The sequence below is a fragment of the Eschrichtius robustus genome, chromosome 3, assembly GCF_028021215.1.
Source record: "Eschrichtius robustus isolate mEscRob2 chromosome 3, mEscRob2.pri, whole genome shotgun sequence".
In the NCBI taxonomy this organism is placed as follows: domain Eukaryota; kingdom Metazoa; phylum Chordata; class Mammalia; order Artiodactyla; family Eschrichtiidae; genus Eschrichtius; species Eschrichtius robustus.
The window spans coordinates 138,705,175-138,928,492 of record NC_090826.1 but is presented as its reverse complement, the minus strand read 5'-3'; the positions used below and the strand labels follow the sequence as shown (position 1 = coordinate 138,928,492).

Genomic DNA, 223,318 nt, shown 5'->3' with positions numbered 1-223,318 from the left:
TCCCCCCCCTCTTTCATCTAACTGGGCCTTCTGGCTACGCATTTCACCCCCGGCCGAAAAAAACAAGCTGAGGCTATGACAGGGATGAGCTCGAAGTCTGAAAATTGCAGCTTCTCAGTGTTTACGATGTTTCACCAGTTGTCCAAATAAATCTTCTGTACCCCAGTTTCAGAGTAATTGCAGCTCTGCGGCGGCGGCAGTTACCCACTGCTGGCACTGTGGCCGTTTCATTCGCGAGAGTTACAATTCTGTTCAGCATGCACCCTGTCTAGTGGCTTAAGACTCCAGAGCAAGTAAAACGGAGTTTCCTCCCCTTAGGTGTTGGCATTGATATAACTGTGCTTTAAGAGACTTTATGATCACCATATCGTCTACCATCCTTATCCACTTTCCCCAATCCCTGCATGGTGAATTCTATGATCTGTCAAGACTTAGCTTAAATGACATCTCTTTTGCAAATAATGCCACCTTCTGCTAGGTGCTCACTGCAAACAAGCTCTCCACCCGTCACTTTCCTCCACCTTCTGAACTCATATAGCTATTTATCCAGAGACTGTTTCTCGTCTTGAGGACTCTTTTTTTTCTCTTCTCTTTATACACCAACAGGGCCTAGCATAGTAACTGGAACATTGTAGGTGCTCAATAAATGCTTGTCGAGTGGATCTTAATAAAAGCTGGAGGCAGTAACTGCCCCCCCTCTCTTAGGGCCTATAGCTGTGCCTGAATAGGAGGTAAATGGATGTACAAAAATCCTGCACATATGTAAAATGTGTACTGTGTCTCCAGGAAGCTGTGCTGGGTGGAAAAACAGGAAATGTGGGTATCCCAGTGGTGCAAGTGGTAGCAAGAAAAACAACATAAGGAAAGAGTTAAGTTTTCCCCAACCTTTCTATGTAAAGCAGTGGGATAGATGCTTTTCATGTTATTTTACTGAATTTATTCAACCATCTTATTAAGTATTATACTCATTTTGTTAAAGTGCTGAAAAGCGAAGTAATTTGCCCAATATTCCACCATGAATAAAAAGCAGGTGTAAAATTTGAGGTCTCCCTTACTCCAAAGGCTATTTATATTTTTTTCACCCCCATGCTACCCCCCTGGGCAACAGAGAAAACACCAAAATTCCTGTCACTGTGTGGGGAGCAATGCTATCCTCATATCAGCCTATGCACGATTTCTACCCCTTATACCTTGTACTGATCTTTGGCCTCTCCTTCACTTTGAAAATAACTTCGACACATCAGTCCCTCTCCTTTTCAACATCCTATAACTCCTATTGTTTATACCCTACAGGTTGGCTCCTGAGTATATTGTTTTGTACTGTTTGCTCTTTCATGAGTGTAATTAATCTCTTGAACAAGATTGGAAGCTTAATGAGGAAAGGTTTGTTACCCTGCCAGTAGTGCTAGGCACAGTGCTAGGCACATAATAGGTATTTAATGTAGCTCCCTTTTTTTCCTACTTCTTAGTAGACACCAAGATCAGATTTTTCTGAACTTTATATTCTTTGTTGAGTAATGTAGCTTTGACTCTCAACTTTCTTGGAGAACTTGATCTTAGCCCCAGACTTCAGACTGAATCTCCAACTGTCTTCCCCATCTCCACATAGATACAGAAGTCATCGTTACCTCCAACTCCCAAATTAAGTTTATTGTTTTCCCTCTCCTCAATCCCACAAAGCCAGCTCCTCTTCCTGTCCTGTAGTTCTGTTAATGGCCATTGCAAACACATTTCTGAGAACTAAGAGAATCAAAAGTTTTAAAATGCTATATATTCTTCTCTATGCCTTGCTCCTACCCAATCAGCTATTGTCTCTAAATACCAATAATACATATTTCTTATATCTACTCCCCTTTTGTCCAGGTGCACCACTGCTCTTCTAATTCAGGCTCTCATTTCTCCTGCCCAAATGATTTCAGCAGTCTTCTTAGAGTTCAGCTTGAGTTTTGTCCCTGGCCTGCCAAGATAAGTAAAAATTCCTCACCTCAGTCGTTAAGGCTTTTCTCAATATGACACCAGCCAAGCTTTCTATCTTCCTAAAGTAAGGCAGCACAAAAAAATAGAAAGGGCAAGGATGTGGTGTCAGGAAGATTCCAGCTCAAATCTTGACTCCATCACTTGCCCCTGACCTCAGAAACCTCCATTTTATTGTCCATAAATCATGACTAATTATACCTACCATATAGGGTTGTGTTAAAGATTAGAAATAACATCTGCCAAGAGCCTGGCACATAAAAGAGAGAAATAAAGAGTGGCTATTATTATTTCCCTAACTGGTTGTAATGTTCAAGCCAATTTCGATCTCAGACATGGCCCGTTCATTCCTACTTCTAGACCTTTGTTCCGTAACCTGGATCACGTATCACCCTGGTTTGCAATTTCTGCCACATTCCTTAAGTACGAGCTCAAAAGCTACCTACTGCAGGAAAAATTCCATGACTGCTCATCCTTTGCAGGTACTGAGTGCAGCCCTGAACTCCACAATGCTGTGTACCTCCTTAGGATTGTACCTACTATAGATAGTTCTGCATTTATATTACACACCTTTGTCACATTAGACTATAAAGCTCTTTGTCTCCTTCACAGTGGTTTAAGAGCATAAACTTTGGAGTCACGTAGACCTGGATCAAATCAAATAACTTTGGTCAAGTTACTTAACCTCTTTGTGCTTCAGTTTCCACATCTGTCTAGTAGAGATTACAATTGTACCTACTACTCCATAAGGTTTTGTGAGGGTTAAAAGAAACAACACATGTAAAGGACATAGCATGGTACTTTGTGCACAGAAGGTGCTCAAAAATGTTGGTTATTTTTACTATTTTTTATCAACTGAATATGTGCCTTGCATATGCTAGGCACTCAATATTTGTTGAATTTAATTGAATGTTTGTTGGATTTAATTAAATTTGGGGTGAATAGCTACATGTTTTCTCTCCTGAGAATGTAATATTTGACATTGATCTCTAGACATAACAAATCGAGAAATAGAGAGATACAGCTATGGTGGTGTCATTCGCTATTTGAGGTTAATTGAATGAAATTATGTGTCAGGATTGGCTAAAGACATTTCTATTGAAATGTCAAGCCTAGGTGTCAAATCTGATCTGTAATCTTGTCCACCACCTTTTCAATAATAAATTCAACCATTCAGACTGCAAATTTCCCTTCAATTCTAACAAACTATGCAGACACCAAATTTAAGGATGGGTTTTCTGCTTACTTTCTTTTTCTAGATTCAGTCTTTTGGCTTAGTTTTGAATTTTCTAGGGCATTTGGTGTTCTGATGTGCAGAACTATAAAAAAACTAAAATTTATCAGTAGGAACTTTCTTTGACAAGAAAACAGAGACAGTCGTTTATCTTCATATATATAAATATTTGTGTATGTGTGAGTGTGTATGCCTGAGCACACAAGCCAAGGTAATATTGGTCAGAGAAGTCATTTGACAGCAAATCCAGAGAGTGAAAGGAGAATAGGGATATCTATAAAGGCAGCATTTAACCATATTTGACTGTTATTAACAAGAATATTAAGTTGCAATTTTTAATTTCATCATTCCTTTTTCAATTGATATATAATTGACATACAACTTTATATTGGTTTCAGGTGTACAACATAATGATTTGATATTTGTATATATTGCAGAATGATATCACAATAAATCTAGTTAACATCCATCACCACACATAGTACCAGAATTTTTTTTCTTGTGATGAGAACTTTTAAGATTTACTCTCTCAGCAACTTTCAAATATGAAATACAGTATCACTGACTGTAGTCACCGTGCTGTACATTACAACTCCATGACTTATTTATTTTATAACTGGAAGCTTGTACCTTTTGATTTCCTTCACCCATTTCTTCTGCCCCCACTTCCCCACCTCTGGCATCCACCAATATGTTCTCTGTATCTATGAGTTTGGTTTTTCTTTTCTTTTTGTTTTTGTTTTTAGATTCCACATGTGAGATTGTACGGTATTTGTCTTTCTCAGTCTGAGTTATTTCACTTAGCACAATGCCTTCATAGTCCATCCATGTTGTCACAAATGGCAAGATTTCATTTTTTTTATGGCTGAATAATAGAATATTGTGGCATATATATATATTTTATATATATCTCACATTTTCTTTAGCCATTCATCTGTTGATAAGCACTTAGTTTGTTTCCATATCTTGACTATTATAAATAATGCTGTGATGAACGTGGGGGTGAATATATCTTTACAAGTTAAGTGTTTTCATTTTATTCAAATGAATACCCAGAAGTGGAATTGCTGGATCATATGGCAATTCTATTTTTAACTTTTTGAGGAACTTCCATACTGTTTTCCGTAGTAGTGGCTGCGCTAAATTTACATATCCACCAACAATGTACAAGGGTTCCCTTTGCTCCATGTCCTCATCAGCACTTGTTATCTCTTGTCTCTTTGATAATAGCCATTGTAACAAGTGTGAGGTGACATCTCCCTGTGGTTTTGATTTGCATTTCCCTGCTGATTAGCCATGTAGAGCATCTTTTCATGTACCTGTTGTCCATCTGCATGTCTTCTTTGGAAGAATGTTAAATTACAGTTTTTGAGTGAAGCCCTAAGGCAAACTGATAGCAGCAACCAGAGTAAGTTATGGGATGGGACTCCAAGAAGCACATTTTCAAAGGAGTCATATGAGACCAGTTATGTGATTCTTCACATAACTTCACCAAAGATCCTTCAACCTGGTGACTGATATGAAAGAATTGAGAGAGTGTAGATTCAGAGGATTTGAGGGGAAGACTTTTGAGGAGAGAACAGGCAGTGGGAATGCAGAGGTAGCTTCTTCCTTACCTCAAGCTAGTGAGAGAGGGGCTTTGAGGAGAGCTACATATGTGCTTCAGAATTTGGATGCTGGAGTAGTCTGAGACTGGAATTGGGCCTGGAAAAAGTACAGCAGCTTCTGTTCTGAGTATCTGATGGTACTCGTGAAATTAAGTATTCCTTGCTCTAAAAGGGGAGCCAGAGATTAGTGAATCCCAGGAACTAGCTGTGGGACCCATGTCAATAGTATTCTACTCTTCGACTTAAGGTGGGAAGATATATAACATTTGCTTATACATACATAAAATATCTCTACAGAGGTACAGAAGAGACTGTCAATATGGAAGGAAACTAACAACAGGGAGTAAGAGGGAGACATCAGTTGTAGTCTCTTATACTTTTAAAATTTCGAACTTTTTTTTAAAGAAAATGTTCGTGGTTTTATTGTATCATGAGGCATTGAAACGTCTGAACAAATCAATATCTGGGTGGTGAGGCAGCTGCTTTCTCCTTCACTTCTTTGGGTTACTAGAGCAACTTGTCAGTAAAAAATGTGACTATACAAACCATTCAAAAAAATAAATATTTTAAAATGAAGAATAGGTATTTTCCTTTTTAAAAAAAAGAAATTAAAATTGAAGGAATCCTCCCAAGAGGGTGGCCTGAAGGAGTGAGTGAAATCCAGAGAAAGAAGAGTATTTGGCTGGGAACCAAAGATGAGGGGACCTTGGGAGTGGCCTGCTGAAGGGGAGGCAAGACGCACATCCAGGGAGTTGTAGCTATGGCAGCCAGGCAGGAGATCCTTTAAAGAAGCCAGGGAAATACCCCAAGAGAAAGAATTGGCTTTAAACATCCACCTTACAACAGTAGCAGTCAGGTGAGAATGTTCTTATAAGCCTCACAGCTCCTGCCCGCCTCCCCAACTTCCTGCCTTCCACCCCGGGTAGGGCAGCAAACATGAGGAAATGGAGATAGTCCAGACAGAAGAAGAAAAGCACCTTGCTCCCTCCTGGAAGGAGACAGCAAAAATGCAGGAAGCCCTAGATAGGAGGGGATAGAAGTCACACCTTTGGGTAAAGATAGAAATGTTGATTCATATATTGGGCTGGACATTTTATTACTGAACTAACACTGTTTGTCAGCTAACGTGAGTTCAGACTTTTTATTAACTAAAATTGATCAGAAAAGTCATGGGAACTTCTTGAGTTTTATCCAGGAGTAAGAGAAGGATTTCCCTCACAGAACAGATATAGAAGGACAGCGGAAGAATAAAGTAAAGTTGTTTTTATTATCACACCCCTGAGTCTTGCTTATTCAGCATGCAGTTACATGACCTTTACCATAAGTAGAGATAGATCCTGAGAGAACCTGAGCCAGCAAAGAGTGACAGTGGAGTTAGAAAAGCAGAAAATCAGTCATAGGTGCATTAGTAACATTCCACAGGCAACAGGCAAGAATGGAATGATCAACAGTGGGGAAAGAAAGAGAAGAGGGAGAAGAAGCAAGAAGACATAACAGAAGAAGCAATAGCAGACATAATCCACCTTTGGAAAAAGGAGTTAAAGAAAAAATTAAAGATTAGTAGCAACAGTCCAGAAAAGTTCAGTGATTTAAAAAAAATACTAAAAACCAATTTTTAAAAGAGGCAACCATTTGCAACAAACTTGAGGGCATTATGCTAAGTGAAATAAGTCAAACAGAGGAAGACAAATACTGTATGTTCACAATAGATACATGTATCAAATAATTATATTGTACACCTAAAACTAATACAATGTTATATGTCAATTATATCTCAATAAAAAATAATTTAAAAAATTTTCTAAATGGCAAGATGCTCTACATCACCAGCAATCAGGGAAAGACAAAATAAAACCATAATAAGAACTGTCTCACACCCACCAGATTGGCAAAAAATTTAAAAGTCTGATAATACCACATGTTGGCAAAGATGTGAAGCAATGGGAATTTTTATTCACTTCTGATAGCTATGTAAGTTGGCTCAATGATTTGGGAGAACGCTTTGGAAATAGGCAGTAAAGTTGAGGATGTGCCTATGACCCGACAAGTTCACTGAAAGTGGTCCACATTCTCAAACTCGTTGTTATTGAACCACAGTAAGATAAAGAGCTTGTGTAAGGATGTAAATCAACTACATCAGTAAGCACACTACCTAGGTGAGCTGACTTTTTTTTTTTGAGATAAAACTTTCTTGATGAAAGAAATGGTACAATGGGACTTCCCTGGTGGCGCAGTGGATAAGACTCCGCACTCTCAATGCAGGGGACCCGGGTTCGACCCCTGATCAGGGAACTGGATCCCACATGCATGCCGCAACTAAGACCTGGTGCAAACAAATAAGTAAATAAAAAGAAATGATACATTGATTTATATTCTGATACAAGCTCCTTATCTCACCTCAGACTTGTATTAAATAATTAACTTCTGTAAGAAACCCAAGTACAAGAGATTTCATGAAAGCATTGTTTATAATCTGAAAAAATAGGAAATAATAGGTCCGTCAGCAGGAGATTGGGTAAGTAAGCTGGGGAATACTCATACAATAAAATACTAAGCAACAATGAAAATAAATTAAAGGCTAAATCTCACAAACACAGTTTTTAAAAAGCAAATTGCAAAGGGATATATACATAATACCACTTCCATGAAGCTTAAAAACATGTGCAATATTGGTATAGCTTACTCAGGAATACAAACAAATGTAGCAAAATATTTTTAAGCATCAAGGAATAAAAAAAACTGAATTTGGAAATGCGATTACCTCTGAAGGAGCAGAAGGGGAATCAATACGTGGTAGGGGTGACCGCAAGAAGCTTCAACTTCCTGTGTTGATACTGTTTTTATTTCTCAAGCTGGGTGTGGCTATACAGATGTTTGTATTATTATTTTTCATAGCGCTTTTATATCCAAAATATTAAATAATATATGTTAAACATAAAAACAAACAATTTAAAAATCTATGTGGGGAATGGGAGGAAGAACAGCAAGGTGGAAGAGTAAAAGAGCACAAGAATGTAATTTCACCCAGTAGAAATGGTATCCTACAAAGCTGGGGCTCAAGAAACTTCAACTTTGCAACACTGGACAGAAAAGTACAGTCATTCTTTTCATCAGAGTTTAAGCCAAGAAAAAGCAGCAGTAACTTCCTTGGGCGTAAATAAGCTGCAGTTCAAGTAAGGAGCAAACGTCACCTAGGGGATGCTAGTGTAGAATCAACTTGACTGGTCTCCTGATTCAAAGCTGCTGTCCCATACCAGCAAAGAGAGGTCATCCTATCACCTCAGCCCAGCCCCTCCTCTACCTACATTCCTATGAGAGGAAGATGTGTCAGTGAAAAAGCAGTACAGCTGGTTCTAACTGCAAAGAATCTCAAAGATAATGTTAACATTGCCCACACTTTGATTAGCTCAGACAAAAATTAAATTGTCTTCTCTGGCATTTATTAATTGCACTCTTATTACATCTTTTTTTTTTTTTTTTTTTGGTCAAAAATTTCCTAGGCCTAAAGGTCACATGAAAAGTTTTTAGTTTCGCTTTAGACTTACTTTATGTGACTTTAAAAAAAATCAAGATACTAAAACTGGAAAAACTAGAAATTTGATTTTTAAGTATACATTTCTCTAATAATAGAACACCTATTTTAAGTCAAGAAATGAAAAGAATGGTCAATAAGTGGATCTACTTGAAAAGTAGAGAATCAAGTATTAGTGACTTTAAATAAATAGAAAATATATTTCAGAAGCTTAACAACGTTAATATTGCAGATAGTATTTTCCAAAGATGGCTGTACCAATATATTTCATCCTACATGCTTTTCTTAAAATGGGATGTTGACATCCCTCTCTTGAGAGGTGGGGTCTGTGTACCCTCTTCTTGAGCTTAGATGGACTTTTGTAACTGCCTCTACCAACAGAATGCAGCAGAAGTGATGCAGTGTGATTTCAGAGGTTAGGTCATAAAAAGCAATATCACTTCTGCTTGGTGCTCTATCTCTAGGGACACGTGCCTTGGGAATCCTTGTCTGACATGCAAAAAGAGTCCACTTGAAGCTGCCATGCTGGAAGACCACATAGAGATAGAGATGCCCAAGGAGCCCCAGGTATTCCTGCTCCCAATTGTTTAATAATCTTTCCAGCATTAACCACCAGACACATGAAAAAGTGATGGTTCCAGATGATTCCAGTCCTGATCTGTATTCATCAGGGTCTAATAGAACCAATGGGATGTGTAAACATGTATATATAATAAGAATAAAATAGTTAATAAAATGTTATCTATAAATGTATGTGTATTTTCTGTATGTGTTATACACGCACACACACAGATATATATATGTATAGCGAGAGAGAGAGAGCGAGGGATTTATTTTAAGAAACTAGCTCACACAGCTGTGGAGCCTGGCAAGTCCAACGTCTGAGAGTAGGCCAGCAGGCTGGAGCCCCAGGGAAGAATTGAAGTTGCAGCTTCAGCTCAGAGGTAGTCTGCTGGCAGAATTCCCTCTTCTTTGTGGGACCTCAGTCTGTTTTCTCTTAAGACCTTCAGCTGATTGGATGAGGCTCATCCATACCATGGAGGGTGATCTGCTTTACTCAGAATCTATTGATTTGATGTGAATCTTATCTAAGAAGTACCTTCATAGCAATATCTAGACTGGTGTTTGACGAAATATCTGGGTACTGTGGCCAAACCAAGTTGGCACATAAAATTAACCATCACACCAGGCTTTAAGCCACCCTGGCTAACATCACTGGAGCAGAGACAAGTCCTGCCCAAACTGTACAATTGTGAGTAAAATATGGTTATTTAAGCTACTAAATTTCAAGGATAATTTGTTGTGCAGCATTAATAATGGGACATTAAATTTGTAAACTGTGGTTAGTCTACTTGTATATGCATTTGCTACATCATTCACTTTTATTTTCACATTTGTTTTAGGCAAAAGTGATACTAAAACTTTATAATGTCCAGTAAGGTTTGGCGCCAATCAGAATGGAGCAGGCTCAGAGGCTCCCCTTTTGGGCTGGGGATAAACTCCTTAGTCGTTAGGTCTTGGGAATCAGTTTGCTGAGGGACAGCAGTTATTCAGCAGCTAGTGTAGAACTATTTTAATGTTTAAACAGCTAAACCAGTACAGACTAGTTAGACATCAGCTAAGAATTACGCACAATTATTGCAGTGTTTGCAGTGGGATTTAGCCCATTTGTTTAATCATCCCAATAGCCCTAGGAGAAATACATGGTAAGAATTTGCCTTTGGTAAGAATGCACTGCACCACCTCAGCAGAATCTATTTTTCACTGGACAAACCTGTAGGTATAACTCTAAGTATTATGTTTCTCATGATGGATGCCACTGAGTCCTGAGACCATGACTCAGCTCAGAGGAACTGCCCTGGGATTTCGAGATTCTGTGAGAGGACACACAATGAGGCCCATTGCTGATCAGAAATACATAATGTAAGAATACACCTTAAAGTTCTCTGAAAATTCAGCCATTCAAGTCACAGATAGAATCCATCAATAAGGCAGCAGTGTTTGTCTACCTCAGTGAAAAGAGGACTTAGGATTTGAGCTCACCCATGGCTCAGAATCTCGCTCTTCTTTTTTTTAAAAATAAATTTATTTATTTTATTTTTGGCTGCGTTGGGTCTTCATTGCTGTGTATGGGCTTTCTCTCATTGTGGCCAGCAGGGGCTACTCTTCGCTGCGGTGTGCAGGCTTCTCATTGTGGTGGCTTCTCTTGTTGCAGAACACAGGTTCTAGGCGCACGGGCTTCAGTAGTTGTGGCTCCTGGGCTCTAGAGGGCAGGCTCGGTAGTTGTGGCGCATGGGCTTAGTTGCTCCATGGCATGTGGGATCTTCCCAGACCAGGGATCGAACCCGTGTCCCCTGCAATGACAGGCAGATTCTTAACGGCTGTGCCACCAGGGAAGTCCCTCTCACTCTTCTTAAATGTGAGAAGTTACTGGACCATTGCAGAAAGCCATAGCTCGGAAGAAAAGAAATCCTCATTAAACAGGGTCTAGCAAAATGAAAACAGAGACCTTCACTTCACTCAATTTACTTACAACCTCTTGTTGAGTAAATATTAAAACATTATTTTTGCCTTATTGCTAGGTAAAAGATTTAACCCTGTCGGAGAAGGTGAGACATCACTCTTAAGAAAGAGATCAGAGAGGTTTTCAATGTATGTTGTAGCTAAATGAGTTTAGCAGCAAACAACCCAAATAGGCACAAACTAACTTTTGGATGGTCTGGAAATTTATTTTTTAACTTTAAAAAAGATCTTAACGGGAATTCCCTGGCGGTCCAGTGGACAGGACTCAATGTTCTCATTGCAGGGACCTGGGTTCCATCCCTGGTTGGGGAACTAAGAGCCCACAAGCCTTGCAGCACAGCCAAAAAAAAAAAAAAAGATCTTAACATCCCCACTCCAAATAATCTATAGACACAATTAACATTGAGTTTGCACAAACCAGTTGCTGAGAATGAAATTCTTGTGATAAAATACCTCAGGATTCATAAGGACTTGAAATTGTCATATTCGAATAACAGGGTATTGTTGGTTCAAATCATATCTGATTCCAAACTCTCTACTCACACCCACTTGCCCTATGATTCTTTTTTTTTTTTAATAAATTTATTTATTTTATTTATTTACTTTTGGCTGCAGTGGGTCTTCACTGCTGCTTGCGGGCTTTCTCTAGTTGCAGCAAGCATGGGCCACTCTTCGTTGTGGTGTGCGGGCTTCTCATTGCGGTGGCCTCTCTTGGTGCGGAGCACGGGCTCTAGGCACGCGGGTTTCCGTAGTTGTGGCATGTGGCCTCAGTAGTTGTGGCTCGCAGGCTCCAGAGCGCAGGCTCAGCAGCTGTGGCGCACGGGCCCAGCTGCTCCGCGGCATGCGGGATTTTCCCGGGCCAGGGCTCGAACCCACGTCCCCTGCATTGGCAGGCAGGCTCTCAATCACTGTGCCACCAGGGAAGCCCAATGCCCTATGATTCTTAAACAAGGAATTTAACCTGGATGGACCTAGCGTTAGCAGGGATTCTGGTTTTAGGGTGTGTTTCTATTTTTGTGGTGTGGGATATGACTCAAAGATGTGATGGAACTGTAGGGCAAACAGTTAAAATCAGTGGTAGGACCTACACTTTCTCCCATCCTATTTTTGAGTTATTGGTTCATAGTGGTTGGTAAAGGTAGCTAGGAGTTAGGAAGCTGTAATGTGTGAAGTTGACATGAAAAGGACAAACATGCCCTTCACAAAGGGCATGCCCTTCTTTGCAATCACAGGAAAATGTAGACCTGTTTAACATAGTGCTATGCATTTAGCTCTAATAATTAATAAAAACTCATTGAATGGATGGATGGATGAATTCATTCCATCAGTGAAGTAGACTGGGAGAACTAGCTGGAAGTCTAAGGAGGGACAAAATCCATTTCTTAAATATCTGGTTGTTCAGATCAAAGGAGCTTTGGGGAGATTGAATTATCTGGAAAATTGCTTCAAATCCACATTTTACCTTTGATAGATAATCCCTCTCTTAAGATGAGTACTGAAGTTCTCTTGGAATAGAGCCAGGCAATGACGTTAGATAGTTTCTTCCTTCCTCTATTTCTGGTAAGGTCAAAAGCAAACCAGGATTTAGCACAAACCTGAGGCTGACATTTTTTTTTTTTAATATGGAGGATTAGAATCATAGATTCATTCATTGTAGCAATTGTGAGACATTAGAAACAATGGGTACATCTCAAAAACATTGTTTAATAAAAGCATTGTTGGGTGTGAAATAGCAACTTGCTTAAACAGATGTCTACACTCTGACGTTTATGTAAATTAAAAAAATGATTCTATACTTACTCTGTGGGTACATGTATATATACAAGTATACAACAGTACATAAAAATGATAAACTCTGGTGTTGGGGAGCAGATCTGGATCAGGGTGAGGCTGACTTTTGATCATTTTATCTCTATGATTTACTTCTATCTTCCTAGTTTTCCTCAACAAGATTTATGAATGAGACAACCAATATATTTAAATCTAAGTACTAAGCCTTTCCCATTTTCCCCAAATTAAGTTTTATACTTGTTAAGAACAAGAGTACTTCTGAAATGTGTGATTTTGAAAAGTTTCTAAGCTTTAAAAATTGTATTTTCCTGTATTTAATCTCCAAGAATCTTCAAAGATTGGTCTCTTTTAATGTTGAGTACCTTCTTTTTGGTATTTTACCTACTGGCATTGCTTGTAAATAGCTTAGCTAACAGACATGGTAATCCCTTTACTGTACAAAGGCAAACCCTGTTTCTTAGAACACTCTTAAAGAGAAAAACATCACTCTTTAGAGCATCTCTCGGTTTCAGTGCTGATTTATGGACTAATTATACAAATGAAATGTGTGATGAAACATCTTATAGCAAGACGGGTGTAATTAAAAAAAACCCTGAAGAATATAAGTCAGAATGAGGTTATATGTAACCAAACCAGGTTATGTTTTGCAAGGGGTAAACCATCCTATGTACAGGCGGTGGAAAATTTTAAACTCTTGACAGGACATTTTCTGTGGCCATTCCAAAAATAGAAAAAGGCAGCTGGGAAGAAGACCCACAGGTTTTAATGAGGCTTATCAGCCACTAAAAACACTCCTGGAATCCCAGGATTGAGTGCTCCCCACCTGTTGAACAAGAAATGAGAACATGTGAGCATTTGGTTACAAATCCTAGTGCATGAACAGAAGGTCCACATAATATTATAAGGGGGCAAAAGCAGCTGGAACTGTCCGACAGAAAAACTGACAGGAAGAAATGAGAGTGATGGTGAAGAGGTAGCTGGTTTTGGAAATATAAGTGATTGCATATATCAAGAATGAATTGAAAAATTTGTGCAAAGCAAACATATAAACTGATGTAACATATGTCGACAATTATTTTACATATATAAGTGGTTCTGGTATAACTAATACATATGTATTTTACATAACTAATATATGTATTTATATAGTGTACACTATATAATTAACTCTTGTATAAACTCTAATAACCTCTGTTATTCACAGACATTGTCTTGTTTAATTCTCATGAAAACCTGAGCTGTATTAGCATCATAGGGATGAGGAAAGGTGAAGTGGCTTGCTCTCAGTCACAGGTTGGAGGGTGGTAGAGCTGGCACTGGAAACTCCACCTTCTGAATCCAGAACATATTCTTCTACTACACAGTGTGGTTGCTCAAAGCAGTTAGATGTGGGAATTCCCTGGAGGTCCAGTGGTTAGGACTCAGCACTTCCACTGCAGGGGGTACGGGTTCGATCCCTGGTGGGGGAACTAAGATCTGTGGTGCAGCCAGAAAAAAAAAAAAAAAAAAAGCAGTTAGATGCTCTTTCAAAAGAACACTGGGATGTGGATTTCTGAATAAAAAGAATATGAGTGACTAAGTGAGAAATAGTTGGATTTTGCTGAATTCATGATCCCTCTCTTCCCCCGAGCTCTCTAGTCACCTTTTGTTTTTTTTTTTTAACTGAAGTATAGTTCTAGTCACCTTTTAACCAGCACACACCGGTGATAAAGGAAATGTATATCTCTGGATGTTCATATGCAGCTCTCTGCCCTTGACCTCTGGTCAATAACTTTAACCCCGAGTTCAGGCCAAAATGAAGGAGCAATTTATTAGTTCTCCATTTTGAAATGTAGTTAGAGTTTACATGCAGTTAATATTATAAAACTTTGCATTTGTCCTGTGAACAGTTTACTTTTAGCACAAATATTTGCTATTAGTCGAATATAAACAATTTATATTTGTGATTCTTGTCAGAAGTAATAATATGAAAATTACTGAAAATTTTCAGTAATATGAAAATTACTGAAAGCACTGAAAATTTTGTGTTCATGAGGCAGACTATAAAAGATTTATAGTAATATGTAGTAATAGTAATTTATAGTAATAAATAATATAAATATTAATAAATAATAAATAGTAATTTATAGTAATAAGTAGTAATATGAAAATTACTGATAGTAATAGTAATAAATAATATAAATAAATAATAGTAATAAATAATATAGTAATATTACTATATTACTGAAAGCACTGAAAATTTTGTGTTCGTGAGGCAGACTATAAAAGATTTATAGGCGCTTGGATATTAGGACAAAGGGGAAAAGTGAGTAACATTTTTTTTTTTTTTAAATTTCATTTATTTATTTATTTATTTATGGCTGTGTTGGGTCTTTGTTTCTGTGCGAGGGCTTTCTCTAGTTGCGGCAAGCGGGGGCCACTCTTCATCGCGGTGCGCGGGCCTCTCACTATCGCGGCCTCTCTTGTTGCGGAGCACAGGCTCCAGACGCGCAGGCTCAGTAACTGTGGCTCACGGGCCTAGTTGCTCCGCGGCATGTGGGATCTTCCCAGACCAGGGCTCGAACCCGTGTCCCCTGCATTGGCAGGCAGATTCTCAACCACTGCGCCACCAGGGAAGCCCCAGTAACATTCTTGAGAAAGGACAAAAACCAAAAAACACCCCCTCCTCCCATAATATGTTCCCATAGAGATTACAGAATTTTCAGGGACAATTCTGAGTTGAGTGGGAATAGAAAGCATAGAATAATTCCTAGACCTCTCCTGTTCATGCCTCACCCTACTAAAAATAACGTATGACACACACACGTACACAAAATAACCATTAGGACATTGGATATTAACTGACATAATTTCACGATGGTTCTGTATTAGATACCGAAAATGGGTTTTACTAAATAACCTTGACCTAATGTGGATACTCTTGAATCTGGGAGAATTTATTTTTAAATCACCTCTTAAATTCCTCCCACAAAAAGCAACCATGACCTTCAACAAAAGCATTTTCATTGAATTGTTTACAGAAGATAATATCAGTTTTAAAAATACATTTAATACAAACTTACACCAATAAATGTCTTTTGGTATCTGGAAAGCTGACCTAGTGATAGTAACAGAAATGTAGATTAGATTCCTGAAATAAATTTCTGGTTCCATCAGCGACTCCTTGTGCATTCTTAAGCAAGTTATTTAATCTCTTAGTATCTTAGTCTCTCCACCTATAAAATGGGGGTAATAATATTTGCTATTAGATAACGTCAACAACGCACTTGGAGAACTCAGATGAAAGGTGCCAGAAGTATTTTGTTGTCTGAGGCATGACCTCATACTGTCTGAAAAAATGGACTTTACCAGGGTTGCTGATTATTCCAGCACCTTATTTCCAAACTTTTCTTGTTCAATTGTCTTTTGGCTTTATTCATTTCTATTTATACTCTTTATGTATTTTAACTTCATTGTTCTGTTTGTGTTGTTTTGAGGAGAGTCGATGCTTTGAGGAAACCATGATTTAATTTGTCTTATGTTTGGTTTGTTCATTTATTTAAACTCATATGCTTATGTCTAAGATTTGAAACAAATGAAAAGTCACTTAAACAACCTTCTAATTATAGGAGACAGCTATAGCTATGAGAGTGATATTAGCCTTATCTATCCATCCCTCTTATTTGCATTATTTATATCTTATTTCATAATAAAAGTTAATTTTTAGCATGCACAGATGCATATTCCTCCCTGCACACTCTGTGAAAGATTTAAGGCAGATGTTGAGACTGTAAATTTTGATGTTTGTGTCCCTTTTCTAGAGGAATGAGATAACATGCTATAAGGGCAAAAGATTAGTTACTTAGAACTAAATCTGAGCTAAATCTATAGTCCAATCAGCTAACACACACTGATCTCAAGACAAATGTTAAGGGTAAAAGGGCTACTTCAGTAATAACCCACATGACTCAAAGAGCAGAGCTGCTGATTCAATAACAGTAAAAACTTAGAGGTGAAGTCAGAAGTAGGAGGTTGGCTACATTTCCTGAACATGAAAGTACTTCATTCTCTGTGTCTGTCAACCTGCTTATCCAAGGCTAATAAAAATATTTCAGAGAAGCAAACCTTTGGTCTTTGGAACCTACCAGTTAACAACAGAAAATCTAATCCTTTGGGACTATTTCCAAAGGGAAAGATTTTACTGGAATTTGCCCACTAAGATGTTGTATTTCAAGTGGCAAGTATTACATCACTCAAACCCAGCTTGAGTCATCTGTTGAACAATGGACAAATTATTGGCTACAAGAGATAAAGACTCTTTCAGAGGCAACATCAAACAAATACTTTGGGCTTTACAGTATTTTCAGATATTATAACCTTTGCCAATTTTATAGAGTCAGCATTGACAGAGATTTAATTCAACCTACCTCTAGTTCAACCTACATTCAAATTTTGGAAATCAGAACCACAGTAGGCCTTTGTTGTTAGAAAGATATTCTTCCTAATAGAGTTTCAAATGTTTTTACCAGGTTTTATCTCTATAGAGAAGCATAAATTTCATCAGAAAATGAAGTGATCTTATAGGTCGTTCACTATGTTTCCTTAACTTACATCCATCATATGTTATGGTTTATAAGATATGGTTTAATATCATTTTCACTTCTTAAGAAGTAGATATTATTATAGGATAGAATGTAGCATGATGGTAAAAAATGTAGGCTCTGGAGCAGACAATCTGTGTTCAAATTCTATCTCCACCGGTTACTAACAGTGTAGCTTTGTATCTTTGTTTCCTTATCTATAACAGTCATATAGTAGCAGTATTTACTTCAAAGGATTATGAAAATTAAATGAGATACTACTATATGTACGGTGCCTATCGTAAGTATGTGCTTGGCACATATTTAGTGCTCAATAAACATTAGCTATTATTCATTCCATTTATAGACTACACTAAGCTTAGAGTGTGACACAGGTGGGGGTCTCTGAGAAGCAGACTATGAAACAAAATTTAGTGTGCTGGATGTTTACTAGGGAATGCGCTGGGTGTGAGCATCTGTGGAAGGGAGGAGAAGGAAGCAGGATGTCACACTATGATACAGGTGCTATAGCCTCAGCCAACCTCATGCGGAAGCTCTGGAGTGCAAATGGCCTGTCCAAATTGCATTGTGTTGGGCTGAGAAGGCTGAGCCTCTATATTCCGTCAATCAGCCATTGGGTGTACACCCCCTCCCCCCATGGCATGACATTGGGTAAAGTGACTCTCTGCAGCTGAAGCAATCCATGAAGTGGCTGATGGTGAAGGCTGTCCATTAACTGTATTCCCAGCAGCTGGCACAACAAATTCTTCCTCTAAGAGGGTCTAAGTGGCACATCTCTGTGTTTAACACAAGGTTGTCTGTGTAGCACTTGGAAAATAATCTCAGCAAATTACAGTTGCTTGAATAAAAATGAGGTCTTTAAGGCTGAGAGTAGGACAGTGAAGCTACGTAAGAATAAGCCATGGAAATATGAAAGAGCTATCCACATGTGATGGAAATCTTTTTTGTTCTTTATAATTTCCCGGATTTTTGGAAAGGGTGGATTCTGGTAACTGGAAGCCCTTTGTTTAATGAACATTGTGATGGATTGAGGTTTGTGATGGAGGTGTAAACTGGGAGAAAGCCCAGGTACTCTGTAGAATAAGGGTCACTTAGGAGGCAGAAATATAAGCCAGCCACAGTTGATGCCACACAGATGGGGAGAGGAGAATCCTTGGTCAGAATTTAGATGAACAAAAGTGGCTAACATTGTACCCTTTGATGTGCTCAGCACTTTTTAAGTGCTTTGTATGTATAACTGACTTAATCCTCATAACACTACTAAGGTAGTAGTTATGTTATTTCCCCTATTTTAGAGATGAGGAAATTGAGGCGTAGAGAAGTAATTTGCCAATGTCATTCAGTGAGAAAAGTGTTGGAGCTGGGATTGTAGGGCCTGTGCTCTTATTATCCTTTCCCAACTGTTTATGTGAAATTACCAATGCTTTTGATGCAATTGGACCCTTCCTTAGGAATTCCAAGAAGTGCTGTTTTGCATCAAGGCTGAGGGCAGGCAAAACAAAGGCTCCATGGTATACAGGGACAGCTAACACCTAGGCTATGTGGAGGTATTTCAAAAAAGATAAACTGTGAGTCAGCACTGCAGGCCTCCAGTTACAAAAGCATGATGTCAATGTATGCAAATATGAGTCAACAGGTGTGTGTCTCACTGCACTCAAAGTTCTTTAGACCCTGGGTGTGTGCAATATTGAATTCCACAAAGCTGAGCAAGAAGGAAAGAAAGAAAATGGCTTAAAGGAAAATCACAAATAAGAATCTACAAAGTTGGCATACAACTCAATATCAAAAAACCAACCCAATCAAAAAATCAGAAGACCTAAATAGACATTTCTCCAAAGACATACAGATGGCAACAGGCACATGAAAAGATGCTCAACATCACTAATTATTAGAGAAATGCAAATCAAAACTACAATGAGGTATCACCTCACACCAGTCAGAATGGCCATCATCAAAAATCTACAAATAATAAATGCTAGAGAGGGTGTGGAGGAAAGGAAACCCTCCTACACTGTTGGTGAGAATGTAAATTGGTGCAGCCACTATGAAGAACAATATGGAGGTTCCTTAAAAAACTAAAAATAGAGCTACAATATGATCCAGCAATCCCACCACTCCTGGGCATATATCCGGAAAAGACAAAAACTCTAATCTGAAAAGATACATACACCCCAATGTTCATAGCAGCACTATTTACAATAGCTAAGACATGGGAATAACCCAAACGTCCATCAACAGATGAATGGATAAAAAAGATGTGGTATATATACACATATACTATATATATATATATATCCTATATATAATTATATATATATCCTATATATAGGATATATATCCTATACTATATATATAATATTTATATAATGTAAATAGTATATGTACTATAATATACTATATATAATATAGTAATATACTATATATAATATATATAGTGTAAGATATATATATATATCCTATATATAATAATAGGATATTAGCCATAAAAAAGTATTAAATATCCTTTCACGCAACATGCATGGACCTAGAGATTATCATACTAAGTGAAGTAAGTCAGACAGAAAAAGACAAATATCATGTGGTATCACTTATATGTGGAATCTAAAAAATAATCCAAAACCTTATTTACAAAACAGAAACAGATTCACAGACAGAGAAAACAAACTTAGGGTTACCAAGGGGGAAAGGAGGGGAGGAGGGATAAATTAGGAGTATGGTATATACACCATTATATATGAAAGAGACAAAAAACAAGGAACAAAAAACTGTAAAGCACAGGGAACTATATTCAATATCTTGTAATATAGTGGAAAAGAATCTGAAAAAGAATATATATATACCTATACATCTATATATACCTGAATCACTTCACTGTACACCTGAAACAAACACAATATTGTAAATCAACTATAGTTCAATTGAAAAAAAAATTCTACAATGTTGGAAAAATACTCCAACCTGTATAGAGCCTGAATAGATTGGGGAGAAACATCATATATGGGGTTCTAGAGACTCTCTGCATAGTGGTAAGAATAGATGTTTTGAACACAGACAGCCTGGGTTCAAATCTCTGCTTTACCACTTTTTACTTGGGTATTCTTGGGTGTCATTTTATCTTTCTGTGCTTCAGTTTCCTGTCTATAAAGCTGGGATAATATTACCACCTCACAGGATTATTGTGAGAATTAAATCAGTTAATACATGTAAAGAAGTTGAAACAGTGTTTGGGGCATTAATAAGCACTCAGTAAATAGTAACAAAAACTAGAAAATGGTGAGGGACAACTTAATACATATTCAAAGGTCTCAGTATAGATCTTTTCCATCTTCATGGTATACAAAGTAGGAGAAAGTCCATTTAAACTATGAAATTGAGAGTAGATTAAAAAAATTGCTCATCAAGAAATGCACATAACTACTATGAGTAAATATTCTCTTATGGGCTATATAGAACGGAGCAGTTTCTCTTCTTGAGTTTAGCCTAAGAATGGTGCTCTCTAAAAGTGGGAAGAAAGGGATTTCCCTGGTGGTCCAGTGGTTAAGACTTCGCCTTCCAATGCAGGAGGTGCGGGTTCGATCCCTGGCTGGGGAGCTAGGATCCCACATGCCTTGCGGCCAAAAAACCAGGACATAAAACAGAAGCAAGAGACTTCCCTGGTGGCGCAGTGGTTAAGAATCTGCCTGCCAATGCAGGGGACACGGGTTCGATCCGTGGTCCAGGAGGATCCCACATGCCACGGAGCAACTAAGCCTGTGTGCCACAACTACTGAGCCCATGTGCCACAACTACTGAAGCCCGTGTGCTCTAGGGCCCGCATGCCACAACTACTGGGCCCGTGTGCCTAGAGCCCGTGCTCTGCAACAAGAGAAGCCACCACAATGAGAAACCTGCGCACCACAATGAAGAGTAGCCCCCGCTCGCCGCAACTAAAGAAAGCCCGCACACAGCAACAAAGACCTAACGTAGCAAAAAAAAAGAGAACCAAAAAAATAAACAAAAAAAACAGAAGCAATATTGTAACAAATTCAATAAAGACTTTGAAAGTGGTCCACATCAAATAAATAAATAAATAAATAAATAAATAAATAAATAAATAAATAAAGTCGGAAGACAAACTCTAAAAAGTCAAGTTTGAATCAGAGGTTACATGGTCACTTACTACCTCGCTTGTCCAAGAAACAGACTGAAAACTAAAGAAAGCTCAGTATGTTTGTGAGGGACTTACAACAAATTAATAATAGCCATTATACATGAAAACAGTACCTGAAGTTTTGTTAACTGTGCCTTTTTTTTTTTTTTTAGCATAAGAAACACAAAAGCAATGGGAAGAAATCAGAACACATTTGTAGCAGGGCTACAAAGAGGACTTGGCTTAGGTCAAATTTACCTAGGCAGAGCTATGACCAGGACCTAGAGTTTAAAACTTCATTGTTGTTTCCATTACCTTTAATTCCCTTTCACTGGTTTTTTAAAAAGGCAAAATGAAAAGAATTAACCAGAACAGCATCACATTACATAAAGGTCTATAAATCTGAAGATGTACTCAGTTGTCCCTTAACCATATCTGCCCACTCCTTGGCCTGACCTCAGAAGACTGCCCTACTCTATCCCCACCCCATGGTTCCTGTTAAAGGAGTGACCTAGGCAGCTACGTTTAATCATATATTCTTTTCAGGTATAACCCATACACTGGACTGAGCCAATCAGGTTCACCCTCTTGGTGTGTTTAGGACACAAGTTGGGGGGACTTCCCTGGTGGTGCAGTGGTTAAAAATCAGCCTGCCAATTTGCAGGGGACATGGGTTTGAGCCCTCATCTGGGAAGATCCTATGTGCCACGGAGCAACTAAGCCCGTGTGCCACAACTACTGAGCCTGCGCTCTAGAGCCCGCGTGCCACAACTACTGAAGCCCACGCACCTAGAGCCCGTGCTCTGCAACAAGAGAAGCCACCGCAACGAGAAGCCCGTGCACCACTCGAAGAGTAGCCCCCACTCGCTGCAACTAGAGAAAACCTGCTCGCAGCAATGAAGACCCAACACAGCCAAAAAAAAAAAAAAAGACACAAGGGGAAGTTGCTGAGGCATAGCAAGCCAGAAGTAGAGAGGCAGAGGGAATGGCTGTGAGGTCTCCATCCAGAACAGTCCTCACAGTTCCCATATTTTCCTTTCTTGGAGTCTCAGATGTATATTCTTATAATACCCACCTCACCCCTCCTTTCCTCTTTTGCTGATTAGACAGGGTTTTTATTTACAATCAAATAATTCCTGACTAAATATGTGAGTCTCTACTTCAAACTGCTAAAAGTCAACAGAAAGACATGCAGAGATAAGAATTTAGTTTACCACTGTGTGCTTAGTATTTGGGGAGAGAAGATAGATGAGCTAAATAGATTGAGGAGGTATTTTTACTCGTACAGCGCTTTGAAGAGTCCTCTATGAGGTATTTTCTCTATAACATTACATTTGATTACCAAACCTTGTCATTTCTACTTCTCGAATATTTTTCTTATCCATCTTCTCTCCACATCCATAGCCATCTCTTATCTGGACTATAATTACCCTGTTACACAACATGAAAAGATGTAAGGAAACTTCCTAGCTCTTTTAAGAAAACTCAAATTCCTAATCTTACTGTGGAAAGACCTTAAGGCCTCCCAGTTTTCTTTCTTAACATTCACCTTCCCCTTGGGGACCTCTCACTAATGATCCTTGCTTCCACCAGAAAAGGGCCAGGTTTCCCTTCTGAGATTGGTCCCCTTCCTCTTTCCTGAAATTATTCATAGCCCTACTGAATCCAGGTTGAAATAGTTTATATAAAAAAGATTTAGAAAAAAAAGGCTCAGGAATAACAGGAAAAAAGCAAAACACTGAGAAAGATGCAACTTACCTATTTTTGCTAACCACACAGGGCTTGCAATTTTTATTTAACAAATATTTGAGCACTTTATGTGATTACCACTGTGCGTAGATTGAGCACACTCCCCTGCTCTCAAGAGGCATATGGTGATCCAGCAATCCCACTCCTGGGCATATACTCAGACAAAACTCTAATTCCAAAAGATACATGCACCCCTATGTTCATAGTAGCACTATTTACAGTGGACTATTACTCAGCCATAAAAAAGAACAAAATAATGCCATTTGTAGCAACATGGATGGACCTAGGATTATCATACTAAGTAAGTCAGAAAGACAAATACAAATATCATATGATATCACTTATATGTGAAATCTAAAATGTGACACAAATGAACCTATCTATGAAACAGAAACATACAAAGAGAACAGACTTGTGGTTGCCAAGGTGGAGGGGGGGGTGGGGGAGGGATGGAGTGGGCGTTTGGGATTAGCAGATGCAAACTATTATATATAGGATAAACAACAAGGCCTTACTGTATAGCACAGGGAACTATATTTAATAGCTTGTAATAAACCAAAATGGAAAATAACATGAAAAAGTATATATGTATAACTTAATCACTTTGCTGTACAGCAGAAATTAACACAACACTATAAATCAACTATACTAATAAAATTAAAAAAAAAAAAAAGAGGCATATGGTTGTGGGAGTGTGCTAAGTGCTGTGACAGGGGTAATATAGGATGAACAAGCGTGTAAAGAAGAGGCACCTGCACCAGTATTTCAGGGTAGGGAATTAGGTTAGGTTCAGTAAAGTTCTGCCTGAAAAAAAATAAAGCATTCACAACAAATAAGAATTAGCAGAGTGTGAGGCTGGGAAAAGGGAGAAGGCAAGATATGAAAAATATTCCAGAGGAGTCCAAGAGTGTGCAAAAGACAAGACTATAATTTGTAAATTGCAAGAGGTTTCTCCCTGTTCATGCTCAGGTGATGGGCTATATTTCCCCTACCATCCAGAAGAAACTGCAAGCCCACCAGGACTTCTCTGAATCGAGGCCAAAGATAGGTTTAAGGCAGGAGTTTCCTCTTTTTCGAAGTCAATGGCAGTCAATGGAAGACTTAGTTTCCCAGACTCAGGACTCACACCTTCATCCCAGGTGGCTAATGCCAGTAGAATCTTCATACCATAAGATTTTACTCTGTGGCCTTGATAAGGACAATGTAGAAGAATAGTCCACTTTTTTTTTTGTAATCAATGAGAAATGCTTCCTCATATTGACAACACAAAGGTCACTTTCCGAAGACCTAAGGTCACAGGCAAATTGGGCTTTATATCTTTAGTTTAGGTATTAACTACGCAAACCCTTTCTAAGTTTCACTTCTCTTCGTAGAATGAAAATCAGGTTTATTTCCAATCATTGAGGACTGGAGGTTTAAAAAACCTCCTTAAAAGTAATATAAGAAAGTCATTAAAAGAAGGGAAGCAAATTAAGTTTTTAGAAATTTGTAAGGTCAGTTTTGCACTGTGGTTTTCCCTGGGCCAATGTTGTCACACAAAGTCACAATGTGCCTAATTGCTAGAGGCCCAAGTTCCTATTTTCAAGCCGATGATTTATTAAATTTTCCCCTCCAAACGGATTATGGTAACATGTACAAAACAAAATGTTTTAGGCATCAATGATCTAAAATACAGATGTTCTTGAGCATGCACTGTCAATGGGGGCAAAAAAACCTTATTCTTCAGGTGTATAAAGCATAAAAATATGCAGTCCATAAACAGATATAGAGTATATATGCAGTATTAAAATTTCATGGGGGTAGATGATTAGGAAAAAAAAATCTAAAAAGGTTCTTTAGAGAGGTGAGAATGAAAAATTTGAGAAACATGGTGTGGATTCTTTTGCCAAGTGGAGAATACCTAAACTAATTCCATTTTAGTGATAATTCAAAATCCCTGGATGAAACAGAAAATCATAGTGATTATATTTCGTACCAGTGTACTTGTGAGTGGCTCCAATTCTTTGTTTGGCTTTTGTTTCTCCTAGCAGAAGTCACTAAAATTGTTCAAGTGTAAAGAAAACTCTAGGAATAATTTTTTTTGAAGGTATATGAATCATTCAGTTTATGACACACAAGAGTACAAACCAAGAAAGTAAATTTATTTAAATTACTAAAATAGCTTTTAAAGTCATTTACAGATCAGCTGCTACAATTATTTTTCCTGATATAAGTAATATTACTTTAAAATTATTTTGGTCAATGAAACATTTAAAAAAACATTTGTTTCTCCATATAATATATATATATGTATAAAATAAGTCTTTTCAAAAACTCTTGTTTTAGAATCCTCTATAAATGAGAATATCTGACTTCTGACAGTCAGGAACAAATTACAATAAGGGGTATAAATTTATGAATACTGGTAGTCCTAGTGGGAAGAAACGAGACTGTACTCTACCACCAGTCATGGGATCCTCAAAAGGTAAATGATGAAGCCATTGACAGGCTCTAGTATTCTAAAAACAATATTTTCATTTAAAGGTTTGTAGACAATAAAAAAATAAAGTGGATCCAGAATTTTAAGCTTCTAAGAAAACCAAAGCAGTTGACGGATGAGAAAGCTGTTAGTGATGCAAAGTTAAAACTGAAATTCTATAGTAGTACAGTAACGTACAGTAGTACATTTTAACATTCTTCATATATGGTAAACTTCACTTTCTTTTTCGCTTGAGGCACTCTTAGTAGAATTTATCACGTGCATTGTAAATCTTTATTCTTGTTACAAGAGTGTCATTAAAGGACTCAGAATGCAACAAGTAGACATGCAGAAAATCAAATCCTTCTTCAACAGCCCAGGAGAGCTGGTTAACAAATGGTTTACCAATTCCTGAAATTGTATTTCTTAACAAAACTTTCAGGATATGACCAAAATAAATGGCTCTGAACTTACCCATTCTTTTTTTTTTTTTTGAACTTACCCATTCTTAAGAGCCAAGTGAACAGATATACTAAACCTCATCATACACATGTTTCAAAATCTTTGGGAGGAATAAAAATTTCTTAAAGGAAAAAAAAGGACATGTGAAAAACAAGTCCCAAGAGAATTCACTGAGAATGCAGTTCATATAACTATGTTTGACTAACCCTAAGCCTCAGTGGCTTTCTTTTTGGCCACGTGGGGCGGCTTGCAGGATCTTAGTTCCCTGACCAGGGATCAAACCTGGGCCCTCGGCAGTGAAAGCGTGTAGTCCTAACCACTGGACCGAAAGGGAATTCCCTCAGTGGCTTATTTTAACATTTCATCTTGAAGACTTTTTCCCCCCTTTCCCTCCCCATTCCACAACTTTTCCCATGTCTCCTTCTCCTTGCCCTCCAAAATCAAAGGAAAAAAGCAAAAAACAAAAAACCCAAACACACACTCGGATGGCCTTTCATTATTTTTGTTCCTACAAGCAGAAGCTGACTACGGAATTCACAGCTAAACGATGTAGAAGAGGACAAAAGGGGAAAACCCACAGTTGTGTTCAGGGAGCTGTCTTACTAATAGCTCGACAAACTGTGAAAAAAATCTAAGTTAAAAAATTGGGTTGATGCATAGGAAGGAGACTAATCCCTCCCACTGGTCATACCATAGCAATAATGATTCAACCCAGAATCTAAGCAGATCCTCTATGGGACTGTATATAATTTACAGTCCTCAGATATCATTAACACAGATCTCAATGGAAACAAGGAAATGATTCTCTCAAATAACAGATAATTAGGTTGAATAAACGATTTAGATATTCCATGTTTACCTAAGAACTTAACCTCCTTTAAAAAGAAACCAGTTCTTTCAAAAAGAGCTCTGGATCCCGTCTATGGTTAGAAAGTTTGAAAAATTCTCAGAACTTGAGACATGATTTTCTCTTCTGTCTCCTCTTATAAGCAGATGCCCCTTTTCAGGTCATTTTCAGGTTGTACAGGCAGGACTAAGTGAGAAATACGGCTCCAGAGCCCACTCAATTTGTCTGGGTCCATATGTTTGTAGGAGTTGGGTGTGTCAGAGTTGGTGAACTTGACTTTGAGGAAATCCCTCACTTTTTCTTCAATTTCCTTTAGGCCTAGACTGGTTCCAAGTGTCTCCTCCTCTAACAAGACAGTTAGGACTAAGGCTACATCTTTGAAGGCTGCATTTTCATGGTCACAATACTTATAGAAGATCAAAGTAGAGCCTGCAGGCAGTGACTCAAAGCGGTGGACCACAGCTGCATTCTGGCCATTTCGGAATCCGTTGCTCAGTTCCTGATCTACCTCTTGTTTGACAACATCACTGTCTTGAGTTGCTTTGCCCGCCCCATCAATCCGGATTGCAGGAACACTTTGGAAGGAAGAATAGGCATCAGCAATTTGTTCACTCAGACACTTGAGTGCTTCTTCAGCATCTCGGGCAGCAGTGAGCAGCAAGATAGCAGGCTGAGGCCGAGGGTGGGAGCTATTAAGATGTTTTTCCAGGAATGTTAGGCTCCTTTTCCACAGCTTCTCATCTTGACCTTGGTACTTATTCATAAGTTGCTTCATCTGGTTCTGGAACTCTTGAACAGCAGTGGTTTCTGCTTCAGAAGTACGAGGGTAACAAAAATACCCAATGAGAAGAGGAACTATCAGGACAAGGGGCCACCACCACTTCACCTTGACAAAAGATGCACTTTTGGGTTGTCCAGTCACTTCTGCTCAGGAAAAAAAGAAATGGTAGACACAAATATTATTTTCTTAGATTCAAGAGCAAGTGACTTTTAAAGCCAATATTAATCTTTATAAACATTAGATAAAAGAGGAAGGAATTTAAAGAAGGGAGCTGATAATTTACTTTCTTAAAGAAATAATTTAGCACATGTGTTTTAAGTTACGTGTATGAGTATGCATATGTCTCTTCAATGTCAAAATGACAAAGAGACTTAGAGGAAAAAGTAGAATTTAAGTATATGTAATGGCATGTGCAAGTCAGAAAGAATACAATTTATAAAGCAAAACTATTATTACTACTGCTAATATTTGGGAGGTAAACAATATTAAAAGACACTTTACAAAATAGTTTTAAATTTAGAAACTAACATGGATTATTATCCAAGGTGGAATGTTTATGTATATAAAGGGATAAAGAAAAGGATTCATTATAAGTGAAATCTTCCATATAATAGCTAGCTGTCCCTTTAATTGCACTGATGCCTATCTTTGGCTGTATGCAAGTTAACACTGGTAAAACTTAGTCTGCAACTCATTCCTAATTATTACTGGCAATGATGATATGAATTTACATTTACCTAATGCTTTTCAGTTTAAGCACTTTCTCATATACCACATCATTTAATAATTTAATATGACAGCAACAGTATTTTTACACTTCCTATTTATTGACTGCTTTAGACTGATAATTGTACCATGGACCCTCTAGAGCAACAGTTCTCAAAGTGTGGCTGGTGGGGTATCTCAAGATCTCTTCAAGGGGGTCCTTGAGGTTAAAACTATTCTCCCGACACTAAGATCTTATTTGCCTTTTTCCACCATATTGACATCTGCCCTGATGGTGTAAAAAGCCATGGTAGGAAAAATAACTGATGCTTTAGATGAATCACAGGGCAGTAGCACCAAACTAGGACTGTCTTTGTATTCTTCATGGCCGTGTATTCGAGGTTATCAGTTTCACTTAAGAACATCCTTCATGAAGCATTTAAAAGAATTTATCTTATTAGAACTCAACCTTGATAGAAATCTTAACATTCTATGTGAAGAAATGGGACATATATATAAAGCACTTCTGCTATATAGAACAGTATATGGCTGTCTCAAAGAAAAGAACTTTGTGCAACTGAGTTGTGAGCTGAAATAGTGCTTTTTTCATAGAATTTTTACTTGAAAGGACAAGTGACAAACTGTGGTTAGTCAGACTTTCACATTTGGGAGACTTTTTCTGGAAAACGAACAATGTGAGCCTGTCGCTTTCAAGAAAACAACTGACTGGGACTTCCCTGGCGGCACAGCGGTTAAGAATCCGCCTGCCGATGCAGGGGATGCAGGTTCAATCCCTGGTCTGGGAAGATCCCACACACCACGGAGCAACTAAGCCCATGCGCCACAACTACTGAGCCTGCGCTCTAGAGCCCGTGAGCCACAACTACTGAAGCCCACGTGCCACAACTACTGAAGCCTGTGCGCCTAGAGCCCGTACTCTGCAACAAAGAGAAGCCACCGCAACGAGAAGCCCGCGCACTGCAATGAAGAGTAGCTCCCGCTCACCGCAACTAGAGAAAGCCTGTGCGCAGCAAAGAAGACCCAATGCAGCCAAAAATAAATTAATAAATAAATTAAAAAACCAAAAAAAATCCCAATATATTGTAACAGTTTGAATACAGAAGCAGAATGAAACTCCAGCTCCATTTTATTAAGCCAGGCATTAGAGATCAGAGAAAATACAAGGCAATCTATCACTCTCCTTACTAAATTATTTAAAAATAACTAACAAACATTAAAAAATTTTTTTCCAATTTTAATCTCTAGGTAAATATGGACAGGTATAACTCATATATATTTTTTTAAGTCTCTTTTTAAAAAAGGTCTCTGGGGTTCTTATTAATTTTGCTAGTGGAAAGTGGTATTGAGACCAAAGAATCTGAGAATCACTGTTATTTTCTTAGTACTCTTTCAAGATAATAAAAAGGCTTAGAGAACTAAAGAAACTTGCCCCAAGGCTATACAGAAGGTAAGTGGCCCAAACTAATTCAAATTCAGGTCTGTGAACTCTAAAAAACTATGGTATTCCCATTATGTCATGCTATGTGCATCTTTCTTTTGACTCAACAAGGTTCACTTGGTTAACAGTATTAGTTGCTTTACTTGTCAACTTTCACTTTTGGTCTTATGGATAATAAAGTAAAGGGGGAAGCCAGATGTTTTTTCACAGAGTTTGTCCTTAAAGACTTTTACTGCTGGTAAAATATATACTTTTTCCTTTGAAGTACTTAAAATATAATTCTTCAAATAGCACGAAGTTCTTTGGTGTCAAAAAAATTTAAAAATCATTATGTTCACCAATTTTAGGGACTCATTTAATGAAAGCTGAATAGACAAACTTACGTTGGCTGGAGGTTGATGGAGATTGGTTTCCAAGCTCTGATTTCTGAACACCGTCATCTAATGATAGGAGTAATAAAGACTATCAATTTATGTTTCATAATTTCAGTATTTCCATCAGAAAAAGAAAATACAAATTTCACCAAGAGAAAATAAGGCAGAGATCTGTCAGAAACAGAAGAAAAAGCAGAAGATCCAAGTGTCTATTAGATTGACAGCTGCTTGAGACACAAGATTGATTTCTTTCATAATTAATGTAATGGTCGAGTACAAAGCATACTCTTAACACATTAGTTTTGTGAGAAAGCCTTGAAGAACTTGACCCAAATTATTTAACGGGAGTGGTGAAACTTCTGGGACAAGGTTAAGAGGACAAAGAAAATAAGCACAACTATAATAAAAGGTAACAAATAATACCATCTGAAAAACTGCCATATATCGAATGCTTGCCTGGTGATGACGCTGTAAAGAGGGAAAGAAGGACAAAATATGATTATGGATTACTGAGCTCTCTGGATAAGGGGTTTTAAGGTAAAACTCAATCTTAATCTTCACCAATTTCTACCTCAAACTGATTCAAATACTTCCTCTGGTGCTTCTGACCATTTCAAATATCAGTAATATTTTAGAAATTACACTGAAAAACTTTTCACCATTTCTGGTAATAGACAAGTAATTGTTTTAGCTTTGTGGTTAAACAATAGATTTCAAAAATAATTTTCCCACAGCTCCATCAAATCTCTATTTCCATCAAACTTTAGAAAACAAATGAAAAGCTCTTTCCTTTTCCTCTCCGTCCTCCTTGTAATAGCCACAGATTTTAACATCTAAGAGAGAGGAAATGGAAGGACAGGGTTCAGAAAGGGAAGAGGCTGAGTTACTCATTTGTATGATCTACATTACCAATACTGTCATCTAGCACTTGCCTGGAGTTTTATAACTTTATGTGTATAAGTGATCTTCCTAGTATTTATCAACAGTTTTCATTTGAGAAACACTGGACTAAACTGGAGGAATAAAATTAGCACTGCTAATTTATTTATTTTATATATATTTTTTACAGAAATAGCCTTATTTCTGGTCATATGACAAAAACCCTCAAATGAAACAAAATGACATCAACCTTAACTCTAAAGGCATATTGTTTTGCAATTACTAGGTTAGCCTAGGAAATGGTATCATTTAGAAGCTTCAAAGTTAGGTAACCAAAGTTAAAACTGTCTTACTAAAAAAAAAAAAAAAATTTCCATTAGATAATGTTTATCTTAAATACCTCACTCCATGGTTGCAAAGATCAAATGAGATAATATATGAAAATGCTGTGAAGTGCATGATGATATTAATAATGGAGACTAACTAAATAATAGTTATTATGAAACATATGTAACATTTATATAACTCATAAGAACATAAAATTAAGAAAACAAAATTAACACAAACAGAATTAAGAAAAACTCCCATTTACAATAGCATCAAAAAGAATAAAATATTTAGGAATAAGATTAACCAAGGAGGTAAAAGAATTATACACTGAAACCTCTAAAACACTGATGAAAGGAATTAAAGCAGACATAAGTAAATGGAAAGACATCCCATGGTCAAGCAATCTACAGATTCAGTGCAATCTGTATCAAAATTCCAAAGGCATTTTTTACAGAAACAGAAAACAATCCTAAAATTCATATGGAACCATGAAAGACCCCAAATTTGAAAGGCCAAAACAACTTTGAGTAAGAAGAACAAAACTGGAGCCATCACACTTTCTGATTTCAAAATATATCACAAAGCTAGAATAATCAAAACATTATGATACTGCCATAAGTACAGATATACAGACCAATGGAAGAAAATAGAGGGTCAGAAATAAACCCATGAAGATATAGTCAACTGATCCTCAACAAGGGTGCCAAGATTACACAATAGCGAAAGGATAGTCTCTTCAGTAAATGGTACTGGGGAAACTGGATATCCACATACAAAAGAATGCAATTGGACCCTTATACCATACACAAAAATTGACTTAAAATGGATTAAAGACTTAAGAATTGAAACAATAAAACTCCCAGAAGAAACATGGGGAAGAAGCTTCTTGAAGTTGGCCTTGACAATGATTTCTTGGATATAACAACAAAAGCACGGACAACAAAAGTAAAAATAGACTATGGGATTACATCAAACTTAAAAAGCACAGTGACTTATGTGATCAAAATCACAATGAGAAATCAACTCACATTATCAAATGTATTGTGGCTATTATCGAAAAAACAGAAGTGCAAGGTATGTGGAGAGGATGTGGAGGAAAGAGAATCCCTGTACACTGTTGGTGGGAATATAAATTGGTGCAGTCACTATGGAAAAGAATTATGGAGGTTCCCCAAAAGGTTAAAAATGGACTACCATATGATCCGGCAATCCCACTTTTGGATATATATCCAAAGGAACTGAAATTACGATCTTGGAGAGATATCTGCACACCCATGTTCATTGCAGTAATATTCATAATAGCCAAAACAGGGAAGCAAACTAAATGTCCATTGACAAATTAATGGATAAAGAAAATGTGATGTATTTATATATATATATATATATATATATATATATATATGTATACACACAAATAAATACACAACGGAATTATTATTCAGCTTTAAAAAAGAAGGAAATCCTGCCACTCTGGACAACATGGAGAACATTATCCTAATGAAGTAAGTCAGATACAGATATGCAAATACTTCATAATATCATTTATGTGAGGAACCTAGTCAAATTCATAGAAACAGGTGGTTTCCAGGGCCTGGGGAAGGGGGAAATCAGGAGATATCAGTCAAAGGGTACACAGTTTCAGTTAAATGAGATGAAAAAATCCTAGAAATCTACTGTAGAGCATAGTACCTATATTTATTGTCCTATATATTAAAAATTTGCTAAGAGGGTAGGTCTTATGTTAAGTGTTCTTATCACACACATAATAAATAAAGAGGGTGGGAGGAAACTTTTGGAGGTGATAGATATGTTCATGGCATAGACTATGGTGATGGTTTCACAGGTATATACTTATCTCCAAACTCATCAAGTTGTATACAGTAAATACATAAGTTGTACACATTAAATGCATATCAATCACAGATGAATTGATAAAGAAGATGTGGTATATATATATAATCAATGGAGTATTAACCATAAAAGAGAATGAAATAATGCCATTTGCAGCAACACGGGTGGACCTAGAGATTATCATACTAAGCAAAGTAAGTCAGAGAAAGACAAATACCATATGACATCACTCATATGTGGATTCTAAAATATGACATAAATGAACATATCTATGAAACAGAAACAGACTCACAGACATAGAGAACAGACTTGTGGTTGCCAAGAAGGTGGGGGTAGGGGAGGAATGGACTGGGAGTTTGGGGTTAGCAGATGCAAACTATTATATACAGGATGGATAAACAGCAAGGTCCTATTGTATAGCAGAGGGAACTATATTCAATATCCTGTGATAACCCATAATGGAAAAGAATATGAAAAAGAATATATATATGAATAACTGAATCGCTTTGCCATACAGCAGAAATTAACGCAACACTGTAAATCAACTATACTTCAATAAAATATTTTAAAAACCAAAATGAATGTATGTCAATCATACTTCAATAAAATAGTTTAACCTACAGTTAAAGAGCATGTGAAACACTTTATTTGGAAAAAAAAATCCATCAAGATCATGTTTATCTTGAATACTTTAATCCATGGTTGCAAAGATCAAATGAGACAATACATAAAAATGTTAAGTGCTCTTCTATGATGATTTTAATGATATAGAATAGATAAGTAACAGTTATTATATACCATATGAAATATTTATATAATTTGAAGAACACAAACTTAGTAGGGTATATATACTGCTGAGGCAACACACTGTCTAAAAGGTAAACTTTATCTTTATTAAAAATATTTTTAGAGACAGTAATAAAAATTCCTTTAAAAAGATAAAGCTCAGAGCTTTTCTAGTATGAAGAGTATGGTAACAATCAATCACCCTATAAAGTCAAAAGCAGAGGGCATGAATCTTTCATAGTTATTACTACTGATTATTACACAATATATTGTTAACAATAAATAAGCATTAATTATTTATGTGGTACATTTAGACTTAAAACATTGTGTTCACATATATAATAAGCTCATTAGAATAACCTAGTTATAGGCACTATTGTCCCAACTTTAAAGTTAAGAAAATTGAGGTTCACAAAGTTTAAGAGACTTTACCAAGATGACTCAATGAGTAAGTAGAAGATCTGGGACTGGAACCCAATAGCTCTAACTCCAAACTCTCCTCTTTTCTCTACACCACTTTTAGAGACAGGTTCCAAAGCATGTGTATTAATGAAGCACAGACTCAGAGGCCTCACTGTTTTATCACCTGGGACACAGCAAAAGTACAGACAGTGGTTCTATCTTTCCCCAAAGATCTGGATACAGGCAGAAACCTGAACTGGGGGACCTGTCTACCTAGAGAACTGGTGCTAACATAGGGTGATAATAATGATCCGAAATCCAGGTTCTTGAACACCTAAATCTAAAAATGAATTTTTTTTTTTCTCACTGAAGCAGGCAGAAGTGTATAGTTAAGACAATGAGATATGAAACTTGGAATGCCAAGGAAAAGTTTTTTCAAATGATGTTAGATTGAAGAGAAATCTATAAGGCTGTTTGGAAATCACTGCACTCTTCTACTCTGATTGAAAATTCTTTCTTCCTGCAATCTTCTACTCTGATTGAAAATTCTTTCTTCCTGCAATCTTCTACTCTGATTGAAAATTCTTTCTTCTTATCTTAAAGTCCTTCTGTGGTCAAAAGTCTAAAAAATTGTGTTATCTGCACCCGAATGTGCAAATTTCTGCTATATAGTTTCTCTTTAACTCTGGAGTCCTGTATATATGGTAGATGGCTATCAACCAGTATACAACTATTTAAGCCATTAACAAATATACAAACTTAAGACAAAGTAGGAATACAAACAGAGAAAATACTATAAATGAGCTATCAATTTAGCAACCATAAAGATCTATTTCTACATTCCAACCAGATCTTCAATATAATTATTTTCCCTTCTGCATTGCATTTGTACAGTGTCTTAAGAGAGGACAATGCAAACATTTTTTGACAACAATATGTACTACACTTCACTTTTCTGGAAGTAATTTATCTGCTATTAGTTACCCAGGGTATATAGTTAAGAACTAATAACATCATAAAACTCTGAGCTTTTCATAGTATATACACTTAAACTCATGCAGTTTTGCTTCCAAGAGTAATTCTTAGATCTTCAGAATGTTTTAATTTTTGATACTGGTTATAACCATAATCTTAAAAAGCTGAATTAATATTTGGTTTCCTAACTATAATAGGTCAAGAAGAACAAATTTTAAGAGGAAATGGTCTTCTAATAGCAAGTATATACAGCAATAAGAAATGACAGCCAGGGAATTCCCTGGCGGTCCATTGGTTAGGACTCTGCGCTCTCACTGTCGAGGGCCCTGGTTCGATCCCTGGTTGGGGAACTAAGATCCCACAAGCTGCGAAGCGTGGCCAAAAAAAAAAAATAACAGCCAACAATAAGGCGAGGGCAAAAAGCTATTTCAGTTTTAGACAGCTGAAGAACTCACTTACGTGTATGGTAAAACTTCACTGCTGGGGAAAAAATGAATTGCAACCATTACTACTTTACTGATAGAAAAACAAAGTCACAGACGTTATCTTGTCCAATTACAGTTAGTCATTTCATGAGCAAGAGCTATATGATGGGGATTTTTATATTATCTAAATAAAAAGTAAGGGACACCTGATGACCTCGAGACCTACTGTGGCTACATGAGTAAGGAAGGGATAGAGGTTAAAGGTCACTTAAGGCATGGCATGGATTTTTTTATACAGTCAAGGTTTAATGTGGACACACTGCCATAGAAATTATGATAGACAATGAATTCAAAGTATGTTTTATCGCACCTATTTATTTCTTAGATTCTATGACATTTAATCCACCCTAAACCTAAACATGAAAATACAATTTGAGGATTTCAGCATTTACAACTTAAAATAATGGGTATGCAAAGCTGCTCTAAGTGGTTATTTATACAACGGTAAACAACTGTTAAGAATAAAAACAGGTACTATCAAAAGATTAGAATTTCATTTTCATGTGCAGATTGTACTGTTGCTAGACAGAACTGACAACTTGTCAAGTACAGACCTACCATCCACTGGTTTTCTCGCAGCACTATCTACACTCTACACCCAGTCCATCTCCGGCCAATCCAAGTAGATGGAAATAACTAAACTAGTAATCATAAATGTCCTTTATTAATGAGCTCACAAGCAACCCAAATGCTTATCTGATGAACTAAACAGTTTTATATGTTAAATAATCAAGAAAACAGCAAATAAACTTAAAATTACTTCAATAACAGGTAGTAATTTAAAAATTTCTTCAGTAACAGGTAGAGATTTATCAACTTACTTTGCATCTTAGTCCTTATTCTCGTGGTTTGTTCAACCCATTCCTGAGAATTTTTTTGATATCCCGAGCCTGAGACAAATATATATATCAAGATATCATTTCACATACTTTGAAAATGTATACTATACCTCAACGTTATAAGGTAAATTTATCAGAAAGGCAAAACAAATTTGGCGAGGAAAACAACCAAAGCAATAGGTTCAAAAGTAAAAGATAATGTCAAAGGATCACATTAGTGAGGATGAGCCACTTCCCGCAGCAAAAAAGGCAGCAAATAAATACATAATCTCCTAATAGACAAAACTATGTACAAGTCCTTTGCTATGGTCTATGACTGCATTTATTAACACTTGAACTTCATTAACACTTTGGTGTTAATTAAGAAGAAAAAGGTTAACCATTTACTTTTTTAAATAAATTATTTTCAGGAAAGTAGTCCTAAACATATTTCTACATCACAAAGTACCAATATTACATATAGTATCAATTCGTGGTGGATTAAAAGGCAAAGAGGGTAAAATGACTTTGAATCCTATTCAAATTTTTGTTGGCAGAGTAAGACTGGGCTAGAACTGGTTGATTGATAAAAGAATAGACAACCAACCACTTACCTAGCACTAATGGTTGCTTATCAAAAGCTGTGAAGTCTCGACCTGAAACAGAAAACAGAGATAAGGTCATAGAAAACGAAGAACGGAAATAAAAACAATGAAGATGTTCCATAAACATTTTACTTGTTTACTACTGACACCAAAAACAAAAACAAACAAAAAAAATCAAACCTTTCTTTCATCAGTCCCAAACATATACAATATACATGTATTTTCCCTTTTCTAAACTTCAAAATGTTCAGGAATTGGATAATAAGAAGCCAGCTTTAAGAGCAACTCCATCAAAATAAAAGCTAAATGTACTGAATGTTTACCAGGTACCAAGTATAATTTTATCAACTCTCACACTTTATGTGGTAGATACTATTATTCCTATTTTACAAATAAGTAAACTGAAATTGATAATTTTCCCCAAGATTACATATGTAAAAGGTAGTAGGACTGAGATATAAACCCAGGCAGTTCATATATAACGGTATATACTATATAAGCAAATTTGTGAACACCGAAAAGTAGTTATGCGGTGCAAGATGCCACTTCATGTTTTGGGATGGTATTTAAGGACAACTGTAAAATGATACAATGGGATAATCAGAAAATGTTATTACAAACAATTATAACATGGTAGATTTGCCAATCTGCCCTGAAGAAACAAGTTACTTCTAGCTACTGATACAAGTAGCAATATAAATTTATGTTCAACTTATTTTCTGACTAAAAATGCAGTATGTGCTGGCTGTAACAGAAATGCACCATTCTAGAAATGCATAACCTAAAAATTCATTAATATCTATTAAGTGCCTATTACGTGCAAAACATTGTAGGAAAACCATGGTGAATAAGACAGATGTATATTCCAGATTTGTTTTCAGTCTACACTAACAAAGAACGTTTTAAAAAACTAGACACTTTTTTGTATTGTCTTTCATTGACTCTGTGAAGTAATTTTTTAAAAATACCTTTGCTTTAGGGCTGCATCTTAGAATCAGTGGTATGACACAGTTTAACTGGATGGTTTTCTTTCTCAGTGATACATAAAAGCAATGGCATTTTAGATTCAAGGAAATATATACCTAATTGTATACAAACAACTCATTTTCCATAACTGAAAAGTATACCATTGCATAAGTATAGCATAATTAATATAGGGAGACACATTTCAGAGCTTCCAAAGATCAAAGATTTAGAATAACAAAGGGCAAACATATAAGATAATCCAGAGAGTAATTTTCCATAAATGACTGATTTTTGTTTCAGCTGCTTTTGTTTTGTCTCAGTTTAAATTCCAAACCCAGAACCTACTAAAAACTAAAAAAAAATATATATATACACACATATAAAGTGGAATCCTATGAACACAGTAATTATAAAACAGATTTCCAAAGACTTTTTCTTTAAAAATAGTCTCATATTTTTAAAATGGTATTGTGGAAGGAAAAAAAAGTTCTTGAAGATTTTACATTCCAGGATATTTTTGGTTGACTAATAATTAATTTGAATTCTGGGACTTGATTTAAAAATGGAAAAAGAAAAAACAGTGTAATTTCTGCTTAACCTAAGAGATACATATCCATTGTAGATAATCTGCAAAATATAGAAAAAAAGGAAATGAAAAATGTCAACAATTCTACCATCCTGAACAAACACTGTTAGCATTTTAGTATATTACTTCCCATTCTTTTCATGTGTGTTACATTTTCTCAATATTTTATTACGAAAATTTTCAAAGTTGTAAGCCAGGCTGTAAGACTTTTATATACGCACCAACTAACTTACCATTAACTTTTTACTTTACCTGATTTACCAGTTATTTATTCATCCTTCCAAACTTTCACAACACAGTTTAAATCATACCATATAAGTAGGCTCAAACTACTATATTAGTTAATTAAACTAAAACAATCAACAAATTTATATTGCAAACAAGGACATTCAACAAATCAAAGAAAGCAGTAGTTTTTTGTCTTTTTTAAATTCAGAATCAAGGTTGGGTCCAGAGGTGATTAACTCAAGAAGCAAATTCAAGATGCAAGATGAGGGTTTTTTTAGCATTCACTATACCTCTTTTTCAACATTTTACATTAAACTGCAAAAGAAGATCTTCAAAAATAAGAATAGCATTTGACCACACCCACAGGTAGACTTTTAAGAGTAAAAATCATGGTTTTACTTACTTTGTGATGACTGCCAAAGTGATTCTGGATATTGACTTGATGATCTGGTGGTTTGGTCTAAAAACAAAAAAGAAATATAGTATATTATAAAGCATATTTAACTTTCTAAGTGTACATTTAACCAGAGAACGATGAGTAGTCAAAAGAGCAAAAATATTGAGATAAACCCAAGGGAATTCAACACTTGAATGTATAATTTATTTTAAAAAATAGTTTCTAAAGGGTCAAGTTATGTCTAAAAAATTAATTATCTGTCTTTTCTTTTTAAAGAGAAAAAAAGATATAGAGAATGGCTTGAGGTAAAGAAGATAATGAAACCTTTGAGCTGGGGAAAATCTTGAAAGTTTACAATAATGGATCTTCTGGAAATCATTACTATCCATTTTGTCTTAAATTTTTCTTGCAAGTGGTCGATATGTATTTTAGCCTTCCCTTCTTAAAAATCTTAATTGTTTTTCAGCTAAAAGTGGAATTTATAACAAAGTATGTCTAAAAGCAGTCAGACTGCTATCTTGGAGGCAAGAGCATTTGACACAACCAGGTGGTGGTTAAGTATTTTTGTTGGTGTACTCCTATAACTAAAAAAATTTTGAGCATCCATCTCCAAAATATATTTTTAATATTATATACAAGCATTACTAAAATAATATATTAACTAATGTGTTGTATATATTATAAAACAAACTAAAATAGACATTTTAAATGGATGAAATAAAAGATGTATATACACTAAATTCTAATATTTTCCTCCTGCACTCCAGGGGATCTTCTAGTACCTCTTCGGTAATAACTGGCCCAGAAGACAATCTAGAAAGATCAGTATTCGTTTTAATATGCCTCACATCTTTGTTCTTTAGCTAGAGTTTTCTTCTGTATGGGGTATGCATGCTTCAATAAGAATTTATTAGAATTCAAAAGGGATCACAGAGCCTGGGGTTTATGTAGCTTCAAAGAGCCGCACTGGTAGCAATGGCATCAAGCTACTGGCTATATGATTCATGACTTAATTAGTCTCTAATTTTTAGAGCTGTATGTATGCATATATGAAAACTAACAACAGCACTCAATTTGAGTGTCTACTATGTGCTAGGTACTCTCTAAGTAATTAAACCTCACAACAACCCAGATGAGGGAACTGAGGAACAGAGAAGTTAATCAATTGCCTGAGGGCACAAACCTAGTAGTGGAAGAGTGAAACCCAGTGTAACTCCAGAGCCCAAGATCTTAACCACTACGCTAGAGTGTTGCATATCTCCTTTGGGATTTCTGTATCAAGAAAGAATGGTGGGGCTTCCCTGGTGGCGCAGTGGTTGAGAGTCTGCCTGCCAATGCAGGGGACACGGGTTCGAGCCCTGGTCTGGGAAGATCCCACATGCCGCGGAGCAACTAGGCCCGTGAGCCACAATCACTGAGCCTGCGCGTCTGGAGCTTGTGCTCCGCAACAAGAGAGGCCGCGATAGTGAGAGGCCTGCGCACCGTGATGAAGAGTGGCCCCCACTTGCCGCAACTAGAGAAAGCCCTCGCACAGAAACGAAGACCCAACACAGCCAAAAATAAATAAATTAATTAATTTAAAAAAAAAAAAAGAAAGAAAGAATGGTGAGGGACTACCCTGGTGGTCCTGTGGTTAACACTCTGAGCTCCCAATGCAGGGGGCCCGGGTTCGATCCCTGGTCAGGGAACTAGATCCCACATGCTGCAACTAAAGATCCCACATGCGGCAATAAAGATCCTGTGTGCCGCAACTAAGACCTGGCATAGCCAAATAAATAAATAAATATTTAAAAAAAAAAAAAAAAGAATGGGGAAAAATGAGGAAGGGTGGGAAATATGTAGAATAAATGCACATAAACAGCTTCTGAGCTTATTTTTAAAATGGAATGATTAAGTAAAACATAGGAATTACAGAAATTCTCAAAAGGTGGTGAGGGGTAAGTAGAGACTTACTCTTTAATGGAACTAAAATATAAAATTATTTATTATTTACACTGTTTACAAATTTGATCAGCACCCTCGTAAGTCTCAAGTTGGTATTTTTTTCTCTTCAGTCGATTCTTTCCTTGAATAAACTTAAACATCAATTCACACGAACAATCAGAAATTGTTATTGCTAACTGGATGTGAATTTGAACAATTCAGAGATAAAAGCAGTAATCTAAGTTTATTAAAACTTCCTAAAAGCTAACTAACACTCCTGATAGTGTAGTGAGTCAATGCCAGTGTGATCAGTTTCTGTATAAAAATTTTTTTAATTTTTAATTTAATTTAATTTTTATTTATTTATTTTTGGTTGCATTGGGTCTTCGTTGCTGCACGCGGGCTTTCTCTAGTTGCGGTGAGTGGGGGCTACTCTTTTTTGTGGTGCACAGGTTTCTCACTGCAGTGGCTTCTCTTGTTCCAGAGCATGGGCTCTAGGTGAGCGGGCTTCAGTAGTTGTGGCATGTGGGCTCAGTAGTTGTGGCTCGCGGGCTCTAGAGCACAGGCTCAATAGTTGTGGCACGCAGGCTTAGTTGCTCCACAGCATGTGGGATCTTCCCGGAGCAGCGCTCGAACCAGTGTCTCCTGCATTGGCGGGCAGATTCTTAACCACTGCGCCACCAGGGAAGTCCCTCTATAAAATTTTTTTTAAAATCACGAATAACTCTTCTTTTGAGCACAAAAATATCTTATGTTCCATGAACAACAAAGCAAGGTAAAAGTGATTTGTTTGTTTAAATAGTACATTACTAATCAGATGTATACATGGAATCAATAATTTTAAAAAATGTTTAAAAGCACACTTTTTAAAAAGTAGTTTTAATAAATACTTTAAAATACTTTTTAAAAAAGCAAATTCGCAGAATACCTTTACACTTTAACTAAAAATATAGCTCCTAAGATAAGAGTCATATGTACATAAAGCAATGTTACCTCCAGACTCAACAGAATCCCCGGATCTGACCTTAACAACCGTAACATCACTGTCAGAGCTGTCTTGATCATTTTCCTCCATTTCCCCTAAAAAGAAATAAAAATATACTAGTATAGTCTTTATTCTAAGGCTCTAAAGATCTGGATTAAAAAATAAAAACAAGTAATTCAACATTAAAATGAAGCCTGTTAAATAATTGGATATAGAATTGCTATTTATTATGCTTACTATCCTGAGTCACAAAGTTCTAAATAAGCTAAAATTGAGCTCATTTATTTTATTTTCTCTGAGGTAAATAATTATATCCCAAACGAATATTCAATAAGATTATATTCTGAGGCTTTAATGTAGAGTCGAAAAGTAAACAAATGAACATTAAATAGAAGAAAAGTTTTACCTTATGGGGAGGAAAAGTACATATAGTTAGTGTATATAGTTAGTGTATAAATTCAGACAAGATTAGTCTATGCATTAGTATATTAGTATATACTAATATGCATTAGTATATGCACATATATGCAAACACATATGCATATGTGTTTGCATATATGTGTGCGTGTTTGCAAACAGGGTGTGTGGATACATACACCCATATACAAACATTTCAGTATGCAGGTGACTAATCTCAGATTATGGTGAACTTAAAAATGGACTAAATTTTACTGTACTATTCAAACATAGACTGGTTATGAGAATTTGAAAACTGATTATTTTAATACCATAATCAAAGGCCAGCACATGCCAGAAACAGAAAATATTAGCTTTGCTTAAATTAACTCAAACAGACAAAAGATGCTTAAAATGCACAGAAAGGCTATCATTCTATCCTATTTTACCTGTCCATTTAACAGCTCAGATAAGCATGAATTTTTTTTTTCCAAAAAGACACTATTTTCTGCTCTCTCTCTTAAGTATTTAGCAAAATTGCTTCTAATCTTAACAACAAAAAGAATTAGAATATATTGCATGATATTTTAAGAGAAAATACCTTCTTCTGAGAAATTGACCTTCTGTTGGACACTGGTGGCTTCTAGAAGAGAGAAGCATACATGTTGTATGTAACATCATAAGCCAAAGCTCAGGAATAAATAAGAGCATCTAATTTAGGAAAGTGAATATTACATCACACCAATTAAACTTTTTTTTGTTAAATTATAAAAAAAAAGAATCAATTAATTCCCTTTACATTATTTCAGGAATAAGTCTGCTACAAACTAGAATCAGAAAGAGTTTACTGTTCCTTCACCCAGAGGTCTATTTGTATTATAAAATGTAACCTGTGTTTGCAGAAAACATGAAACTCTATGTTGATAAATACAGTCCCTAAAGGTTTACTGTATTCTTATTCTCATATCTGCTAGATTCCCTATACTCTTTTGAAAAGCCAACCACACCAGGAGAGTTGAAAAACCAGTTCTTTAATGCATCAGTGCATCCAAAGAGGATGTAAGAAAGGTAAAGAAACTCTCCTAGTTCCAGCAGGTCCACATACACCACTATTTCTCAGAGCCAGAGAATCTGGACAAAGATAAACGAGCAAAATGTGTCAAACAAATGCAGTATTTTTACATCGGCTATTCTGACTTTTATTTTTGTATTTTTGGCCGCGCCCCGCAGCTTATGGTATCTTAGTTCCCCAACCAGGGATCGAACACAGACCCTCGGCAGTGGAAGCGCAGAGTCCTAACCACTGGACCGCCAGGGAATTCTGTGATTTTTTTTTTTTAAATAAAGGAAGATATACCCAAATGCAAGCATTGCACAACTGGGCTAAAATACTACTGAATGATCATATGAGAGGTAGTATGTTCCACAAAGCTGAAAATTTGTGTTTGCTTTCAGATTTTCCTCTATTGATTTTAACCCCTATTTGCTTTACAAAAGAAAAAAAAAAACTGTACTGTAGAAGGCAACTACCAAAACATTATATGGTGAATTTGGAAATACTTTTTAAAAATCAGTTTAATTAGATTGGTATAATACTAGTCAAACTACTCTTACTCAATAGTGGCAAGTGCAAATCAGTATTTGCCAACATTTTTGCTATAAAAAAAATTAACCCTGAGAAAATTGCTAGTAATACTATGCTACTCTTTCCTTAGAAAGACTGTCCTTTCATTTTATCTTTTTTCTCCAAGCAGAAAAATGGAAAGTCAAACTTGTCTTAGTGCTATTCCCTTAAAATTTGTTAATATTTCCATTCACATGAAAAGGTATTGTTCCCTTTTTGAAGTTTTGTTTTCTAAGTGCATAACTATTACAGTATTTCTTTTTTGGACAGCTGTTTTGCTTTATTCATTTATACAACTATTCACATAGCATGCAAACAAAAAATATTTTCTTAAGAGTCAATGGTCATGTCTTAGTTATTATTTTAATAATAGTAAGTCCTTAATATTTTCATGTTGCTAGTTAGTTTTCAAAAAACTTCATGTCTTTTCTGATTCCCATAATGTCATAAGGGAATACTATCATAGGTAAGGCTCAAAGATACTAAGTGAATTGTCTAAGGGTGTCAGGACTAACAAGTGACAAAAAAAGGACTTGAATACAGACTCTTCTGATTTCTAGTCTACTACCCTTCTACCACTGCATCAGTTTTGTTCATAATGGCACATAGTAAGCACTCAGTAATTTGTTTAAATTTATTTTTAAATTAATTTTTAAAATTCATTTTTAAAACCAGTTTAAGATTCATGAAATTGAGAGGGAGAGAGATTTCCCATATGCTCCCTGCGCCCAGACATGCATAGTCTTCCCCATTACCAACATTCCTATCAGAGTGGTACATTTGTCACAACTGATGAACCTATATAGACACATCGTAATCACCCAAAGACCATAATTTACATAACAGCTCAATCTTGATGTTGTACCTTCTATGGGTTTAGACAAATGTATAATGACATGTATCCACCATTATGATATCATAGAGTATTTTCACTGTCCTAGAAATCTTCTGTGCTCTACCTATATTCATTGCTCCCCCATCTCCCACCCCCACCCCAAACCCTTGGCAATCACTGATCTTTTTATTGTCTCAAGAGTTTTGCCTTTTCCAGGATATCATATAGTTGGAATCATACAGTATGTAGCCTCTTCAGATTGGCTTCTTTCACTTAGTAAGATTCACTTAACGTTCCTCCATGTCTCTTCATGGCTTGATAGCTCTTAACACAATAATATCCCATTGTCTGGATGTTTATTTATCCACTCACCCATGGAAGGACATCTTGGTTGTTTCCAAGTTTTGGCAATTATGAATAAAGCTGCCATACGTGTGTGCAGGTTTGTGTGTGGACGTAAGTTTTCAACCCTTTTGGGTAAATATCAAGGAATGGGATTGCTGGATTGTATGGTAAGAGTATGTTTAGTTTTGTAAGAAACTGTAAAACTAACTTCAAAGTGGTTGGACCATCTTACATTCCCAACAGCAATGAATAGGATTTCCTGTTGCTTCACATCCACATAAGCATTTGGTGTTGTCAGCGTAGGTATGTAGTGGTATCTCGTTTTCAATTGCATTTCCCTGATGATATACAATGTAGAGCAACTTTTCAAACGTTTATTTGCCACCTGTATGTCTTCTTTGGTGAGGTGTCTGTTACGGACTTCAACCTATTTTTAAATCAAGTTGTTTTCTTATTGTTGAGTTTTAAGAGTTCTTTGTATATTTTGGATAACAGTCCTTTCTCAAATATGTAATTCTCAAATATTTGCTCGCAATCTGCGGCTTGCCTTCTCATTCCCTTGACATTGTCTTTTGCTGAGCAGAAGTTATAATTCTAACAAAGTTCAGCTTATCAGTTATTTCTTTCATGGATAATATGCCTTTGGTTTATACCTAAAAAGGCATCACCATACCCAAGGTCATCTAGATTTTTCTCCTATGTAACCTTCTAGGAGTTTTATAGTTTTGTGTTTATATTTAGGTCTGTGATCTATTTTGAGTTAATTTTTGTGAAAGGTGTTAAGGTCTGTGTTCAGATTCTTTTTTTTTTTTTTTGCATGTGGATGTCCAGTTGTCCCAGTACCATTTGTTGAAAAGACTCTCTGTTCCATTGTACTGCCTTTGCTCCTTTGTCAAAGATCAGTTAACTGATATATGTGGGTCTATTTACAGGCTCTTTATTCTATTCCAACGATCTACTTGTCTATTCTTTTGACAATACCACATTGTCTCAATTACTGTAGCTTTAGGTTTAGTTTAGCTTGAGGCTGAGTACTGTCCTACTTTATTCTTCCAATATTGTGTTAGCTATTCTGGGTCTTTTGTTTCTCCATACAAACTTTAGGACTAATTTGTTGATATCCATGAATTAACTTGCTGGGATTTTGATTGGTGTTGCATTGAATCTACAGATTAAGTTGGGAAGAAATGACACCTTGACAATATTGAGTCCTCCTATCCATAAACATGGAATATCTCCCCATTTATTTAGCAGTTCTTTGATTTCATTCATCAAAGTTTTGTAGTTTTTTTCATATAGACCTTATACATATTTTGTTAGATTTATATCTAAGTATTACATGTTGGGGTATGCTAATGGTAATTATATTGTGTTTTTATTTTCAAGTATCTCTTGTTCACTACTGGTATATAAGACAGTGCTTGACTTTTGTATATTAACCTTGTATCCTACAACTTTGCATAACTGCATAAGTTCCAGAAGGTTTTTTGTCCATTCTCTTGGATTTTCTACATAGACAATCATGTCATCTGTGAATAAAGACAGTTGTATTTCTTCCTTCCCAATCTGTATACCTTTTATTTCCTTTGTCTTATTGCATTAGCTAGAACTTCCAGCACAATATTGAAAACTTGTGAGCAAGGACATCCTTGCCTTGTACCTGATGTTAGTACAAAAGCTTCCAGTTTCTTACCATTATTACACATGTTAGCTGTAGTTTCTGCAGATAGTCTTTATCAAGTTGACAAAGTTTATCTCTATTCCTAACTGAGGATTTTTATCATGAATGGGTGTTGGACTCTATCAAATGTTGTTTTCTGCATCTATTGATATGATCATATGATTTTTCCTTAGTCTGTTGATGTGTTGGATTATATGAATTGATTTTCAAATGTTAAACCAGCCTTGCACACCTGAGATAAATCCTATTTGGTTGTAGTGTATTAATTCTTTTCGTACTTTTAAAAATTTGATTTACTAACATTTTGTTGAAGGTTTTTGCATCTGTGTCCATGAGAAATATTTTTTAAACATTTTTTAAAAAATTTAAGTAACATTGATCTGTAAGTTTCATGTGTACAGCATTTTATTTCTACTTCTATATACCCTACAATGTGCTCACAACCACAGACTTATTTTCTGGGACTTCCCTGGTGGCACAGTGGTTAAGAATCCGCCTGCCAATGCAGGGGACACGGGTTCGATCCCTGCTCTGGGAAGATCCCACATGCAGCAGAGCAACTAAGCCCGTGTGCCACAACTACTGAGCCTGTGCTCTAGAGCCCGCAAGCCACAACTACTGAGCCTGTGTGCCACAACTACTGAAGCCCATGCACCACAACGAAGAGTAGCCCCCTCTTGCTGCAACTAGAGAAAGCTCGTGCGCAGCAATGAAGACCCAATGCAGCCAAACATAGATAATAAACAAATAAATTTATTTTAAAAAAACCTTATTTTCCATCCATCACCATGCAGCTGATCCCCTCTACCCTCTTCCCCTTCCCCACTGCTCCTTCCCCTCAGATAACCACTACTTTGTTCTATCTACATGTTTATTTTTGTTTGGTATGTTCATTTATTTTATTTTATTTTTTTAAGAACAGTATCTCCTTTTTAATTTTTTTTTATTTTTTAACTTGTATTGATTTATTTATTTATGGCTGTGTTGGGTCTTCGTTTCTGTGCGAGGGCTTTCTCCAGTTGCGGCAAGCGGGGGCCACTCTTCATCGCGGTGCGCGGGCTTCTCACCATCGCGGCCTCTCTTGTTGCGGAGCACAGGCTCCAGACGCGCAGGCTCAGTAATTGTGGCTCATGGGCCTAGTTGCTCCGCGGCATGTGGGATCTTCCCAGACCAGGGCTCGAACCCGTGTCCCCTGCATTGGCAGGCAGACTCTCAACCACTGCGCCACCAGGGAAGCCCTGTTCATTTATTTTTAAATGTTTGTTAGTTTTTTTACATTCCCCATATGAATGAAATCATATGTATGTCTTCCTCTGTCTGACTTAGCTCACTTAGCATAATGCCCTCAAGATCCATCCACACTGTCACAAATAGCAAAATTTCATCTCTTTTTATGGCTGGGTAGTATTCCATTGTATACATATACCACATCTTCTTTATCCATTCATCTGTTGATGGGCACTTGGGTTGTTTCCGTACCTTGGCTATTGTAAATAATGCTGTGATGATTATAGGGGTGGCTGGTGGTGCAGATATCTCTTCAGATTAGTATCTTCATATTCTTTGGATAAATGTCCAGAAGTAGGATAGCTGGATCATATGGTAGTTCTATTCTCAATTTTTTGAGGAATCTCTAAATAGTCTTCCACAGTGACTGTACCAACTTACATTCCTACCAACAATGTATGAGGGTGTCCCTTTTCTCCATATCCTTGCCAACACTTGTTATTTCTTGCCTTTTTGAGAATTTTAACAGATGTGAGGTGATATCTCACTGTGATTTTGATTTGCATTTCCCTAATAATCAGTGATGTTGAACATTTTTTCATGTGCCAGTTAGCCATCTGTATGTCTTCTTAGGAAAAATGTCTATTCAGCTCCTATGCCCAATTTTTAATCAGGTTGTTTGGGTTTTTTTTGTTTTTGAGTTGTATGAGTTCTTCATATATTTTGGATATTAACCTCATATTTGATATGTCATTTGCAAATACTTTCTCCCATTCAGTAGGTTGTCTTTTCATTCTATTGATGGTTTCCTTTGCTGAAGAAGCTTTTTAGCTTGATATAATCTCACTTGTTAAATTTTGTGTGTGTTTCCCCTGCATGAGGAGACGTATCTAGGAAGATACTGCGAAGACTGATGTCACAGAGCACGTTGTCTCTGCTTCTTCTAGAAGTGTAGTTTCATCTTATATTCAAATATTTAGTCCATTTTGAGTTCGTTTTTGTGTATGGTTTGGTCTAGTTTCATTTTTCTGCATTTGGCTGTCCAGTTTTCCCAATACCATTAATTGAAGAGACTATCCTTTTTCCATTGTATGTTCATTGCTCCTTTGTCATAAATTAATTATCCATATGTGTGTGGGCTTATTTCTGGGTTCTCAATTGTGTTCTGTTGATCTATATATGTTTTCCTGCTATAGCAACCATGCTGTTTCTCTGTCTTTGTAGTATAGTTTGGAATCAGGGAGCGTGATACCTCCAGCTTTGTTCTTTTTTCTCAGGACTGCTTTGTCTACTAGGGAATTTTTGTGGTTCTATATAAGTTTTAAAATTTTTTGTTCTTTTCTGTGAAAAATGTTTTTGGGATTTTGATAGGGATTGCACTGAATCTGTAGTTTGCTTTAGGTAATAAGTACATTTTGACGATGTTAATTCTTCCAACCCATGAGCATAGAATATCTTGCCATTTATTTGTGTCTTCTTCAATTCAACAGTGTCTTATATTTTTCACTGTACATGCCTTTTACCTCCATGATTAAATTTACTTCCAGGTATTTTATTATTTTTGTTGTAATTGTAAATGACATTGCTTTCTTTCTTTCCTTCTTTCTTTTTTTTTTTTTAACATTCTTATTGGAGTATGATTGCTTTACAATGGTGTGTTAGTTTCTGCTTTATAACAAAGTGAATCAGCTCTACATAAACAAATATCTCCGTATCTACTCCCTCTTGCGTCTCCCTCCCACCCTCACTATCCCACCCACCTAGGTAGTCACAAAGCACCGAGCTGATCTCCCCGTGCTATGCACGTTGTTTTCTTAGTTGCTCTGAAGCATGTGGGATGCTCTTGGACCAGGGCTCAAACCCATGTCCCCTGCATTGGCAGGCAGATTCTTAACCACTGTATCACCAGGGAAATCCCCAGATTTTTATATATTGATTTTATATCCTGCAACTTTACTGTATTCATTTATTATTTCTACTTCTTCCTTCCCAATTTGGACACCTTTTATTTCTTTTTTCTTATCTAATTGCTCTGGCTAGGACTTCCAATACTATGTTGAATAGGAGTGTTAAGAGTGCACATCCTTGTTTTAGTCCTGATCTTAGAGGGATAGCTTTCAATTTTTCACCATGGAGTATCATGTTAGTTGTGGGTTTATCATATACGGTTTTTATTATGTTGAGATATGCCCCTACTATACCAACTTTAGAATTTTTATCATAAATCAGTATTGAATCTTGTTAAATGCTTTTTCTGCATCTACTGAGATGATCTTATGGCTTTTATCCTTCATTTTATTAAGGCGGTGTATCACGATGATTGATTTTATAATGTTGAACTATCCTTGAATGGAATAAATCCCACTTGATCATGGTGTAGGATCTTTTCGATATATTGTTGAATTCAGTTTGCTAATATTTTGTTCAGGATTTTTGCATCTATGTTCATCAGAGATACTGGACTGTAATTTTTTGTTGTTGTTATCAACCTCTGGTTTTGGTATCACGGTGACATTGGCCTCTTAACACATTATTGACCAGGGGATTTCTGCAGAAACTAACGCCTGTGGCGTCTCTGGTCAATAATGTGTTAAAGTGAGTTAGGAAGTATTCCCTTCTTTTCAGTTTTTTTAAAAAAATTAATTTATTTATTTTTGGCTGTGTTGGGTCTTCGTTTCTGTGCAAGGGCTTTCTCTAGTTGCGGCGAGCGGGGGCCACTCTTCATCGCGGTGCACGGGCCTCTCACTATCGCGGCCTCTGTGAGCACAGGCTCCGGACGCGCAGGCTCAGTAGTTGTGGCTCACGGGCCCAGTTGCTCCGTGGCATGTGGGATCTTCCCAGACCAGGCTCAAACCCGTGTCCCCTGCATTGGCAGGCGGATTCTCAACCACTGCACCACCAGGGAAGCCCTCTTTTCAGTTTTATGGAACAGTTTGAGAAGGATAGGTATTAAATCTTCATTGAATGTTTGGTAGAATTCGCCTGTGAAGCCATGTGGTCCTGGACTTTTGTTTTTTGGGAGTTCTTTGATTACTGTTTCAATCTCTGTACAAGTGATCAGTCTATTCAGATTTTCTATTTCTTCCTGATTCAGTCTTGGAAGGTTGTATGATTCTAAGATTTTGTCCATTTCTTCTAGGCTGTGTAATTTGTTGGTGTATAGCTGTTAATAATACTCTCTTAAAATCCTTTGTATTTCTGTGGTATCTGTTTTTTTTCCTCTTTTGTTTCTAATTTTATCAGAGCCTTGTTGCTTTTTTCCTTAGTGAGTCTAGCTAACAGTTTGTCAATTTTGTTTATCTTTCCAAAGAACCAGTTCTTAGTTTCATTTATCTTTTCTACTGTCTTTTTAGTTTCTTATTTTTTTCTGCTCTTATCTTTACTTTTTCCTTAATTATACTAACTTTGGGATTCGTTTGTTCTTCTTTTTCTAGTTTCTTTAGGTGTAAGGTTAGATTGTTTGAGACTTTTCCTGTCTCTTGAGGTAGACCTTATTGATATCAACTTCTCTCCTTGTAAAGCAACCATACTCCAATAAAAATTAATTTAAAAAAAAAGACATGCATGTACTCTGTAATGATCTACATGGGAAAAGAATCTTTAAAAAAAGTGGATATATGTATAACAGATTCACTTTGCTGTAAACCTGAATCTAACACAATGTATAACAGATTCACTTTGCTGTAAACCTGAATCTAACACAACATTGTAAATCAACTATATTCCAATAAAAATAATTAAAAATAAAAATTAAAAAAAAAACCCTTCCCTCTTTTACTCCATCCCATAGATTTTGGTATATTGTATTTTCATTTACATTTGTTTTCAAGTAATTTTTATTTCTCCTTCAATTTCTTCATTGACCCAATAGTTGTTCAGTTTCCATATATTTGCAATTTTTCCAGTTTTCTTCTTGTAGTTGATTTCTAGTTTCATTCTATTGTGGTAAGAGAAGATGGCATATGACTTCAATCTTCTTAAATTTACGGAAACTTGTGTTGTGTCCCAACATATCGTCTATCCTTGAGAAAGTTCCACGTTCACTTGAGAAGAATGTATATTCTGCTGTGCTTGGATGGAACGTTCTTTAAAAATCTATCAACTCCATCTGGTCTAATGTTTCATTTAAGGCCAGTGTTTCCTTGTTGACTTTCTGTCTGAAAGATCTGTCTGTTATGTTATCACTGTTACATCTTCTTGATAAATTGTCACTGTTATGTCTTCTTGATAAATTGTCTCCTTTATTATTATATACTGTTCATTTTTGTCTCTTGTTACCTTTTTTGGCTTGAAGTCTACTTTTTCTGATATGAGTATGGCTATACCAGCTTTCTTTTGGCTGCTATTTGCTTGATGTAACATCTTCCATCCCTTTACTTTTAGCCTATGTTTGTCTTTAGAGCTATGTCTTCTAGAGGAAACATATAGTTGTTTTTCAATCCATCCAGCCACTCTGTGTCTTTTGATTGGTAAGTGCAATCCATTTATATTTAGGGTGATTATTGATAGATAAGGACATAGTACTGCCATCATATCTTTTTTTTCCTGGTTGATCTATACCTTGTTTCTCCTAGTGCTTCTGTCTGGCAATTTTTATTTATTTATTTATTTATTTTGATGTGGACCATTTTTTTCAAGTCTTTACTGAATTTGTTACAATATTGCTTCTGTTTCATGTTTTGGTTTTTTGGCCATGAGGCACGTGGATCTTAGCTCCCCAACCAGGGATTGGACCTGCACCCCCTGCATTGGAAGGTCAAGTCTTAACCACTGGACCACCAGGGAAGTACCCTGTCTGCCATTTTGGTTGGGTGGTTTTCTAAGATATTTTTCTCAGGTTTCTCTCGTTATGTTGTGTGTCTCTGCTCTATGTTACTGTTCTGTGTTTACCCTGAGGTTTGTATAAAACATCTTAGTTAAAATAGTCCTTTTTCTACTGATATCTTCATTTACCTATACAAGTTTCTCCTTTTATGTTTTTGTTGTCTTAAGTTACTCCTTTTTATGTTGTGAGTTATCAAGGTGAGATAGTTATATTATTCTGCTTTTTTTCTCCCTTTAACCTTTATGTGATGATAGAGGGTTTAAAAAATTTGATAGACCGTTGCAATTTTCTAGTTCTATTTATCACCTTGCTCAAAGTTTTGTATATTTTGGCCACTTTGTTTCTGGTTGAAGAGCTCCTTTCAATAGAGCTTGCAAGGCAGGTTTAGTGTTGATGAACTCTTTCAGCTTTTGTCTGGGAAAGTCTTTTTCTCCTTCATATGCGAATGTTAACTTTGCTGGATAGAGTATTCTTGTGTGACAGTTCTTATCTTTCAGTATTTTGAGAATGTCATTCTACTCCTGGCCTGTAGGGTTTCTGCTGAGAAATCCACTGATAGCCTAATGGGGGGTTCCTTTGTATGTAGGTCACCATTATTTTTTCCCTGGCTGCCTTTAGAATACTGTTATTGAATTTTGACAATTTTAATATTATGTCTTGGAGGAGGCCTTTTTGCAGAGTTAATTAGGTGTTCTCTTAGCTTCATGGGCTTGTATATGCAGCTCCTTCCCTAGGTTTGGGAAATGCTCAGCTATTATTTCTTTAAATAAGCTCTCTGTTCCCTTCTCCTTCTGGGATACCCATTATCCTAACGTTGCCCTTCCTAAAAGAGTTGGACTTCTCTCATAGGATTTCCTCGTTTTTGAAACATCTTATTTCTCTTTCCTCTTCTACTTGTATCATTTCTAGATTTCTATTTAGAGGTCACTATCTCTCTCTTCCATGTGCCCTGCTCTATTTCCAATACTTTCTAATAAATTCTTCATCTTATTTATTGTGTTCCTCAGCTCCAGAATTTGTCTGTCTTTTAGAATTTCAATGTCTTTGGTAAAGTATTCCTTCTGTTCATTAATTTTATTGCTGAGCTCATTAAACTGCTTGAGTTTTATTGTATCTCCTTGTGTACCTTTAGGATAGCTATTTTGAATTCTCTATCAGTCAGATTACAATATTTCATGACTTTAAGTTTTATTTCTGGAGAACTGTCATTTTCTTTTTGTGGTATAGTGTTACTGTGGCTCTTCATGTTGTTTGAAGATGAATTGTTCCTCTGTCAGAGCATTTAATATTAAACAACAGGTTAGGAGTTAGATTCCTTTGTTTCCCAGTCAGTGGCACTATCACATAAGTTTTTAGTTTTTCTTACCTGAGCTGCCACTGGTTAGTACATCTGAGTGGCACTTTCTAGCCTCCACTTTCTCTGTAAGAGGTGTGGCTCTGTGCCTTTGTTGTACCTTTTTGTGCCACCAGGGTTGTAGCTCCTTGCTTCTGCTAGAGTTGCTGTCGTCACCAAGATGGTGAGCTCTTTCCTTTCCCTGCGTCTGGGATCCCGAGACACAGGTTCCACCATCGGGGGAAGGGAGGAGGATGGAGGGGGAAGAGGGAGCTGGAGTCATGCAGGCAACTCTACCTTGTCTGTTGTAAGGTTTGCAGGCTATGCCACTGTGAATAGGAGGTGGAGGGGGCTGTGGATGTGGGCACCTCAGCAGCTGTTGTGATGGGGTCCTAGGCCCCACTGCTGCTACCCACCAGTTACTTGTGGCCATGGGTGCTGGTGCACTCAGTTGGCTCAAGTCATGCATGTAGCCTTTCTTGCAGTTACTGGGTTCTCTGAAGCTGTGGGCTCTAAGTGTTAAAATTCACCCAGCTTTAGATGTACAGATATGTGGAATTCTCCAGCATCCTGTTGTTTTGGGCAGAGGCGCCTTTGTTAAGTTGTGGATGTTTCACTGGTTGTTGAGTGAAGGGGAGAGACAAAAGTAGATGCTTCACTCTGCTGTGTTTCTGACATTGGTCTATAGTTTTTTTCTCAGGATGTTTTCGTCTGGTTTTGGTATTAGCATAATGCTGGCCTCACAGAATGAGTCAGGAAGTAATTCCTCTGCTTCTATACTCCAAGAGATTGTAGAGAATTGGTATAATTTCTTCCTTAAACGTTTGATAGAATTCACTAGGAAACTCATCTGGGCCTGGTGCTTTCTGTTTTGGAAGGTTATTGATTATTGATTCAATTTACTTAAGAGATATAGATCTATTTGGATCACCTATTTCTTCTTGAGTGAGTTTTAGCAGATTATGTCTTTCGAGGAATCAGTTCATTTCATCTAGGTTATCAAATCTCTGGCACAGAATTGTTCATAAAATTCCTGTGTTATCCTTTTAATTTCCATGGGATCTATAGTGTCCCCTCTTTTATTCCTGACATCAGTAATTTGTGTCCTACTTTTCTTTTTTTTTCTTCTTTCCTTTTCTTTTTTTCTTAGTTAGCTTGGGTAGAGGCTTCACCTTTGAAGGATAGTTTTGCAAGGTACAGTATTCCTGGTTGGTGGGGTGTTTTTCTTTGAACACTTTAAATCTTTCACTCCAATTTCTTCTTGCTTGCATGATTTCTGAGATGTTAGATGTAATTCTGACATTTATTCCTTTACAGGTCATGTGTTGTCTTCCTCTGACTTCTTTTGGGATTTTTTTTTCTTTATTTTTGACATTCTGTGGTTTAAAAAGGATATGCCTAAGTGTATTTTTATTTTTTGGCATTAATCCTGCTTGGTGTTTGTGAGCTTCCTGGATCTGAATTTAGTGTTTGACATTAATTTGGGAAATTCTCAGTCATTATTATTTCAAACATTTCTTCTGTTCCTTTCTTCTCCTTCTATTATTCACATTATGCACACATTATTACACCTTTTGTAGCTTTTGCACAGTCTAGGATATTCTGTATTATTCAGTCATTGTTCTCTTTGAGTTTTGGTTTCAAGGATTCTATTTTTCTTAATTGAGGTATAACTGATACTTAACATTGTGTTATGGGTAAGGTGTACAATGTGTTGATTTGATACATTTATATATTGCAATATGATTATCATCATAGCACTTACTAACACATCATGCCACATAATTATCATTTCTTTGAGGATTCTGTTGATATATCCTGTAGAGATTCTTTCCTTAGCCGTGTCCAGTCCAATAAGCCAATCAAAAGCATTCTTCATTTCTGTTACAGTGCTTTTTTATCTGTAGCATTTCTTTTTGATTCTTTCTTAGGATTTCTATCTCTTGGCTGACATTGTTTTTCTGCTCTTGCATGCTGTCTACTTTATCCATTAGAGTCCTTAGCATATTAGTCATAGTTGTTTTAAATTCCTGGTCTGATAATTCTAACATCCCTGCCTTGTCTGGTTGATGTTGCTGTATCTTTTCAAATTGTTTTTTGCATTTTGGCACGTTTTGTAATTTTTTCTTGATAGCTGGACATGCTGTACTGGGTAAAAAGAACTGCTGTAAATAGATCTTTAGTAAGGTGGTGGTCAGGTGTTGGGGAAGGGGAAGTATTCTATAGCTCTAGGTCTCTGTTTTTAGTTAAGCTTATGCCTCTGGACCGTGAACTTCAAAACAGTTCCTCACCTTTTTTCCCTTCCCCTTTAGGTGCGACAGGATGTTCAGAGTGGTCTGGTGTTGGGTATTTCCCTTCCTTCAGGTCAGTCAGGCTTTGATAATAATAGAGTAGGTTAGGTTCCAGTTAACTAGATTTCCCTGAGGGCTTGCCTTGTTAAGAAGAACAGAATGCCCTGGCATATTTCAAAATGTTTCCTTTCTCCCTCTACCTTGCAGAAGTACGAGGGGATTTTTTGCTGATATTCATTATGGGAGCCTGGCTGAGCTTCTGGAGGTAAATTTCACAATATAGTAGGGGCCCATCTTTGACTGGGTCCTCCTGGAATTTTTAACTCTTCAGACTTTTCCACGCTGAGCCTCCAACAATTCATCAACTGCAGCTCAGATTTTCCTACCCAGCACTACCTCCTGCAGAGGCTTCTGCTTGTGAATCTTGGCTCTAAGATAAGCCACGACTTCCTATGTTTGTCTGTTTCTCCAATCTTGGGGTCAGTGGTTTTACCTGTGTCATCTCCTCTCTTATGGATCTAAGAGTTGTTGATTTTTCAGTTGTCAGTTTTTGACTTGTTATTAAGCTGAAGTGGTGACTTCCAAGCTCCTTACATGTGGAACCAAAAAGTCTTCCTCAACAATTTTATTTATTTATTTATTTATGGCTGCATTGGGTCTTCATTGCTGAGTGCAGGCTTTCTCTAGTTGCAGCGAGCGGGGGCTACTCTTCGTTGCAGTGTGCAGGCTTCTTATCGTGGTGGCTTCTCTTGTTGCGGAGCATGGGCTGTAGGCGCGTGGGCTTCAGTAGTTGCAGCACTACAGGCTCAGTAGTTGCGGCACATGGGCTTAGTTGCTCCGCAGCATGTGGGATCTTCCCGGACCAGGGCTTGAACCCATGTCCCCTGCACTGGCAAGCAGAGTCTTAACAACTGCACCACCACCAGGGAAGTCCCTTCCTCAATAATTTTTTGAATAAGTGAATGAATGATGGGAAAAGGCTGAGAAGTGAATTCCTCCTAAAATGAGAGGTTCCAACAACACCTAAGTGTAAGTCATGTAATACAGCAGCTTGGCTACAGTTACATTTATATTAGGGCATTATGTTTTATATAGTTTAAAAATTATTTGGTGTAGCAAACTTTCTTTAAGGCTGAACTGATGTTTGAATCTGCGTTAATGGAAAGAAAAGTATGTTGAAGGTTTATATTCATTCACCCAACTATCAGAAAAAATAAATTATACAGTAATCCTTCACTTTTTCATCCTGATACAATTTATTTCCATAATACTTTTGAAGTTACAGGTCAATTTGTCTAGAGCCAATTAACTAATAATCAGTCCTTCATATACCAGGTTGCCTAAAATTCAATCTCCTTTTTTTCTGTTTATGTTAGTGTTCTAATTAGCATGGGGGAGGATTTAAGAATTATTTTTTAACCAGCTTATATAACGGAGTTCCCCATTTACTTTTAACACTTCTAATATGTTATTATTATATTTGAAGTATTTATTTTTGAACACTTTAAAAACTTTTAATCTGTGTCTAAAAATCCTTTCTTTAGAATTCCATGCTCCTAACAGTAAATATTTATCAGCACTATACAAGACATAAACAGTAACTTGTCAAGCTAGGCTATCTTGATAACATCACTAAGAACAAAAAACGGTATTATTTTGTGCCTTACAATCCAGTAATATTTTATGAATTAGACAGCTTAAATAATAATAAATCTTGTACATTTAATAAGTAATCATCATTGTAATAGGCTTTCGTCTTGACTGTATATACATTTTTAAACATGTTTCTCACTCTAGAAAATGAAACTCTAGAAACCCAAGTCTACCAATTTTGAATGTCTTTCTGAAAATTATTTAACATAAAATATCTCAAAGAGCCACAGTTAATGTGAGTGTTGCCTCTAATGTAAAGGAGTTTCTCATATTGCCTGAACTCTAAAGGTAAAAGAGTGACATTCTATTACAAAACAATTACAAGTATTGGCGATATTTGTAATTCTCCTTCCCCATTTTGCCTGCTATTCATCCTTCAAAATTCAATTCAAATGCCATCTCCATAAAACCTTCCTGACCTCTTCCAGAGTAGGGAACTTCTCTAGGCTACCATATATATATATATATACCACTATTTTAAAACTTAAAACAATTTTCATTTCTTTAACCCAAGCTGCAGAGAATGTACAGATAAATATTCAAATACAATCTCATGGTGAATCAGCAGTATCTATGACTACATAGCTTTTAATTTCATTTCCCTCTTTTGTCATTCAGCTTCCTTTATTTTAAACTTCTTGGCTGCTACATGTGGAAGGTTAGAGCATTAAAAAAAAATTTTTTTTAAAAAGATATTACTCTTCCCTACACTCACGCAGAAACTTTAAGAAATTAAAATCCTATTTGGAGCAATAATACCCTTAATCAAAAAAAGTTATTAAATTATAAAAGCTGTGGCTTTTAGACAAATGGCAATAATTAAACGTGCTATCAAGGAGGTGTCACTTTTCTAACAACTTCAACCAATTAGGAAAAGGTACTTTCAGAAGTCCTAGGTCTTTATGTCTGCTGTTAAAGTAGACCACTTACAACCACTTCCTCTGGTGGGTGGAGACCATCCACTAACTGTATCACTTTCTGTTCACTTTCTTTTTCCTGGTCATCGTTTTTAAGAAAAACACAAAGTCCCAGGTATATTTCTACTATAGATTTTCCTATTCCTAGAGACTTATGGACTGTGTTCGTGTGAGTAGTGAAGGGTACTCAAGGAAATATAAACTTCGCTTGTGTTGTGTCTGGGGACAAAGACATGAAGATTCAGAAGTGAGACTATCATACCTTCTCAAAGAGAAGACTAGATAGAATACAGGAGAGTCACTGTGTCTCCTGTCTTTTTGTGTTGTCAGGAAAACCTAGTGTGGAATGTTACAATAAATCTATGTCCAGACAAGTATGAAACTCTCTGAATTTACTTAGAACAAACAAATGCTAATTTGGGTGATATGCTGTGTTTATTTCTGCCACTGATAAAATCAGGGGTTGGCAAACTTTCTCCATCAAGGGCCAAATAGTAAATATTTTAGGCTTCTCTAGCCACATGTGGTCTCTGTCATACATACACACACACACACACGTGTGTGTGTGAGTATAAAATGTAAAAATCTTTTCTTAGCTCACAGGTTGTACAAAAACAAGATTGCAGGTCAGATTTTACTCAGAAGCTGTAGTTTGTGGACCCCCGCTATAGATACCTTCAAAAAAGGTACCTTTTAAGACTGTTCAATGCCAATCATGTTTTGGAGAACAGAGTGGGAAAGCAAGAAAAAGAGAATAAAGAACAGTTTGGAAGTATCACTAGTGCTCGAGCTCCATGAATAGCCATTTTATATACTCCAAGATGTACTAGCATTACTATTAAAAAAAAAAAAAAGAGGGTGTCACTCCCTATATTGATCTCACAGAAATTCCCTTTAAGCTGGAAAGCACTTTTTTAAAGTTAGTTTTTATTATAAAGTACTTATAGAAATGATTTCTAAATCTAGCATATAAAGAACATAAAAGTGCTAGATTATTTCAGCTCCAAGTTCTCTTCTAATTAAGATTCTGTGACTTAAAAAAAAATTTTTTTAAAGTTTTTAAATAGAGCATTTGAGAAACTGGTGGGTGAAAGTACACGTGATAAGCTGTGTACTACAAGGATCATTTTCAGTACCCAGACACTATAAATGCTGAAGTCTCTAAAAAAATTAGCCTGAGCTTAAGTGAAAGAAATTTAAAACAAGTTGCAACTATTTACAAAGAAAAATGAAGCTTCCCTCCTTTTGACTCATCTCCAAATTTAGGAAAGAATTGTAACCTAAGTCCAACCACAATCAATGTAAATTCACTTAAAGCCGCAGATCTTGGCAGCTCATGTCTTACACCAAGGCAAACACTGAAAAGAATATAAACCACTTCAACAAACATGGCAAAGAACACTGAACTTACCTTGAAAAAGCTCAAATTCACTTTCTAAATCAAGAAAAAACCTTAATTGGTAAACTGATATCCTTTTCTCCCGATAGTGTGAACTTGACTGCTAGTAAAAACTAAAATGTATGTTCTTATATTTTCTTACATGAATTTAAACAATAATATAACAAAAGACATAATTTTAGAGAGAATAAAAACCCAGGTGATTAAGAAAGTTTATGGTCATAAGGACACTGCCCCTCAAGCTGAGATAATGAACAAAGTAATAGTCTCAAACCAGTGACCAAATGAATGTACTCCTGTATTCTACTGATAATTAGACACCTCAAAGAGAACCTACAAGAATTAGAGATAAACAAACCTAATTCACTCATTTTAGTATTTCCATTTGTTTTATATGAGGAATCTGCAAGAGAGATAGCAAGAAAATGATTAGAGCTGAAAAGGAAATGCATCATATGGTTCTTTACCACAGGTTCATCATCAAAACCTTAACAGATTTTTATCATTTATAATACTTAAAAGGACAGCCATCTATCAAAAAAAAAAAATCAACCGAATTCTCTTTTAAAGGGAATGATTGAGGAGTAGAAACCTCATGTGAAGATAAATAAGCTTCCTTTTTAGTTCCCACAATAAAGCACCCTTATGGGTCTGTAAACTCTAAAAATTAAGTAGAAGTAGACCTCTTGGAATGACATTACTAGTTTTCTTTCATAGCCATGAAATCAATTTAAGGGCAACACTCTTTTAAGGTTTTAGTCAAAAAGAAATGTAATTAAGGCAGGGAAAGTTTATAGCCCTGAGCCACAAAGCCTCAGTCTTGAATTTTTTATTAGCATTATACTGGGAAGAATAAAAAGTCCCTGACCCTAATTTAAAACCATTTTGCTAACAAAAAGAATCATAGCAACATATAAGAAACAACCTCTTAAAAAGAATGAGGAAGTCCTTTATACACTTATATGGAAAGATGTCTCAATATATTTTAAGTAAAAATAAACAAACAATAAGACAGTACAGAAAGGAGTATTTATTGGGCTAAAAATTGGGTTAAAAAAAGAGAGGAAAATATCATTTATACATGAATTTCTCTATATCTCCATAAAATACCTCTGGAAAAATACCTAAGAAACTGACAACATTAGTTGCCTCTGATGAGAAAACTGGGTGGGCAAAGGTCAGAAGGGGTAGGGAGACTTTTCATTGTATATTTATATAAACTTTTGAATTTTAAACCATATGAATACATGTAGTACCCTATTTAAAAATATAAGAAAGTTGAACCAACAGACAAAACAGTCTCTTACCAAATCTTGAGCTTCTTAGAGGGGGTCTACACAGGCTGATTACAGGATCTTTACTCACCACTAATACAGGAAGAGAAAACATTAAAAAAAATATAAAATGTCAAACATATTAGATTTATTATACAATCATCTATTTAGTCAGCCAAGTTTTTTCTGAGCTCTCCATTTTGCTAAGTATGGGAATACAATAGTGAACTACAGAAAAGTTTCCTGCTATAAAAAATTTATGGACTTGATGGAAAATTTTGCAGTTTTTCTCACCAGACCATATTTGTATAACAAGAAAGGAACATCAAATAACACTCTTCTAAATTTCTCAATTAAGAACCAAAATCTGGGGCTTCCCTGGTGGCGCAGTGACTGAGAATCTGCCTGCCAATGCAGGGGACACGGGTTTGAGCCCTGGTCTGGGAAGATCCCACATGCCGTGGAGCAACTAGGCCCATGAGCCACAACTGCTGAGCCTGCGCGTCTGGAGCTTGTGCTCTGCAACAAGAGAGGCCCCGACAGTGAGAGGCCCACACACCGCGATGAAGAGTGGCCCCCGCTCGCCGCAACTAGAGAAAGCCCACGCACAGAAACGAAGACCCAACACAGCCAAAAATAAATAAATACATAAATAAATTTAAAAAAAAAAGAACCAAAATCTGTACCATAGTACCAACTCAATTATCTACCCCATTTGTGGCATACCCTAATTGTGGATTATTTATGTCATATTTTAATTTGAGGGTTAACTTCCTGAGACTTAATATACTCCCTCCAATTATTTAACCTTGTGTGTGTTCAGGAAATGCAAACTCCAATTTTTAAAACAATGTTAATGTTAGCCAGGTTTCAGACTGTCTATGGTTCAATGGCATAGGGTTAATGAGGAAGTCAATCCCATTAAATAAAATATTAATGTTAGCCTAGAAATCCAAGGTGTGTTTCCTCAAACAGCTTCACACAACATAAAATAAAATGCAATCTACATCTAAATTTGGGTTATATTATGCTTTGTTTCATTTGTTTCTATAAAAAAGCAGTATGTTTGGCTCTGTATGAGAAGTGCAAAAACCACATTCTGAACCAGCTATCCCTGACCCCTGCCATTACACTGGCTGCCTATGTTTGTTTTCACAAAACTGACTTAACCCAATTTCCCCTTTACAGTATCGAGAAGAGAAATCTTGAAGGGACACCCATTCATTTGTTCTAAAAATACTTACTGAGCATGATTTTGTACCTCTTCAAGACAGAGATGTAGAGAAACAATTAAATTGACTTTGTGTAGCTCAAAAACACAGAACTAAGATCAAGAGAAAGTTACAGCAAAGTAGCTTTTAGTTCAATAGTAAAACGAAAAACCACCAAATTATTAGTGTTGTCTCCAAAACAGAATGGAGAGTGAGGGAGTGATTTCCACATCACTGCAGATGATCAACAATGCAGATACATGTTAACAGAGAAACACCTACACTGATAGAAACTCTGAGTAGATGACTTCCCTAAATCGTCCAGTTCTAAGATTCTATGAAATATTATCAGTTGTTAGAATTTCACATATCAGGTATTTAGAACTTATATAAGTAGCTTTAAAAAGAAATCTTGTACATGTCTGTTACTCTTATTATTACAACTACCTTCCTCTTTTTCTCCTCTGTATTCCCATCCTTTTCAGGTTTAATTAAAACCTAAAACTTAACTTACTCTATAGACATCAATTACTATTTCAGTCCCCATCTTTTCATTTAAGCTTTTCTCATATGCTCTACCATATATATAGCCCTATGTAAGATACTTGAAGGAGACAGAGTAGCCCAGAGAGGTATTAGAGAATAAAATAAGAAGTATCCTTCTTTTTTTTTTTTTAATTGAAAATGGCAGACATAGTGAGGCCGGCGAAGACTCAGCCACATCCTTCCATTGCTTCTTTTTTTTTTCTTTTTCTTTTTTTAAAGGCGAGGCCTTCCTCTAGTTGTGGCAAGTGGAGGCCACTCTTCATCGCGGTGCACGGGCCTCTCACTGTCACGGCCCCTCTTGTTGCGGAGCAGAGGCTCCAGATGCGCAGGCTCAGTAGTTGTGCCTCATGGGCCTAGTTGCTCTGCGGCATGTGGGATCTTCCCAGACCAAGGCTCGAACCCGTATCCCCTGCATTGGCAGGCAGATTCTCAACCACTGCGCCACCGGGGAAGCCCCAGAAGTACCCTTCTTTAGTAGCAATCTCCTTCCTTTGTCTGCTGCTTTTGCTCACCATTGCACCCCCAGGCTCTAGCAAGGGGACTGGTATAAAGTAGGTGCTCAACAATATCTGGAGAATGAATGAATGCTGTAACTACAGCAGCCAAAGAATCAAATGTTCATGACAAAATGGAAGGTATTAAAAATATTTAACTATAATTATTTAGCTAGAAACCATAACTGTTAAAAATATTTAACTTTAGGAAAAGTAAATGAAATTTTCCTACTGTATTTTTAGATTATGAAATTAGTTTCATGAAAGGAATGAACCTGGCCATAGAAGAAGTTATACAGGTATATGTGGACTGAACTGACTGAACAACCTAATGGCTATTTCAATGTGAAAATAATGCAATTCTGAAACTTCAAACATTAAGCAGAATTTAAACCATATCCCTATTCTAAACTAATACAATCAACATTTTTTCACGACTTCAAAAACAGGATGACAAATGATGTAGTTGTCTTTACTAGGTTGTTTTAGAAAGTGGCCCCTTGCTTTAGGTCATTATTTTCAAGGACATTTTTGGATAAAGTTCTCTCAGACCACACCACTGGCCCTACATACAATTATGGCACAATTTTGAATACCAAAGTTAAATTGAAAGTCTATGATTCTACAAGAAGAAGGAAGGGACTATCTTTTTCTTTTTTAATTGACGTATAGTCAATTTACAATGTTGTATTAAGTTTCTGGTGTATAGCAAAGTGATTCAGTTATATATATATATTCTTTTTCATATTCTTTTCCATTATGGTTTCTTATAGGATACTGAATATATTTCCCTGTGCTATACAGTAGGACTTTGTTGTTTATCTATTTTATATATAATAGTTCATATCTGCCAATCCCAAACTCCTAATTTATCCTTCCTCCACCCCCCTTGCCCCTTTGGTAACCATAAATTTGTTTTCTAAGTCTGTGAATCTGTTTCTTTTTTGTAAATAAGTTCATTTGTATCATATTTTAGATTCCACCTATAAGTGATATCATATAATATTTGTCTTTCTCTTTCTGGCTTACTTCACTTAGTATGATAATCTCCAGGTCCTTCCATGTTGCTGCAAATGGCATTACTTCATTCTTTTTAATGGCTGAGTAGCATTCCATTGTGTGTGTGTGTGTGTGTGTGTGTACACATATACATATACACATACCACTTCTTTATCCATTCAGCTGTTGATGGACATTTAGGTTGCTTCCATGTCTTAGCTACTGTAAATATTGCTGCTATGAACATATGGGTGCATGTATCTTTTCAAATTAGAGTTTTCTCTGGATAAATGCCCAGGAGTGGGATTGCAGGATCATACGGCAACTGTATTTTTAGTTTTTTTAAGGAACCTCCAAACTGTTTTCCATAGTGACTGCACCAATTTACATTCCCTCAAACAAGGAAGGGCCTATCCTTAAACTTGCACTTAAAGCAGTTTTCCATCAAAGTTGACTCCTGTTTAAATAATTCCTCTGCTACAAAGACTTTATAACCATTCATTTAATGACTTCCCTAAACTCTTTCTCCTTTTATTAAGAGGAATGATACAGGAGCATGCCAAGTGCTAGATGTAGTATAATTTTTAAAAGCACCTTTTAGAGTAAGAGAACCCCCAGTATCTCAAGTCTCCCAAAGATGCACATATCCTTATTTCTAGTTATATTGTAGCACAGTATGATATCGATATATTCCAGGTAATCTATGCATGAGTTCCATCGATCTATCATCTATACTGGGAAATGTTTTGTCTTTTCCATTACCAACTATAGCATGAGCTTCTTGAGAAAAAAGAAATGCTTAAGCAAAATTTTATGAACTTCACATCTCCTGTAAAGTGCTGTGAGGAAAAAAAACCCCACCTTATATCTGTATGTTTTACTGTGTACAAACTGACTTGGCAAGTACTGTATCATTTTTGCAGTGGCCTTGTGAGTTAGGCTGGGTAAGTCATACAGATAAAGGCCTGAGGTTCAAGGTGAGTAGCTAATTCAACCAAGGTCCACTGCTCTTTCCACAACATTATGCAGCCATGTACCTCAACAGCAGTCCTTAAATACAGGCCTAATGTGAACTCCAAAAGACTGTACGAGACATTCTATTGTATAATCGTTTTATAATGGTCTATAGGCTGGTGCTCAACAGTCTTCATTACATCAATTTACTTAACTCCATAATTTTTATAAATTTACTGTAGATTTTAAAAATGAGAAATTTTTGTTTCTCCCGGTATAAGGGCCATGAAATTAAATCTCCTGTAAATAAAATTTCAAGAATATGGTTTTTCCACATGGCCTAGAAGGACTTCCCTGGTGGCGGAGTGGTTAAGAATCTGCCTGCCAATGCAGGGGACACGGGTTCGAGCCCTGGTCCTGGAAGATCCCACATGCCACAGAGCAACTAAGCCTGTGTGCCACAACTACTGAGCCTGTGCTCCAGAGCCCGCAAGCCACAACTACTGAGCCCACGTGCCACAACTACTGAAGCCTGTGTGCCTAGAGCCTGTGCTCCGCAACAAGAGAAGCCACCGCAATAAGAAGCCCACGCACTGCAATGAAGGGTAGCCCCTGCTCACTGCAACTAGAGAAAGCCCACACACAGCAATCAAGACCCAACGCAGCCAAAGATAAATAAATAAATCTTAAAAAAAAAAAAGGCCTGGAAAATCTGTTTATAGCACCTATCACTCAAAGCATTTTTCTAAGGTAGTTTATAATCTTAACACAGTACCATAGGCTATTCAAGGAATTAAGCATAAAGGGTGTGTTATCTGGAACTAAACTTGAACCAGATATTTATTCATTCAAAACTGAGAACAGAACAGTTTAAATTATAAGGAATAATCTTATTAGAAGCAATGGGTAAGGAAAGAAGTCAGGATTTGGGTTTAAAAATAAAAAGCCAGAGATGATCAGTTTCAATAGCTACAATCATTTATTGCTGTGGACTTTCCTAATATCAAAAAAAGCAAACTGAAAATAAATGGAACTAAAAACCAAAGGATGTTATGCATTAATGACAACTTAATCCTTTCCCTTGCTTTTCAAAACAGTTTAAACAGGTTTTAAAACATTAAGTAGACTATCAAATGTAGCCTATTGCCATGTTACATTGATACTAAGATGCAAATATTTTTACACTTTAACATCTCTGAAAGTGGGATGTATCATAAAATCTAAGGCATATTACAGTGTAATTGGCAGCATTTCTTCCTCCTAGGTGGTACATAAAACAATGACAGTATATCTTACAACTGATGAGATCTTAGATTCGATGAAATATATTATCAAACTGAGATCGACCATATTGTGTCATGATTTTACAATGCAGACCATTTAATCCATTTTATTTTATTTATTTATTTTTGGCTGCATTGGGTCTTCGTTGCTGCGCGTGGGCTTTCTCTAGTTGCGTCGAGCTGGGCTACTCTCTATTGCGGTGCACGGGCTTCTCATTGCGGTGGCTTCTCTTGTTGTGGCGCACCAGCTCTAGGTGCGCGGGCTTCAGTAATTGTGGCTCGCGGGCTCTAGAGCGCAGGCCCAGTAGTTGTGGCGCACGGGCTTAGCTGCTCCACGGCATGTGGGATCTTCCCGGACCAGGGACACGGCACGTGTCCCTGCATTGGCAGGATTCTTAACCACTGCGCCGCCAGGGAAGCCCTTAATCCGTTTCAAATGGAAAGTAGTGTGACATATTCATTCATTCAACACTTAACAAGCTTTACTGAGTAGTAACTATCACACGGGGCAGTGACAGTGAGGTACTTGGGGCAAATGAAAGGGCTTTGGAGAAGACAAACCTGGGTCTGAATTTGGCTCAGTTACATAGCAAGTAATCTTAGAGAAAAGTTAGCTACTCTGAGCTCCAGTTTTCTCACCAAAAAATGGGTACATCTATCCTGCATAGTTATGTGAATGAATTAACATACACAAAGCATATGGTACTTAGTAGGTACTCAAGTATGTGCCCTGTCTTTTCTTGACACATGCTACTATTGCTTAATTCAATAAACAACCTATAAAGAAGATTCACTGAAACCCTGAATGAGGTATGATCTGTGACCCTTGATAGACCAGGCTATAATCTATACATAAAAAAAGCAGGCACGTAAGGAAAACAACAAACTCACTCTTCTTACCTGGAGTCTCTTGTGTTCTCCTGCTAGTTTTCTTTGAGACGGTTGGGCTTAAAACAGTTTGTGAAGATGGTTCATCCTCTAAAGAATAGATATGACAATTCTAAAATTCAGAATATGGGAACTGAGTAGAGATTATGCATATTAACAGCAATATATACACAGAAATGCAAGTAATTCATCCCTTTAGAAATGTGTTATTAGGTATACCAAAACTTAGGAATTTAACTAGCCAGAACTACTCTTTAAGACAATACAAAAATAAACTATTCACCAATGATGCTTTGCAACAAAAATACATTACTTTAGAAAATTTAAAAGATGGGCTAAAGCAGAATAATGAAAAACGTGTAGATCCTTATAGATTTACTAAAATAGAAGTATATCCTTTATGTGTTAAAAAAATTAGCTTATACAACTGCACCAGCCTGTGTGGGAGTCAATACAATTTAACATATATTTTTTTTGCCTTCTAGAGCATTCTTCCAGATATTGGAGATACAGAATGAACATAAGCACGGAAGTATAACGTGGTCCTTCAAATATATAAATATATATGTAGGGTCTTTGTCTTCAGAAGTTGACAATCTTAAAAGAGAGATAAAACTAACATATATATGGGTTAAACTGTCTTGAATTGCTACTCCCAATACTAATTTACATTATCTTTAACATAGTTTCCAAAATCAACACATCTTCCAATGTGTCAGCACTTCACAATGTGTTATTTAGCCGGTAAATGTGCAGCCTATTACTCTGCTCTAAACTGAAAATGCACCTCCTCTTCATCATATCCATCAAAAGTCTATCACTAACTATGTAATCCGATTATGATTCAAATCCCGATTTTACCTCATAGGTGCCCTACGGGGAGCCAACAGGAAACTTCATCTGTGACTCAGTGTTAGATGGGGGAGAGGGGGCAGGGTGGGAGAGGATGGATTAAGGGAGTTGATTCATCTGTGACTTTCCTAAAACTATACAATCACCTTGTCAGTATCCTTGCGGCCCATTCAGACGAAAACTAATTTAGAGTCTTGCTTTGTCTGGCTACTACTTAACCATTGACGGTCCCCAACATGCGAATTTTTGCCAGAGACCATCACACTCTAGAAAGAGCGATCAGCTCAAGTTTATCAGGCACTGGGAAGCTTCAAGTTCAGGATAACTGCCTTACCCCGTTTCGGTGTAAGTATTTGGGTGGAGTCTCAAATCAATTCATCAACTACACTTGTCCTCAAAACGGCCACTCACAAAATTCCCCTCCCTCTCTCCCCACCTGGGTAGTGATGGAAAAAGACTGGAAGGTTAGATGAGAACCAAAATTCTCAGCTAGGGACTTCTGGCCTCTGAGAGTTAAAGGAGGAAATGGAAGTGGCTTTGGTAGAAACATCCGCAGGACAAAGAGAGCCGATATGAAACCGAGCCCGGAGTGATTCAGTGTCCCGCCTGCCGCCTAACTCGCCGTCCCAACGTGCAAGCCTGCAGAAAAGAGGCAATCCTGACACCCCTAAATTGATGGCCAAGGATGCACGCGGCTCCCCAGCTCCGCTCAGGTCGCTCCGCACGACTGCCTTCCCTTCCAGTGCCCCCGCCCCTGCCGCTTCGCGGCCAGCGGTCTGGGCGGACCGGGCGTGGGGTCGCACGCCCATTCGGGCGGAGAAGCCCCGAGGGGGTGAGGTCCAGAAAGGCACACGCCCGGCCGAGGCGCACACACCCTCTGCGCGCGCACGCTCGCCGCACTCCCTCCCTGGCTCGGGGCTGAGACTCTTACCTCCGTCGGCCTCACCTTCGGCTGAATGGGAGTCCCGTAATCCTCTCCGGGTCGTAACCGGAGACGGCTGCAGCGGAGGCGGCTGTGAGTGCTGCTGCTGCTGCTGCTGCTGCTGCTGCTGCTGCTGCTGCTGCTGGGGGCGAGTAGCTCTTCGCATCTTCATCTCCTCGGCTTCCTGGAATCGCGGCTGCCTCCGCTGCCGAGACCGAAGGTAATAGGAGCGTTCTCTCACTTCCTCTTTCGCCGAATCGGGCCGGAACTCTTTTAGCGGAATTTGTCTTCCCACCGGGGCCTTTTCTTTGGCCGCCCGGGGCTCGAAGTCGCCGTACACTTCGGGCGGCTCTTCTGAGAACCTCACTTCCCGCCGGCCGTGGCGCGACGGCGTAGGAGTTCCATACGCAGGCGCGTCACTGCCGCCGCCATTTTGAGGGGCGAGCCGGGGCCTCCCCTCCCGTAGCGGAGCCCTGGGCGTGACGTACAGCCCCCATCCTTCCCATTCCGGCTCCGCCCGCCACCCCTCGCCTGCCATAGTTGTTGACGTAGCTTGAGTCGATCGCGAAGGTGTTTTGGGGGGCCTGTAGAGTCTCCTGCCGTTGGTGGCGATGGCTTTTCGGGTGTTCGGCAGTGGTGTCGACGGTCAGGAAGGCAGTTGAGAGTCGCCGGGGCTGCCGCCTGCGTCGTCGCTGCTGTGCTGCAAACCCGCCTCTGGGCCCATCGTGTGTTCTGAGGGCTGTGGGAGAGGCAGTGCCTGTGCTGGGTCAGCTGCCGCGGGTCACTCCCGCCTCCTGGCTGAAGGCACCAAAGAGGAGGAGAAGAGGGAGGAGGACGTCGCTGTCCTCGGCCTTCGGGGAGGGAAGGAGGGGACGACGGAGAAGAGCCCACTGGTTGGGCAGAGTGCCGGTACTCAGCCAGCTGCTCCTGGCAACTGTTGCCGGCACGCAGGAGACGCCCGGCCCGGCCCCCAGTACCGAGTCCCTGGGAAAGGCGGAATGGAGGGGAAGTTTCGGTCCTCACCCCTAGGCTGTTGCGCAGTTTTCCCGCAGCCTCTTTGATCGACTGCTGCCTCCGCCGTACCTTTCCAAGTGTTCCTTAGCAGGGGTGATAAGAAAGATACTTTTGCAGGTGTCATCTTGGAGAAAATTTTAGTTTCAAGGTCCTTGGGAAGGCATTTAACCACTTTTTAGGTTTTAAGTCCCTCGTTGAGTGTACGAAATCAGATCTACAGGCATACTCGGGTGGATTAACTTTTGCAGAATGTGCGCATAGCAAGCAGTCTTATTCCTGGTTTCGTATAAAAGCTCTAGTCCAGAAGCACTGTTCAGAAAGCTTGCTAGTGCTGTGTTACGGACAGTGAGAAATGAACAAATACTTTAATGACGGCACTGTAATTTTCACTTGTGATCCATTATTTTTACTTTGATTCTGGGCATGACTTGATATACTACTGCATTTGATACAGGGTTTTCCTGCGTTTAGTTTACTGAATAAGAAAGCATGATAAAAGCCATATGTTCCACCTCTGTGTACCGTATTTGCAGATGTGGATAATCTGCAAATATCTAACCAAATTTAGACACACTGAGGGAATGTTAATTAAGTTAGTATAAAGTCTGAACAATTATTGAAGAAAGATTAATCTTGCCTTCAAATATACACACACTTCTTGGACGGCTTTCTATAATTGATTTTAGTGACTAGATGTAAAAAGTTGCAATTTGGATAGCAATTATAATGAACGAGCCTGAAAAATTTGAAGGTATTTGTTTATTCTTTCATGGATTTAAAATCACTTTAGATATGTTTTTGAGCAACTCATTTGTCCAAACTGGGCACAGATTTCAATTTAATGAAATCTTAAGGTGTTCTATGTTTTCACTAATTGTCCAAAAATTTGGCCACAGACAAGAGGAATTACATGCTTTAGAGAATCATCTAGGTTTTTGCCTTTTAGGAGCTTCATTTAGCTGAGCTTTTTTTTACTATATATAATATAACCAAAGAAACTGAAGGAATAGCAACATGGGAGATGCTACTTTTTAAAAAAATCTTTTGTCTTAAGGGAAAATTAAAAGCATGTTCTCCCTCATCAGCCTGAGTTAGACAATATATTTGGAAGATTCGTGGGACTTAGTCTTTTCTGACAAAATGCTGAAAAGTGTTGATACTTGGTTAATACCTGGCTTTTATTTAACTAATGCTTTATAAGGTACCTATTATATTACTCATTATTAACATATAATAGTAAAAGTCCTGTAATAGATGAAATTATTGAAGAATATAAAACTTTATAGTATTAATATACAAAGTTCATATTATGAACAGTAATGCATATATTAAGAGCCTCTTTAAAACAGTTACCAGGACAGGTGACTATATAGAAACTTGGTTGCAGATTGTAAAACTTAGTTTTGGGGGACATATTAAAAAAAGAGAGGACAGGAGGTTCTATATATTATTGAATATTCAGTACATGTGTTATTTTGTAATTAAAAATGCTTGTAAGAGGAATGGTTTTCAAAGAAACATGAGAAGCATGAAGTAAAATCAGAGGAACGGCAACTTTAATTTAGCATTAACACATATATTTGCTTAGGATTTTCCCTCTTTATCTAGGTAATAAGGATACATAATCCTAGCTCTGCCATACGTGCCTCCCACACCTTAGCAACTTTACAAATACCAACTTTCATCACTAACTGGGAGGTAAAGGTAAACCCTTGTCAAACCAGATATTCTGCTGTAGATGTTTTCCAAACTACAAGGGTGGCCTAAAAGAGGTGACATTACAGAGACAGACTCATAGCTACTATTATAAGGGAATTGCTGGGCTGCCAATACCAAGAGAGGAAGCATGAGCTCCAGATGTTAAACAGTTACTTTGGGAGTTTGAGATATGTAGAGGAATTCAGTGAATCAAAAGAGGACAAGAGAAGAAATGATTACAACAAAGAATATACTCATCAATTTAGTTCATATATTTATTAAACACAGAATAGATGCTTAATAAATATATGAGTTAAGTTAATGAGAGTGTTCTTTACCCTGAGGGAATTTGCCATATACTAGGGAAGACAGATATACAAAAAATTATAATTCAGGTCAAATGGCTGGCAATTTAAGGACCTAGCTATTAGGCCTAAGTCTAGAAATCTAATGTTCTTGACACTGGATTTCTAAGTAAAGCAGCTATTTTTATGAAACATTTTATTTTAAAATAATAAGAATTTTTGTACATGAGTTTTTTGTTTAGGGTAAGCAGAAATCCTGTTTACTGAGAAAGCATTTATCAATTCATTGTGCATAATATCCACACTTTTGATCAGATAGAGAAATAACTTTGGGATTATATCTTAGTAGAAAGAGGAAACGTTATTTTTAATAAGGAAAAGATGATTGAAATATTAAATAAGAGGAAGTAAAGACACAGTAGCTAGCTGCATTTATTCCCCATTCTCACAAGTGATAGAAAAAATATTTTAAAGACGGTTAATACAAATGAAAATGTCTAGCAGTGAAGTGACTAGAAAAGTCTTCCACTTATTCTTTGTTGAATTAGAAATTGCAGTCAATTAAACAGCATCTAAGAATGTTTCCAAATCCCGTGTCTTCTGCCAAAAAAGGATGGTTGAGAGGTGAAGACACCAAAAAATCAGTTACATGAAGAATCAATAATCCAATAAATTATTGAGCTAGTGCTATGTACTAGGCAAACCCTGTTCTAGGTGCTGGGGATACAGCAGTAAAAGAAGAGACCAAAAGACAACCCTCCCTGCCTTCTAGGCTTTATTTTTTTTTTTATTCTATGGGAGTCAGATAAAAATCAAAATAAGTACAATAGTGTGTTGGTCAGGAGTGTTAATGGGAAAAAAATAAGGAAAGGGGAAGTGAGATTTATGTGAGTAGATTTCCTCTTATGTTGAATTGGTGCAGGTCAGGAACAGGACTTTTAGACTTACTTGACTTTTTTATTTTTATTTTTTATTTTTGTCTGTGTTGGGTCTTCGTTTCTGTGCGAGGGCTCTTTCTAGTTGCGGCAAGCGGGGGCCACTCTTCATCGCGGTGTGCGGGCCTTTCACTGTCGCGGCCTCTCTTGTTGCCGGGCACAGGCTCCAGACGCGCAGGCTCAGTAACTGTGGCTAACGGGCCCAGTTGCTCCGCGGCATGTGGGATCTTCCCAGACCAGGGCTCGAACCCGTGTGCCCTGCATTGGCAGGCAGATTCTCAACCACTGCACCACCAGGGAAGCCCTAGACTTACTTGACTTTGCCCTTAACCAATTATGTGTTCTTGCGTAAATTGCTTGCCATCTCTCAACTTTCATTTTTATAAAATTAATAGATTAAGATAATAGCTATTTTTTATTCATTATTTACTAATGTCGTTTAGTAGACACTGTTATGTACATTAGCTCATTTACTCACAACCACCTTATGAGGTACTATGTATGTAGCGTTGTCTGCATTTGACAAGAGCAAACTCAGGCTTAGATTAAGCAACTCGTTTGAGTACGCACCTCGTAACGGTAGAGGCCGGCTTCTAAGTCAAGTCTGACTGGTGCTTGCCAGTATCATTGGCTAGTGCCTCTCACTGTGTTGGTTCCATTGGTTCTTCGAGCCTATGAACTTTAGGTCTTTATGAGGGCTTAGGGTCCTCCAGGGTCTTGCAGGGATGCCTGCCTCCGGGTCTGGTAGCAGCCCGAGAACGCGGGGAAGCTTGGGGTTCTGCCGCTGCACTCACCACGCCTCCAGCCTCCAGCTCCGCCGCTGGCCGCCTGCGGGGAGGAGGGGCCGGCGGCCTACCAGTCCCAGCATTCCGCGGGCGCCTACCCTCCCCGCGGAGGTCGCGGTCACGTGGTCAGGGACGGGACGACGTTCTGTTCCGCCGCGTCCGAGGGGTGCAGCCCAGCGTTGTGGAGCAGAAAGAACGCTCGAAGGGCTCTCCTGACATTGACAGTCGACGATTTAAAACCCCGCTAGAATTTGTAAGTAAAATGTGTATACAACTTTTCAATGTTTTAATATTTGATCTGATACCTTCTTTTTAAATATCTTTCAGAAACGGTGCTTCCCCACCCCCACCTCCTTACCGCAAAAACCTTAAACGGAGTAGGTTGGAGGTATATTTTTGTTTTGGAGTGAAAAAAGAGAAACAGAATCGTATAAACGTTAAACAGAATGAGGTGGGAATAAATGTTTGGTTTGGACTTTGAGACGAGAAGCAGAATTCCTATAGGGGTCAAATGTAAACGGGAAATCTACCAGTGCAGGTGTTGATTACTCCCTTTGCCTTCATGCTTAACAGGATCTCATCATTCGTCTTTTTAATCTTTATAAGATAGTGTCCGTGTTCTCCCCCCGCCCCGCCATCCCTCACTTGCCACCCCTGCCTTTTAGCCTTAATGGTGCTAAAAAGAGCGAAGTTTTAAGTTTTAGTAAGACCCTGCAATTACCAATTAATTACATATTATATATGTATTCCCAATTGTATTTCATACCCGAGAAAGTTTACTCCTTTTTCCTTCCTTCAAAAAAGTTTACTTTCTACTTAATCAGTAGTGCTTAATTGTTAGACTTTATACACAGTTCCAGAAATCAGTTAACCTTAATCTGATTCAACACACTGTTTCAATTTTACCTGTCTTTAGGTTTTAAAACACTTTATTTTGGATCTATATGAGAGATCCTTTCCTTGTCTCTGTTAAGAATTAGGGCTGTGGCTGTTATCCATATTTATCAGTTTTGTTTTTCAAGCACAGGATTAGTATATAAATGGTCAGTGGGAAATAATTTAATTTAAAAAGGAACTTACTGGTAGAGGAACTAAAACTGTTCCTGGAAGCCTTTGTGTGGATTAGAACAGTTTGAAAAACTGACATTTGCTGTGAAAACTTTGGGAGTCTCTCCTGAGTAATGCTTATTATGCTGAATGCAGAGCCCAGAACTTGATTACCAGCTTTACTGCTGGTTTATCTAACCATAAGTGACTCATTGAAGCTCTACTTCACTTGTTTTTCTTCCTAGTGTAGAGATAATACTAGCCTGAGAGCTTCTATAATTAACAAATAAAGTAACAAGAATTTAGCTAATTATTTGAGGATTATTGGGTATTTAAATAATGTATAGCGTCTTGTATATAATTTATTTTTGCCTAGGAGGTAATTTTAAACTGTATACCATGGAAATCCACATTTCTCTGAAGTGCCACTTGAATTTCCTGAAGGAAAGTTTGCTCAGAGAAACCTTGTCTGCTTTATGCTGTTTTTCATTTAGAATTTTAATTGTGTTAAAATTTCATTAATAGTCTATATTTTATGATGACTACTGTGTCCCACAAGAGATAAGTCAATATAGTGATTATACTTTATCGTAAGTTTTGCACAGCAAATCAAGCATTTGTGAATAAAGAAAGATGCCTCCAACATTGGTTATGAGCGTAGACTTCAGAGTCAGAGCTGAGTTTGAATTCCTGTTCTGTCACTTTGTGGCTTGGGCAGGTTGCTTTATCTTTCTGAGCCCATTACCTCATCTTTAAAGTGGAGAGTCATAAGGTTATTTGGAATATTAAATGGGTTTAAGGACTCAGTAAGTGGAACCAGTTATTACTAATTGGACTACTTTCTTCTTTACTAATATTAAAGGAAGCGGCACATGGTTTTGATAATCAAAATAGAAAGGAAGAAAATTCACTTAAAATTCCACTACCTGAACAAATCAAATTGTTTTTATTTTTATATACTCTTCTTTAGCCCTTGATCATGGGTGTACATAATGTAAATATAATAACATTTTTGCAGAAAGGCAAATTTAAAACATTAATTTGTAAACTTCTGGGGGTTTTGTTTTAATTATATAAATAGAGCTTTCTGGTTCTGCCTTTATTTTGATCTACTAGTGAAGAAACAGCAGAACTTTCCTTTAGCACAGTCTCCACTTGCTTTTCCCATTCCAAAAAATAAAACGTCTAGTTGCACTTTTACTTAACAGTTCAAATAATAATAAACACATCCTGAGACTTCCTTTGTGCCCCCATAGCCGTAAGTGCTGCACATTATCACTTTAACCCTCATAATGCTTATTTCATCTGGGTAGTTATTCCATTTTGTGGTTAAGAAAACCAGGGAAATAGGGCAGAGTTCACCAAGTCAGGTGCTGGAACAGTCATTCAGGCCTAGGCAGTCTGATTTCAGAGGACTGTGCTGCGAGGATTTCATATTTATAGATTCACTATATGGATGTTGAGTCATATATGTAGGCAGGAGATGATCCTGCAGGGTGACTTACAACTTCTTTGTATAAGAGTAACAGTATTTGTACTTTATAACTACCATGATCACCACATGTAAAAAAAATTTTGTAGGAAAACAAAGGAGAGTAGGGAAGTGTTCAGTGCCTTAACAGATGAGGCATTCACCTATAGTTTTATTAGTTGTGGCAGTAAAAATATAATTTATGCACAAGTTATTAAGAGTAAATTTTCCAAAAAAAAAAAAAGTAAATTTTCCCTTTTTTTATTAGGGATAAACATAGTAAACATAGGGTTTATAGTGATGGAAAGCTAACTCTTCTTCATTAAAGCAGTGTTTCGTAAGTGTTTCTTAAATTTTATAGGGAGCATCAGAATCATCTTGTGAGCCTGTTAAAACAAATTCCTGCACCAGACCCTCAAAGATTCTAGTCTGGTAGGTCTGGGGTGGGGCCCAAGAGTTTGCATTTCTAATAGGTTCCCAGGTGATGCTAATGATTTCCAGCTAATGAGTTTAGTAAGGAAACAAATAATAGTGGGGGTTGTCCAAATTGTTGGCCCCATGGTGAAACCCCAGTAGCAATGAGCACCCAGGTCTTGTTTTTAAACACTATCCTCTGATAAAAGGAACTAGAATTTTTTTTTTTTTTTTTTGAGAAGTACTTGATTCCAGGTCTAAGTCAGGGAAAATACAAGGTGAGCCTGGAACATCTTGTGGTGCTTGAAATTAAGTAAATGCTCAAAAAGGTTTGGGAGCTTGTTGAAAGGACACAGGAGCAACTTGAAGGAGCTTGATGGCCAAAGTTGGAATAACCTGAGTAATAAAATGAGTAATGGTAGTACTGGATTTTAACCCATAGAATAAAGTAAGTGGCCATGAGTCCATACTGACATAGTTGATAAATAAATAGGATTCAAGAAGGGACAGCTCTTTCTTAGAGAAGAATTCCAATGAGTAAACATGGTAAAAAGGAAACAGAAAATCACTATTAGACAAACAGCTGCGTAGTAATTATTGCAGATAAAATCTACCTATAATACTGGTAGGTGAAAGTTTGAGGAAAATCAGGGTATTTGCATAGTCTCAAAGTATCTCCCCAAGATAATTATTAGCTACAAAGGAAAAATAATAACTTTACAGTGGAGATACCGTGTTATAACCAACTGATTGAGGTTAACATCACCAGTAATAAAACATACAGACATCATGACCCCAGTGATATGATGCACTTAGAAGGACTCAACATCATTTCTGTGGTGTTATTCTTGCCAAAAATGCATAAACTCTTTATCTTTTTACTCACAAATTGAGGGACATTCTACAAAATAACTGGCCAGTACTTTTTTCAAAAGTGTCAAGGTCACAAAGACCAGGAAAGGTCACAAAAGATAATTTAGAGACAGAAACTGTCACAGATTGGAGACTCAGGAGAATTGACAACTAAATGCAGTGGGGGAATCCCAGATTGGACTGTGGAACAGAAAAGGGACATTAGTGGAGAAACGGGTAAAATTTGAGCAGTCTGTAGTTTAGTTAATTGACTTGTACCAATGTTAATTTCTTGGTTTTGTAACTGTATTTTATGAGATGTTGACTTTAGGAGAAACTGGGTAAAGGATATAAGGAACTCTCTGCACTATTTTTGCAACTTTTCTACAAGTTTAAAATTAGTTCAAAATAAAACGTTTAATAAAAATGTGCTGGCTTCTTGTAGATACTAAAGATGATTAGAAGAGTTGAGCTAAAACTGGGAATCAGTTATGCCACCCACTGTTGGAAATCGTAGCAAACTCTTTGATCTTTGTGTGTTGCTTTTTGCCTTTGCGTGGGTCAGCCTAAACCTGAAATACAAATCAAGGGAGTTGGGAGGGAGTAAGAAGGGTAAGAAGGAAAGGAAGACTTTCTATCCTCAGAAAAAATTTATCTCTGAACTGCTCCAGGCATCCAGTCCCTGTATAAGAAACAGTTCCCTAAGAAAGTAAGTGGAGTGCTTTTTGTTTCTAGTTTTTAGTACTTTCTCAACCTCCCTTTCAAAAATATGGAATAAGTACTATTTAGTGAAAACACTGGGAAATGAGTGGGAAATCTTGAAAATAATAATCCTGGCATATTATGACAGTGGATATGGTGCAGAGGCGTGGGCAAGACTTAGATACTTAGTTTTCAACACAGACACAAATAGCTGGTACAAGTATAGAAATACCTAACCTTAGCACTAGGTCTCACTGTTGAAAACTGCATATTAACTAAAGGTTTGGCTGCTGGTGTTTTAAATTGAAACTGTAGGTAGAATTTGAACCATGGACTTTTGTCCATTAGGGCAAAGTAGATTGAAATGCACCAGTAAATTTCTAAACCAGTTGTTCCCCTTTATGGAATGCCAGCAATGCACAGCACACACCTGTTACGTTTGTCAGTTCCTTATTTTTTTTTTATTTTTGGCTGTGCTGCAAGGCTTGTGGGATCTTAGTTCCCCAACCAGGGATTGAACCCAAGTCCTTGACAGTGAGAGCTCGGAGTCCTAACCACTGGACTGCCAGGGAGTTCCCTGTTTCTCAACTTCTGGGTGACTCAAGATCATATTTTTTGTTTGGCTTATCTATTTTCGTAAGAGGGAACAGTGTGTGTGCTAAACAGTGTTGAAGATTGTGCCTTCTCTCTGTGATCTCAAGACTTTGCCAAATTAAAAGTAGTTCCTCACAAAACAGGCTGAAAACGTTTTTCAGGAGCATGTATTTTCATAATATATTTTAAGCAAAGAATTATTTTAGATTATGTGAATTTAAAAAGAAGAGTGATTCTTTTTTTTCATACTCTTTAATCTCCCAACATCTAAATTCAGAACTAGTTAATGAAATATGAAGTTCTTGAGATTTCACTTCGTATATGAAACTTATCAGAGAAGCTGTCTCATACAAAAAATAGTTTTGATTATTGAATAGTGTTAGAATAAATTATTCCATGGGAGAAAATATTTAAAATGGATACGCAAGAAAATTTAGAGCATTTATATTTTTTCTATGTGTCTGTTCTTTTGATTTTATATATCATATGAGGACTTGGCTGAGGCTGAAGTTTAAGTGATATGTTTGCCTGGAGAAGTCATCCCAGTCCTGACTCAATCTGAAACTTATATTATCCTATCACTAAAAAGAACAAGAGGGACTTCCCTTCTGGCACAGTGGATAGGACTCCGAGCTCCCAATGCAGGGGGCCCAGGTTCGATCCCTGGTCAGGGAACTAGATACCACATGCATGCCACAACTAAGGAGCCCACCTGTCACAACTAAGACCCAGTGCAACCAAATAAATAAATAAATAAAAAGAACAAGAGAATTTTTGTTTATCAGAGGCAGATTTGAGCTAGCTTACTAACGTCCATTCAGGAAATAGCGAAGAATGATACAGACTCAATATTTAGAGAGATACAGACTCAATATTTAGAGATGATAATTATTTAATATGTATTAAGCTGCCATCATTAGTAGTGTAAATTTCACTGGTTTAAATAGAACTGCATTTTCTGTTTTGATGTTAAAGTGCTTATTTTCTAAATTTTCCTCTAATAAATCTGCAGGAAGAATCTTAAATTTGCTTTAGTTCTCATACACAAGAAGTCTGATCTGGGAAGTTCCCTGTTGGTTCAGTGCTTAGGAGTTGGCACTTTCACTGCCAAGGCCCAGGTTCAATTTCTGGTCGGGGAACTAAGATCCCATGAGCCACGCAACGCAGCCAAAAAAAAAAAAAAAAAAAAAAAATCTGATAGAAAATATTTGTGAAAAAAAATTCAGAAAGTTCCAAAAAGCGAAACTTGAACTTGCTGTGCTCTGGCAGCTATTTACATAGCATTTACATTATATTAGGTATTATAAGTAATCTTGAGATGATTTAAAGTATACAGCAGGATGTGCATGGGTTATATGCAGATACTACGCCATTTTATGTAAGGGACTTGAGTGTCCGTCTGGTCCGTGCATTTTGGTATCTGTGGGTGGTCCTGGAACGAATCCCCCACTGATACTGAAAGATGACTGTATAGCATTTATGTGGTAGGGAAGCCCTTTAAATTTGTTTTTTGCCCACTGTTGTTGGCTGCAAGGTTCGCTTGAAGATAAGGACATTCCAACTTCTGTGGGCCTTCCTGAATTTCCTGTGATCTCTACAGGCAATCTTTTTATATCCATTGAAAAGCCCGTAGTCTTTACCTAAAGCATTGGTTCCAATCTGGATTCCCTGGACATCTGGAAGCTCTGTAAGATTTTTCTCTCTGTATGTATAGAATTTGGCATTGGGCCTAGTACATGGTGGTTTCCTCAATAACTTAAACAATAATCAGTTGAGTAATGGTGGTTCCCAAGGTATTTTTTGCATTTCTACAAGCCTAGTGGTAATCATACATTTACCTCAAATCAACCACTTTTGACTTAAGCTAATGAAGTTGAGGAAGGAAGCAAATCCAGAATAGCTGAAATCTCTCTGACTTTATGTTATAGGCATTTTGAATATTATCTGTAATTTAAAATATTGAAAATTTCTAAATCAGGGCTATTAACACTAGTTTTTTTCTTTTTATTAGAAGTTCTGATTGGCAGATCTACATGTCTAATTAATAAAATGAGAAAACGAAGTTATTACAAGAATGGTAGTTGTTCAGGGATCCTTCCACATTGAGATCTGGGGAGGGGGGGTGCCAGGAATAAAAATTGCCTTTGATGGTAGAATGATTAGGAACCATTCATGCTCAATGGTTCTGAACCATTTCAGATTCCTTTGGGAATCTAAAAGTGTATACAGTTGACCTTTGAACAACACAGTTTGAATTGTGTGGGTCCACTTACATGCAGATTTTTTTCAACAATAAATATTTCAGTACTACACGGTCTGTGGTTGATTGAATCCGAGGATGCAGAACGATGGCTACAGAGGAACTGCATATGCGAAGGGCTGACTGTAAGTTACATGCAGATTTTTGATTACTTGAGGGTTGGCACCCCTAACCCCCACGTTGTTCAAGGATCAGCTGTACTCTCTTTCCAGAAAAAAATGCACATGTGTACATAAAAAATTTTATGTGTAATTTCAGGGGATTTAGGACTCCCTGAAACGTATCCTGGATTTTTGTGTGTGAAAGTGGAAAATTATGGGAGAGAGTTTCTCCCACCCCCACTTTAATATAATACGCACAATTGAAGAGTATCCTGTAGCTTTGCAAATAGCTTATGAAAGGGTTTTCTAAAACTTAACAGTCACTGCTTCAGAAAGGCAGTATCTTATAGTGGTTAAGAGTACAGGCTCTGGAACCAATCTTCTTGAATTCAAATACTGATTTATCTACAAAGACCTGTGTGACTCTGGGCAAGTTGCTCAACCTCTCTTCCTATAACTATAGAGTGGATTATTGTAAGAATTACATGAGTTAATACATGTAAAATGTATTACATGTATTAGAACAGATAGTGACGCTCAATAAGTATTAGCTATTGTTATTAAGTATTATTATCTTGGGGACTTCCCTGGTGGTCCAGTGGTTAAGACTCTGCAATTCCACTGTAGGGGGGTTGCAGGTTCAATCCTTGGTCGGGAGCTAAGATACCGGTATGCTCTGTGCACGGCCAAAAAAAAAAAAAAAGTATTATTATTTCAGAGATGGGAGTTTTTCTGTTGAATATCTGGCCAAGTGAGGTTCTTTGGGCTTCATCTTGCCTGGAAGGAGGGTACTTTTTTTCTAATTTGCACAAAGGCACCATATGAAAAAAGAAAGTCCTGTACACAGATGCATGCCTTTATGGAGTATGCCAAGATAAACTTTCTTCTCCATTAGGTAGCCTAATGGAAAAATTAATTCCATTAATTAACATTAGGTAAGCCTCTTCTACCTTATTTCTTTTTTCTTTCCATAGAGATTTTTTTTTAGTTGAAGTATAGTTGATTTACAATATATTTTCTGTTACTTTATTTCCATGAAGAGATAGTTGCTTCCAATATTATGAGAAAAACAAAGATCCATGTCTTTCTGTAGAACTCCTCTTTTCCTCAGTCACCCACTTTGCCTCTGAGCAGAGTAACTGCTCCTGGTCTTCTTGTCCACAGTGTGAAAGTTGGTTTTGCTGCTATTTTCCACTCTACTCTTTTTTTAATTATAAAATATTGAATAGAGATTGGGATTAACATATACACACTACTATATATAAAATAGATAACTAATAAGAACCTACTGTATAGCACAGGGAACTAACTCTTTTCAGTACTCTGTAATGATCTATTTGGGAAAAGAATCTAAAAAAGAGTGGATATATGTAGATGTATAACTGATCCACTTTGCTGTACACCTGAAACTAACACAACATGTAAATCACCTGTACTCCAATAAAAATTAAAAGTTAAAAAAAGTAAAAACGAAGACAGAAGTAGAAAAATAAATATTGAATAGAGATTATGTAAACTATTATGATTTATGATGCATTCTTGTACCTTCAAAGAAAAAATGTTTACAATTATCTTTGAAATACTCTGTATGCCTTTCCCGATCCCATTCCCTTCCCTATCCCATCAAAGGTAATAGTTATCCTTGTACTTATCCTTTTCTTTTTAGCTTTATTGCATATTTATTCCTAAGCAATATATTGAAACTTCATGTAAATGGAAACTATATAAGAGAGTGAGTATGTGTGTATTCTTCTGCTACTTGCTCTTTATATTTCAGCTCAATATTATATTCTTGAGTTTCATCTATGTCTGTGTGGGAATACCTCAATTTTTTTTATCCATTCTACTGTCTTGGGCATTTTGGTTGTTATTTTGCTGTTATACAAAGAACTACCATGAATATTTTTATTCATGTTTTTAAATAAATGTGTAATTTTCTCTAGGGTAGTTACCTGAGAGTGGAATTACTGAGTTATAGGAAATGCACATCCTCAGCTTTATTTGATAATGCCAAATTAATTCCAAAAGTGCTTATACTAATTTATGCTCCTAGTGTTAGGGTATAAGGATTCAAATTACTCTATAGTCTCGCTATTTATTCATTCAAGAAATGTTTATTGGGTATGTACAGCAGTAAATAAAAACAAAACACCCTACTCTTGGAGTTTAGGTTTTAGTAGAGACAAATAGCTAAAATATTTAATATCAAAATGGTACATGTTTTATGGGAAAAAAAAGTAAAGAAGAGGAGGGGATATTATCTCACTGCTCTCAGAGCCATATGGGGATTAGAGACTAAGAGGATGAAGTATAACCAGGAAGCTCTGGGCTGCATGTGGTGATTGACATAAAAAGAGGTACAGTATGATGAGATTGGTTGGTCCTCAGGCTTTCAAGCAGATAATGGTAGTGAAGCTTGTGAGGGTGAGGTGGGGGGGGCGGGGTAGTTCGAGAATCTTGCCAGGAGTATTTTCAGGAAGGAATGAGTTAGGAGGCTGGTAATAGGTGATCTTATTCTGAGCATTTAGTGCTTTGGAGCCCTGTTTTGACTCCCCTCTTGCCCACTGTGGTTTGGAGGATGAGGGGAGGGGTGGTCTTGTCTGGAACATATGGAACACTAGATTTCTCTTGATTCAGGAATACTTGGAGCTCTAGTGCTTGCTTAACTCTTGAAGATGGAGAAATGAAGTTTGGGGGAAGGCCATCCTTCATTCTGAGCATTTGGAGCTTAGGGAATGGAGCTTTAGCCAACAGATGTGGAGTTCGAGGGGAGGGTAGTCTTGCCTAGAGTATATAGAGCCCACATTGTCAAACTTGTTAATTTTTGCCAGTCTGGTGGATGTGAAATACAGTATCTTGTTGTGGTTTTAATTGAATTTCCCCTTTTCTTTCTAAAACCCCAAAATTCTATACCTTTTCAATGTCAGACTTAGTCATATAACTTTACTACTAACTTCTGTGATAAACCCCACGATCATGTGGTTTTTATTCATCATCTGTTTGTTTCATGTACTAGACACCCAAGATTTCCCAGTTCAACAACTGAAACTTTTACTGTAGTGGCTCTTGACAGTAGACCCTCAGGGAAATCTGTTATACCCTATGTTGTCACACAAAGGTCAGGAACCCTACTTTCTGTTCACTCTGCCTGAGGAGCTGAATTGGTAATCTTCATGCATACTTTGTCACCTAACCTCAAAAAACACATCAGTGTATCTACACTGATTCTATCCCACCCCATCCGGGGCTCCCATCAAACTATCGGCCCCAGGTTGCAGCACTGGCAGAGGCTGCTCTTCAGTTGTCTTTTAAAGTTGCCATTTTAAAATCTGAGAATCACAGCTGCTATTGATAGTCTGTAAGGAAAATGCTTTGGCTGATCACAGCTAAGGGTATATAACTCCCTCTGCTTTTCAGGCTATATCTTTATACAGTTTTAACATTCACATCTTCCCCAGTGTCCCTTAGTGCTCTCACAGGATCAGGCCTCAGAATTCACAAAAGAACACTGGAGAAAGGCAGACTATATATTGTGCTCTGGTGATCTGTGGCACTCCCTAGGTGCCTGTCTAGTTGTTCCATGCATCCTGCTCTACCCTACCTTGTTTACTTGTTACATTCAGTGTCATGAAGGAGTGCAAAGATGATGAAAGCATCTGTAAATTCCAACTGATTTACTATATATTTTCCAAGAATAGCTCAGGACTGTGCCTTAATTGCCTTCTTAAACTTAAAATGTATATGAGCCTATAAAGACAGATGTGGGCAATGAGACATGTCCCTTGTGGTTTCTTTTTCAGCCTTCAAAAGGATTTCATCCAGCTTCCTATGGTTAGTTATTAAGAATATTATCTAATAATTTTGTAAGTTTTCCCTGCATGGATTGAAGTCTGTTTTAGAAGGCTGTCACCATTGTTAACGTTATCCCACCCATTATGGGAGAACTATATATATGGCACCCATTTCACAGAAGAGAGACAAGAAATCTCAAAGTTTTACCATGTTAAACATGATTATACAGACCTTATTATTCCCAAAGTGCAAAAGGAGTAGGAAAAAAATATATAGTCCTAAAAACAAAAATTAAGCTAGTACAAACCTTAAATGAACCAAAATCCTCCCTGTTGCCCAATCAAGCATAAGAATAACTCCCAACAGATAAATTGGTTTGAACCCATATGAAGTTGTTATGGGGAAACCCATGAGACAATTCTCACCCACCTTGACTGACCCAAATGATTTCCAAATGCATGTTTCTAATAATATTGTGAGCAACTCAAAGCCCATATGAGTCGTCTGAAGTTTTATTATTTACAGGTATGTGAAGCATTCCCAGACCCTTCAACCAACTCAACAGCAGCTACTTCCCTGTGACTGGGTCCTGATTAAGGTCCTCCCAAGAAAGACTTCATTGGATCCACGCTCAAGAGGACTCTGCCAGGTTTTCCTGACCCCTCTACATCGCTATAAAGTGCCAAGGCCTTAAGACTTGGGACGTGTATTACAACGGCAAGAGTGCCAGCGCCCACCAAAGACCCATTGGACCTGTCAGCTCCTCTGTTTCACCAAGCAGACATAATAACTTACCAGCAAAGCAGAGTAAGCCAGATGCCTCTGCATGATACCACCAGCTGATAACACACAAGAAAAAATAATTAACTTAGACTAGAACCCTATGTTTTCTTGAGAAGCTGGGATTTAAAGGGGCTATTCTGAGATCTGTGCTGCTAGTAAGTGACTGATAACATAGACTGGATCAGTCCCTGAGTTCAGAGACTGGGTTGCAAGTGAGTGAAAAATAGACAACGAAATCTTGAAGAATTGCACGGAGGTGCAAGCCAAATTTTACCCTCTCCGAGTAATGGTGGTTGGACTGAGAAAGTGCTAAACCAAACCTGTAATAGGACTGGTTGTTTGGGTGTTTCTCTTTATCATTGTTGCCTCTTACAGTTACATTGCTTTCTGTGTTGTCTCTCTAGGTCCCAATGTTCTCAGATAATTCACATTGCCCTGACTGTGGACAGCAATGGTTCCCTAGTTTAGAACTAGGCCATTGGTTGTACCAAACTGAACTGGTTGAGAATGAATGTTACCAAGTATTCTTAGACCGTATTAACAGAGCTGATTATTGCCCTGAGTGTTATCCTGATAATCCTGCTAATAGAAGCCTTGTTCTTCCTTGGTCTTTCCCACTTGAGTGGGCTCCCCAAAATCTTACCAGGTGGACCTTTGAAAAAGCTTGCCACCCATTTCTTCTGGGTCCTCCACTGGTTAGAAAAAGGATACATGACTCTAGAGTTGCTGGTTTTAACCCTGCATTACAGTTAATCCTGACCAGAACAGACAAAACCTTGAACAAAAAACTTGGCCAAAGCAAATAACTTTTGAAACAGTCAAAATCATGGAGACTCTAGAGGGTTTTGTACTAGTAGCCCAAGGAAGATGGAAAAATGACTCCTTTCTATATCTGATCCAGACTGTCACTGCTCTGGGAAACTGCTTAAATTGTTGTTGGATCTGCTTCCAGGGTCTGTGCATCTCTTCTTCAGCATGAATTTAATCAGTATTCCAAGCCAGATTGTTCATCTAGAACCTGACTAATCCATATTTCCTATGTTTTGGAATTAGCTTACTCCTAAAAATCTCCACAGCCTAATTATTGACGTTATTATGACACAGTAGTCCTGGAGGAGAAGCCCCATACTGTGTGTACTTTCATTATATTCTAGTGATAACTTTTGTGGGAAAGCATCCTTGTAGCTGAATTCTAGATTATTCCAGTAAAACAACTAGACATTTTAATAATAAACTATATTGTTCTAAATTCCACCTCTTAAATATTAATCAGTGATAATTATATATATATATATATATAAAATTTATTCATATATAACCATTTATTCATCATTGGCTCTATTTAGCTCATCCTCAGTGTGGCTATGACGTTATCGATAACTGGTCACTGTCAGAGAAATCACATTCAATCAGCACCTATATAGGTGACAATAAAAACATGCAGAAATGCCTCTGTCTACACCTCCTTGGCTCTACATGAGCAAAGACTATCCTGTCTTTGTGGTGACTGAACTTAGAATGTCCTCCCCTGGCAATGGAAAAGTACCTGTCCTAGGAGATAGGTGACAAAAGGAGTTACCCAGCTTGACTCCATATATATTATGAACAGTTTAGGGGAAGCATTTTTCTTAGAACTAAGAAGGTCTTACCTGACATTGGCCTCATTCTGGCCTTCACGTGTTCATAAGAATCATGGAAATAGAGTTCAGGTTAAGAAACTTAGAAAAAGCAGTTGAAAACATCTCAGAGGCCACTGAACAATTTAAAAATTCCACTTAAGATTCTAGATAATCCAGTGCTTGTGTAGCAACTCAACAATGTTCTCAAGGCCCCGGGTTCTTTCTATCTTTCCCCTCTGGGATCTTTATCATATTGGCTTTTTGTCCTCATAGTTCTCACCGAGTACAATGTAGCTTGTTGCTGCTCCAGACATTTCAATCCCAATGAAAGGCTGGAAGTAAGGAGCAAAAAGCTTTCTCCTTTCAAGTCTGTGTCTTTTATTTGGGAAGAAGATCTTTCCCAAAAGTCCCTCACAGATTTTTTCTTACATCTCATTACAGCAAGGATTTTTCCTTACATCCTTGATTCACAAAGGAGCCTGGGAAACCTGGCAGAGGGGAATGGAGTTGCACTGCCTGGGTAGGACACATTGTCTCCCCTAATAAAATCAGGGCTCTTTTAGGAAGGAGGAAGTAAGGAATGAATGGCTGTTTGTATGCAACAAATCATGCCTGCCACATGTTAAAAAGTCACTTGTTAGTCTGCTTAAAGAATGTACCCCAGAGATCTGCCCTGTATCTGCCTTATGTCTGTCATGATGGAAGTTCTCTTCTGTTCTATTGCTGAATAAACTGTGTGGACTGCTAAATTGAGTGAAGACTAATCAGTTTATCATTTACCATTGGTTAAGAACTACACTATCCTAAAGCTCTTTCTAAAAAGTGAAAATTTACTTTGAGGTATTGCTTTTGAGGATGGTGTTATGATCAATATTATTGTCTCCTAAACTTTTTCAGACACATACCAAAAAACACCACATATGTGCAATTTTAAATATCGGCAAAATAGAGAAAGGGTCTTTGTTTTTGTTTTAAACAATTTCATTCTTAAATAGTAAGGACATATTAAATGGATTTATACAATTGATTTTCAAATGAGTGCCTGGGTGAGCTTGTCAGAAATGCAAATTTTCCGATCTTATAGAAATTTTAATTCCTTAGGTTGCTTGTGGGGCCCAGGTAGCTACATTTCACAAATAGTGCCTCAGGAGATTCTTATGCAGGTACTCTATGAACTATACTTTGAGAAATACCATAGCAGCATATGCAGGGTATTTAGTTATCTGGCTTAAAAGAATAGGAACTGAGTACTCTTATTAATACTGTAAGGTAGTGATAGTTATTGTACTTTGCCAGTGACATATAAAGAGGTTTCACATCAAAGTGAAGGTCACTGCTGATATTTCAGGTTATAACTCAGTCATTTTTCTCAACTGTTTGTGAGGAGGGCTCTACTGTAGCCCTCCTCAAAAACAGTTCTGTGTGGTGTCATTATAAGGTATGTGAGTATACAAGCAAGAGAAAAGAATCAAAAATACTGATTTTAATATTACATTAAGAAGGGTACTTTGCCTTCATACATGATTATCATCACATACCTGATATATGGTCAGCTCTCAGAACTGACATCATGGGGTAGAGTTCATAAAATTGAGCAAGGGAGAAAATTTAGAAAGCTTTGTAGCTTTTCAGCTTTGGTCTTTTTAAGTATGACTTTACTTGGCTTAAAATATTGCAGATTATTCTAAAATACTCTACTTCATAGTTATGAATAATGAATTTTAAAGTATAAGTGTATTCTTAAAATTCTCATGAGAATTGATCCACTGTTTTGGATTATATGAGCTATATTAATCTCTACTTCCGTACTGTAGGAGAGTTGATAATAATTACTTACACGTAATGGTGGCCATTTCTAGACTTCTAGAACTACTCTCTGTTATTTTAATGCAGACCTAGGAGTGGACGTTTAATGGAAATTGTGCTGGGGCAACTGGAAAGTACCTACTAAAGCAGAGTCTGTCTTGAGTTGTGCGTGACTAAGTTAAGATTCATCTCTAAGTTGTAGGAGAAGGTAGCCCAGGCAGACAGGCACGCAAGAAAGAATTCCATGACATCCAAAGAGTATGTGGCAATCAGCAGGATACAGATATCTGTAAAAGTGAGTTGAGCCATACCCCTTCTATCTCTTCAGTCTCCTCTGGCAGCCCTTGAGTCTCCATGGAAGCTTGGGAACATAGCTTGAAAACTACTTGTTATAGAGGAAAAATAATAGCCTTGGAGCCAGTTGACCTAGGTTTGTCTTCTGATTCTGGCACTATTAAATGACCTTGGGCATTTTAACCTTTCTGTATCCAGTTTCTTGATCTGTGAAATAGGTTATGTAATAATACCTACCTCATACTGTTGTGAGGTTTAAATGTGATAACCTATGTCAATCATATGGCATGTAGTCCATCTTTAGGACTAGGAAGGGTATAAGAGAATGAGGCAGAAGTTAGAACTAGGGATAAGGTAGAGTCTTAGTTTTAGAACAGGGATTAAATCCAATTGTTAGAACTTGATGCTGAATTATTGAAAACTTCTTAAATCCTTCCTGGTGAAGGACAAGATTAATCTTTGGACTGAGGTCGATCCTGTAATTATGTGTGTCAAATGGTCTTAGATGTAAAGATTAAGAGGCCTGGTGGGATGAATGACCCAAGGCAAATCCTTGTCACATTTTTTAGGCCCATTTATAATCATAATTGTGGCAGATGTAGTTGCTACATGATTTATTATATCACTTGAGACTTTCACAACACCAAAATAAGCAATTTGAGAAAAGTTGAAGAATATGTGCAAATTTACCCAGGTCATATGTGCTAGAGTCACAATTCAAATGTAGAATGAGGATGCCTTATAGTATGTTTACAATTTTTTTTTTTTAACTAGTTGTGTGTTCTTGGGTAAGATTCTTAACATCTCTATATCTCAGTTTCCTTATCTGTAAAATAGAAGGAATATTAATAGTCCATACATCATAAGATTGAGGTTTCCAGGATGGAGTAGGTTGGGTGAGGTCCTACTGCTTTCCCAGCTCTGATTTTGTTCTCATGGGTAGCTTTTCTTTGTCCTATCTCTTCTCAACTGGATATGACAAAATGTATAGGAGGCTGTGGTTGAAGTGTGCCTCTGTAACATAAGTTCATTGTGTGTGGGCTCAGAGTTACCATTACAGGCCTTTCCTTTTTTTTGTTTTCTTTTGAATTTTATTTTATTTATTTTTTTATACAGCAGGTTCTTATTAGTTATCCATTTTATACATATTAGTGTATATATGTCAATCCAATCTCCCAGTTCATCATACCACAGGTCTTTTGATTCTTACTTTTCCTCACAGAAGCTAATATATTTTATTTTATTACTCATTTAAAAAATATATTAACATCAATCATATAGAAAAGTGCAGGAAATAACATTCACCTATGTACCCAGATCTAAAATACATTAACATAGGAAAGATATCCCATGCTCTTGGATTGGAAAAATTAATATTGTTAAAATGGCCATACTATCCAAAGCAATCTACAAATTTAATGCGTTCCCTATCAAATTACCCATGACATTTTTCACAGAAATAGAACAAATAATCCTAAAACTTATATGGAACCATAGAAGACCCAGAATTGCCAAAGCAATCCTGAGGAAAAAGGGAAAAGCAGAAGGCATAACCCTCCAGACTTCAGATGATACTACAAAGCTACAGTAATGAAAATGGCATGGCATTGGCACAAAAACATATATGGATCAATGGAACAGAATAGAGAGCCCAGAAATAAACCCACACACCTATGGTCAATCTTCAACAAAGGAGGCAAGAATATACAATGGGAACAAGACAGTCTCTTCAGCAAGTGGTGTTGGAAAAGTTGGACAGCCACATGTAAATCAATGAAGTTAGGACACACCCTCATACCATACAGAAAAATAAACTCAAAATGGCTTAAAGACTTAAACATAAGACATGACACCATAAAACTCCTAGAAGAGAACATAAGCAAAACATTCTGACATAAATCATACCAGTGTTTTCTTAGGTCAGTCTCCCAAGGCAATAGAAATAAAAACAAAAATAAACAAATGGGACCTAATTAAACCTACAAGCTTTTGTACAGCAAAAGAAACCATAAACAAAACGAAAAGACAACCTACAGACTGGGAGAAAATATTTGCAAATGATGCAACTGACAAGGGCTTAATTTGCAGAATATACAAACAGCTCATACAACTCAACAACAAAAAAACAACTCAATTGAAAAATGGGCAGAAGACCTAAATAGGCATTTCTCCAAAGAAGACATAGAGATGGGCAAGAAGCACATGAAAAGCTGCTCAACATCACTAATTATTAGACAAATGCAAATCAAAACTACAATGAGGCACCACCTTACACCAGTCAGAATGGCCATCATTAAAAAGTGTACAAATTTTAACAACTGCTGGAGAGGGTGTGGAGAAAAGGGAACCCTCCTACACTGTTGGTGGGAACGTAAGTTGGTGCAGCCACTATGGAAAACAGTATGGAGGTTCATCAGAAAACCGAAAAAGAATTACCATATGGTCCAGCAATCCCACTCCAGGGCATATACCCAGACAAGACTATAATTCAAAAAGATAGGGAATTCCCTGGTGGTCCAGTGGTTAGGACTCCGTGCTTTCACTGCCGAGAGCCCAGGTTCAATCCCTGGTCGGGGAACTAAGATCCTGCAAGGTGCATGGCATTGCAAAAACAAACAAAAAACAAAAAGATACATGCACCCCTATGTTCATAGCAGCACTGTTCACAATAGCCAAGACATGGAAACAACCTAAATGTCCATTGACAGATGGATAAAGAAGATGTACCTATATACAATAGAATACTGCTCAGCCATAAAAAAGAATGAAATAATGCCATTTGCAGCAACATGGATGGAACTAGAGATTATCATACTAAGTGAAGTAAGTCAGAAAAAAAAAGACAAATACCATATAATATCACTTATATGTGGAATCTAAAATATAACACAAATGAACTTATGTATGAAACAAAGACTCACAGACATAGAGAACAGACTTGTGGTTGCCAAGGGGGAGGGAAGGTGGAGGGAGGGGTGGAGTGGAAGTTTGGGGTTAGCAGATGCAAACTATTATATACAGAATGGATAAACAGCGAGGTCCTACTGTATAATACAGGGAACTATATTCAATATCCTGTGATAAACTATAATGGAAAAGAATAAAAAAGAATGTATATATATGTATAACAAATCACTTTGCTGTACAGCAGAAATTAACACAACATTGTAAATCAACTATACTTCAATTTGAAAAAATAGATAAAATACGCTAACATTTTGCCACATATACCTCTTTTTTCTTTTTTTAGAGGCTTTACAGGTACAGTTGAAACTGATTCTTGTTCTCATCCTATTCCTGCCCTTTCCTCCATAGAAGCAAGCATATATCTTTTCTGTTCATGTGTTTATTTAAACAATGTACAGAGCAATAAAAGAGTTGAACACTTTCAAAATTTTATTATTCAGTAACATTCATATATAAACATGTATGATGCATCAATCTGTAGAGATAATCTTACAACATTTAATTTTATGTGTTGGAGTCTGCTAAACTTGGTTGTATTACTGCAGTGCAAAGGTCATTCTGTATACCAGACAATGAACACCTACCAGGTTGCCAAAACATTACCACTGGTACATTGAGATGGAGTAGAAAGGGTGCATCTTAAAGACCTAGCACAGGGCAGCCACAACAGAAGAAGAGTTACTGAGGTAAATTTGTGTCCCTCTTCAGGGAGGTCCCAGGATGTTGAAATTAAGGAAGGCATCCCTCAGCCTACTATCTGTTGATTTTCTCCAGTTATGGAGAATGCAGCCTTACTACTTTAACCTGGTTCACGCCCTCACGGAGACAGTTAAAGCAAAACAATAAGTTTTGCTGCAGATTTCAGGGTCACAGGGAAGCGGAGATAACTACCAGTGGTAAGGCTAAGTTTTCTTTAAGTGGAAAAATGAATCATAACCTCCACAAATGGGGCACTGAAAACTAACATTTCACAATTGAACTTGTAAGGGATTCACTTCATCAGTTCCTTTTTGCAAAAGATACCATCAAAGGTATTTTTTTTGGACATTATTATGGAGTGGTTTTTCCTACAGCTGCAGAAAGTCTCCAACATGCCCATTTTCCATCAGCATGAGGCTCTGCCTCACTTCTATTATGCAGTCCAGAGATTCCTAATGTATACATTTCCTGGTATTGATTGGACACTGTTGAAAAGATTGACCTGCCTCTGGAATAGTGGCCTCCAGATCTCCCAGATACCCCACCATGTGACTTTTTGTGAGGATGTGTCAAGAACCACTGTGTTTGTACCACTTCTTCCTTGTAGCCTTGAGGGACTATGTTTTGGCTATGAACAGCAATGTTACAAAGGGTCTGAGTGAAACGGGCTATAGGAATGATGTGTGCCTTGTGACAAGAAAGGTGTGTATTGAGCATTTGTAAGATTATTGAAATATCTCTCACGATTTCTTTGCAGATTGCTTATTGACCACAACCCAGTTTCCAAGTAATACGTTTTTTAAAGCATTCAGTTGTTATTTGAAATAATGTTTTTTGAGGATATTCTACATGCAATAAAATGTACAGATTTTAAGTTTGATGACAAACACTACCTCAATAAAAATATGAAGCACTTTCATTACTCCAGAAGGTTTTCTCATGCCCTTTTCCAGTCAGTAGTCCTTCCCCTAGGAACCTCTGATCTGTTTTCCGTCACTGTAGACCACTGGCAATTCTAGAACTTCGTATAAATGGAATCATTTGGCATATAATCTTGTGTGTGGCTTTTTTCACTCATCACATTTTTTAGATTCATCCATGTTATGGTATGTATCACTAGTTCACTTTTTTCATTCATTCAATTTTTTTTTAACATCTTTATTGGAGTATAATTGCTTTACAATGGTGTGTTAGTTTCTGCTTTATAACAAAGTGAATCAGCTATACATATACATATATCCCCATATCTTTTCCCTCTTGCGTCTCCCTCCCTCCCACCCTTGCTATCCTACCCTTCTAGGTGGTCACAAAGCACCGAGCTTATCTCCCTATGCTATGCGGCTGCTTCCCACTAGCTATCTGTTTTACATTTGGTAGTGTATATATGTCCATGCCACTCTCTCACTTTGTCCCAGCTTACCCTTCCCCCTCCCCGTATCCTCAAGTCCATTCTCTAGTAGGTCTGCATCTTTATTCCCGTCTTGCCCCTAGGTTCTTCACGAACATTTTTTTTTTTTTAGAGTCTATATATTTGTGTTAGCATATGGTATTTGTTTTTCTCTTTCTGACTTCACTCTGTATGACAGACTCTAGGTCCATCCACCTCACTACAAATAACTCAATTTTGTTTCTTTTTATGGCTGAGCAATATTCCATTGTATATATGTGCCACATCTTCTTTATCCATTCATCTGTTGATGGACCTTTAGGTTGCTTCCATGTCCTGGCTATTGTAAACAGAGCTGCAATGAACATTGTGGTACATGACTCTTTTTGAATTATGGTTTTCTCAGGGTATACGCCCAGTAGTGGGATTGCTGGGTCGTATGGTACTTCTATTTTTAGTTTAAGGAACCTCCATACTGTTCTCCATAGTGGCTGTATCAATTTACATTCCCACCAACAGTGCAAGAGGGTTCCCTTTTCTCCACACCCTCTCCAGCATTTATTGTTTGTAGATTTTTTGATGATGGCCATTCTGACCGGTGTGAGATGATATCTCATTGTACTTTTGATTTGCATTTCTCTAATGATTAATGATGTTGAGCATCCTTTCATGTGTTTGTTGGCAATCTGTATATCTTCTTTGGAGAAATGTCTATTTAGGTCTTCTGCCCCCTTTTGGTTTGGGTTGTTTGTTTTTTTGATATTGAGCTGCATGAGCTGCTTGTAAATTTTGGAGATTAATCCTTTGTCAGTTGCTTCATTTGCAAATATTTTCTTGCATTCTGAGGGTTGTCTTTTCGTCTTGTTTATGGATTCCTTTGCTGTGCAAAAGCTTTTAAGTTTCATTAGGTCCCATTTGTTTATTTTTGTTTTTATTTCCATTTCTCTAGGAGGTGGGTCAAAAAGGATCTTGCTGTGATTTATGTCATAGAGTGTTCTGCCTGTGTTTTCCTCTAAGAGTTTGATAGTGTCTGGCCTTACATTTCGGTCTTTAATCCATTTTGAGTTTAGTTTTGTGTATGGTGTTAGGGAGTGTTCTGATTTCATTCTTTTACATGTAGCTGTCCAGTTTTCCCAGCACCACTTATTGAAGAGGCTGTCTTTTCTCCACTGTATATTCTTGCCTCCTTTATCAAAGATAAGGTGACCATATGTGTGTGGGTTTATCTCTGGGTGCTTTCTATCCTATTCCATTGATCTATATTTCTGTTTTTGTGCCAGTACCATACTGTCTTCATTATTGTAGCTTTGTAGTATAGTCTGAAGTCAGGGAGCCTGATTCCTCCAGCTCCGTTTTTCTTTCTCAAGATTGCTTTGGCTATTCGGGGTCTTCTGTGTTTCCATACAAATTGTGAAATTTTTTGTTCTAGTTCTGTGAAAAATGCCATTGGTAGTTTGATAGGGATTGCATTGAATCTGTAGATTGCTTTGGATAGTATAGTCATTTTCACAACGTTGATTCTTCCAATCCAAGAACATGGTATATCTCTCCATCTATTTGTATCATCTTTAATTTCTTTCATCAGTGTCTTATAAGTTTCTGCATACAGGTCTTTTGTCTCCTTGGGTAGGTTTATTCCTAGATATTTTATTCTTTTTGTTGCAGTGGTAAATGGGAGTGTTTTCTTAATTTCACTGTCAGATTTTTCATCATTAGTATATAGGAATGCAAGAGATTTCTGTGCATTAATTTTGTATCTGGCTACTTTACCAGATTCATTGATTAGCTCTAGTAGTTTTCTGGTAGCATCTTTAGGATTCTCTATGTATAGTATGTCATCTGCAAACAGTGACAGCTTTACTTCTTCTTTTCCAATTTGGATTCCTTTTATTTCTTTGTCTTCTCTGATTGCTGTGGCTAACACTTCCAAAACTATGTTGAATAATAGTGGTGAGAGTGGGCAACCTTGTCTTGTTCCTGATCTTAGTGGAAATGGTTTCAGTTTTTCACCATTGAGGATGATGTTGGCTGTGGTTTTGTCATATATGGCCTTTATTATGTTGAGATAAGTTCCCTCTATGCCTACTTTCTGGAGGGTTTTTATCATAAATTGGTGTTGAATTTTGTCGAAAGCTTTCTCTGCATCTATTGAGATGATCATATGGTTTTTCTCCTTCAATTTGTTAATATGGTGTATCACATTGATTGATTTGCATATGTTGAAGAATCCTTGCATTCCTGGGATAAACCCCACTTGATCATGGTGTATGATCCTTTTAATGTGCTGTTGGATTCTGTTTGCTAGTATTTTGTTGAGGATTTTTGCATCTATGTTAATCAGTGATACTGGCCTGTAATTTTCTTTCTTTGTGACATCTTTGTCTGGCTTTGGTATCAGGGTGATGGTGGCCTCATAGAATGAGTTTGGGAGTGTTCCTCCCTCTGCTATATTTTGGAAGAGTTTGAGAAGGATAGGTGTTAGCTCTTCTCTAAATGTTTGATAGAATTCGCCTGTGAAGCCGTCTGGTCCTGGGCTTTTGTTTGTTGGAAGATTTTTAATCACAGTTTCAATTTCAGTGCTTGCGATTGGTCTGTTTATATTTTCTATTTCTTCCTGGTTCAGTCTTGAGAGGTTGTGCTTTTCTAAGAAATTATCCATTTCTACCAGGTTGTCCATTTTATTGGCATATAGTTGCTTGTTCAGTTATTTTTGAATCACTCTATATATTATTTAATGTCTCTTAAATTTTGTATAAATGCTTTAATATCGTACCTTTATAAATTTTTGATATCTAACTCATTAATTTATATACAATATTATGTTTTAAGAATATACTACAATTTTAAAATTCCACTTCCTTATTTATGGACATTTAAGATTTTCTCATTTTTCCTCATTTTAAACAATGCTGCTACAAACATCATTGGGCACTTGAGGAAAAGTTTCTCTAAGGTATATATCTAAAAGCAGAATTGCCGATTTATAGAATGTGTGTGTGTCTTAACTAGGTATTGCCATATTGCTCTCCAAAGCTGTAACAGTTTACTTCATTGCCAGTAAAGATCTCTGTATCTCCAAATCCTCACCAACACTTGGTATTGCCTGATTTAAAAATTTTTGCCAATCTGGTGGTGTGAAATGGTATCTCATCATTAATTCATTTTGCATTTCCTTGACTATGTTTCTTACCAATTCAGTAGACTTTTATTTATTTATTTATTTTATTTTTGGCTGTGTTAGGTCTTCGTTTCTGTGCGAGGGCTTTCTCTAGTTGCGGTGAGCCGGGGCCACTCCTCATCGCGGTGCACGGGCCTCTCACTATCGTGGCCTCTCTTGTTGCGGAGCACAGCCTCCAGACGCGCAGGCTCAGTAGTTGTGGCTCACGGGCCCAGTTGCTCCACGGCATGTGGGATCTTCCCAGACCAGGGCTCGAACCCGTGTCCCCTGCATTGGCAGGCAGATTCTCAACCACTGCGCCACCAGGGAAGCCCTCAGTAGACTTTTAGATGTCCTCTTTATTTAACTGCTTGTTCATCTCTTTTGCCCACTGTTTTAAAAATAGCATTATTTGTCTCTTACTGATTTACAGTAATCTTTAGATATTCTAGATATTAATCCCTTAATGATTACATGTGTTGCTGATATCTTTCTAGTCAGTGAATTTATCTTTTAACCATGATTTTGATGATTTGTCTAGAGATTAACATTTTTAATGTCATTACATTTGTCAAAGTTCCCCTTATGGTTTGTATGTTTTATATCTTGATCAAGAAAACCTTGAGATTATAAAGGTATTCCATGCTTTTATCCAAAAAATTCAAAGTTTTGCTCTTTACATTTAGGTCTCTTATCTGCAATTGATTTTTGTGGAGGTAGAAATCTAATTTTTTTCCCGTTTGAAAAGTCATTTGTCCCAAAACTATTTATTCACTAATCCATTCTTTTTTTTTTGTCACTCAATTTCCTTTATTTATGTATGCATATATTTCTTATCTCTCTATTCTGTGTAATCTGTCTCTTCTTACACCAATGCCCTATTGTTTTTTTGTTTTTGTTTTTTTAATTTTTTTAATGCTATTCTTGTCTGCTTACATTCTTTTTATGTATGTATGTATGTATGTATGGCTTTGTTGGGTCTTCGTTTCTGTGCGAGGGCTTTCTCTAGTTGTGGCAAGCGGGGGCCACTCTTCATCGCGGTGCGCGGGCCTCTCACTCTCGCGGCCTCTCGTTGCCGAGCACAGGCTCCAGACGCGCAGGCTCGGTAATTGTGGCTCACGGGCCGAGTTGCTCCGCGGCATGTGGGATCTTCCCAGACCAGGGCTCGAACCCGCGTCCCCTGCATTGGCAGGCAGATTCTCAACCACTGCGCCACCAGGGAAGCCCTGCCCTATTGTTTTTAACGTCTTGATATATCTGGTAAAAATAGCCCCCCTTCTTCTTCAAAATTCTTTTTTCTTCCTTCAGAATTATCTTGACTCTTCTTAATCCTTTACTGCTCTTTGTGAATTTTAGGGTCAGCTTGTTCATTCCATAAGAAACATATAACAATAAAAAAATTGTCTCAAGATTTTGTTTCAAATTGCAATGAATTTATAGATTAATTTGGAAAGAAGTGGCATTAAATGGCTTTGAGTCTTACTGTCTATATGTATTTCTCTATTTAGGTCCTTTTTATGTCCTTCAGTAAAGTTTTATACTTTTCTCCCTAAAGGTTCTTTTTTTAAAACAGTTTTATTGAGGTGTAATTTACATACCATAAACTTCACCCCACTCTAAAATTCTTGCATATATGTTGTTAGATTTATTACTAGGTACCTTTTAGTTTTTATCATGAGGTACCTTACAGTTATTGTGAATAGCATCTTCGCTTTCTAAAATTTTTGTAACTGGACTTTATATTTATTTTTAAAGTATTTGGGGACTTTTAATTTTCTATCACGAAATAGGATAGGAGGTAACCCTCATTGCAACATATGATGGTAATGAAAAGGAGATCTAGAAGCCCAGTCCCAGGAGTCTGAAGCAGATAAAAGGGTGACAAGGAACCCTCCAAATCTGAGACTTGTTTCTAAGTGTTCACACCAGCAGAAAGGAGGCCTGTTTTCAACCCCTCCCTTCACATTCAGTTTATAGTTGACACCACTCTATTTGTACATTCAAGCATTCATTCACTTATTCATATTCTTTTAAATTAAAATATGGGGTTCTTGCTGTATACTAAGATCTGTGCTAGGCATTTGGGATTAAATTTTTTAACTTGTAAAATTAGATTTTACAAAAGAGTGTTGTGAGAAGGACACAAAAAAGGCTAGTTGGCTAACTTCTCAACGAGGCTATCCAAAGAATGTAGCACTTTACAAAGTTCTTTCACATATATTTTTGTGTTTAGTCATCATATCAATCCTTAATCATTTTTATAGATAGTGAAGGTTAAGTAACTTTGAGTGGTATGGTTTTTGACAAAAAATAAGATTTAACTATAAAATGACATGATTAAGTTTTTATTGCTTATAAATTGCCTCTGATTTTTATTCCTTTTGTGTACAGCTCATAATCATTTATTTTTTTTGTTTTGTTTTTGGTTTTGTTTTGGGTTTTTTTACAGAAACATTTAATTAAAGACAATATAGAGTAAACATAATGTCTTAAGATCATAATCATTTATAGTTAGTCTTCTTTGAGCACTGTATAGAAGGGCATTGTATAAAGAGATACCTGTCTCCATATTTTACAAAAGAATACTGTATGAAAACCACTAAGAAGGCAGTGACTAAACTCCAAATGTGTATTTCCTCTTCCTAACACCAAGACAGCCATCTTAGTTTGTAGGTAGCCCGTGTGCATTGTTACTTGTTAATGATAAGTGAAAGCTTCTGATAGGCAAACTCTGAGAAATTTATATGGGACAGAAATTGAAGACATAAAGGAAATCTGCAGTGATTAACTCAACAGTGACTTAAATTTTTACTCTTAGAATTACTTTTCATTTCAATTTCAAGGATGTTCTCTTCAAGATTCTGGTCACTTGGTCTTACTTTTTACATCCTTCCAGACACACTGGAATGTATTAAAAGGTTATGGCATCTATACAAGGTTAATAACCTGAAGCTTTTCTTCAGTTTGTAGTCTAGGATTTGGAATATGATCCTCATGAAAGCCAGAAAATACTTTTTCTTCACTAGAAAAGTTTCAGAGAGGAAATATTACTCAAACTAAACAGATTTAGTAAATAAAGCTGAAATTGGCATTTCTCCCATGTATGAATAAAAAAGTCATTTAATTTTTTTCATTTTATTTTAGTCACTGTATATATGCCTTGTTTCCTGGGTCCACGGGAAGCATGAGCCTGTTGGGACTTGGGACAAGAAGAAAACAAGACATCTTCACAAGGAAAACCAGACACTAACAAAAAGTATCCCAAAGTCTGAAGAGATAAAACTCAAACATGACCGACAGAGGACTTAGGGATCCTCCAGAGGGTAAGACTAGTTTGTACAGCACTAGGTTTGTGCTGTAGGAGACTAGGGCTGTGCTAGAGAGAAAGTCTCTGGTGACTAAAACTGAAGTTTGGAAGTAAAAAAGAAATTAACTTAATTGCTTAATTTGTTATGATTCTTATTCTTTGATATTTACCAAATTTTACCATAATACCAGACCCTAATTATGAAAAAGAGTTATGTTTTAGAGACTCCCACAGTAGGAACCTATAGTATTGGAAAAATTACAATGCATCTTAAAAAAAGATGGTAGACAGATCTTTAGAGTTATATTTTTAAAAATCAAGTAAGCTCTATGCTATATATTTAGAGGGGGATCTTTCAATTATAAGGAAAGATGAAATTTAAATTCTTCATCCTACTTACATGTGTGTGTGTGTGTGTGTGTGTGTGTGTGTATATGTGATATAAAATAGGCAAAATATGAAGTAGGTTTTTCAGAAGAGAAGGGCATATTTAAATATTTTATTAAGGATATTTTTAAATATATGAAAGTAGAACAGTATAATGAAGTCCCATGTACTCAAAATCTAACTTCAACTTTTACCTACATAATGGTACTCTTGTTGCCTGCCTTGGAATATTTAAATGCAAATCCAAGACATTATATCATTTTATTTGTCAGTACTTTAGTTTACATCTCTTAAAGATAGATTTAAAAAAAAAAAACCAAAATAGCATTATCACACCTAAAAAATAAATTAATAGTTATTCCATGCTGTCATCATATATACAGCCAGTATTCACATTTCCCCAATTGTCTCATAATTTTTTTTTTCTTCACAGTTGGGTTTTTTAATTCTTTTTTCTTTACATTTGGGCCATATACTGCATTTGATTGATATATCTTTTTGGTTGCTCTTTTTTTTTTAAGCTTTATTATGGAAAATTTCAAACATATATAAAAGTAGAGCAAGGATATGAATCTCATGTACCCATCAAACAGCTTCATCTGCTGTCAACATATGGCTAATGTGGTTTCATTTATACTCCCTTACTTCTCCTTACCCCCATATCATTGAATTGAAGCAAATTCTAGGTGTCACATAATTTTAGCCATAAATACTTGAACACTTATCTCTAAATGATAAGGATTTCTTTGTAAAAACATTATCACAATACCTTTATCATAACTAGAAGATGAACAATAATTCCTGAGTCTCATCAAATATCTGGTGTTCAAATTTTTCTGATTATCTCATAAATATTTCTTTAACAACTGGTTTGCGGGACAGTGAATCTAAACAGTGTGGTCCACACATTGTTGATGTATTCAAGTATCTCTTAATCAATAGGTTACTCCTCCTTTTTTTTTTTCTTGCCATTTATTTTTATTTCTTGCTGTTATTAAAGAAACAAAGTCTTTTGTCCCTTAGAATTTCCCTCATTGTGGGTTTTGCTGATTACATTCCTGAGGCATGATTTAATGTATCCCTCTATCCCTGTGTTTCTTGGAAACTGGTAGTTAGCTCTAGAAGCTTGATCAGATTCAGATTCAGTTTGGCAAGAATACTTCATAAGTGGTACGGTGTACTTCCTATTGCATTGAATTCGGGAGGTTAGTAATGTCTGGTTTTCCTTCTTTTTGTGGTGTTAAGATTGATCAGTGGGTTCAGCAGTTGTCAGTCTCATTCACCTCGTTCATAAAATTCCTCATCAGCCTTTTGCATAATGGTTTTAGTTGCTATTGATGATTATTGCCTAGGTCTGTTATTTCATTAGGGAAGAGGATGTATTGAATACTACCAAAAATTGGTTTTTCATTCAAAATAGTTTTACATTCATATTATTTGTTAGATTAACATGATAGTGAATTTGTTTAATCAGTCACCTTTAGTGAAAGTCAAGAGAAATAATGTTTAGGAAGAGTGCCTCATAAGCCATAAAAATCTATATAAATATTTCTATTAATCAGGGACCTTGTTAAAATACAAAAATATAGGGAAATTTTTTTAATAAAAATTATAAATTTTTATCTCAATAGACCCTCAAAAGGATTTGGAAAGTGATCCATCAATAAATTGTCAGGCACAGGAGACTACAGTCACAGCAAGCACCACTGAAGAAGCTCAAACCCCAAACCCTGCCTCTGGTCTTAACAAAGACCACCAAGAGATAGAATCAGTTGGTCCAGGAAGTACAGATACAGATGATCAATCAGAAGGTCCAGGAAGTACAAATACAGATGATCAATCAGAATGTCCAGGAAGTACAAATACAGATGATCAATCAGAATGTCCAGGAAGTACAAATACAGATGATCAATCAGAATGTCCAGGAAGTACAAATACAGATGATCAATCAGAAATTCCAGATGAAACAGATTATAGGAAATATCCAAAGGATACAGAAGGTGAGAACAGCCAGACTTTCCAGGGTGGAGAACAAGGGCATCAACTCCCTTTAGAAAGTCTCGGTGAAGACCTCTTGGATCCAGAACCCAACTGTTCTCCAAGTGACAAGGTGGGAAGAACAGACGCACACTTAGTGAGCAGCTCTGCAGCCCTCCCTGAGCATGTGAGCGACAGACCCGGAGCTTTGCAGGAGCCACCTGTCCTTGACCCTCAGGATGCCCAGAGTCCTGAGCATTCCAGTACAGGGCTGGAGAGCCAGGACACGCTGAGGAAGCGACTGCTGGCACCAGGTGAGAGAACCCCTGAGCTTGTCCTGTTTTGTACTGTTCTTTTCAGAGAACTTCTCTTTCCTTCATAGGATTAAGGCCTTTGCACCTTGCCCAAAGTCACATAAAGAGATATAACTGAGTTGAGATTAGAATGAGGTTTCTCATCTCCTAAACTAGCTCATTCCACTACATTAAGTTGCTTCCCACACATAAGCTGCATTTTTTAACAGTTTTTATTTATTTACTGTCTGTATGAATCCAGTATGATTTTTTTTAAAGGCATGACTTCTAAAAAATTTACCTCTGGCTTTTTGTTTATTTCTAATGAGCATATCTTCACTTTTACTTTTTAAAATCTTTTACTTTGGGGGAAACTAAATGCTACATAAATCAAGAGATAGGTATATTTAAAAACCAACATCAGTGGTATAGGACCCTTAACTCGGTCATCTTTCAGTTTTATAGGACTTTAAGCAAATTACTTAATTTTTCTATACCTGATTTTCCCCACTTGTATATTAAGGAGAACAGCATCGTATCATTCCTTACAAAGATAATAGTTGGAATGTGCAAAGTCTTTACACTGGAACTCAAGAGATGTGAATTCTAGTTGTGGCCCTACCACTTCCTAACTTGGGTGAACTTAAGCAAATCTCTCAACTTCCTGGTACTTCAGTTTCCTATTTGCAGACTGAAGGAGTAGGACAAGATGCTATCCAGCTGGTCTCTTCCAGCTTTTTTTACCTTCAGTGATTTTATGGATTTGGACTGTGTGGATTTGTATTTTATAAGTACTCTGAAAGCTCAGTCTGAAATGCCTATTTGCCAGAGCAAAGAAATATAAAATATAAGATATTCTGTTCATCAGGGACTTGACTAAGGGCTAGAATTCCATGTTTCACCATAAGTCAATGGCTGATCTCAAATATATGTTTCAATGGCTGATCTCAAATATATGAAGTCTGTAACTTCAGTGAAGGCAAGGGGTGTGTCTCTCTCATTTATTGTGTTTCTGTGGCACTTGGCAGAGAGAAGTGACTTTATGAATATTTGTTAAATGAATGAGTGGATATGATTTGTATGGACCATTATCTGCCATCAGAATTTCACCGGTATGCAGGTGCACTGAGTAGAGGAAGAAAATACTGTTTTAAAAATGCAGTTTATGTGTGGGAAGCAACATAATATAATGGATTGAGCTAACCTAGGAGATGAGGAACCTCATTCTAATCCCAGCTTGGCCATATCTCTTTATGTGACCTTGGGCAAAGCCCTTAACATCCCTGGACCTTTTGTCACAATAGGTAAGGTAGGGGGCTAGAGTAGGTGATCATTAAAGATCCTTTCAGTCCTTAAACTCTGTGACATGATATTTTAAAAACCCGTGTTTTGGTGTGATATGACTAAATGAACTGTCGTTTATAGGTGAAGATGACTCTACTTCTTTATGTTAATAGAGTATGCTATTTGAGTTATTTCTCCAGTAAGGGTTATGGGCAATAGTCAGCTTTCATTGTTATATGAGGTACCTGGCTGGGGTCAAGCACACATCTAGACTCGAGGGACTTAGCTCAAAGTCTACAAAATACTGCCCTCCTTTTCACCCACGCATTTTATGATTGGTGTCTCACCCCACACCTACATTTTTATATAGTTCATAAATTTTCTTAACCTTGTATTCCTTGCTTTGTATACCTCATTCGCTAAGTTTCAAGCTTGCTTTTGTAAGCTATTTTGCAAAGGTAAGCTATTACTGTACAGTAATCTCTCCTGTCTCTAAACTTAATGTCTCTGTTATTTGTATATTAGGGGGTCTTGAGGAGCCCCTTGAGATGTGAACACTGGCATTAGAGCATCATTGCCCTGTGATGTTGAGCCTTGTGTACAATATTTCTTAAATCCCTTCTTAAATCACATGTTAGATAGGTTTGGCTGCAATATTAGGATGCTTGTTTCTTTGTCCTTGATGTAAGAGCCAGTGAAGAATTGTGGATGTAGCAACAGTATCCTTAAGTGAATTTCACAGCATTTCATTTTATTCTAAGTAGAATAAAGGTAATGGTGAGCCTTAAGGAAAAGACAGGAAGTTAGCTTTGTATAAAACAAAATTTTATAAAGTATGGAAATCCTGTCTGGTAATTCTTTGCTTTGGTAAGAGGTATAAAGGTATACACACTCTCATTAGTGTGCTGTCTAAAAATAATGTTCCTTTTTTTTTTTTTCCCAGAGGTTGAGAGACATCAACAAGAGACACAAAAATTGGAAGGAAACAAAGAGAATGCACAGGATACCATAAGAAGGATTAATAAAAAGGATTTTCTGAGCTATGGTGAGAACAAAACTGGTCTTGTAGTGTAACTGTAGTGATTCACATTCAGAAATCCTCAGAGAAGTGCCTAGAAAACTAGCAGATTTAAATAGTTTTAACATTGTTTTTAATATTTTTTTTAATGTTTGATAGTAATATTAGAATAGAGCAATAGAGTTCTGGGGATTTTTCCCTTAGGGGTGGCGGCCAATATTTTGCCATCCTTAACAAAATGGGAATTCCCACTGGAGGAAGGGCTTTTCATAAACAAGAAACTAAACTGATTTTTTTTAATTGAAGTAAAGTTGATTAACAGTATTGTGTTAGTTTAAGGTGGACAGCAAAGTGATTCAGTTATATATGTATATTTTTTTCAGATTATTTTTCATTATAGGCTATTATAAGATATATGAATATAGTTCCCTGTTAAAGTTTAACTGTCTTTTCAATAAAAAAGAAAGTATTAACTTCTCAAATGGCATTTCTACATTTTGACTGTTTAGGAAAAAATGACCTATCTACAGGTAGGTAGTAGATATTTTTGAGACGGTAGAAGAATATACTGATAGTTCATTTCTAAATCACATCAGTACCTATAGCAAAAAATATATAAACTTAGATTTTACCTTTTAACAAAGATGTTGTTATCTTCAAATTTCTTCTTAAGAAATTAAAGAAAAAATATTTCCAGTAGATTTCAACAGCTGAAAGTTTAAAGGACTTAGGCAAAAGAAACTCACCGCAGGCCAGTAAAATCTGACAGCGTATCTGCCTCTTTTCAGTTTACCACAGGCTTTATTTCTGACTCATATTCTCTCTAATTTTGTCTTTTATTTTCTCTTTCTCTGATAGGCTCCATCTTTCTTGGCTCCCTGGTTCTGACTCTTGTTTTGCTAAGTTCTGTTAATAGCTATTATTCCTCTCCGGCCCAGCAAGTGCCCAAAAATCCAGCTTTGGAGGCCTTCTTGGTTCATTTCAGCCATTTGAAGGATAAATTTCCAGGCCAGAGTTCCTTTCTGTGGCAGAGAGGACGTAAGTTTCTCCAGAAGCACCTCAATGCTTCACACCCCACTGAGCCAGCCACCATCATATTTACAGCAGCTCGAGAGGGAAGAGAGACCCTGAAGTGCCTCAGCCACCACGTTGCGGATGCCTACACGTCCGCCCAGAAAGTCTCTGCCATTCAGATTGATGGAGCTGGAAAAACCTTTCAGGACAGTGATACGGTCAAGGAGTCAGTTGACGAGGAGCTGAGCTCTGGATTTAAGAAGGGCCAGAAGGCTGCTGTGGTCCACCGCTTTGAATCCCTTCCTGCAGGCTCCACCTTGATCTTCTACAAGTACTGTGACCATGAGAACGCTGCCTTTAAAGATGTGGCCCTGGTCCTGACCATCCTACTGGAGGAGGAAACATTAGAAGCAAGTGTCGGCCCAAGGGAAACTGAAGAGAAAGTGCGAGATTTACTTTGGGCGAGGTTTACCAACTCTAACACTCCCAGCTCCTTCAGCCACATGGATTCAGACAAGCTGAGTGGACTGTGGAGCCGTATTTCCCACCTGGTGCTGCCCGTCCAGCCAGTGAGGAGCATAGAGGAACAGGGCTGCTTTCTATAAGCTAAGCACAGAGTTGGTTATGGTCAGCATGGGTTTATTAAAAAGGCAGTTTAAAAGCCTTCCATTTATATGGAAGGAGGTTGACGAATGTGAGGAAATAGCCTGGAAAGCACAAATGAGCTTATTTGAGAAAAGAAATTTTCATTTTTTAATTTTCGTAAAATCTTTCTAATCTAAGCATGACAAAGCTAAAAGTTGACCTGACTTTTTTTCCTTGCCTTTCAAGCAAATCAGGTATATATAACTGAGGAATGTTCTTCAATCCAAAAGTAGAGCAACAGAATCATTACATGGGAAGATAATCTTCTCAGTAACTACAGAGTGATTTTTGTTTTCTTGAGACTCTAAGGAGCCTTTTGGATAGTATTTGGACTCAGATTAAAGCAATTACAATCATAAAACAGTGAAAAATTTTTTAAAAATTTCTATACCACATGTTAAATATTTTTAAAATTCATTTTAATAACCTAGTTGTGGGATTACATCTTATGCTTTTTTGTACTCTTTAATAGTATGAAAAAGGAAATAAGAATTCAGATACTTATTTACCTAAATAGTATATGTAAGGCACTGTGTTTTTGTTCCATTAATGAGCTCTGAGGGAAAAGCAGCTGTGCTCAAGAAATGTTCTTAAAAATTGAAAACAATGGGGGAATTGTTTATAATCACTGCAAATGAAGAAATTCCAACTGGCTGTGTCTTTGCTTCAATTTTCTTGAATGATTTAGAGCAGTGGTTTTCAGGCTGTCTACTGGCACCCCTCCCCTTTGTATCAAAGAAGTTCTGCTTTTTCCCATTTTATATATTGGGCTCCTCCATAAGATTTAATTGGATTTAATTGGAATAAAGAGTTCCACTGATAATGAAGTTTGAAAATCACTGATTAAGTGAAAAAGCGTCTTGGAAGATAGGAAAAAAAATGAAAATATTAAAACTCATGAGTAGGTAGAAAATAAAATACAGGTTTATCAAGAGACATGCTATTTATGAAGAATAAAGACTTAACAGATGAATAGCAGAATGTATAAACTAGTATTTACTAGCATATTTCTATGCTTTTGTTAATCTCTGTTATCATTTCTGTCTCCCCTGAATGGAATTTTATAATTGTCTACAATGAGAGTTTGAGTGCTTTAAGCAGAACAGATTTTAATAACCAGTTGAATCGTAGATTTTTATATAGGTACATTAGCGTAACTTTACCATACTGTTTACTTATTATACAGTGATGGAACATTTATCTAATGCAGTTCATTTCTTGACCAGCTAGTTAGAAGTATGATTAGGTTAACAATTAGAAAAATGCAAGACATGTTATACTTAGCGAGAGGAAGTGGAAATGGTAGATAGATTCTAAGAGGTTTTAACAGCTAGTATTAATTGTTGGACCATGTTCTGTGATTGTAAGAAAGCTTGAGAAAGATGTTTATGGAGACAGTGATTGATTGTTGATTTGCATCTCAACCCCGAAGGCAGAACTTTAGTAAAATGATCTTGACCTAATGAAGGATTTGTCCCATTACATGACATACCTAGGAACTATCACCATGAACCTGGAATATTTCAGTTAGGTTTTGGCCTCTGAAGTCGTGTGACTAAAGTATGGAAGGATTTTCGGAAACAGTAAGAAGATATAGGGGTCTTTGTTGATCCCTAAACAGAGAGCATAAAGACATGGGGGAAAGAATCTGTTTGAAAGTGTTTGTCACAGGAAAAACAGATCTGTTCTAACCAAGACCTGACATTGTGCTCAACTGAGCGTAAGGCCATACCTAAAGGAACTGTTTTCATTTGGGACTTTGTGAAGGACTTTTCCGCTAGATTTGAGGAGAGACCTTCCTGAACAAAAAGTTAAAGCATAGTGAATATAATATCAATCCAATTTAAAATCAGCAGAAATTGAAGAAAAATCTATATGTCATATTCAATATTTTTTGATATTTCTAGATCTCAGATGCTAGCATTACATCACACAAAACCATTGGTGCCTTGTAGAACTGGTGCCTGCTGACCTGTGCTACCTCAGATTTATAAAGAACCAGTATGAAGTATGCACATCTAATCTGTCAGTGACTCAGATCACAGCTGAGACAAAGACTGTTTCATCTTTCAGTTGAATATGGTTTTTCATCATTTCCTTTCAGTGTAATTTAGAAAATATTTCCAAATGTCACAATTTTTTTTTTTTACTGTTCAGCCTCTGTTAAAAAAACATGTCTCCTTCCATGTATAAGTGCAATCAACTGAAACTGTTGTCAGTTTTCTGTCCACTATTTCAAAAATCATTTTTAAAAGAAGCAGTATATTAGCTCTGTGTCCTCATGAATAAAATGATTATTCTTTTTTTTTTTAAATGATTATTCTTAAAGCATAAAACTTTATATTTTTTAAATGTACAAATAAAATCTATTACCTAATGTACGCTTAGGTTAATTTCTATTCAATTGTACCTATTTTTTACATTTTTCAAGTTTCTAAATTTTCTTTTGTGTGTCTAGTAGTTCATCTTTCATTACTATAACAGATAGTTTGCTTGTTTGACTTAGAACAATGACTTGTGGGCATGTGACATGATATATGATACCCAAACATCACCATTTAATTATTATCATAGAACAACTCTAATTATGTTATATATTAACATAAATCACTTCTTGAGTGATACCAGAGTTCTAGAACCAACTGGTAGAATTATAAACTGTCTCTCGACTTGAGTTTTTTCCCCTGTGGGGTGAATTTTAGGTTTCCCAGTTAGTTCCCAAGGGTTGGCAGAGGAGTTCCAGGGGATTCATATAACTAAAGGTAGCAATGCTGTTGTTTCTACTTCTAATTTTTAAATCAGTAAAGTCATTTAAATATATTTCATTTGAAAGCTGCCAAGCTTATGTGGTAAGGTTCAGCAGGCCTGTGACCCACCATCCTCCAGGTAATGACACAGTTGAACAGTGTTAGCAGCTGAGGTGGTTTTGACCCTTTCACAGTTTTTGTTTGTTTTATACAAGAAACATAAGGAGCATTGATGATAAAATATAACAAATTCAGCATGTAAAAGTGATACTAATTCAGCAAGATGATCTTCACCGGGACTGTATTTGCATACATCTGACCAGTTTTTATGCAGCATAGTCAGGTGTCTAGTACTTACTTCAAAAACTAATGTTAAGTAGAAGATATAATCATTATAGCCGATTATCATTTATTGGGACTAAAGCTTATATCCATACACAGTTTATTTGTAGAGAAGTACTTTCAAATAGGAACATGATACCTTTTTTCTTTTATCATCTGAAAATAAAACATAACAATTATAAAAATAAACCAAGACATCTTTGTAAAGCCCTCAATATGTCATTTTATAAATGCAGTTTTTAATCTGCTTTTCCTGTTGAATGTATGGTTAAATATTAATCTTCATTTTAATATTTTGTCCACCAATCTGAGCATAATATATTTCATTTTGAAATTTGTTGAAAAGTTATAGTGGTTCTGTTTTCTGTTGTTTTTGGTTTTTTCAAAAATTAAAGTACCTTGAACACTGTATCACTTGTTCGATGGGAATGTTGATGTTTGTCTTTATATATGTATTGTGAATATTAATGATTATGAATCGCTATCATAATCCATAGAAATATGATGAAATGATTATTTTAAAATATTTCTAAGGGTATCTATGAGATTATGAAATACTGAGGCTTATGAGTCACACGGGAAATACTTGCTATGAATAACAATATATTTGCAAAGAAGGTGTTACCAATTCTAGAGAGAACTAAATTAAGATAACCTGTGTAAAACAGTTTTTCCAGATGACTTTAAAATATGCCTTATTCCTATTATGTTAAGTTTTAGGTATTAGGTTGTAAAGTAGCTGATGATGTGGGCCTAAATTTGCCTCATTCAGACTGAGACTGGGCTACTGAAACTCATTTCCAACTAATACACGGCCCTATCAGTTCTGTATATGGCAGTGCTTCTCGACCTGTTTTTAAAAATATATATACAAACTAGTTAAGAGCACTAGCCTTATCCAAAGGGCCTGAGAACACAACCAGTATCCCCTAATCTGTAAATAATTGGCAAAGATATAAATAATTCAGTTTTCAATGCCTTTCCTTCCAGGATTATATGCTGTGTTTATTTCAGCTTGTTTCGATGTCTTTAAAACTCCATAGGTTGGTTCCTATACTGGGAAATGATCTCCCACTTTTCCTCATTGAGGCTTCATAAACTAAATTTGCCCTTGGCTAAGAGCAGTTACCTGAACCAAAAAGAACATTTTTAGACTTGGGAAGCAGTGGGCTCAGTAGGTAGGGTAGAGCTGGCAAGAAGATGTGAAGGCCCATGGCAGTTCCAGCCTTACTTCTCCCTGTGCCCACACTAGCCTCAGCCTTCTCAGCCCAAATCTCCAGGCAGCTGCTTCTGGTTGAGCGGATTACAGGAGATTTAAATCTGTTTGCCATCCCTGTCATAAAAGAAACAGCACATTGACTTTCAAACAACTGCAATTTGCTTTTTTTTTTAACCTAACAAAAAGAAACGGGCTTTGCCAGTATTAATGTCAAAATTCTCGTCATCCCCCTTCTTTCTTAGGTAACCATGACTGTGTTTGCATTTGTTTCTTTTAGATGTTGAAGAATGTGCCTTATTCAAATTAGTTGTGTGGTTTTACGAAAAATAAATCTCCTTAATTTTTCTCCGTTGACTCATTCTTGATTATAGTTCCCCAGATAGCAAGTTTATAGAAATGGGCATATGGTCATCAATGATGGGAAAAGAAACTGCCCTCCTTTGGTAATAAGTTCAAGAGCCAAAGAATCCTGTGCGTGTCAGGAGGCACTCCGCCATCAGTTGCAGGCCTCATTTAGCATTCTTCGTGTGCTATTTCTACTTAACGAGGTTTTCTTCAGTAGGGGAGAGAGAGGGCTTGTAAGAAGAGCTCTGGGAATTGCTCCTAACCTAGTGTGCTGATTGGGAATGTGTTAATCTTAAGAGTGGACATCTTTCAGTTGTGTGTCGGGGGTGGGAGAGGACAGAGTGTGTTAAGAATTTCTGCCGTGAAATGCTGTCAAACCAGAGTTAGAGCGCAGAAGCACCTGAATACCCATCTCAGCCCCTCACCCACCCTTCTCCCAGCTTTCTGTCCCCACTGTTTGTACCCAACTAAAAACAACAGACCTATCGACATTTTATTGAACAGTTTTCCACCAAATCTGAATTCAGTTTTGAAAATCTGAAAGATTTATTCCTGCAGTTTAGAAAAATAGGAACTCTTGGGAGTCAGCATGTCTTAAATAAGAGCTTTCAGTGGAATGGGCTAAAGTCAAAGGATAAGAGGAGCCTGAAGGCAAAGAACATAGGGTTTTCAGCAACATGATTTTTTTTTTAATTCATAAACTCACCACTAGAGGATGTTAAGATACTTCTCCAAATACGTTGGAACAGACTTAAGCCTCAATACTGTGAAAACTGATTAATAAGGAAGAGAGGTGCTAGGAGTTAATTAGTTACTGTAGGAATTGTAATTTTAAATAGTATACAATAAAAATGATGTCAAGTCTGAAGTTGCAGTCTGGGTCATGGAATGTTTGATGCAGAAGCTGACAATGATTCTTTGCTTGACCAAACTTTAGTCAGGCTCCTGAATATTTTTCTAGGCCTATCTGTGTACTTCTTTGGAAAACATAGTTTTAGCAAGAATCCTGCTAAGTCAATTTAACTAGAACCCCACACCCTCAATATCCTACCTGGTTCCTCATCTTCCAGCATCCCCTAGGTGATGTCTGATCACTCTGGCCTGCCTTCAGTAAGAATGCTGATAGGTCACTTTAGCCAGAACCCCCGTTTCCTTGGTGTTTCCTCTTAGTAGTTTTCCATCCCTGCTCCTTGGTTATAAATTCCTCCTTGCCCAAGCTGTATTTGGAGTTGAACCCAATCTCTCTCCCCACTGTGACATCCCACTGCAGTGGTCCCTATACCTATAATGAGGGTCCTGAATCAAGTCTGCCTTACCATTTTTAAGATGGATCATTGGATATTTTTTTCTTTAACAAAGTAACTTCATCAAGCTAAACTAGGGAATGATCTTAGCTACTAAGTGAAGTCCTTAGCTACTTAAGGAGATCCTGTTTTATATATGTGCAGGGCACACTCTACTGAGGAATCCATCCACATGAGACATGAATTTAGGGCCTGCGGAGGCCCTCATACACACAAACAGTACAAATGAGACACAAATCGTCTTTTTTGACCTGTAGCCTGACACTTTTTAGGATCCCTAATTTTCTAATATACAAACCAGTACTTAAGATGAACCGTCAACTCTGTAATGCCTTTTATTATCATATTACCTAAGATGCCATTTTAACATCTTTTTGTAACTCCAAACATGGAACAATAATAGATAGAATAAATTCAAGGGAAATTGAAAAACACAGAGCCATCATCATCACTAATTATTAGAGAAATGCAAATCAAAACTATAATGAGGTACCACCTCACACCAGTCAGAATGGCTGTCATTAAAAAGTTGACAACAAATGCTGGAGAGGGTGTGGAAAAAGGGAACCCTCCTATACTGTTGGTGGGAATCTAAGTTGGTGCAGCCACTATGGAAAACAGTATGGAGGGTCCTCAGAAAACTAAAAATAGAATTACCATATGATCTTGCAATCCCACTCCTGGCCATATACCCAGACAAAATTCTAATTTGAAAAAATACATGCACCCCTATGATCATAGCAGCACTATTCACAATAGCCAAGGCATGGAAACAACCTAAATGTCCATTGACAGATGAATGGGTAAAGAAGATGTGGTATGTACATACAATGGAGTATTACTCGGCCATAAAAAAGAATGAAATAATGCCATTTGCAGTAACATGGATGGACCTAGAGATTATCATACTAAGTGAAGAAAGTCAGAAAGACAAATACCATATGATATCACTTACATGTGGCATCTAAAATATGACACAAATGAACTTATCTACAAAACAGAAACAGACTCACAAACATAGAGAACAGACTTGTGGTGGCCAAGGGGGTGAGGGAGGGAAGGATTGGGAGTTTGGGGTTAGCAGATGCAAACTATTATATATAGGATGGATAAACAACAAGGTCCTATTGTATAGCACAGGGGACTATATTTAATATCCTGTGATAGACCATAATGGAAAAGAAAAGAATATATATATGTATAACTGAATCAATTTGCTGTATAGCAGAAATTAACACAACATTGTAAATCAACTATACTTCAATAAAGTTAAAAAACAAAAATAACACAAAGCAAAGAGATGCACCTTTGAGGATCAGAAGCAGTAAAAACAAAGTGCTGAGTGGGGCTAAAGCCATAGGCCTCCTGGGCCTGCATCCAGTCAGGCAGAGGCTCTGGTGTGCCCCATGTGAGGCACACCAGTTTGGTTATATAAGCAAGATGGCTGCTAGGCAAGCCCTGCAAAATTAGTATTGTTATCCACAAAACTTGAGTAATTCTTTTGTTTCAAGCAGCTTTTTAAAAAACATCTTGTTTGAATGCCTCCTATAAGTATGCTACAAGTCAGTTTCATAATTTCTTATACGCCATGTAGTTTGGCTGGAGAAAGATAATTTGAATATGCCCCACTATCTTTCTGATTATAGCCAGTAATTTCAGTACATGATGTGGGGCTATAATTACTCGTCAGACACATTACTGAACAGTGCAAACATATGCTTCTGGTTACTACTGGTTGGTCTACTGTCAATGATATGGCACAACATTTTATCAATTTTTCGTTCATTTGTTTATGAGTTTCACTGAGAAAGTAAGCTGTATGTAGAATATTCTCCAGGTAAAATCTAGATGAATGGCTTTTAGAAGAATGTCAGTATGCTTACTGGAAACTAACAAAAAAGGAACAAAACAAAAACTTTAGCGACTGCATTTGATTTGAAAATTTAAGTATACAGCAGCAGTCAGAATAAACAGGAGCCACAACAGAAGAGCTGGTGCCATTTTTTACATTATACTCTTGGTAGGTATAGGAAGAAAAACGATTCTCCCCCTTTTTTTAATTAAAAAATATCACCCCAAATAATCACTACATGTGAACTCGAGGTAATAGTCTTTCTTCCTGTAGAGTTGTCTTTAAACTTAATGCCTGGATTAACAAATTTAAACAAAGAAGGAAAGTACCTTTTACAAGAGCCATCAGTTCAATGGTTATTATTTAGTGGTGAAAGTCTGGGGCAGGATTACCAAGTGGTTAGCTATTCCAATTACAAAAGAAACAGCATAGATAAGGTGTATATTTCTTCAATCAGATTTTCACCATATTGCTTTCTGAATGATCAGGAATTCTCAGAAATTTCTCAGAAAGCAAGAAAAGCAGAAGCACAGATGAATTCATCATCAATCCAGCATGCTGTCAAAACCGTTAATGTTCTTTTCATATGACTAAATGTCCCTTTGTATTATTAAATAATATTATTTAATAAGAGTTGTTAGCATTTATATTGTACTTCTTTTCTTCATACACTCTGTTCTTTATTACATCTGATTTGTAGGTGTTCTTATACATAATTTTGGAATTATTTCCTCCCCATGATAGTTTGAGGTGGCAAAGTTGACATCTTATTTTTAATGCATCTGTACAAGATGTGAAAAATTCCTAATAAGACTTTTTAAAAAAAGACTCATTGACCTAAATGGAAATAAATACCTGTTACCGAGTCCAAGCTCGTACTGCTCACCGCATGACAGGCCAGTTAGTGGAGAGACGAGTTGATGGGGCAAAGAATAGCAACTTTATGCAGAAAGCCAGCAGACCAAGAAGATGGCGAACCCGTGTCACAAAAAACCATCTTACCTGAGTTAGAATTCAGACTTCTTTTATACTAAAAGGGGAGGGAGCAGAGTCAAGCATTTCCTGGTTCCCATCAGCCTCTGGGAAGATGTGTTAATTTCTTTCCTCCTGTAGTCATTCACAGGTGGGCCTGGTCAGGATGATTCCTGCGAAGCATTTTAGCTTAATGCTCATTACCTGGGAGGCAGGGTTCCCAGAGATGGGCCATTATGTATAATTTAAGCTTATAGGCAACACCTCTTTAGTGATTAACCTGTAATAGAATACGAAGGTTCTTCCCTATTACATACTTAAAAAAATTAAATACAGTTTTTAAAGACTATTTTGTTAACTAATAGCACCCCAAATAATCATAGGAAGATTAAAATTATGATATCTAATCTCTTATCTGCTTTGAATTATTTACATTTTTCCAGGTTTATTGAGGTATGATTGGCAAATAAACTAATATATATTTCAGGTGTACAACATGATGATTTGATATACGTATATTGTGAAATGATCACCACAATCAAGTTAATTAACATATTCATCAACTTACATAGTTACCCTTTTTTGTGGTGAGAACACAAGATTTACTCTCTTAGCAAATTGCAAGTATACAATACAGTATTAGCTGCAGTCACCATGCTGTACCTTAGATTTCCAGAACTTACAGCTGAAAGTTTTGACCAACATCTCCTTATTATTATTTACATTTTAATAAGTGGTGTTTATCTCAAAAAGAATGTAATGTTATTCTCCTAAATGTATCTTTCTTGATATCAACTGTCATTTTATTTCCCTATTAATTGTTTTCAAGTTCATATTTTTTTACATAAAATTAACAACTTTCACAAACATAAATGATTCAGTATTTTACCCTTACAATGATAACTGTTTATTAAATTAAATGATAAATTTTTCAAACCTATCACATATGGTGATTTTAACTTTGAGTTACATTATAGACTTCGTTTACATATTTGAAAGTGAATATTCACATTTAACAAAAAGTCTGAGAGACCTACTTCACTGAATTACTGTAGCTGTTCAAACATCATTTACTGAGAATCTATCTTTCCCCCACTGATTTGAAGTGCCACTTTGTCACAAACTTAGTTCCCATATGTGTTTGTGCCTGTTTCTGAATTTTCCTTTCTGATCCATTGAGCTGGTCATTAGGCATAAACACCACAGTTTTAATTATTGGAGCTTTAACACTGGTGGTGGCTCATTTATTTATTTTTGGAAAGTTCTTACCATTATTACTTATTTTTTCAAATGAACTTTAAAATCACCTTGTCTAAAAAAGATTAGTATTTTTCATAGGGATTGTATTACAATTTTTAATGATCTGGTGGGAAATTGCCATCTTCCTGACATTGACTCTGCATATCCAAGAAGCAAAGAAACTGCTTAGTTTGGGGAGCCTTGTGTTTTTGATTACACCGTAGCTAGAGGAGGCTGGAAAATGTGCTTCTCAAATCTAAAAACCTACCGTACGGTGAAGTTCTTAACTTTTGCGCTATGAAAACATCAATTTTATTCATACTCAAATATAAGATAAGAGTGATCCCTCCCTCCCTCCGTCCCTCCCCACCCACCCAACCCCCAATAGTGGGAGAGTTTATTCATCTTTGGAATCACTTAATTCACTGAGGATCTTCACAGAAAACAATACTGCCTGTGGTGCTCCCTAACTACCATGGTTCTCGGTGAAAGGAAGCCCCTCTCCCATGGAATTCTGATTATTTTGCAAATAATGATGAATAATAGAAGTTCTATGAAAATATTTATTCCTGGGCTAAGGATGTAAATGCCCTCTTACCAAGGCTACTGGTGGTCTTTAAGTCTTCTCCTAGTACCCCCCCATCCTGTAATGCTCTTGTCTCCTCCCCTGACTTTGCTTTCTGTAATCTTAGGCGTGAGGCTACCTCCAGTTCAGTGAATATTTCCCAAGTGCCCACCGTGTGCAGAGAACTGAACAGAATATTGGCTATCTCAATGACTTAGGAAAAATCAAAACTTTCACCTGGTTTGGGAGAATATTTCCTTCCACCCCGAAAGTTGGTAATCTTGAATAGGATCTTGCCTCTTCTATCTGTGGGAAGTATGACTAAGAATTTGTATTTGGCAGAATGTCCTTTTTGCTGACAGTCACATACCCATAAACAACATGCTGTCCAAAGTCTGAAAGAAGGAGATTGATATTTGGGGGCTTAACAGCATCGTGCTTTCAAGAGGCTACAGGAGGGGTCACCAGCCCTGAATTAGAGATGATTGACCCCACCAGAGCCTGCAAATCACTCATTGCAGCAGACTATCTTCCCAGTTGTGTTTTGGGGCTGGTTATTCCCTGACAGGGTTTCATCTGACAGCACCCAAACACAAAACGCAGAAAGAAAATGCAAGTGTTCCTCTGAGGGGGTGACCCTATCAGGCCCAGTGGGAAGGTGACAGCTGCCCTTCAGAAAGGTCTTGAAGAGATATGATCTAACGGGGAGAGCAAACTGGGTGCAGAGCATGCACGGGTATGGTCCCGACAGCACTCAGTCCCCATAATTTGTCCCTCCCTACATCCTGGTTCCCTACATCCTGGTGGGCAGCATCGAGCCTAAGTTTACGGCACACAGAACACTAAATAAAGACTAGTGGGATGGCTTGTTCAAGTCCATGGATGGCCTTTTGCAGAGGAAGGATGCAAACGTCTAGATTTATGTTGTTTAGTGTTTTAAATAACTCTCCATACACCAACCCCACCTGGTAGCATCAGCTGTCAGAACTTTTCACAGTCATATAGCAAAAGCACACTATATTAAAAAGCAAAAAGAGACAGTTTTCTGAGTTCACAGATATACTAGGGAAAAATGAGTAAATGACCTTTGCTTACCATTTTCACTCTGTTTTCTAATTCCCAGTGGTCTTGGGATCCCATGTTCTGTCTAAAGTTTAGAGCAGATGTCTATGGGAGGAGTAGAGATGCCCCTGTGGGAAAAAACACAGCTAGGCATTGTAATTTAAAATTTGCTCTAGTTTAACATTCTTAAAATATTGAAAAGTGGAGTGAGCACTGGTTCCATTCATCAGGTGACGCTGCGGATATCCTGTGGGGGAAGGGAGGCTTGCTGAGCGGTGCCTGCCAGGTTTGATCATCCCCATCACGACTGCCCTGCCGAGGTCTACCAAATTCCACATTCCCCTCCTCCTCAAAGCTGCCGAGGGCTGGTTGTGACCTGGCCACCACCATTGCTGAGGCGATGAAATGACAGGGCTTTGGCTCTGTCAGCCACGTGGGGAACAGACACAAATGCATGCATGACCAAAGCCTGTTACATTTGACCCAGAAGCTGTAAACATACTTTCTTGTAGACCCACAAATCTGTAGCAAGTCCTGGATCCTCCATTTCCTTCTTGCCCTTGCTGGAGCCACTCCTGGCTTTCCTAGTTTGGTACTTGTGGCTCCAGTGTCTAAGAAACTGACACTCAAGGGGGAATTATGACTCCCTTTTTATTCTTAAGTGCCTCCCACCTAGATATTTTCTGTAGCTCAGTCCTTTTCTTCCCTTTGGTAGAGAAGCAGCAGGGGCTTAAGTTTTCTGAGAATGAGAAGACAAATTCAAGCTCTTGCCCTTGAACATATACCTGTGATTGACTCAATCATAGTTGCCAAGCACGGTCGGGTCATGCTCTGCCAGGGCTGGCTTTGCTCTTAACAATCACCTTAGACTCCAAAGTTGTCTGGTTATCCCTCAAAACAGGACACGTTTTTCCCCTGTCAGATGGTTTCTAATGGCTGATGGAAGAAATTTTCTCATATTGAGGTATGGGGAAGTCATTCCAGCTTGTACATGATTTGGCTTGAACTTTATGCCAACTAGGACAGTCTGTCTGTGGCCCATCACACATACATTGTACATCTGCCCTAACCATTAAAGAAAAGGGTGCACTGTGCAGAAGTAAAGAATGTCTGTTTTGAAGATAAAGATAAATGCCTCCCTTCCTGGGACACCATTTGATGATAAGGCTCCCTTCCCAGGCGCCAAGGCCATGCTGACTCACTGACTCACTGTGTACTTGCTAATCTGTTTTTTTGGAAAACTTGAAGGAATGTACCCCTGTCATGTTTGATGTTCTTCGTTCTGATAAGATATAAAACTGTGCTGAAAACCATGCTTTCTGGAGCAATTCCTCGGAGCTACTGAGAGGCTGTCTCCAGGGCTAGAGTTCTCAGTTTGGCTTGAGTAAAACTCCCCTCTATTTTTAGATTGATTATCAATTATTTGCATTGACAGTGCATTGAGGTGAGGGTGACTATGTGACCTCTGACTGTCTTCTAGCCCTAGGACTCTGTGATCCTGACAGCTGGGATCGAGTCTTAGAGTCTACCTTCTTTCTTCCTGTGTCTCTTTAATTCACCACATTATGTATCTTCACCTTCTCAAGGTCTTTAACCCAGTACATCCTCTGCATGTCTGTACCTATCTCTGCTTGAATTTCAGTCTGTCTTCGTTGTCTACAGATTGCCTTGATCAATGGTTTCCTGTCTCAGTGACCTGAGACCCATCTGTAATGGATTGAATGCTTGTGTCTCCCCAAGATTTATGTATTGAAATCCTACCCCACAACGTGATGGTATTAGAAGGTGGGGTCTTTGGCGGGGCAGTGATTAGGTCATGAGGGTGGAGCCCTCATGAATAGGATAGCGCCCTTATAAAAGAGGCCCCAGAGAGCTCTCTCGTCCCACCCACCACATAAGGACACAGTGAGAAGATGGCCATCTATGAACTGGGAAGTGGGCCCTCACCAGATGCCAAATTTGAAAATACCTTGATCCTGACTTCCCAGCCTCCAGAACTGTGAGAAATAAATGTTTGTTGCTTAAGGCACCTATCTATGGTAATTTGTCAGCCTGAGCTGACTTAGCAATTTCGCTCTTTCTAACAGGAGGACAAAGTCTGGCAGGAAAGAAGTGCTGAGGCTGGTATCAACTTCCTAAAGTAATGGTGCCACATCTGGCAGCCGATGAACCCTGCCCCTTCCCGTCTTTAACCATGCCAGTCTGAGGACAATGAACTCCATCTTCTACCCTTTGAGTCTCCAGTCTCTGTTTTAGTCCAGGGCAAGTAAATACCTGGAGGGTTTAGTATTTCACCTGTGAAATATGTGTTAATTTTCCACCCTGGAGTATAAACCTCTTGAGGGCAGGGGTGGTATTTTTCAGTTATATTTCTCCAGCTCCTAGCACAATGTTTGTTACCTAGTGTTGCATCCCCAGCAAATGTTAGTTGAATGAACAGTTTTGCCTATGTTAGCCCTTCTCTCTCATGGCTATTTTGCTGCCTAGCTCAGCTTGTGCCCTTTGGCAATTTGTGCCCTTTGGCCTTCCTGCCTAGCTCAGCTTGGGAGCACTTTGGTTCACCCTTAGAATTGGGTCACATGGCTCAAAGCTGTGGACACGGCTGCAGAGGGAGCCACTTGGGTCACCAAGGGAATGATGGTTTCTGGCCCCTGAACTTCATTTATAACTTTCTGCAACACGTCAATTCCTGAAAGTTACAAACGAGTCAGGTTTCTGACAACCAGGTTGTTTTGTCTTTACTGAAATGTTCTGACATCATTTGATTGGACTTAGATAATCAATAGGCTCCTTACACTTTGGCTTTGAGTTTTGTTGCCTAGAAGCTTCTAAAAAAAGGGGGTGTAAAATACCAAAATGAAATGATTGGAATAGCTGTATAGTCTAAATCCCTCATTTTACAGATGGGGAAACTGAGGGACTTAGTGACCATCTAAGGCCACGTGGTTATTAGTGCAAAACTGAGACCAGCGCCTAGATCCTGAGCCCTTGGCCACTGCCTTCTCTACTGGAGAAAGCTAGCAAGTGAACTGGAGAAGCACAGTATTAAAAGAACCTACTGTGACATCAAAAACATAGCACGGCGGGGCGGTGAGGGTAAAAAAGTAGCTTTAGAATGCGTTTGAACTTAAGTTGTTATCAAATTTAAAAAAGTAAAACTTGCAGTTATAAGATAAAAAGTCCTGGAGACGTAATGTACAGCATGGTGACTATAGTTAACAATACTGTATTAAAATATATATATATATTGTATATGGGAAAGTTGCTAAGAGAATAGATCTTAAAAGTCTCATCACAAAACAACTGCAAATGTGTACCTATATGTGCTAATGGCCTTTAAACTTATTGTGGTGATCATCTTGCAATATATACAGATATTAAATTATGTTGTACACCTAAAATTAATACAATGTCATATGTCAATTGTATCTCAAATAAATCAGTCCACTGCTGAACTAATGCCACGGAATCATACACCTCGAAATGGTTAAAGTTGTAAATTTTTATGTTACAGATATTTTACCACAAAAAAAACATTCAAAAAATATTTATCTGACAGGAACCTATGCTGGCTGACACTGTTTCTCCCTCTAGCCTTCTGCCTGCTGGCCTTGAAGACTGCTCCCTACTTGCAGCACAGAAGCCTCTTTGCCTGCGGAGAGTGCGCACTCACGGGTCCCCAGCAGAAGCCGTGACTCAGCCCCAGGCCTGGGAGGATCCAAATGCGGCAGCGTCTTAGGAGACTCAGCCCCTCTTCAGGTAGGCATCTGAGCACAGGCCTCAGCAGGCTTCCCCCCGGGCTCTGCTCACAGCTGGGTACGCACCTGCATGGGACTGCCGCGAAGGTACCCGCTTATTCTCACGCACAGTTTGGTATAATTTAACAGACAAAAAAACTTTTCAAAATGTAGAGTTAACAAAGTCAAAATAATATAACCAAGCATACACTGAAAAGCTTTGTTTCTACCTTCATCTTATTGATTCCCCACTCCCTCCCAATAGGAAGCCATTTTTATTTGTTTTTTATGTATACTTCCGATGTCCAACATTTTATATTACCACTTTTTGACCTCATTGGAAATTCTCAGCTCTTAATTTTTCTCTTTGGGGCTCCTCCTCATTCGTTGTCACCAGCTCATGGCTCCTCCTCACATGGGGGTACCGGGGCCACATAAGGTGGGAAGGAGGCAAGAGGAGGGTGAGGGTCTGGTGAGACCCTCGGTCTCTATGCAGGGGCCTGGGCTTTGGGGTCTTCTGACCATTCTGGATTCCTTTGGTTGGGCCCTATATGTTTGGAGAAAGAATTCAGAGGATGTGGTGAGGAGGGTCAGGCCTCTGCTATAATTTCAGGATGTTTGATTAGACCCGGAACACAGATCTTCTCAGGGGAATGATCTTTTGATAGAAATAAGGATGGAATTCCCAGTGGGTAGAAAGAAAACCTCTGGCCCAAGGCAAAATGCAGCCCAGGAGGATATGCAGATATTGGGATGGGTTGGCGCGGATGTGGGGCCTGGCTTGTACCTGCAGACAGGCCAGCACAGGAGCCCTGTGTGCCTCCAGGGCCTCAGGTGCCCATGGCTGGCGCCGTATGAGCTGTGTCATCTTCTGTTGAGACCTGGAGGGGAAGGTGATCTCAGATGCCCAATGCGATCCAGCCACCCGGCTTCTGGATGTTCACCCCTGTGAAGACTGGAACTGTCCTGCCCACTGGAGGCCAGTGAGCTCAGGGAGAAGGCTGCCTCATCTACCTGCCAACTCCTGGCTGTGGCTGTGGTTCCTTGCTGGGGGCAGTGGTGGTGATGGTAGTGTGTGTGTAGGAAGGAGGTGGGGGGGATGACAGGATGGAGAAGAAGTTGGGAGCCAAGTACTTCCCTGGAGGCCTGGGCAGATTGTCCCCAAGAGACCAGCCACCCTTGGAAAAGGACATCCTGGGGAAGCGGGTTCACCTGGGACTGTGGGGGGTAGTTTGCTTGAGAAAGGGGGACTTCCGCCTTGATTAGGGCAGGGGCCCTGGGTGAATGTTCCATCTCCTAAGCTTCAGGAAGAGTTCAGGGCTGCCCAACGAATGGGTTAAAAGGCAGAAAATATTACCCCTTAAGAATATTCATGATAAGTCTGTTATTCCTGAATGTATTTGAATTTGTTTGTTGGACAATGCTTTCACAGATTTGGAGAACGTTGAGATTTTTCAGAGCCTGTGTGTGGTTGCCTTTGATGGTCTTGCCTTTTAGAGATGAGAATGTGGAGGTGCCATTCTCCACCCTCCTCCCACCCTCACCCAGGACCCTGTCCCGCTCAGGAGTCCTGCCTGAGGAAGAGTTCGAGAGAACCCTCCCTGGGGGTTCAGTCATGGCCCCCTCAGCTACACTGTTATTGTGGGTGACAGTGGGTTGTCTGGAGATGGCCTCTCCCTTTGGTTGGACCCTATGTTCGGGAAGAGTTCAGAGGACTTTGTGAAGAGGTTCAGGCCTCTGTTTAACCTTGAGTTGTGTAGTTAGATCCAGAACAAAACTCATGATCAAAGTGTCAACATTATACTTACAGGTTCTCTTTCCTCCCATCTAAAAAGTACCCTGTAAACCCTCTAAGCAAAGGGAAAAGGGGGAAAGGCAGAGGCAGTATGATCTGGCCCGATGAAGCCCTTTCCCACCCACAGCAAGACACAGACAAGGGATGAAGGCAGACAGGGCAGGAGGTCGGTGGGTGAAGCTTGGTGGCGGTCTGGTCCCGGCTGGCCGTCCCTCTCTAAGGGCGCCTGTGGAGAGGGCCATGGGAATGGTTGGATCCTCTTTTACAGAACTAGCAGAAATAGGCCCCAGAGTCTTATTTCCCAGATCTCAGTTTCCTAGCACCAGCTGCCTTAGCCCATCTTGAAGTGGAAACGAGTCTGTGGATACATTTCCCCAAATAACTTAGAATTATTTAGAAAACTTGCCTAAAGTCACACTTTAAGTATTGTGACAAAAACAGACGAATAGGCACACAGCAGGGTTGCAGAGTCGGCTTGGCCTTTTGTAAACTGAATAGAGAAAGAGGACTTTGATTTTATTTCTTAGGAAGTTTACACCCGCAGATAGGAGGGATGGAAGTGATGATACAGTGGTTAGCCAGGGAAATGGAGTCCCCTGGGGCCTGTGGGTTAGGGTGTAGCGCTCAGCCATCATTTCTCTTTGTTCTCCGTGGATCCAGGCAGGGGGGACATTCAGGGCCGAGTGAAGGTGGGTCCCGTGGCGCCAGCCCTGGGAGAGGCAATGGGGATGTGGCAGGTCCAGTTCTCCTCTGGTTTCCTAACTCTGTGAAGATGCAGACGGTGGCCCACAGAAGCACATTCCCATCCCTCCCAGCCAGACACTGGGACTCCCTCCCTCCTGCTCCTTCTCCGCTCTCACCTCCCCACTAACACCTGGGAGCAGAGCAGCCAGAATGTCTAGCAAGTTCTGAGTGAGGCTCAGCAGGGCCAGGGATGGACAATCTGGGGAGTCCAGGCTCAAGAGGAGGAGCTGGATGTCCTCTGGACCCCTTCTGACCTGACTTTCAAACCCAAGCCTTGAACTTGGAAACCAGTGAAATATGCACGGCGCCAAGCTGAGAGCTGATCTGTTGTATGTATGAATAATATTCTCTCCCTCATTTGTACAATTTACTGGGGCAAATGTGAGGCCAAAATTCAGTCCTAGGTTGATAGGACCCTTGGTCTCTCAAAGAGTCACAAGCAGTTATGAGGGAGTTTCCAAATGAAGGGAGAGGCAGTAATGGGCAGAGAGGTGGTCCTGGCAGCGTCTGGAACAGGCAGGGAGAAGTGGTGAGGGAGGAGAGGCTCCGGAAGGCTTGGGGGAGAGATGAAAAAGAGCCCAGAGGAGGCTTCCACCCTGATGCCTGAGCAATCCCAGCTGCCTCCACAGCTCAGACTTGAGTCCCCACCAAATCCTACTAACAACAATGGCTACCGTGTGCGCCAGGCTCACGTAATTTTCACAGCAATGGAATAAAGTAGGCGTCATGAGCCCAATTTTACAGATGAGGAAACTGAGACACAGAGAGGTCCAAAAAGTTGCCTAAAGTCACACGGTAAGTGGTGGAACCAGAGTTCAAAGTGAAGTCTGACACAAAACTCCACCCTCTGACCACCAGGACTAGATTGCTGGGATGTTAGGTCACAGGGAGAGAGGAAGTGATGGCTTTGTGACCCAGCAGCTCTTCCTTCCCTGATTCCTGCGGTGCTCAGCACAACACCAGCTGTGGCTGGGGGATGAGGGGCTGGACGGTGCTGTGTGCTGGGCACCCTGAGACACCCAGAGGCCTGAGGGGCAGACAGCGTCTTTCAGAGGCTCGCATGCTACTTGGGAGGGAGATGCTAGGCGGTGGAGGAGGGATGGCCATTGGGGCTGGGGGACTAAGGTGGAGAGAGAGGCCAACAGAGAGGGGAGAAGAGCAGTCTACACCAGGCTGAGGAGGGAGGGAGAGGTTACTAGTGTCTGGGACTAGGTCGGGCCCAAGGTTGGGCCATTTCCATTCTGAGCAAGTAGAGCTGGAGGGAGAGCTCTTGGTCCTGCCTGTTCTTGCTGCTGCATTGTTCAAGAACCCTGGCCTTAGATATCTATGGTTTGGGGACTTCCCTGGTGGTCCAGGGGGTAAGATTCCGTGCTCCCAATGCAGGGGGCCTGGGTTCGATCCCTGGTCAGGGAACTAGATCCCACACGCATGCCGCAGCTGAGTCTGCATGCCGCAGTGAAGAGCCCGTGTGCCGCAACTATGACCTGGCGCGGCCAGAATAAATAAATAAATAAATAAATAAATATATTTTTAATAAAGAAGATATTTATGGTTTGGTCTTCTTGCCCTGGAAATGATCAGTAGTCTCTGAGCAGCACTTCTAAGCGCGAGGGTAGAAAATGGCTGGGTGTGCTCGGGGCTGTCAGAGAGAAGAGCTGGGGCAGGGCTGTAACCCCACCGCATGGCCTGAGGCGCTGGGTGAGAGGCTGGCATGGGCGTGGCCACTGGGGGGGCGGGGGGGGGGGGATGCTTAGGGCAGGGGTAGGTCCAGCAGCGATGAGAGAGGTTTGCCTCAGGGCTTTTGTTTCCAGGGGACAACTGGTGACAGAGTTGCCGCCAGCTGCCCCCCAGCTGAGGGTGAAAGGCCTGCCGGGCTCTGACTCCAGGGGGCCTGGGTGCCACACGGCTCAGGCCAGGCTGCCGGCTGCCCAGCCAGCTGTGGAGGTCCGGAGACGGGGAGAGTGTCTCTTTCCCACACTCACTCATGGGCACACACACAGCCCCACCTTCACCCTCATCCTCCCTGAAGCCTCCCTTTCACTCGGAACCTATGTCCTGGTTCTCTGGTCCTCACTCCACACTGCTCCCGTTTCTCCCATCTCTGCTGGGGCCTGAGCTGAGCAGCTGGTCCCCAAAATCTCTTCTCTTCCCTCCTCGGACTTTAGAGCGGGGACCTTGACCCGAATTACAGGTGGGACCCCAGGGGCCTGGACAGTGAGGGTGGGGTGGAGGCAGGTTGCTCCCCAGGGCTCTGCATCATTGACTGAGCTCCTTCCACCTCACGGACAGCAGTGGCTACACTTCAATCCCCTTTCCCAACAAATGACACATTCTTCCTGGGTGAGAGCTCTCACTGAGGCAAGGAAAGGGATGGGGGGCGGGGCGGGTGGAGGACACGGTGTACATGGCAGAGGGAAGCAGGAAGGGAGAGGAAGCTGGTAGACCTCAGTGCTGCAAAAGGACATCCTGGGCGATAAGAAGGAGCATTCACTCTTAAATCCACGCCCAGCTGCCCCTTCCCCAGGTAAAGAACAGAGGACCCTGTGGGATTTCTATGTCAAATTCCTCCTTTATTTTGACATTCACTTAGTTGTGACTCCAAGTTATCAAAGATGCAGGGCAAGAAATCTGTAGCAGGAGCAGTGAAGTGGAGGTGGAGCGAAAAGGCGGAGAGAGCAGGGTGTCCCCTGCCTCTCCTCTTCCAGTTTAGGGTGCAGTTTGAAAAGTGTCCAAATAGTGTCCCAGAGCACAGACTCGGCAGCTAAAAAGTACAGTGTGGTTGAGTGGGGTGAGCTTCCTCTTCCACAGGCAGGGCCCTCGTGGCTGCAGGGAGGCAGGCAGGCAACCTTGAGCCTGTGCCCTGAGCAACGTGGGGCTGTGTGGGGAGAGCCGTGGCCACCATCTCTCCAATGCCCCAAACTCAGATTTTGATATGTGGGTTGATTTAGGCTGGGAAAGCTCTAGGAGGAGACAGGATTGCACGAGATGCTTTTCACTTAGGGACCCCAACAGATCAGGGCCAAGAAGCGGGTGAGAGTTGACTGGATCTTGATTTCTCCCAAGGCGGGCGGTACTGGAATTTCTGGGTGAGGAGAGGCAACCCCCTGTTGTGGTTGTGTGACTGTGGAATCCCAAGACGGCAAGCAAGGCACTGGGGCTGGTCATCAGGAAGCGGCGAGGACGCCCAGACCCAGCAGCTCGTGTCAAGGGGGCGTGCTTAGCCCAGTAAGGGCTGGCAGTGGGACGGGCATGAAAAGCTGCTGTCCTCAGCTGGTCCCTCCCGGTTCTGAGATAGAGCTCATTACCCCACCTAGAGCTGTGTCCTGGTAGCAGAGAAATGTTATCATTTGAGGTCACTCAGTAGGACGGTCAAACATGTCTGCTTTCTACTGACAATTAAAATGGTTTTGCCTGCGAATCCTGTGTTTTACCGTGGTCTTTCATCCATTAACACACATCCCTGCACACAGGATCAGGCAGTCGGCAAGTGCATCCAGCCCCTGCCAGGACTGGGGCAAGAAAGAGTGGTCTGGCTGGCAGAACTTTTCAGGGAGCGCTGGCTTCATGGAGCATTAAAGGGTCCTCAGAGTCCCCCTGGGCAAGTCTCATTTCCCTGGAGAAAATGGAATCTCAGAGGAGATAAGAGACTGGTCCTAGAGCTAATGAGTGACCGAAGTGTGACCAGACTCCAGGTCCTCTGATTCTCAACCCTGTGAGCCTCAATTACAGATTGAGATGCAAGGTGACCAGTGCCCAGAGCGATGCAAAAGGTGCGGCAAATTCTCTTCCCCTTCCCCAGCTTCATCCTCCCTGTTGCAAATGCAAAAATCAAGATCTCAGCAGAGGGGCCAGCTCCCTCCCTGCCCCACGCTCTGCAGCATTCGGTGACGCAAGAGAGTCTGGGGGTTACTAATGCCCTTAGGAGGTGGGGGGACAGACACCCCTTACTGCAGAGGCAACTGGGGAACTCATCAGATGCATTCACTCAAGCAGCATAAGGCCACAGCTGAGTTATAACTGGGAGTTGGACTGGGGGCTAGAGTGACACAGCAATAAATAGGCCCTTGTCCTGTGACTGGGGGGTGGGTCAGCCGAGGGAGGGCAGCCAGCACGGAATCTGATTGCTAAGTCAAGTCCCTCCCATCCTCAGAGCGAGGGCTGCCATCCGTGGTGAAACGAAGGGGTCCTGCTCTGTGGCCTCATGGCTGGATGCCCAGGGAGAACACCAGGTCTCTGGAGGGGCTTCCGTGGCTTCCACGCGGCAGCATTATCCCAGGGGAGGCTCTGCAGGCTCTTCCTGTACCAGCCAGCCGGCTGCCGTGGGGATTGGCCGCCACCTTGATCACCTTTCGTTCCTGCTGTCTGGAGTCAGATTTTTCTTTCTAGTTGGTACATCAGAGACCCTTCTGCCCTGCGGCTCCTGAAGGTGGCAAAGTCCTGGTGTGCGCTGTTGGTGACAGGCCTGTGTGCACACACCTGGGAATGTACACGTCCTCGCAGGGCTGCATCCACGCACAGCGCTCGGCGTGGCGGACCAGGGCCCCAGAGACCATCAGCAGGCTTTCCTTTGCTAAGCTACTCAAACTCTAGTAACAAAACTTGCAAAAGGTTCTCCAGCCAGGGCAGCTGGTTCCCGAGGCAGAGAAAAGAGGATTTGTGGGGAGACAAGGCTAGACATCCATTTTGGGTGCATTCCTCACAAATAACCTTATGCCACAGCCTTTAAGGTCCAGTCGACGTGTTCTGTGAAGACAGAGGCAGATGCAGATGTGATGTGTTCAGGAAGCAATACCCGTGTTGGAACAGCTACAGGGAGTGCGGTCTCTAGAATGGGCGAAGTACAAAACTAGACTGTGAACTAGCTCTTGGATTCATGTCAGCAAGCAAGTCCTGAGGAGTCCCTTTAACCCCTTCCTCTCCCTTCTCGAGTTCTGCCAATGCCTCAGCTCTGGCCTCTCCCTTTGCCCTACACCCCCTTTCTCCTTTCATCCCCCAAGGACTCTGGAGCCTTTGCTTAGCTTCCCCCGGTGCTCCCGCTCCTCTCCTCAGAGTCCGGCAAAGCCAGGGGGCTGAGGGAAGTGAGAGGGTGGTGGCAGTGCCGGCACTGGCCAGAGGACAGTCCCAACAGAGAAACTGGCTGAGCTGCCAACACGACCTGTGAGGCCGCCACCTGTGGGCCGCGGGGCCAGGCCCTGCCCTGGTTCTCAATGCCCTCAATAGCCTGAATCCGGGTGAGCCCTCCACTGTGGGGAAAGGAAAGCCAGAAACACTGAGACAGTCCTTGTGGGCCGTGCTGGGGGGTGTCGTCCGCTGTCCCCATCGCTCCTGTTGGGGCGGCAGCGTTGGTGCATGGCGGGGGTGGAAGGGGTTACACGTCGGTACTAATAGCCCTTGGATTGGCGAAGGCCTCACGGCCAGAGCCTGGCCACGTCACCGGGTAACTCTGGGGCGCTGCCACTTGGAGGGATGGGGGTGCCCCCTCCTTGTAGTATGTGGGAGCAAAGGAGAGCCTCTCGCCTCCGCCCCCGTTGGGCACCATGTCAGCCGTCCGTATGTAAAAGGGAGAGCTGTATGCGGAGCAGGCGGTGCAGTGGCTGGCCGCCACCCCGCACGGCTGGCCACAGGGCTCGCTGGTGAGAGGCGCCAGGCCGCCTCGGCCGTCCAGGGCCTGGGAGCTGCAGGCATTGCAGGTGGGGCCTCTGCGGTGTGCGGGCAGGTCGTGCTCCTCCTCCTCTTCCTCGCGTGCATCCCCGGCTCCGCTCCTCTTGCAGCAGTAATACTGAGGGGAGAGTGGGGAGGGCTGCCTGAGGGCTGAGTGCCCCCCTCGGGGTGTGCACAGGTGCCCACGGCCCTGCTCCGCTCGGGACCCTGCGCCAGGCGCTCGGCTGGCCCTGGAGAGAAAACTCAACACCAGAGGCCCACGGTCCACAGCGATGTCCTCCCAGCCCTGCAAGACCAGTTCTTTCCCTCTTCCTCCCCCTACCTCCTAGGGCATTAACCGCAGGCGGAGGCTGAGAGAGGCAGGGAGGCAGAGAGGGAGGGGCATACAGATCCTACTAAGCACAGGCTGGGGTGCGGGGAGCTGCTTTCAGAGACTCCCCACACGGTGCCCTTCCCACCACTCCTGAAATCTCAGACTCGCGGGAGACACAACACAGCGACCCGGTATTTTCCCAGCTCACTCTCTTGGGTGCCCGAAGTGTGCAGGGCGTGAGGGGAACGTAGCTCCCTTCTGACAGCGCCCCCAACTCCCAGCCCCCTTGACTTAACGCCTCCCACATTCCACGGCTTTGGGCTTTGTCACGCCCGCAGTGGGCCTCCAGGCTCTGCCCCCATGATGGGGAAGTGGTTTGCTGGTGGCCTCTGGCCACAGGCCCAGGGGACTGACCTGGAGCCTACAGTAGCACAGGACGGCGATGATGCAGAGGAGAATGACCGCAGCTAGGATTCCGCCAGTGATCACAACCGTTCCCGCTGTCATCCGCCCGACGCCCCATCAAACTCTGCAAAGACGAGTGCGGAGAGGTGAGGGGCAGCTGCCCCCCTGGGCCTGGGGCCGGGAGCCCTCCTGGAACTCTCTCAGCTGAGGGCGTGGGGGACTCGAGAGCAGGGAGGGCCCTGGGCACTGGAACACCAGGGGCTTCCTGAAGGCAGAGGATAGCTGTGGCCTGGGCCAGCCTAACCTGGAGGGCTCACAGCTGCGGAAGGGAAGAGAGGCGGCACAGAGCTAACCGAAGGTGTGATTCTGCTCCTTGTTTCCATCCACTTTCAAAGGTTTTGCTGTCTTTCTGCTTTAATTCTCTTCTCCCTCTCCTCTCCCCTCTGTTCACATCAGGCTTAACCTTTACCCCTTCCCCTACCCCACGGGGCCAAGACACAGAGAATAATAACTTCTGTTCACTGAGGCCTTAGTCTGTGTGAGGCACTGTGTTAAGCACTCCCCTGGTTATCTCAGTTAACCCTCAAAATAACCTTTTGAAAAAAAAATAACCTCACGGCCAGAGCCTGGCCACGTCACCGGGTAACTCTGGGGCGCTGCCACTTGGAGGGATGGGGGTCCCCCCTCCTTGTAGTATGTGGGAGCAAAGGAGAGCCTCTCGCCTCCGCCCCCGTTGGGCACCATGTCAGCCGTCCGTATGTAAAAGGGAGGCGCGCTCCGGATGTGAGGCTGTCTGAGGGCCGACTCCCCTTTTAGGCCACTGAACGGGGACTCCCGACCCCCGAGGCACACAGGGACCAAGGTGGGCTGTGTCAACGGAGCAGGAACGTGTGAGGAGACTTGGCATCTTGAGGACAGAATGACCGTGAGCACTTACGTTCATAAAGGGAACGGTGACCTGCAAGACAATCAAAGGGACGGAGATGATGTTAGAAGAGTGTTAGCCTGAAAAAGGCCCCAAGGGTTAGATTAATCCCTGAGCTCCACCTCACCTCACCCTGCTCTCTCACCATGTGCTCTGTCATCAACAGGCCTAGAGGTCCCAAATCTGCAGCTCCAGCTGTGTCTCCAGCTGCTAGTGGACAGACTTGTCCCTCAGATGCCCACTGGCACCTCGAACCCAATTATGACAGGCTGTCATCACCCTCTCTCCAAGTGGGCTCCCCGCTTCCAACCCCTCTGTTAGTGGTTCCACCAGGGCTGCCACAAAGGGTTTTGCAGGCTGTTGGTTACTCGAAGGGTAAGTGAGGCTGGAACGCCGGCTGCTCAGGAAGCCGGGCGCCCTGCTGTGCTCACCCGGGGAAGGGGCACCTGTCTTCACCCAAAGACACCAACTGCCCCTCACCACTGTGCTCCTGGAGCCCTGTGTGCACCTGGCTCCGCTTCTAATTCACTCAAAGTGCTCACAGGGCGGTCTGTGGACCACAGCCTGGCAGCACCTGGAAGCTGGTTAGAAATGTAGCATCTCAGGCCCCACCACAGGCCTAATGAGTCAGAACCTGCGTTTTAACAAGGTCCCGGGTGATTATTTGCATATTAGAGTTTGACAGAGCTGTGGCGTGTTCCCCTAGATGCCCAGACTTTCAAATCCTCAAATTCTTCTTTGGCTTCTTCCAGTCTTCTGTTCTTCACACCAGTTATGACTCTGCACCGCATACCTGCACTGGTGCAAAGGTTTCCTAACAGATCTCGCTGGTTTTGTCCCTGAGCACCCTTCACATCACCCACAGTTAGCCCTTTGTCATGCCCTGCACCCCTCTTACTCTGGAGACTTTGTGGCACCACACTGCTTGCAGGACACATTTATCTGGGCGCAGACTTTTAGACTGAGCTTCAGAGGCTTTGCCCTCTCCCACTTCCCTGCATGCTCACCACCAATTATCTTTTCTCCCTCACCGCCCATTGTCCCCCTGCATGAATCCTCTGCCCATCAGGTAGTCTCAGTTCTTAAGAAGCATATAGCCAAGTGATGAAAAGACACTTAATATACCTTATGAACCAGAGATGCACAGACCAGGGGCTGTGGGAACACAGAGGAAGGGGCAGCTAACTACTTGGGGAAAAGTTCCATGGAACATGTTATATTTGAGCTGACTCCTAAAGGCTGAATGGGGGCTTGTCCGGTAGACCAGGTGGAGAGGGCAGAATGCACGGTCCAGGAGTGTGAAAGAACACAGAGGCTCCGGGAACCGTAAGGAATCTGGGAAGGCTGGGGGTAGGAATGAAGCTGGAGAGGCTGTAAGGCAGGCAAGGAATTGGGATTTAACTCTCTTGAAGACAATGGGGGTTCCTGAAGGGTTTCAGTAGGGGAGAGCATGCTCTCACTGTCTCCATCTATTTAAATTCTGCCCATCCTTCAAGGCTCTGAGAAGCCTTCCCTGACTGCCTCATCGTGATGCACTCTCTCCTGCTGGAATTCTACTGTAATGCCTTTCCATGTGCCACTTTTCAAATCCTGTCTTGGTATGATGCTTGTCAACTTTCATGTGGGAACATCTTGACTCCTGTGCTAAATTATGAGTCCTCTGGGATCAGGAGTTGCATCTTATACTGTATCCTATCCTCCTGCAGCATTATACACAGTGCCTGGCACACAGCGGGTACTTAAAAGTTTGGTAATCATCTCACCATACGGCGTTTCTTTCACAGGCCTGGCAGTAATGACTCTGATCTGCCACCAGAGGGCAGCAAGTTGTATCTCTCCGCTCACATCTGATCTGCAGACCAGAGCATCCTCGTTCAAGACCAGTTTGACTTTGCCCAAATGCATGGTGAGCCATGCTTCTGGGTTCACTGGGGTATTTGTCGGGGGCGAGCAGGTGAACCTCAGCCTTGGGAGGACTTACACACCATCACAGCCACACCACTCCACCCTCCCCTGCTTCCCCTGCATGCTCACCCCTGAGGGCTGCACAGGAGACAGAGAGGCCTAGTGACCTGAAGTTGGAGGGGGCAGCAGTGGTCCACCCTACTGAAAGTCTTGGCCTAGTCCCCTGGGATGTGTCCAGGCTGTTTTAGGGAACGGGGAATTATGAAGCCATACAAGAACAGTGCCCTCCCTACTTTGCCTTCCATGCCTGGCCTCCCTCTTTCAGTACCATGAAGACTGCACAGCAGAAGTGGCCTGGAAATGGGGAGCACTGCAGTGCAGGCAGAGCCACAGGGCTGAAGGCCCATTCAGGGTCCAACTGTGCCACTTAGCGGACATCCCATCTTGGAAACTGACCTTCTTTCTCATGGTAAAAGAGAGATTACCAAAAAACTCAGGAAAAAGATTCATGTATGTGAGGGCCCCTTGTAACCTCTAAGATATCCTTCAAACATGGTTATTTGTGGGGAGAAGGAAGGCCCAGACATTCTGTGATCACTTAAGTCTGGCCTGACAGTCATAAACCAAGAAGGCACGTGTGAAGTGCATGTGGTCAACTAGCCAGGTCCCAGCCAGCTTCCCAGAGGGCCCAGTCCTGGTGGTGCAACTTAGCATTTAAATTCCCACACCCAGGGCTTCCCTGGTGGCGCAGTGGTTGAGAATCTGCCTGCCAATGCAGGGGACACGGGTTCGTGCCCTGGTCTGGGAGGATCCCACGTGCCGCGGAGCAGCTAAGCCCGTGAGCCACAACTGCTGAGCCTGCGCGTCTGGAGCCTGTGCTCCGCAACGGGAGAGGCTGCGACAATGAGAGGCCCGCGCACCGCGATGAAGAGTGGCCCCCCCGCTCGCTGCAACTGGAGAAAGCCCTCGCAAAAAAAAAAAAAAAAAAAAAAAAAACGAAGACCCAACACAGGCATAAATAAATAAATAAATAAATTTATTAAAAAAAAAAAAAAAATTCCCACACCCAGTGGCTCTCTATGATTTCAGGGGTGCTTATTTTCTCTTTGCAACTAGATGCAAATGATCACGATAACTCCCTGAATCTAAACAGCATTCATTGTACAGTTTACAACGTGTTTCCATTTCTGTCCCCATTTATGATGGGCAGGTTCTAAGATGGCCCCCAATGAGCCTCTCCCCTGGCAGTCATGCCTTGTGTACTCCCCTCCCCTCGAGGAGGGGTGCCACCTGTGACTTGCCTCTAACTAACAGAATACAGCAAAGGGGATGGAATGTCACTTTGTGAGTAGCTTCTCAAAGATTCTGACTTCCCTCTTGTGAGCCAGCTCTCGCCCTGGCTGCTTTTGATGCAGCAAGTTGGATTCTGGGGAGGCCCATGTAGCAAGGAACTGAGGATGGCCTCTGGCCCTCAGTCCAATGGACAGCAGGGTGTTAAAGCCATCAATCCAATGGCCCAAAAGGAACCGAACGACCACATAAGTGAGAGTGGAAGTGAATCCCTACCCAGTTGAGCTTTCAGATTAAACTGTAATCCCAGTGGACACCTTAAATGCAGCCTCATGACCAACCCTGAAACAGTGAACCAGCTGGCGATGCTTGGATTCCTAACTCACAGAAACTGTGAGATAATCGATGTGTGTTCTTGCAAGCTGCTAAATTGTGGTAGTTTGTTATACAGCGAAAGATAACTAACACACCTCCTTTGAACCATACAAAAACCCCACTCACAGGAGGGAAAGCCAGACCTTTATATGATTTGCCTAAAGTCATACAATAGCAAGTGTCTGAGTCAGGACCCAAGGGCCAGTGCTGTGGAGTTTCTGTCACACCAGTTGCCTGATTAATTTCCTGAGGCCTTGAGAACAAGGTCCCTATGTTCCCTCACAGGGCCTAGGAGCTCTGGACAGAATGGATTCAGTAGCGACCAACTCAGGGGCTGAGGGCAGCCAACGAGGACAAACCTGTTGCCAACTGCAGACCCCCGGGGCCCGCCCTCTGTGACCAGGACTTTCTGGAGCTCCCTCTCCACCAACACCTCTCTCTACCCAGCATCCGGGCACCTTCTCCTGTGCCTCACACTTACGTGAAACAGCTGGAGCAGTGACGGCCCAGTCACGCAGGCTGTGCCTGCGCAGACAGCAGCTGGGGGCACGTCATGGCCAAGGGTGTCAGTCCCTGACAAAGGAGAGAGGGGAAGGTCAGTGAGAGCTGGAAAGGGAGGCTGAGAGGACAGACAGGCACAAGCTGGCACCTGGTTGTGACCCCAAGACTCTGGAGTGGACATCCCCAAGGGGGCTTGTCTCCTGACCTCCACAGCTGCCTTGGTCTGAGGTCCCCGAGCCTAAGAACCTGAGGTCAGACCTCTAAGGCCACATCCTATCCCGTCCTTGTTTCCTTCCCTCAGTGTCACTGTCCGGAACCCTTGCCCAATGCACCATCAGAACAAGAGCCTCTCCCTGCTCTGGGAAGCGAGGCTCAATGGGGGAAGGGAGTCCAGCTGCCTCTTTCATGCTCCACTGGAGAATGCTGACCTGTCCCCTGGCGGATGTGTCCTTGTTGGCTGCATGGCCGATCCCCCTCTCTCTGGCCCCACACACCTCTTTCCCATCTCCTTCCCCATTCTTTCCTGGGCCTGTCCGTATTCCCAGCGCCCAGAGCTGATCACTCCTTTCTCTTACTCCAATATCCAGACTTCCTCAGGCCAACCCACCAACCAGACAGTTGGATGGGTAAGTTCACGCTGATGTGCTGATGTGCTGATGGAGGAGGGGGAGGTGAGACCCTACTGAGGAATCCAGTGTAGTCTAATTACTGGGGGGTCCCTTCAAGCCAAAATTCTTTACCCACTCAACATTATTTAGAGGAGTGTCTAGGCCCTATACTGGGAATGGGGTGGGGGTGGGGTGGAGGGAGGAAGGACACCCCCTGGTGGTGACGCTGGGCCCCTGCTCACTGTCCTGAGGAGGACGCGCCCCACTGGGTGTATCTGTATTGGGGAAGGAACTCAACCATTAACGGGATGCACTGAGCCACTCTCCACAAGGGCAGGGCCAACCACTTCCAGGTTCTCTGCCTCAGCCAGAAGCTGGAGGTCAAAGGACAGACATTTTCATGCCTCAAGGACTGGCACCACAACTACTGAGCCTGTGCTCTAGAGCCCGCGAGCCACAACTACTGAGCCCGTGAGCCACAACTACTGAGCCCATGAGCCACAACTACTGAAGCCTGTGTGCCTAGAGCCCATGCTCTGCAACAAAGAGAAGCCACCGCAATGAGAAGCCCGCACACTGCAAAGAAGAGTAGCCCCCACTCGCTGCAACTAGAGAAAGCCCGTGTGCAGCAACGAAGACCCAATGCAGCCAAAAATAAATAAATTAAATAAATAAATTTTTAAAAAAGCAATGGGGCTGGCACAAGTTTTAATCTAGGGGCAGGGACAGATTTCTCTCACTAAATACATTTTAAAGTAAAGGGATACTTGGATCATACATCATGATCAAGTGGGATTTATCCCAGGGATGCAAGGATTCTTCAATATATGTAAATCAATCAATGTGATACACCACATTAACAAATTGAAGAATAAAAACCATATGATCATCTCAATAGATCCAGAAAAAGCTTTTGACAAAATTCAACACCCATTTATGATAAGAACTCTCCAGAAAGTGGGCACAGAGGGAACATATCTCAACATAATAAAGGCCATATATGACAAACCCACAGCAAACATCATTCTCAATGGTGAAAAACTGAAAGCATTTCCTCTAAGATCAGGAACAAGACAGGGATGTCTACCCTCGACACTTTTATTCAACATAGTTTTGGAAGCCCTAGCCATGGCAATCAGAGAAGAAAAAGAAGTAAAAGGAATCCTAATTGGAAAAGAAGAAGTAAAACTGTCACTGTTTGCACATGACATGATACTATACATAGAAAATCCTAAAAATGCTAGCAGAAAACTACCAGAGCTCATCAATGGATTCAGTAAAGTTGCAGGATACAAAATTAATACACAGAAATCTCTCGCATTCCTATACACTAACAACAAAAGATCAGAAAGAGAAATTAAGGAAACAATTCCATTTACCACTGCCTCAAAAAGAATAAAATATCTAGGAATAAACCTACCTAAGGAGACAAAAGACCTGTACTCAGAAAACTGTAGGATACTGATGAAAGAAATAAAAGATGACAAAAACATATGGAGAGATATATCATGTCCTTGGATTGGAAGAACCAATATTGTGAAAATGACTATACTACCCAAAGCAATCTACAGATTGAATGCAATCCCTATCAAATTACCAATAGCATTTTTCACAGAATTAGAACAAAAAATTTTACAATTTGTATGGAAACACGAAAAACCCCGGGTGGCCAAAGCAATCTTGAGGAAGAAAAATGGAGCTGGAGGAATCAGGCACCCTGACTTCAGACTATACTACAAAGCTACAGTAATCAAAACAGTATGGTACTTGCACAAAAACAGAAATATAGGTCAATGGAACAGGATAGAAAGCCCAGAGACAAACCCATGCACCTATGGTCACCTAATCTATGACAAAGGAGTCAAGACTATACAGTGGAGAAAAAAGTCTCTTCAATAAGTGGTGCTGGGAAAACTGGACAGCTACATGTAAAAGAATGAAATTAGAACACTCCCTAACACCTTACACAAAAATAAACTCAAAGCGGATTAAAGATCTAAATGTAAGGCTGGCTACTATAAAACTCTTAGAGGAAAACATAGGCAGAACACTCTTTGACATAAAGCACAGCAAGATCTTTTTTGATCCACCTCCTACAGTAATGAAAATAAAAACAATAATAAACAAATGGGACCTAATTAAAAGCTTTTGCACAGCAAAGGAAAACATAAACAAAATGAAAAGACAACCCACAGAATGGGAGAAAATATTTGCAAATGAATTGACCAGCAAGGGATTAATCTCCAAAATATACAAACAGCTCATGCAGCTCAATATAAAAAAAAAAATAACCCAATCAAAAAAATGGGTGGAAGATCTAAATAGACATTTCTCCAAAGAAGACATACAGATGGCCAAAAAGCACATGATAAGATGCTCAACATCACTAATTATTAGAGAAATGCAAATCAAAACTACAATGAGGTATCACCTCACACTGGTCAGAATAGCCATCATCAAAAAATTTACAAACGATAAATGCTGGAGATGGTGCTGAGAAAAGGAAACTCTCCTACACTGTTGGTAGGAATGTAAATTGGTACAGCCACTATGGAGAACAGTATGGAGGTTCCTTAAAACACTAAAAACAGAACTACCATATGACCCAGCAATCCCACTCCTGGGCATATACCTGGAGAAAACCATAATTCAAAAAGATACATGCACCCCAATATTCACTGCAGCACTATTTACAATAGCCAGCTCATGGAAGCAACCTAAATGTCCATCAACAGAGGAATGGATAAAGAAGATGTGGTACATACATACAATGGAATATTACTCAGCCATAAAAAAGAACAAAATAATGCCATTTGCAGCAACATGGATGAACCTAGAGATTGTCATATTGAGTGAAGTCAGTCAGACATAGAAAGACAAATATCGTATGATATCACTTATATGTGGAATCTTAAAAAAAAATGGTACAAATGAACTTATTTACAAAACAGAAGTAGAGTCATGAATGTAGAAAACAAACTTATGGTCACCAGGGGATAAGGGGGGCGGATAAATTGGGAGATTTGGGATTGACATATACACATTACTATATATAAAATAGGTAAATAATAAGGACTTACTGTATAGCACAGGGAAATTTACTCCATACCCTGTAATGACCCATATGGCATAAGAATCTAAAAAAGAGTGGACAGGACTTCCCTGGTGGCACAGTGGTTAAGAATCCACCTGCCAATGCAGGGGACATGGGTTTGAGCCCTGGTCCGGGAAGTTCCCACATGCCGTGGAGCAACTGAGCCCGTGCGCCACAACTACTGAGCCTGTGCTCTACAGCCCGTGTGCCACAACTACTGAAGCCCGCATGCCTAGAGCCCATGCTCTATAACAAGAGAAGCCACCGCAATGAGAAGCCTGCACACCGCAATGAAGAGTAGCCCCCGCTCGCCGCAACTAGAGAAAGCCCGCACCCAGCAACAAAAACCCAACGCAGCCAAAATAAATAAATAAATAAATTTATTAAAAAAAAAAAAGAGTGGATATGTGTGTATGTATAATTTTGCTGTACAGCAGAAGCTAACACAACATTGTAAATCAACTATATGTCAATAAAAATTTTTTTAAAATAAAGTGATAGACCTTAAGAGAGATTCTGATCAATAAAAGTGAGGGAAAACACAACTACAGACTAGGAGAAATGAAAATGGATATTACCACATATGCTGCAAACATAAGGAAACTAAAGGGTATTAAAAACAAACTTATGCCAATAATCTAAAAATACAGATGAAATGAATGCATTTATGGAATAATGTAACCTACTAACATCTCCTCAAGAAGTAAATTACTTGAAACATATTATAATGTGAAGAATCAAATCATCAAAAATTGACTTTCAAAAAAAAAGAAGAAAAAGAAAACACCTAGGCCCAGAGGGCTTCACCAGAAACACCTAGCAAACATTTAATAAAGAAATCATTCTATCTTACACAAAGCATTCCAATAACAGAAAAAGAAGAAACATTCTAAGTCATCTTATTATCATTTTTCACTAGCAAAAAACAGTAAGAAAATGTAATTTTAAAGACATCATATAAAATGATGATAAAATTATTAGGTCCTAGGTATATACATAACACAAGCTATACAGAGACTTTATGTAGAAATCTATAAAATTTTACTTTTATAAAAACTTTTAAAGGTTCCTAAATAAATGGAGGGGTATACTAAAAAAATTAAAATTAAAAAATAAAGGGATACTAGAAGAAAAAAAATCAAAGTTGCTTTTTGAGCATAAACCATGCAATATGCTTGTTTAACAAACCAGTTACTTATACAAAAATGGTCCATGGAAATAGAAGGACTCTTAAGAGATCTGGCCCAATATCTTTACTTTTCTAGATGAAGAAACCGAGTTCAGAGAGGACAAGTGACTTGCTTAACCACACACAGCACGATAGAGATGGAGCTGGAGAGGTGCTGGGAGCAAAGCCTCCTGGCCCCAGTCCAGGGCCCTGCCATTAGGATGCTATCTCTCCTCCTAGAACATCTGCACTTGTCTCCCCAGGAGCTAAGGTGTCCCCTGAAGTAGGGTTTCTCAAATTGGCTTGATGGTAACAATCACCTGAGCCACATGTTAAAGCAGAAACTCCAGACCTACTGAAGCAGCATCTCCAGGGGAGGGGCCCGGAATCTGTGTCTTTAACAGGTTTGAGTCACTATCTGGCCCTTTTGGGAAATGATGCAGGAATGAAGGTCTTTGGGAGGATTTCAGGCTGGAGGCAGCAGGGGAGGTGGCTGGAGGCAGCAGGGGAGGTGGGTGACCTTGCAGAGTTTGTGGCATCATCTGCTGCCCATAACAAGACTGGCTCTGGATTCTGTGTCCTCGGGCCAAGCAGGCCAGAAGGAGGAGGAAGGGAGTGCGGGGAGAACCAAAAGTACATGGTGTCTCTGGGTGGGTTGGAGCCAATAAAGAGGTCAGGATGTGGAACCTTAAGGCCATTCTTCTAGGGGAAGAACGGGGCTGGGGGAGCATTAAAAGCCACCCTGATAGAATGTGTTGGAAATGGGTTTCCCATTCCCCATAAGGCCAGGGGTCTATGTTCTCTCTGAAGGGCCCCTGCCCTCAGTGACTTCAGCGCCCAGAGGCAGGGTCACCTCCCTCACTGCCTGGACCAACAGTGGCAGAACGCCTGCTGTAGCTGGCCCTAGCACATGTAATTAACGATTGGCTGCCCCCTGCACCCTGCTTGGCCCCCTTAGGAGCACAAGTTAATTGAGTGGGGCCTAAGCACCGGCTGATCTCAATTTCCTCCGATGCAATTAAGCCTTCTCCAGTCATTTATTAACTCATGAAATTGACACAGCAGGTTAGCAGCCCTGGAGAAGAGGAACAGTTTTTTTCCTTGTTCCCTGTCTTGTGGGACATCAATGCTCAGGCATGGCTGGCAGAGGGAATCAGAGGAAGGGGCTCGCTCTTTTCACTCTGACTGTACTTATGGCCATCACCAAGCCCTGACCCCCGGGATGAGGGTGGGAAGAGTTGGTGGTCAGATCGGTTCCTTTGCTCCAGATGAGGTACTACAGCAGCAAAGAGAGGCCTGTGCTGTTTGAGAAGGGGCCTCTCTAAGAGATACAAGGAACCTCTGCAAATCATCAAGGGAAAAAAAGAGACCCTCAATATAATAACGGGTAATAGACAGGTGGTTTATAAAAAAGGTAATCCAAAAGGCTAACAAGGAAATGAAGAGATGCCCAAACTCATTAGTAATCTGGGAAACGCAAATTGAAACCACAGTGAGCTATCACTCTACACTGGTAGACTGGCAAAAATTAGGATGCTGGATAATGTCACATGTTGGAGCAGATGTGGGAATTTAAGGGCACTGCTGGTGGAGTGTAGATACGGCAACTGTTGAGGGAGAGACCTGGCACAACTTGGTCACATTAAGTTCAGACCCCATGAAACAGCAACTCTGCTCCTGGGTCTGTATCCCCCAAATTTCTCAGTATATTCATAAGGGGCCATGTGTGGAGACGTTCATCACTGTGTTTTATGGCGGCAAGGAATTAGAAGCAAGCTCAGTGATCATCACTAGAGAGTGGAGAGGTAAAGTCAGGTAGATGCACACCTCAGAGGATAATGCAACTGCTGAAAGCAATGGACCAAGTGGACCATAGAAACACAGAGCAAGAAGGATAAATCTTAGCAGAAGGCTAAGTGAAAAAAAAAAACCCCAGAATTAGATGTATAAAGATGTATAATACTGCTTATATAAATTTAAAATACAGGCACACAGACCAACAATTTACATTTTCAAGAACACATACCAAAACAAAAACAACAAAGACAAAAAACCCCCCAAGTTCATAGATACAGAGAACAGGTTGGTGGTTGCCAGAGGTAGGGGTGGGGGTGGGAGTGGAGGTGGGAGAAATGGGCGAAGGGGGTCAAAAGATGCAAACTACCAATTATAAAATAAATAAGTCATGGAGAAGTAATGTACAGCATGGCGACTATAGTTAATAATACTCTATTGTATATTTGAAAGTTGCTGCGAGAGTAGATCTTAAAAGTTATCATCACAAGAAAAACATTTTTTGGCAACTATGTGTGGTGACAGATGATAACTAGACTTATTGTGGTGATCACTTTGCAATGTATACAAATACGGAATCACTATGTGGTATACCTGAAATTAATACACTGCTATATGTCAATTATACCTCAATAAACAAAACAAAACCGAAAACACATACCCCAAAATGCATACACATTAAATATGCTAGAATGGCTGACTGTGGAAGGAGGAAAATGAGAACAGGAATAAGAATAAAAGAGAAAAAAATAAATAATAGAGGAGAGGGACCTTGCCAAGACCAATGATGAATAATAATGTGGACTACCTGAGAAGTAACACTGAGGAGTATAATTAACTTAACCTTCTATGTCTGAGGTCCAACTCAAACAAAAAAGAAAGAAGGGGTCTCTCACCACCCCCAGGAGGCCTTCCATGATTGACTTAATGCTGCGCATTTCTATTTGACCTTCCTATTTGTTCTCAGGTAACTGTATTGTTGACACACTGGTGTCAAGTGGCTGTATTTTGCTTTCTTCTTAAATTCCAGACCGTTTGAGGGCACAGACTTGGAATCTTGTGTCTTCATAGAGCTCCATTCCCACTGCCTGGTGTTCTGCACATTCTAGACAGTGGGATGGCAGGTCAAATGGGGAAGCTGCTTTGCATGCAGAGTGCTGTCCCAACACACAGCCTTCCATTCTGGTCTCACCTGCTGCATGTAGTGGAAAGAGGCTAAGAGTCCCAAGATTTTGGTTTAAATTCTGTTTTCTACGCTCATTGCTTGGGCGATTTTGGAGAATTAATGATCTCCTTGAGGTTCATCTACAAAACGAAGGTAAATGATGTATCTTCCCTTACGGGGTGAGGATTATGGGAAAGGGTGTGGTTATTTAAAATGCTGCAGCCTTCTAAGGAGGGTGGGTGTTGTTCCAAGGACTCAGGGTTCCTGAAGTCCTCTGTGCTGCTAACAGGAGAGATGGCCCTTTGTGCTCACTCATCCCTTGATGAATTGGCTATGCCAAGTTTTGGGAGCAGACCCTGGTAAGAGCTGGACCACTCGGCATAAGAGAGTGAGAAGAATTTATTGGGGTGTAGGGTGGCAGGAAGAGCAGGGAGGGCAGTGTGAGGAAGAGAGAGGAGCCAGAAAGAATGGCCCAGACCCTGCTGAGTCTCTTGGCCAGATAAAACCCCAGCAGTTAGTTTGTGAGAAAGCCTTTTAAGATTTGGGAGGTCTCTAAGTTTTTTGTATTGTCTTCCCAAACTGTTGGTAACTCACAAATGTGAGGGATATTTTTCTTGTTTGTGGCAATCCAGTGAAGGCACTGAGCTCAGACCTGGGTGCATATCCATGGAACGCAGATGACACAACAAGAACTAATTCGGTGTGTGCAGTTTAGAGCCAGAGGTCACCATGAGAACGATGGCCCTTGGGACAGATTTTGGCTTCCTATGAGCCCTGGAACAGGGGTTAGAGCAAGTCCTATCTAGATCCTTAGAACACATGATCCCAGCTGATATATGAGTTATGCCTGAGGTATTACATGTGAAAATAGATGGTCATTCCTCTTTTGTTCTAGCCTAGACCTAACTCTCAGATTAAATGTGTCCCTAAGGCTCCTGATCATGACCTTGACTAGTGTTCTGGCTGGGACCTTGTTGTCTCAGCATGATACTCGTGGAAACTGTGCTATTCCCCTCACTTATTCTTTATCTGCTATTTACTGAGCACTAAGTAAGTGCCTGGCGTTGAGCTCTGCTCCAGGGACACAAAGATGAACAGGCAGAGTGCTCTCAAGGAGCTCACGGGATGGGAGACTAGTAAACAGTAGTGAGCACAGCCTGTCCTCAGGTCCCAGGACCCCAAGATGGAAGGCCTGGGGGTGACTCTGCAGTCCCCATCAGCCTATCACAGTGCGTGAGCCTGCAAACTCCCTGGAGCAGGAAGAGCTGCTCAGCTGGTGCTTGGGGTTTTCAGCGAATATTTGCTGCAGAGAAACAGCAAAGAGGAGACAGCCCTGCTCCTCAAAGCCCAGGGTCACCCCAGAGGTGCTGCCTGTGTCCTTGATGCCTCTGTCAGAGGTGAGGCCGAGCTCACCTCCTCCCTGACGAGGGTGTCCCAAAGATGGGCTGCCCTGTGTGGTCCCCCAATAAAAACCATGCCGATCATGGAAGAACAGTGGGTGCATGTGTGTAGGAGCCCTCAAACCTTCAGAGCCTAAGAACCTGGCTATGGGCCCCTCAGGCTGGGGAGGGGGTGTGACTTTGATCTAAAACCCAGTAAGCACGCTGCTTTGTGTCTGCCAGCGAATCCCCAGCCCTAGAACATAATAGATGCTCAATACATGTTTGTCAAACAAAGAGACTAGTGAATAGACACATGCCAGGTTTGTGGGAAGTCTTCCTCGCCACTCCCCCTGCTCACACCCACTGCCCACCGCCCCTGCCAGCGAGTATCTCACGGGCACCTCCAGCCCCACCTGCCGCACTTCGCAGCCTTCCCTGAGCTCTCTGCCTGCAAACTCCCACTGTGCTAATAGTCTAGAGGGCACGGAGGGACTTAATTATGTGTCATTTTAGATGGGTGTGGGCTATTTTGTGCAGATGACACTTGTCCCTGCAGCTCTTGGGGTCAGGGTTCCTGATCATGGATCTGTTCTCTCTGCTTCAGAGAGATGGATGCAGAAGCCAGTAAAAGTATCAAGGGCTTTGTTCACCTTGGACTTGGCTCTCTTTCCCTTTCTGCCTTTCAAAACAACGTTCATTACTGCTGATAGCTTTCTTATGTTCATCTTGTTTGATGTTCAGGCATGGCAGTTTTTTGATTTCTCTTATTTCACAGAAAGCATAAAGTTCAGAAAGGCCAAGTGGCTTGGCCAAGGTCACACAGCTATTCTGGGAAGAGCTGGGACACCCTGCCCACACCATTCTTCCATGACTAGCATAGTTCTAGCTCTGCAGGGAACATGTGCCCTGTGCCATGGGTCCCATCTCTGTCCCACCCCAGTTCTGACTCCACGTTCTATTTCCTGACCTGACCATTTGCAGGAGGCTCAGGGGCACCATGGCCTGTGTGTTGGGAAGGGGTTCACTTTTCCTTTCCACGAGGTGCGTTGTTCTGCACCACACGCTTGGATTTCTCTCCATCTGTATTTGATCTCTACTATTGTTTGGAAGGTGTTCTGAGATCCCCAGGCAGCAGGCCTCCAGCCTGATGACTACTGAACAGGCTTGTTAGGAAAGGCAGAAGCATCTATGGGGTTTGTTTCTCCTTGCTGGCAAGATGTCAGGAGACTGGAAGAGATCCACATAAGAACCCAGGCCACTGAAGGGACAGAGAGTTTGATTTCTGAGGCCAGATGGAGATAAGGAGGGGCAAGGCATTAGGCTAATGAGTGGGCCAGAGGGAGCTAGCCTGTGAGGGACTGGTCACAGGACCCTAGAGTCATCTAACTCAGAGTAGCAAGAAAGGGGAGGCTTGCTCAACGTGCTCCAAGGGGACAGGATTTGAAGTAATGGGATAAAAGTAGACCAAGGAAAATTTAGACCAAATCTAAGGCAAATCTCACAGGACACAAACAAATGTAGCAGGGAGATTGGAAAACTGTCAACCCATGTGGTACAGGGAGGTGTGGGAAGCATTACTGAGCTGCCCCCTCTCCTGTCCTCCAGCCCAGAGACCTGGCCCATTCATCCTGCCAGTCGGGTCCGATGGAACCAGGCTGAGGGCAGGATGAGGGTGTGACAAGGCAGCTACAGGGTTTGGGGGCCTTAACAATTGCACCAGGATTTATTCAGGATCCTTAATCACTTCAATGAAAACATTCTAAAATGGGCAAGAGGGCCCTGAGGAGGACTCTCAAAAGTCCATTTGCAGGTGATGAAGTGATGCAGGCAGCAGACCTTTTGCTACTTGTGCAGGTGGGCACGGGACTCCACAAAAACCACGGGAGAGCTCCTGGCAGAACCCCGTGGGCTTAGTGAGCAGAATGGGAAATTCACATCCAAATATGCCCCCTATTCTTAATAGTTGACACACACACACACTCAAGTCAACTGCATCCCACAATATATATGGTTCCTATTCCACATTCTGGGTTTGCTAATTCTCAACTAATTCCTTGGGTGTCTTCGTGAAGTTCCAAGTTAAACTTTTCTAAAAATTGACCTACTTATCAATATATTGTCGTGCAGAGGGAGCAAAACTAAGCAAACAGTAGTTATATCTCGATGAATCATAATTCTATCTGCATTACATGCTCTAATTTCTCTGGCCATGGGAGGGGACTGTGATGGCTCTTCCAGCTAAATCTCTCACTTTGCACCCTGTAGATGCGGTGGGGAGGCTTGTTCTGATTCTAAATTGAGCTTCCAACTGCCCCCCAGAAGTGAAGATGGAGACAGGAGTTCCATTTCATCCACTGGCCCCTGAGGGCTGAAGCGGGTGAAAACTGCATGTGGCCAGATTACCCATCAGGGAAGCCTCCAGAATAGGCTGATCCAGATAAGCCATGCTTTCTCAAAAAATAGGTTAAAAGAGAGCAACTTTACACTTTTTGGTGCAATAGGAAAACATATTGTGTAATAGGGAAACATATAATGTTTATATCCTCTGCTTTCTGCTAAACTCTGCCTACCAGCTCATCTCCTGGACTGGGGAGAATAAAAGATAAGTCGGGAGATACCATGCTGTTTGAACTGATATGACCTGACCTGAATACACTTAGACAATGAAAGGAGAAAAGGAGAAGTTCAAGAGCTGGCATGAAAGGTACGTGAAAAACATTCTGGAGAGACTGCAGGGAGGAGGAGACTCGAGGTGGCTGCCGTGTGCGTGAGATATTGGGAGAGATGGAAATGGGAAAGAGACTTTTTAAGTTTTTTTGTATATTATGAATGAAATTTATCCCATTGGGACTTCCCCAAAATCTTAAATAACGGTTTAAACTGCTTTCCACATATGTTTTGCATTTTGGATGTGAGTTTCTTTAAATAAGACACCTTGAAGAGACTGAGCCCACAGGCAACTTTTCCTGTTCTTTCAAGGGTTATCATCATAAAGGAGGATGACTTGTCCAAAGAAAAATGATCGGTAGGAATTACCAGTAACTCTCAGAGATGGGAGAATGCCAATTTAGGTAAAGCTGAAAAGAGACAGAGAGATTAGCATTTATGAACTTCCTAAACAGAAAGACACAAAGAAGATAGGGATTTGGTAGGAAACATGAATGATAAACAGTTCCTCAAGATGTTCCTAGTAAGTAGTCCCTCTGGGACCAGCCAACATAAGCCCCAGTCTACGGCCAAGGCACAGCCTGCACGTGGGTCTCTGACCCAGGGGGATCAGGAGGATATTTTTAAAAACTCTCCTCTTATTTGAATGACCACTTCTTAATTTCATACATTTTTCCTACTTGTTACTCTGTGCTTTTCTTATCGATCTCTTTGACTATTACCAATTAGGTATATTAACACTTGCAGTGTCATAAATACTGTAAATATTTTTCCCAATATGAATTCCTGTTCCCTGTAAAAGTTTTAAACTTTTAGGGAGCTAAATCTTTCATCACTTTTTCTTTGCTATTTAGGAAGTTTTCTTGCACACAGGGTTATGTAAGGAATTTTTCATTTTTAAAATTTAATTATTCATCTTGCGGGGATCTGTTTTTATACTCCTAGGGTTTCTGTTTTAGTTGGTTTCTTTTCTTAGATAGAGAGCCAATTCTGCCAGGTGAGCCCATTTTCTTAGAGCTAAATTATCAACTTTAGTACATATTAATTTCAGATCTATTTATGTACAGATCTATTTCTGAAATCCCCATTCAGTTCTATTTACCTATTAGCCTACAACTATTCCTATACCCTACTGTTTTTATTAACTTGATTCATCATAAATTTTAATGGCTGGTAAGATATATTTCTTATTGAGTTATAGTTGATGTACAATATTATATAAGTTTCAGGTGTACAACATAGTGATTCACAATTTTTAAAGCTTACATTCCAATCATAGTCATTATAAAATACTGGCTACATTCCCTGTGTTGTACTATATATTCTTGCAGCTTATCTATTTTATACATAGTAATTTGTACCCCTTAGTCCCCTACCCCTATCTTGCCCCTCCCCTCTCCCCACTGGTAACCATTAGTTTGTTCTCTATATTTGTGAGTCTGTTTCTTTTTTGTTATATTCACTAATTTGTCTTATTTTTTAGACTCCACATATACGTGATATCATGCAGTATTTGTCTTTCTCTGTCTGACTTATTTCGCTCAGCATAACACCTTCCAAGTCCATCCGTGTTGTTGCAAATGGCAAAATTTCATTTTTTTTAGCTGAATAGTATTCCATTGTATATATATACCACATCTTTATCCATTCATCCGTGGGTGGACACTTAGGTTACTTCCATAATGTAAGACTGTATTTTAACTTTTCATTTCTGCGTAACATATAGAAAGTACACAAATCATAAATAAGATTATTTTTTTAAATTAATTAATTAATTTATTTATTTTGGCTGTGCCGGGTCTTAGTTGCGGCATGCAGGATCTTCGTTGCAGCATGCAGACTTCTTAGTTGCGGCATGCGGACTTCTTAGTTGTGGCATGCATGCGGGATCTAGTTCCCCGACCAGGGATCGAACCCGGACCCCCTGCATTGGGAGTGCAGAGTCTTACCTAGTGGACCATCAGGTAAGTCCCATAAATAAGCATCTTGATGAATTTTCCCACATTGAAAACATCCATGTAACCTGCTCCCTAGAAGGCTTCCTTGGGGCTCTGGCTTATGGGTCCGTTTTTACTTCCAGGCAGAGCTCTGCTGGCTGGCAAGTGAGTGCAGACTTTCTTGCTGCCACTAGCCCCTTTGCCCCTAGCTCTTGGGCCATAGCTTCTTACGCAGGGGCTCCGGGCCTCATAACAAGAAGCCAAGGCCGGGAAGATTGTTGCGGCTGGACTGAGATGAGGAGAAAAATGTGAACTTCTGCCCCAGAGCTTTCCCACTTGGAAAGGGCACTGAACCGTGTCATCTGTAAATGAGCAAAGAGGAAAAGCAACTGAAGCCTGAAGCCTCTCAGTTTCTTCTTATCAACAGCAGGAAGAGCTGAGCCAGTCCCTTTTCAAACTCCACTACCCAGGTGGTGGGACTGGGAGTATGTGGGACACAGTCCCCCTGGGAGGTAGGGGTGGAGTGGGGCTGCCTCCTTTCTCTGTGCAGAGGCCTCAGGGGAGGACATCCAGCCCCAAATCGAAGCTGCTCTGGGTAATATTGTAAAGCGATTTCTCTTCTGTGGACAGGGAAATCTTTACGGGTGATGCTGTGTTTAGGAAAATTTCTCCTTAATTTGGGTTTAGAATGAACTGTCTCTGAGAATTATTTGACCTTGGGAGACATGCTATATGAATGTGTGTGTGCACGCACATGCTCGAACCAACACCGACCCTCTAGAGAACTGCAGTAGGCATCCCTGCACGTCACATTACCTGAGAGAGACAGAGAGACACAGACAGACAGACCTGGAGGGCCAAAGCCCAGCTTGGACTGGCCTGTGCTGGTGAAGCCTCTCCCTCCCACAGATGCCCGATGTGATTCTAGATCAGCTAGCTCAGATGCTGGGAAATGGACTGCTGGCATACCGTGTCCTTGCATTGCCTTGGAGGGACAAGGCGGGCAGATCCTAAGGAACGATCAAATCCTGTGGGTCATGGACCAAAGAATGGTTCCCTCTGAGAAAGAGAGAAAGAGGAAGAGGAAAAGGGAGAGAACTTGCTTTCTGTCCCCTTGGATGATGGTATGGGACTGGCCAGGCTCAACATCCAATTAAATTTTTTCCTTCTTGCAGAATACGCCCCTCTAATTATTCCCAACCTGCCAGTCAAAACTGTTACATGCACAAGTTTTGGGGGCATGAGGTTGGAGAGATGATGGGCCACTAAAAGCAAATGTGATTTCTCTATCCCACTGCTCTATGGAGGCTAATGCAGCAGAGGCAGCATCCAATCAGAAAGCAAGCGACTCCCAGCTGTAAAACAACCAAAGGGTTGCCAAGAGCGGCAGGGAGAGGAAGAGAAGGCGCATACTGTGCGGACATGCTGATGCCTGCAGCTGACTTGTGATCGGATGCGGCCTGCTTCCTTGTTTTCTTAAACTTTCTGGAGACGGTGTGAGGGGGGAAAGGGGGAGAGGCAGAAAGATGACACCTGGGTAACAATAAAGGAATAAATGAGCTGAAAGCTGCCTCTGTGTGACTTTCACCTGTTCAAGCTGGTTTGCCCTCAAGGGTCATTTCTGATAGATCCTCGCTCTTCAAAAGATAGTCTTCTGGGCTTCCCTGGTGGCGCAGTGGTTGAGAATCTGCCTGCCAATGCAGGGGACACGGGTTCGAGCCCTGGTCTGAGAAGATCCCACATGCCGCGGAGCAACTGGGCCCGTGAGCCACAGTTACTGAGCCTGCGCATCTGGAGCCTGTGCTCCGCAAGAGAGAGGCCGCGATAGTGAGAGGCCCGCGCACCGCGATGAAGAGTGGCCCCCCCTCGCCACAACTAGAGAAAGCCCTCGCGCAGAAACGAAGACCCAACACAGCCATAAATAAATAAATAAATTTAAAAAAAAAAAGACAGTCTTCTCAACATCTCAAGACAGATAGCATGCCATACATCCATGCTTAGCTAGCTGCTGCAAAAGAGAAGCCCCCAAATCTGGGGCCTGGGTATTGGGCAGGCAGCCTTCCATGTGGTGATGAGGGGACCCAGGATCCTCTCATTTTGTGCCTCTTTGCCTCCAGCCATCAGACAGAGGACGAGTGGAGGATCACGGGAGGAGCAGTTCCACGGGCCACACCTGGGGGTGGTGCACATCACTTCCACTCACATGCCATCAGCCAGAGTCCAGACACAGGCCACGCCTAAGTGCAAGGGAGACTGGGAGGCATAAAAGGCCGAGTGCCCAGGAAGAAGGAGGACTGAATTTTGTAGAGCAGAATCATCTCTGCCACGGTCCCTACCTTCTAGTGCATCCTTAGTCCTTGGCATTCTCTCTTTGCACTTTTGCTCCAGTAATACTGAAATGCATGTTGTCCCCCAGATAAGCCATCCTCTCTCATGTCTCTTCATCCTGATATATACTGTTCCTTCATCTTAGGCCACTTTCTCTCCACCCGTATCTGTATTTGGCAAATTTTTATTACTCCTTTAGGAATCAGCTCGAGAACCCTTCCTGCCCCTTTTAGGCATCCCGTGACTCCTCTAGGCAGACTTCTCACTTCCTCATTCTGTACATTATGGATCCCTCCTTTGTAGCACTTTGTAGCATAATTTCTAATTGTTTTGAGATGGGCCTGTCTCCTTTGCTAAACTGCAAGCCCAGTGCTGGCAGGAATGGCACCTGCTTAGCAGAGTGCCTGGGACAAAAAGGACTCAGTAAACACTTACTGACTGAATGAACAAAAGACAGAACATCTCCCCTGGTTTTTTTCCCAGGCTAAATGTTCTCATTTCCTTCTACCTTTCCCCAAGTATCATGGCCTCCAGTCTCTTCATCATCCTTGTCTCCGTCTTCAGAATGAACTCTAATTTGTCTAATCCATCACCAAATGTAGAACCCCAGATCTAATTAGGGTATTCTGGGTTTGAACTGATTGGTGCTGGATTCACTGGGCTGGCTTTGCCCCCTCATTCAATGGTAAAATTCACAGCAGGTGTGGGACAGGGCCTCAGCTATGGTGATAGACCCTTCTTTCCTCTCGGAATACTTTCCCCCAGCCATGCACATCTAATACTCCACTCAAGGATCATCCCTTCTGGTAGGACATTTTAAAAACCTTAGGGGAAGGGTGTTAAGTTTAGATGTGTAAGGTATTGCTGGGTTATGTGGGGTTTTGAAAATTATGCCAGATGCTTCTACATCCATAAATAGGGGCAGTCACTGGGCCTCAGACTTTTCTTTCTTTCCTACTCAATCACTTGGGTAGCCTCTTTTTGTCATGTAAATATAAACAATTGGTATGCTGGGTTGGAGTACATCTTGCTCATCCTCCTCTTGCCTGTCTTACTACACGGCAGAGGCTAGAACTCTAAAAGTGACATTTTCCAGACTCCCTTGCAGCTAGGGTTCTGGACATGATTTAAGGGTGGCCAATCAGATGCACTCACACGAGATTTGGAATGTGGAAGTAAAGCAGAAGCTGCTTTTCTGCTGCTTCTGCTGGTAAGTAGGGTTATTGAGACAATGAGTTTTCTGTAGCAGGGTTAGCAGAAGTTTCAGTGACTCAAAAGGCAGGGCTAGTGGCATCTATTTTTTGCAGTGGTGGATCTAGCAGGATCTGTGTGGCGCTGGAGCCAATCATTGTGGTGGCAGCTTCCTGACCTCTGGATTACAGCTAAGGCCATGTGTTCCTATGGCCAGCAGCCATAGCCTTAGCTTTGTGATCCCTCAGCTTCCTGATAAGGTGTTATTGTTCCGGGGGTCATTTGTAGGGGCTCAGCCTAGAGCCTGCCCCTGAGATCTTCCAATGACTTGTAAGCACCTAATCTCCGTATTAAATACACTTCTCTTAAAATAGCTGAAATGAAATAAAACAAAAATAAAAACAACTAGAAAAAAAATTTTTTTAAATAGCTAGAGTGACTTTTGTTAACTGTAACTTGACCAATATGAGTAGGCACTCACTGACCTCCAGGAAAGGTGACCCAAAGCTTTTGTAGCTTGATGAAAACTGTACCATTTGTAGGCACAGAGCTGAAAAACAAGTGTATGAATTTGTATAAGAATCCCAAGATCCTTCTGAGAGGACAGAAACCAAGACTTCAACTCCTTCCTAAGATCTTAAGTTAGGGAATCCTGGGGAGTGGCCCTGACCAAGATCTGCTGGAAGTAAAGAACTCCAGCGGGGGCAGTGGGTACCTGTGAAGGTGATCCAGGCTTAACACAGGGCTTAACAGTTGCGGGGGGATGGCTGGTTCTGACTTGTCATGTGGCTCAGGCCAGAAGCCTCTTCTTATTCAGCTACTTTGGCATAGCATGGGGCTTTGGGGAGCAACGGCTGCATGAGAACCAAGAGATATTTAACCTGGCAGCATGGCCTGTTCAGGGACCATGTCAGCAGGGAGGACTTTGCCACAGCCGTGGACAAATATGTCCATTGGATAGTGCCAGAGCTAGCATTCAATAGTACACCATGTAGCATCAACCAAACGCAGACTGACCAGAATTTCTAAGTTTCTTTCTCATTTTTGTACCTGGATCTTATTCTGGGCTGAATAAGATCCTCAGGGTTTGGAGGGAGAGGATAAAGAGGTCTCAAGAGGGAGATATTGAACTTCTTACTAATAGGAACATTTGAGGAGTTGAACAATTAGTTGGAGAAATAAGAATTATGAACTTTTTTGTACCCCAAGCTGATGAAGTGGGTCATCCAAGTTATAGGCACAAAAGAAAAACCTAACTACATTCAAAATTAAAACTCTACGTGTAAAGGAACCCAGGAGAAAAATTAATTAAAAGGTAAATAATAGATTGGGAAAGTACCTGCAATAAATAGGAGAACTTATTTAGATAATAAAGGAATATATTAAGACCAAATAGGTAAATGGGCAAAGTATAGAAATGGATGACTTACAAAGGATGAAATGAATTAATAAACATATATAGAATTATCCAACCTCACTAATAGTCAAAGAAATGCAAATTGAGACATATTTCTTCTTTCTACTAAATTACGGGAAATTATAATACCTAGTGTTGATCAGGTTGGGGATTAATACTCTATGTTGTTAGGTGAAAATCTGTAAAACTCTTTGGGAAAATATTTGGCAATATTTATTTTAGAAATGTATATAACAAAGGCTTCTAGTTTTAAATGGCTGACCAAAGTCTATATTTATCTTTCCTACCTCCCAACATCCCACTGAAAAAACAGAAGGCATATGAAAAAATAAATACATTTACAGCAGTCCTGAAAAACCAGAACATTGTGCCTCCAACTGGGAATTTCTGGATGAGATGAAGATGTTGGGAGCAGATTGATGGTGAACACTAAGAACCCATGACCCCATAACAGATGGCAGAAAGGACATCCAAAACAAGAGGTTTTCCTACCAGAACTCTGGCATAATCCCGATACCAGAGGCATTGGTCCTTGGGAAAGGAGATAGACTTGGGCTTTGAACTTGGGCCTTCAGACAAACTAGCTAAGCCAGCCTGTTTGAGCTGATGACTTGGGCATTTGCCTGCAGGATAAAGTTCAAGTTTAAGGCTCTCTGGAGGAGGAATTTCACCACAAGAAACTCCCAGGATGGACACTAAAGTTGGATAAGAAAAGCAGTGTCGGGCTTCCCTGGTGGTGCAGTGGTTGAGAATCTGCCTGCCAATGCAGGGGACATGGGTTCGAGCCCTGGTCTGGGAAGATCCCACATGCCGCGGAGCAACTGGGTCCGTGAGCCACAATTACTGAGCCTGCGTGTCTGGAGCCTGTGCTCCGCAACAAGAGAGGCCGCGATAGTGAGAGGCCCGCGCACCGCGATGAAGAGTGGTCCCCACTTGCCGCAACTAGAGAAAGCCCTCACACAGAAACAAAGACCCAACACAGCCATAAATAAATAAATTAAAAAAAAAAAAAAAAAAAAGCAGTGTCCCAGTGATCAAGAGGGATGGACAGCCTCCAAGCCCAGAAGTCAGTAAACTTGTTTCCTAGTAATCAGGAAATATAAATTGAAACAACAATGAAGCAGCATTATTTGCCCATCTGATTGACTAAAATATAAAAGACTGGATAATATCCAGTGCTGTTGAAGGTAGGGGGTTACTGGCCCTTTCATGCACTGTTGGTAAGGGCGTAAGCTGGCAGAGTCAATTTGAGAGCAATTTGATAGTATGTGCCAAAATCGGAAAGGTACATACACTTTGCCCTAACCAATTCTACTTCTAAGGAACCCATTGTATAGAAATACACACGTGCACAGTTACAAGTATATTCCTTGTAGTAATACTTGTAATTTCAAAAATTTGATAAATATCCATTAATAGAGGAAATGTTAAATGAATTTCAATTCTTCAATGGAATACTATGTAGTTGTTAAAAGGAATGAGGTAGAGTAAGATTCCATTTGTATTAAAACTTGTGTGTATGAGATTAACACCTAAAAAAATTCATTTGTTTAATCTAATATTCCTATTTCTGGAAATATATTCAGAAGGAAATTATGCAAAATAAGGAAAAAGAATCAGAGAAAAGATTCACTGTAGTGTTATTTATAAATAAATAGCTAATGATACAGAAATCATTAGTTTATTCATAATACAGGGACTCAATGACACATTGTATAATTATTAAGTTATAATTATGAAGACTTTATCCTATTATGGAAAAACATTTAAGTGGACAAACCTGGACATAAATTCATGTAAAATATGATAACAGCCAGGCAAAAAATTGAATGTAAAGGAAAAAAGAAATGGTCTATACAGTTCTTGACTGGGAGTAGAAGTGGTGTTGAGGATTATAGATGATTTTCCCCTTTATTTTTTATCACTTTCTGTAATGCTGTTTTATAATACATTATTAATAAACTCCCTTTTCTATAAATCCTCTTTAGATTAATTCTTATGTTTTCCAGTAATTCTGGTCACTCTGATAACCCTCTCCCATGTCCCCTTCTTGCCACTTCACCAAGTGTTTACCATGTGCATGCTTTTCTTTGGGGTTGCAGGATGGTGCCCATGGTTACACATGGTGAGTATGTGGGGAAGGAGCCCAGACCTGAGCTAGAGGGCCCAGGTTTGATTCCTGGTTCAATGAAACTAGATAAGTCACTCAGCTTCTCTGAAATTCCCATTTCCCATTTCCTTATAGTAAAGCCCTTCCTACTTACACTGTTACATTGTTGTGTAAATGTTCCCCTTCAGCATTTCCTCGTTACTTGGAGTTTACCCCCATGTATCTGTCTGAATTCCTTTCCAGGTATAAATTCCTTTGATGCCTGTCCAAATAAATAAGGGAACTGTCTTATTTACCTTGTATTTCCCACAGCACCTAGAAAGGGCTCTGTACATCGTGGGTACTCATATTTGTTAGAGTCACATGTATAAAAGCACAATATAAGTCCCTCGTAAAAGCAAAGAATTACTGTTTGTTTATTTATTTGTTATTAATTTTGCAGAATTTAAATTATAAATTATTCAATTTATTTAAATTTAAAAAACAGAACAAAACAGTTTACCCATTTCTCCACCCTCCCGTCCCCAACCTCTGGCAACCACCAATCTGAGCTTGGTTTTGTTTCTTTTAGATTCCACATATAAGAGAAATCATAGGGTATTTGTCTTTCTCTGTCTGACTTATTTCACTTAGAATAATGCCCTCAATGTCCATCCATGTGGCAAATGGCAAGATTTCATTCTTTTTTATGGATGAATAACCTCTCTCTCTCTCCCCCTCTCTATCTATCTATCATAATTTCTTTATCCATTCATCCATTGATGAGCACTTGTTTCCATATCTTGGCTATTGAAAAAAAATGCTGCAATGAACATAGGAGTGCATATATCTTTTCAAGTTAGTGTTTTCACTTTTTTGGGATAAATAGCCAGAAATTGGAATTGCTGGCTCATATGGTAGTTCTATTTTTAATTTTTTGAGGAACCACCATCCTATTTTCCATAGTGGCTGCACCAATTTACATTCCCACCAACAGGCTACAAGTGTTCCCGTTTCTCCACATCCTCACCAAGACTTGTTATTTCTTGTTTTTTGATAATAGCCATTCTAACAGGTGTGAGGTAATACCTCATTGTGGTTTTTTCATTTCCCTGACGATTAATGATGCTGAGCATACTTTCATGTATCTGTTGGCCATCTGTATGTATTCTTGTAATAATGTCTATTCAGATCTTCTGCCCATCTTTTAATCAGATTGTTGTTTTTTTGCTATTGAGTTGTATAAGTTCTGTATATATTTTGGATATTAGCCCCTTATCTGATAAATGATTTTAAAATATTTTCTCCCATTCAATAGGTTGTCTTTTCGTTTTGTTTGTGGCTTTCTTTGCCGTGCAGAAGCTTTTTAGTTTGATGTAGTCCCACTTATTTTTGCTTTTGTTGCCTTTGCTTTTGGTGTCAGATTCAAAAAAATCATCACTGAGACCTATGTCAAGGAGCTTACTGCCTATTTACTTTAAGAGTTTTGTGGTTTCAGGTCTTACATTTGTCTTTAATCCATTTTGAGTTATTTTTTGTGTATGTTGTATGATAGTGGTCCAGTTTTTGTTTTTTGGTTTTTTTTTGCATGTGGTTGTCCAATTTTCCCAACACCATTTATTGAAGAGACTGTCCTTTCTCCATTGTATATTCTTGTCTCCTTTGTTGTGAATTAATTGACCATGTATCTGTGGGGTTTTTTCCTGGGCTCTCTATTCTGTGCCATTGATCTGTGTGTCTGTTTTTATGCCAGTACCATGCTGTTTTAATTACTACAGGTTTGCAATATAGTTTAAAATCAGAGTACATGATGTCTCCAGCTTTTTTCTTCTTTCTCAAGATTGCTTTGGCTATTTGGGGTCTTTTGTGGTTCCATATAAATTTTAAGATTGTTCCATTTCTGTGAAAAACGCTGCGGGAATTTTGATAGGGATTGCACTGAATGTGTAGATTACTTTGGGTAGTATGGACATATTAACAATATTAATTCTTCCATTCTATGAGCATGAAATATCTTTCCATTTATTTGTGTCTTCAATTTTTTCATTAATGTCTTGTAGTTTTTAATATACAGGTCTTTCACCTCCTTGGTTAAATTTATTCCTAAGTATTTTATTCTTTTTGAAGCAATTATAAATGAGATTGTTTTCTTCATTTCTCTTTCTGATAGTTTGTTATTAGTGTACAGAAACACAACAGATTTTTGTGTATTGATTTTGCATCCTACAACTTTACTGAATTCATTTATTAGTTCTAACAGTTTTTTTTTTGATGGAATCTTTAGGGTTTTCTATATATAATATCATGTCATCTGCAGATAGTGAGAGCTTTACTTCTTCCCTTCCAATTTGGATGCCTTATATTTCTTTTTCTTACCAAATTGCCTTGGCTAGGACTTCCAATACTATGTTGAATAAAAGTGGCAAGAGTGGGCATTCTTATCTTGTTCCTGATCTTAGAGGAAAGGATTTCAACTTTACACCGTTGAGTATGATGTTAGCTGTGGGCTTGCCATATATGGCCTTTTATTATGTTCAGGTATGTGCCCACTGTACTTGCTTTGTTGAGAGTTTTAAATCATAAATGGATGGTGAAGTCTGTCAAATGTTCTGCACCTATTGATATCGTGATCATATGAGTTTTATCGTTAATTTTGTTAATGTGGTGTATCACATTGACTGATTTGCAGATGTTGGAACTATCCTTGCGTCTCTGAATCCCACTTGATCATGGTGTATAATCCTTTTAATGTACTTTAATTAAATCCTTTAAATGTTGAATTCAGTTTGTCAATATTTTGTTGAGGACATCTATATTCATTAGGGATAGGGCCTGTAATTTTTTTTCTCGTGGCATTCTTGTCTGGTTTGGGTATACGGGTAATGATGGCCTCATAAAATGAGTATGGGAGAGTTCCTTCCTCTTCTTTTTTTTTTTTTTTTGGAAGAGTTTGAAGAGGATTGGTATCAATTCTTCTTTGACTGTAAGAATTCACCAATGTAGCTGTCTGGTCTGGGCTTTTGTTTGTTAGGAGGTTTTTGATTACTGATTCAATCTTCTTACTAGCAATTAGTCCGTTCAGATTTTCTGTTTCATCATGATTCAGTCTTGGTAGGTTGTATGTTTCTAGGAATTTATCCATTTCTTCTAGGTCATCCAATTTGTTGGCACATAATTTCACAGTGGTCTCTTATGATCCTTTGTATTTCTGGGGTATCAGTTGTAACATCTCCTCTTTCACTTCTGATTTTATTTATTTGAGTCCTCTCTCTTTTTTTCTTTGTGAATCTAGCTAAAGGTTGGTCAATTTTCTTGATTTTTTTCAAAGAACCAGCTCTTAGTTTCATTGATCTTTTCTATTATCTCTTTAGTCTCTGTTTCATTTATTTCTGCTCTAATCTTTGTTATTTCCCTCCTTCTACTAACTTTGGGCTTTATTTGTTCTTTTTTTAGGTTCTTGAGGTGTAAACCTTCACTGTTTATTTAAGACTTTTCTTGTTTCTTGAGGTAGGCATTTATTGCTATAAACTTCCCTCTTAGAACTGCTTTTGTTGCATCCCACAAATTTGGGTATGTTACATTTCCATTTTCATTTGCGTCAAGGTAATTTTTTAATTTATCTTTTGGTTTCTTCTTTGACCCAACAGTTGTTCAGTAGCATGCTGTCTAAATGCCATATATTTATGAGTTTTCCAGTTTTATTTCTGTAATTAATTTCTCATTTCATACCATTGTGGTAGGAAAATATGCTTGATATGATTTCAATCATCTTAAATTTATTCTTGTTTTGTAGCCTAACATGACCTATCTTGGAAAATGTTCCATGTGCACTTGAGAAGAATGTATATTCTATTGCTTTTGGGTGGAATGTTCTGTAAATATCTGTTAAGTCTCAACTGTTCTAACATGTTGTTTAAAGCTGATGTTTTCTTATTGATTTTCTGTCTGGATGATCTATCCATTGATGTAAGTGGGGGTATTAAAGTCCCCGACTCCTATTGTATTGCTGTCTATTTCTCCCTTTAGGTCAGTTAATACCTGCTTTATATATCAGTTGTTCCTACATTGGGTGTATAAGTATTTACAAATGTTATACCAACCTGTTGGATTGACCCTTCTTTGTCTCTTATTATAGTCTTGTTTTAAAGTCTATTTTGTCTGATATAAGTATAGCTACTGCAGCTTTCTTTTGTTTCCCAGTTGCATGGAATATCTTTTTCCATTCCTTCACTTTAAGTCTGTGCGTGTCCTCACATCTAAAGTGAGGCAGCATATAGATGAGTCTTGTTTTTAAAAAAATATTCAGCCATTCCATGTCTTTTGAGTGGAGAATTTAGTCCATTTACATTTAAAGTAATTATTGATAAATATGTACTTGTTGCCATTTTGTTAATTGTCTTCTGGCTGTTTTAATAGTTTCTTTCTGTTTCTACTCGCTTTTACCTCACTATGAGAATTTCTTAAAGCATGCGACAGAAACACTGAGTATGCTAGTTTAAAATCCAGATTCCTGGCAACCCCTAGACCTAGTAAACCACTCTCTGTGGGTGAGGTCTGGTTATCTGAATTTAAGTAGGGTGATTGTTCAATTTATGGCCCAAACTGGAACACTTTTGAGTAAAAGGGGGCACTATTAATAATTATGCTGGGACAACTGGCATAAACCAGGTTAGTCACCCTCATTTCAAGTATTTCCTTTTCCAGTGAAGTGTGAGAACCACTGCCCAAGGTTCTAATTCTTTCATGATGGAAACCAGGTGTCTTCCCTCCTTTAATTCCCTAGTAGGCCACAGCAAGGACAAGGCCCTGAACTGACAGGCTGAGCAGGCAGCTACAGTACTACCATTGGGGTAGACAGAGGCAGAAGACGGCTGAGAGTGTGAGCAAGGACAGCTACTGTCCTAGGTAGATCTTGTCCCACAATGGCCTCCTGCTACCTTGAGAGATGCTGGCTGTGGCCACTGTGAATGAAACTGACAGGACTGGTGCCAGTGTACCCTTCCAGCTATCCTTCAAGGACCAGGCTCTTTTCACCCAGAGATGGGGCTTTAAAGGGGACTTCATTTACACAAATAATGCCCTATATTCAACAGTGAGAATGAACACCCGTGTTAAGTCAGACAGCCCGGGGCCAAAAACAGCCACCTAGCTTGTGGTGGGGCTCTGCCATCTGCCCGATGCCCAGTGTGATATTTAAGACAGCAGCAGGGCCTCCAGCTCCTGTGGCTGGGCTGTTGTTTCCTTCCAGGGGAACTTTCCTTCTGTTCACTTTGCTTTTCCTTTTAATTTACAATCATGGAAAAGCACCCAGTTCCATCAAAGCCAATTCTGAGACCTTTGAGCCTAAGAGAGTTAAAAAATGACACCTGACCTAGTCTCTGACCTATTCCACCAAGATCCCTTGAGATTTAATAAGACACCATCTAGAACTGAGGTTTTCATCGTCTCCTAATAGCATTAAGCCAGCAGTCCACAGAATCTCTGCATGAGCGTGTACACATTCTTTTCCTCTTTTCTATATGCCATATACTCTCTTCACACACATAATTTTTCTATGTCCATGAGACAAGCCCATACACCACTATGTGAATAGATGATGAGCCTCCTGATTTGTAGTGTAGCTTACAGACTCCTGGAATTTTGGAAAGTATAAATGGCTTTAAAATGAGGTTTTAATTATGCTATAGCTAATAAACTGGTTATGGTGATTATGTGATATATGTAGACCTTTAAGTATTCCCTGCCATTGGGGCATATAGGGAATGGACCACGTTCACAGCCAGTCAAGTGAACAATGGTTGAAGAAACTGGGCTTGTTGAGCTTGTGTAAGAGAAGATGTTGGAGAAAGGATGGGAGCAGAGGCTATGATAACTTTTGTCAAATATCTGAAGACCTGTCTCTTAAAAGAAAGACTTGTTTTTATGCTGTATTTCTGCTCCATTAAATGATGTGACGCCATGCTTTCTTTTTCATAATATTCCCCTCCCCACTGCCTCCACCTCTTTCAAGTGCAACTTCCTCCGTGAAACCCTGCCGAGACAGAGCCAGTTGTCCCCTCCATCAGGCTGCCAGCATTTATCACACTGTATTCTTTTTTAAAAAATTATTATTATCTCTTTGTCTCATTCACTAGAGTGCAGGGCCCTTGAGGTCAGGAGCTGGGGCACACTTTCCTATTTCAGCACCTAATACAGAGTAGACCTTTCATGCATGTTTACAGAATGAAAAACTGAAAAATGACTGTTTGGGTAGGAGCTTTTTAATATAAGAGCTCTGTGAGGTGATGGAGTCATCATCAACTCCATTTCGTTGATGAGGTAAATGAGGCTCAGGGAGAACAGGTGACTCATCTAAGGTCACACAACTAGTAAGTGGTGTTGCAGACTGCTTCTCTGGTCTTCTAGGTCGAATGCCAATTTCTCACCCATGAGAAAAAGTGTAAGAGCACCTAGGCAACAATAACAAGCAAGCCGCTATTTATTGGCACTAACCATGTCCCTCCTCACTGGGACTGGACCTTCTCCTAAGATATCAAGGTTGGATACTGTCCTCATAGAAACAAAGAACAGATTGGTGGTTGCCAGTGGCAGGGGTTGGGGGGTGGGAGAAACAGGGGAAGGTGGTTAAAAGGTACATACTTCCAGTTACAAAATAAATAAGTTGTGGAGATGTAACATACAGCATGGTGACTACCAGTTAATAATACTGTATTGCATATTCAGAAGTTGCTAAGAGAGAGTGGATCTTTTTTTTTTTTTAATTGGGGTATAGTTGCTTTACAATGTTGTGTTAGTTTCTGCTGTACAACGAAGTGAATCAGCTATATGTATACATATATCCCCTCCCTCTTGGACTTCCCTCCCACCCTCCCCCATCCCACCCATCTAGGCCACCACAGAGCACCGAGCTGAGCTCCCTGAGCTGTACAGCAGGTTCCCACTAGCTATGTGTGGTAACGGATGTTAACCAGACTTACTGTGGTGATCATTTCGCAATGTATACAAACATGGAATCATTATGTTGTACACCTGAAACTAATATAATGTTATATGTTAATTTTACCTTAAAAAAAGGAATGAATAGTGTTGATCATAGATATTTATTAACCATGACAATCCTTTGAAGTGGGAATTATTATTTCCATTTCACAAATGAAGGAACTGAACGTGAGAGAGATTAAGAAACTTGCCCAAAGCACACATCTAGTAAGCGGCAGAGTCAGGACTTGGATCCTGGTCTATGTGACACCAAAGCTCATTAACCTCAGCACCCTATTACTTGGCAGAGTAAGCCTTCAGTTAGTACTACTAAATGTTATTTCCGGAACAGGAAGATGGACTTTCACTCAAAAGAAAGGAGCACTTTTTAGAAGTGAGAAGCTGCTGAGACAGAGTAGTCTAGTGACTCAGGGGGCAGTGAGACCAACGCCAATCATAACTGGAGGGTTTAAGCATTTAATGGGATCCCATGCTTGGCTGGGTGATTGAATCAGATGACTTTTATGGTTTCTTTTATCCAAGTTCTTCCTCCTAACATCTGTGGGGCCCAGGGCAAGATGACAAATGGAGGCCACAGACCACAGGTCTAAATATCTCAAAGTTAAAAATCAAGCTAGCACCTGTGAGATAAAAAGTGTTCTATCCTCCTGCCTTGATAAATATACTTGGACACCTGGATATCCAGTTTCAATTTTAGAATGCCAAGACTACTTGGAGCTCCATGCTGAAATGCGGCAGCATGGGGATAGCTGGCCCAGTTGTTAGCCTGTAGCCCACCCCCCTCCTCTTTCCACTCCAGACTTGCTCCTGTACGCATGAGGGACCTCATGTGCACAGAGTGTGGACACTCCAGCCTAAAAGTCCAGGCTCCATTCACTGTCCCCAAAGAATTGCCTCTTGGCCACCCTGCACAGACGTATGCGTACCCGTGGAAGGACAGACAAGGGAGAAGAGGTCTGAACAGGTCCTGGAAGCAGCTCAGGGCTGTTTGGACAGAGCAAAGGAATGGTTTAAAAGAGAAGGCACAGACACGTCCTTTTGACCCCACAGACTTGTCCTCACAGAGCAGGGGTGTGGCCAAGGAGACCCAGGGCAGAGGCCTCTCTTGCCTGGGTCTAAGGGCTACTTCCAATATGAGAGTTCCATGATGTTAAGTTCCTTTGGTCTTTCCTTTCTTTTGGATGTTTATATTATCTGAGTTTAAGACCAAAATCCTCTGTCTGGGACAAAGACATCTACGGTGGATAATTCTGAGCTGGGCATTAGGGAAGCTTTACTAGGCTGTTAGACTTTGGGTGCAGTGGCCTAAAAAGGAATATTGCTGGAGAAACCCAGATAAAATAACTGGTGGAAACGAATTCATTTCCTTTTGTTTTTGCTCTTTTCTCCCTGCCTGGCTGCCCATACAAAGTCCGTTACTTAAAAGAATGTTTTGGGCTTTGGGGAATTTTCCTCCTCTATCCCACAACTTTCTTCCACTGATCTCTTCTCTCTCCTTATTCTTTTTTTCTTTTTTTTTTATTATTGAAGTATAGTTGATTTACAATGCTGTGCCCATCTCTGCTGTACAGCAAAGTGACTCAGTTATACACATATATAGATTCTTCTTTATATTCTTTTCCATTATGGTTTATCACAGGATATTGAATATAGTTCCCTGTGCTATACATTAGGACCTTGTTGTTTATCCATTCTAAATGTAATAGTTTGCATCTACCAACCCCAAACTCCCAGTACATCCCTCTCCCTCCCCCTCTCCCCTTTGGCAACCACAAGTCTGTTCTCTATGTCCACGAGTCCGTTTCTGTTTTGTAGAAAGGTCCATTTGTGCAATATTTTAGATTTCACATATAAGTGATATCATATGGTATTTGTCTTTCTCTTTCCGACTTACTTCACTTAGTATGATAATCTCTAGCTCCATCCTCTCCTTATTCTCTGATATTCCAAAGGCCACTATCTTCCCAAGTCTGTCCAGAATCTGAACTGAAGTTGCCTTCTCTCCTCACCCCCCCACCCCCAGTCTACAGTACACCTTTTCCATAGCAAATATCTTAAACAGAAATCCCAATTTCCATGAGAACTGACTGCCATCTACCCAGATCAGTGGAAGGGTGAACTTGGTCTCTTAGGGGTGACAGCAGCTACAGAGGCCAGGTTTGCCTTGCTCACCAAACCAACTCTCCCTTTATCCCAGCTTATATCTGCAGGTGGGTTGAAAGTGCTGTTCAGCGCTGGGTTAAGAATGTGGATTCTAGAGACTGTGAGCCAGACTTGGGTTGAAATACTGGTCCATAGCTTACTAGCTTTGTAATCTTAAGCAAATCATGTAATCACTTTGGGTCTCAATTTTCTATCTCTAAAATCTCTAAAATGGGGATGATAATTTTAGCTATGTTACAGGGCCAACAGGAGGACTTAAAAGATTCACAAAAAGCTCTTAATTTTACAGTGGCTAGGACATAACAGCTTCTCAAAAAAAAGTCAGCTGTTATTAATAATTAGTATTATTACTAATTAAGACCAATTAAGATAAATAATAAGTATTATTAATAATACTTCCTACTTCTGTTGATGGTATTCCTTCCACGCCAAGGCTTGGAGCCTTGGTACGATCTCTGACATCCTTTACTTGTCTCCTGCATTTAATCTGTCTCTTCCTTTCTATGCCTACTGCCACCATCTGCGTTGAGGGTCACATTTCAAATAGTTTGCCCCCATTTGCAGCAACATGGATGGACCTACAGATTATCATACTAAGCAAAGTAAGTCAGAAAGAGAAAGACAAATACCATATGATATCACTTATATGTGGAATCTAAAATACGCCACAAAGGAACATACCTACGAAACATAAACAGACTCACAGACAGAGAGAACAGACTTGTGGTTGCCAAGGGGGAGGGAACGGGGGAGGGAAAGATTGGGAGTTTGGGATTAGCAGATGCAAACTATTATATATAGGATGGATAAACAACAAGGTCTTACTGTATAGCACAGGGAACTATATTCAATATCCTGTGATAAACCATAATGGAAAAGAATATGAAAAAGAATATATATATGTGTAACTGAGTCACTTTGCTGTACAGCAGAAACTAACACATTGTAAGTCAACTATACTTCAATAAATTTTTTTAAAAAATCAAGAAATCAAATAGTTTGTCCCTTTCCTACTAATCTCTTCTTTCCATCTTTTCTGTGTGCTGCTACATTCACCTTCCTAAATCATTTTTTGGTCATGTTCCTTCCCTCCTCTAAAACATTCTGGGACTCACCATTGCCCACTGCATAAACACGAACTCGGCTGTTCAGCCCTGCAAAATGTAATCCTCGTCCTCCTTTTCACCACCATCCGAAATGAGTCTTCAGTGCAAACCAGATTGGTCTATTTGTGAATCCTGCCAGTCAGGTATCTTGGGTTGAAATCCAGTATGTGCCATTTATTCGTTGTGTGACCCTGGACAGGGCTCTTAATTGTTTTCAAGTCTGTGTTCTCATCCTGCAGAATGGGGGTGGTAATACTACTTTATTATAGAATGACTTTACCTTCCTCGTAGGGCAGTTGTGTGGACCAACTAAGATAATGTGACAGCACTTTGTAAGCTTAAATCACTCTGCAAATATTAAATTTTTAGTCCTTGCAGGTCTGGTCCAGGATACTCTTTGTCCTTCTCTTTTAAGGGACATCTCAAAGCAAACTTCCTCCTGGCTAGATGATCAAAGCCAGGACTTAACAACATTTTAAAATGAGAAAAAGATGGAGAAAGAAAAAAGAGGATGGTAGAAGAAGAGGAGAGAGAAGAATTTGATCTCTTCTAGGAATGCATTGGAAGATTTTGAGATGAAGTAACCAGAAATTTTCACTTATTTTAAATTGATTTGATGACTGACCAGAACCATCTTTGGGCTCACAGAAGGGGGTCTGGTGACAGACGTGTCCACACGGAGACCATGCTGTCTGCATGAGCATGGGGCTGGAGGTAGGAGGCTGATATGTACTAACTAAGGAGACTGTTTTAGGGAACATGGGAGGGCAACAAGGTCTGAGGCCTGAACATAGTGCCCAGAGAGGGGCAGTTCTCTGTGCCAGATGAGCACACAGCCTGCTAAGTGAGGCAGGCTGGAGGGTTAGGCCTTGCATGGGAAAGCACTCACAGAGCCAGAGTGCCTTGTTTGCAGACTTCTTGAGCCCTTTCACTTTTTGTGACATCTCTCCTCCCAAAAGGTGCAGCTCGGCAACTCAGTATTCTTGCACAATGCCATACCCTGCACATGACATGCATCATTTCATTGCAATCTTATAAGATGCCTGGGATATAGGTCTTATTTCCCCCATTCTAGAGGTTGTGAAACTGAGGCTCAGAAATTTAAATTACCTGTCCAAACCCATGCAACTGGTAAGAAGCAGGACCAAGATCAGCACCTAAATTTGCATGCCCCAAAGCGTCACACACCACGAGTTTATCTGGAGTCAGCCCATTAGAGATCTTGCAAGCTCTGGCCAGTACAAGACGGTAATAGGGTCAGTGTAAGAGCAGGTCTTGGCCAGAGCAGGCTTTGCCTGTGAGGCTGAGGTCAAGGAAGCCCCCCAGGAGGAGGTAAATGGACTCTGGATGGTTAACAAGAGCAGTCTGCGAATAAAATGGTCTTATTTAAAACCAGAGGAATATCATTTGGATTTCCCAAATATATGAACAGGTGAGTGAGTGGTGGGAAAGAGAGAGGATTATTTACTGTCAAAATTATCCCCTTTTTGTTTCCCTTGGCTGAAGAAGAATTCTGTTTTGCCTGGATGGTTAGAGGCTGGAGGACCAGAGAAACAGATGCAGAGTGTCAGAGACTGAAGGTCAAGCCTGCCACTGATTACACACTGAGAGAAGTGATCAGGTGGTGTTTGGTAAAATTACTTTCACCCAGGAAATCCTGAGAAACATATCACTCATGTTTGCATAACATTTTACAGCTTACAAAGCCTATATATTAACTCATCTCCTAGAATATCCAAGCTGGAGGACACATGGGCCAGTAGTTCCCAAGCTGGCATTAGCGTCATCTGGGGAGTTTTGTTACCATCCAGGTCCCCAGATTCCATCCAGACCAACAGAATCAGAACTCTGCAGGTGGAAGCTGTATGGTTAAATGCTCCCACGGGGCTTCCCACGGGGAGCTGGGTTTGAGCCCTGCTGCTCTCAGCCAGGCCAGTGTCCACTGCCGCCCATCACTCTCACCTGGGCCCTGCAGTGGGCTCCTCGCTGGGCTCCTGTCCCCAGTAATTCCCCTCCCAGTCCCTTCTCCACTCTGCCACCAGACCGAGTTCCCTAAAACACATCTGATCCCTCCCCTGCCTCCCTCAGGCTACAGCCTGGCGCTTTGGGGAAGCTATAGAGTGGTGTGCCTAGACCCCACTCTCACCTCCACCCGACTCCTCCTGCAAAGCTTCTCTGGGAAGTGTTTCCTGATTTCGCCCCAGGCCTGTAGCAGGTGCTGTGTGTCTTCTATTAGCACCGCTCTCAGGGATTACAGATCCATTTAACTGCACAAGAATTTGGGGGAGGGAGCCCTCGGTGCAGGGGGCTGTGCCTTTTCATTTCCAAATCCTGCATGCCTGGTTAGGGACCGGCACATGGTAGGGGCTCTGTAAACACCAGCTGAATGAATGAATGCATACATGCATGCAGGTACCTCGAGCTGCCATTTATGTTCACTTTAGATCAAGCATGTTTCAAGAATAGATATGTTTATGAGCTCTCCTTGCTCAAAGACCTAATCGCACAGCTAAATAGCTTGGTGTATTTACTACAAATTAAGAGGAGCCTTGGACTAAAGAGATTGCTTAGGAACTGGAAGACTCTGCTTTGGGTTTGATACCACTTGTTCTATGACCACTTAATGTTTCTGAAATAATCTCATTTCAAACATTATTAATAATATTGCTTTGTAAGTCAAAGGATGTCAAGGTTTGCCTAATGGACTTTAATCCTCCCACAGCCCTGATGGTTAAGGAGATCTCGCTCCCTTTTCCTGGCAGCTGGCCTGATGTGGCCGGGCTGCAGGCAGAACTGGCAGGGGGTGCCAGCGACAGCTCAGGCACCCGGCTTTCCCAGCCAGCACGTTCCACAGCCGGACCTTCGAGAAGGAGTTCCTGGGTCCTGAAACTCACACAGAGTACGTAAGGATGAGGACAGTACTGCTGGGCTGAGAAATGCCAGGGGCCAGATATGTTATAGGTCACACTGGAAATGCTTAGTATTTGGGGTCTGAAGTCTAGATTTATCCTGGTTTTCCTTCCAACCCTGGGAAAATTACTCAATCTTTCTGAACCTTGATATTTTCATTTGTAAATGGGGATAATATTTGTATCTTCCTTCCTGGGTTGTCTTGAGGGTTAAATGACACAATTATGTCAAAGGGCTTAGCAGGTGGTTATGTGCTGCACACACATGTGGCTGAAGAGACTGAGCCCCAAGACCCCTCTTTGTTGCTGAGCTGAAGGCTCTGGTGGGGAAGCAGAAAAGCCAGACGCTGGGCCTGAGCCCACAGTCTAGGTAAGGTTCCCATCCAAATTTGTGCTTCACTTTGTACGTGACTCTCAGGCCTGCAGCCCAGGTTGGTGGCTGGCCCTGAAGTGTCCTTCTTCTGTGGAATGATCAGGACTGGGACCGTTGTGCTGGCTCTGGATCTGCCCTGGGGGAACCTGGGGCCCCAGTGCCGTCACTGCCACCCTCCTGAGGGTGAGGACCTCAGAAGGCCTAGCCAAGGGTGGGAGGAAAGGGCATCCACTCCAGGTCAAGTTCCTGGTGGTTCTGGGAGCCTCTGTGATGTGTTAGTAGGTGCTAAGTGGCTTTTAGATTAAAACCACATGACATCTTTTTCTCAACCCAACAAAGTGGTCAAGATTTAAAAAATATATAACAATAGTCAGTTTTTGGCAAGGGTGTGGGGAAATGGTCACAAGCATACACTGGTGAACTGGAAATAGGTTCAACCTTTCTAGAAGGCAACTTGGCAACATGTACCAGTCTTAAAAATCAAGGGCCCAGCAATTCCACTTCGCATATTTACCCAAAAGAAGTAATTATGGCTATATGCAAACTCTAAGTCAGTAATGTTCACTGCAGCATTATATATGAGGGACAATCTGGAAGCAATCTAAATGCTTAACAGCAGGAGAAAGTTAAATACATTCTGGAACATAGAGAATACTATGGAAAAATAACATTAACATAAATATTGCTGGGTAAGCAGGCTCCAAAACAGTATCACTAAATGATACTCTTTAAACATGTTTTTGTAAAGAAAAACAAATATGGATATATATATATATAGCCCAGGGAGAAAAAAGCCTGGAATAATATATCCTAAAATGTTAGATTTGTTTTAAGGGATGGAATTATGGGATCTTATTCCCCCATTATGCTTTTCAGTGTTTTCTAAGTTTTTACCTTGAACTCATATATCTTTTATGCATTGTGAAGAAATGATTGTTATGAAGAAAAACAAAATAAAACGTGGAGTCCGGCTGGGGTGCCTAAGGCCTACAGTCCCACCAGAGTTCAGAATTCGCAGGTACACTATAAACGGCAGGCTGCAGAATGAAAACCCAGGGAATGCCTTTCTGATCCCGGGCTGGATGTGCTCTCCGTTTATCAAAGGAAAGCCTCAGCTGGAAGACGTGGGTGTGGAGAAGAGAATGGGCTTCAGATAGACTTCCATTCACAGTTTAGAAACGCCTGTATTTATAGCCTGTGCAGTGACCTTTCAAGTCCACCGCAATGTATGGTTTCTTAATTGGTTTTCTTGAAACAAGCTGTAGTAACTTACATCCCAGGCAAGGGAGGAACAAATCTGGTCAGAGGCGGGCGTGAGGGCTGGGGGCGAGTGGAGGGGCATGTGGACGGGGGGACAGCAGGAGAGGGTGAATCTGTTCTCTTCCCAGCCTCCCTGACACACTGAATTACGGCATCTTGAATTGATCTGGTGAATCACAGCAGGGAGATGTCCGAGGAGCTGGGCTCTAAATGAATAATCCCTTCACGTTCTATATTTATTTGTGCTCCCACAGTGACGTCCATGGCCAATTTCTAAGGTTGGGCAGCTTTTTTTTCCACATTTGAGACCACCTGCCTGGTAGCCAAGCAACAGAAGAGTCCAGCTTGCTTGGCAGAATTGAAGGGACAGGAATGGGGGGGGATTCAGGTCACTTAAGTCAGTGAAATACAATAATCACAAGGAAAGGTGACTGGAAGGAAGGTCCTAAACCCCTAGCATCTAGCTCTCGTACACTGTGAGTATCTCAATTCTGGGCTATCTTCTATATCAAAGCAATGCAATATCTTTTTTCTTTCTCTGCATATAACAGGAATTCAGCAAATGTTAGCCTACTTTTCTTTCCAAGTTAGTGTTTCATATGTGCAGGGTTTTTGCCTTCACAAGATGATAAGCCCCTCAAGGGACGATGCCATGTCATGTTTTCTCTGGTTTGGGTATGTAGGTATTTGGGGCAGTGCTGGACACAGAACAGGAAGGGAACTGCGGAAGGTTACAGCAGAGGGATAGCCTCGATGTGCCAGGCACTGCGGTAACTGCAAATTTAGCTCATCCTCACAACAAATTCTATAATGCGAAATTGTCTTTATTTTCAGACAAGCATTTCAGAGAGATTAAAGTAACTTTCAGCCCAGGTCACTCCACTGGGAAGCGAGCTGGGCTGTGAACTTAGCAGCGTGGCTTGGATCCCACACTCACCTCTTCCGCCACTACTCTCAAAGAGGAGGCACTGGCCCAAGGGGAGGACAGGGACAAGTAAGTGTAGTTGTGGCCAGGTCATTCCTTTTTTTTTTTTTTTAAATTATTAGCACCTTTAATTATTATTTATTTATTTATTTATTTTTTGTTTGTGTTGGGTCTTCGTCTCTGTGCGAGGGCTTCCTCCAGCTGTGGCAAGAGGAGGCCACTCTTCATTGCGGTGCGCGGGCCTCTCACTATCGTGGCCTCTCCTGTTGCGGAGCACAGGCTCCAGACGCGCAGGCTCAGTAATTGTGGCTCACGGGCCTAGTTGCTCCGCGGCATGTGGGATCTTCCCAGACCAGGGCTCGAACCCGTGTGCCCTGCATTAGCAGGCAGATTCTCAACCACTGCGCCACCAGGGAAGCCCGGCCAGGTCATTCTTGGAGAGGACAGGAGGTTCTGGAAGGCCCAAGGTTCTGGTGGGTATAGAGCAGGCTTGTCTTCAAATATAACCAATTCTGCCCAACCCTGATCTGCCACAGCCTTCCAGGAATCCTCCAGCCTGGTCACTGCGGACCAGAGCCAACCACCGGCTCCTACATAAATGGATGGGCCTTAGTAAGCCCAGAGGAGGAAGGAAGCTCACTTGCACATCTCTCCTTAGGGACTTTTATTCCAAATGTGTCCTTGAGGGTGAAAATGACCAGTGTTTGAGCAAATTCTCAAGTCGGGAAGTATAATCAGAGGGATGTTCCTTACAGCCACCTAGCCTAGCCCATCAGGAAGTACAATTTGGTTTTTTATACGCTCGATTGTAGAAAATTTGGAAAGTATAAAAAAGTACAAAGCATGTGGCAGTCCCTCACAGTGGTTGAGGGTTCACATAGACTTACGATCAGATTCTAGATTTGCTACTTAATATTAATACTTGATACCTATGTGACCTTGGGCAAGTTTTAAAACCTTTCTGTGCCCTGCTTTTCTCATATATAAAATAGGATTATCTCTTCCTATTTCTTCTATTATTTCAATGGAATGTTGGGGGATAGGAAAGATAGACTTAGGGAGGCCTGGATTGCAACCCTCCACTGCCTCTGATAAACTAGGTGGCCTCAGGCAAGTTCCTAAACTTCTCTAGGAAACAGTTTCCTCCTCTGCAAAAGGAAGGTGTGGACTCAGGACCTTTAAGGATCTGAATGGTGCTCATGTTCCTTGTTCTCAAAACAGGACGCTGATGGGCTTCCCTGGTGGCTCAGTGGTTGAGAATCTGCCTGCGTAATGCAGGGGACACGGGTTCGAGCCCTGGTCTGGGAAGATCCCACATGCCGCGGAGCGACTAGGCCCGTGAGCCACAACTACTGAGCCTGCGCGTCTGGAGCCTGTGCTCCGCAACAAGAGAGGCCGCGATAGTGAGAGGCCCGCGCGCCGCGATGAAGAGCTGCCCCCGCTTGCCACAACTAGAGAAAGCCCTCGCACAGAAACGAAGACCCAACACAGCCAAAAAAAATAAAATAAATAAATTAATTAATTTTTTAAAAATAGTGAAAAAAAATTAAAAATAAATAATAATTTTTAAAAAGCTGTACTGATTTAAAAAAACAAACAAACAGGAGGCTGCCTGATGGGGCGGCCTAGAACTGGAGGTTCTGGAAGGGGGAGGAGACGGCAGCAGCTGCAGGTCCCTGGGAGGGCAGATGGGCACAAGACACTGTCCTGAACCCTGGCAATGGCCTTTGAGAATCCAGTTCCCCACAAGCAGAGCGCTCCGAGGCAGCCCTATCGGTACCAGAAGAGGCTCCACCCCACACCTGGTTGCAGAACTTCCTCGCCAAATGAGGAGGCATGGAAAGGCAGCCCCCTGACCACATGGCCAGGCCTTACTTGTGTGTCCCTGCTGACCCACCCTTCGGGTCCCCATCGTCCCTTCCCCGTCTCTGCTCCAGCATCCCTCACACCAGCGCCCGTCTCATCCCCTCTCCACTGGCTAATTCAATGAGTGCGGGTCTGTTAAATTAAGCCCACTGCTGCCCCTGCCAGAATCCTCTAACAGCCCTAATTGGAAAAATGCCTCAGCCTCTGCCCATCAAAGCTGATTATATCTGCGAGCAGAGGGGCCTGGTCCTTGTCCGTGATGCTCGCTCGACCCAGAACCGTGAGATCATCCCGCCAGGTTCCCTGGGGCTGTCTGCGGCTGGCAGGAGTCAGCCCAGGAGAGGCGCCTTCTCCACATCAAGGATCAGCAGCTGGCCTCCCAAGCTTTGCCTCTGATGGCATAAACAGATTTGTGCTCATCACAGGGAACTGGAAACAACTTGCTCTCAAAGCAAGAAGTCATTTTTCTCTAACCTGCATTCACTTTTCCCCTCCATGATCCCAGTGGAATCTCTCGAACCAGAGGTGAGGATTTATTCCAAGAAAAGGTACGCTTGCCTCAGGGACCGCAGTCCAACCATGTTAATCCCCAGGTGCCTGCTCATTTGAACCCCCTTCTCAGGGGTCAGAGCAGTCAGCCAACTAACAGAGAGCTCTAGAGCCCGTGAGCCACAACTACTGAAGCCCGTGTGCCACAACTATTGAAGCCTGTGCGCCTAGAGCCTGTGCTCCGCAACAAGAGAAGCCACCACAATGAGAAGCCTGCGCACCCCAACAAAGAGTAGCCCCTGCTCACCGCAAGTAGAGAAAAGCCCGTGCAGCAACAAAGACCCAACGCAGCCAAAAATAAATTAAAAAAAACAAAAACAAAAACATTTTTTCAGACAAAATTCACATAACAAAACTCAAATTTTAACCATTTTAAACTATACAATTCAGCGGTGTTTTAGCATAGTCACAACGTTGTGCAACCATCACTACTTTCTAATTCTAGAACGTTTTCGTCACCCCAAAAAGAAACCCCATACCATTCTCTTCTCTTCCCCAGGCCCTGGAAAACCACTAATCTACTTTCTGTATCAGTTAAATCACTGGATTTAACAGCCATCCTGCACACCTACTTCTCCCCTCCCCGTCTCTACATTTTTTCATAACTGGGTACCAAGAGACCTTTGCATGAGACACATCAGATGCTTTTACTCCTGAGATCTCAAACACGTAAATGCTGCAGGTTCCTGGGCTCCTGCCACACATTGTGATGGACAAGTGCCCTCTGTTCCCGCACTACTGCACTCCTGGTTCTTTGGTTTAAGTCTGGGAATATAGTTCTAGTCTAGCTGATATAAGTAGTTAGTGTTAGAAGTTTAACCAATGTCAAGAACCTTATTTTAGCATTTAGAATAAGGCATTTTAAGCAAACATGAGAAACCACAAAGATAATTAATGTCAACTGTTTGGGGGGGGGCAAGTACCTGTACAGGAATCATGCAACCTTTAGCCAACATGAGAATCCCCTGGACAGCTTGTTAAAATGCATTGCTGGCCCCAGGCCCCGAGTTTCTGATTCAGCAAGCCTGGGGTGGGGCCTGAGACCGTGCATTTCTGATTAGTTCCCAGGTGATGCTGATGCTGCTGGTCCGGGACCGCACTTGGAGAACCACTGACACAGTACATGCACGGTTACCACCCCTGTATTGACTAATGGCCGCAGCAAAGAAGAAGAGTCACCCATCTCATGCATCTGGCTTATTTAGATGTCACTCCTTCAAGCTAATTAAGTTGTCTTGAATATAGTCATTGGTAAATAACACTGTCTTGAATATAGTCATTGGTAAATAACACTGCTTGTATCTTCATAAGTGTGTTTTATGGTCAAAGTTTTCCATTTCACACTAGGCATCCAAGATCAGCAACTCCTTAATGTGCTTGCAAAGGGCATGATCAAATAGTAAATAATTTCCTTTCTGAACACAAGCGTGACCGTGAATTTACAGATTATATTCTCCTCCTAGTTACGGTCACCTTTGAGATGTCTACCCATAACATAAATATACATTCGCATAGTCCTGGGCCCTTCTGTTCCATCATCTACAGGGCTCTACTTTGAACATGTGTGTCATGGCTTGTATCATAATATCCATATGAACTTGCTTGGCCCCAGCCCCTCATGTGTTTTGCTTCAGAGATGGAGCCAACATGAGACTTTGGGTCATGGCCAGGCATTCTTAGGGGCATGTACTCTTTGTAAAAACAACCATATCTCTTCCGGGAAGAAACAGTAATATTCATAACAGTAACTACACACACACACACACACACACACACACACACACACACACAGGGCTCTTTATACTTTATATAGTATGTTCACATCATCTACTATAAAGCTCAAGCAACCCTATGACACAAGAAATGGCATTATTATTTTATTTAACACACAAATAAACTGCAACTCAGTTTACTGAGGTGATTTTCCCGAGATCCCCAGCCAGAGGTGAAGCCAGCCCTCTAACCAAGGCCATGGCCACATATTACCACTTTATCATTCACAGGGATTCCTAGAGTTAAAAACCCCACCTGTCATTATGAAGGCCTTGGGACCTCCACTTGAAAACAACATAAATTTGTTTATCTACAGGTGGACAGCAAAAACCAGTGGGCGCAGACAAGCAGGAAATGTGAATGCATATTAGTGTTCAGTTTTTAGTCTCAAGTGCCCGGAATGCACCATGTTCCCTGGAACATTTCAGTCTATTCATTTAGCTGAAACATCATTTCGTCACTGCCTGGGCTTCTTCTCTGAGACCCACTAACCAAGTCCCACTGGGGCTTTTAAGGCCTTTGGGAGGAAGTAGCTCTCTGTGCCAGCTAAGAGCCACCACAGTCCCCAACCTCACTAATTCTCATTAAAGTAGCAGGGGAGCAGGGACACTGACGGGCCAGGGGGCCACTTGGGCTCTCCAGGGGCTGCTTGACCACAAAGGAAAGGTGTGATCTTGACTGCTCCAGCCCATGTTCAACCTTCCTCTCTCTCTGCCTAGGCTAACTCCCACTTCAAAAAAGCCTCACATTCACCCACGTCTTTCTACTTCTGCTACCAATGTCCTGGTTCAGAGCCTTATGACCCCTCGCAGATTATTGCCCATATAAAATATTTTAAATGTTTATTTTAAATATAACTTTTTTTTTTTTAACAGATATTTATTGAGCACCCATTCTAGGCTAGGCACTGTCCTATGAGCTGGAGCTCCAAAGGGGAATTTATTAATGCAATTGTCAGATTTTTTTTTTTTTAACTTTTGGGTTTTTATTTATTTAGTTATTTATGGCTGTGTTGGGTCTTCGTTTCTGTGCGAGGGCTTTCTCTAGTTGCAGCAAGTGGGGGCCACTCTTCATCGCGGTGCGCGGGCCTCTCATTATCGCGGCCTCTCTTGTTGCGGAGCACAGGCTCCAGACGCGCAGGCTCAGTAATTGTGGCTCACGGGCCTAGTTGCTCCGCGGCATGTGGGATTCTCCCGGACCAGGGTTCGAACCCGTGTCCCCTGCATTGGCAGGCAGACTCTCAACCACTGCGCCACCAGGGAAGCCCCTGCTATAACTTTTATTGACTCCTTTTCTAATCATATAAAAATGAGTAAAGACAAAAAGTATAAGGAAAATAAAAACCACCCAGATTCTTAGTATCTAGGATAATCACTGTTAATATTTTCTATCATTTTCAACACATGAGTGTATATTGAGAGCACTGTTTTGTTTCTTTCTTTTTAAATTTTATTTATTTATTTTTATACAGCAGGTTCTTATTAGTTATCTGTTTTATACACATTAGTGTATATATGTCAATCCCAATCTCCCAGTTCATCCCACCACCCCCGCCCCCTGCTGCTTTCTCCCTCTTGGTGTCCATACATTTGTTCTCTACAGCTGTGTCTCTATTTATGCCTTGCAAACTGGTTCATCTGTACCATTTTTCTAGATTCCACATGTCTTAACATACGATATTTGTTTTCTTTCTTTCTGACTTACTTCACTCTGTATGACAGTCTCTAGGTCCATCCATGTCTCTACAAATGACCCAATTTCGTTCCTTTTTATGGCTGAGTGTGAGTTACTTTCTAAAATACAACTACATCGCTCTCCTGCCTAAATATTTTGAAGGCTCCTCCTGCTTCTAAGATAAAACCTAAACATTCCCTGAATTCCTGGGTCCATCTAATCTCTCCTTATGAACCTCCTTCCTAAACCCTGTGACCCTAGCCTGAAGCCTGAGTCACGCAGCCATCAGACATGTTTCTGACGGGCTGGTTCATTATGCCCCATAGCGTTTGAAAGGACAGTGTTACGAGGTGGGGTGGGTGGTACTTGGCTCCACTACGAGCCTCTTGGCACTTACTACCACACACACACACGCGCGTGCACGCGCACACACGCACACACACACACATGCACACCCCTTATACATGTATGTTAACTGCACACCCCATGCAGGCCTTTGAGTTTATAGCCTGTGTGTCTAGCTACACTAATCTATGTACTTCCCCCCCACATCTGCCTATAAGTCTTTGCTCAAGTGATTCTTGCTGTCTGAAATGCTACTATTCTTCCTACCACCACTTGTCTGAAAACTCAGAACAAATCTTCATTTTTTCAGATCCCATTGTCAGAAAAATCTCCTTCTCCCCTTGCTCCTGGGGCATGCACGCCACTTCTGTGCACTAACCACAGTCATTAATGCCCACACTGTCTTGCCCTCTAGAGTTCCTAGTGGCCTGAGATCATCCTTATGTTGTCTTTTATTCCATAAAGTGCTGGTCACAAGCAGGTGCACAGGGGTGGTTGAACTGAAACTGATGATGTAAGGCCTTGGGCCCACCCACCTTCACCTGATTTGTCCCAGGGGGCGTCTCCTCCTTGGAGTCAGGGCCAGCAGGGTGTGAGGGGGCTGTTCTGGCCGCCTCACGATCTAACCTAGGCCACCTGGGGTTCTAATGATGGGAGGACATTTATACTCATGACTACCAAGATGAAAAAATGATTCTTTATATTTTACCTTAACCCAAAAAGGATTGGTGCTTCAGAAATGCATACCATCCAGTAGAATAAAAATTAAATAAAGACAGCAAGGAGGGTAGCATAACAATGCCCGGCCAATCATAAAGTCGATACACAGAATTGCTGGGTATGTGTGGGCTGCAAATTTAACTCTAAGCTTCTTAGCAACCAAAGCAAAAAGGGAAATAGGGTCAGTTAAAACAAATCAGAGTTTAGGAGGAGCTCAGCTTTTGTTTCCACTAAGCCTTAAGAGGAGTTTCTTCCAAGGACCCTCTTAAAGGGGAGGACGAGATCTATAGGGGAAACTTGTTACTACATCATTACATATATAAAAAAGCAGCTTCTTACTGTATCTCCCAGGGCAGTCTGAGGGCCTAACACCCAGGGACAACTCTCTGAAAGGGAGTGTACCTGAAGGTGGCAGTGTTTAAATCTGCAGCTCTCTGACAGGGGAGCTTGATCTGGGGCTTAGGGTTTTTGGAGCAGCGGTTCTGACGGCTGCTGCCCAGAGCCTAGGAGGTTTGGGGAGCTTCCTCGGGTCTTGGGCAGTGGATGAGGGGGGTGGTGCTGTATGAAGGCTGATCTCACAGGGCTTCTGACCTAATCACCTGCCTCACCCAGAGCATCTCTGCTTTTCAGTTTTATTAGAGTTGGGGTCAGCTGTTTGACAAAAGGGTTTTCCATCAAAAAACTGAGGCTTAAAAACCTGTCACGAGTAACATTTCTCTTCACTGAGCTTTTGATAAGCAATTGCCAGCAGAATTTAAATTCACTTTTAAATTTTGGGGTAAAAACGTAGAGGGTTTCCTTTACTAGGTATATACCCAGAAGAAATAAAAACAGGTACTCAAACAAATACAAGTGCACATGTGTTCATAGCAGCACTATTCACAATGGCCAAAAAGTGGAAACAGTCCAAATGTTCATCAACAGATGAATGGATAAAAAATTGTGGTATATACATAACATGGAATATTATTCAGCCATAAAAAGGAATGACATTCTGATACATGCTACAATATGGCTGAACCTCAAAAACACTGTAAAGTGAACGAAGCCAGACACAAAAGTTCACATATTGCATGATTCCATTTATATAAAATTTCCAAAATAGGCAAATCCATAGAGACGGGGTGCAGACTGGGGAGAAACTGCTTAGTGGGTTATTGGGTATTACTTGCGTGATGGAAATGTGGAAGTAGATAGAAGTGGTGATTGCACAATACTGTGAATGTACTAAATGCCACTGAATTTTATACTGCAAAATGGTTATTTTATGTTATGTGAATTTCACTTCAATAAATTAAACAGAAAAACTTGAAGGGTAGATCATCAGCATTGCCAATTAAAGGCCATTTCACAACCTGACAATTGACTGAGCAGAGGGCAGGGCTGACATCCTCGTGGAAATGAGAGAGCTTCACCAAGGCCAACACTCACCTCCTTATAGGGCAGAGCTGAGGGGATAGTGAATGTGAGGGTGGTAAACTTGTAGGTTCCTTCTCTTTCACGTGAGTCCCGCCTCAGGTTTATACTGCTTTTATCTCTTCAGCACCCGGCCCACAATGAGTACTCCTAAAATGCGGACTGCTTAACTAGACCACAAATAAGTAGGCTTTTGTTTTGAATCCATGACTCACCTATTCCACTTACCCTCAAATGTAACTATTTCCCTAATGTCTCCCCACCCCATCAATTCATTCAGCCTCATCTGCTTTTGAATTTATAGCAAAGAATTAATGAGAATAAATCTTTCCTGCCAAGGACCCCATGGGGTATATCTTGTAGGTAGAATTAGGCTTTACCTCAATGGAGTTACTTCACAAAGTTGGACTCATCTTTCTCCTGTTCTTCCCTGCTGGATTAAAGGTCAGCCTCTGCTGTTTTTCTGAGGGGCCTCAAACTATTCCATGGGTGTCATGTCCTCACCCGTAAGGCAACATACTCTTTTATATTTTTATCCATCCATCCACCCAATTAATATTTATTGAATATTGAATGTCTATCATATACCAGGCACCAGGCCAGGCTATTGCGGTGGCTACAACTGTGAATAAGAGAGGAGGGCTCCCTACAGAGGGAACGACAGACACTGGCCACAGTGACAAGTGCTGGGGCTTTGACAAGGAAACGCAGTGGGGGTTAGGGGGTGTCTTTCAGTGGAACAGACAGGTCTGGGGGCTCAGGGAAGTTCTCCCTGAGCTTGAGGGCTTCACTAAGCTGAGATAAAAGATTAGATCAGGAGGAGCCAGCATAAAGAGGGGCTGCCCAGGGCCTGGGAGTGGCAGCAGGCTGTCCTGCTGCCCTGGCCATGACTTCTGCCTGGACTGAGGGCAGGTCAGGACATCTGTCCTCACAGGGAACTGGGAGGATGAGTGTTGCCTGTACCAGCTTGGCCTACAAGCCACAGCTTAGTACTTTCTCACAGGCTTTTCTACTTCCCTGTTCCACCTGGCCCTTACCTACAACTCCCTCACCACTCCTCCCTCCAAAGCTCCCTTCCTTCACATTATTGAGTAGCATTCTCAGCTTTGAGGGGCATATGGATCTTTTTGAGAGTCTGATGTAAGCCATGGACACTCTTTCTAAAGGAAAAAGCATATATGCACAGAATTCTGCCTACCAGTTCAGGGAATTCATGGGACAGCCAAAGCCCATCCCTGAACCCCCTTGGGAGTCCGTGGCTCAGGGTTGGGAAGCCCTGACCTATAGCCCAGAAGGCCTCTCCATAGCGGGCAGCCTCTGCCACATACCGTGCTTGCCCCTCAGGGCCGAGGACAGCTCTGCCAGGCAGGCCTCCAGGTTCACATTCCGGGCCCCTTAATGCTGGCTCTGCCTGACTCCATCCTTCCTCCTCGTTCTCCCAGGTCTGTGCCTACATCCCTTTATTCTTTCTTCAGATGTCTGTCCCTTCTCTCTCTTCAGCATCTTTCTGCCACCGAGGCACCATTTTCCCATGGTGTGGCTCCATTCCAGGTCCTGTACTCTCCTCCTTCACTCCCTCCTCAGCACCTTCTTTGCCCCTTTTGGAGCAGCTCAGAAAGCTGTTGGGAGAAGCCTCTGGGCAGGATTCTGGTTGAGCAGTAGCTCCTAACAAGCAGCTTAATTCCTTCCCGTGGGGGCACAGTCAAGTTCAGCAAAGCTGCCCAGGGGTGAGAAAGCAGCTGGTGCTGGGTAATGCCTTCAGGAAAGAGCATCAGAACAGGGAAAAAGATGACAGGATGGAATTCTTTAAAAGTCATTTTAAAATATGCTTCAGTTCTTCCTGCTCTCACTATAGTCAATACAGCAACACATGGATCTAAAAAAAGTCCCTCTTTGCTCACTGCCCCTTTTGACTGGAAAACGGCCATTTTCATTCTCTTTTAGGTTGGCAACACACCTAAGAATCTTGGTACTTTCTCAGAATGGAAGCCCCTGAAGGGGAGAAAAATATCTGTTTCATTGGCTCTATTCAGGACCATGTAAATGAAAAGATAAATGCTTCATAAATGCCCTTGGGGCCTGCCTTCTAGAGGTTTATGCTTTAACACAAACAACATAGACATGGTGACGGAGTTCAGGACATGTCACCCCAAAATATGCCACTTTGCAAAGCTACAGTCATCAAAACAGTGTGGTACTGGCCCAAAAACAGACACATAGATCAACGGAACAGAATAGAGAACCCAGAAATAAATCCAAGCACTTATGGTCAATTAATCTATGACAAAGGAGGCAAGAATATACAATGGAGAAAAGACAGTCTCTTCAATGAGTGGTGCTGGGAAAACTGGACAGCTACATGTAAAATAATGAAATTAGAACATTTCCTCACACCATATACAAAAATAAACTCAAAATGGATTAAAAACCTAAATGCAAGGTCAGAAACCATAAAACTCCTAAAAGAAAACATAGGCGGAACACTCTTTGACATAAATTGTAGCAATATTATTTTGGCTTGGTCTCCTCAGGCAAAGGAAACAAAAGCAAAAATAAACAAATGGGACTTAATGAAACTTAAAAGCTTTTGCACAGCAAAAGAAACCATCAACAAAATGAGAAGACAAGCTACTGAGTGGGAGAAAATGTTTGCAAAGGATATGTCCAATGAAGGTTTAATATCCAAAATATATAAACAGCTCATACAATTCAATATGAAAAATAAAAAACCCAAACAACCTGGCTATATTATAGGCAGAAGACCCAAACAGACAATTTTCCAAAGAAGACATACAGATGGCCAACAGGCACATGAAAAGATGCTCAACATCACATCACTAATCATTAGGGAAATGGAAATCAAAACCACAATGAGATACCACCTCACACCTGTCCTGTCAGAATGGCTGCTGTCAAAAAGACCACAAATAACAAATGTTGGCGAGGATGCAGAGAAAACGGAAACCTAGTACACTGTTGGTGGGAATGTAAACTATGGAAAACATTATGAAGGTCCCTCAAAAGACTAAAAATAGAACTAACATGTGATCCAGCAATTCCACCCCTGGGCATATATCTGAAGAAGAAAAAAAAAAACACTAATTTGAAAAGGTACATGCAACCCAATGTTCATAGCAGCATTATTTACAATAGCCAAGACAAGGAAGCAACCTAAGTGTCCATCGAGAGATAAATCGATAGAGATGTGGTGTATATATACAATGGAATATTAGCCATAAAAAAGAATGAAATTTTGCCATTTGCAACAATATAGATGAACCTGGAGAGTATTATGCTTACTGAAATAAGACGAAGACAAATACTGTATGTTTTCACTTATATGTGGAATCTAAAAAATAAAACAAAGGAATAAATGTAACAAACAAGAAACAGACTCACAGATATCAAGAACAAACTAGTGGTTACCAGAGGGAAGAGGGAAGGAGGTAAGGGCAAGGTAGGGATAGGGAATTAACAGGTAGAAACTACCATGCATAAAATAAATAAGCTACAAGGATATGTTGTATATCACAGGGACTATAGCCAATATTTTAAAATAATTTTAAATGGAATACAATCTATAAAAATATTGAATCACTATGTTGTAAACCTGAAACTAATATATTGTAAATCAACTATAATTTTCTTAAATGCCATTTAAAAAAATGCCACTTTGGCATATTGATTATTTTGAGTTGAAGGCACTTGAAAAACAGCAAATGCATGGAGAGGCTTTCTCTTAACTCCCCTTATCTGCCTAAGGACAGTTCCTCCAAAAGGAACTCAATGGTCATAAATCCCCAGAGAGTTTCTTCACAGAGACTGACTCCTATCACAAGAGAGGAAACTAGAAGTCAATATCACATGCAGACAAACTTTGTCACAAACTGTCATATCTTCCATCTATTCTCCTAATGGCCCGTTCATCCTTCCTAAAACTCATTTACTCTCCCCTAAGTTCCTACATTCCCTCTCCCCTTCCCCTGTTAAGACCATATACAAGCTCTTAAATCTCAGGACCTTTTTTTTTCTAATTTATTTATTTATTTATTTATGGCTGCGTTGGGTCTTCGTTGCTGCATGCAGGCCTTCTCTAGTTGCCGTGAGCAGGGGCTACTCTTCATTGCGGTGCGTGGCCTTCTCATTGAGGTGGCTTCTCTTTGCTGCGGAGCACAGGCTCTAGGCACGTGGGCTCAGTAGTTGAGACTCACGGGCTCTAGAGCGCAGGCTCAGTAGTTGTGGTGCACGGGCTTAGTTGCTCCGCGGCATGTGGGATCTTCCCGGACCAGGGCTTGAACCCGTGTCCCCTGCATTGGCAGGCAGATTCTTAACCACTGCGCCACCAGGGAAGTCCCTCACTGCTTTTTTGGATAGTCATCTTTTTTCCCCTGTGATGCCCCCATACACATAATATTAAAAATTAATAAATTTGTATGTGTTTTATCCTGTTAATCTGAATATTGTCAATTGATTTCATAGACCCAGCTATTGAACCTAGGACTGTACAGGGAGTTTTCCCTCCCCTACAGTGATAAGGTACGGGTTGCTTGGGAGGTTCCTTACTGCTAGATTATAAAGGTCTTGATTATGCTAACAAGCTTGCACTGATTACAACGGGAGAATGGCTGAGGTTTATGGCAGAAACTGCTAGTTGCTTACAACATCTCCCCTTTCTCATCAGAAATAGAACCTCAATTTTTTTTGTTTCTTTAATTTTTAATTTTGAGATAATTGTGGATTTATATACAGTTTATAAGAAATAATAAAGAGATATCCCATATGCCCTTCACCTAGTTTCCACCAATGATCACTGCAAAACTATAGTGCAGCATCACACCAGGAAACTGACACTAATACAATCCAGATTCAGATTTCACCAGCTTTATACGAACACATGCATGTCTGCATATGTATATTTAGCTCTATACAATTTTATCACACGTATAGATTCGTGTGACCACCACCACAGTCAGGACACAGAACTGCTCCATCACAAGGATGGGCTCTTGTGGCCCTTTGATAGCCAGAGTCAACTCCCTTCCTCTCCATTCTCCAAGCCCTGGCAACCATTAATCTGTTATCCACTTCTGTAATTCTGCCATTTTGAGAATTTATATAAATTGAATCATACAGTATGTAACTTTTTGAGAGAACCTCAATTTTTAGCTGGGCATTTTGCCGCCCAGAACAAAAACTGTATTTCCCAGCTTCTTTTGTATCCAATATGGCCATGTGACCAAATTCTGACCAACTGGATTTAAGTGGAAGTGTTATTTGGGTCTTTTGAGGTGGCTGCTTAAAGGGAGCTGACTCAGCTGGAAGAGTCCATCTTTTGGCTCTTTTGCTTAACCTCTTGGTCTGTATTAGGATGTGAGATACTGTGATATTTATAATAAGAAATACATAATTGTCCCATTCCTGGCACAGAGCTCCTAAAACCCTTGGGATTTCCTAAGTGATGAGAGCATAAATGTGTCTTTGGTTCTGTTAATTGGGTGACTTTTGGAAAACCCCTATGTAACCAAACCAAAAACCCCCAGGATGGGGGCTGGTTGCCAGGGGAACCAACCCTGTGATTAGAGGATTGGAACTTTCAGTCCCACCCTCCAACTTCCTGGGAAGGGAGAGAGGCCGAAGACTGAGTTCAGTCGTCAATGGCCAATGATTTAATCAATCGTGCCTATGAAATGAAGCCTCCATAAAAACCCAAAAAGGAGAGAGTTAGGAGTGCTTCTGGGTTGATGAACATGTGGCGACTGGGGGAGTGTGGCGCACTTGGAGAGGGCATGGAAGCTCTGTGCCCTTTCCCCATACACTGCCTTAGGCATCTCTTACATCTGGCTTTCCTGAGTTATATTCTTTTATGATAAACTGGTGATCTAGTAAGCAAAACATTTCTCTGAGCTCTGTGAGCCACTGTAGCAAATTAATCGAACCCAAGGAAGGGGGTCATTGGAACTTCTAACCTACAGCCAATCAGTCAGAAGTACAGGTGACAACCTGGACTTGCTATTGGCATCTGAAGAATGGGGGGGCAGTCTTGTGAGACTAGACCCTTACCCTGTGGGATCTGATGTTATCTCTGGACAGACAGTGTCAGAATTGGGTCGAATTGTAGGACACCTAGCTGGTGTCTGAGAATTGCTTGGTGTGGCAAAAAAAAAAACCCAAAACAAACAAACCCTAAATGTTGGAATTGGAGCAAAAATGATAGATGTGATAGGTAGAGCTCTAGCAGCCATCCTGGACCACTGCAGCCATGCTCCAGGAGTTGAAATAGAAAGCTAGGTTCTTGGTGATACCATGGAGCTGCTATATCCCTGCACCATCCATGGCCCGACATTTTTTAAGTGAGAGAGATATAAATTTCTGTCTTGTTTAAGCCACTTTTAAAAGTTATATCCAGCTGAACTGAGTCCTAACTAAACAAAATGTTTAGGTTCTTCAGCAGAGGAGAAATTTGCCTATTGCTATGTTTTAGGTCAGTGGTTCTCCAACGTTTGTATACATCAGAATCACCCCACACAGATTTCTGGGCCCCACTCAGAGAGTTTCTGAACTAGTAGAAACTGGACTGGAGCCCGAGAGTATGCGATGCTGAAGCTGCTGGTCCAAGGACTGCACCTTGAGAACGACTTCTTCAAATGCATGGACTTGGCAGCAGAGTGTACAATGGACTGGAGGCATAAAGGCCAGAATAAAAGGATCTAGGGGAGGAGGAAAGGGGGCAAACAGTTTCTGCCAGTGACAGTGAGACCTAAACTAAGGGCGGGGTAGGAAAAACTCAAAGGAGATAGATGTGAGAACCTTGGGGAGAGCATAAGTGACAGACCTAGAGGCTGAGGGGATGTGGCCAGAGGAAGGTGCCAAAGGTGGCTGTGGGTTTTGAGCCTGGAGGAGCAGAGAATGACAGTACTGCTGACAGAAAGAGAAAGTCCAGAAGAGTTGACATTTAGAGGAGAGCAGTTTGAGTTTAGCCTTATTCAGCAAAGTTGAAATGCAAAACAAGAGCAGGAGAGATGCTTGGCCTGGATACTGTGTCCACTTAGAGGGGTCTTTCGGAGCAGCTAGGTAGCTGGTGTAGGCCGAGGTCAGAATCTCAACAAAGCTTACATTCAGAGGTTGGTAAGATGGGGATGTGCCAGCAGATGAGTCACAAAGTGTGGACAAGGACAGAAGCCAAGGCAGGCTGATGCCGTGCCAGGGAACCTGAAGAGAGTGCCCGAGAGAAGAGGATGTCATTGGCATCCAAGGCAGCAGAGAGGTCAAGGAGACCACTTAGGATTTGTGACTAAACGGGCATGGGTGGCTTTGGTGACAGTGGTGGGGCAATATGGGGTGAGGAGCTGTGATGACAGAGGTGGTGAGATGCCTCTGGTGAGAAGAGGGAGCAGAGAGCCAGGATGTTAACTTATGGGGGTCAGGAGGGTGGGGGGGATTTTATAAGAGATGGATGTCCAAGCACAGGTGTAGACAGAAGGAAAGAACACAGGGAAGAGGGGGACAGATTAGATACTAGAAAAAAGGGGGCAATGATGGCACAAGGTCCTGGATGAGGAAGGGGAGGATGGGGTTGGGAGTACAGGTCAGAAGGACACTTCAGAGACAAGATGAGAGAAGGAGGGAAGGACAGAAACTTTGCAAAGGGGAGATTAACAGTGATAGCAGCTCTCGTAGAAGCAGCACAGAAAGGCCCAGAGATTAGAGAGTGAAGGCTGATGGATTCTGAGCATCTAAGGGGCAGGAGAGGACCCCACTGCTGGGTGAGGCTCTGTGGGTGCAGAGGTGGCGGGGCTGCAAGCACAGGAGATGCATCTGGGCAGGAACGTCCACTAGCTGGGAACGCCCAGCTCCCCTGATGAAAGGGGGCGTGGCCAGAAGGTGTTGTGCTGGTCCTGCATGGTGGTGGGGTGGAAGTGAGGGGAGTGACAAGTTCAACAGAATGAATGTCAGAAGAGGGTGAGATCACACCATTGAACAAGCAGGTTCCTACAGCAGAGGGCGGCACAATGGACTCAGCAGCAATTGGAAAACTTCTTTCAGTGACCAGGGAATATTTGTGGGTTGACTGACAGATCAGGGGGTATCTGGGGACTGAGATACTGTAAACCTGCTTGTTGGAATATACATTTTTATATTTTCCCTTTCTTTCAAACCAAATTTACTCTGTCAATTCAAAAAATATTTACAGAACACCTCCAAAGGGGTCTAAGTGCTGCGATGAGAGAATTATGTGATGAGCTCAGAGCTGGAACACCAACTGACTGGGTCAAGGAACACTTCTAGGAGGCAGTGAGATTTAGCTGACACCTGTGGGATGAGAAAGAGTTACCCAGAGAAGGGGGTGGGGAGGGAGAGTATCCCAGGCAGAAAGAACAGCTTGTGCAAAGGCCTGGAAATGAGAACGAGCATGGCGTTTTGAGGAAATGAAAGCATTTCAGAGAGGCTGGGGCACTGGGAACGACGGGGTGGGGATGAGAAATGAGACTGGAGAGGCAATGAGAGTCAGGTCCCCAAGGACTCTGTAAGGCACCGCCAGAGTTTGGACTTCATCACAAGGGCAGTAGGAAGATCTTCTGGGTTTTAATTAAGCAGGGATGAGTGAAAAGATCAGAAGAATGGATGGAAAGGAGTAGAAGAGGGTAAGAGTGGTGATAAGGAGAGCAATTAGGAGGTGTTAGAATAACAGAGCTAAGGATGACAGCGGGGTGGACTAGGGTAGTGGCCATGGCTATGGGTTAAAGTGAGCAGATACAAGACATTTAGAAGCCAAATTCAATCACAGATAGTGTTGCTTGGATGTGGGTGGTTAGAAAATGGGATGAATTGGGGATGGGCAGATGAATGAATATGTACACAAATGAACAACAAACTGACATATTTACTTCGTACTGCGGCCAAATATTTGAAAGCTAGGAAGCTGGTGACTGCTGACAGGAGGGTCTGGTGGAGAAGCTCCCCAGGTTCAGGATGAAAGAACTGAGCCCAGAGCCTGTGATGCTCCAGTAGAGAAATCTGAGCCCTTCGTGCCACTGACCCTCTGCCAAAGGGCTACACACCTATTTGCTGGTGTCATCCCCACAACCTGCAGGGTTTTTTTTTTGTTTGTTTGCTTGTTTTTACTTTATTTGCCCATTGGTGGCAGTATTTTATTCTCTGTAATATACCATTGATCACTGTCAAAAGTGCTCCAATTTCAGCAAGAATTTAAGTTGCTGGGAAGTGGGCATGTGTCACCCTAACCAAATGTAAGATTAAAAAAAAATTTTTAATGAATAAAATCTTTTTACTAGATAAAACTTTAAACATATACAAAAGTAGAGAGAATGGCATAATGAGCCCCCAGCCTGCTCCATCCATACCTTCTACTGATTATTTCGCAGCACACCCGAAGGCACCACACATTTAATTTATAAACATTTTGGTACGTATTTCTAAAAGTGGTTCTTTTTAAAACATACGACACAATACCATTAGCACCCCTAAACAAATGAATAATAATTGCCTAAGGGGCTTCCCTGGTGGCGCAGTGGTTGAGAACCTGCCTGCCAATGCAGGGGACACGGGTTCGAGCCCTGGTCTGGGAAGATCCCACATGCCGCGGAGCAACTGGGCCCGTGAGCCACAACTACTGAGCCTGCGCGTCTGGAGCCTGTGCTCCGCAACAAGAGAGGCCGCGACAGTGACAGGCCCGTGCACCGCGATGAAGAGTGGCCCCCGCTCGCCACAACTAGAGAAAGCCCTCACGCAGAAACGAAGACCCAACACAGCCAAAAATAAATAAATTAATTAATTTTAAAAATAAAATTTAAAAAAATTGCCTAATATCATAAAAATCCAGTGTCCATACACACAGGGCATTTGACCACACCAAAGCCGAAGCTGGATGTTCTCATAGGCTCATAGTCATCAGGACTTGCCTGGATGCCATCATTTGCCTCTGAAGCCTGCAAAAATCCTAGAGGGCCTATCCCAATAACTTCAGGTTGAACCAGAGCTCCCCAAATGCTGATGCCGGAACCCAGGAGACAACAATAAAATCCTTAAAAAACTGACATGTGATTGGCTGTGTGGTCTTAGACAAGTCATTTAGTTTAAGTGGGTGACCAGTTGCAAAATAAGGGGTTAAAAACCTGAGGAAGAAGCTCAAATGTCTATCAACAGATGAACGGATAAAGAAAGTATGGTGGATACACCCAACGGAATATTTTGCAGCCTTAAAAAGGAAATCATTCACATACCACAACATGGATGAACCTCAAGGAAATTATGCTAAGAGAAATAAGCCAGTCACAAAAGGGCAAATACTGCATGATTCCACTCTTATGGAGTATCCAAAGTAGTCAAAATCATAAAAAGTAGAAAGGTGGTCGTCAAGGGCTGGGGGTAGGGAGAAGGGGAATCAGTGTTTAGTGGGTATAGAATTTGAGTCTTGCAAGATGAAAAAGTTCTATAGAGATCTGTTGCACAACAATGTGAATATACTCAACACTACTGAACTGTACACTTAAAACTGGCTAAGACGGTAAATTTTATGTTATGTTTTTTACCACAATAAAAAACAAAAAAAAAAAAACAACTTCTGAGGTCTATTCTGGTTGCAGGAAATGGAGGCGCATAATACAGTTCTAGGATGCTGTTAGTTTGATCTGTGTTGGGAGGCGCCTCAGAACACCACTACCTCAGGGAGCCACTTGGGAAAATGGGGTGGGAGGGAAGCTGTATTCGGAACCTTCTCAACTTCCGCCAAATCCATCGGGAGGCAGGCTGCCGGTAGGAGGCGCCAGGGGGCTGGGCAGGTCCTGTACGGTTGGAGTTGGGGGCTGGGGTTCAGCAAAGTAAGAGAAACAAAATAAAGTGGAAGCCTTTATCATGGGCTGGGTTGTCCTCGGGGAACATTCTGGGAAGAAAGGAGAAAGCCCAGCTGGCCGGGAGCAGCCATGCGGGGGGGGGGGATCTGAAGTGACAGATACAAATGTGTAGTACACTCGGCAGACGTGTGGGAGATTAAAAGTGCGCGGATGCTGAGAGCGGGCCGTGCAGGGAAGGGAGCTGGGAAGACTGAGTCCCCCAGTCTCTCCCCAGGGCACCAGGGTCTGCAGAGTGCTTTTAGCGCTCATTTAAGGCCATTTAAGGCCTTTAGCATCATAAGGCCATTTTTCAAATTAGCACAAGTCTGGCCTCAGGGAATCCAGGAAGCAGCAGGCAGAATTAGTCTTCCAGCTCCTTTTCTTTGACCTCTCTTGCAAAGTTTCCTCCCGCATCTGTACAGGCCAGAGAGCAGAGAACAGATTCACTGCACTAGACGGTGATATTATTATCTTGGTGCCAGATAAGGTCTCGGAGGGAAGACGGGTGGCAAGAGAACTCCTGTTCAAGGTTTTGGAAAAGAAGTAAAGACTCCTCAAATGTGAGGGGTCTGCTCTTTATGCGTATTTTGGTACTCAGATTGTTTGGGAGAACTGGGTCCATTGATCCAAAGCAGAGGTATAAGATCCGGACTCGTGTTCTGAGGTGGCTGAGGAAGTGTTAGACACCTCCCTCCGGCAAGGTCACTGAGGGAGTATGGGGTGGGACACCAGAGTCCTAGGTTTGGGGGCTCCTGTCTCTTCAGGCCAGTAGCTCTGAACCTTTCTGCAGCCCTACTCACCATGTGTGATTCCTGGGCACTGGTGGGGCACTGCACCCCTCTGTCTACCATTCAAGAGCGCAAAGCCATGGACACAAGTGAGCGAGGAGGTCAGATTAAAGCAATAGTCTTGAACCAGCTCTGAGGCTGAAAATAAGCAAAAATTCCTACCCCAGCCCCCAGGACTAATTCTCTAATCTCAGGAACTTGTTGGGCATGAATTTCACAGGCTTTTGCTCAGACCCACACAGGCTGACATACGATGCGGCCTTGGTCTCACAGTGTGGGCCTTGGACCGGCAACATCACCTGGGAGCTTGTTAGAAATACAGAATCTTGGGACTTCCCTGGCGGTCCAGTGGTTAAGACTTCGCCTTCCAATGCAGGGGGTGCGGGTTCGATCCCTGGTCGGGGAGCTAAGATCCCACATGCCTCGTGGCCAAAAAACCAAAACATAAAACAGAAGCAGCATTGTAACAAATTCAATAAAGACTTTAAAAATGGTTCACGTCAGGGGCTTCCCTGGTGGCGCAGTGGTTAAGAATCCACCTGCTAATGCAGGGGACACGGGTTCGAGCCCTGGTGCGGGAAGATCCCACATAAAAAAAAAAAAAACAAAAAGAAAAATGGTTCACATCAAAATAACCTTTTAAAAAAAAAAAAAAAAAGAAATACAGAATCTTGGGCCTCACCCACACCTGCTGAATCAGAATTCACCTTTAACAAGCTTTAACAAGATCCCTAGGTGATTTGTGTGCACGTTCACATCTGTGAGGCACCACACTTAGCCATCACACCCCATTCCCTGCCACGAGGTGGAGTGGAGTAGCATCCGCTCAGGGGCCGATCAAACTAACCTCCTCCAGCTGCAGCTGTCACCACTGTGGGGAGATACAGAAAAGGGGGAAGGTGGACACAGAATGGGTTCACTACAATGTGTGAAGTCCACTTAAGTTTGGGTGTCACTGAGATGAAATCTAAGAAGGCATCCCATCAATTCTGAGGTCTTGTGATCTTTGTAATTTATTAACAAAATAATAACTATGGCTAACAGTCACTTTTAAAAGTGCTTTACAAGTACTGATTTACATAGTTTCACATAGGAACGTCTTGAGGTACAGATTATCATTATCCCCGTTTTACAGATGAGGCAACTGAGGCACAGAGAGGTCAAGTGACTTGCCCCAGGTCTGGCAGGGACGCCGGCCAGAGGCAGGATGTGCACCCTGGCCATGTGCCCAGAGCCCACACTTCAGCTACCATGTGAGACCACCTCCAGAAGAAACTTGGGGAAACAATCTCGCTCCACAGGAGTTTCTTTTGAAGCAGTGACATACCTTTAGAGTGACCAACCATCTGGGTTTGCCCGGGACTGAGAGGGTTCCCCGGATGTGAGACTTTCAGTGCTAAAACTGGGAGTCTTGGGCAAGTTGGTTGCCCTACCGATACCTGATACCTCACCTCCCACAGAAGAGTAACAGAAGAGAAATAGAAGGAAAGGAAATTAAATGTAATAGGAAATACCTGAGATTATAGAATTCGAGCTGTTAGGGCACTGAATCAGAGCGTGCGTAACCTGTTTCTAGTTGAGGAGCCCGAAATCCTGTCCACAGGAATTTAAACAAGGCTCGTTCTCCATCTATGGCTCAGTTTCGCTACTCCTCCCTACTCCGCACGTGAGTATACACTGTCTTCCCCATCCCTTCTGCCCAGATGTTATGAGAACAAACAGGAGCCTGTTACTGGTGCATTCAACAGCATCAATGTCCTGAGAAAAAGAAGGCAGATAAAAATACCAGCTAGTATTTTCCTTGTCAAGGTCACCCCACACCCATGTGGGGGTCTCCATCAGCTCTATTTTCTGCAGTACTGCCAGCCAGTTCTGTGAATCTTGTTTCTTTTGAGCCCCTGGGAAACTCATTTGATTGGTTCAGGTTTCTATTTACCCTGAGAGCCATTTATGATTTCCCGAATAAAATACAAAGGAAGAGTTCACTCAGTGTGTATGTGCGTGTGTGATCTTTTAGAAATAATTTTGAAAAGCTGTTCCCCAATCCAAACTGGATGGGGCTGGTGAGGAAGCACCAGGGGAAAAGTCTGCGGGAAGATCAAGAAGAGGAATTCAGACTCCTCCACACACCTGGCTGAGGCCTCCGGGAAAGTACCTCTTCTTCTCAGACAAGGGAAAGCATTTGTCCTGCAGCCATTGCACAGGTCCAAGCATTAGGATTTCTCTGCCACTTTCAGGGGGTATGGGGGATGTCTGGCCCTCAGTTTCCACATCTGTAAAGTGGGACTTGCCACAGCCTACCACCAGAGACCATGTGTCTCCTCCCAGGCTGAGATGCAGTTCTCCAAGTGTCCTATGCCCTTTCTCAGAAGTTAGCTTCTTCGGGTCTTCCCTGATTAACCTCATTAGACTTGTGATTAAAGAAGTACACATTCTTAAAGCAGAAAGAGAATAGGAAAAAGTAGAGTCCATCCAAACTGCCCTCATTTTTTCATAAGAAGAAACTAGTCAATCCAGTGTTCTGCAGCCCCTTCACTCACAGACTTTTCATCATTGCTTCAGTGGCACTGCTCTGTGATCTAAAGTTGGTGTACACTCTCTTTCCAAGGAAGCTGTGAACTCCTAGAAGACAAGGACCATCACGTTGCCTGAAGTATTTCTCTTGTAGGCTCCCACAGTGGTCTGGACACATGGCCTTCATTCCTGTTGCTGGCTGACTAAGGCAGAGCTGGAAAAAGGAATATGTGAACCTCTTCTATGCAGAGCAAGGAAGATGACTCAGGAGATAAGAGATGTGAACCAACGCTTCCTTCATTTTCTACTTGCTGACCCAGTAACCAATCTCCCGCATTCCTAAAGTTGACAGCACACACGGAGAAAAACAGCTCTTCATGTGAGCCAACAGAAAGCTGTCAGTTTGATACAACCTTCAAAAATAAAATGAAATAAAGCATTTCTCTCACAAGTAGCCCAGGAAGCAGCACTGTTTAGGTCTCCTTGCTGCTTTGTGTCCCAGGACCACAAGAATAGAGCAATGCAGGCAAACTGGTAGGACATGGTAGGACCTTGGTAACCAGTTTGCAAAGGAGAACAGGAGACATCTAAGCTTTGTGCAGGGAACTCGACCAAGCTAACACCTCTCCTCCCCAGGCTGTGATAGGACTGATTGACCCACATACCCAGCACGATCCCAATTCTCTCCAGCACTGGAAAAATGACTCTCCTGATGTTTACTCCCATTACAGGCATACATTTGTAAGGCTTTGGTAGGGAACAGACAATCCTGGCCACATCCATTTGTAGAACTGTCTGTGAGATAGGTTTCTAATGTGATTATTTCTCTCTGCCTTTGTATGATTGTAAGACCTTTTTTGGGGGGGGGCTGCGTTGGGTCTTCGTTGAGGTGCGCAGGCTTCTCACTGCGGTGGCTTCTTTTGTTGCGGAGCATGGGCTCTAGGTGCGTGGGCTTCAGTAGTTGTGGTGTGCGGGCTCAGTAGTTGTGGTTCGCGGGCTCTAGATCACAGGCTCAGTAGCTGTGGCGCGTGGGCTTACTAAGCTCTGCAGCAGGTGGGATCTTCCCGGACCAGGGCTTGAACCCGTGTCCCCTGCATTGGCAGGCAGATTCTTAACCACTGCGCCACCAGGGAAGCCCTACAAGACCTTTTAAAAATCATTCTTTCTTTGTTCATCCATCCATCCATCCAACCAGTCATTCAACAAGAGCATTTGGCATCTACTCCATGCTGAGTAACTTCTAGGCCAAAATCAATAGGGCATTTTCCAAGCCTTAAAATTCCCTTCCTTTAGGCCACATCCGTTAAGTAGCAAGGGGTGTGTGTGGGGAGGTATGTTTCGTTGAAGAAATAGCTGTGTTAAAACCTAAGCTCTTATTAACTGATTCTTCATCCTCTCTGAGTCTCAGTTTCAACAGCTCTAAAATGGGAGTAATTCCTCACAGAACTGTTGCAAAGTTTAAAGGGAGAAAAGTGTATACAGAACTACACTCGATGCCTGCACGATAAAGGCATTCAATAATTGTTAGCTTAAAGAAAGTGACCCAAGAATCCAGTTTGCTCCTCAACATGCTATTCTCCTAACACCTCACCAGCCCTAGTCAATATCTTTCAAGTTCATTTTGCTTCCTAGGACCATGTTCTTGGTGTTTTAATTCTCCGGTGAGCCGGCCTTGTCTTTCTTCTGACGGATGGGCGGTACCATTTTGAGAATGTGATCTGTATCAAAGTCAGCTGTGAAGCTCCTGGAACTGGTGGGAGGATGGATACATAAAGTCCTGTTAATAAATAAACACACAGACATCAAGGCTACCGGCTGTCGTAGTAACAAGACTTTATGCTTTCCTGGCTCCTGTCATCTTCAGGACTGAAAGAACTTAATGAATTAGTCTTGCCTGCAGTCCTCCTGGAGAAAAATACTGCTGTGTCTACAATGAGCAGTCAGGGTAGCCAGCCAGAGGTCAGTCACTCTCGGGAACTTTGCCAGCCAGATCTCTAGAGCAGCTTTGTTCGTTGTTTGTTTCTTACCATAAAAGTAATAATTGTGTATTAGAAAATTTTTAAAATACGTAAGTCAAAAGATAAAAATTAAAATCACCTGTAACTGTTCACTTGGAGATAAGCCCTGTTAACGTTTTATTATACTCTCATACACATACTCACATATACACACATGCTTATTACTGGATTACACTATGTACATGCCACTTTATAATTTAGCTACAGATCATGTAAATCTTTTCATGTAAAGTATGTTTCTACATCATTTTAAGTGGCTGCTAGTTTACTAAAGAAATCCCTGATTAGTAAACATTTCCGTCGATACTAGTTACTTTAACTGCGAGGACAATCTTGTGCTTTCTGTTTTTTTTTTTTGGGGGGGGGGGAGTTAGGGAGCCACATGAGAGAGGGCACATGGCATGGAAGAGAGTGGCGGGTTTGTAAAGGTAAATGTCACTTGGTGTGGCAGGAGCTGAGTGCGATGAGGACAACTGGGAGCCATTGTGGGGAACTTTGTGGGACAGACAAGATGAGGGGAACCCTGAGAGGTCGTAAGTAGTTCTAGACCTCAGAGAGAACCCTCTGGTAGCAAGAGGGGGATGCACTGGAAGAGACTAGACTGGGAGCTGGAGACCCCACACCTCTCATCTGCTCCTGTTTTCCCCTCGCTGTCAGTTGCCCCTTGAGACCCAAAGGCTGCATTTGCCATCATGGTCTGGCCCTTGCCGACCCCTGCAGCCTCCTCTCTCATCTGCCCCTGCCCTGGTTTTTATGCTTCTGCCCTGCCATGCTCTTTGCATCCTCTGGGTCTCCGCTGGGTTGTGCTAGGCCTGGCATGCCCGTTCTCCTCCACTTCGCTTGGTTAACTTATTTTTTATAAATCAATTTAAGTGCCACCTCCTCCAGTCCTCCCCTGACTCTTCTCCTCCCCCCAGGCTGGGTTAGCTTCCCCTCCACAGACTTCCACAACACTTCATGCTTATAGAGTCATGGCACCTCCACACTCTGGCATCATATTGTATTTGTTTCCCTACTAGACTTTGAGCTGCCTGGATCAGTGTCTTACTCATTGGGCATGCAGTGGGCACTCAATAAATGCTACTGAATAAAGTAAAGGTAGTCCCCAAACCAGTACTGCCAACCCTCGGATATGACCAAAATGTGTGAGGCATCAGGAACAAGCAAGGCAAATCCCAAATCCATCCACATCTCTCCATCTCCACTGCCCTGACCCAGGCTACCCTCAATCTCTTGCCTGGACCACTGTAATCATTTCCCAACTGGCTGCCACTCAGCAGACAGATGACCGTCTTCAAACATCAACCTGTGCATATTGCTTGCCTACTTAAAACACTGTACAAGTATTTGGATTACTCTTAGAATAGCATGGTTTACAAGGCCCTGCATAATCTAGCCCCTGTCTACCTCTCCACACTCATCTTGCACCACTTTTCCCTTTGGTCCCTAGGCCCCAGTAAACGAGGGCCTTTTTTTGGTCTTCAAACAGCAAAAGCCCTTTGTTCAGCCTCTCATTCCTCATGTGACTGGCTCCTTCTCTTCCCCTGGGCCTCTGCTTAAGTGTTACTTCATCAATGAGGCCTTGCTTCATAATCAAACCTAAAGTAAGTCTCCTTTCACTCTCTATCAAGGTATCTGCTCATTTTTTTTCAGAGCATCTTTATACTTGGGTCATTGTATTTTTATCTTTGTGATCAATTGTTTGATAATAGTTTTTATCCTTTCAATGGGGAAGGGGCGGTATTTTGCCCTCAAGGGGACATTTGGCAACGTCTGGACATATTTTTGGTTGTCACGATGGGGGGCGGAGGGCGGGGAGAGGTTGCTACGAGCATCTAGTAGGTAGAGGCCAGGGATGCTGCTAAACACCCTACAATGCACGGGACAGCCCCACAACATAGGATTATCAGGCCTAAATTTGTCAAGTGATGAGGTTGAGAAACATTGGTCTAGACTATGGGTTTCACAAAGGCAGGGACCTTGACTGCCTTGTTTACCGTTGTATCTCCAGCACCTGGCCCGGTATCTGATACACAGTAAGCCTCAGTATGGAAAAATAACTGGTAGGGCCCATCATGAACAGTCAGTACTGATGTCCACCACAGCACTGGGGCTATGAAGAGGAGGCCCCCACTGTGCCAGGCATTACCCTTTTGGTTGCTGGACAATGGGGAAATCTGGGAGTCTTAAGCGAGGGGCTAGAGCAGCCCCAGGGGTAGGAGACTCAAAGAACTCCAGAAAGTGACCATTTACCATCCAATAGGAAAGTATATAAAAATTTTAATAACCTGCATGGCCCTACCAATACATACCTGCTAAAAGTCAGATGGATGGGTGGACAAAAGGCCAGGAACACCAATGAAGTAGCTAGTGAGCTGAAGAAAGGAAAGGGACTAGAGCAACTATTTATAGTATCTACACAGTCATACATTCCTGTACCCTTCACACTTACTCAAGCTCACCTAGTAAGAGGAGGCATGCAGACTGGTGGAAGCATGAGCAGACAGGAAGATGGGGTGGAGAGAAGGGGTGATAGGGTTAGGGGAAACATTAGCGCTTTTTTTTTCTGTTGTTTTTCTCCTAAACCATTAAAAGCCTGTTTCGGAGAAACAGCAGCCTTTTGTCCTCAAATATTGTATGTAGTAAAATACCTTCTTTTAGATTCTAAAAGATCCAGAAGATACAGTTACCATTTGCCTGCCAGTAGGGAATCATTTGGGAAGATGATCTGGATTGAGGAAAGCTCCGGGATCCAGATAAGCATTTTCTTCCAAGGCAGAGCAGCATGTTCTCTGATTCAGGCTTTGTTAATAGAGACAGAAGAAGAAAAAAAAAAAAGCTACAAGAAGAATTCTCACCCAACCTATCTTTCCCCATATGACCTTTCAGTTAACAAGGCATCAAGAATCCAATAACAATACCAACATCTATGAGCCCATATCACTTGGTGCTCAGAGACGCTCTCATAGCATGTTACTGAACATCTCACTGGTTTCACCACTTCCTCTGTCTGAGGGGAGATTCTGTGCAGCGGCTGGGCTAAACAGCTCTGCTAGCAGAGCCTGGAGGCTGGAGAGGATGCTGGCTTCTAGTAGTCATGTACCCTGAGATAGTCTCATCACCCGTAGGACTTGTTCTTGTGGATTTCCTGCCACCACCCTGAATTTAACATGCTCAAAAGACCCTTAGCATTCTCCTCCCAATTTTCCCTTGAACAAATCCAGTTTCTGTCAACGTGATCATCATTGTTCAGTTGTCTGGGCTTAATAACCGGAAGCCTTTACTCCATAGTACTTCCATTCCCCTTAGGGATTGTTCTAAACCTTCACCCTCCTTCTCATGCTCCCACCAGACCCCCATTCTCTTCACTCTCAGCACACAGCCTTGTCTCCATCATGGAGGGTACTGACTCCATCAAGGGTGAACCACTTGCTCTTCTCTTCCCCGTCCCTAGCCTAACACAAAATCTTATCCAGGCCGACCCCAACCCTCATCCTCTTTCCTGACTATCCAAAGGCTGAAAGACTCCTCCTGTTGGTCAGTCCAGCTTCCTACCCATGATCTAGATCCCACCTCCTCCCTCTCCTCCCAGCCCAGGCTCCACTGAATACTCTCTCTGCCTGGACCTTCCCCTTTTCTCCTCTTGGCTTTATCCCCTCAGCCCATGGGCCTGATCAAGTTTCTTCCACTCTTAAAAACAACCCATTGCTTCTTCTCCTATCCCCCTGTAGGATACTACAGGATACTATAGTATCCTGTAGGATACCATCCCCGCTTGTTACTGTCCCAACAATCTTGCTTCTTCCCAACAAAGCTACTAGGAATAAAAATCTGCCCTTGCTGTCTCCACATCCTCATAATATTCATCCAGCTATTGCTGCCTGTCTCTGCCTGTTTGCAGCAAAACTTCTCAAATTATTTGTTTCTCTACTTTCTCACAACTTCATTCTCAACTCACTGGTTCCCAACCCCCACCACTACTCTGAAATTGCTCTGACGTAGGTCATCAATGACCCCATTTGCCCCTCCCAAACAATCTACTGTTGACTACTCACTGCTACTTGAAAGGACTCCTACTACTCACTCGTTAGTCCTTAACTTTTCTCCTCTTCCACCATCATGATCCTACCTCTCCTGGTTCAACTCACACCATCCAGACTATTCCTTCTTTGACTGTCTCCTCTAGACCAGCGGTCCCCAACCTTTCTAGCACCAGGGACCAGTTTCGGGAAGACAATTTTTCCATGGGGGTAGGGGGGCGGGAGGGATGGTGCAGGCAGTAATGCGAGGGATGGGGAGCGATGGGGAGCCACAGATGAAGCTTCACCTGCTTGCCTGCTGCTTGTCTCCTGCTGCGCGGCCCGGTTCCTAACAGGCCACGGACCGCTACCGGTCCGAGGCCCGGGGGTTGGGGACCCCTCTCTAGACCATTCCCCTCATAAACATGAGTCTTTCCCAAGGTTCTCTCCTTGCTCCACCATGCCTGCCTCAGGCACTCACCTGTTTACGGATGATTCCCAAAGCTATATATCTGGGCTGAATACTCCTTGAGTTTCAGACTTGCACCACCAAGTGGCTCCTAGACACTGTATACTTAGTTATCCCACAGGAATCTCCAATTCGAATGTTCCAAAACACGCCTTATTATTTTACTTGCTCTTCTCTGCAAAGTGCTTTCCCTCCTCTTAATCAGTGGTACCACCATCCACCCAGTCCCCGTGCCCAGTAACTTGGAGTCATCCCAGTCTGTCCCCTCACATCTGATCAATTACCAAATCTTACCCATTTTTCTCATGACTGTTTCTAGAATATGTGCTTTCTCCATCCTTTTATTGGCATTGTCTTCATTTGGCTCCTCATTAACTCTTTTTTCCTTTTGTTAAGACATTTATTCCTCATGCACGCTCAGAACTTTCCATTGCATCAACATAGAAAAGTGAGTCCCACATCCACCTAAATAAGCCTACAAACTCTCCATTTCCAAATCAGAGGTCTTCACCTCCCCTCCAAGTATCTCTTCTATTGTACTTCCTGTCTCTCCAAATGGCACCACCACTTCCCACGCCTCCTTCCCCCATCCAAAAATCTGAAGGTCTTTTCAGATTCCTTACGCTCTCTCTTCCATCCCCCTGAACTCTTGACTAGATAGTAGGAATACACGTACCTCCTTTCCTGACTGTCTGTACCCAACCACCTACCCCTTAAACTGGACAAGGCCTCTTACTATTCCAGGTGTACCAGTCTAGCTTTTCTAATTAGACAATGCGATCCTTGAGGCCATGGACCATGTCTGGTAGTTTTCTGAATCCTCCAGTGTGCCCAGAACAGCACTGGGTACAGAGTGGATGACCAACAGAGAAGTGAGTCAGCAATGAGACCCATCTGCCAAGAGACAACAGGTGTTGAACAGCCAGTGCCCTGAGATGATGGCTGCTGTTTGCCCAACTCCTTTGCCATAGTGAGAGGACAAGACCTCAGCAAAGAAGCTGGAAATGGTTCTCTGACGGACTGGGAAAAGGACTCCACCAAGGACAACATCATGGCTTGAGGAGTTATCATGACGACTCAGCTGATTTCTGAGATCTGTGGGTACCCATCTGTCATGTTGTAGGGTGTCCTCAAGCAGTCCTCAGTGGCCTGAGATCTTGGAAATATGTGCTGTTTTATGGTGGCTGCCTCACCTTGGACATAAGCAACAGTTAAAGTCTTTCATGAGTCTATTCTGCTTTCCAGAAGTAGAGTCTAGAGTGTTTTATTTCCATTATCTAGCAAAAATCCTTAGTCCTTTGAGGTCCATGCTATTTGAGTATTCTTCACTCTACCCCTTGCCCACAACCGATGCTCCCTCGCTCACTGAGGATTTAACAATTGTCTCCCCATCACCTAAGCTTCTGCCATCATCCCAGAAAGTTTCAACATGTACAAAGATGACCTCTCTAACAGCCTAGCCTCAAACTTCCACAACTTCCTTAACACCAATGGCTTTTAATTTCATTTTACTCATCTACTACCATGGCCATGCTTCGACCCATACCACTGAAACTGTGCTCTGGTCAACCCTCACTTAGACTACCACCACTGTCTTCTGACCCATCACTCTGCCTCTACTCAAAAATCTACAGTGGCTCCATATCTCCTACAGGGTCAAGTCACGGTCCTTAGCCAGGGAGGCAGCATGCCACGCTCTGTCAAGTCTCTCATTTCTTCTCCATAATCTAACATTTCCTACTCTGACATCACTGATTATATGCAGTTTCCAGTTCCTCCTGCCATTTCTTGAGCCTCCGGGGCCTCCCTCTGACTGCAGGATCCAGGAGACTTCCCTCCTTGTCTGCAAAGATGTTCCCTTCTTGTCTGCAAAGACTTTCACCTTCACGTTCCAGCTCAAACACTACCTGCTCTGGAAAGCCTTCCCTGCCTTGTCTGGGCACAGCCAGGGTCTCCTTCTTCCATGCTCCTAGCATGTGATACAGTCATTACAACATTTATCTGATCAGATTAATACCACGAGAGTAGGAACCATTCCTATTCATCTCTGTATCTCAGCCCCGGATGCAGGCTTGATGCTAAGTTGTCTTCAACTAACATTATGAAAGGAATGAAGAAATGAGTTCCTCCGTATATGAATGAGGTCAGAAGAGATTGGGCTCTTGAATTAATTGAACCTCTTCTCTTTTCACCCTGGCCCAGTGCCCTGCCCGTATGATTAAATCCCTAATAGAATCTGCCCTGGCTAAGCACCATGTACAAATCCCTCAGCTTAAGTAGTAGAAAAGCTTCCAAGTGCTTGGAGAAAAAAGAGGTTGGTGCCTCAGAGATGGGACATGAGACAAGTGGCAGATGGAGAGGTGTCCATCTACTTCTTAGCTACTAACTTCCTGGGAGTATTGATGACTATTTCATACTAAAACCAATTTTGTGTTCAACAGCTAGCCACTGATGGTGAGGATAAAAGTTAAAAGCGGAGCCTGCATTTGTTGGTCACTTTCTATGTGCCAGGCATAACTCTTTAGAGTAGGCATCATGGGTATTATACTCATCTTACAGGTAAGAAAACGGGCTCAATGTCACACACCTAATAAGTGCTTCAATATCACCTTTCTCTAGCTTCTTCACCCTTTCTCTCTTTACTGTCCTCACCATGCCCATTCTAAGATAATGCCCTTCCTCCTGTCTCCCCTCTATTCACCCTTCCTTTTCTTCATCGATGGCAACACCCTCATCTTGCCACCACCGCTTACAAGCATCACTTACAAGCATACTGACATCCGACCTAACCCTACCCTCCTCCTCTCCAGTTAGCCCCACGAGTGGTCCCTCTCCACCCTAAGGCCAGTCCCTCCACCTGCACGTTTGATGCTGTCCTCCCATCTTCTTAGGAACCTCACATTGTGAATTATTCTTCATTTAACCTGTAACTTCTCCATTCAACTGGATCCTTTCCATTGGCATTTAAATGTGCTCAGCTGTCTCCCATTAAAACAATTAAACCACCCTATCTCTCTATCACAGCCAAACCTCTGGAAAGATTTATACATGCAGTGTCCATTTCCTCACTTTCCACTTTCTCCTCCACCGACTACAATCTGAGTTTTGCCTATCACATCACTGAAGCTTTTGCTTAAACCACTTGTGATCTCCATGTTGCGAAAGCCAATGGAGTTTTATTGGTCCTTGTTTTCATTTACCTCTCAGCAGCACCTATGCTCTCTCTTCTCTTCTTCAGGAAACCCTCTGCTCTTGGCTTTCATGAAGTTTTCACCTCCTGGTTTTTCTCTTATCTCCCTGGATCATCCTTCTCTGGTTACTTTTCAGGCTCATCCTCCTCTACTTGAAGTTAGTGCCAGGCCTTCTCTTCTAAGCCCATCCTTGCTCCATAGGCAGCCTCATCCATGTCATGGCTTCAATTACCCCTAGATGTTGATGACTTACAGAGGCATATTTCCTGCCCAGACTTCTCAAAACTCCTGCCTATATATCCACCTGCCCTCCTGATCTCCCCATTCAGATGGCTCAAAGGCTCCTCAAATACAACAAGGCTGAGGTTGAACTCATGATGTTTGCTCTAAAGTCTTGTTCTCCCTCATTATTTCCTGCCTCAGGGAATGGTACCACCATCTACCACACAAAGCTGGGAGCCTAGGACTTATCCTCAAAACTTCCTTCTCAACTCTCACATCCAAGCCATCACTTCCTGTCCATTTTATCCTCTAAACCTCTCAAATCTGCCTACTTCTTTCCATCTCCACTATATACGTCCAAGCCCAAACAAGTGTCATCTTTCACCTGGACTCACTTCAAGTATCAAGTGAGTCTCCTAATAGGTCTCCCTGGATATACTCTTGACCACCTCAAATAGACTGTCCACACTATACAACCAGCGTGATCTCTTTGAAATGGAAAATCTGACTATGTCACTCTCCTGCTTAAGTACTTCAGTGACTACCCACTGCTGTAGAATCAACATCAGATCCTTACTGTGGCTGATAAGACTCTGCATGTTCTAACTCCTTTCTACCTCTCCTGCTCATCTCGTGTGTTTCTCCCTCTCACTCTCTGCACCCGAGTCCACTGAGAGGCCTTTGGCCTCTCAAAATGCCATGTTCCCTGTAGCCAGGGACCTTCCCCATTCCTGGAATATCCTCTCCCGGCTCCCAAAGTCCCCTCACCTCCTTCGCTCCTGCTCACTCTTCAGGTTTCAGCTCAGTCATCGCTCCCTCAGGATGACTTCCCAGGTGCTCCCTGGATGGCCCCAGACCTCCCATTAAACCCTCTTATAATGTACCATGTTCTCTACTTCAGAGCTTTTTTCACAGTGTCACTTTACATTTCCCTTGCGACAAATTTGTTTCCCGCAAGCGACTTCAAGCTCCATGAAGGCTGCAGCTTTGACTGTTTTGGTTTTGGTCCCCCTCAACATTGTATCCCCTGTGATACTCAATAAGTACTTGCTGACATCTTGAAAATGCGATCCTCACTTTTCAACCTGACTCTAACTAGCTTCTGGCCTCGTTACTTCTCTGAAATTGCCCTTGTTAAAGTCAACAACCTTCAAACTGCCAAAACTGTACTCCTGTGGAGTCCTGATGTTCTACTAGCTGCACTGAGGGTTTCCTGCACTAAAATAGACACCTGGCAGTCTTTCCCCAATTCTTAGGGGAAAATATGAGCTGACAGATCATTCTCAATTTAAAGATTTTGTTTCAGAAAGTTTTCTTGATACGTGACACCTACTCTTCTATGTCTGTGGTAGAATCTGGCATAGGATGCTCTCTGATTTAGTTCAAAATTATAATTCATCCATTTTAATATATAAATATATCATGGTGTTCTCCAAAGAACACCATGATTCCCATGGGTTTCATGACACGAACAAGTGTTTGAGACTTACTGGCCAAATCCAAAGAAAAGTTTTTAGTTTTCTGATTTGTTCTCTTGGTGGTGTCTCGTACAATTTATCATATTGGTTATTCATAGCAACCGGCATTTTTTAAAAATTATTTTTAATATTATTTATTTATTTAAAAATTTTTTTTGCTGAGTTGGGTCTTCATTGCTGCACGTGGTCTTTCTCTAATTGCGGCAAGCAGGGGCTCTAGGTGTGCGGGCTTCAGTAGTTGCGGCACATGGGCTCAGTAGTTGTGGCTTGTGGGCTCTAGAGCGCAGGCTCAGTAGTTGTGGCGCACGGGCTTAGTTGCTCCAAGGCATGTGGGATCTTCCCGACCAGGGCTTGAACCCGCGTCCCCTGAATTGGCAGGCGGATTCTTAACCACTGCGCCACCAGGTAAGTCCCTAGCAACCAGCATTTATTGAGAAAATATTACGTTTTCCCATTGCCCTTTGCCCCTATTTTTACTATAGCATTTATCACCTTCTCCTGTGATCTCTTTCATGTACTGCAAGTTCCTGGAGGGTACAGGGACTGTGGCTTTTCCTTCTCTCCCTCTCCCTCTCCCTAGTGAGCCCAGCATGTGGCCCAGGCACATGGATCACGTTTGTTGAATGCAGGAATAAATGCATGAGTGAATAAAAGACCGAATAAAATAGGAAGACAAAACTTAAATCCTCAGCCTCAGTACTCTTCCTCCTAGTCTCTGCTGCCTCCGAACTGGAAAACTCAGTGACACAGTGGTTTGATACAACAGAAACATAGATTTTACATATGAAAATACCATCCACTGTTATTTTTAAAAGTAAAATGAATCCGATATAAACCTATTATAACTTTACAGGTCTAGTCCTTGTGAGCTTCACTCCTAATATCTAATCCATCATTAAGCCCTGTTGATTTTACCACACACACAAAAAAATCATAGTGACTGCCTACTTAATGGGGAGAGAAAGTTTTATTCTGTATCTAAAAATGCTATGTATTATGTCTGTAGCAGAAGCTGGGTAAATCATGACATTTTACTGATACAAGTGTATCTTTAAACACTCCATATTCTATCATAACCCTGTGCCTTTGCCCAAGCTGTTCTCTTAGCCACCTCTGCCCTTTCTCCTGAGCTTGTCTATCAAAATCATACTTAACCTTCAAGGCTCAGTTCAAAAATCAGCTCCTCCAAAAATACCTTCATGATCTACCAGAATTACTGGGGCCAGCCTGATTCACTTTAGCCCCTCTGCATGTGACCGCACGTTGCCTGTACCTCTACTTGGCATTTACTTCTTTAGTCTGTAGAGTCCTGCTGATGTTATGACTGTTCCTCTCCCACACCGCCTTGCAGGCAACTCAAACCCAGGGACCAGGCCTTGCTCATCTTTCTGTCTTTCCAGTGCCTTAAACAATAGGCATTTTCTGAATTGAAGTGTGTTAGGCTGATCATCCACTACTAGTATGTATGTAAATATCATCTGTGTGTGTGTCATAAGGTGACTTTTTAAAAAATAGTTGTGGTATCTGGCTTTCCCCCTTCTGGCTAGGTTCTGGCAGCCTTAGCTGAGAGCCCAGTCTAGCTTCTTGCTCTCACCTCTACTGGCAACAGAGCATACAGAAGGAGCAGCTGCCTGTGTGCTCCAGAATTTATTTGGAGAAAAATTCAAGCTATTTTTTTTTTAAGTGGAATGGGAGTCAGAGGTGAGTCCTAGCCAGTGAGCTGCATAGGAGAAGAAAGGTTTGCAGTGAGCAAGGCTCTCAGTTCTCAGGCTGTTTTGTTTCAAACAGCAGACAGACTCCCAGCACAGACCTGGTGTTCAGGGGCCACCCTGCTCATCTTCCTCCTTGGGGGCAGACATCGGGCCTCCCGAGCACATCCTCACAGCCCTCCACACCACTGGTGTCTGGACAACCCCTCCTCCCTCTGTCCCTGGGGAACATCACACTTGCAGTCCACTCAACCCAGCCCTAATGCACACACAGAGACAGAAGCAAGAAAGATGGAAATCCAAACCAAAAGCGCTGACTGCTTTGTCCCTGAACCATGCCTTATACAAACCTATCCAGCCTGCAAAGATTCCAGCTCAGCCACATGCTGTTATAACCCAAACTGAGTATGCGAGCACCTCTGTGATGCCGCTGTGCCTGTGCTGCAGGTTACTGTGCAGAGATCGGAAAAGTCATTGAAAGGAGAGCATAAAGATGTCGTTGCTTGATGGCAAAGAGCCTGGGTTCTCACATGTACCTGATCAAGTGGTTAAATGAGATAATGTAGGCAGAGTGCTTAGCAGAGTAACGGGAACAGAGAAAGCTCCCAATGAAGGCTTCCTACCTAACAGTGCTGGAGGACCCCTTCTCGTGTGATTAGAAGCAAGTCTTTCTTCCACTGCTTCTGCTATTCAACAGCTGCCCTACCTGAAGGAGGGAAGGCAGTGCCTAATAACCTGTCCCCATACCCTTCGTGCATCTGCTGGCTTCCAAGCTGCATGGGGGGTGAAAAACTGAACTGGGCATCTGTGCAGATGGGAAGCAGCCAAAGGGGCATCTAGGGACATACTGATTGATGCAGGTGACAACTGCATCAATAACCTACCTTCCTTCCTCCTCTGGGGCAATACAGCCCAAGAGACCCCAGAGCAATTTTCAAACCTTTTCTTTCAAGCGTATTGCCCTTCCTCTCCTTTCTGAGGCCCAAATGCAACACCAGAAATAGACCTTCTTCTGCCCTCTCTGATGCCCAACCACAATGTTCCTCCTGCCCCCTTACCTAGTGCTGTCCAGGCACTGACACTTTATTCTGTATAGGGAAACAGTAGGGCGGTAAAAAGAAGGATAGTGTCTATTTCTTCATGTTGTTTTCAAGATTGGAGGATCCTATCTTGCCTACCCAGCTCAGAGAGGCTAAAGACACCTCTCTCCCCAGCTTTCCAAGAAAACTTGCACAGTTAAATTTAAAGGAATTTTAGATGGTTCAGAGCCTATGAGCCCTGTGTGGTCTCACAGCCCTTTGGCTTTTATCCCAAAGGGAAGCTCTCAAGCAACCTGAGGGGGAGTATTGCCCCACACTGTTCAGCTGGAGAAGAGCTTGAGGGAATATGTCAGACACAGGGCAAGGAAAGAGGTTTTTTAAAAATAGTTAATGGGGGATAGCTTCAAGATGGCGGCAGAGTAAGACATGGGAGATTACCTTCCTCCCCACAAATACATCAAAAATACATCTACACGTGGAACTGCTCCTATAGAACACCTACTGAACGCTGGCAGAAGACCTCAGACTTCCCAAAAGGCAAGAAACTCCCCACGTACCTGGGTAGGGCAAAAGAAAAAAGGAAAAACAGAGACAAAAGAATAGGGACGGGACCTGCACCTCTGGGAGGGAGCTGTGAAGGAAGAAAAGCTTCCACATGCTAGGAAGCCCCTTCACCGGCAGAGACGGGGTGGGGGTGGGGAGAGCTTCAGAGCCACAGAGGAGAGCGCAGCAACAGGGGTGCAGAGGGCAAAGCGGAGAGATTCCCGCACAGAGGCTCGGTGCCGACCAGCACTCACCAGCCCGAGAGGCTTGTCTGCTCACCCGCCGGGGCCGGCGGGGGCTGGGAGCTGAGGCTCGGGCTTCGGAGGTCAGATCCCAGAGAGAGGACTGGGGTTGGCGGCGTGAACACAGCCTGAAGGGGGCTAGTGAGCCACAGCTAGCCAGGAGGGAGTCTGGGAAAAAGTCTGGACCTGCCTAAGAGGCAAGAGACCATTGTTTCGGGGTGCATGAGGAGAGGGGATTCAGAGCACCGCCTAAATGAGCTCCAGAGATGGGCGCGAGCCGCAGCTATCAGCGCGGAACCCAGAGATGGGCATGAGACACTAAGGCTGCTCCTGCAGCCACCAAGAAGCCTGTGTGCAAGCACAGGTCAATATCCACACCTCCCCTCCCGAGCCTGTGCAGCCCGCCACTGCCAGGGTCCCATGATGCAGGGACAAGTTCCCGGGGAGAACACACGGCTCGCCTCAGGCTGTTGCAACCTCATGCCAGCCTCTGCCGCTGCAGTCTCACCCCGCATTCCGTACCCCTCCCTACCCCCGGCCTGAGTGAGCCAGAGCCCCCTGATCAGCTGCTACTTTAAGCCCATCCTGTCTGGGCAGGGAACAGATGCCCTCAGGTGACCTACACGCAGAGGCGGGGGCCAAATCCAAAGCTGAACCCCAGGAGCTGTGCGAACAAAGAAGAGAAAGGGAAACCTCTCCATGCAGCCTCAGGAGTAGCGGATTAAACCTCCACAATCAAACTGATGTACCTGCATCTGTGGAATACCTGAATAGACAACGAATCATCCCAAAATTGAGGAGGTGGGCTTTGGAATCAACTGGAGACTTGGGGTTTGCTTTCTGCATCTAATTTGCTTCTGGTTTTATGTTTATCTTAGTTTAGTATTTAGAGCTTATTATCATTGGTAGATTTGTTTATTGACTTGGTTGCTCTCGTCCTTTTTCTTTAATATATATATATAGTTTTCCCTTTTTCATCTTTTGTGAGTGTGTATGTGTATGCTTCTTTGTGTGATTTTGTCTGTATAGCTTTGCTTTTACAATTTGTCCTAGGGTTCTGCCTGTCCATTATTTTTTTTAATATAGTTTTTAGAGCTTGTTATCATTGGTGGATTTGTTCTTTGGTTTGGTTGCTCTTTCTTTCTTTATTTTTTTTATTACGTTTTTATTTTTAATAATTTTTTTTAATTTTTTATTTCAATAACTTTATTTTATTTTTCTTTCTTTCTTTCTTTTTTCTCCCTTTTCTTCTGAGCTGGGTGACTGACAGAGTCTTGGTGCTCCAGCCAGGTGTCAGGCCTGAGCCTCTGAGGTGGGAAAGCCGAGTTCAGGACATTAGACCACCAGAAACCTCCCGGCCCCATGTAATATCAAATGGCGAAAGCTCTCTCTGAGATCTCCATCTCAACACTAGGACCCAACTCCACTCAACGACCAGCAAGCTACAGTGCGGGACACCCTATGCCAAACAACTAGCAGAATAGGAACACAACCCCACCCATTAGCAGAGAGGCTGCCTAAAATCATAATAAGGTCACAGACACCCCAAAACACACCACCAGACATGGTCCTGCCCAACAGAAAGACATGATCCAGCCTCATCCACCAGAACACAGGCACCAGTCCCCTCCACCAGGAAGCCTACACAACCCACTGAACCAACCTTACCCACTGGGGGCAGACACCAAAACCAACGGGAACTACGAACCTGCAGCCTGCAGAAAGGAGACCCCAAACACAGTAAGTTACGAAAAATGAGAAGACAGAGAAATACACAGCAGATGAAGGAGCAAGGTAAAAACCCACCAGACCAAACAAATGAAGAGGATATAGGCAGTCTACCTGAAAAAGAATTCACAGTAATGATAGTAAACATGATCGAAAATCTTGGAAATAGAATGGAGAAAATACAAGAAACCTTTAACAAGGAACTAGAAGAACTAAAGAGCAAACAAACAATGATGAACAACACAATAAATGAAATTAAAAATTCTCTAGAAGGAATCAATAGCAGAATAACTGAGGCAGAAGAACAGATAAATGACCTGGAAGATAAAATAGTGGAAATAACTACTGCAGAGCAGAATAAAGAAAAAAGATTGAAAAGAATTGAGGACAGTCTCAGAGACCTCTGGGACAACATTAAACGCACCAACATTTGAATTATAGGGGTCCCAGAAGAAGAAGAGAAAAAGAAAGGGACTGAGAAAATATTTGAAAAGATTATAGTTGAAAACTTCCTTAATATGGGAAAGGAAATAGTCATTCAAGTCCAGGAAGCGCAGAGAGTCCCATACAGGAAAAATCCAAGGAGAAACACACCAAGACACATATTAATCAAACTATCAAAAATTAAATACAAAGAAAAAATATTAAAAGCAACAACAGAAAAGCAAAAAATAACATACAAGGGAATCCCCATAAGGTTAACAGCTGATCTTTCAGCAGAAACTCTGCAAGCCAGAAGGGAGTGGCAGGACATATTTAAAGTGATGAAGGGGAAAAACCTGCAACCAAGATTACTCTACCCAGCAAGGATCTCATTCAGATTCGACAGAGAAATTAAAACCTTTACAGACAAGCAAAAGCTAAGAGAATTCAGCGCCACCAAACCAGCTTTACAACAAATCCTAAAGGAACTTCTCTAGGCAGGAAACACAAGAGAAGGAAAAGACCTACAATAACAAACCCAAAACAATTAAGAAAATGGTAACAGGAAAACACATATCAATAACTGCCTTAAATGTAAATGGATTAAATGCCCCAACCAAAAGACATAGACTGGCTGAATGGATACAAAAACAAGACCCGTATATATGCTGTCTACAAGAGACCCACTTCAGACTTAGGGACACGTACAGACTGAAAGTGAGGGGATGGACAAAGATATTCCATGCAATTGGAAATCAAAAGAAAGCTGGAGTAGCAATTCTCATATCAGATAAAATAGACTTTAAAATAAAGACTCTATCACAAGAGACAAAGAAGGACACTACATAATGATCAAGGGATCAATCCAAGAAGAAGATATAACAATTGTAAATATTTATGCACCCAACATAGGAGCACCTCAAAACATAAGGCAAATGCTAACAACCATAAAAGGGGAAATCGACAGTAACACAATCATAGTAGGGGACTTTAACACCCCACTTTCACCAATGGACAGATCAACCAAAATGAAAATAAATAAGGAAACACAAGCTTTAAATGATACATTAAACAAGATGGACTTAATTGATATTTATAGGACATGCCATCCAAAACCAACAGAATACACTTTCTTCTCAAGTGCTCGCGGAACATTCTTCAGGATAGATCATATCTTGGGTCACAAATCAAGCCTTGGTAAATTTAAGAAAACTGAAATCGTATCAAGTATCTTTTCCGACCACAACACTATGAGACTAGATATCAGTTACAGGAAAAAATCTGTAAAAAATACAAACACATGGAGGCTAAACAATACACTACTAAATAACCAAGAGATCACTGAAGAAATCAAAGAGGAAATCAAAAAATACCTAGAAACAAATGACAATGAAAACACGACGACCCAAAGCCTATGGGATGCAGCAAAAGCAGTTCTAAGAGGGAAGTTTATAACAATACAATCCTACCTCAAGAAACAAGAAACATTTCAAACAACCTAAACTTACACCCAAAGCAATTAGAGAAAAAAGAACAAAAAAACCCCAAAGTTAGCAGAAGGAAAGAAATCATAAAGGTCAGATCAGAAATAAATGAAAAAGAAATGAAGGAAACCATAGCTAAGATCAATAAAACTAAAAGCTGGTTCTTTGAGAAGATAAACAAAATTGATACACCATTAGCCAGACTCATCAAGAAAAAAAGGGAGAAGACTCAAATCAATAGAATTAGAAATGAAAAAGAAGAAGTAACTGACACTGCAGAAATACAAAGGATCATGAGAGATTACTACAAGCAACTATATGCCAATAAAATGGACAACCTGGAAGAAATGGACAATTTCTTAGAAAAGCACAACCTCCCGAGACTGAACCAGGAAGAAACAGAAAATATAAACAGAACAATCGCAAGCACTGAAGTTGAAACTGTGATTAAAAGTCTTTCAACAAACAAAAGCCCAGGACCAGATGGCTTCACAGACGAATTCTATCAAACATTTAGAGCAGAGCTAACACCTATCCTTCTCAAACTCTTCCAAAATATAGCAGAGGGAGGAACACTCCCAAACTCATTCTACAAGGCCACCATCACCCTGATACCAAAACCAGACAAAGATGTCACAAAGAAAGAAAACTACAGACCAATATCACTGATGAACATAGATGCAAAAATCCTCAACAAAATACTAGCAAACAGAATCCAACAGCACATTAAAAGGATCACACACCATGATCAAGTGGGGTTTATCCCAGGAAGGCAAGGATTCTTCAATATACACAAATCAATCCAAGTGATAAACCATATTAACAAATTGAAGGAGAAAAACCATATGATCATCTCAATAGATGCAGAAAAAGCTTTCGACAAAATTCAACACCCATTTATGATAAAACCTCTCCAGAAAGTAGGCATAGAGGGAACTTACAGTCCTCTCTTAAACAGTCATGTACCACAATGTTCATTGCAGCTCTATTTACAAAAGCCAGGACATGAAAGCAACCTAAGTGTCCACCGACAGATGAATGGATAAAGAAGATGTGGCACATAATGGAATATTACTCTGTCATACAGAGTGAAGTAAGTCAGAAAGAGAAAAACAAATACTGTATGCTAACACGTATATACGGAATCTAAAAAAAAAAAAAAAAAAAGGTTCTGAAGAACCTAGGGGCAGGACAGGAATAAAGATGCAGACGTAAAGAATGGACTTGATAACACAGGGAGGGGGAAGGGTAAGCTGAGACGAAGTGAGAGAGTGGCATGGACATATATACACTACCAAATGTAAAATAGATAGCTAGTGGGAAGCAGCCGCATAGCACAGGGAGATCAGCTCGGTGCTTTGTGTCCACCTAGAGGGGTGGGATAGGGAGGGTGGGAGGGAGGGAGACGCAAGAGGGAGGAGCTGTGGGGATATATGTTTATGTATAGCTGATTCACTCTGTTATACAGCAGAAACTAACACACCATTGTAAAGCAATTATACTCCAATAAAGATGTTAAGAAATGTACAAAAGAGTTTACAGGTCCACTCTCCCTGGAGGCAACAGGTATTATTAGGTTTTGTGTACATGGTTATGCAAATGCAAGCAAATATCTTGGACTGCTCCTTCTTCCTCCTCTTTTATAGCATGAAGAGTAGCATATTATAAACACCCTATGCATGTTTTCCACTCAGCCCTATATCTTGAAAACTGTCATATATCAGTTATATAGTAAGCTTCCTAAATCTTTTTTTATGGATGAACAGAACAGTATTCAACTATCTGGAAGTACCACAAGTCCCCCTTTGATGAGCATGTAGGTTGTTCTTTCATAGTTCAAACAATGCTATAATATACACATGTCTTTGTGGCCACATGCAAGAACAATGGCAAATCAGATTCCTAAAAATGAAATCACTGAGTCAGATGGCATGGGCATTTCTAATTTTGATATAGTTTTCTAAAATGCTCTCCAAAGGAGTTGTACCAGTTTACTCTCCAACCAGCAATATATGAAACTGCCTATTTTTCCAGAACCTCATCAACAGTTTATCAATCTTTTTGATGTTTGCTAACTGAAAGGTAAATAAATACGTCACTGCATCTTACACTTAACATATTAAAGAAATTAATCCATTGTGTATGAATTAAATGCCTGAGTCCTATTGGGAAAAAACAGCATCCAGTTTTACTAGGCCAGCACTTTCTCTGAAATCTAATGGGGTCACAAACATCCCTCAGACCTACAAATAACAGTCTTTATTCACAATGTTCTAGATTTTCAGCTACCACATGTGCGTCTATTCTTAGTGGGAGAAGCGTTGCCCTGTGGAAGGAGCAGACACTTTGGAATTAGACAGACCTGGGTTCCAGGCACAGCTTTGCTACTGACTAGCTTTATGATCTTAGCAAATTACTTAACCTTTCCCAAACTCAGTCTCCTCACATGAGATATGGGGCTCATAATACTGATTTTGCAAAGCTTTATCTCTGGTACATAGAAGGTACTTAACAAATAGTAGCAGCTTTCATTAGTGTTAATAATCATCAGGCCAGATTCTAAACCTCAGGGCACTTTTCACAATTGACAGGACCTGAAACAGCCCAGCCAGGGCCGAATGGCTCTTTTGTTAAGTGGCCACCCAAAGGATTCCCAACTCCTCCTTGAAGTCACCACACCCTCCTTCCAAAGTTAGCAGGAGAGCTCACTAAAATCCCACCCAAAGCCTCTGGGTGAGGGGTGGGCTGTTTCTGTGCCAGCCTCCGCTGCTGCCAGATGATGTTTGTATTCAGACTAAGGGCACTCTGGTCTAAGCAGAGCTCATTTCCAATTTCAGATGGGCAAGTCAGAGGCAAAGCAGAGATCCTTGAGCAAAACATGAAGGACTTGCTCTCATCGTTACCAGAGCCCATTTTTCCTTTCCCAAGCACTATTTTTGATGAGGTCACTAAATGCAGATTTCTAGTTTTGGCAGGAATGCCAGTGGTGCTAGGGCTTCTATCTAGGCATGTAACACTCCCTCCTCCCAAAGAACTTGAGGCTTTTCCCATTTGCGCATGGTCCTGTCTCATTTCATCCCCCAGGATGGCAGAAATTATGATAGTGAGGGAGGGCGCTGCTGCTGATCGAATGCCCTGGCTGAACCTCAGGAAGCCATATTTCAGTTCCTCCCTGCGTGCCAACACGACCCCCATCTCTATATTCTATATGCGGGTTTGGATCCTCTCAGGCACAGGATCTGGAACCTCCTGGGAGAGGTCTGAGAAATTATAATTGCTTTCAGAGAATGTTCCTTTGCTCTTTCTTCCCCTTGGTCCACCTCTGTCAGTTTGAAGCAAACGGGCAAGATCTGAACATAATTTCAAGTACTTCATTAGTACAGAAAGAAAGTGGCCTTTCCCCCGCCAAGACTCCAGATCCCAGCCAATCGCAGGCAAAGTGAACATGCAGGATCTGAAGTCCCCCATCGTTAGTCTCTCACAAGGTATAAAACGTGGGTCTGCCTCAGACACGGGCGGGCCGGGCAGGGCACAGATACCAGACTGCGTAGACGTCGACCCCTGCCAGTTACACGGCTGCCTCCTCAGAATCGGACCCCTAGGCCTGCCGGTGAGAACCACCCTCCCCGCAACCGGGATCCTCCAGCCAGGCCGCAAGCGTGACCTGGGGCTAGGGGAGGGTCCGCAGCTGGGCAGACTGGAAAGGACGAGAGAAAGTGCCTTAACTGACTGCGGGGCCCCAGTCTGCAGGTTGGCTACATCCCCGCCCCATCAAACTAGTTAGAGCGAACTTCCAGGGCCCCACAATTCCAACAGAGGAAAGCAATGCCCACGTGAGACACAAGAACACAGGTGGTGTAAATAGCCCAGGGCCACTGACAGAGAAGACAGCTCTCCACCACTGCCCTCCTTCGCTGCCTTCGGAGGCGCAGAGCAGCGAGGAAGCCCCCCTGCAGGCGGTCTCCCGGGCGCCGCGCTGGGCACTCCACCCGCCCATCCCAGCCAGACTCCGAGTGAAGGGGACTCGAGCAGCAGAATGCGGGTTGAATTCACCCCGACACTGCTTTCCGCTCACCTCCCGATCTCTCTACCCCGGCCAAACCCTCCTCCGGGCCGCTGAGCGGAGCTTCGATGTGGCCGGCGCCTCGAGACAAGCCCGCCGCGCCCGCCCGTCAGCGCACGGCCCTGGGGGATGGGGTGCGGGACGCCCGCCCCGGGGCCTCAGGAGGAAGCGGACAGCGGCCCAGGTGAGAGTCCGGTTTCTCTGTCCCTGAGGCAGACGGTCAGCCCCCGGCGGTCCTGGACCTGAGAGGCCGACCCGGCGCCGCGAACGCACCTCCGCCCGCCTTATTTTGTAAAACTTCAGGAAAACCACCAGCACACCCAGCCCAGATTGCAAGGCTGGCCCGGGGGCGCCCGCGCGCTCGGATCCACCCCGCCGCACAGTCCGACCGCTCCCACCCACCCCGGGTCAGCAGCCCCGGCCCGGCGCCCCGCTCACTCACTCGCGCCCGGCCAGCCCTTGCAGCCCGCCGTGTCGCGGGCCCGGGCAGCCGCATGGTCCCCGGGAGCTCGCGGGAGCCGAGGCGCAGCAGCCGCGTCCGTGTGGGGTCCCGCCGGGCGGAAGACGCCGGGGAGCAGGTCGGCAACGCGGGGCTGAGGCGGCAGCAGCAGCAGCAGCAGCAGCAGCAGCAGCGGTGCGGCCGGGGGCAGGGACCCGGCAAGGCCCGCCCCGGGGCGGGGACGGCGCGACCCGCGGCCTGGCCTTGAGGCCCAAGACGTCCACCCTCACCCCCTCGGAGCGAACGGCTCGGGGGCCGAGCAGGAGAGGCGAGCGCGGACCCAGAGCCAGCCGGGCACGGCCACGGCCAAGATAGGGGTGGGCAGAGGGCGGCGGCCCCGGGGAGCGCTTACCCGGCTGCAGAGGCGCCCTCGAAAGTACACGCTGGCCCGACACATCCCCGCGCGAAGGCAGGCGCCCCGCGAGGTCCTCGGCCCGCCCCCCTCCCCCCTCCCCCGCCCCCGCCCCCGCCCCGCCCCCGCCGCTCCCTTCCCCTCCCCTCCTCTCCCCTCCCCTCCTCTCCCCTCCCCCTCCTTCTGGGAACCTCGGCGCGGAGCGGCGCCTTACACATTACCTCAGCTGAGCGGCTCAGCTCCGGCGGCGACTCCCGCGTTCGGTTCCCACGGGGTCTGCGCGCGTCCTTCCGGGCGCCCCTGGTTGGGGAGGCCCGCGTGAGGCTCCTCCGCCCTCCCCGGCGCTCAGAGGACTGGCTTTGCACCGAGCCGAGAACCTCATCGCCCCTCCAGGTGCCGGGGCTGGGGGCAGGTGCCGAGCGTCCTGATTGGCGCTGGCCCCAGTCCTGGGAGAATGCCCTGCGAGAGAGGCTGCCTGCTCCAGGGCGAAGGGAAGGGATAAAACAGTGCAGGCTGTTGCCTTCCAAAGAGGCTTCCCTTAGCTCCACTGCCTTTTTGCCTAAAAAATGTAAACTTGGAGTCGAGCGCCCTAGGAACTCTCGCGCGGGGGACTTGGCGTGCTACATACACAGACTGGGTCCAGCACGGAAGCTCCCAGGAGAATGAGAGTCTTAAGGACCAGGGTGTGTCGCTATCCACTGGACGTTGCCTTGAGAGCCGCCTGAAAGGCTCATCTGTTTTCCTGTTTCCGGCCCGCAGTGGTCCCTGTAAGTCCAGTGACACCTGATGTTCCCGCCGTCGAGGGGTACCCGGTCCTCGTGGCGGGGCAGGGAGTCAGTGTAAGATCAGAGTTGTGATGGCAAGATCTGGCAGGAAAAAGCAGGAAAGAAGAAGCAATGCTCGTCCCCACCCCACAACACAAGAAGAAAACGTTAACGGTGCTCTCGGTTTCTTGTTAAATCATCCTCTTGTAAAGTTTTTTTAAAGTTTTTAAAGTTGCTTATGTGCTGTACCCCAAAAAATAGTTCTGACATCAGTAGTTCAGAAGATCTGCTCGAAAAACTTGACAGGATGAGGTGGAAACTCATCTTTCTGTCACTTTCTAGCACTTCCAAACTTTTGGAACTTTTACCTGTTTTGGCCTGTTTATCTTTCTCCTGACCCTGCTCTCCAGTCTTGGTTGGACTGAGGACTGGGGAGGAGGGAGGGATGGAGTCATCCAGGTTAATGCTCAAGGAGGGAGGGTTCTCCTCCACATCAAATGTTTTCCTTTTCATACCCCGGATAGTCTGGAGGATTCAAAGCAAAGGTGAATGAAGTATCAATTTGAAAAACAAACAAACAAACAACAACAACAACAAAACCTGAAAAACCATAGTCCCTCAGCTCAGGTCCTAGTTGTAAAGGAAGGGAGTAAGAAATTTAGTACTTGTAGCAAACTTTATTATTCCTAAAGCACTTAAAAAAAAAAAAAAAAAACCCATCCATAGGCACACCTAATCATGCCAGCAGGTTTGCCATTCCCTCAAGACTCCACTTTTATTCCCTCTCTCTCTTCACAAGTTTTAAATTTTGACCTCAGATTTTCCTGTGCTGCCTTTTCTCACACAAAACCTCACACCTACATTCTTCCCTCCTCATTTCTTCTTGAAGACAAGGCAGTGAAATATGAAGAGATGCGTATTTTGTTATAAACAGTTATACACAGAGAAAATGAAGACAACATACAGCCTAAGAAATCATGATTTACTAAACCTTGTAATAACCACCCAGCTCATTGCCATCAACCCAGATCCCATTCCCTTTCATAAGTCCTTCCCACTAAAGCAACAACTATCCTAACTTTATGGTAATTATTTCCTTATACATCTTTATAGTTTTATCATCTTGTTATACATCTCTAAACGCTATAGTTTTTGAACTTTCTGTAAATGGAGTAGTGTAGCATGAATATTTTGTTGTATGTCTGGCCTCTTCTTTCACTTGGTTATGTTTATGAGGTCATCTATTTTTGTTGCATGTAGTTGTAGTTGGGGTTATTACAAATAATATTGCTAATAACATTCTTGTATATACATATATTTCCTGGTGTGCAAGGGCAAGCTCTTCTTTAGTGTATATACCTTGGAGGGGAATTGCTAAGCTATAGGGTATACTTATATTTAACTTTATCAGATATTGCCAGATTGTTCTCCAAAGTGGTCATAAAGTTTACACTCCCACCAGAGATGTATGATAGTTCCACCTGTTCCACATCCTTTCCAAACATAATATTGTTATATTGTTGACTAATGAGGTTGTGCACTTTTACATGTGTTTATAGGCTAATCGAATTTTCTGTTTTGTGAAACGCCTCTCCAGATCTTTACTCACCACAGGAATCCCTCAGGTTTCCCTTTTATAGCCACACCTGCTTCCCCTTGGCACCCCTTCCCATCCCTAACCCCTGGAAACCACTTGTCTATCATTTCTAAAATTGTGTAATTTCAAAAA

General features: G+C 41.1%; 4 protein-coding genes across 10 annotated transcripts; 2 read left to right on the top strand and 2 right to left on the bottom strand.

Moving 5' to 3' along the window:
* Positions 1–25,239: 25,239 nt before the first annotated feature.
* On the bottom strand, positions 25,240–71,462 carry TOR1AIP1 (torsin 1A interacting protein 1). Of its 4 annotated transcripts, none has more exons than XM_068541335.1 (12): positions 70,380–71,462; positions 68,609–68,686; positions 62,255–62,314; positions 43,419–43,460; positions 42,430–42,516; positions 39,520–39,576; positions 37,346–37,387; positions 36,735–36,803; positions 35,888–35,908; positions 30,629–30,673; positions 30,215–30,271; positions 25,240–27,810 (listed from the first exon to the last, which is right to left on the bottom strand). In XM_068541335.1, exons 1-12 carry the CDS (start codon positions 70,906–70,908, stop codon positions 27,023–27,025), a joined length of 1,875 nt encoding a protein of 624 aa, XP_068397436.1. In that variant the 5' UTR covers positions 70,909–71,462; the 3' UTR covers positions 25,240–27,022. The 4 variants fall into 4 exon arrangements, with proteins under 4 accessions (XP_068397436.1, XP_068397437.1, XP_068397439.1 ...); XM_068541336.1 differs by having other exon boundaries at positions 70,395–71,462; XM_068541338.1 differs by lacking the exon at positions 35,888–35,908 and having other exon boundaries at positions 70,395–71,213.
* On the top strand, positions 70,482–113,615 carry TOR1AIP2 (torsin 1A interacting protein 2). Of its 3 annotated transcripts, XM_068541340.1 has the most exons (6): positions 75,289–75,360; positions 82,493–82,572; positions 102,197–102,375; positions 104,378–105,037; positions 107,244–107,345; positions 108,177–113,615. In XM_068541340.1, the coding sequence occupies exons 3-6, from the start codon at positions 102,342–102,344 to the stop codon at positions 108,935–108,937; spliced, it is 1,557 nt and encodes a 518-aa protein (XP_068397441.1). In that variant the 5' UTR covers positions 75,289–75,360; positions 82,493–82,572; positions 102,197–102,341; the 3' UTR covers positions 108,938–113,615. The 3 variants fall into 3 exon arrangements, with proteins under 3 accessions (XP_068397442.1, XP_068397440.1, XP_068397441.1); XM_068541341.1 differs by lacking the exons at positions 75,289–75,360; positions 82,493–82,572 and adding an exon at positions 70,482–70,590; XM_068541339.1 differs by lacking the exon at positions 82,493–82,572 and having other exon boundaries at positions 75,270–75,360.
* LOC137762867 (torsin-1A-interacting protein 2) lies at positions 75,243–89,495 on the top strand. 2 transcript variants are annotated; one of them, XM_068541342.1, is made up of 2 exons: positions 75,243–75,360; positions 86,866–89,495. In XM_068541342.1, exon 2 carries the CDS (start codon positions 87,534–87,536, stop codon positions 87,927–87,929), a length of 396 nt encoding a protein of 131 aa, XP_068397443.1. In that variant the 5' UTR covers positions 75,243–75,360; positions 86,866–87,533; the 3' UTR covers positions 87,930–89,495. The 2 variants fall into 2 exon arrangements, with proteins under 2 accessions (XP_068397443.1, XP_068397444.1); XM_068541343.1 differs by lacking the exon at positions 75,243–75,360 and adding an exon at positions 82,493–82,572.
* Positions 113,616–132,116: 18,501 nt separating the features above from the next.
* On the bottom strand, positions 132,117–220,875 carry LOC137761472 (protein FAM163A). Its single transcript, XM_068538399.1, has 4 exons — positions 220,826–220,875; positions 134,217–134,237; positions 133,289–133,403; positions 132,117–132,679 (listed from the first exon to the last, which is right to left on the bottom strand). Exons 3-4 carry the CDS (start codon positions 133,379–133,381, stop codon positions 132,269–132,271), a joined length of 504 nt encoding a protein of 167 aa, XP_068394500.1. The 5' UTR covers positions 133,382–133,403; positions 134,217–134,237; positions 220,826–220,875; the 3' UTR covers positions 132,117–132,268.
* Between the last annotated feature and the right edge of the window lie 2,443 nt (positions 220,876–223,318).

What these genes read in the sequence shown, in the direction of transcription:
- LOC137762867 (XM_068541342.1), top strand. Translation starts at nt 87,534, where the DNA reads ATGTTCTCAGATAATTCACATTGCCCTGACTGTGGACAGCAATGGTTC.
- TOR1AIP2 (XM_068541341.1), top strand. Translation starts at nt 102,342, where the DNA reads ATGACCGACAGAGGACTTAGGGATCCTCCAGAGG. An exon ending in ACTTAGGGATCCTCCAGAGG is followed by an intron (nt 102,376 to 104,377) that starts GTAAGACTAGTT and finishes TTATCTCAATAG; the next exon opens with ACCCTCAAAAGGATTTGGAA. An exon ending in AAAGGATTTTCTGAGCTATG is followed by an intron (nt 107,346 to 108,176) that starts GTGAGAACAAAA and finishes TTTCTCTGATAG; the next exon opens with GCTCCATCTTTCTTGGCTCC.
- LOC137761472 (XM_068538399.1), bottom strand. Translation starts at nt 133,381, where the DNA reads ATGACAGCGGGAACGGTTGTGATCACTGGCGGAATCCTAGCTGCGGTC. An exon ending in TGTGCTACTGTAGGCTCCAG is followed by an intron (nt 132,680 to 133,288) that starts GTCAGTCCCCTG and finishes CTCTCCCCTCAG; the next exon opens with TATTACTGCTGCAAGAGGAG.
- TOR1AIP1 (XM_068541335.1), bottom strand. Translation starts at nt 70,908, where the DNA reads ATGGCAGGCGAGGGGTGGCGGGCGGAGCCGGAATGGGAAGGATGGGGG. An exon ending in AGTGAAGTTTTACCATACAC is followed by an intron (nt 30,674 to 35,887) that starts GTAAGTGAGTTC and finishes CCCTCTTTACAG; the next exon opens with CGTCATCACCAGGCAAGCAT. An exon ending in TCCATCAACCTCCAGCCAAC is followed by an intron (nt 27,811 to 30,214) that starts GTAAGTTTGTCT and finishes TTTCCTGAGCAG; the next exon opens with AAGTGACTGGACAACCCAAA.